Source organism: Arvicanthis niloticus, chromosome 6 (assembly GCF_011762505.2).
Source record: "Arvicanthis niloticus isolate mArvNil1 chromosome 6, mArvNil1.pat.X, whole genome shotgun sequence".
NCBI classification, from domain to species: domain Eukaryota; kingdom Metazoa; phylum Chordata; class Mammalia; order Rodentia; family Muridae; genus Arvicanthis; species Arvicanthis niloticus.
Window position 1 is genome coordinate 89046967 of NC_047663.1, and position 234854 is coordinate 89281820.

Consider the following 234854-nt stretch of genomic DNA (forward strand, 5'->3'; position numbering starts at 1 on the left):
TGTGGGAGCACAGGATGTCTGCGCCATCTTGGAATGGCGGATGTATCACCGCTAACCGTGGCTTCCTACATCCAGTGAGATAGATGCTTCACTGGCTCAGGGGACCCTGTTCACTCGCTCGCTTGCCATTTCATATGCTCACACAGGACGGCCCTTTGTCTTGCTTTACTCTGCTCACCTCACCGTAGGCTGCATTTGCCATTCACCTCTTACCTGCTTACATCGGAGGTGCTGAGGGGCGGCTCAGCTCTATGAGCACCGTGTAGGTGCTGCACCACTGAGCCACACCTGCTGTATATTTGCCTCTAGTAATGAGACCAGGATTCACCGGCAGGGGAATGAATGTGCCCGCCTTTTTGTCTTTTCCACCAAGCAGCATGCCCGTGTAGTTGGCTCCTCCTCCATCTTGAAGTAACTCCACCTCCACGTGGGCAATGGCAGTGTAGACATGGCTTTTCCACCACAGGAAGTGATTATGAGAACAACTATTTTTGTGTAGTAATTTCTTCTCAGTGTTGCTTAGGTCCTTGTGGTGGTGAATGTCTTTAATCCCAGATGGGTCCCTTGAGTCTGAGGCCAGCCCTGGCCACACAGTGCTCTTGCTGGTGGTGTGATCCACGTGTGATCCCATTGCTCTGGAGGCTGTGACACACGTACTGCCATGAGTTTGAGGCCAGCTTGTGCCTCATGGCAAGACCCAGTCTCAAGAAGACCCTTCCTCCAAATACAAAGAGCACACTGTTGTAGATGCCCAGGTTGTAACTGTAGCTGTTGGGAGGTGGAGGCAGGAGGATCAGGAGTTCAGGGTCACGCTTAGCTGTGAGCATGAGACTGAGATTCATGAGACCTTTCCTAAAAGGCATCAGAAATCCCCAAAGCATTATCAGTGACTGTAGGTTTAGATCTAAGTTAACACTGATAGCTTCAAAGTAGCTAGTTTGTTTGTTTGGTTTTGGGGGGGTTTTTTTGTTTGTTTTTGTTTTTTTCTGAGACAGAGTTTCTCTGTGTAGCCCTGGCTGTTGTGGAACTCACTCTGTAGACCAGGCTGGCCTCGAACTCAGAAATTCGCCTGCCTCTGCCTCCCAAGTGCTGGGATTAAAGGCGTGTGCCACCACAGCCTGGCCAAAGTAGCTAGGATTAAAGTCGTGTGCCACCACTGCCCGGCCAAAGTAGCTACTTTTAAAGTTATTATTGTTCCTTATCCATGAGTTGAACAAAGGAATCTTTGTATTCTTTTTAGTATATAATGGACAGATAAGGGCTATCTTATCTGTAAAGAACACTGGTTACTCTTGTAAGAGGACCAGGGTTCAGCTCCCCAGAGGGCTTCAGGTGATGCCCGGGTTTCTTTGCTCCTCCAGTGCTGTTCACCTGTGCCTTTCTCTCATAGGTGTCTCCGCAAACAGATTTACGGGTGGTGCCATGCAGCTGACCTTCCGCAAGATGGCGTTTGACTATTACCCCTTCCACTGGGCAGGTTAGAGAAACTTAACCTGTTCGGCATGGCCCCAGATGTGAGGACAGATTCTGGGTTCAGAACTGACCAGCCAGCAAAAGGATGCTGGATGTTGCTGCTTGTGCCTAGGGGGTGCTTGAAATCTTTCTAAGATGACATCTGCAAACCTTGTCTCGTTCCCCTTATTGAGAGAGATGTGCATGTGGGGCTGGAAGAGCATGGTGTTCTCAACACAGCTTCTTCTCATCTCAGGAAACTCTGAGTTGTGCTTGGATGTAATTCTGAATTTTGACTCTCCTAACAGGAAAAAATCACTGGGGCACTGGACTGTGGTCTTGGGCTGAAGTCGTGTTGTTCTTCCTACAGGTGACAGCTGCAAACACTGGGTGCGGCACTGTGAGACCATGATTCTGAGATGATTGAACTCCACTTCAAAGTTCTTGTGGGCCTCATTTCTGCTTGAGGCTTCCCTCATGCCTAACGTATCTGATTATCTACTGCTCTTGGAACAGAAAGTGAGAGTCATGAGGATAAGGGATTGTACATGGTGCTGTCAGCCTGAGTGTAGGGCCCAGTCTTCACCTCATTCAACAACATGGGCAGATGAACAGTTATAGCAGGATACTTTAGTGTTCCTATCCAAATAGGATCCCTCAGATGACTTGCTGAAATGTAGTCTGGGCTTGATTCTTAGATCTTGAGACTCTGTTTCTGACAACTTAGTTACTAACATCTAGAGAGGCTGAGTAGTATTTATTTATTTATTTATTTATTATTTATTTATAGTAATAAAATGAAAAAGTGAAGCCTCAGGGTCCCAGAAGTTTTCTGATTTCTATAATCCATCAGCAGAGCATTAAGAAACAACAAAGCATGCCTCAGAATGAAAAGTATTTTGAATCCTGGCTTCATAGTCCCGTACAGACTTTTGCATTCGCTGAAATTCTTGGTGCAGGTGTGTGCTTTGTCCTTCGACATTTTGAAAACTATTTGCACAATAAGATCTTAGAGCATCAGCAAGGGTTGCAACTCAGTCATTTCAGTGGCTGAAAGTTTTTTTAAAAACCTTGTTTTCCCCCAAAAATTAGATAAAATATTTGAACAACCGTAATAAAAAAAAAAAAAAAAAAAAAAAAAGCTGTGCCGTTCTCCATCTGAGTCACCAACCAGTATCACCTCTTCACCTGTTCGAAGTCCCTGGGAGCATTTCAGAATTAGTCTTCCAGCCTTCACTAGCACTTTAGAGCATCCTCCCCATGGCATCTGTGTTCTCCTCCTGTGCCTCCTTGGGAACTGCTGGTCTTCACTCTCAGTATCTTACTTAAGCACTGCCACTTTATTTCTAAATTTAAATGTGTCTGTGGCTTTACCAGCCTGTTAACCTACGAGTCCAGATGTTGAGGATAAGATTGCTGTCCTTCTATACACCGTACACCATTCTTTAAGGCTTATGTTTACCTCAGGAAACTTACTCCAGTATCTTCTCACTGATTGAAATCTCAAGTGATAAATACTTCTTCATAACTAATTCTGCCTTAGTTCATTGAGCCATAGGTCAGGCAGCTAGATGGTCAGTGAGCCATAGGTCAGGCAGCTAGATGGTCAGTGAGCCATAGGTCAGACAGCTAGATGGTCAATGAGCCATAGGTCAGGCAGCTAGATGGTTAGTGAGCCATAGGTCAGGCAGCTAGATGGTCAGTGAGCCGTAGGCCGGTAGCTAAATGGCTGAAAGCTCTTCAGAGTAGAACAAGGAGCTCTTGCCAGCACTGAGTCAGGGACACGTGGCAGGAGGACAGAGGGATTGCCATCTGAAGCTAGGAAGCAAGGAGCTGGCATGTTGCCTCTGGCGATGACAGTGCTCCCTTCCGGGTCAGCTCATAGGTTCTGGAAGGGTAAGTCTCTCGTGAAGCTGCCCATGGAACTAAGTCCCTAGCATTTTTGTAAAACTTTCAGAGATGAATTTAGTTGCAAAATTGAGCTAAGCAATTTCCACTGTGAGCTTTTCAAGCCAAGAGCTATTCATCCTTCTCATCCTGGGGCTGAGCACAATTTTAGACATGGTTACTGCCCCTTGAACAACAATTGCTCCATTAACTGTCCCTGGGGAGGATGAAGGGGTTTACTTGTGGTATGGCCAGGCAGTGGGTCTGAGTCTTAACACACAGTTCAGTGCTGGGCCCTTGGAGAAAGGACTGTCATTGAAGACTTAGACAATTTGGGTTAGCTCCCTGCACTGATCGCTTCCTGCACATTCTTTCCCTTGACTGTGAATGCTCTCACAAGGAGGTAACTTACATATTTGCTTTCTGTTGAAATAACTGAAAGTGTTAAATCTACCAGTTGTTTATGTCTTGTATACAGAGTGTCATATGTATTTAAGTTGTATATTTTTATAGAGTAAAGTCAAAGCAAACACTGGTCTGCTGGCTGCACTGATTTGTTGAGACCCTGATCTTTGGTGTAAAACTAGACTAAACAAGACTCCAGTTCCTAGTCAGCTGTGATCTTCATTCTGCAAGACATGTTCCTCACCATAATTCCAACACTTGGGAGGCTGAGGCAAGAAGATCATGAGTTTGAAGCCAATGTAGGTCACAAATGGAAACCCTGCCACAAAAAAACACTAGGTGTAGTATTGAATGCCTGTAGTCTACCCTTCCACTCAGAACAAGAGAATCAAGAGATTTCTGGTCTGCATAGCCAGCTACAGGCTAACCAAGCTATAGAGTGAGACCCTGCCTCAAAAAACAAAGCAAAGAGAAGCAAAGGAGGACCTCTTAGTTAAGACTCCAATGGGAAAAATGCAGAGAATTGCATCTGTTGGTCCCTTAGGCCAGTCTGACTTGATTAAATGTGGTTTTGTAGCTCACTGAACCCATTGTTAACTCATTCTGAAGTAGTGCAGAGCAGGCTAAAGTGTAGTTCAGTGGGAAAGTGTGTGTGCTTAGTGTAGCTGGTGCTCTGGGTTTGATGTTAACCAAACCCTTAAACTAAAGGATTGTGTCATCGAGGAGTTTGAGGACCTGTAGGACCAATGAGCAGGAAGCAGCCTGTCTCTGAAGGCTGCAAATCAGAATTTTGCTTTTCATTCTCATGTAGACCCTGGTACCCTGGTCTGCCTAGCACACCAAGAACCCAGAAAATGGCCTGCTTCACTCTGCTGTAACTGCACATTGCAGACGTGTTCCAAGTGTCTCAGTTCTCACAGGGCCCATCTGTCCTCCCTGGACACAGAGGTAAGTCCAGGGGACAGGAATGTAACCCTAACTCAGCTCATCAGCAGGCTATATTGCTACCCACAGTGTGTGTGTGTGTGTGTGTGTGTGTGTGTGTGTGTGTGTGTGCATACTTATGTGTGTGTATGCATGGCACACATGAGTATGAGCACATGTATGTTGAAGCTAGAGATCACTGCCAGGCATCCATCCCCCTGATGACTTTATTCTGTGAGGCCGGGTTTCTCACTGACCCTGGAGCTCACTGAGGAGGCTGCACTGGCTGGCCAGCAAGCTGTGGGGTTTTCGTGTGTCCCCAGCACTCGGACTACAGGCATATACTACCATTCCCGGCTTTATCTTTTGTTTTCATGTGGATTCTGGGGATTGAACTCAGCTTTTATGGCAAACACTTTACTAACTGAGCCGTGTCCTCAGCTCTGCTGCCTGCGTAGAACAGATGAGAGAAACTGACTCAGGTCGAGTTTCCCAAGGTTCTGCAGAAAGCCATTCAAGCCAAAGGCTGCTCAGTTTTAGAATTCACACTCTAGCCAGGCAGTGGTGGAGCATGCCTTTAATCCCAGCACCTCTGGAAGACAGAGGCCAGTAGGTCTCTGTGAGTTCAAGGTCAGCCTGATCTATAGAGTGATTTCTAGGACAGATGAGGCTACACAGAGAATCTCTGCCTTGAAAAACAAAAGCAACAAACAAAGAATTCAAACTTTAAGTCTACAGCTATAGACGCCTCAATTTACAAGGTTATATTCTGATCTTTGAGAATACCTTAATTTGGGGCTGGAGACATGGCTCAGTGGTTAAGAGCACTGACTGCTCTTCCAGAGGTCCTGAGTTCAATTCCCAGCAACCACATGGTGGCTCACAACTGTCTGTAGTGGGATCCAATGCCCTCTTCTGTTCTGTTTGAAGACAGTAACAGTGTGCTTATGTATATAGAATAAATTAAAAAGGAAAAAAATACCTTAAGTTGGCTGGGAACATGGCTTATGGGTAAAGTATTCAGTGTACAAGCATGAAGACCTGAGTTCAGACGCCAGAATCATTACTGCATTCAGTACATTTTCTTCTTCTGGGGCCTTTACAATTTTATAGCATCTTATTAGGTCCCAGGGTAGGATCTATGATTTGATCTTTGTCTCTCTGTCAGCTCCTGGCCAAGGGCCTTTCTTGATGAAATGCTTGAAAACATTAATTGAATGAGTGGCTATAAAGACAAACATTTATCAGACAAATTGATTTTTTTTTTCAGTAGCAGACTTGAGAGATGAGGGACCAAGGAGGCCATTGCTTTTGGAACAGCTGATGCCTTACATTTGTGTCATGAGTCTCAGAAAATGCATTAAGGGCTTGGGAGATGGGTTAGTAGGTGCAGTGTTTGGTTAGCTTGAGTGAAGCCCTGGGTTCCTTCCCCAGCGTGGCATAAACTAGACGTGATGGTGCATGCCTTGAATCCTAGCACTCAGGAGAGGAAGTCCTCTGGGGGGTCAGAAGTTCATGTCACCCTTGGTTATAGAGTCAGCCTGAGGCTAGTCTGGGTCACACAAAGCCCCAGAGAACATCACAAACCGTTTCTTTTATTTTGTTTCATTTTGAGGAAAACATTGGGACAAGAAGGATGTAAAGCAAAGCCTCAGTAGTGGCTGATGAGACTGGAAATGCTTTGTACATTGTAGTCCAGCACTGTGCTTACATTAACTCTTCACCTCCGCAGGATGGCTCTGCGAAGGTGACCTGCATGGCCTGGTCCCAGAACAATGCTAAATTTGCTGTCTGCACAGTGGATGGAGTGGTGCTACTGTATGATGAGCATGGGGAGCGGAGAGACAAGTTCTCCACCAAGCCAGCCGACATGAAGGTGGGAAAGACCCCCGGGTGCCCTGTGTCCTGTGTCCTGTGGCCCAACCTATTACCTGTGGGAAGTGGAGCACCCCTTTTCTCAGTATGAGTCTTCTGGGTCTGTCAGGACATACGTGTGTCTTCTTTTCTCTTTCATTCATACTCACTAAATTTGTTTTGATTTCTAGTACGGCAGGAAGAGCTACATGGTGAAGGGCATGGCGTTCTCTCCTGATTCCACAAAAATTGCCATAGGACAGACTGACAACGTCATATATGTCTACAAGATTGGAGAAGATTGGTGAGGACAGATATGGGCAGTGGGTGGCCTGCAAAGAAGAATTGGGCATGAGAAATGCCTCACTGGGGTAGCAATAGGTGGGGAAGCGGCGGTTAGTGCCAGGATCAGGTGTGGGAGACAGAGACTTTCTAGAGTCTCTGTGTCACCATACCTTTGCCTACCCCACAAGACTGTCAGTCCCATCCCTGGCAGAATGAGTGTAAGGCCAGTGACAGGTCCTGAAAGCCAGCGTGCCGCTGTCTTTGATGTAGCTCCAGGGCTTCTTGGGCACTCGCTCTCATCTCCGTCAGACCTTCTGCTGAAGGATAGGAAACACCAGTGGGCCAGAAAAGGTTTTCCGTCTTTCCCTCCTCCATCACCATCAATGTGGGGCAGTGATTTTAAGCATGCTTCCGTTCCTTTTGCTTGGCAGGGGTGACAAGAAGGTCATCTGCAACAAGTTTATCCAGACAGTAAAGCCCAGAGTCTGTCTGCTTGTGAGTGTGACCAGGCACTGCCTTTGCTAAAGCTGGTCTGACCTGCTAAAGGATGGCATTGCCTGGCTGCTCATTGTCACCTACTAAAGAGAGCCTAGTTGTATTCCCTCCTCCATAGAAGATGTTCTCTGTAGAAGACTAGGGTGCTGGTTGTGGTGGGTGTCAGCTGTCATAGAGCTGCCAATACACACAGGCGGGCTGTCCCTTTACCCTTGTGCATACAGAGTGCTGTCACTTGTCTGCAGTGGCCCGCGGAGTACATCATTGTCTTTGGACTGGCTGAAAGCAAGGTAAAGGAGGGGAGGAACACTGGGGTAGGCGTTAGGTGGGGATAATGGTCCTGGGTCAGGGTGGGGACAACGGGGCTCATCCTTTCCCTGGAGCCCAAGTGGGTGCTGCAGAAGAATGCACGAGGACCAGTTTTGTTCATTTGGGGGTTTTGGCTTTCATTCTCATGGCCTGGGACAGATTAAAGGTAGTCTAGCCAGACTTGTGTGTGTTTTTTGATTTTTTATTTTGAGGTTCACTTAGCAAACACTAAAACTAACAAGTCATCTACTATCTATGGGACAGATTCTTATGTAGTAGTGCTGACAACCAAGTGAGTTCCAAAAGTAACACTTGGAACTTTCAGGCACAAGTGCATTTGACAGAAAGCAGCTTTGTCAGCGAGGTGATGGTCTCTCCCTGTGTCTGCCTTTCTGCCTTTGCTCTTCAGCTGCTCTGGGAAAGGGATACTCTCGGGTCACGCAGGTGGCACCATCATCAGATATTTCTTCGATGATGAAGGCACTGGAGAGTCACAGGTATGCTTAAAGCATCTTGTGGGGCATGGTGGACTTTGCAGGAGCCCTGGGTGGGGGAGGGGGAGAAGCTGCATGCAAATGTGTGGAGTCTGAAGATTTAAAGGGCCCTTCTGAACCATGGTCCACCCATCCCACAAGTGGTCTTACAGATGCAAATGGAGTTCAGATCGCCCCTTTATTGATCTTAAATTACAGACCCATTCTCTTCCTCTTCCCTGGCAGCCAGCTCTTTCATTGCTGAGGCTGCAGACAGTGGCTGAGCAGGAATACACTTAATAGGGGCAGATCTCTCCTTATCCACTAACTTCACGCCTCCAAACTTGTCCAGCTTTTGGATTTTTTGGTGTGGTCCCTGAAAGACATGAACTTTTTAGCCAAGCTACCTCTGGATCTCTCCTTAGGGGAATGATGCTTGAGCCTCTCCTTGGGACTGTGATAGAGTCTGTCTTAGTGACAGTGCTGGTTCCTCTCAGAGGGACTTTGGAGCCCATCCTCTCAGAACCACTGTGTCTGCCCTCAGAGGGACTAAAGTGAGCTCTCTCAGAACGACTGTGGATGAGTGTGGAAGAATGCCTGTGTAGCCTGGGATTAGGGAAAGTGTATTGGCTTATTCCAGAACCATGTCTTTTCCAGCCAGAGAATGGAAAAGGATCTTTCAGATAAACTACTTTGAGGAGGAGTAAAGGAGAGGAAGAGGAGAAGGAAGAGGAGGAGCTAAGAGAGAGACAGAGAACGAGAGAGAGGAACCATGGAGGCAGATGCTCACGTGTCTCTTGCAGTCAAAGGTAGTTGGTATATCTAGGTTAGGTGTTGAGTTACCTCTGATTGTATGGGCATCTTGTTATTGATTCATTACCAAAATATAAAAAGCCTTTGGATAATCTAAGCATTAGAGTCTCATCTGTACTGAGCCCATGTGGTTGACGGGATGGTCCGGGCACTGCCTAGCCTTGCAGAGACAGTGTGAAAGATCAGCAGAGCCATCTCCCACGCTGACATCTCATGGGTGACAGGGCTGGTGTTTCTGGCTGATAGTTTCTAGCTGCAACGTGCACGTGGCCTCTGGCCACATGGTTGAGCTAGGCAGAGACTCTGCAGCCTAGATAGTGTTGGACTCTAAGAATCCAAACCCAAACCCACGGGAAGCGCTCTTTCAGAAATACTCACGGAAGGGAGTCGCTGCAATCGCATGAGATTTATTTGATGAATAGTTGGAATAACAGTAGCCGGTGCACCGGGGTCCCTCACCCTCAATCGAGAAAGAGGAACCCCGAGTGACCAAAAAGGATGGTATATATACAAAGTTCACAGAGACAGTAGATTGCTTCTTAGACAATAAAAGAGATTTCAAACATCCGTTCCCAAACCTGGTTTCTATCTAGCCCTCAATTTACAACCAGGCTATCCTTTTTTACATATGTATCTTGTTCCTGGGAGAATTCCTTTGAAGTGACTTCCGTTTACCCAGGGGTTTTATTGCCTCTATCTTGGGTCTTTTGTGCTTTTGAAATGTTTATTCAAGCCCTTGGAATGCACCCCAGGGGCAGCTAACACTTGAGTGTAAATTGAAACTCCAAACCTAAGAATCTTTCAGGCTGCTACCTAAAATTTATTCTCACAATAGTCTGCCTGACCAGAGGCCATTTTTTAAATAATTACTACAACACCCTTTCCTGCCCTTCCTCTGCACTTGTGTACAAAACTCTCGGCTCCCTTAAACTGCAGGTCCTTGACTTCCTTGTGCTATCTGTTATATCTCAAGTAATTCATCATTCAACAGTATCCATCCTTCAGAGTTTAATTTTGATCACTTAAGCATAAAATTGTCTTGGGCTTCTCTAAATCATTACTGCATTCAGTACATTTTCTTCTTCTGGGGCCTTTACAATTTTATAGCATCTTATTAGGTCCCAGGGTAGGATCTATGATTTGATCTTTGTCTCTCTGTCAGCTCCTGGCCAAGGGCCTTTCTTGATGAAATGCTTGAAAACATTAATTGAATGAGTATCTATAAAGATAAACATTTATCAGACAAATTGATTTTTTTTTCAGTAGCAGACTTGAGAGATGAGGGACCAAGGAGGCCATTGCTTTTGGAACAGCTGATGCCTTACATTTGTGTCATGAGTCTCAGAAAATGCATTAAGGGCTTGGGAGATGGGTTAGTAGGTGCAGTGTTTGGTTAGCTTGAGTGAAGCCCTGGGTTCCTTCCCCAGCGTGGCATAAACTAGACGTGATGGTGCATGCCTTGAATCCTAGCACTCAGGAGAGGAAGTCCTCTGGGGGGTCAGAAGTTCATGTCACCCTTGGTTATAGAGTCAGCCTGAGGCTAGTCTGGGTCACACAAAGCCCCAGAGAACATCACAAACCGTTTCTTTTATTTTGTTTCATTTTGAGGAAAACATTGGGACAAGAAGGATGTAAAGCAAAGCCTCAGTAGTGGCTGATGAGACTGGAAATGCTTTGTACATTGTAGTCCAGCACTGTGCTTACATTAACTCTTCACCTCCGCAGGATGGCTCTGCGAAGGTGACCTGCATGGCCTGGTCCCAGAACAATGCTAAATTTGCTGTCTGCACAGTGGATGGAGTGGTGCTGCTGTATGATGAACATGGGGAGCGGAGAGACAAGTTCTCCACCAAGCCAGCCGACATGAAGGTAGGAAGGACCCCCACGTGCCCTGTGTCCTGTGGCCCAACCTATTACCCATGGGAAGTGGAGCACCCCTTTTCTCATTATGAGAGGATAATCGCAGTCTCTTTAAGGGGAGAGGCCACAGTTCCTCAAGGAGGCACCCTCTAAGTTTCTCAAGGAGGAATCTTTGCAGTCCCTCAAGGGGAAGTCCTAGCAGTCCCTCAAAAAGAAGAACTCACAATTTCTCGAGGAGAAGTCCTCTCCGTGCCTCAGGGAGGGGTCCTCACAGGCACTCATGAAGAAGCACTTGCAGTGCCTCAGGAAGGAACCTTCGAGGTCTCTCAGGGAGGAGCCCTCACAGGCACTCAGGGAAAAGCCCTTGTAGACCTCTGGAGAGAAGAAGACACAGTCCTTCTGTGATGAAGAGTCTAAAACAGTTGTTCTGGGTGGAGCCAACTAAGTCCCTCTTCTCTGAGATGCCTCAGTCCCTCAAACAGGAGCCATCTCAGTCTCACGCGGAGGTCACTGGGCAGTCACTCAGAAAGGAGCCAATTATGTGAAAGATACATTTCCTTTCCCTCTGGCTGGAAAAGACATGGTTCTGGAATAAGCCAATACACTTTTCCTAATCCCAGGCTACACAGGCATTCTTCCAGCCTCATAGAGTCATTCTGAGAGAGTTCACTATACTCCCTCTGAAGGCAGACACAGTCTTTCTGAGAGGATGTGCCCCAAATCAGTCACTCTGAGAGGAACCAGCACTGTCACTGTGACAGACCCTATCACAGTTTCAGGGAGAGGCTCAAGCATCGTTCCCCTAAGGAAAGATCCAGAAGTAGCTTGGCTAAAGAGTTAAAGCTTTCAGGGACCACACCAAAAAGTCCAAAAGCTGGACTCACTGTTCTTGTGGCCTGAGGTTAAAATCCATAGTGGTTCCCAGGACTAACATATTGTTAAGTCAAATACCCCAGCAGTAACATATCAGAGAGATATATATTTCCTAGGTATTCGCTGCCTACAGACATGACTTTCCCAGCATTCTGTTGTATGCCCAGGAAAGAACAAAGAGAACTTCTTTGAGCCCCTAATCCTGCCTGAAACCCTTCTGCTAGTAATCTGAGTATGAAGAGGCAGGGTGCCAAGAGAAGCAAGGCTCCAATGGCTAGTATGGGGCCAAGGAAGGGGAGAATCCAAGCCATTAGGGGGTTTGAATACCAAGGGGTAGGGGTGTTGGGAGTATAGTGAGCCCGGAGGTTCCCCCGGAGCTCTTTGAGCATCTGTACATCTTGTTCTACTAGCCCAGATTCATTGACATAGAAGCAACATTCCTCCCCCAACAAAACACAAGTCCCCCCCCCTTTTCAGCAGTCAACAAGTCCAGGGCCCTCCGGTTCTGGAGAGCAACTCCTGCTAAAGAGGTTATCTGGCGTTGAAGAGATTCAAGGCTGTCTGTCGTAGAGGCCATTGCCTGGTCAAGCTTGTCCTGGAAGTCGCCAGCCAGATGCTGTGTTTGGACAAGAGCTGCTCCAGCAGTTCCAGTAGCTCCAAGTGAGACAGCAAGGCCTAGTCCAATGGGCAGAGGAATGAAGATCTCTCTCTTCTTTCAGTTTTCTCTCATCTGCAAGGCGAGCTCTTCAGGTTCATAGAAATAAACCTGAGGAACAACCATCACAGGAGCACAGGAGCCTTGAAAATGAGAGTTGATACAGGCACCTGTAGTGCCCTTGCACCAGAGCAGGGCAGGAGGGTTGACACATACTGATTTGGTAATGGTGATGTCATGAGCACATGTGAGATGGGGTTTCGAGGAGGGTCCTATAAGGCAAAGAGGCAGGGGTAGGTCAAAGAGAGGAATGTCCTGTGTTTTCCTCGTGGGCAGGGGTCCATGGAGGTCGTGAAGTGAAAAGTTAATGGGAACGGCTGTTAATAATGGTCAGGAGAGGGAGGCACAGAAAAAGCATTGGGATGAATTGGGATGGGTTGTCAGGGGAAGGAGGTCTGCTGCATATTGGATGTATTGTAGCCAGGAGAGGGTAGCTTGTAGTTCCTCCTGAGACTGGTTTTCCTGTGCTCCACGTTGGTTGTGCCAGCTGCGGGGAAGAAATCTCGGGAGCTGGGCCGGCAGAGTCTCAGGGCAGTCCGGCATTAGGGCTTCCCGCTCCGCCAGCAGAGGATCCCACATTCTGAGACATATGTCCTTCCAGCTCTCCTCTGACTAAAGGAGAGAGGTGGAGGGGAGCCCAAACGAAGGGTCCTAGTCTCTCATTTAAAACAGAAGTAGCTGGCACTACTTCAGATTTTGTAAGTTTTCTGTCATTTTGTGACTTTGTCTTGGGCTCACCTCTGAACACTCTAAGTCTTGGTGTGACTTTTTTTTTTTTTTTTTTTTTTTTGTGACTTTGTCTTGGGCTCACCTCTGAACACTCTAAGTCTTGGTGCCGTGGGGTGAACTCCAAAGGGTTCATGACCTGGTGAGGCAGTTTTGGAGTCAATGACACATACTCTGTGCCTTGACATGGTGTCATCCCAATGGAGTCTCTGACTTGAACCTTGGGCACAGAAGGCAACTCTAGAGATTCTTTGGTTTGAGCCACTGCCTGTGCAGTCAACCCAGGTAGTAGTGGTGTGATCACACCCATGGGTGACTCCTGTACCACTGAGTTTATCTTTAGAGCACTCATGGATTTCTTCAAATATTCTGGAATCACCCTTGATGAATCCAGGACTTTAGGTGGTGGCCATTGACGTTGAAGTGGCCTAGGAGTAAACCTGATCTGTTTTGTGGCTTGATTCTGTGACCCTGAGTCCATGACTTTATGCTGAGGCTGCGGAATCCTTTCCCTAGCTTTGGACACTGTATGATGTGGCTCTGAACTCATCTTTGCTGGTTCTACAGCTTCATCCTTATGCAATGTATCTACCCGCTCTGATTCTATGACTTGGTATTGTGGCTTTGGGGCTAGTCCTGCTGATTGTATGACACGTTCATTAATCAGCCCCCTAGAATCTATGTTGTGAAACAATGCTACAGGACTTACTTTTGAGTTACCTGGCATTGGATTTGGTCTTGAGTCCCTCATTTGATGCTCAGGACTTGCTGCTTTTAGTGATGCATTTACTGGATTTGATGATTTGGGAGGTATACTCACTGTTTCAGCTTGGTAGGGTGGCTCTGATAAGTTAGTCTTAGCTTTTATTTTCCATATAGAGTCTCCTACCTCTGACTGTGAATCTTGGATCATGCCCATTGCATCCATAACTTGATGCAATGCCATCGGAGTGACCTTTATGCTCTCTGTGGCTGAACATGGTACCTTAGGTGTCAGCTCCACATTAGTTCCTTGTGCCTTATGTGACTACATCCTTTCTTCTGGAAGACCTATGACCTTCTGTTCTATATTCAGCTCTAACATGGGCTTTGGATCTTTTTTCCTTAAAGTGGTTTCTTCCCGGATTGCATTGACTTCTACCTTTCTGGAAGGTGGAGTGTCCACTGATATAACTAAAGGATTGTATCTAATGATTTGTTTCAGATTCTAACTGCTTGTTGGAGGTAAGTGGCTGTGACATTCTTGCTTTTGTCCTGTTTACTTCAGAATTCACCCCAATGTTCACATGGAGATGAATTGGCTGTGACATTCCTGCTTCTGTCCTGTTTATTTCCGAATTCACCCCAATGTTCACATGGAGGTGAATCGATGGAACATCTGAAGATCTGTTGGTACTTGGCTCAGTGTTCTGAGGGATGGGTGTAGGTAAATGAGTCTTAGGGATCTCTTGTTCAGGAACTCCTTGTGCATCCATCAGATGATTTAGGATTTCCCATGATTTCTTCACAGGCAGAGGTACCACTTGTTTCTGCAGAGTGGAGACCTTCTGAGACATATGTCCTTCCAGCTCTCCTCTGACTAAAGGAGAGAGGTGGAGGGGAGTCCAAACGAAGGGTCCTAGTCTCTCATTTAAAACAGAAGTAGCTGGCACTACTTCAGGTTTTGTAAGTTTTCTGTCATTTTGTGACTTTGTCTTGGGCTCACCTCTGAACACTCTAAGTCTTGGTGTGACTTTTTTTTTTTTTTTTTTTTGTGACTTTGTCTTGGGCTCACCTCTGAACACTCTAAGTCTTGGTGCCGTGGGGTGAACTCCAAAGGGTTCATGACCTGGTGAGGCAGTTTTGGAGTCAATGACACATACTCTGTGCCTTGACATGGTGTCATCCCAATGGAGTCTCTGACTTGAACCTTGGGCACAGAAGGCAACTCTAGAGATTCTTTGGTTTGAGCCACTGCCTGTGCAGTCAACCCAGGTAGTAGTGGTGTGATCACACCCATGGGTGACTCCTGTACCACTGAGTTTATCTTTAGAGCACTCATGGATTTCTTCAAATATTCTGGAATCACCCTTGATGAATCCAGGACTTTAGGTGGTGGCCATTGACGTTGAAGTGGCCTAGGAGTAAACCTGATCTGTTTTGTGGCTTGATTCTGTGACCCTGAGTCCATGACTTTATGCTGAGGCTGCGGAATCCTTTCCCTAGCTTTGGACACTGTATGATGTGGCTCTGAACTCATCTTTGCTGGTTCTACAGCTTCATCCTTATGCAATGTATCTACCCGCTCTGATTCTATGACTTGGTATTGTGGCTTTGGGGCTAGTCCTGCTGATTGTATGACACGTTCATTAATCAGCCCCCTAGAATCTATGTTGTGAAACAATGCTACAGGACTTACTTTTGAGTTACCTGGCATTGGATTTGGTCTTGAGTCCCTCATTTGATGCTCAGGACTTGCTGCTTTTAGTGATGCATTTACTGGATTTGATGATTTGGGAGGTATACTCACTGTTTCAGCTTGGTAGGGTGGCTCTGATAAGTTAGTCTTAGCTTTTATTTTCCATATAGAGTCTCCTACCTCTGACTGTGAATCTTGGATCATGCCCATTGCATCCATAACTTGATGCAATGCCATCGGAGTGACCTTTATGCTCTCTGTGGCTGAACATGGTACCTTAGGTGTCAGCTCCACATTAGTTCCTTGTGCCTTATGTGACTGCATCCTTTCTTCTGGAAGACCTATGACCTTCTGTTCTATATTCAGCTCTAACATGGGCTTTGGATCTTTTTTCCTTAAAGTGGTTTCTTCCCGGATTGCATTGACTTCTACCTTTCTGGAAGGTGGAGTGTCCACTGATATAACTAAAGGATTGTATCTAATGATTTGTTTCAGATTCTAACTGCTTGTTGGAGGTAAGTGGCTGTGACATTCTTGCTTTTGTCCTGTTTACTTCAGAATTCACCCCAATGTTCACATGGAGATGAATTGGCTGTGACATTCCTGCTTCTGTCCTGTTTATTTCCGAATTCACCCCAATGTTCACATGGAGGTGAATCGATGGAACATCTGAAGATCTGTTGGTACTTGGCTCAGTGTTCTGAGGGATGGGTGTAGGTAAATGAGTCTTAGGGATCTCTTGTTCAGGAACTCCTTGTGCATCCATCAGATGATTTAGGATTTCCCATGATTTCTTCACAGGCAGAGGTACCACTTGTTTCTGCAGAGTGGAGACCTTCTGAGACATATGTCCTTCCAGCTCTCCTCTGACTAAAGGAGAGAGGTGGAGGGGAGTCCAAACGAAGGGTCCTAGTCTCTCATTTAAAACAGAAGTAGCTGGCACTACTTCAGATTTTGTAAGTTTTCTGTCATTTTGTGACTTTGTCTTGGGCTCACCTCTGAACACTCTAAGTCTTGGTGTGACTTTTTTTTTTTTTTTTTTTTTTGTGACTTTGTCTTGGGCTCACCTCTGAACACTCTAAGTCTTGGTGCCGTGGGGTGAACTCCAAAGGGTTCATGACCTGGTGAGGCAGTTTTGGAGTCAATGACACATACTCTGTGCCTTGACATGGTGTCATCCCAATGGAGTCTCTGACTTGAACCTTGGGCACAGAAGGCAACTCTAGAGATTCTTTGGTTTGAGCCACTGCCTGTGCAGTCAACCCAGGTAGTAGTGGTGTGATCACACCCATGGGTGACTCCTGTACCACTGAGTTTATCTTTAGAGCACTCATGGATTTCTTCGAATATTCTGGAATCTGTAACTTGAACCTTGGGCACAGAAGGCAACTAGAGATTCTTTGGTTTGAGCCACAGACTGTGCAGTCAAACCAGCTAGTAGTGGTGTGATCACTCCCATGGCTGACTCCTGTACCACTGAGTTTATCTTTAGAGCACTCATCGATTTCTTCTAATATTCTGGAATCCAGGATTTTAGGTGGTGGCTATTGACCTTGAAGTGGCCTAGGAATAAACCTGACCTGTTTTGTGGCTTGATTCTGTGACCCTAAATCCTTGTTTAATGTTTCCACGACTTTATGCTGAGGCCTTGGAATACTTTCCCTAGGTTTGAAGACTGTATGATGTGGCTCTGGACTCGTCTTTGCTGGTTCTACAGCTTGATCCTTATGCTATGTATCTACACCCTCTGATTCTATGACTTGGTATTGTAGCCTTGGGGCTAGTCCTGCTTATTCTATGACATGTTCATTTATCATAAATCCATGATGTGACACAATGCTACAGGACTTACTTTTGAGATATTTGTGTTTTGACTTAGTCCTAATTTGATGCTCAGGACTTGCTTCTTTTAGTGATGCAATTACTGGATTTGATGACTTGGGAGGTATACTCACAGTTTCAGCTTGGTAGGGTGGCTGTGATAAGTTAGTCTTAGTTTTTATTTTCCATACAGAGTCTGTTACCTCTGAATGTGAAACTGAGATCATTCCCATTGCATCCATCCCTTGACACAATGCCGTCGAAGTGACCTTTATCCTGTCTGTGGCTGAACATGGTACCTTGGGTGTCAGCTCAGAAAAGATTGAAGGATAAGACAGGATTGAGCTGTTGTTTGAGGGTTCAGAGGATATACTGTAGCCAGTAGAAGGTTTCCCATTTTCACAGTAACAGTGAGGTGATTGTGTCCCAGGGGTCAATTCTGGGGAGCTCCTGTCTTCCATATGGAACCTGGGTTAGAATGTCATTGGTTCTATATTACTGATCTTAAGGTTGGGTCACATGTTTTCATACTTCTAAACGGCAGCTCAGATTTATAGTCAATAGTTTTGACTTTTGAATAGTTTGACACAGTCCCAAGGAGAGGCTCAAGCATCCTTCCCCTAAGGAGAGATCCAGAGGTAGCTTGGCTAAAAAGTTAAAGCTTTCAGGGACCACACCAAAAAGTCCAAAAGCTGGACACACTGTTCTTGTGGCCTGAGGTTAAAATCCCCAGATTTTTTCCCTTGAAATTTTGGCCCTTGAGTCATTTCCGATGGCTTACCACCTCCCAATTTTATGGAGGCTTCTGGTATGTCCATTTGACACCTTGAGATGGTGACCCACTATTGGATCCAAAAACTCTACAGGTCACACCATAGAATGCCTGTCAAGGTATCTATCCATTGAAGAGATCTCACACTTTCAGCCTGTGGCTCTTTGTTTAGCTCCTTGGTTGTGATGCCTTGAGGCTGTGGCTCTCTGAAGTTAAAAAGTTTTTTGGCTCCTGCAATTGCAAGGGTCTGGGTAGGAAAGGGCTCGCTTGTTTGGGCTGTTGAGCTTGTCTACAGTGCTCACTTGCTCCCTGCAACTTGTCCTTTTGCTTAGGGGTTGAGAATGTCGACCTGTGCCCGACAACAGGTGCTCCGGCTCCTTTGCTATCTCCCATTATTGAATCCTTTGCTCTTGTTTGGTGTGCAAGTTTTTGCTTAACCACAAATTGACTCGCCTCCTGTTATGAAAAAGTATCTCGTTGCCAGGCCTGTGTGTGAAAGTCACCATTCTGTGTGTTCCTTGAACTACCTGCCTTAAGCCATGAAAATGCATTGGATGAATTTGGGCTAGGAGGATTTCTTAGGTTGTCTCTTGGAAGGAACAGTGCTTGCTTGGGTGGTTTGATTTCTGCTACTTGGCAGACCCCTCAGTGTTCTAGGACGACTTGTACCGAGTTTGTAAATCCTTGTGCTTTCTGTTGTAGGTCCATTGGTGATTGTTTTAACTGGATATGTTGACACAGGTTTTCTGGCACATGATGCGGCACTCTTCCATGGATCTGCTCTGTTTTGTGCAGGATAGTTTGAGACTTGAGGTCTTTTCCCATTTTTTAATTGAGATCTAAAGACGCAACAGTGTCTCACCATGGCTTTCAAGGGTGCTGTGTCTTCTCCAAGGACTGTGATGTCTCCTCTCAGAGAGATTTCTAAGGGTCCTCTCAGAGGAACTGCTATGCCTTCTCCAAGGACTGTGATGTCTCCTCTCAGAGACATTTCTAAGGGTCCTCTCAGAGGAACTGCTATGCCTTCTCCAAGTTCTATGATGTCTACTCTCAGAGAGACTTCGATAACTTCTCTCAGGAAGCCTGCGATGGGTCCTTTCAAATGGCTTATTACATAGGGTTCTCTCCCTGAAGAAGCCCTGTTTTTCCTTCGGTATGTGTTTGTTTCAAAAGTGACCTGGTAGGATTCCTTTCAAGAGTGGATTAGATACAATCCTCTCTTGGGCCTGAAATCTGGCTCCTACTTTAGAAGAGTTTTTCGATTGAATATTTCACCACTACAGCCTTTCTTTACTCTACTGTAGACATTTTGAACTCTGTTCAAAGGTTCTGTGACTGATTTAGCTTGGTTAAAGACATCTCTTCCACAAACTAGGATCTTCTGCAATTACAAGGGTCTGGGTAGGAAAGGGCTCCCTTGTTTGGGCTGTTGAGCTCATCTACAGTGCTCACTTGCTCCCTGCAACTTGTCCTTTTGCTTAGGGGTTGAGAATGTCGACCTGTGCCCGACAACAGGTGCTCCGGCTACTTTGCTATCTCCGATTATTGAATCCTTGGCTCTTTGTTGGGGTGCAAGTTTTTGCTTGACCACAAATCATGTTGTAAGAAACTTTCATGTTGTTTGGTAAAAGTAACCATTCTATGTGTTGCTTGAAATGGAATTTCAATGCCTTAGGACATGAAAAAGCAGTCAGATGAATTTGGGCTGGATTTCTTAGGTTGTCTCTTAGAAGGAACAGTGCTTACTTGGGTGGTTTGAATTCTGCTTCTTGGCAGACCCCTCAGTGTTCTAGGATGACTTGTACTGAGTTTGTAGAGCCTTGTGCTTTCTGTTTTAGGTCCCTTGGCGATTTTCTTCACTTGATATGTTAAGACATAGGTTTTCTGGCAGATGATACGGCACTCTTCCATGGATCTACTCTGTTTTGTGCAGGATAGTTTGAGACTTGAGGGCTTTTCCCAGTTTTTAATTGAGATCTAAAGATGCAACAGTGTCTCACCATGGCCTTCAGGGGTGCTTAAAAGGTGGAGCTGTGGGTAGATGAGAAGGTATGACCCAAAAGCAGACTGTGACTTATGACAGCAATTGAATCCTGAACATCGGCCACATTGTAAGCAGAAGGGATACTTTAGAACAAGACCTGACTCTAGAGGTGGAGGGACATTGTGGGGTATTTGGCTTATGAGTCTTCCTGCCAGTTTTAGCTCTAGTTCTCTTAGCAGTTGCTGTTTTGAGATATCGGTCTTGGACTGGGAGAGAGAACTTGTCTTGAGGGAAGGCTGAGACTCAAAAGTCCTAGTTGGTGAGCTACATGGTGAGATTTTACTCTGCTCCCTGGAAACAGAATCTTCCCTAGTGTAAAGTATCTCAAGAGTAGAGTCTAATTTCTTCATCAAGGCAGGAATCCGGGCCCCGGTACATGACACAGACACATGCTCAGTGACTTCCTGGAATATATCGCTGAGCTTTGAGCTTGTTTTCTTCACTCCTAATCTAGTACCAGAGTATTGCTGTATTATGGAAGATGTGGAGGCACGTGTCCACATCTTTAAAGGCATTTTTTTCTCCTTACTGTGACATAAAATATGTCTCTGAATATAGTTTTTAACCACTGAAGTCTGAGAAATGGTGCTTGGAACCCTCTCTAGCAGGCTTTGAGAAAATTCCATCAGTTCAGCTGGAACCACAAACAAATTATGAATAGATTGACAGATGTCCATAGTGGATTCTTCTGTTAAAAATGATTGAGAACAAGGCTTCCTTTCCATAGTGGCTCCCAGGACGTTCCCCAGCAGTAACATATTGGAGAGGTATTTCCTAGGCAGTCGCTGCCTACAGACGTGACTTTCCCAGGCATTCTGTTGTCTGCCCAGGAAAGAACGGATAGAGCTTCTTCGAGCCCCTAATCCTGCCTGAAACTCTTCTGCTAGTAATCTGAGTATGAAGAGCAATGTGCGCCTTGCAAGAGTGGATACCACGTGCGCCTGGATAGCTGCTTTCTAGCCACTTTCTGTTAAAAGCCGGCTCCCAACAGAAGATGTCAAATCTTGAGGCTGTTGTATTCCTGGCGATGACTTTAATGGTTTCCCTTCCCAGGGGTCAATTCTAGAGAGCTCCTGTCTTCCATATGGAACCTGGGTTAGAATGTCATTGGTTCTATATTACTGATCTTAAGGTTGGGTCACATGTTTTCATACTTCTAAACGGCAGCTCAGATTTATAGTCAATAGTTTTGACTTTTGAATAGTTTGACACAGTCCCAAGGAGAGGCTCAAGCATCCTTCCCCTAAGGAGAGATCCAGAGGTAGCTTGGCTAAAAAGTTAAAGCTTTCAGGGACCACACCAAAAAGTCCAAAAGCTGGACTCACTGTTCTTGTGGCCTGAGGTTAAAATCCATAGTGGTTCCCAGGGCTAACATATTGTTAAGTCAAATACCCCAGCAGTAACATATCAGAGAGATATACATTTCCTAGGTATTCGCTGCCTACAGACATGACTTTCCCAGCATTCTGTTGTATGCCCAGGAAAGAACAAATAGAACTTCTTCGAGCCCCTAATCCTGCCTGAAACTCTTCTGCTAGTAATCTGAGTATGAAGAGCACCGTGCGTCTTGCAAGCGTGGATACCACGTGCGCCTTTCAGGCATGGATAGCTGCTTTCTAGCCACTTTCTGTTAAAAGCCGGCTCCCAACAGAAGATGTCAAATCTTGAGGCTGTTGTATTCCTGACAATGACTTTAACGGTTTCCCTTCTTGTGATTGTGTCCCAGGGGTCAATTCTAGAGAGCTCCTGTCTTCCATATGGAACCTGGGTTAGAATGTCATTGGTTCTATATTACTGATCTTAAGGTTAAATCACATGTTTTCATACTTCTAAATGGCAGCACCTCAGATTTATAGTCAATAGTTTTGACTTTTGAATAGTTTGACACAGTCCCAAGGAGAGGCTCAAGCATCCTTCTCCTAAGGAGAGATCCAGAGGTAGCTTGGCTAAAAAGTTAAAGCTTTCAGGGACCACACCAAAAAGTCCAAAAGCTGGACACACTGTTCTTGTGGCCTGAGGTTAAAATCCCCAGATTTTTTCCCTTGAAATTTTGGCCCTTGAGTCATTTCCGATGGCTTACCACCTCCCAATTTTATGGAGGCTTCTGGTATGTCCATTTGACACCTTGAGATGGTGACCCACTATTGGATCCAAAAACTTTACAGGTCACACCATAGAATGCCTGTCAAGGTATCTATCCATTGAAGAGATCTCACACTTTCAGCTTGTGGCTCTTTGTTTAGCTCCTTGGTTGTAATGCCTTGAGGCTGTGGCTCTCTGAAGTTAAAAAGTTTTTTGGCTCCTGCAATTGCAAGGGTCTGGGTAGGAAAGGGCTCGCTTGTTTGGGCTGTTGAGCTTGTCTACAGTGCTCACTTGCTCCCTGCAACTTGTCCTTTTGCTTAGGGGTTGAGAATGTCGACCTGTGCCCGACAACAGGTGCTCCGGCTCCTTTGCTATCTCCCATTATTGAATCCTTTGCTCTTGTTTGGTGTGCAAGTTTTTGCTTGACCACGAATTGTATAATTTTTATATTATAAAAATATATAATTTGTTTTTAATTATATTGTTATAAGAAAGTTTCTCTTTGGTAAAATTCACCATTCTATATGTTCCTAAAAGTACATGGTGCCCAGTGTCAGAGAAGCAGAGACAAGCACATCCTTGGGGCTCACTGGCCCAGCAAGGCTAATGCGAGTCTGAGTGTTGTTTGAGGATTCAGAGGATATACTGTAGTCAGTAGAAGGTTTCCCATTTTCACAGTAACAGAGAGGTGGGACAATCTCCTCAGCCACAGTGTCAGAGATGGAGGAAGAAGACATATCATGGGATTCTGATAAATTCAATTCCATAAGATTGAGCTGAAAAACAAAGAGAATGTTTTTGTTTGTTTGTTTGTTTTCTTTGGAATCAGTAGTGGGAAAATTAGGACAGAAAAAAAAGAAGTGGTCATTTCAAGTCCAAAATATTTTTGGTCTGAGGGAGGTGAGGGTAGAAAAGGGGTTGCGTTCACAAGCATCAGTTATTTCTGTAAAGATCCCCTCTACCAGAAGTGAGGGAGATGAATCAGTGAAGTGCATACCATACAAATAAAGAAGCTGCAACCTATCCCCAGAGCACACACGATAATAAAAGTACATGGTGCCCAGTGTCGGAGAAGCAGAGACAAGCACATCCTTGGGGTTCACTGTCCAATCAAGGCTAATGCGAGTCTGAGTGTTGTTTGAGGATTCAAAGGATATACTGTAGTACTGCATAAAGGTTGTGGTCAGCTCACCAACTTTCATACTTTCCACCAGGGTCTCAGGAATTATACTTTTACAGTCTACCAATTGAATCTCCATATCTTCAAGCAGTGGTGGTACATGGGCTATCTTATCAGAGCTGGTGTTTCGGGAGCATGGTTTTGGAGCTGATTTTATATCTTTAAGTGGTAGTCTTGGGGTCGATGCCACCATTTTTATATCTTCTTGTACCTCCTGTAGTAGCTCCAAATGAACACCTTCCATACCTTGAGACTGTGAACCAGGAATCACATTTACTGATTCACTTTGCACCTGTGGATTTGGGGCCAACCCAGCAGATTGTATGTTTTGGAGTTGTGGTTCAACTGTCAGTTGGCCAGACTTCACATCTTGAAGCTGAGACTCTGGGGCTGATGGGACAGGTTTCTGAGTTTGTAATTGTGGTGTGGTGGTTAATTCCTCAGACTGCATGCTTTGCTGATGTTGTTCTGGGGTCAAATCTGTAGATAGCACCGTTGGGGTCAGCGGTCCATCTTTTTTTATTTCTATAAGTTGATGTTGTTGGCTCATCCCTATAGGTACTGTCCCTGGATCTAGTGCCCCTGGGGCTGTTGTCATAGATTCTTTTATTTGATGATGTGATGGTGTCATCTCTGTAGGATTCTTCTTTTGTGGCCAGGAATCAGAGATCAACCCCATAGGTTCTGTCATTTTGTGACTTTGTCTTGGGCTCACCTCTGAACAGTCTAAGTCCTGGTGACGTGGGGTGAACTCCGAAGGGTCCATGACCTGATGAGGCAGTTTTGGAGTCAATGACACATACTCTGTGCCTTGATGTGGTGTCATCCCGATGGAGTCTCTGACTTGAACCTTGGGCACAGAAGGCAACTCTAGAGATTCTTTGGTTTGAGCCACTGACTGTGCAGTCAAACCAGCTAGTAGTGGTGTGATCACTCCCATTGGTGACTCCTGTACCAATCAAGGTGGTACAAGAGTTTATCTTTAGATAAACAAGGTGGTAAAGAGTTTATCTTTAGAGCACTCATGGATTTCTTAGAATATTCTGGAATCATCCTAGGTGGTGGCCATAGACGTTGAAGTGGCCTAGGAGTAAACCTGACCTGTTTTGTAGCTTGATTCTGTGACCCCGAGTCCATGTTTAATGTTTCCATGACTTTATGCTGAGGCTTTGGAATCCTTTCCCTAACTTTGAAGACTGTATAATATGGCCTTTTGATAATTCATTAATATTTAAATCTCTGGAGGTGGAGACTTGTTAGTCACACCATCTACCTGTCCTACGTGACTGAAGGTAACAGGTTAAATGGAGTTACCTCGTCCAAGGCCCAACAATGGCTCTGGACTCATCTTTGCTGGTTCTACAGCTTGATCCTCATGCAATGTATCTACCCCCTCTGATTCCATGACTGGGTCTTGTGGCCTTGGGGCTAGTCCTGCTGATTCTATGACACGTTCATTAATCAGCCCCCTAGAATCCATGTTGTGAGACAATGCTACAGGACTTACTTTTGAGGTATCTGTGATTTGATTTAGTCTTGAGTCCATACTCTTTGATTCCCTCATTTGATGTTCAGGACTTGCTGCTTTTAGTGATGCAATTACTGCATTTCCAACTCTCCTCTGACTAAAGGAGAGAGCTGGAGGGGAGTCTGAGTGTTGTTTGAGGATTCAGAGGATATACTGTAGTCAGTAGAAGGTTTCCCATTTTCACAGTAAATGGGACAATCTCCTGAGCCACAGTGTCAGAGATGGAGGAAGAAGACATATCATGGGATTCTGATAAATTCAATTCCATAAGTGTTGGGCTGCAAAACAAAGAGAATGTTTTTTGTTTCTTTGTCTTCTTTGGAATCATTAGTGGGAAAATTAGGACAGAAAAAAAAGAAGTGGTCATTTCAAGTCCAAAATATTTTTGGTCTAAGGGAGGTGAGGGTAGAAAAGGGGTTGCGTTCACAAGCATCAGTTATTTCTGTAAAGAACCCCTCTACCAGAAGTGAGGGAGATGAATCAGTGAAGTGCATGCCATACAAATAAAGAAGCTGCAACCTATCCCCAGAGCACACACGATAATAAAAGTACATGGTGCCCAGTGTCGGAGAAGCAGAGACAAGCACATCCTTGGGGCTCACTGGCCAAGCAAGGCTAATGCGAGTCTGAGTGTTGTTTGAGGATTCAGAGGATATACTGTAGTACTGCATAAAGGTGTGTGGGCAACTCACCAACTTTCATACTTTCCACCAGGGTCTCAGGAATTAAACTCCTACAGTCTACCAATGGAATATATGTATCTCCAAGCAGTGGTGGCACATGGGCTATCTTATCAGAGCTGGTTTTGGAGCCAAGTTTGCTGATTTTATATCTTTAAGTGGTTGTCTTGGGGTCAATGCCACCATTTTTATATCTTCTTGAAGCTAATTAATGGCATGGCACAGCTATCAACGTTTTAAAAGTCCATAAGCTCTGCTGTCTTCATCATGGACCAGAAGTGCCCCCATTAGAAGCATGGGGATAGGAATGTAGCAGTGGGAGACACAGAGATCTGATACATCTTTTTTTTAAAGATGTCTACCCTGAATCCATAGTAGAAGAATAAAGGTAACAGACCTCTCTTGTCAAACTCCTGGTAGTTATTTTTTTTGTCCATTCTCCTGACCCACCGAGTTTCTTTCCCATACTTTGGGCTTTCCATGAAAACATACAGGACACAGAAGCATGGGGAAAGGGACCATGGAGGAGTTATGGGGCTGTTTGCATGACTTTGGAAGTGAAGATGTTAGAAAGATGGCTCTACTCTAGTCACACCCTCTTTTTCAACTTTCTTCCACACACTGTGTCTTAAAGCAGAAACACAGCTGATCTGACATCAGTCTTGAGCTAACAATAAGGGATAGTCATTCTGACCTGTGAGTTTCTTGATCTGTTGACGAATATGTTGCGATGAAGCCTAGAGAAACACACACAAAAAAAGAAACAAGAAAATTAGATTTATGTTGTAGATTGGAGATTTTACTGAAAATACATCTCATCTTACCCATGGGATATTGATATGTTTTATATCAGGTATTAACTCAGCTGTCTTCTACAATCATATCATTAGTTACTAATTTATTTGGGAATGATTTATTAAATATAATAAGGAAGCAGTGAGATGTAGGCAAAGTTGCTTGACACCAAGCCTGAGGACCTGGGTTCTATCTCTGGAGCTCACCTAGTAAAAAGAGTGAAGCAGTTCCCACAAGTTCTCCCATTTACCTCCACATGCACACTATGGCATTTGTGCATGCATGCACACACTCATACATGTTATTAAAGTGTTTTTTAAATCTAAGTTCTAGATTATTATCTGGCATACTGAGACTAAAGATAAATATGAACCCTGTACTCTAGAGACATGCATTAGTAAGGACACCAGCCACCTAAACAGCTAAGATACCATGTGGGAAGCAGCAAAACTGCTCAGTGGGTAAAGGTGACAGTTACCAAGCCTTGGCAACCTACATTCAACTCCAATTACCTTCAAGGGTAAGTGGAAAGAACTGACTCTTGCAGGTTGTTTTCTACTTCTCTATGTCCCATGACATGTGCACACCTGTGTACGTACACACACACACACACACACACACACACACACACACACACACAATTTTTTTAAATGTGGTAGATGTAATAGAAATGCATCAGAGAACGCAGAAGACCTTGATTGATTTCCTTAAACAGAATGGAAGAATTACTCCATAAATTTTCATTTGTGCTAGAGCTCAGACAATCAGCTGATTTCTGGGAAAAAATTATAAGCAAGACATCACTGAAAATGGCATATTGTAATTTTTGTGGTGGGGCATTCACCATAGAAGACTGGATAGACATGGCTTTAAGCCAACAGAAGTCTTTATTAGCCACTTGGCAACTACAATGAATGTTCAGGATCCCAGTGTAGCCCCAAGCCTTCTTCAGGGTGACCTTTTAGGCACAAAACCCATGTTCTGAGTTGACATATTTCAGTTAGCAGGAACAATTAGCCAGAAACAGAAGCCAAAAAAGTGAGGATAGTGCGTTTTGAGACTCCAAGAACTATGGACTTTGATGGCTTAGGCCTTTGTTTTAGTTTTGGCAGGTGGTACTGTCTAGGTGCTGAGTTTTACAACCTGAATGGCATTTGCATCATGGAGTGAGTTGTGCTAAGGTCTGGATCCCTGCTACAATTTTCAGGTGCACTTTTGCTGAGCTGTGGGAGATGGGGCTGAGAAGGTGAGAACAGGGGATGCTTGGTGTTAGGAGCTCAATTCTATCCTGTAAGGTCTTCCCAGAAAGTCATAAACTCCTAGGACTTTGCAGCAATGCCCTCAGTCAGTTTAAGGGTATTATTAATGACATTTGTCACCATTAAAATAAAACAAATAGGTACTCCTTCCTTTTGCTTCAGGGCATCAATGTCTAAAGAGCCTGGATGACAATTCTGGAGCATTTGGTGAATAAGCCCATGGTTCAGTGACCCAGTTTACCACAGAGTTATAAATACATCTAGCCGTAGTCTTGATAGTTTTTAACTTATGTTATGCTTGCTTAATCATGCATTATTCAATAATATATGTTCATGACAGAACCATTAAGATACAAAGCAAAAGAAAACTGGTGTTAAAATCTCAGTTAATATGTATAACAATGATCCTTCTGCATATGTATCTCCACACGATCTACAAATATCACGGACATAAGTAATCTGGAAACACCTGCAAGGTGAAATACCTACAGATACTGGATAGAATGCAGCATGTTTTTAAAATGTAGAGTTTATCCTCTGTGAAAAGTAAGGTTACAATAAAAGCTAAGTTGAACACTTTTCAAAATGGAGCCCCAGAAGCTCTCCCAATGAAAAGCTGATGGAGCCTCTTCTCTTCCAATGTTGCTGCTTAGGGAGCTTGGTCACCTCCACCCTGTACTGTGGATGTGTGAGACAAACACATCGACAGGCCAGACGACTGGAGACTTGGGACACATATTCATAAGTATTCGGCTCTTGGCTTTTTTTTAAGATTTATTAATTTATGTATATGAGAAAACTGTAGCTATTGTGGGATGTGGAACAGTTGGAGGACAAACAGGAGGGGTATAAATTCTGGATTGTAAAAAAAGATTAAACGATGAATTAAAAAACAAAACAAAATTATTTTAAAAGGAGAGAAAAACAGAAAGATTTATCTATTTATTTTATGTATATGAGTACACTGTAGCTGTCTTCAGACACACCAGAAAATGGCATCAGATCTCATTATAGATGGTTGTGAGCCACCATGTGGTTGCTGGGAATTAAACTCAGGACCTCTGGAAGAACAGTCAGTGTTCTTAACCTCTGAGCCATCTCTCCAGCCCCTCAGCTCCTGTTTTATGGACATTTTATTAGATATGTAGATTCTTTTCTTTTGTCTTCTGTTGGTCACATGGATCCTGTTCCCCAGCACTGCACAGCCAGAACTATTTGCCCATACAAATCCCCACTTTCCCCTGCTTTCTTTAGAACATGGATTCAAAGGCTCCTGAACCTGTTTCTTGAGTTGTTAAGTATAGGATCTCAAAGAAGTTCTTTTAATTTTACGTTTTCTGGTTAAACTAATTAGAGAGAGAGAGAGAGAGAGAGAGAGAGAGAGAAAGAGAGACTCCCTACAAGAAAAACACTGAAAAGAAAGCAACAGTGAAAACTCAGAGGCTACTTTGAAACTCACTTCACTGTCAGACTGTTAAAAATAAAATGGGTTGGTAACAATGTTGGCACAAAGAAATGTCCATAAAAAGACCTCATTAAAAAAAATCAAGATTCTTAAGAGTGCTACATGCTCAGAGGACACATTGATGCTGTGAGGAGATGCAGATACAGAGATAAAATTGGTCTTTTTACACTCAACATCAGAGACAAGGAGAGCAGTCACTCCTGATGCTGGAGATAAATACAGTTCCAAAGATCACATGTGCCACAAGAGAGTCCTTCTACATCAGTGGTTCTGAACCTGTGGGTCATGACTCTTTTGGGAGTTGAAGGACCATTTTACAGGGGTCACCGAAGACCATCAGAAAACAGTTTATTTACATTCTGATTCATAACAGTAGCAAAATTACAGTTATTAAGTAGCAATGAAAATAATTTTATGGTTGGGGATCACCACAGTGTGTAAGAAACTATATTAAAGGGTCACAGCACTAGGAAGGTTGAGAACTACTGTTCTTCATGAATTGAATGTGTGTTGTATGCCTCAGTATGTACACAGATTCTACAGGTTTATCTTTAATGTCTCTAAAACTGCGACCTTATAGTCAAGATTGTCCCAACAGAATATCTGCCTAGTGACAGCCCTTCGACCAATATACTGATGCAAACTCATGCTTCAGATTTATTCAAATAGCCCACGTAAATTTCTCATTCTTCTTTTAAATATATACTCTTTTTAACTTTTCATTTTATTTTTATTTTATATGCATGGGTGTTTTGCTTGCATGTATGCCTGTGTGAAGGAGTTGAATTTCTTGGAACTGGAGTTACAGACAGTTGTGAGCTGTCGTGTTGGTGCTGGGAATTGAACTCAGATCCTTTAAAAGAACAGCCAGTACTCTTAACCTCTGAGCCATCTCTCCAGTGCCAATTTCTCATTCTTTACCTTTAAGAGCTCTCTTCTGTCTTGGCTTCTTTGAATCCAGCCATAATATACCATATTATACATATTTCCCTACAGTGCTCTGCTTCTCCCAAATAGACATTATTCTTTTAGGTCTCTCTCTCTCTCTCTGTCTCTGTCTCTCTCTCTGTCTCTCTCTGTGTCTCTCTCTGTCTGTCTCTCTGTCTCTCTGTCTCTCTGTCTCTCTCTCTCTCTCTGTCTCTGTCTCTCTCTCTGTCTCTCTCTGTGTCTCTCTCTGTCTGTCTCTCTGTCTCTCTCTCTCTCTCTCTGTCTCTCTGTCTCTCTCTGTCTGTCTCTCTGTCTCTCTGTCTCTCTCTCTCTCTCTCTCTCTCTCTCTCTCTCTCTCTCTCTCTCTCTCCGTTATCTGATGGTTATTTAGGCCAATAGTGGCCAGAAAATGCCTGCTTTCCAGGTGAGGAAGAATGAGCTCAGAGCATGTTTCCACTGAAGTGTCCCTTACGTGCTGAAAGCTGCCTGCTCCTCAATGCAACATAAGTGACCAGAATTTACAAAGACAGACCTTACGTGATTAAACCAATAACTATGAAGGTGATAGTAATAGACATTCCCAACAAATCTAATATATACACACATACATATTGTTTGTTTTGTGTTTTTGAGACAAGGACTCATGTAGCCCAGGTTGGCCTTGAGTTTACTAAGCAGCTGAAGATGACCCTAAATTCCTGATCCTCTTGCCTCTGCCTTTCAGCACAAGCTACTGGCATGGGCCACTCTGCCCAGCCTTTGTTGTTATATTAAAAGAAGGATTCCTATAGCTTGTACTGCTTTGATCTTCGTATTTAGCTGAACATGACCTTGAACTCCTGATCTTCCAGCCTCTGCCTCCCAAATGCTGAGATTCCAGGCAAACCAAGCTATATACAGTGCATATAGTATACTTCACCAAATTTATGAATCTAAAACAACTTATAAATATGAATAGCTGCTGAATCTAGTGGTACATGCTTGTAATACCAACACTTGGGCTAAGGAGGAGGATTGCCATTTGTCTGTGATGATCACCAGCCTAGCCGGGGCCATAAAGCAGGATCCTATCTCAAAAAACTAAAACAACACACACACATACATACAAACACAGAGCTGTTGCGGTAAATCTCCGACCCATTGAAGTCCAATCAAAGAAAACACAATTCAATATTTATGATTATAACCTGCAAGCCTAGATTGGGCAGATTTACTATTGAACTACTCTATTCGCCAGCTATGAGATCTCTTACAACTTGCAGTTTTCTAGGTCATGGTCTTCTTCAGCTTCTGTCCTTCCCCCAACTGCCAACTGCCCCCCAACTGCTCTTCTGACTCTTCTCACACCTCTGGCTCCTCCCACTCCTCTTCTACTTCCCAATTACTGGCTCTAGCCTTTATTTAACAATTTCAATTGGACAGAAGGTTCACAAGATTCACTCCTCCTCCGTAGCCCCTCCCAGGAGTGGAATTACCATGACAACAAGAGGCTGGGGCTATCCACAACAGCAGCCATTTTACTTCAGGTAAAAACTCTATAGCTTTTAAAGTAATAAAATATATTCTTTATATTAATAAAAATTATAAAATATCACAGTATTGAATTAATAAATAGTACAGAAGGCCTTCATATATAAAACCATAAACATTTAATACAGGAGATACATGATGATCTGCATACTTGGACAGATATTTCAGGCTTTTGGCTGGGATGATTTTAATATCAAAAATGTCATTTGTCTCCAAGTTAAATTCTACTTTGAGGCCTTCTTAATGGAGACTAAGAAGAGAGGGAGAGATTTGCAGGACTAAAAACTAAAACAGCTACAAAACCATAGTTAATAACTGGAACAGGCCGGTGGGATTAACGTTTTTTAAAAGGCTCAGAAATATCAGGAGGTAGAGGATTTCTGTGCATCGAAGGCCAGCCTGGTCTAAACAATGAGTTCCAGGACACCCAGGGCTACAGAGAGAGAGTCTTTCTCGAAATAAAACAAATCACCCAGCTCTGAAGCAAGTTCACTTACATATGTCAGTGTGACAGCTTAATTGAAGAGAGCTCCACATAGCAACAAGAAAACAATCCCATCGCTGTGATGACAAATGTCAACTTGACAAAATCTCGAATCATCTAGAGATGCGCCTCTAAGCGTGCCTATAGGGAACTGTCTGGCAACCGTCCCGGGGTGCCTCTGTGTGGCACCATTCTATGACTGGGATCCCAGACAGTGTCCAGGGGGAAAGAACATAGGTGTGGACTCTCTGCTCTCTGCTTCTTTACTATGGGTGCAATGGATGCAGGGTGAATCGCTACCCTAAGCTCCTATGGCTGTGGCTTCTTCCCCTGCCACAGTGGATTGAAGGACCATAACTTTGAATGACTGTGAGCTGAAATGAACCCTTGCCCAACAAAGTCACTTTTGTGAGGGTGTTCTGTCACAGCAACAGAAAAGAAACTAAGATGACAGCAAATAATAACAAGAAAAGATGAGTCCTTTCTCAATATGGGATTCAGAGACAGACTTTCAGTGAATTAAGAATTTCAAGTGTGAGGGGGCTGGAGAGATGATTCAACATCCCCCATATCCTAGTAACTTTTCTCTTTCACTACCTCTGGTGTGTGGTCTGCAAGAGGAGAGGTTGAACATTTATTAAAATAGGCTGCAAAAGTGGTTAAGAGCACTGACTGCTCTTCGAGAAGTCCTGAGTTCAAATCCCAGCAACCACATGGTAGTTCACGACCATCTGTAATGAGATATGAAGCCCTCTTATGGGGTGTCTACAGTGTACTTACATATAATAGGAAATAAATAAATAAATAAATAAATAAATAAATAAATAAATAAACCTACCTTTGGGCCAGAGCAAGAGGGAGAAGGGAAGGGAAAAAATAGGCTGCAAGAAATTTATACCTATAATGGTGAGGTATAAAAAGCAAGCAGGCAAGAAGAGCTCACACAGATAAAGCTGGAAAAACTAAGCCAGTAAATGAAGGATACCATTGAGCCATAACACAAAGTACAAAGAAGTATACATGCATCCACACCAATAAATATAAATAAACAAATAGGAAGTGGTGACAGGGGCGGCAAATCTTTCTTACTCAAGTAGTATGTGTTATATGGCTTCTCCAGGAGACGGGGCTTAATCATGCTAGGCCCACACCTCCAATAGGAGTTAGATTTATAGGATACTTGTGGAAGCAAAGTATGAACACAGGAAAATAGTAACGTCAGATAGAGAGATGCAGCATGCACGCTCTACAAAGGGCTTGACACTAGTGTCACAAATTGATAGCATGTCCCTCTTGATGTTCTGGAATAAGATGAGTGGGCCACTGCTGTGTCTTCTCCATTCCTACCCCGCCCCAAACATAGAACCTCAGTCTAAACATAAAGAGAACATCACAGAGGCTCAAATGTAGGGATTTCCTTTCTGTTTTGGTGTACTGATAGAACACGTGCTTATGACTCAGAGGACTCTGGGTTGTGCTCTACATTGGATCCTGAACACTGGTGGGAAAATATGAGATGCTAGTGAAGGCTGGAGTGAAGAGTAAATGTACTAATGTTTTCATTTTATTGAGAGAGGGTTTACACAGCTGTTCAAACTGGCTTTGAAATTGCAATGTAGCCAAGGATACCCTTCGATTCTGGATCCTCCACCTCCCATTTTAATCTCATGGTCTTGACAAGTATACTGGAGTTATTTATATACAATGTGAAGAGTGGGGCTGGGGAGATGGCTCACTGGTTAGAGCACTGGCTGCTCTTGCAGAGGACTTGAGCTGAGTGCACAATGACTGGCCTTACATTGAAGTACTGATTGTGATGCCATATGGAGATACATATTCTGAAGACAGAGACTCTTCAGTTGAGAGGCTTGAATAATGGAGCCAATGTGGGAGCTGGCTATCCCACTGCTGGACCATCCCACGATTATTGTACTTAAGGTTTTTTTGTTTGTTTGTGGCATCTGGGTGTTGTTTTCTAGGTATTGGAGCAGCACACAGGTGGCAGCCAAGACAGAGGTATGTGATAGCCACTCTCTCTCAACACCCACTTCTCTCTGTGCTGAACCTCTATAGGTTTGTATAAATCCTTAGCCTCTGGGCCATCTGAGGGAACAAGCAGAGGATAGATGGAGTTGAGACAATACCCATAAATGTTTTTCTCTTAATTAACGTCAAGAAGTTTTAGGCTGGGAATAGTGGTTCACACCTTTGATGTCAGCACTTGGGAGGCAAAGGCAGGAGGATCTCTCTGAGTTCAAAGTAATCCTGGTCTACATAGTGAGTTCCAGATAGCAAGGATTGCTGTCTCAAAAAGCCAAGAAGAGAACAGGAAGATAAAGTAGAAAAAAGAACAGGAAAGGGAGAAGGAGGAAAAGGAGAAAGAGGGGAGGGCAGGAGGAGGTTGTGGTGGTGCTAGTAGTAGCTTTAGGATCCTGTTATCAAGACACTGAGGAAGAATGTTTGAGATATTGAAGAAGTGCTTCCAGGAGCTGGAGCTGAAGTGAGACATTCAGACTGACACGCATAGAACCTTTGTGGAAAGAATGTGATATGAGTTAGGAGAGGCATGGATCTTGTTGATCACATGGGAGGCAAAAGACTAAGTGAGTTCATTTTGTAAAGGAAGATTTATACTCATATGACAAGAAAAAAAGGTCTTGGGACATTAATTGCAAGTGACAACTTTGTGGGTGGAAATTTTTACTTCCAACAAAGAGGAATCATTTGCAGACATGGTGCACATAGTTAATGTTAGTAGGTCATGCCTCTTTTCTGAGTTTCCTCTCCTGTGAGTAGACCATGAGTGTCTGCCTTCCCCCAAGTCCCGACATCTTACCCAGACTTGACACGCCCACCTGTTGTATTTTAGTCGTTCCAGTGAGTGTATGTTATCCTGTCGTGGTTCATGTGCATTCCCCCATGACTAGAAACGCTGAACAACTTCTCACATTTACTATCCACTTGGAAATTCTCGTGTAAACTGCCTATTCTAGTCATCTGTGCACTTTTGTGTGTGTGCATGTGTGTGCATGTGTATGTGTATGCGTATGTGAATGTGTGGATGCATTTGGCATCGTTCACATGTAGAGGTCAGGGGACGATTTTTGGAGGTGCTTCTCTTCTCTTATCTCTATGTGGGTTCTGAACTCATGTCAGCAGGCTTGCCCAGCCAGTGTCTTTACCTGCTGAGTTACATCACTTGATCCTCTTAGTATATTCTTAACGGTTGGATGGTTACTACTTTATGTTATATTTGAAAGACATCATTGAATATTACAAGCAGGAGTTCTCTGTTAGGTTTAGATATTACATAGCATGTAGAAATCCCTTTATTTATTTATTTATTTATTTATTTATTTATTTATTTGTTTGTTTTGTTTTTGGAGGCAGGGTTTCTCTGTGTAGTCCTGGCTGTCCTGGAACTCACTCTGTAGACCAGGCTGGCCTCAAACTCAGAAATCCACCTGTCTCTGCCTCCCAAGTGCTGGGATTAAAGGCATGCGCCACCACTGCCCCGCAATCCTTTTCTTTCATATTTACATCTAAGATTCATATCAAATTACTTTCTGTGGATGATGTGAGGTAGGAATTGAAGTCTTCCCCAAATTCTAGATAACTATTTAGTCTCTCTAGTAGAGTGGAAGGGTAAGATGAGTGAGCTGCTTAGACACAAATACAAACCTGACACACACCACACATAGACACACACAGACACTCACACACAAATAAATAAAATTAATATATCCTGAGGAAAATCAAAATAATTAAAACAAAGATATCCATGAATTGAAGACTCATTTCTTGGCATATCAATTATCTTTCATCTGAAATGCCATGTACACGTATACACCCTCACACCCTCAGAATCCAGAAGAGGTTGTCAAACCCTTAGAACTGAAGTCACAAGTGATTGGTGATTGGGAGATGCCTGACATGGGTGCTGGGGACTGAACTCAAGACTTCTGTAAAAGCAAAATGTGCTCATAACCACAGAGCCATCTCTCTAGCTCTATTTGCATTTTCTTAATTTCACTCAGTAACATTTGGCTTTCAATATGCAGAGTTTGTAATACATTTTATTTGTGTATGACTATGAGAGAAAGAAGCATAGAAGGCAGTAGAAGGCAGGGAAAGAGTGTGGGAGGGAGGGATAGAGGGAGAGAGGAGGGGAGTAAAGGAAGAGAGAGAGAGAGAGAAAGGGACGGAGGGATGGAGGTAGAGAGAATTGCAGTGTGTTTGTAGTGGGTAAGTGTGGAGCCCAGGGATAGCACTCAGGTGGTGAGGCTTAACATCAATGTCCATTGAACCATCTAGCTGGCCCCAATATGTAGTTTTAAATACAGAAAGTTTTAAAGCTATTGGTGTGTGTGTGTGTGTGTGTGTGTGTGTGTGTGTGTGTGTGTGTGTTAGTGGGAGATCAAATTCAGGCCATTGCTCACGATAGACAAAGCACTCTACCACTGAGCTCTGGTCCATTTTCCTTGATTTTTATTAAAGATAATTTCAGGCAAATCAAAGGTACACAGAATTGGTAATGCACCTAGCATGTGCAAAGCATCTGTAGTTCAATCCTGAAGAAACTGCTAAGGGTTGGAGAGTGACTTAGTGCCTCAGTGGTTAAGGGCACTAACTGCTCTTCCAGAGTTCCTGAGTTTAATTCCTAGCAGCCACATGGTGTCTCACAACCATCTGTAATGAGGTCTGATGCCCTCTTCTGGCATGTAGGCATACATGCAGGCAGAATACTGTGTACATAATAAGATTTAATAAGTAAATAAATCTAGAAGGAGAAGAAGGAGGAGGAGGAGGAGGAGGAGGAGGAGGAGGAGGAGGAGGAGGAGGAGGAGGAGGAGGAGGAGGAAGAGGAGAAAGAAAAAGAGAAAGAAGAAGAGAAAGAAGAAAAGAGAGAGAGAAACTGCAAGGCTGGCCAACTGGCCCAAAGCAGGTCTGCAGAAGCAGTAAGAAGCCACAGGAACTTCTGGTGAGTTTCTCTCAGTGGTGGCATCACCACAAGCTGAGCTCAACAATGCTATGTATGAAAAATCAATATACGCCTGTCCTCAGGGAAGAATAGCGAGGTGGAGCAATCAAAACAACGCTCAGTGCTCCTCGGAATGTCAGTATGGTCACATTTATACTCCTTCATCATGGGTCCTTTCATGTGTCTGCTTCAGGAAAACATTCTTTCACCTGTCTACTTTAGCAAGACATCCTTTCACCCGTGTGCCCCAAGAGAACATCATTTGACATAACTGACTTTCCAAAGAAACCAGAATTTTCCACTTCACATCACTGTGGAGTCTGGCCACCCTATAAACAGAGCTCGTCTTCTATGTCTCTCATTCTGTAGCCTTCAGAATTCTGTAGCTGAACAGAGACCCAATTCTTTGTCCCACGAGGGGAGTGTTTTATAATAGATGCCATATGCAAAGTTCCTGAAACACTAAGATTTAATCCACGTGTACAAACCGTGCCTTGAGTTTAGATGGAACACTGGGCATTTTGCTGTCTGTGTTTGTTGAGTCCATGTATGAAGCCAGGTTGGTACTTTCTTCGTCTACCTGGTTTAAACTGCCTTCTTTGGCCTTACAGACTCTTTAACATATATATTCAAGACCCATGCTAGCTGACCTAAGCTGTTAAAAAGAGCCGCTGGCTGACCTGACAACATGGTCATGACTTGGAATGTGCTCATGTCCAACTGACTCCTACCCTAAGTCCTCTCAGTTTTGATCCTGCAATTGGGTATCCCAGAGATCATTTTCTTCTACGTTCTTTGGTCATAGAGTCTCTGGGCCAGCCGGACCCTACCACACCACCCACACCACCACCACCACCACCACCCCCGTTTCAGCAAAACCACGGCCTATTCTCCAGTAGTTTTTGTCCCCTCAGATGTTTGCTTTCTCCAAATAGTGCTGGCTATTCAGAGGCAAGCTGTAGCCCATTTGTCTCTGAATAGTTCTTTGAGAGGGAGAGCAATCTTGCTATGTAGCCTCCGATACACATCCTGCCCCACAGCGTGCCTGCTGTGCCCTCCCACGTGAAGGGAGTGCAGACTTGAAATTCTAACGCATTTCTGAACTTTCATAGCTCTTTCTAGAGCCCAGAGTCCCAGGACTAAACCCTAAGTCTCAGGTACTCACTCTGCATAACTGTTGTAAGCCTGAAGACATTCTCGGATTTTATCTGACATACTTTAACCTCCTTTGTTCCACAACTCTCCTTGATTCTTGACCTCCCCGTCCGTATCTCAAAATAACTCTAGCCACTAAAAGCTTCCATAACTCTCTGCATGGGGGAGTTTCTGGAGGCATCTATTAATTGGCTATTCTCTGCCACAAGGGGGAGCCAGATCTCAACAGTGAGAGCCTTGGCTGCAGGCACCTGAAGACTGGACCTGGGATGAATCCAGGTCCCTTTGATTTATCAAAACAGCTTCAGTCTAAAGCAGTGCCGACAACTTTCTAGTGTTTGTTGGGTTCTACCACCAAAGGGTGCCCGGCACCCCCAGAGTAGGATTCCTTATATTCTTTCTTGTAAACACAGGGAGAGGATGTAGCCAACGTCCCTGCTCACTGGTCTCTGAGTGGATGTGGCACTCATCCTAGTCCCCAAGGACCTTGTCTAATTGGCATTGTCTTTCTCTCTCAAATGACATCTGGAACACAACTTCTCTCTAGCCAAGAATACCTGAAGCCCCTGCTTCCCTTGTTTGTGTGTAGTGAGTCTGATTCCTGATTTTTTTTTTTTTTTTTTTTTTTTTTTTTTTTTGGCAAGGTCAGATTCCACAACAAGACAGTTTTATTTCTGAGATCAGAAGACGCCAGTAAAAATGGAAATGATCCGGCTGAAAACAGGATTCTTTCCCAATTCTGGGTTGTTAGTGAGTGCAGCACTCACCCAAAACTGAGATTGTCCCCACAACATGTATTGCTGGCACAAGTCCCTTGGGAACTGGAGGGGGACTCTGCCCCTCCATGGTCTCAGAAACATCAATTTAGGGCACCACAGGCAGTAGGGTCTCCAAGGGTTTGTGTGCTGCGCTTCTGACCAAGCCCAGAGAGGACGCTTCTAACAATCTCACAGACTGAAGGAGCTGCAGCCAGATGTGCCTCAGCCTCAGTGATGGAGCACCGGAGTAGGAGGCTCAGCAAGGCTGTGGGGATCACCTGAGGGAAAGAGCAGGGATAAATTAAGAAAAGGTATGGCCATTATAGTTCTTTCTGTTTCTACTTGGTTGATTTCAGCTCTGAGTTTGATTATTTCCTGCCGACTACTCTTCTTGGGTATATTTGCTTCTTTTTGTTCTAACGCTTTCAGGTGTGCTGTCAAGTTGCTAGTGTATGCTCTCTCCAGTTTCTTTTAGTAAACACTTAGAGCTATGAGTTTTCCTCTTAGTACTGCTTTCATCGAGTCCCACAAGTTTTGGTATGATGTGTCCCCAATTCATTAGATGCTAAAATGTCTTTAATTTCTTTATTTCTTCCTTGACCAAGTCATCATTGAGTAGAGCATTATTCAGTTTCCACGTGTATGTGGGCTTTCCATTGTTTTTGTCATTATTAAAGACCAGCCTTAGTCCATGGTGGTCTGATAGGGTACAAAGAATTATTTCAATCTTTTTGTATCTGTTGAGGCCTGTTTTGTGACCAATTATATGGTCTATTTTGGAGAAGGTACCATGAGGTGCTGAGAAAAAGGTATATTCCTTTTTTTAGGATAAAATGTTCTATAGATATCAGTTAAGTCCAATTGGTTCATAACTTCTGTTAGTTTCATTGTGTCTCTGTTTAGTTTCTGTTTCCATGATCTGTCCATAGCTGAGAGTGGAGTGTTGAAATCTCCCACTATTATTGTGTGAGGTGCAATGTATGCTTCAGGCTTTAGTAAAGTTTCTTTTATGTATGTGGATGCTCTTGCATTTGAGACATAGATGTTCAGAATTGCGAGTTCTTCTTGATACATTTTTCCTTTGATGAGTATGTAGTGGCCTTCCTTATCTTTTTTTTTTATTACTTTTGGTTGAAAATCAATTTTATTTGATATTAGAATCACTACTCCAGCTTGTTTCTTGGGACCATTTGCTTGTAAGATTGTTTTCCATACTTTTACTCTGAAGTAGTGTTTGTCTTTTTCACAGAGGTGCGTTTCCTGTATGCAGCAAAATGCTGGGTCCTCTTTATGTATCCAGTCAGATAGTCTATGTCTTTTTATTGGAGAATTGGTCTATTGGTGTTAAGGATATTAAGGAAAAATGATTGTTGCTTCCTGTTATTTTTGTTATTAGAGGTGGAATTATGTTTGTGTAACTATCTTCTTTTGGGGTTGTTGGAAGACTACTTTCTTGCTTTTTCTAGGTTGTAGTTTCCCTCCTTGTGTTGGAGTTTTCCATCCATTATCCTTTGAAGTGCTGGATTTGTGGGAAGGTATTGTGTAAATTTGGTTTTGTCATGGAATATCTTGGTTTCTCCATCAATAGTGATTGAGAGTTTTGCTGGGTATAGTAGTCTGGGCTGGCATTTGTGCTCTCTTAGGGTCTGTATAATACCAGTCCAGGATCTTCTGGCTTTTATAGTCTCTGGTGAGAAGTCTGGTATAATTCTTATAGGTCTGCCTTTATATGTTACTTTGCCTTTTTCTCTTACTGCTTTTAGTATCTTTTCTTTGTTTTGTATATTTGATGTTTTGATTATTATGTGACAGGAGGTATTTCTTTTTTTGGTCTTGTCTATTTGGGGTTCTGTAGGCTTCTTGTATATTTAAGGACATCTCTTTCTTTATGTTAGGAAAGTTTTCCTCTATAATTTTGTTGAAGATATTTACTGGCCCTTTAAGTTGGGAGTCTTCACCCTCATCTATACCTATTATCCTTAGGTTTGGTCTTTTCATTGTGTCCTGGATTTCCTGGATGTTTTGTGTTAGGAGCTTTTGGCATTTCACATTTTCTTTGACCATTGTGTCAATGTTTTCCATGGTATCTTCTGCGCATGAGATTCTCTCTTCTATCTCTTGTATTCTGTTGGTGATGCTTGCGTCTGTGACTCCTGATCTTTTTCCTAGGTTTTCTATCTCCAGGGTAGTCTCCCTTTGAGATCTCTTTATTGTTTCTACTTCCATTTTTAGATCCTGGATGGTTTTGTGTAATTCCTTTACCTGTTTGGCTGTGTTTTCTTGCAATTCTTTAAGGGCTTCTACCTGTTTACCTGTGTTCTCTTCAAATTCTTTGAGAGTGTTGTTTATGTCCTTTTTAAAGTCTTCTATCATCATCATGAGAAGTGATTTTAATTCTGAATCCTGCTTTTCTGGTGTGATGTGGTGTTCAGGACTTGCTATGGTGGGGGAACTGGGTTCTGGTGATGCCAAGTAACTTTGGTTTCTTTTGTTTATGTTCCTGCGCTTGCCTTTCACCATTTGGTTAGCTCTAGTGCTACCTGCACTCACTGGTTCTGACTGGAGCCTGACCTTCCAGTTATCTTGGTTGTGTCAGAACTCCTCAGGGTCTCTGTGGTCCTGAGCTCCAGCTATTCTGAGTACAGTGGCTCCTCTAGGATGTCTCAGGATATGGTGTCTCCACGGTAGTAGACCAGCTAGGTGTTTGCTGTTCTGAGTGTAATCGCTCCTCTAGGGTGTCTCAGGATATGGTGTTTGCTGCTCTGAGTTCAGTAGCTTTTTTAGAATGCCTCAGGATATGGTGTCCCCTGCTCTGAGGTCAATGGCCTCTCTAGAATGTCTCCTGATGCGGTTTCCACACAGGAGCAGAACAGCTGGGTGTCTGCTCCAGCCACAGGGATCTGGGCGAGGGGCAGAAGAGCCCAACAATGACTCCTAAGTGTCCCTGTATCCAATGATGCCTGCCATTTGGGAGAAGTGCTTGGCTGGTGAGAAATAGAGACTGCCTGTATTTAGGGCAGTTTCTTCAGTCCTCCTTGTTCTTACAGTATTTCTATTTCTGTGAAATTTCCTCTGTGATATCCAGTTCAGTGTTTGCACACCTGGGGCCCAGAAGCTTCTGTTGCTTTTCTTTCTGAAAGGAACAGATAAAATGGTCTAGTGGGACAGGGAAGGACTGCATACTAACATGTGATCAAGCCATGACCTGAGTCCTCTGACTTCTACTGACCCTGATCTCTGGCCTTTGGAGGCATTTGGGCCACAGAGCTCTTTTACTTGGGGATTCTTTCCGACCTGGGTGCTCTGCACATCCAGACACCCAGCCTTCCCAAGGGCACTGTGCCTGAAAGGCAAAAGCAAAAAACTTCTGGTCCTCTTCTCCAAGGGAAAAGCAGAGGCTGGCAAGCCAGAGTGTGTGCAAAGAGGACCCTCAGGAGCCCCCTGAGGGCTGGAAGCTAGTGACAGGAAAGGGTGTTGAAGACAGGGGGTAGGGGGTGGTGCTCTGAGAGGCAGGGTTCTTAGGTTAATCATCTCCATGGCTCAGATAAGACCCTGCCAACTGGAAGCAAAGTTGTTGGGAACAGAAGGGTTTGTGTGACTGCAGAGGCAGGCAGGTTGGAGAGTCCACAGTGTGGGAGCATGCCAGGCACCAAACACTGGTGGTTCAGATCCAGGGGGCATCTAAGGTCAGCCCACCAGCGATGTTTGGGCAGGGCAGCAATAAGTTTTGTGATTTACCCTGGGCCAGGAGCGAGAGTGAGAGCTCTCGACAGCAGAAAGAGCCTGATTGGCAGCTAGGCTTCAGTCTGAGAAGCTGGGAGAGTTGGGGTGGGGAGAGAAGGAGGTGCAGGATGAAGGGGCAACTCTTCTTCCTACCTTGGATCTTTGGCCTCTTATTGTTTAAAGAGAAGCAGGTGTAGAGACATGGGCCTGAAATCTCAGCAACAGGGAGACTGGCAGGAGGACCAGTCATTCAAATATAGTAAATGCTGGGCATGGTGGCACACACCTTTAATCCTAGCACTCAGGAGGAAGAAGCAGGTGGATCTCTGTGAATTCCAGGCCAGCCTGGTCTAAAAAGGAAGTTCCAGGGTAGTCAGGGCTACACAGAGAAACAGTCATGAAAAAAAAAGGATATTATATATAATACATATAAAAATTTAAAAATATACTTGAATATTTTAATTAAATGTAATTAAATTAATAAAATCTAATTTTAATTAAAAGTTAAATATAAAAATTTTAAATACATATTTAGAATATATGTGGGAGGACATATGTCCCATCCTCTTAGCAACAATAGATAAATATATAAAAAATGTAGGGTGCGCTCAGCCGGTGCTTGACTGTATGAAGGCAGGAAGTTTGAGGTGGTCAGCGGCAGGTGTCTGAACCTGCTGTGGTTTTGGTCAGTGTGCCGGGTTAGTATTGCTGAAGCTGAGACGATCTGCAGCACAGGTACAGGGAAATCCCTTTTAAAAAACAAGATTCATACCTCCAGGAAGAAGGAATACACGTGTGAGTATGGAGATTACAAAGATGAGTCCAGATACAAAACTGTTGCAAGATGCTGAGCAGTCACAAAATGATCCGGATGCAGGCAGTTCAAATCCTTGCCCAGCTGAGGGAAGCCCTAGGGAAATGGGTGACGGGACTAGAGTAGATCCACTTCCTCCAGTTCATTCAGCCTCTAAAGAAATCATAGAGTCCAAGGCACACAAAAAGAAAGCTAGCAGCTTGCATAAATATTTCAGTGTTGTTTGGTGTAAAGCTTCCAAGAAAAACAAAAAAAGGGAAGGCGATGCTATTCTTATTGTCAGAGGAAGGTCCTTCACATTGAAAGATTTGGAAGGAGAATATATTGGAAGGGGCATTGGATATAAATTCGAAGAGCTTGAACATGTAGAAGGCCAAACACTGATGACTGATGGGAAAGAGATAGAAATCCTGGGCACAGTCTCTTCTGAGCACTTCAACAGTGGCAAGTGTTTTCAGTATGGAAGTAGAAAGTCCTGCTGTCCCCAGTGCTCAGGCTGCCGGGAAGTGCTTTTCTAACCCTTTCAAAAGTGTGTGTCCATCAAGCCAAGCAAAGGGAAATAGATGGAACGACTGGCAAAACTGCAAACCACGCCATGACCCGAACACACCAAATGCCCTGGGTATGCCGAGACCAGACAAGAGTCACCAGTGGGTGTTTAATAGGAACTGCTCTCCTATTGTGGATGTGGTGATAGGCCCTCCCCTAGTCCATCACCTCCGACCACATCAGAAAGACAGAGTCATCTTCCTCTAGAGTGTGTGATGAGAATGAGAGCAATTGGCCAATGCGGTGCTCTTCTTGCTGATAAAATGGGTTTAGGAAAACTGTTGCAGTGTATTTTGCTCATCTGGACCCTACAGTGTCAGGAACCCTATGGTGGCAAACCAGTAATAAAGAAGACATTTATTGTTACCCTGGAAGCTTGGTGAATAATTGGAGAAAATAATTTCAAAAATGACTGGGAAGTTAAAGGATCAAGATATTCACTTTTGATCAGGGCCATAAAGTTGAGGGGTTTATCAGTTCTACATTTCATTCTGTCCTTATCATCAGCTATGAAATGTTACTTTGTTCCCTAGATCAAATTAAGACCATAACATTTGGCCTTCTGATCTGTGATGAGGGGCACCGTTTGAAGAACAGTAGTATCAAGACAACGGCAGCCCTTTCTAGCCTCTCTTGTGAGAAGGGAGTAATTCTCACTGATACCCCAGTTCAGAATGATTTGCAAAAATTTTTTGCATTAGTTGATTTTATTAATCCAGGAATATTAGGGTCTCTGTCCTCTTATAGAAAAATACATGAAGAACCCATCATTATGTCAAGAGAGCCTCCTTCTTCTGCGGAAGAAAGTTAGGGGAGAGAAGAGCAACTGAGCTCATGTGCTTCAGTGGACGTTTTATCCTTAGAAGAACTCAGGAAGTCATCAATAAATATCTCCCCCCTAAGATAGAGAACGTAGTCTTTTGCCAACCAGGGACACTGCAGATTGAACTTTACCAAAAGCTCCTGAGTTCTCGGTCTGTCAGGTTCTGTCTGAAAGGACTACTGGAAAATAGCGCTCACCTCGTCTGCAGAGGAGCCCTAAAGAGCAATGCAGTCACCCTTGCCTCTTGTTCAGCTCTGTGAAGGGGAAAGAGCTTAGCTCAAGTTGTGATGAAAATGAAGAAGGGAATCTGTGTCAAGGCTTGCTGACTGTTCCCTGCTGGCTACAAACCTCTGCAGTTCTCTGAGAACAAGTCAGGAAAACTACAGGCGTTAGGAAGGCTCCTGCCAGTGCTCCCTGAACTTCGTCCCACTGAAAAGTGATGTTGGTATCCAGCTACAGACAAACCTTGAATATTTTAGAAGTTTGCAAGCGTCATGGATATGCTTGTGTGAGACTTGATGGCCAAACACCAGTCTCTCAAAGGAAGCAAATTGTTGATAGTTTCAATAGTAAATACTGTACTGATTTTGTTTTTCTATTAAGTTCAAAAGCTGGTGGTGTGGGACTTAATCTTATTGGAGGATCTCACTTAGTTCTCTATGATATGGGTTGGAACCCAGCTACTGACATCCAGGCTGTGTCTAGAGTATGGAAAGATGGTCAGAAACATCCTGTACATATTTACAGACTCCTGACTACAGGGACAATAGAGGAAAAGATGTATCAAAGGCAGGTCAGTAAGCAAGGCCTTTCTGGGGCCGTTGTAGACCTAACCAGATCTTCTGAGCATATCCAGTTTTCAGTGGAAGAGCTTGAAAACTTGTTCACATTACATGAAAATTCACAGTGTGTTACCCATGACCTGCCTGACTGTGAGTGCACAGGGGGAGAAGATCACACTGAAGATGTGTCGGAAGGCCCCCGTCGCCTCTAGACAGTGTCAGTTCGGCTCTCAGAAGTCTAACTCCTTGAGACCTCTGTCCATGTCACAGCTGAAGCAGTGGAAACATTTTTCTGGAGACCATTTAAATCCTCCAGACCCATTTCTTGAAAGAATAAGGGAAAATGTGTCGTTCTTTTTCCAGAATATAACCAACCGAGCTCCTGCAATCTAATGAAGGACTACTTCCTAACATTCCTTTGTTCCCCTTAAAAATTAATATAGGAATTAAATGTAATTTTGAAAATGAACAAAATTATTTAAATTATGATAGTGAACTTTGCCTTTTTAAATACAATAAAAGCTGAGTTGTTTGCAAAAATGTCTATATATCATATTCTAAGATAAGTACTGTTCTATTGAACTACTTCCTCAGCCCAAGAATACAACCATACACACACACACACACACACACACACACACACACACACACAGTACAATAAACTCGATACTACAGCCCAGATTGGCTATGCAGTTGAGGAAAACCTTGAATTTCTTACCCTCCTGTTCTTTCCTTTTGAATGCTTAGATTACAGATGTGCATTCTATACCTAGCCTCATGTGGTGATGAAGATCAAACTCGGGGCTTTGGGCACCTTAGACAAAGAGTTCTACCAACTGAGCCAAATCCCCAGCCCCTAGAACAATATTCTTGTATCAGACTGGCTCGGCAAACTCATTTACAAACCCTTTAGTTGTCTAAGCACAGCACTTTGTACAAAGCAACTCCAGGTTCACACAGACACTCTAGGATGTGTTTTGGGGGCTGGCAGCTGAGGAAGGGAGGAGCCTAGCAGGCTTTGGGCCATGGTCCCTCAGCACTCATCGTCCTTGGACTCCTTGTTCACTCGCTTTCGGACCTTTCCTGGTCCAGGGGCCATCAGCTGTCCAGGGGAGGCTGGAGCCAGGTTCACCCAGCCTGGCCCCTGGGGCAGCAGGTGGCTCTCATTGAGTCTGATGACCCAGTAGTTCTCGTAGTGTACATTGTGGGTGATGTCCTTCAGGTCTTGGAGATGGGAGCTGAATGAGGGGAGGCAAGTCAGTCTGGGCCACAGTGGTCCCAGGACCCCTTTGCAGCCACCCGATCACAGGGGGCCCCACACCTCACCGGATGAGCAGATCTCTCAGAAGAAACTCACAGTGCGCCATGTTTTCCACTGCAAGACATGGACCTAGCACAGCTCTGTACTCTCAGAGTACACAGCTGCTGCCTGCTATGGTACCTTCTGGGACCCACTATTGCCATGAGTTTCCTGTCTTCCCCCACTTCCTCTTTCTTGGTTCATTCAGTCACTCATTAATTCATTCATTGACATACTCATTCATTCATTATTGTATCCTTGGGGCTTGGTTCCTACAACTAGTTGCTAAACTAGTGAATCTATCCTTCGTTACAGATAACACTAGGACCGTTACACCAGAGACAAAATTCATGACTCTTTTTCTTTTTTTTTTTTTTTTTTGAGCCCAGGTCTCATGAAGCTGAGGTTGGCCTCAAACTTGATCGGTAGCTGAGGATGACCTTGGACTTCTGATTCTCCTGCCTCCACCTCTCCTATGCTAGGAGTATGGATGTGCTACCATGCTTGGCTCCATATGTTTTTAATAATGGTAGTAATACGGTAATAATAAATCAGGGAGCTGGCTGAGGTGGTCCAGGTCTGTAAACTCGGCACTTGAGAGGCTGAGGCAGAAGGAAATCTTATTTTCAGGCACTTCGTGGGGCTATGTTAAGTTTTGGCAAGTCATGGTTGCCTTCCAGGTTTGGGCAGATGCCAGAGGAGGCATGCGAAGGATGCCATGGATGTAGGGTATGCCCTGATTTCCAACCTCCTACTCATTGCATGCCTGCTATCTTCCCAAACTTACCTTTGATGATGCCCCATTTGGTCTTCCTGCCCAGGACACATCTCCCATTCACTATGTGTTCTTGGTCAGCCCCAACCACAGCAAAAGGGATCTGTTCCTAATGTCTTCTTACTCATACATACTCTTGAGTCCCACCAGCACCACAAAGTGGACCTGCCCAGCCTTCCATCAAAGTATGACAGTGTAGACAAAGTATTACTGGTTATTTGGGAAAATTCTTTTACAAAAATCTTGATTTTTTTCTATTATAAAGACCCACAAATAGTGATAAACACATTTTTGTATTTCAATTTCAACTTGGGTTTATTTTTATGTGCATGTGTGTGTGCTAGCATGACTTTATGTGCACCACATACATGCAGGAGCCCTCAAAGGCCAGAAGAGGGTGCAAGATCTCCCAGAACTGGAGTTACACATGGTGTTAAGTCAAAGTCACCACATGGATGCTGGGAACCCAACCCAGGTCCACTAGAAGAACCATTGCTCTCAATTGTTGAGCCATTTCTCCAGTCTCCCTTATATTTCATTTTAATGCTATGTTTATCCAGTGTTTAATATGTTTAAAATATTGAAGGCTGTTTAAACATGAATATCATAATGACATCCAAATCTTGTAAAATTATGTGAAAATTATCAGTTGTAGTCATGGCTCAGGGGTAAGGTATTTACCCAGTATGTGTGAGGGTTACTTTTTTGTGGGGGAAGTGTGTCACAAAGTGGGTGGGCTTTGAAATTTCAAAATCTCAAGCTAGGCCCAGTGTCTCTCTTTTCCTGCTGTCTGCAGATCAGGATGTAGGTGTCAGCTCTTCCTCCAGCACTATGTCGGTCTGCATGCCAACATGCTCCCCGTCAGTGGACTAGGCCCCTGAAACTGTAAGCCAGCCCCAGTGAGATGTTTTCCTTTATAAGAGTTGCCGTGGTCATTGATGTTTCTTCACTGCAATGGAACAGTGGCTAAGACACTGTATAATTGCTGGGTGTAGTAGCATTGAATCTAAGTTACTCCTACAGTGAGGTGGGAGGTGGAGACAAGAGAATCCCCAGAAGTTTGTGGGTCAGCCTGAGAGCCACAGACAGACCCTGTCTCAGGGCTGTAGGTGAGGGCTGTCAAATGAGGTTGTCCTCTGACCTACCCATGTGCATCATGGGTATGCACATGCCCATGTTCACACAAACATGTGTCCCCACACAAAATATCCTAAAGCGAATACACCTGACTCGTGGACCACAGCCCACTATCAGGATTGGTCTTCTTGCGATCACAGGTTGCCTGTGGGTTATACTCCCAGCTGCCTCCTGGCCTCATGAGAGGATTGGGTGGCAGGGCTGCAGCCTAGAACAAGTTCAAAGTCTAATATTTGATGAAGTGAGATTTTTTTTTTGTACCATCAGGGTTGGGGTGGAGAATCACAACAAACCCCTTTAAGCTGAGGACTGTATGTATTCTGAATTTACTGTCAAAATCTCAAGCTAGGCCCAGTGTCTCTCTTTTCCTGTATTATTTTCCTGAAAGAGCCTGTATTAAAAAGCAAAACCAAAAACATCCCCTCCTCCCCCCAAAAGACAGCACTAAACCAGCAGCTTCTGGTTTTGTTTTTCAGTAATGGCCACAATTCAGATTCTTTACAGATGCAGAGCAATGACATAAACTGGCTAAAATGATAAAGCATTTGGCTTCCACATCATGTGCCGATCACTCACTGAAACCAATTGTGTGAGAATAGCCTTCACTCACAAGCCTCCAGGCTTGTGGCGACAGGAGAGCTGGTCTCACCCACGCCATCCCCAGTGCAGTGTTTAGGAGTGGTTATAGACTGAGGAGTGGGGGAAGATGATTGGATTAAATCCTGTTACTATGGTGACCCTCAGGCTGAAGGGGTTACCTGTAGTTAAGAGTAGGTGGCATGGGCTAAGCCTGGTGAAGCAGGTGACAGAGCAGAGGAAGTCTTGGGAGGTTAGTTAGGCACCAGAATGAAGCAGAGCCATCGTAAACTTTTCTGCTCAGTTCAAAACCGTGTGTGGTGCACCCAAGCCAAGAGGGAGTCCATGCCATGGCCTCAGTGACTGTGTTAAAATACAGACCACAAAACGTTTCTTGTGTTTGTAAATGAAGTTTTGGACAAGCTCGCCAGGCTTCTGATGCTTCCCAGATGCCTAGAGCATTACATTGTATAGGTTCTGTCCAAGCCAACAACTGAGACACGAGTCCTCTTAAGAACTAAGGGTGACAGAGAAAATGGCCTGAAAGACTTTGCTTCTGGGTGACTTTCATGTCCCCAGTGTATTCTTTTGTCACATTTAAAACCTAGGAAGTCATAAAAGGGTAGTTTCCCTTCCCACCTCTACCCTCAAACCAGCCTGGTGCTGTGTGTTAGAAACACTAGCACTTCATAAGGAAAGCGAATGGTCCCTAACCTGAACCTTCAGGAGCATGATTTAGGGGTATGTGGGGTTTGTCTTTGCTCTCTGTCTGTCTGTCAGTCTGTCTGTCTATTCTGTTTTAGTTTTCCCCCTGAATGTGGGTTCCTTAATCCTCTAAAAAGCCACTAGAAACCAAAAACTAAACAGAACACCAGCTTTGGTTTTTGTTGTTGTTTTGGTTTTTGTTTTTAAAGGTTATCTGTAGGACCTGTGCCATGCAGTGGCTCCAGACTGTAATTAAATCTTACATCTTGAGAAGACTTCAGACTGAGAGGAAGAAGTTACATGGTTTTTGTTGTTGTTTTTGTTTTTCTTGTTTCTTTCTCTCTTTCCTTTTTTTTTTTTTCTTTCTTTCTTTTTTTTGAAAAGCTAACATTGATCAGTGCTCTGTGGCTGGAATTTCAAATCCACTTAATGCAATTAGAAACCACAAACTCTCAGGTAACACAGAGGCAGGGAGAATGGAGCAGGGGGGGTTGGCTGTGTCTTTTCTCCTGCTAATTAAAAGTGGTCTTGGGCAGGCTGAAGGGAATTCCCTCCTTTATTGACAAGCTATCCAGTTCAATAACACTAGAAGTTTATAATGCTGGGTCTGGTGCTCCAGGCTGATAATTGCCGTACTCCAGAGGTTACATCAGAGAATCTCAAGCTCAAGGTCTTGCTTGGACATTGAGACCCTGTCTTAAAAAAAATAAAAATAAAAATAAAAAAAACTTCTGTGGCACAAGCCTTTAATCTCAGCACTCAGGAGGCAGAAGTAGATGGATCTCTGTAAGTTCAAGGCCAGCCTGCTCTACAGAGTGAGTTTCAGTGCAGCCAGAACCAAGTAGAGTAAGATACTGTCTCCAAAACCTTTAAAAAATAGAAAAGAAAATAATGATTTTAATAAACTAGTGAACTAGACTTCTCTGGCATTGTTGATCCCCTGCCTTGTCTTCATTAAATAAAAACCCCAAACTCCTTACATGTAGCCATGACGATATCTGGCCTCACAGAGGCACATGATGAGTGGGCACTGAACCTCCCAATAGCTGGTACAGCAGACTGTGATGTCAGGACAGGGTTTCTGTAAATCCAGGGTTGACTTGATTCCTGTGATCGTGTTTTCCCCCCAGGACTGCAAAGTGAAAATCTGCTAGCTTCAACTGGTCCCTCTGCCTTTGACAGTGATGAATGGAAGATTAAGATGCTGTCAGGACAAGATACCCCTGCTATCTTCTGCTATCCACCCTTACCTAGGCATGCAGGAGTTGGGATTAGTACTGACCTCCTGACCTGGAGAAGCATCCTTGGTCCCTGCCCTAGACCCTTCATAGCTCTCCCGCTATCTGTGAGGTCCATGCCCACCAGCCCCTTCTCAGTTGTTGCTACTTTGACATCAGATCAGATCAAGTTCACGCCGACCATTCTCTAGAATGACACCTCTCATGGTTTCTTAAGCCTGCATGTCATCTGCCAGGCCCTAGGAGTCACTATGTAGTGTCAATCCTGACAGAGTGGGAGGTCAGCATGTGAGACAGGGTCTCACACTGAACCTGGAGCCCACTGTTTTGGATGGCTGGTCAGCAAACCCCAGGGTTCCTCCTTGTCTCCATCTTCTCAGCATTGGGATTACAGGTGTACTTCATCCCACCGGCTTTTCCATGGGTGCTGTGGACCTCAAGATCACACAGTCTCTTTGGGTTCTTCACCCTTGTTCTTCCAGGGGATCAGTGGCTCACAGTCTCTTGTCCCCAGAGCACTGCATGGGGCCTGGCCTGGTTCACTCTTGCTGTACAAGGGGTACATTTGGGGAGCGGCTTCATTTTATCCTTCCATAAGCGCCTCCTTTTTGAAGCCTCTGTTCATCATATGGTGGAATCCAAGTTCTGTGAAGTTGAAGCCCTAGTGTTCCTGGAGCGCCTACCACACAGCGGGAGCTTTCTAAGCAATGAAACAGCTTTGATCAGACTAGAGATATGGCTCAGGCAGAGCACTTGCCGGTGACAGGGACAGGACACATAGTATTAATCCTAGCATGTGGCCAAGACAGAAAGAAGGGGAGAAAGAAGAAGGGTGGGAGAGAAGACAGACAGGCAGTTTGATCCTTTTCTGGTGCTGTGGTAGTAGAATACGTTCGAGTGAGTTCATTTCTGCCTCCCTTCCAGAGAGAGGCAATCCATGCTGATGGGGAGGGCATGGCAGAAGCCCGAGGCTGGCAGGTCACATTTCATTAGCACACAGGGAAGATGGAGAGATAACAGCAAGTGTGGCCAGGCTCTAAAAGCTTAGAGCTGGCCCCCAGTAATGGATTTCCTCACTGGGGAAAGTCACCACCTCCCTACAGAATCCATAATCTTCCCAAACGGCACCACCAACTGGAGGCCAAGTGTTCAAATACAGCACCCTTGGTGTGTGTGTGTGTGTGTGTGTGTGTGTGTGTGTGTGTGTGTGTGGCCAGGGTGGAGAAGTGGGAAGTGGATGGGCTCCTGGAGGATGGTCTGGAGCCCTGGGTGTAGGGGAGAGAGATTTCTCATTTATGCCACAGCAGACAGGCTGCCTGGCTGACTGCATATTTTATTTGTATCTCACTGAGCCCTTAGGATAGTTTGTCTTTATCTATGGACGTCTTATTCTTAGATAAGAAGAGGGGTCTGGCCTCCTTAGGTAAAGGTCCCAGCTACTATAGTTATCACATGATGGTCCTGCATACATATGATCAAGTGACCTCAGAGTGTGATCTCATCTGGGTTAAGGTCTACAGCAGACAAAGTTAGTTATACCAGAGGTTCTCAACCTGTGGGACGCAACCCCTGGAGCGAGTGCTGAATGACCCTTTCACAGGGATCGAACACAGGATAGCCTGCACATCAGATGTTTACATTATGATTTATAACAGTAGCAAAATTGCAGTTTTGAAGTAGCAACAGAAATAATTCTATGGTTGGGGTCACCACACTGTATTAAAGGGTCACAGCATCAGGAAGGTTGAGAACCACTGCGTATACAAATGTCATTAAGGTAGGGGATCTTTTGTTTGTTTGGTTGGTTGGTTGGTTGGTTTTTTCTTTTTTGTTTTTGTTTGGTTTGGTTTGGTTTGGTTTGGTTTGGTTTGGTTTGGTTTGGTTTGGTTTGGGTTTTGGTTTTCGAGACAGGGTTTCTCTGTGTAGCCCTGGCTGTCCTGGAACTCACTCTGTAGACCAGGCTGGCTTTGAACTCAGAAATCCACCTGCCTCTGCCTCCCAAATGCTGGGATTAAAGGTGTGTGCCACCACTGCCCGGCTAAGGTAGGGTATTTTGACATGAGATCATCCTGGAGGCAGGATGAGAAACCTTTAGAAAAAGAAAAGGGGCCAGGTAAGAGTCTCTCAGAAGGAAGAAGGCTAGGTAAAGTCAGCAGCAGGGCTTGAAGCGTTCTGTGCTCTGAACCCGTTTGTTTGAGCATCAGTAATGATGCTCTAAAGGGCTCTGGTTTTACAGCATTGCAACCTGGCGCTTTGTCCGTTATGTCCAGTGTGTGACCTACCATGGCCATTCAGTAAACAAGCACAGCCCTGGAGCTTTTAGAAGGATGGGGACTGGCCGAAGCCTGCAACTGGCATCCAGGGCCTGGGTGCCACCACAGCACCTTGCTGTCAGGGCTCGAAGGAGCCCTGCATTCTCTGGCCTTGATCTTCGCATTTTCATCTTCTCTATATTCTGAACACAGTGAGCTTAGAATCCCTTGCCCATGCTTGTTCATGACCTTGATCCTCCATCCAACATAGCCACCTCCCTCTCTCCTCTCACTTGGCAAGCTAGTGGATTCTTTTTTTTTCCCTTTTCTTTCTTTTGAGACAGGATTTCTCTGTAGCCCAGGCTGTTTTAGAACTTGCTTTATAGACCAGGCTGGCCTTGAACTCAGAGTGCTGGGACTAAAGGCATGAACCACCACTGCCTGACAATTTAGTGGATTTATTTTAATACCAAGCTTGACGACTAGTCCCCAGGAAACTTCTTAGACTTAGCTTAGCTGCCTGGGCACCTGCAGGAGACTTGCTGCTCAGCAGAGCCAGGGCTTCCGTGGTCCAGGAACTTCTTGGCAGAATATCATCTCATGTTTCTCTTTGCGACTGAAATGCATGATGAAGGCACGGTGGGCACTTGGTGACTCAACAATGCTGCTGCCGAGCTGTGAGATGCACTGTGTGTCCCTCAACAGTGTAGTTCCCAGGCCGAGATAGAGAAATTACAGAACACAGCTGCCTCTGAAAGGGAGCCCGAGAGAGATGAAGTAAACGTGTGATGCCCTTAGCGCTCAGATACCCTGCTCATTAGCTGGTCAGACCGTATTAGCGTGTTCTCAGTGAAGTTGCCTGAGTGTCTGCTGGGTTTATAAAGTCTCCTAAGGGAGTCGGCTTCATCCTGGAGACTTGTCCAACCTGTGAGGAGTGCCAGAGCCACACTGTTATCAACAGCTTGTTCAGGAGCCCTTCCTCCAGATTCCTTGCTACACACATGGCTCTACTGCACAGCCCAGAAGCTGAGCATAATCGGTGGAAGCCATCCACACTGGTACCAGTTCTGTTGTCAGGGGAACTTCTGTTGTTGGAAGTGGGCATCTGGCCTTACCCCTGCAGAAAAAGTATGAATGGATTCTCTGGGCAGCTCCCAGGAAAGAACGCTATTCCTGAAAAGAAGGCACAGGAAGAAATTATTTCTCCTCTTCTGCCAAATAATGTCCTACCCTTGTCCAGTGCTCATGTTTCGGCAGCCAGCTTGCAGCCACGAGGAGCATAAGCACAAGTTGCTAAAGCCAGCTATCTGAAGGTGGCAGGCAGGGAAATGCAACGTGCTTGAATGCAAAGCACTGGGATTGTATTTTTTAAGTTATATTGTTTTGTCTGCACATGTGATGTGTATGTGCAGGTGTGTGTATGCAGGTGTGTGTATGCAGGTGTGGTTGTGTGTGTGTGTGTGCATGCAGGTGTGATGTGTGTGTGTGTGTGTGTGTGTGTGTGTGTGTGTGTGCAGGTGTGCATACAGAGATCAGAAGATCAGAGGGCAATTTTCAGGAATCAGTTCTCCTCCTCCACTGTGGGGTCAGGTTTTTATGACAAGTGCCCTTACCTGCTGAGCCATCTTGGGAGCCTGCACATGAATTTTAAAGATGTTTTACAGGGGCTGTGGTGTGGCTCAGTAGTGGAGCACATGCAAGGAATATATATATATATATATATATATATATATATATATATATATACACACATATACGTATATATATGTGTGTGTATGTATATATACAATAATATATACACTATATATACTATATCTATATCTATATGCATATCTATATACCTATATATAGAGATATGTAGGTATATAGATATATATATAGATATATAGGTATACATATCTATATACCTATATATATCTATAGATATAGATATATATAGTCTGCAGAAATAGCTAGCCTCAGCCTCCCCCAGCTTGTTTTATAGGTTACGTTTTCTTCTCTACTGTATAACTCGCTAGCACTTCAGAGTTAACCATGCACCTAACACCATGCACCTAGCGACTTCCCAAAACCTTCTCCCGATCTGTTCACCTGTGCAAAGGGTAAAGAGGGGACACAGACCTGAGCCTCAGCAGGGATGTAATAGGGTGGCCCACTCATCTTCTGAAGATTGGAGCCAATGGTTTCTGCTGGAAACACAAGGAAAACAAAAAGCAGGCAGAGTATGCCTAGCCAGTGGGAAGACCGACTGAACCCACAGCTGCTAAAATTAACCGAGGTTCCCTCTGCAAACGGATCGAACACTGGTGGGTTGTGTGGGGGCTGTGAATGAATGGAAGCTCCACGTGGATCCGGGAGCCCTGCGCTGGGTGCTGGATCCCCGGCCCGACTGTGAGTCAGAGCATCCCACACCCCATGTCAGGAGCTGGCGGCCTGCAGAGCTCACAGCACCAGAGGGGAGCTGGTGAGAGAAGAGATTCCTGCAGTCTACTCTAGGGAAAAAGAATACACTTTAAAATAAAACTCTCTGTGTCTATGTCTATCTGTGTCTCTCTGTCTCTGTGTGTGTGTCTCTGTGTCTGTGTGTCTGTCTGTCTGTCTGTCTGGTATGGTCTGGCTGGGCATCCCTGCACAACACAGTGGGATGGAGAGAGATGGCAGAAGAGGATGCAGCATGTTCCTCTTCCCCTCTGCCCCTTGCAGCACGCTGTCTTTTTCTTTGTCAAAGCGAGTCACTTCACAATTACAGAAGTTACTCTCTGCAAAAGCATAGATATGCTCAACAAAACCCCAACGTGTCCCACATGTGTGTAAGCCTGCCCACTGCCTGCTGGGCAAAGGCTGAGAACTCTGAGGAAGGACTCCAGGGGCACATCAGCCACTTCTGGACTCCTGTCTTCTGCTGGATGTTACCTTGCTTCCTCTCCAGAGTTTCTTCCACGGCCAAACCATCTTGTATCCCTAGTGAATCCTCCAACAGGATGTAGTTAGCAGGACAGGCCATTTGCTCAAAAGAATCTTTGATGCTCCTGTAAATACATGAGACATTGGAGCTCAGTGTTCAAGACCACCTATGGTGTGGCTCTTTGTCACCATTCTCCTGTGTCAGAGTATGTGTGCAGGTCCACGTGTGTGTTCAAGTGTGCACACACGTATGTGCCATGTGGATGCTGGAGGACAGCCTTGGATGTTACTCCTCAGGTACCATCTTCACCCCCCTTGTTTTGAGATAAGGACTCTCACTGGCTGGGAACTCACCAAGAATAGGCTGGGTGGCCGGGAGCCCAGGTATCTGCCTGTCTCTGCCTGCTCTGTACAAACTTCCATGACCACTTTTTTCCTCCTACCATTCTAGACTCCTAGGCAGGCTCTGCCCTTCCAGACAGGTATCTGCTCACCCCACATGCTGGTGTCTGAGTATAGAACTGAAGTCCAGAGAGAATGTTAGTTATCAAAGCCTATGCAAATTTGGGCACCTGTTGGGGGCTGCCGAGCCACACCTAAAGATGGCGCTGAGCTCCTAAATGCTTTGAGAAAAACAACTCCTTATTTGGCATTGAGGCGCGCTTGTGCATGGGATGATCTTGCATGTGCAGTGCTGGGCCTATGGCTGGGTGAAGCGTGGCAGTCTCCTGTTGGCTCCCAGTAGTGGATATAAGCCTCGGACCTGGGTGTCTCGGGGGCTTCCACCATTTTTCTCCATGTGCTATTAAGAATTCCTGAGTAAACCGTTGTTAGAAGAAACCGGTCGTGCTGTCGTTATTCTCCTGCTGATCAGGGTCTTAGCGCAGCACAGGCCCCAGCTGCCAATTCCATTTCAATCTATGTAGAGTGGTTATGCCCACCTCCTGGTTCCTGGACACACTCCTGAATGGTTCAGAGATACCAATAGAAACTGAATTGTGACCAGATCTCAGCAGTAATATACAGTCACACATACAACCACACCACTGGGTCAAAAGTGTGTAAATCAGCCTGCTTCGAGCCCCTCAAGGCAGGCTTCAGAGTTTTTCTGCTGTGGCTCAACTATCTAGGTCTCTGCCTTCTGACTGGGCCACTTTCCCCAGTCCCATGGTTGGAAGGATGCATGGATTTATGCTTACAGGGTAGCTAAGGTGAAGGTCCCACCACCTGCCACTCCTGCCAAGTCCTCTGCTTGGCTTTCCCCATGACCCACAGGTTCAGAGCCATCTTGCTTCCTGTCTAAGCAGATTAGACAGCATGAGTCCCTCATCCTCCAGCAATGGCCAATGATGCTGTGCAGGTCATGAGCCTGAGTACCAGACTCTAGAATAGATACATAGATAGAATGTGGGTGCGTTACCCTCTACTGGCTGCAAGACTTTGGGTGAGTGCAGAATCTAGCCTCAGTTTTTTCATCCAGAAAGTGGGTATGGTCATTGCACTTTCCACCTAGAATTGCTGTGAAGATTATGTGAGGTGAGAAGCCTGAGACCTCACCAAGGAACTGCATAGACACTGGAGCCTTTACAGTGTAATCTGTGGTCAGGATGAAAACCGCAAACATTTTGGAGGAAAGGATACAGTCTGAACTGTTTCAGGGAAATGGTTCGTAGCATCTAATAGGAACTTTAGAATGGATGGCATGTCTATGTGTACATAAATGTATACATATATATTATAAGAAGATTTATTAGATCTGGATCACATGATTCAACCTCAGCCGTCAACAATGGCTGTCTTGTAGTGGAGGGGCTGAGAACATGGCAGCTGCTCAGTCCATGTGGCCTGATGTCTTCGCAGTCCCAATTTGGCTTTGAAGACCTAGAGAATTCCTGGAGAGCCGCTAGTCTCCGGTCGACATTAGAAGCCTGGAGAGGCTGGGTTCTGATACCACAAAGGAATGCAATAGCAACAGAATAGATGAAGCTGCCAACCAGAGTGCAGGCAAAGGAGCTGGCGGGACCACTGCAGAGGACTGGGTTCTGCTCTCTGGTACCTATGTGGTGATAGCAGCCATTCTCAACTTCAGTTCCAGGGCACCCAGCACCTCTCCTGACCTCCCTGGCCACCAGGCATGTACACCTGTTGTGCACATACATACATGCAGGCAAAACAATATAAAATAAATAAATCTTGTTTTTTAAAAAAAGTTAAGGCAAGCAGGCACAAAGCAAAGCTTCCTTCCATTTCTATTTATCTGAGCTGCCACCAGAAGGTGCCCCTCATTAAGGTGATTCTTCCCACTTTATGTTATTTGGTGGAGAATCCCTCCCAGGAGCACCCTGCAGCCTTTTAGTTGCTTCCAGCTCCAGTCAAGTTGACAACCAAGGTGTGTGGTCACAGAGGAGGCTTATAGTCTCAGGTGTCCACTCAGCTACTCTGTGACCTCTCGCTTCTAACCAACGTTCGTAGACTGAAGAATGTGTCATCTGGATACAGAGTAAGGGTACCTGGAAGGGGACATAAGGGAGAGCTATCAGGTGTGTTCTGTCTACAATTTTCTCCTGTCCTGACCCTATTATAGGGTCTTCCCTCTCATAAGATGCCTCAGGCTTAACATGCTAGCACCCATGTCTTACAGCATAGAATTGAGACATTTTGGGAAGATTTAAAATATGTTATTGTGTGTATGTGCTTGGTGTGTGTGGGCATATGTGTCGTGACATGGATGTGGAAGTTGGAGGACAACTTTGTGGAGTCTTTTCTCTCCTTCACCTTTATGTGAGTTCTGGGAATCAAATCTAGGTCACCAGATTTGTGTGGCAAGGTCCTTTACCCAGTGAGTCTTCTCCCTAGCCCTGGGGAAGATTATAATGGGAAGAATTAAGATGAGTGTTAGCTCTAATACGTACCTACCGGATGTCATATTAGAAGCCAACTGTACTAGGCAGAATAGTTTCCCACTGCAATGTGATTACCCTGCTCTCCAGGAACTGTGACGTTGTCTTATATGGCAAAGGGGGGGGGGCATCTGTGAATGGGATTAGGTTAAGGAACCTTAGTACCTTGGAAAATGTCAGGGTCCAATGTAATTACCTGGAACCTTTGATCTGCCTGTTTGTGTTCTTTGAGGCAAGGTCTTATGCAGTTTAGGCTGACCTTAGTCTAGATATATAGTCAAGCTTAGCCTTGAACTCCCCCTATTCCTCTGCCTCTACTTCCAACCCTGAAAATGCTGAGGTACAGGCATGTGATAACAAGCTCAGGTCTCCCTGGAACTGAGGAGACCTTCTCCTGCTGTGTCTGCAGAGACCAGACTACTGAAGGTATGTGAGGACTCCAGGAGCCAGGGAAGACAAGGGAGTCCCTGAGCCTCCAGAAAGGGAGGCAGCCCCAATACACCTTAAAACTGGCTAGGAGGGCCTGTCTGGGCTCTGACCTCAATGGTCAGAAAAGAGTCCCAGCTCAGATGCCAAGCTGGTGGTGTGTGGGGCAGCCATGGAAAATGAATACACCTCCCGGTGCTGATGAGGCTAAGCACTGGGGACTCACGCAGTGAGGGAGACAGACAAGAGCAGTGGGGTTCCTAAGGGGCCACATTGGCTGGGGAATTATCTCTGCCTGGGGATCAGAGAGACACAGAGCTGGTGAGCTAGGGTATGACTTTGGGATAGGTAGTAGGTTTTTTTTTTTTTTTTAGTAGTTTTTGTTTTTGTTTATTTGTTTTAGTGGAAAGGGGGGAAGGGAGATCTACACTGAGGGGACAGTATGCGCAAAGACACAACTGGCAGGAGGAGGATGTATTTCCACCTGCAAAGACAAGTGGCAGTGCCAGGGACTGAGGAGAAGCTGTGTGTGTGTGTGTGTGTGTGTGTGTGTGTGTGTGTGTGTGTGTATCCATCCTCCAATGCCCTCAGGGAGAGAAGGAGGTGGGCATCTCTGGGCTTTCTGCAGAGAGGAGGACCTTCCTGGAGGTGTGAGTTCTGGTCACCAGGAACTTCCACCTGGCTCTCTTCTTGGAATCATGTTTTGTGCCTTAGAAATGGACATGAAGGGACTGGGCAGTTGATTCAGACAGTAAAGTACCAGTCACAGGAACTAGGACCTGGATTCAGATCCCCAGAACCCATTTAGAAAGCCAGGCATGGCAGTACACCCCTGCAGCTCCTATGTTCTCTGAGTGCCTGTGTGTGTATGCCTAGCCACGAGGATGTGCATCTGGTTCAGTGGGAGATCCTGCCTCAGAAAATAAAGATGGAAAGGGATGGGGGACACCTGATGTTGACCTCTGTCCTCCGTGCATACGCATACACCGTGTTAGGGTTATGTTGCTATGATGAAACACCATGAACCAAGGCTTATAGAAGAAAGTGTTTGTTGAGGGCTTCCTTACAGCTTAAGGGTTAGTCTATGATCATCATGGTGGGAAGCATGGTGGCAGGCAGGCAAGCATGGTGCTGGAGCAGTAGCTGAGAGCTTATATTGTGATCAGCAGCCAGAGAGAGAAAGCAAGACTGGTAATGAGCTTATGAAGCCTCAAAGCCAACCCCCTCTGACACACCTCCTCCAACACGGCCACACCTCCTCCAAGGCCACACCTCCTCCAACAAGGCCACACCTCCTCCAACAAGGCCACACCTCCTCCAACAAGGCCACACCTCCTAGTCATTCCTAAACAGACTACCAACTGGGAACCAAATATTTAAATGTATGAATCTATAGGGGCCATTCTTATTAAACCACTAACACACACACACAGACCCCATACACAAATATGCACATATACAGAATTTTTAAAAAGTGGATATACCTTTAATCCTTTAATTCCTACAATTAATTCCTGATGGTTTTAGAATAAAAATAGTGATTTGAGGCTGGAGAGATGGCTCAGTCATAAGAGCACTTGCTGCTCTCACAGAGGACCCAGGTTTGGTTCCCAGCAGCCACAAGGCAGCTCGTAACTATCTGTAACTGTTCCAGAGGATCTGATGCCACCCTCTGGTTCCTCTGGTGCCAGGCAAGCACATGATGCACAAACATACAGATAAAAACTCAGACACACAAAATAAAAGGAATATATCTCTTTTAAAAAGCCATTCAATTGCTTAGCAGTTAAATGACACAGTTTCCCTCCAAGATAAAAAAAACAAAAAACAAAAAAACAAATAAACACTATTTCCATTATAAACATTATCACATACAAACTTTGTGGCGTTTGCTTTCTTCTGGAGTGCCCTAGTATACCCTAGGGGTATTTATGTTGGAATTGAAGAAGGGACTGACATAGTTTAACTTTTCTCCTGTCTCTGTGTGTGTCCATGTGTGAATGTGCACATGGAGGTCAGAGGTCGATATCCAGTGCCCTCCTTTGTTGCTCTCCGTTTTCTCTTTTGGGACAGGGTCTCTCATTGAACATGGAGCTCCTTGATTGGCTAGACTGGCCAACAAGCTCCAGGATCCACTTGTCTTCTCTCCCTTCAGTGATAGAGTCTTGGGCACATGCTGCCATGACTGGTGTTTACATGGTGGCTAGAGATCCAAGCCAGGTCCTCATCCTTACACACTCAGCTCTCATGGGAGTGAGAGTGTGTGTATGGTGTGGGTGTGGGTGTGGTGTGTACTATGTGTGTGGGTGTGTGGGTATGGTGGGGTGTGTGTGGTGTATGTGTGGTGTGTGGTGTGTGTATGTGTTTGTGGTGTATGTGGTATATATGTGTGTGGTATGTGTGTGGTGGGGTATGTGTGGTGTATGTGTAGTGCATGAGGTGTGTGTGTGTGATGTGTGTGTGTGGTGTGTGTGTGTTTGTGGTGTATGTGGTATATATGTGTGTGGTGTGTGTATGGTGTGTGTGTGTTGTGTGTGTGTTTGTGGTGTATGTTAGTATATATGTGTGTGGTGTGTGTATGGTGTGTGTGTGTGGTGTGGTGTGTGTGTGACAACTTGGATATTAGGTTTGTTTTTTTTAATATTATGTGTTAATATTTTATGTCCCCACAAAGTTTGTATGTGTATTTTGCCTGCATGTATGTCTCTGCTCCACTGGTGTGCCTGCTGCCCATAATGGCCAGAAGAGGTCATAGAATCCCCTGGAACTGGAGTTACAGATGGTTATGGGTAGCCATGTTGGTGCTGGGAATCAAACCTGGGTCCTCTGAAAGAGAAGCCTGTTTTTTGTTTTGTTTTGAACCTCTGAGCAATCTCTCCTGTCTGGACATTTAGATTCTTGTCACCCTCAGAAGGTGCTTGGGACAGCTCTTCTTTAGAGTCCCTGTCTGACCTGCCTCAGCTCTTAAGCTTGGCTTTGGGAGAGGTGACTTTCTGCCCACAGAGGACTTTTAGGGTGACCCTTCATCTGCTCTCAGCCAGGCCGTTTCCAGCCCCCTTTGCTGTCCTAGGCTCCTCCTCTGCTCTCCCTTTCTCCCAGGAGGCTTGCAGAGGCTTGTTAGTATGCATGTCTATGGAGGCTCTTCCCATGGGCCCTGGCTGGAGCACTTTGGAAATGGTGACATTCCCTCAGAGGCCTCAGGATGACTCAGCATTCACAGTGGTTCGAGCTCCTGGGCCTGTCTGTCTTGTCCTGGGCCTGTCTGTCTTCCTCTCTGAGTCTCACCTTCCTGGTCTCCATTTGGGCTGCAGAATGGTGTTTGGTTCCCACATCAGGAAGTCTCCAGCCTTCCCGGCTGTCAGTGAGAAGACTGGTCTTAGACCTCAGATACACAGGAGCAAGTGAACCTACCCCCAGGGAAGCTTTGTACATCTCTGAGTGGGGTTTCCTTATCTGTAAAACAGGGGTCTTAGCAGTACCACCCCCTGTGAGAGGGGAGAACACATGCTTTCATACATGCTCTCTCACATCTAACTCACCCTCAGTGACTTACATGCTCGCCTCCGGACACACACTGTCCCGTGTTCACACACGGTCTCTCCCCTCACACATGCTTTCTCAGTCATGTTCACATATACCCTCATACACACTTGCATGCTCTCTAACACACGTCAGACATACACCTGTTCACACACACTAACTCATGCACATGCTCACACGTACTCATCTGCGTACGCACACACTTGCTCACTGACACTCCTCTATTCACACAGGAGAAAGCACATGCTCGCTTCTCTCGCATTCTTCCACATGCATGTGCCCACGTGTGTCCATAGTAGCCCAAGAATCAACACAAAATCCAAAGTAACAAGACACAGAGGGAGACAGAGTGACAAGTGAGAACACAGACCACAGTCTGGTGCCGCCAGGGAGAATCTGCAGCTGAGTCAAGAGCTGTAACAAAATGGAGGCAGGGAGAGGACACAGGCTGATGGTGGCCTAGTCCAGCCTTGCACAGGCCCTGGGGGTGGGAGTGGCCAGAGCATCTCACCATCTGGCTGTGAGGTGGATGGGCTCCCACTGACATGCTCTGTGTAGGTTTGCCAGCCATTTTGTACTCCTTCCCCTCAGTACCCTGTCATGGTCTTGCTATGTTGCCCAGGCTGGCCTGAATCTGCCTTGGCCTCCATAAGAGAGGCCATGAGCTACCAAGCATGGCTTGGCAGCAAACTTGTTTCACGTTTTCCTGTCTGCAGTGATCTCGTCTGGGGATTAGTCTGGCCGTGTTGGCTGCTTTTATGTCAACTTGATACAAACTAGAGTCATTTTGGAAGAGAGGACCCCAATGGAGAAAGTACCCCCCTCCCCATTAACCTGCAACTCATTTTTGTGATTGATTACTGTTATGGGTGGGCCCAGCTCATTGTGGGTGGCTCTAACTCAGGACAAGTGGTTGTAGGTAGTATAAGAACAAAGGCTGCAGTAATCTATGCCAGTCCTGAACCAGGCAAAGAAAATTCAGCAAAGACTACTGTTGCTGACCGCACTGTCCCAGGCTTGGGGGCCATTGTGGGTCCATGAGTCAGAGTCTAGCAAGAGAGAGAGAGTGGGTATGGATGGGAAAGAGACATGAAGAATGAAGACAAGACAGAGGGTCTAATCAAGTCTTGTTTATTGAAAGGAAATCCTGGGTATTTATACGCTTTGCCACTTGCCTTGCAGGCATGGATACCACATGCACCTTGCAGGCATGGATACCACGTACCTAGCGGCTTGGGGCACTAAACAGCAAAACAAGATATGTGGGGTAAACAAGATATTTATCAGAGTGTGTTCAGCTGTTGTAGGCTGTTGAAAAACAAGTCTCTTGTCAGGGTATATGGCCTGAGATGGCTGCAAAGATGATAGCCGCTTTCTGCTAGGAGTCGGCTCCCAACAGACTACCCCATAGAACTGAGGCTGGGATTGTGTGGGGGTTGGAACTCCCTCTTGGCTTCATCTCACATCCACAGTTCTGGTTTTCCTGTGGATATGTGTGAGGAAAATGTCACCCTGGCATTTAAAAGTCAGACTTGCTGGGCCGTGGTGGCACACGCCTTTAATCCCAGCACTTGGGAGGCAGAGGCAGGCGGATTTCTGAGTTCAAGGCCAGCCTGGTCTACAGAGTGAGTTCCAGGACAGCCAGGACTACACAGAGAAACCCTGTCTCAAAAATAAATAAATAAATAAATAAACAAATAAATAAATAAAATAAAAGTCAGACTTACAGCCTTCAATGATGGAATTGAAGCCTGTTGGCCAGGTCCTGGCCAGAACACAATGGACTGCTGAAAAATGCCACCCCACAAGCCCACCCTGGTCACTCGGCCTGGTGGGAGTGGGAATAGAACCCAGGGCCTCACATGCCACACGTTAGACAAGTGCTCTGCCCACTCCCTCCTCGAGGACAGTTACTATTTTACTGAGATAACACCTCATGTTGTCCATGCTGGACTCTAACTTGATTTGTAGCTGAGGACAACTTTGGGCTTCTGATTCTCTGCCTCTGGATTGCTGAGATTATAAGTGTGTGCCTACCATACCTGGTTTATACCATGCTGGGAACTGAACCTGGAGCCTCATGCATGCCAAACAAGTACTCTACCCACTGAACTACATCTGCAGACCCAAGAATGATTAGTCTTAAATGTCTTTGACCTGAATGCTTTGTAGTACCAGAGAAGAAAGCCAGGTTGACTGCCTTGGGGGCAGCCAGTGCTTTTACACACAGTGCCATCTCTTTCAGGGACTCAGCCATTCACTCTGCTAGAGCGTCTATTATGCTAGTGGAGGGACCCTGGGAGGCATTGTGGCTCACACAGGTGAGTTCTTGATCTCCTTCATGGGTGGGCTGTGGCAGTGAGCAGCTCCTCTGAGTGGCACTACCCACCCCATGCCTTTAACTAGGGAGGCCTCAGCTTTCCCGTTGTTGGGCATTGGCCACATGGCTCTAGGTACCTATGATGTGTGCCTTTCAGGCCCAATCAGATCCCCCCTTCCCAACCTAACAGGCCCTTGTCCTTGTAAAGTCACTGCAACTGTGAATGGTGTATACCTGAGGGTCTGTGTTTTGGTAGATGTGGTGCCTGGTAGAGTTGGCAGTAGCCCGAGGATGAGGCCAGCTCTTATGATTTCCCTAATGTCCACCTGGCTTTAGAACATGTCAGGTAAATCGGTTCCCATAGCAATTGGTAAGGTGCACTGGAGGATTCTGGAAGGACAGTGAGTGGACAGCAAGGAAGAGATGAGGAATGTCTCTGCATGGAGCCCTCTCCCTTCACAAAACTGGGTGAAGGGGCTGGAGGGATAGCTCAGTGGTTAAGAGCACTGGCTGCTCTTGCAGAGGACCCAAGTTTAGTTTCCAGCACCAATGTGGTGGCTTGCATCTGTCCCTAATTCCTGTTCCCAGGGATCCAATGCCTCCCTTTGGTTTCTTTGAGCACTGGGCATGCACACAGTGAATGTACATACACAAGGGCAGAAGACTCATACACAGAAAATATAAATAAATCTTTAAACCAAACAGGGTGGAGGGTCAGAGCTGGGACATAGGCCGTATTGAAAGGCCTCCAGAGGATCCAGGTATGTGGCATGGCCTTGCCACATGAGGGATTGGTGAGGACCCCAAGGGCTGGGGAGACTCAGAGATGTAATATGAGTGTCTTTGTGTCAAAATAAATCCCATGAGGTGTGGTGGTATATACCTTTAATCCAGAATTTAGGAAGCAGAGGCAGGCAGATCTCTAAGTTTGAGGCCAGCCTGGTCTATGAAACAAGTTCCAGGACAGCCAGGGCTACACGGAAAAATCATCTCAAAAGACTAAACTAAGTAAGTCAATAAATAAACCCTAACATGGTATTTATAAGCCTTTAAAATGTTTTCTTTTAAAAATTGTATGGTTTTTTTTGTTTGTTTGTTTGTTTGTTTTGCTTGCCTGTATATATGTGCAGTGTGTGTGTATGTGTGTGTACACGCTCTGGAGTGTCTGGTGCTCTTGGAGATCAGGAAGGCCAGGAGAGGGCGCCAGATCCCTTAGAACTAAAGTTACAAATTGTGAACCACTCAATGTGGGTGCTGGAAACCGAACCTGGATCCTCTGTAAGAACAGCAAGTGCTCTTAACCACTGTAGGCACTGGGGACTAAGCCTAGACCTGGTACAAGGAACGTCTTCTGTCACCAAGCTGCGTCCCCAGCAGTTCAGGCATACTCTAATGGTTTGGTTTTGTTTTGTTTTATGAGACAAGGTCTCACACAGCCCAGGCTACAGACTTGATGTGCTGCTATGGGTGACCTTGAAATGCAGCTACAGTGACCTTGAACTTTTGATTGTGCTGGGATCGCAGTCATTTAATGCCTCTGGTCTGTAATGTTGGGATTCAATCCTGTGGACTGAATCCCAGGCCTCGTGGATGTTGGTCAGAAACTCTATTGGGTTCATAGCCTAGCATCTGTTTTCTTTTCTTTTTTTTTTTTCTCTCTTTCTCTTCTTCTTTTAATCATTGCATTCCTTTGTTAAAAGTAAAAAAAAAAAATGTCCTTTACTATCATGTAACAAGTTAAAATAAATGTCTGGACCCCAAACAACTTAAAACGATGGGGTGGTGCTTTATTCAGAGCACCCTCCATCTATATTTGAAGTTATTCTGTTCTGCCTTTCTAATCAGAGCCCTGGGGAGTGTGGGCTGAAGCATGTGGGAGGAGTGTGGGAAGGGTACAAGGTGTAGGGAGGTGATGATCTTGTCAGACAATAGGAGGAACACCCACACACAGCAACGGCAGACCAATTCTCTGATGGACTATTCCCTGTATGTTGTGACTGTATGCCTGAAGTTCTAAACAGACACCTATCCATACATGATAGGGCATCCCTGGCCATCCCCCATCCCCCACGGCTACTTTTCCTTCTCTTATTTCAGCTGCCCCTAAAACTGATCCCTTAATGCTGAGGGCTGTCCTCAGTCCCCTGAGCACATTTTCTTCCAAAATTGCGACTTTCACTCCTAACAAAGTGTTCTGTCAAATTCAAGGAAAATAATTGATGCTACAGCTTAGGAGACAGAGACTCAAAGGGAGCTTTTGCGTCTTTAAGGAAGATCCCAAACACATCTCACTCAGTTGGTAGTGAAGAATGAAAGATTATAAAAATCATTTTATAAAGGATAGATATAGATAGATAGATAGATAGATAGATAGATAGATAGATAGATAGATTCTTTTTAAGTTCTTTTAGGGACATGGAAAACTTTCTCTGAAACAAACCAGGCCAGTTTCAGGAATTGGTTGTAAAGAATGAAATCATTCAGGTGGTAAAACACAATGACCGGGCTGTGGCTCTGTGACTAGAGCAAGTGAGAAATAGTTAATAAATAGTTGGTAAATGACAGGGTAGGGCACAGTGACATGGTAAAAACTGCATTCTTGAGAAGAATGAGTGTGCAGAGTGATTTTCACATGACTCTAAATCATTTAGGGTGGGTGCCTCTAAAATGTTCCACTATTTTTATGTTATGTATCCTTGATAACCCTTCAACCCCTTCCCACTCCCCTGGTTTATGGTTTCCCCCTTTTTAAAAACCCTCCTCAGAGCCAGGCAGTGGTGGCGCATGCCTTTGATCCCAGCACTTGGGAGGCAGAAACAGGCAGATTTCTGAGTTCGAGGCCAGCCTGGTCTACAGAGTGAGTTCCAGGACAGCCAGGGCTACACAGAGAAACCCTGTCTCAAAAAAACAAAAAACAAAACAAAAACCAAAAAAAAAAAAACCCAACAACCAAACAAAAAAAAACCTCCGCAGAGGGGTTTACTCCTCTGAGTAAACTTTACTCCTGCGTGGGTATGCAGTTTGACCGCTGGCCCCTAATAAAGCCTCTCTCTGCTGATTGCATCCAGGTATGGAGTCTTGAGAGATTTTGTGGGTAGTCGTGACTTCCCGAGACTTGAGAGAGGGTCTCCCTATTTTGGGGGTCTTCAGTAGGATGTACACTGAAGATCTTCGTGAAGCAAGGCCTCTTTCAGGTCCACGTGTCAGGTACCAACCAAGCTACTCCAGTCCTCTTTTGTCGCCAGGTTCGGCTCCATATTCCCTCGAGGAGAGATCAAGCCCTACGTTGGACGTCTGGGCTACCAGGGTCGGCGGAGACACTAAAACGGTACGTGCCCACTCAGGGAGCGGTCCCCAAACCTCAACCAGGGTCTCTCCTGTCCCCGGAAGGAAGCCAGGCTAGAAGAAGGGCGGCCGGGGTGCCCCAGTACGCCTCACCTGCTGGACTTTGATTCTCCCATAACACGGCCTGTCCGGGGAAAGGCGAATCCACGCTTTCGGTCTGCCACCTACTCGGCGTTTCCACGCAGCGGTCGTCGGGCGCTGGCAAGTGGTGGGGGAACACCAGGGACAGCAAAGGGGCCTCTCGCCCAGGAGGCGGCGACAAGGCGGGGAGGGGCCGCCCGCCTCCTGGGGCCTGCGGCGCTTGTGAACCGGTGTGCAGAGGGCAGCGCCCTGCGTGCGGGGAGAGGATGCTGGCAGGCTGCTCTGGCCTGGGCCCGCCATCCGCAGCGTGCGCCGCCGCCGTCCTCTGCGCCCACGGATGCTGAGCAGCAGCCCAGCACGTCTCCCGGACGGACCCGGGGCCTGACCGCGAGGGGACCCGCGCAAAGGCTCCAGGCGGACAAGCTGGGGCGGCGGCACTGCCGGAAGCAGCCTGCGGCTCGCTGAAGCCCGCTTGGCCCGGCTCCGCAGCCCGGTTCCGGAGCGCGCCGCTCCCGAGTTCCCGCACAGGTCAGCGCCAAGCCAGGATCCAGGGCGGGGCTTCCACTAGGCTGCAGAGCCCAAGGTTGGGAAGGGGCTGGATTCTCCCTGGGGTGGGTAGGGGAAAAGAAAGTAAACAGAAGGGAGATGAGGGAATCCCCAGGACCGCCCCGGCTCCTTCCAGTCACGTTGTATTTTCAGCTTGGAGGCAGTGGGCCTGGAAGGAATTTAGATGAGGAAGTCAGGAATAGAGCCGGGCATGTGAGGGATGGCGAGATAGATGGCTAGGCCCCTCCAGAAACCCGACGCAGGAAACCGGGTGTCTGGTGTGGATCGGACTGAGTGTGTGGGCGTGCTTGGGAGGCTATGGTGTTGGAGGTTTGTGTAGCATGGATCTGTATGGGGCTAGGGTGGGTGGCAAGGAAAGAGGCACTTCTACTAACCATGCCCTTTTAAGTTGCAGATGATCAGCGCCACCTGTGTCCTGCGAACCCACTAAGCATCCCAGCTCCAGTTGGACTCCAGGAAGAGCCTCCCCGCCTTTCCCAGGTCTTAAGAAGCCCTGGTGAAGTGGCTTGACCTGGATTTCTCCCTCCCTCATTAGAAGCAGCCACCCGCCAACATGCCAAGGAACCAGGGCTTATCGGATCCCGAGTACTCGGTCAGCCTGCCCTCTGACCCCGACCGCGGGGTCGGCCGGACCCATGAAATTTCTGTGCAGAACTCGGGGTCCTGCCTGTGCCTGCCTCGCTTTATGCGGCTGACCTTCGTGCCTGAGTCCTTGAAGAACCTCTACCAGACCTACTTCAAAAGGCAGCGCCATGAGACACTGCTGGTGCTGGTGGTCTTTGCGGCCCTCTTTGACTGCTACGTGGTAGTGATGTGCGCGGTGGTCTTCTCCAGCGACAAGCTGGCCCTCCTCGTGGTGACAGGCATCGGTCTGGTCTTGGACATCATCCTTTTCGTGCTCTGCAAAAAGGGGCTGCTCCCGGACTGAGTGAGCCACAAAGTGGTACCCTACCTGCTCTGGCTGCTCATCACACCACAGATTTTCTCCTACCTGGGCCTGAACTTTTCACGTGCCCACGCAGCCAGTGACACTGTGGGTTGGCAGGCCTTCTTTGTCTTCCCCTTCTTTATAACGCTGCCCCTCAGCCTCCGCCCCTTCGTCATCATCTCTGTGGTCTCATGTGTTGTGCACACGCTTGTCTTGGGGGTCACTGTGGCCCAACAGCAGCAGGATGAGCTGGAAGGGATGCAGCTGCCGAGGGAGGTGAGTCCCACACTCCTCCCTATCTATGGCGTGCCTTCTCTTCCAGCCTGGTCTCACCCAGGTGGCATTGCTTCTAATGCCCTGAGTCAAACATGTCCTGAGCGGCCTTGGGGTCCCAGTTGCCAGTCCAGAAGGACCACCTCTTAGCCCCCGGAGTGTACACCCCAATGTCATATGGTATATGACCATCCTAGAGAAAGAAAACAAAGCATTGGGGTTCGGGGTCACTCAGTCACCTGTGCCTAGTTGGAGTAGGTGACAACACCTTGAAATTTTGGTGTGGAGGAAGTCTTGTCCAGCCATTCCCTCAGTGACCCAGGTCAAGAGACTGCTTGTGTCAAATTCTGATCACTAGCTGTCTTTGCTTAACTCCAGATGGTATTTGACTTGTGGGAGCTCAGTGCTCTCAGTCAAATGGGGATCCCGTCTGCCCTGAATGTAGGAATGGCTGTTATCAAGATCTGAAGGAACAGGGGTGAAAGCCTGTTAGGTAAGGTGAAGAGCTGCAAGGAGGGAAGACGTGGTTATCAGATACCCTGCTTCTTCCTTAGAGCTCAGAGTATCAGATAGGTGGTGTAAGGGTGTGGGGGTTGTCTCCCATAGAAGGCAGGAAGTGGGGACACAGCTGGGACAGTTGTCTTAGCCACTGAGGTGTGGAGCGTGGTGCCGTGTCCTAGTGCACCACTTCTACTGAGCGGATGGAAAACTCAGATTCAGCTTTGCTAATGTGTGTCCCCACCAAGTGCTATGAAAGACAGCCAGAAGATGGGCTGCGATTCTGGCCTGGGTTTATCTGGTCATCCCGGGAAGGGCTGCCCAGAGATGCACATCAGTGTATTCTGTAGTTTGCTTCATGCTTTCCAGTTTTCCATATATGACTCGAGAGCTGGGATGTAGCCAGTGACAGCCATCAGGCTTCTTCCGGCTCCCCCACATCTCACTGTGGCTTTTGTTTTACCAAAGCCTTTGTCATTGTCTGCTTGGAACCCCAGTGGTACCTCTGATGAGAGAACTTTGAGGAGCTATTCCATTGCCTCCCAACTGTTTAGAGGAGACCATGGCCTCTGCTGGGTTTTTACCTTTTTTTTCTTGGTCTTGGTACAACATTCTTTCTATTTTCCCATTCTGGGTCTAGTAGGAACCTATTTCACAGATTTTTTTTTTAAATGATTTCTTATTTTGAGGCAGGGTTTCATGTAGCCCAAAATGGTCTCTCTGTAGCTGAGGGTAACTTTGAACACCTGATCCTTCTTACTTCTACCTGCCATGTGTTAGGATTACAGGTGTGGGCTACCATACTCAGTTAAATTTCACAGCTTTCTGCATGGCTCAGCACCAGGCTAGAACCTGTGGGGTTATAGGCATATCACCATGGTTTTGTTTTTGTTTTTGTTTTGTTGTTGTTGTTGTTGTTGTTGTTGTTTTTGCTGTTTTGTTTTTTCAAGACAGTATTTCTATGTAGCCCTGGCTGTCCTTGAACTCACGTAGATCCAACTGCCTCTGCCTCCTGAGTGCTAGGATCAGTGTGCTCCACCACCACTCAGCTTTTGTTTTTTTGTTTTCCTGGGTGCCGGGGATTCTCCTGTGAACACCTGTTACTGCTGTCCTGGCTTCCTTGGTTGGTGGCTTCAGCTTGTGTCTCTGCTTGTGGACAGTTTTTTGGGAGGAGGATGTCCATAGCCATTGCTATTGGAGATTGGTTAGGACAGGTAGGTCTCGCAGAATTTGGGGCTTGAGGACATATCCTGAACTATTACCTACCTTCCAATAAACAAGTACTTCTTCCTTTTTTTTTTTTTCTTGCCAGGATCCCTGGCCTTGAGTGCATCTCGCCAGTGTGGTGTTCATTGAGGAGCAAATCAGAAACAAATCAAAGAACAGAGCACAGAAACCCTCCCCACTTCTGACCACACCTGGATGGACCTATTTGTTAAGAGACTTTGGGGTACAAAAAGCATCTTCTAATGAAACTGAGCAGTCCTTCCCTAAGTCTGGGCCTGACCAGAGTGCTGAGATGGGGGAGAGTGGGGCCTTGTCATGGTAGAGACTCTAGGTTTAGTTGGGAGCAGACTTGAGTGACTGTAGATAGTGTGTCCCCAGAGGGTCAGCAAACCAGTGACCAGATTACAGGGGGAGCTGTCTCCTGGTTGTGGTCCAGGAAGGTTTGCCTGCAGGTTATTTGGTTGATGGAGGGACCTGATTCTTGCTTCAGCTCCATGTGGTGGAAGCTAAGGCTGGTGTGGTATCAGCCTAAAGAGGTGACCGGCTAGGGGCCAGGATAACAAGGAATACCTGAAGTTCACTCAGACAGAAGCCACGGCTAGCCTGTGGAAACTGGCCAGCACTGAGCCGTGTCTGGTGTATTCTACTCTTTTGCCAGATTCTCTACTTATGCCTTCTCTGCAAGGGCCTGGGAGAGCATCTGTCTAACTTAGAGCCCCCAGGTCATAGGGAAGGAATTACAGATAAGCAGCTGCTGATCACTGGCAGCAAAAGTGAGGCCAGGTGTGCTGACTCACTGACCAGGGCCCCCACATGGCGGTGGGAATCTGTCTCCTTAGCCTGAGAGCAGGATCCTGGCTTCCCTTTCTTGTCTACTGGGGGAAAGTGCTCTGACTGTGGTCATCACTCACATCTCAGCAGAAGGCACAGCTTGTAGAGTCTCTGGGTTTCTATTCATCAGTAGAGGAAAACACTATCATCTCATTTGAGGCCCCTGGCTCTGAGGTTTGTGTTGATATTTCAGGCACATGGCACTCTGGGCCTCCTTTTCTCCACTCAGCAAGAAACTTAACTTGGAAGCTGCCCTAGGAAAAGGATCCAGATAAGATATAGTCCCTACAGATCAGTTTTGAACTCAAGATTACTGGTCTTTAAAAAGACCAGGACTATAAAGATATAAGATTCCTAATTGGAAATAGGAAAAAAGGTAAAAGTAGTAACTCAAGAATAAAAATATTTCAGTGGTAGAGTGCTGGCCTAGCATGCGCTGGCCTCTCTTGAATTGAATCCCCAGCCCTGTAATGAAAATAATATATACATACATGTTTATAAAATAAAAATGTGTAATAAGAGTTTGGCATCCCAGGGGAACATGATCTTGATATGAAATCATGCCTAGAACTTGGCTTTGGGGATAGAAGGGAATAGGGGGCCCTCCCAAGGTTAAATCAGGAGCCTGAGATAGGAAGCTGGAGGCCAAGCTTTTACAGTACAAGTTCCAGAACTTTCTGAGTCACTTGTTTGGGACCAAAGTGACTTTTCTTTCTTTTTTTATTTTTAGTGATTTGTTTATTTTTATTTTATGTGCATTGGTATTTTGCCTGAAAATGTGTCTGTGTGAGAATGCCAGATCTCCTGGAACTAGAATTTCAAACAGTTGTGAGCTGACATGTAGGTGCTGGGAATTGAACCCAGGGCCTCTGGAAGAGCTTAACCTCCCGATTGTGACCTTTTCAAAGGTGCCCAGTTTCCCAGGTCCACTCAGTGAAGTCTTCCTTCACTTACAGCTTTAGTACATTTCGTCTCTGAGTACTGTGGAAACCAAGGTTCATGCAGCGTTGCTATGGGGACAGACACCAAGGACCCATCTCCCTTGGGTGTGAGGAAAAGTGTCATTCTCTCACCCTGGTGCTTGCTTCTTCAGCCTGTGGGATGGGAACTCCCTCGAGAATGAGAGGGTCAGGGGAATGGGGGGGCCAGGTGTCCAGGTCCTCCATCAGGTAAACTCCCAGGAATTTCCTCAGACCCCACCTGGGCCCAACTTTCTTCTTCAATTCCTGCCCATGTGTTCCTTTCCTTGCTTTTTGGCTCTGGACATGTCTCTCTCCTGGGTCTTGGAGGTAGGCTCAGTTTCATAGTGGACACCTGTAGTTCTGGGTGAGTGAGTCTCCTGGTTTTGGTTACCTCTGTGAGTAGCATCAAGGAAGCATTTCCAGTGCCAGAGTCTCCTGCAGGCCTCACACACCCATGTCCATACTTGGCTCTGTGGGGGAAGGACCAAAGGTAGCCCTGGGGTTTGTGGAAACCTGATATCTTGTCCTTGGCTCTTCTCAAGGTGCTAGCAAATGGGGTTCCAGTGAGGAGACCAGGTGGTGTTGGGGCTTTGTAGATCAGTAATGAGAGAATATTACAGAGTCAAAAGTAGAGCCTCACAGCCTTTGGGGTCTGGAACAGAGAGGGTCAGCCATGGGATTCTCAGGCTGTGGTCAGGGGAGCCTAGGCCTAGGGCTGCCTGGGGAGGAGGGATGAGTCAGGAGGAGCTGCAAGCTCCCTCATCCGGTTTCTGACATCTATACCTCTTATAGCACAGCCTGCCCTCCAGTGTCTTAACTAGCATTGGGATGAGGTGAGGGAGCCAAGCAGGCAGGATCCAGAGCAGTAGCTGGTGGTTGGGATGAAGGGAGCAAGGCAGGGTGGAGGGTGGAAGACAGCCAATATGGCGGCGAGTACTCCTCTGACCCAGAACTGCTTCAGAGACCTTTTTACATACTCACAGGCTTCTGCTGTGTGTCATTAAGAAGTGAGTCTGTGGTGAATGAGGGCCTAGGAATACCTGACAAATAGTTTGTAGATTGACTTCACAGAGGGAAGGCTGTTTGGGAATGAGTAGCCTGCTGAGGCCTTTATTTGCAAGGGGAGCCATGGATTTGATCCTTCCATGCTTACAAAGGAGCCAGCAAGTCACTCCCTGAGGGGGGTTGGCTCTGGGGGTCCTGGAGAGTTTGAGCAAAAAGGATGTGAGAGAGGAAAAGGCCTCCAAAGACTGTCCTTTCCACAGCTGGAGTCAGATGTGTGTCACACACTCTGTCCCCTTGTGTTCTGGAGGTGACAAGCTCCATCAGGATGAGGGCACGGAGGCTTAAACGGTCAGAGGATGCTTGGCGGGGAGGGCTGGATTGCTGGGGAGTAGCCTGTAAGTGGAATGGAAGGGATTGGGAACCAGGCATGTGGCTGCATCAGGTGAGTGTCCTATGCTGGTCTCAGTGCAAAGCTATCAGGATGCCAACATCCTTCAGCCCTTGGCCACTGATGTCGGTAAGTGACCCTGCTCAGACTACCTCATTCCTTCACTGTGATATGAAGACAGTGGAAGCATTTGAGTCTTCAGAAATAAACATGTTTGGATAAATAGTTCACTTTAGGCTTTCTAAGAACTTCACTAATGCGGATGGCCCACTTCTACACAGCCTGCCTGAAGATAGGGTCACTTATTGTGGTCCAGCCTCCAAAAGCTTTGGGGCTTCAGTGAATAAGAGTTTGCTGTTTCTTGCCATCCTCTGTGTTGGCTCTGTTCTCATGACATCTTTTCTGATTTATCTGGCTCTGTCACTTTCTCTGGCTGCTGGGCCTGTTTCATTCAGTAATCTGTTTGGCTGATGGCTCTTCTGGCAGGTTCTCAGAATGCTTTGCTCTGTGTCTGGAATCTTGCTATCTTTGTAGTGGCTCCATGCAGCTCCTGGGGCTCCCAGGATCACAGCACGTGATCTCCGGGAGAAAGTGGATGCTTCCAGGTTTTAATGACTATAGTCTCAGTAATATTGGTCAAAGCAATATAAGATTGACTCAGGTATAAGAGGAAATTGATTTTACTCCTTGATTTGAGCGTGACATAGTACAAGGCAAGATTGTAGTCAGAGTAGCCGTCATCTGAGGCTGTCCCGAGCTAGGAGGCACTTGGAATCCACTAGGGAGAAGGGACTCCATTTTATTTTATATTTAATTTTTACTTTGTTAATTATTATCATTGTGCATATGCATGTGCGTGATGCGTTTGCATGTGTGAGTGTGGGCACACGTGTACAAACGTGTGAAAGTCAACCCTCGGAAGTTCTCTCTGCTGTATATTTTGGGGATTGAACTCAGATATCTGGCTTCAGGAGCAAATACTTTTGCTTGCTGAGCCATCTTCCTGGCCTAAGACTCAGTTTTGAAGCTGTGAGTCGGTGTGGATACAGGATGTTGGGTGGCCATGGGGTGTTTGAGAAATTAGACTCTGGTCCAGAACAGGGCCCTGCTCTTCATTAAGCTCTCGAGTCTCAGCTGGGAGTGATGGACATAACTGTGATCCTTGGAGACTGAGCTGGAGGTTTCAACTTTGAGGTCAGCGTGAACTTCGCAGTAAGACTGTCTCAACACCTCCCCACTAAGATTCCCTGTGAGATCCTCTGTGTAGTTCTCAGTTTTTTGAAAAGTTTAAGAAACTGCTTTAAGGCCAGGCAGTGGTGGTGCACACCTTTCATCCCAGCACTCAGAAGGCAGAGGCAGGGGGATCTCTGTGAATTCAAGGCCAGAAGGTGGGCTCGCATGCTCTTTTGCTTGGGCCTTGCCTTGCCTCCGATGCATCAGAAGAATTTTTTTTTTTCTGACTCTAAGAGGATTGTTTTTTGAGACACAGCCCATGTTTCCTAGCCTGGCTTTCAAAAAGGCTGGGGTTGGTCTTGAATGTCTCATTCTCCAGACCCCACCTCCTGACACTGGGGTTATAGGCAGGTGCTGCCATGCCCAGATTTCTTGCCTTTTCAAACACAAGCTAGATCTTATGTCCAGGACACTGTGCCAGGCCACAGGAAGCCATCCATATCTCAAGACATGCTGTCTCGCTATACCAGTGTTGGCCTTGCTCTGCACACAGCAGCTGCCGGGCAGCCTGGCACGGATATTCCTGTTCTTCTCCAGGAGGCAGGCTTTGCTTATGTGCATCTTTCAGAAACAAACACTATAGCTTTCTCCGTGGGCTGCCACATGCTTCAGGGAAGAGAAGGACCTGTCCTATGTTGCAGCCCATGCCGATCTGCCCCACGCTTGGGGACCAAAATGTCCCAGCCCAAGCTGCCACTCCGGTCTTCGTGTCAGGGTCTAGCAAGAGAGTGGGGATAAAGGGGAAGAGACTCGAAGAATAGAGACAAGACAGACGTTCTGATCAAGTCTCAAGTCTCATTTATTGTCTCTCTCTCTTATTGAAGGGAAGTCTGGGGTATTTATACGCTTTGCCACGTGCCTTGCACGTGAGGATATGACGTAAGCCTTACAGGCATGGATAGCGTGGATAGCATGTGGATAGCATGTGCACCAAATGCCTTGCAGGCGTGGATACCACATGCACCTTGCAGCTGTGAGCACTAAACAGCAAAACAAGATATGTGGGATAAACAAGATGTTTATCAGAGTGTGCTTCAGCTGTTGTAGGCTGTTGAAAACCAAGTCTCTTGTCAGGGTATATGGCTCAAGATGGCTGCAAGGATGATAGCCGCTTTCTGCTACAAGTCAGCTCCCAACAGTCCTGGAGTCCTTGGATATGATGAGGAATCCATGTAGCTTATAAAGATTCTCAGGGTCAGGGTCTAATCACTCCAGCAAGAAACAGGAGTGCAGCATTGAGGCTGAACAGCTAACCCAATTTCTCTGTAAATCAAATGCTGTTAAGGAGGAAGGAAAAGGAGGGGAGGAGGAAGAAGGGAGAAAGTAGAAGAAGATGTGGAGGATGAGGAGAAGAAGAGGGGAGGAGGAGGGAGAAGGAGGGAAGAAGGAGACGTCCTCTAAGGCTGGAGCTGCCATTCTCTGGTAGATGTTTTTCTAGCACAAGCAAAGCCCTGAGTTCATCCCCAGCACAGGGGTAGGGGACTTATAATTTTTTGGTGCTAGGGATATAACCCAAGGTCTTGCTAATGCCAGCTATGAATTCTTTCTTGGGTAGCGGGATTCCCTATAGTCATGCCAGTACAGACTTTTCATACCACAAAATGTAAAGCCGATCCTTTATTACGGGCTGGTTGAGTCCTGGGGAGCCAAGGAGAGAGCTATCAACTGGGCCCCCACCTACAGATGCCTCTAGGAGATTTCTGGTATAGTGTCCTGGGGTCGGTGGACCTGGGCTCTGCAAGATAGAAGAGTGAGCAAACACACCTTTAATCCCAGCACTCAGTAGACAGAGGCAGGCGGTCTCTGAGTTCAAGGCCAGCCTGGTCTACAGAGCAAGTTCCAGAACAACCCAGACTACACAGAGAAACCCTGTTTTGAAAAACCCAAACAAGGGGCTGGAGAGATGGCTCAGCGGTTAAGAGCACTGACTGCTCTTCCAGAGGTCCTGCGTTCAATTCCCAGCAACCACATGGTGGCTCTGTAGTGGAATCAGATGCCCTCTTCTAGTGTGTCTGAAGACAGCCACAGTGTACTCATAAATAAAATAAATCTTTAAGAAAAGAAAGAAAAACCCAAAACAAAACAAAAAAAAATCAAAGAAAGAGGAGGGAGAGGAAGGGCCAAGCATGCTCACTTGCCGCCATGCTGATTCCAAACAGGATTCTCTAAGCTAGTGTCACCCAAGGAGATTTAGTTGTATCCAACCCCTCTGTCCTCAATCGAGAGGATTGTGGAGGTAGGCTGGGGCAATGGCTCAGTGGTTAAGCTCTTACCTCTCTTCCAGAGGACCCAGGCTCAGTTTCCTGTACCCACCTCAGTTGGCTCACAACTTTAGCTCCAGGAAAACTGACACTGTCTTCCGGCCTCCTTAGGTACCTGCATGCATGTGTTATAGCATATAACTTTATCCAGGCACACACACATAGATTTAAAATATAAACAAGCACACAAACAAAAATAAAACCTGGGGGCTTGTGAGGGGGGCACAAGCTTGTTGCCAGGCATGCAGGAAAGATCTCTGGCTATACAGTCAGGACTGCAATTCTCAGTTGTGCCTATAGGTGCCTGTCTGTCCCAGAGACCTTTCAGGAAGACCTTCCAGAGAGCCACAAAGAATGGGTAGTCTGTCCCTGAGGGTGTTAATGGAATGTTCCAGAAGCTTCATGACTAGAGAGGAAACGCAAAGAGAAAAAGTTCTATACAAACCAAGTGCGGCCCGTTTCCCTGAGAAGCTTTTAAGTAAACATTGCTGGTTTTTGTTAGAATGTTATGCTCCTGTCCAAGTTGCTATTTTCAAGAGAGTAGACATTTAAAAACATTCCTTTCCATTTCTAATAGACTGAATACTCATCAGAATTACCCACATGTCAAGCATTCACAAATTTTAAGATTGTGAAGGAGTCCTGAGACCAGACTTTAAGAGTGAGGCCTGGGCCCACACTATAGGACTTCCAGAGCCTTCTAAACTGGGAGCATTAATCCAATGGGTCGGAGGCGCCATCTAGTGGTCAAGCATAACCGAGTACAGCGCCTGGGCCATCAAAGAGATTCCATCACCAGCTCCTTGGTCAGAGACCACACCAGCCGCACAGTAAGGTGTCCACTGGGCACTGCCAGCATCTAGAGCTGGTCTTCCACTGTGGTTTCCCCTTCTATGCCATGGGGTGCTGAGCAGCCTCCTTGTCTCCACCAGAGATGCCTACAGCAGTCCTGTGATGCAGGATCTTCAGGCTGAACCCAGCTCCTCGGGAACAGAACCACCCATGTAAGAGCCACTGTCGATCCCGGTGGTAGAATTGTGGGTGTCTCCATTCTGTGTGCTTACGTCTTTGCTCTTTCTGGCCGGTGTGCCTCTCAGAGACTTGTTCTTCATCTTTGACAGGTCTGGGGCTGGGAGAAGAGGGGCTGACCTGTTTGGTCTCTACAGTTTTTCCCAGCTTATCCTTATATCTCTTTACATCATGTATTAGCTCCTTGTGCTTCTTCTCCCCTCCCCCAGCCTCGCACCTACACCAACTCTGGGCATCTTGCCCACGTGGAACATCTCTTCCTCATGGTCCACCCTTCTCGTCCCCACCCACCCTGTGGTCGGCTTTACTTATCTCTTATTCTCAAAGTCTTATTCCATGATGACGTGGAAATCAAAGATGGCCTCTCCTTGCGGGTCAGCACCTGCTCCTGTTTCTTAGATGCTCTTGTCTCCCTGAGACTTTAAAACATGACGTTTCAAGGTCGGCTTCGCCTTTCTCATGGCTGGAAATTACCCATGTGCTGGTGTTGTGAGGACTGTCCTCAAGTATGGCTGCCTCCAATGTCAGGGTACCTCTGATTCTTATTTTCTGTACCTGTTCTGGGCTAAGTGGTGCCGGATCTCAGGTAGAGATGGTTGAAGATGATCTTAGGTCAACCTCAAGGTGTTGACAGATCTGCTAGAGAAGACCTGAGATTTTTATACTGCACTGGTCCAGTTTGAAGATGCAGCACACCTCCCCCCAATCCAAAGGCTCAGCTTCTGAAAATATAGTGCAATGTCCAGAGGTAGAGTTTTTGAGGGAGCAACTCATGGCAGCTCTGATCCTTAATGTTTTCAAGGACTCGTATTTTGATGGCATTCTCAAAATGGGCCTCAGTACAGGAAGTGGATCACTAAATGTGTGACTTTAAAGAGTATATCTGATTCCACAGCATGTATTCTTCCTCTCTGCTTCCTGGACATCATGAGGTGAGCAGCTCACTCCACCATGTGCTCCCCACCGCGGTCCTCTGCCTCAACACAAGCCCACAGCAATGATGCAAACAACTAGACAAAGCTTCTGGAATCACGAACCCGAAGAAATATGTTCTCCTTTTAAATCTGTGTTTTGTCAGTGACAACACACCCACAGAGGCTCCAGTCTGGAGGCATGGAGGCTGGTGACAGAGACGGGTAGCTTCTCTTAGTCAGGGTTCCAACTGCTGTGACTGAACATTATAACCAAAAGCAGCTTGGGGAGGAAAGAATTTCTTTCTCTTACAGTTCCATATCGTGGTTCACCTTGGAAGGAAGTCAGGGCAGGAACTTGGAGGCAGAAGCTGCTGCAGAGGCCATGGAGGTTGCTGGTTACTGGATTGCTTTTCATGGCTTGCTCAGCCTGCTTTTTTATACATCCCAGGACCATCAGCCCAGGGGGTAGCACCACCACAATGGGCTAGGCATTAATCACAAATTAAGAAAACACCCCACAGTCTTGCCTACAGCCCAGTCTTATGGAGGCATTTTCTCATTTGGGGTTCTCTCCTCTCCAATGACTCTAACTTGTGTCAAGTTGACATAGAGCCAGCTCACAGGTATATTACAAGTACCTGAACACACAACATCACCCCGCTGCCTCACTTCATGTCTTATGGACCCATTCCCTTGAGCACAGTTACAATAACCACCTAAGGATGGACCCAGCATGCAGCACTTGCCAACATCTTCAGAAACAGGTTGTTTGGACTGGAGAGATGGGTCAGTGGTTAGAGCACTGACTGCTCTTCCAGAGGTCCTGAGTTCAATTCCCAGCAACCACATGGTGGCGCATGACCATCTATAATGAGATCTGGCGCCCTCTTCTGGCTTGTAGGCACATATGCAGGCAGATACTATTTACAAAATAAATAAATCTGAAAGGAAGGAAGGAAAGAAGGAAGGGAGGGAGGGAGGGAGAGAGGGAGGGGGCCTTTTTTTGCGAGCCTCAGATGTACAAACTCTGAGCTCCACGGTGGGAACCTTATAATAAGGGCTTCAGTTTGATTTTCTTGCAACTTGAACTCTGTGGCTGCTGGAAAGAAAATTCTCTTCCAGGGCAACTTAGAAAGCTTCGGGTGCTTCTGTGTATCTGGAGCTGGTCCATTTTTCACTGAGTTCATTGTTACCCCTTGCTGTATTCTGAGATGCTAGAAGTTGGTTAACTTTATCATGCAGCTTGCTCTTTCCCTTTGCCAATTTATCCAGAGATGCTAGGAGCAGCCAAAAAGCACCATCATTGTCCTTATTTTTCCACAAACTGTCAAAAGTTCGAGATACAGAATCACGAAATCCATTGCCTCTAACCCTTGATGAATTAGGATAATCAAATGCATTAGTCTCTTTAAATCTCTCAAATAGTTGACACCATGGGTTTTCAGTAGTCCCTAGGCTTCTAAAAGAGGTCTCAGTAACTGGAGAAGGCTTCAGTTACTGCAGGTGTTAGCAAATTGGAAAGCCTACCCCAGAGTCTTAAAATGTTCATCCTTATACTTCTGTTGATCTAGAACCACTTCTGGCACCAAAGTCTGCTTGGTTCTCTAGAACGAAAGTCAGGGTTCTCTAGAGAAACAGAATGAATCTATAGATGGATGGATTGATAGATAGATAGATAGATGATAGATAGATAGATAGATAGATAGATAGATAAAGATGGTTTATTAGAATAATTCACTTGCTGTGTTCCAGCTAGTACAACAATGGCTATCTATCATTGGAAAGTTTAAGAATCCAGTAGTTGGTCTGGAGAGATGGCTCAGTGGTTAAGAGCATTGACTGCTCTTCCAGAGGTCCTGAGTTCAATTCCCAGCAACCACATGGTAGCTCATAATTATCTGTAATGTGATCCCATACCCTGTTCAGAAGACAGCTACAGTGTACTCACATACATAAAATAAATAAATCTTTTTAAAAAAGTATCCAGTAGTTGTTCATCTATGAAGCTGGATGTCTCAGCTAGTCTTCAATATATGCCACCATGTCAAAGAAGTAGGCTCTATCCAATGATGGAAGGACTTGCCAGCAAGAGCAACAGGCAAAAAGAGCAAGCTTCTTTCTTCCACACCCTTTATCTAGGCTGCCAGCAGGAGCCAAATTAAAGGCGAATCTTGCCACTGCAAAAGGTCTGGATTAAAAGTAGATACAGTGATTTGAATAAGATTGGTCCCCAAGGCTCATATGTTTGAATGCTTAGTCATCAGGGAGTGGCAGTATTTGAGAAGGATTAGAACAATCAGGAGGTATGGCCTTGTTGGAGGAAGTGTGTCACTGGAGGTGGGTGGGCTTTCAGGGTTCGAAGGCCCATGCCAGGCCCAGTCTCTGTCTTTGCCTATGGATCAGGATATAACACTGAGCTGCTGCTGCAGCACCCGCCTGCACACCACCATGCTCTCCCCCATGCTGCTAACAGACTAAACTGTAAGCAAGTCTCCGATTAAATGATTTCTGTCCTAAGAGTTGCTGTGGTCATAGCGTCTCTCCACAGCAGAACAGTGACTAACACGCTGGGTCTTCCCACTTCAGATGGTTTCATTAAGAAAGAAAAATCCCTCACACGTGTACTCAAGTGCTTGGGGTTTAATTCATTCCATTTGCAGATGAACTGACAACCAAGAATACCCAACACAACCAGTGGCTGGGGATCAAGCTCAGATTCTCATGCTTGTGCAGAAAGCAGTTCACCAATGGAGCCATTTCCCCAACCCCTATTAACACTCTCACATTAGTGATGCCTACCTTTCAGGGACCATGAAAACGCTTCAGTGTCTCAGTTTCACCTCTGCACATCCTATGTCCCGTTCTTGGATGAGCAGATAGAAGCCCAGAAAGCGGAGCAGCTCATCCAGCTGGGACCCCACAGCTGCGGTCGCATGAATGTTTATCACTACATGGGCATCAGGGACTCAAAAAACAAAACCATCGCACAGTTAGTTCAAAGATCTTACTTTGCTTTTAAGTGTCAATTCAGGTAACTCCTAATTCTATAAAATAGAGTTTCAGTGAGCTGGAAAGAAGAGGCAGATTTTTTTTTTTTCAGATTATGGCTGAGGAAAGCTGGAACGAACAGCCACTTTCGGGCTGGTCACTTCAAAGTCTCTTTGCATTAAACAAGAGTTACTGAGACCACTGTTTGGATGAAGGTCCAGCAGAGCTGAAATCTCACGATCAAGTTCCTTGATACTTATCTTTAAGGAAATCAGGAGGGAAAAGAAATTGGCCAAATGCAATCCTGGCTTCAGCCTCTCCCCTGCCTCAAGCTCCAGGCCACCAAAGACAGGGAGGAAACCAGTGTTCTGCACCTACAGGGATGGATAGATCGTGGGCCACATAAAGGCCCTGGGCACTGCTCCCAGCTCTCCACATCCACAAACCTGCCATGTGTTGTGTTTTCCAAGTGTTTGAAAGTCTGGAGCCTACACACATCTTAGAGTAGTGCAAATGACTCAGACATAGCACAATGTCCTAAAATCCAGTCAGGTTTGCTAACCAGCTTTAGATGCCTCCCATATCCAACTCCAACATGGCTGTGGAGAGCACCCCATTGTTGGGTTTCAAGATAGAGGGCCTTAGCAAGATATGCCCCTTCCGGTTTCTAGGTGCACACTAATTCCCAAGGAGGAAGTAAATGATGATCTCTCTGGAGGCTGTTTGTCTTCTAATTTGTAGGACATGGTTGGTCAGCTCTGGCTCTGTGGTCCCATAATGCTTTCCTCACTGGCCTCCTTATGGCCTTTCAGAGAGCAGGGACTGGGGAGCCAACCTATGTTGCTGCACGAGGCCCAGAGGCACATCCTATGAGTGGTAGTTGGAGACGTCCCCACCCCAGGTCCAGTTGGTGGGCATGTCACCAGCCTCCTCCAGGGAGTCTAAGTTGGTCCCACGGGGCATCACAAACCCTGCACACTGCCTATGTTCTGTTTGCTGCTCTTCTCTGTAGCTCACACTCTTAAGAATCTTCTGGTTTTGCAGGCACATAAGTAAGGCCATGTCAGTCCTAGGGCTCAGCATAGAACGAATACCAGGAGCAAAATGGGGCACAGGCCACAGCAGCTGGAAAGACTCCTCTGACATGGGCCTGGCCCCATGTCCCCTGACAAGGGGAGCCCGCCTAGATAGACTGTCCCCACACAGGCAGGACAATACGTGAGACAGCTCTGGACTGCTCAGATATTGGTTGTGGTGTGGGTGGCTGGACCTTTGGGTGTCTGAGTAGAGCAACTTTTTCTAGACTTTATACTTGCCTTAAGAAGGACGATGGTAACTTAGTTCACTATTCATCTGATGACCTGAGCCTTTGGTTAGAACCACACCATTTACAATCCCGTTGCTCTTGCACAGAGAGAACCCATGCACAGGAATGCATACAGGAAAAGACATCTTTTGCAAGTTCTTATGAAGATGGCCTCCCAGCTTCCGAAGTCGACTTTGCTGTGGTGAATCTTCATTTGGGGCTGCCCTGAGACCAATGGCTGAGCCACAGAGAGGCCCTCCCTAGCAACTTGTAAAAAGCCCCCAGTCCTCTCTACCGACGTTCGTGAGTTCTTTCAGGCATTGCCTTCACTCCACCTGCCTTGTTCCCATTTTGGAAATGGCCACTTGTTAAGGGTAATATTTATAATGGTGGCACCCAATCTGGCTTGTTCTTAATCAGCCGCCATCTTCCTGACTAGACAAAGCCTGTGGCCACAAGCAGGTGGTGTATTCTCGCCACTGCTCAGCTCAGGCTGCCAGCTCAGGCGGGCCAGAAGCACCAGCCCTGTCACCCATAAGATGCCTGCGTGGGAGATGGCTCCGTCAATCTTCCACACTGTCTCCACAAGGTTGGGCTGAGCTCAGACCATCCCATCATCCATGCGGTACCCGGTAGAAATGAGACTCTAATGTTTAAAGATTATCCAATAGCTTTTTATATTTTGTAATGCTCAAATAACAAGATGCCCACACAATTAGAAGTGTTAACCAATTAACTAACCTAGGTATATGTTGGTACCCAGGACTGCTCTTGATACATATGTGGTCTTCCATGGCTCCTACATCTCTCTCTAGCTCCTCCTCTTCCTTTTCCTCTCCCTCTCCTCACTCCTCCCACACCAGCTCCTCCTAAAATACCGAGTTTAATGCAGCAGGAAATATACGCTACAGCCAATCAAACCCCTGTCAGTTGTTGAAATGAGGCGTTGGCCCTCACGTCATAGCAAGGAGGCCTAGGGATCCTTGAGTGGGGCCTGCTCCACCACACAGGAGGTACCAAGACACCAGATCCTGGACATAAGGAAGCCTACTTGCCCCAGGGTCAGCAGGTCTGGGGCTTTTTCAAGTCTGGGCCCCCTGTCGGTATGTGTTGAGTTCAAGGCTGACTGACTGGCCAGGGCACATTTATCACCAATGCACAAGATGTAAACCAGTCCTCAAAACCTTATTGTGTCCATCCACCTTTTGGCCTGATGCTATCCTGATCAACCACAGACTGCTGACCAGTTTTAGGAGCCCATAACCAGTTGCCTGACAGGGTGGAAAACTGATACTCCTCTGGTGACTTAAGTTGTCAGGGTTATAGCTGACAGAGCAGAAAACACAGACCAGGAAAGGGCAGATTCCCAGCAGGGCAATGCTTTAGGGCCTTCCATCTGTACTGAAGTCTGTCAGCCTCTTACACCTTTGGTCTTATGTTACATGTCTGTCTCCATGAAGTCCCAATACTTCACTAGGGTCTGTATCAAATTCATCCTCTGCAGAAGGGCCAAAGGCACACAGAGGGCCACCTGAGCAGACAGACCCCAAAGGTTCAGCAAATAAGATGCCTGAATCCACTCAGTCTAAGGACACTTATATGACAGGATATGGGCACACATATCCTTGGCCCACGGGGAGTGGCTCTATTAGGAGGTGTGGCCTTGTTGGAGTAGGTGTGGTCTTGTTGGAGGAAGTGTGTCACTGTAGGGGAGGCTTTGAGGTCTCTAGTGCTCAAGCTCCGCCCAGTGTGGAATGAGAGCCTCCTCCCGGCTGCCTTTGGATCGAGATGTAGAACTCTTGGCGCTCCCAGCACCATGTCTGCCCGGCTATTGCCATACTTCCCGCCATGATGACAATGAACTGAACCTCTGAAACTGTAAGCCAGCCCCAATTAAACGTTTTGGGTATAATAGTTGCCTTGGTCATGGTGTCTCTTCAGAGCAATGAAACCGTAACTAAGGCAGGAAGAGTCACTTGTCACTTGTATGCACACATGATGCCCTGGGTTCTCTCTCCTAGTTTTACTACCCACATGTCAGCTCTGAGTAGTTTTGGAAGTGACTGGCATGAGCCAACAGGTGGTACAGCAGATCAGGCAGTCTGCAGACATAGCAGTGCATTGGTGGCATGGAGAAGACCCTAAAACCAACATAGATAAGAGATCCTACCATGGCGCTATGTATGCCACAGGTGCACCAGACACAGAATGTACTTGCTCCCCCACACATAAGACTTCTCTGTTGATAGTTGCTGTGAGCCACCAACCTTTGATTTGCAAAATAAGGAATGATTACCCCTGGACTCAGTCCTGGCCACATGGCATGGTCAATCAGCTCCCCTCCCCCAAGGTTGTGTGTACTCCTGAGGTAGGGAAGGAAGACGAGTTCTCATGATACCTACATCACCAAACATCTATAAGAGGGGGAGGCCTGAGGAGAGGCCATGGACAGGAGAAGGTTCCAGGGCTAGCATTTGGCCATGTCTGAGAAGTCATTGTCTAGATATGGCTCCAGATACAAGACAGGGTCCCTGTGTAGAAGCATCAGAAAGCTCAAGGCTAAAAAAGTCAACAAGCCAGGCGACAAGCACAGAAGCTCCTGAAGACATTCTAGCCGCCCAGGGATCTGGAGCCTGGCCCTTCCTCACATGCTAACCAGTACTGAACATGTGAGGCGTTTCTTGGTCCTCTTTCCCGGCTCAGGCACAGACCCAGGACTAGAGGGACACATGCAGTATGACTGTCTGTAGAGACCCCTCCCACCGGAATAGAATGGGCTCCCAGAAATCATGGAAGATGATGTGCAGAGACTTTGTCCTGAGAACACTGGTGACAAAGGAAGTGGACCTTAACATTACAACACGAGAGAGACCCTGGACTTTCAAAGCCAGGCCCCAGTTCTTGGTTAGGGTGTGGCCACACATCACTTCTCTTGCGACAGCAGCAGGTGAGACCCATGGCTTCCACTAAGAGCACTTGTGCTGGCAAATGCACAGATGCCGCTGTAAACAGCTCAGGTGAGAGGAAGGATGCTCTGGACAGAGCACGCAGCGGCCTCATCTATCCACCCTCAACACAGGATGCCATTCCCACAGGGGGACCATTTCCACTCATGAGGCTCCACACATGACCTCACCTTCTGTATACCCTGTGCTACCCAGACCACATGACAGCTGCCAGACACTCTCCTTATCTTTAGGGAGAGACCATGCCCATGGACTTCACCCTGTCAGGGAAGATGCAAAACAAGAAACATCCTCCCTGAAACTTCTGGAACTGTACTGCCCTCAGCTGAGCAACATGGCCTGTTTTGGAAATGTATCTGAGTTGATGTTCTTGTCTGCCTTTCCCCTTGGTGCTAAGGTTCAGGAATCAGTGCCCTGACATAACCTGCTGCTATCCACAAAGAGCAAGCACATGGAGTGGTGGTGGCTGTTCTTCCAGGGATAGTGACCCCAGACCTTGGGCAGGAACTACTGTCAGATAGATCCATACAGTGCCACCACTAGGTATGGGGTTTGCCCTTGCATCCTCCCAATACCTACACCTGCCCCATATTAGGTAAAATCAGTGCCCCCCCCCCACCCCGGTCTCACAGTGTAGCTTATGCTAGCCTTGAACTTCAGGCAATCCTGTCTCAGCCTCCCCAGTCCCAGACTGCACGCAAGCATTGCCATGTCCAACTTGCAGAGTTATTGGTAAAGAGAGGCCCATGTCTTCAGAAGGCCTTTCTCTGAAGCAAGATAGTCAGTTTACCATGACTACCTGGTACCCAGGACTTCAGTCAACCCAGTTAAGAGGCATGCTTCCTAAAACAGAGGCATGGAGTCTGTGTCCCTACCCTATGGTCACCTGTCTCCAGAGATGGAATTGGACAAGAACTGCCTAGATGTGTCTTCTTTGGCACAACACCATCCTCACTTTCCTCTTGTGTGTCTGTACCTGTGGTGTGTATTCACATGTGTATGTGTTTGGAGAAGGTGTGTGTATATATCCATCCATGTGTGTGGATATTTGTGTGCAGACCTGAGGGTGACATTGGGAGTCTTCTTCGATTGCTCTTCAATAGAGGCAGGGTCTCTCAATTGAACCCGGTGTTCACCAGTACAATTAGTCTGGCTAGCCAGCTTGCTCCAGAGATCCTCTGTGTCTCAGTCACTGTTCTCTTGCTGTAAAGAGACACCTGGACCAAGACAATTCTTATAAAAGAAATTTGCTTACAGTTTCAGAGGGGTTTTCCATGGTCATCATGGCAAGAAGCAGACAGGCACGAGACTGGAGCAATAGCTGTCCACAGACAGCAGGCAGAGAGAGGAGGGAGGGCTTATTGAAGGTGTGTGAGCTTTGAAGTTTCAAACCCACTCCACTTCAAAGCTCACACACCTCCTTCAATAAGGCCACACCCACTTTGACAAAGCCACACCCACTTCGACAAAGCCACACCCACTTTGACAAGGACACACCTCCTAATCCTTTCCAAACAGTTCATCAGCTGCAGACTAAGTGTACAAATATATGAGACTGTGAGGGTCATTCTTATTCAAACCACAGTTTCTCTCTACCTTAAAAGTACTGGAATTACTGAGCAGCTACTATACCCCCCAGCATTTCTGTGGGCACTGGGGATCCACACTCACGTCCTTACACTTACAAAGTAAGAGTTTTAATTACTGAGCCATCTCCCCAACATGGCATTGCTTCTTGTAGTTGTCTGAATTATTTTTGAAAACCACTTCCAGGCTTTCTAAGGTACTATTTTTTAAATGTCTGTTGACAGCTGTTTAAGAGAAACAGCATTTTCCCAATCCCAATTGGCTTCTGTGGCCTGCAGGGATAAGAATAAAGTTAACAAGTTGTTGCCAACCTGTCCAACAGCCCCTCCCCCAAGGCTGAAAGGCCCAGCCTTGGCCCAGCTTCTGTCCCCGAGAAAAAGGGTTCCACAGGTTCTGACAGCCTTCAGGGTCACAGATCACATGCTCAGCCTTCTCAGGCTCAACTACCAAAAAATGACCAGCATGCGTTCTTTCTCCGTGGATTGGACACAGCCTTGACCTTTGTCCTTTTATTTGTGAGAGAATCAGCCGTCTGGGGTTAGGGGCTGTCCTCTGCATGGAGTTTCTGAAATGTTTCTGAAATGCTTGTCCAGTTCATCCACCACCCCTGTCACTACTCCTGAAGACTTAAGGATAAGGCAGTTGGCCCAGCCTGGGCTACCCCAGAGTCATCAGAGTGGGCTCTAGGTATGGCTGGGTTAGGACAAGGTCTCTTTCACCTGTTAGGAGCTCTCTAGTCAGAGGAGGCCATTTCTAGGCCAGGGGAAGGAACCCTGCGTGCGCTCACCCAACGGCCCAGTTAATGTCCTATTTTCATAAAGGAGCCCAAGAAATGAGAGCTCACACTTGTTGATCAGCAGGATACTGATTCTTTCCTGAAAGTCCTCCTTCCATCAAACTGGGGTGGGGGTTGTTTTTCCTTTGAGATAGAGAATCTCACTATAGAGCCCTGGATGGCCTGGAACTCGCTGTCTAGACCAGGATGCCCTCAAACTCAGAGAGATCCTCCTGTCTTCCAAGTACTAGGAGTAAAAGCATATGCTGCTACAGCCAGCATCTTACAAACCTTTGTGTCCTGTTACCACTGTGCTCTAACATCAAAACCCCTCCACACTGCTTCCTGCTTGAGAGGACTGGGATGGACATTTAGGAAGTTTCCGGTTGGGTAGGAGGGTGGGAACTAAGGAGTCATGGGTCCTTGTTTCAGCCCGGACTCACAGGTTCAGAACGGATGGTGTCTTTGGGTGGGTTTGTTTGTTTGTTTTTTAAATATTTTTGTTTATTTTATGTATATGAGTACACTATTGCTCTCTTCAGATACACCAGAAGAGGACATCAGACCCCATTACAGATGGTTGTGAGCCACCATGTGGTTGCTGGGAATTGAACTCAGGACCTCTGGAAGAACAGTCAGTGCTCTTAACCTCTGAGCCATCTCTCCAGCCCGGTTTGTTTGTTTTTATGATGGATTCTTGATGTTTCTGAGGCTTTAGCTGACCTGGAACTCACTATGTAAACCAGGCTGACCTAAAATTCACAGAGACCCCTGTCTCCCAAGTGCTTGGATTAAAGGACCTACCACACCTAGCTAACAAATGTGGGTCCCTATTGTGGGTCCTCCACAAATGGGAGCATCTGGGCTGGGGGCATGGCCCACCACTGGCCCTACCTGCACTGCTGCCACCATTGGAGCCCGGCCACAGGGCACTCTGAGACGCCCCCGACCTCCATTATGAAGGGTGGGGGACCCTCTCAATAGGGATCCAAGACCTGACTACCTCTAGGACCTGTTGTTGATCCAGGACTCATTCCCTTGTCTTGATCATCCCCTGACTTCTCTGAGTCTAATAAATTTCATAAAGCCTGAGTCTTGGGGCTGGGCTGGGAGACACTGAAGCAGGCTGGTCCCACTACCCACTGTCTCAGTAGTAGGAATTCCCTCAAGCCCTGGAACCCACCTGAGGGTTCAGATTGTCCCATTGGAGCCCAGTCAGAAACATTACCTCATCCCAGTGAATGTCGGCACCCGGGGGCCTTCTGGAGGTCACCTAGTCCTTCAGCCTCTAGAGTGGCTGGCCCCTTCCTCCCTATTGTCACTGTGGTTCGGTGGCTCTCCCAGCTTTTCTCCTGCCACAGAGACACCCATGGTAGCCTGTGTTAGAGTGTGTATCCAGTTCAGGGCACACAAAAGGCATGGGGAGGGAGGGCGAGCACAGGTCCCAGGAGATATCACAGCCCTCCACCCTACCAGGAAAAGTAACATCTGCCCGAGGCCTGGCACCATTAACCTTAAGCTCCCCCAGCCCCCAAATCCATGATAAGTAATCTCTCTGCTCCCTAGCGTGCCCCAGTTCCAGAGATGCCTCCTGATTGATCTAACCACATGTTGATGCACATCAGGGGCCAGGGAAGCAGGATGACCCCATTTCACTGATCAACACCAGGGAAGCCTGCTGTCTGACTAATGGTCCTGAGAGTCCAAGGGACAGGGACCTTGTCTGTCCTTTGATCAGACCTGCAGGGTTCCAGGCCATCTCCTGGGCAGGGTGGGCTCTGAACTGTTTCAGTTCCTGTAACCATGACCTATCCTGTTGTCTAGGTAAGGGCAGAATAGCCATTCAACACACCTCTCCAGCCCACAGAGGACCCAGAATATTTAGCAAGTCTGGCAGGACAGACGCCTTTATGGAGCTCCAACCTGGTCTGCCCCTTCCCCAGGGGCTGCGGTTGCTGCCTGAGGCCCCGGTCTGGCTTGCAGCCGGCAGCCTGCATCATATGAAGGTCCCCAGAGCACAGCTCCCCCAAGACTTTGTGAGTTGTACCTGTGACAGTGACACTGGGAAGCGAGCTAGAGGAGCTGCTCTGGGAAGTTGAAGGCAGGGCTTGTCTACTGCCCCATTACAGTCTCTGAGGAATAGAAAGGTGGCTGCGGGGCACAAGGGCCCCAAATCCTGTGGCTGAGGAAGTACTCTTCTCCCTACAGGGGTCCTAAAGGCCAACCAGCATCAGCTGAGAAACTGGCCTACTCACGCCCCAAACTATTACGTTTTACAGAACCCACAGCTGGACACGGCATGGGGGCCTCAGGTGTGGAGGGTCACTCATCTCCAGCTTTGGGCAGATTAAACATTAGTTCTTTTGAAGTCATTGCCTGGGATGGGGAAGGCACCAGAAAGTGGGAGTGCTTTGGAGGGAGGCCTGAACCCTTTCCAGGAGAGGCTCCTGTCTTGGAATTCTGTGGGATGTTTCCTAGCTTACCAGAAGTGGACAACACTGAAGACCACCTGCCCCCCGGTAAGCTGCAAAGACCACAGTGGGAAATGTCCTGTCCCCGCCCCCTCTTCCCAGCTGGCTGTTGGTAGCATAGGAGAGCCCTGACCAAAGAAGCTTCATTGAGTGGGGCATATTTTGCCCTTTACGGCATCGCAAGATTGTCGAACCTGGTTGCCAGCAGTTCTAGCTGACCCAGGAGAGACGGGACTAGCCCCCGTTGCTACGTGTCCCACCCCAGGAGAGACAAGGCTGTAAGAGCAGCCCAGGGAGCTCTTGGGGTCAGCCCAACCCTGTGAAGGCGGTACCAAGGCCCCAGGTGGCAAGAGTGGGCGGGGCGGCTGCCTGGGCTCCCCGGACTCGGACAGCCCAGCCTCACTCCACAGATTCTTCAGCCCTTGTCATCTCTGCTTTTGCTGTCTCCTTCAAAAGTAAGTCCAATGAACAGAACCCTCCCACTGAGGGGGAAACAGACTCCAGGGCTCTAGGGCTTGACCAGGTGGGGGACCCTAGGTTAATTCTAACTCCTGGGACCAGGACAACTGCCTCCGGGTCTCAGGGGCGGGGCGGCCGACAGATCCTGTCCAGGGGCACAGGAGCCATCGCTGCGCGACGGGGGCGCGTCTGTCCTGCGCCGTGCGCGCCGCCCGCAGTGCCCGTGTGCGCCGCCGTGCGCCTGGCCGGGGGCGTCTCGGGGTGCACCGGCGGCCGGGCTCCGGCGGCGGCAGCAGCGCAGGTAGGGCCAATGGTGGACCATGCCCCAGCCCAGGTGCCCCCATTTGTGGAGGACCCGCAGCTGATCCTCCGCCCACGTGCCTGTCGGCGCGTGGGACGCGGGAGAACCTGGCAGGGTGGGGCACTGTAACTTGGGGTCTCTGGGAAAGGCGCTCGGCAGGCGGCCACACACACCCAGGAATACTAGCCTACCCAACCCCTCACTGGTTCCTTGGGAGTCCTGCCAGGACCTCTTTAGGATGGGCCACTCTAAAGGCAGTACCATCGCTGGGTCCTAGACTCGCCCCAAGGCCGGCTCAGCTGCAGTATCCCAGGATAGAGGCTTTGCCCGGAAGTGTCCAGCAATCGGTGCCAGACCCCTCTCAAGGTCGTGGAAGCAACGATTGGAGGGAGAACCAGAGACTTGGTCTTTTTGGAGTGCACCTAGATAGGGAGGGGTAAAGGGAGGCGCGCTGTTGTGCCCCAACTGACAATCAGATCGGAGACTGGTGACTGGGTCTGAAAACACTGGCCTCAGGAGGCTACCCACCTCCAAGTCCTGGACTTGCTGAAAGGCCTGTGTCCCCAGACCTACACATACCCCACCCTACATGCAAATTACAGCCAAATCCTCCCAGCCCCATGATTAACTTGGCCTCTTTACCCATGCAAAACAGGCATCCAGGAGGGCCAGGCAGCACCCAGCATCTGGGGGGGGGAGGGGAGGAGGGCTCCTAATCCCACCCAGGGTCTGAGTTAGAAGTGGGTATGGAAGGAGGATGGGGGTTGCTCTGGATACTCAAGAGTCCATTTTTTAAGTCTCCCTAGGCAGAGATGAGTCTGTCCTCCAAATCCAGGGCTGGGCCTTCTCAGGCTTATTTGCCCAGCCAAGAACGGAAAGTTTGCTCTACAGCTAATCAGCCCCACTGGGTAGAGAAGGCCCAGGGGCCTCGTTAGTGGGTCCCTATGGCACTGTGCAGGCCCTTTGCCAACATCATCACTGCAGACCTCAGGAAGAGCCAATGAGTGGTATTGTCCAATGGGCAGCAGGTTCCAGGATCTCCCTGTCCTGGAGCTTAGGGTGGGGTGGGGTAAGGGGTGGAGGTGAGGGCTGCAGACCCAGCTCTTGCTTCTCCCACCCACCAGCCTCAGGCTGGCTACCTCTGATGCTCCCGACGCCATGGAGGAGTGGGATGTGCCCCAGATGAAGAAGGAGGTGGAGAGCCTCAAGTACCAACTGGCCTTCAAGAGGGAGATGTCATCCAAGACCATCCCCGAGTGAGTGCCCTGTGATGTGTGTCATTTATACCTCCCTCTTGTGTTAGCCAGGACTTCACACCCCAGTGGGCAGGTACCATGGGAATGACCGACATTCACCGAAACCCCCCACTCACAGGCTTCTCAAGTGGATCGAGGATGGGATCCCCAAGGACCCCTTCCTGAACCCGGACCTGATGAAGAACAACCCTTGGGTAGAGAAGGCCAAGTGTACCATCCTATGAGCCTGACCCACACTCTCTGTAAGGTGTGACTTTATAAATAGACTTCTCCAGGTGTCTCTGCTTTAGTACGTTCCCAGTGGGAGTCAGTGCGATCTGATGTCCTGGGGCAGTGGGGCTACAGCAGGTCCCTGATGTACAGGTTGCGCCGAACAGCATTTGAGACACCCTCGTTGAACCGGAACCACACCTCACTCCTGCCCACTGCCACACCCATGCGCCACTCGTCCGTGTCCTTCTGGGGGGCCTCAACCTCTGCAGGGACCAAAAGGATGCACCTCAGCAGACCCCAACCCATGTCTCCACCCCCTCCCTTTTGTGACCCATACACACCTCTGCTTGGGACTGCCACTTTCCTGATGACCACACGTCCAAAGAAGTCCCTCTCAGGCTAGCAGAAAAGAGAGCCATCAGATTGCCAGTGGGCAAGCAGGCACACCCAGGCCTTTCCCCTGTGAGAGACTCCAAGGCCTCTGAGCAAGGCCTGCAACTAGGAGTACCTCTCCTAACCACTGCCCATTTTCTGGGAGCAATAGGTGGCTCCTTGGGACTTGGGGCAAGCCCCGCACTCCATTCATCATTTTGCTCCAGCCCTACCCCCACACATACCTGCTCCTGCACGGCTGTTCTCTTCATGATGTGTTCTAGCCGCTGCTCATGGTTACGTGGGGCAGGCTGCCTTGCCCCCTTTCCCCCACTGTCCGTCAGACTTGCAGGCCCTGAGGGCCCCTGGTCCACCTGAATGGAAGTGTGATGACAGCCGGCTGGCTAAGGCCAAACCACTGATATTGTATGCTGTCTCAACACCAGGGCAAGCTTACCTGGGGGCCACCTCCAGTCCAGGCCAAAGCCTCTGCCCTGCGCATCTTCTCCATTTCAATCTCCCGGGCAATAAGCTGCTTAGCCTGGTAGGTGAGGGGCTTGCGGGCAGGTAGTTCAGGGAAGCGGCAGACCTCTTCCACATTCCTGCCCAGATGGGTAAGGCAAGGTACCAGGGTACCAGTCAACAGAGGCAAGGTCTACCTGTTGCACCAACCCCACATGCCAAGTTTAAGAGCTAGGGTATGGGGTCAGTAGGGCCAGGGTCTGCCTGTGGCACCAACCCATACACCAAGTTCAAGACCCTGGATGTAGGGCGAGGTCCTAACACTGCTACATCCTAACCCCATGGCAGCTGGGGATCTCCCGACTGTAAGTGAAGAAGACAAGGAACATGCACAGGGCTTCAGGGAGGGAGCAAGAACAGGCAGGGACACCGGGACCCTCACTAAACTGCAGGATACCAGGGTTGCTACTGCTGTGCCTCGAGCCCTCTAGAGCCCCAAAGAGCTGCAGACACACAGGCTATCCACCCTGGGATGGACAGAGGTTCTATTATCACTACACTGAAACTTGGAATCAAAACTGTCTGACCTGGGATGAGGCCCAGGGCCAGCCACATTTGTGCCAGACTCAAACTGCAACCCACAACCCCTTGGACCTCACCAAGACCACACTGGCTTTGGCACACACACTGCATGTTCCCAGGCACAGGGGCACTCACGGCTCCAGCCTGTAGAGGTACTGCCCATCAGGTGTGCGCTCCTGGTGGTAGGTGAGACTGTAGGCAAGCATGGTAGCCACAAGGCTGGACAACTGCTGCTTCTCACGAGCACTGTACAGCTGTGTGCTCACCTAGGATCAAGTGGACACAGGTGGGACAACTGAGCAATTCCTGGAGCCACCTGGGCCACAAACTCCACCCTTTCCTCCATATCTGACACTCACGGGGCGCAGCCTGGGTGCGAGGACATCCAGGAGCAGGCAGAGGGTATCTAGAACAAGGGCCTGTGGTGTGGCCCGGCTGCGGGTGGCTGGTGCCATACCTGACACCAGTGTCTGTATGTGGTTCCTTGTCTGGCTCATCCGGGTCTGGGCCTAGGACAGAAAGTGAGCCAGGGCCAGGTGAGCAGAAACCCCTGGGGCCAGCCAGACCCCGAGCACAAACACAGCAAATGTCACACCTCCTGCTGGCTGCTGGGGAAAGTGATCCGTGGCACGTGGCTGGAGGCAAAGAGCACGTGGAAGGCTGCAGGCAGGAAGGGCAAGTAGCGCAGTAACTGGAAGCTCTGGCCATGGTAGGCAGCCTGCTCCAGCAGGTCATCAAAGGCCAGCCAGTCAAGGGCACAGCACACAGTGCCTAGGCTGGAGTCCCGGAGCCGAAGGCGTAGAAAGTTGTCAAACAGGCCCTAAGAGTAGTGAGCAGGCCATGAATCCCTGCAGGAGTAGGTAGGCCCAGACCCTCTGACCCCTTCATCTCCCCATAGCGTGAGCATCAGCCTCAGGACCCTTTCACTAGCTGCTGCTCTATGGAGTCCAAGGGGGAAGGATCCGCTGCCAATACCAGGGACGGACCTACCAGTCTAATGAGGGCCCTGAGACAAGTAGGTTGGCACATGGTCCAGTCCCCCACCCTTCCAGAAGTGGCAGGAAGTTATATCCTCAAAATTCAGGGCACAGCTGCCCTAGCTCGCCTGTGCGAGTCCAGTTCCCACTGGCCATACTGCACAGCCCTCTAAAGTGCACACTTCCAGATCGTCCGTGGATTTCCAAATACTAATCCAAAGCCGCTTAGAGCTGGAAGCAGCTTAAGCCAGGCCTCTGGGAGCAGGGGAGGCGATGTCGCTTGCTCACGTGCATACCTCCCACCTGCTCTCCACACCTCTCCATGAGCACCCTCCAGCGAGTATCTAGTTCCTGTAAGCCCAGGCCCCAGTATGTCCCTCACAGAGGTCTCCAGATGGTTCCCAGCCCAAAACTCATCTAGATGTCTAAGCTCCCTGCCTTCTGCCACCTCCATTTTTCCTTTAGTTCCCTTTCTGGGCCTGAGGGTCCTTCCTCGTGGCTGGTCCTTAATCCTACCATCCCCTCAGATGCCTGACACCTGTCCACCCACACCCTTTACTGTGGAACCCACCCAGGACATCTTCCGTTCAGTATCTACTCATTTAGTACTGATGTCACGAGAGCTGAGGTGGGCACAGGTACCTGGACAACCTTCTCATGCTCGCCCGCAGAGGTGGTCACACGCAGGATGTGGTAGAAGCGCTGGGAAGCCAGGGTCAGGGAGCCCTTGTCGCCATCACTGAGCAGGAGAGCGTGGGCTGGTAGCATCAGGTCCTGGCCCACAAGTCGCCTGCAAGTAGAGAGGGTGCTGAGGCTGGGGCCACGCCAGTGAAAGCAAAGGTGCCGGCAACCACCCTAGCCACATTCCGTACGCTCTGAGGGAAGCCCTGGCCAGCCTGTTTTATACCACTCTGAAGGTACAAGAATCTCTGAACAGAGCAATCTAGGAGCAGAAGACTCTCTCTGAACTGACTAAGGTAAGGTCAGGGAGGGTCACCCTCTAGGCCACAGATTTAGGAGGCTCTAGCCAGTTCCTTTTGGGGCAGTAACTGGACCCCCCCAACCCAAGTCAGCACCCTACCCAGAGAACACAGTGAGACCAAACAGCTGTCCCGGAGCCCTGGCGGCATCTGGTGGTGTCTAAGGGCTGTAGGCAACAGAGGCATCCAGACCAAGGCTGGTCCACTCATACCACCTGGAGTGCCTACCTTTGAGCCCTGGGCAACTGGAAGACCTCTTGCCACACAGAGAATAGCCCCTTGCGCTGGTCCTTCAGGCCGACATGGGTGGTCTGCACATCCTTCACACTCAGCTCCCGCCGGCCCCTCCCATACAGAAACTGGAAAAGGGCAGAATAAGCAGCGGCCATGCTCACCCCACCCTGCCTCACCCAAGCCATGTGCCCACCTGTAGGGTGTTGATGCAGGCACGGATGTCATTGTCGGTCTTCTCACAGAGGGCACCCAGTGCACCCGGGTCAGACCGCATGCCATGTTGCAGGGAGATCTAGAAGCAGGATAAGCACTAGAGTGTCTGCCCCTGCCGAGAGGACCCAGGCCTAGTCTAGCACAGCCTCAGAGCCAACCCCAGGTCCCCAGATGAGGGTAAACAGCCATGTGCTGGGGGCAGCCAGAAAGTGCAGTGCAGGTCCCGTGAGAGTACAACCTGACAGCTCAATACAAGATGGAGCCAGGGTGCTCAGTGGGGAAGAACATGGGAAGGGAGGTCGGGACAGAGGCTGCATATCCCACTGGAAGCTGGGAACCTGCCCTGCTGACCTCCTGGAGCCGCTGCACCAGCCTGGAGGGCAGAGTTGGTGGGACGTGGAGCAGAAGAGCCTGCTGCTTCAGCTGCCTTAGGGAAGGTGTGAACCTGCAGGACAGGACCACAGTGGCCACACAAGGGACAGGCCAGCGCGAGGCCAGCAGACCCTTCTGCTTAGGAAGGCCCCGTCCCACAGGACCCGCAGTGGCCACAGGAGGGACAGGCCAGCGCGAGGCCAGCAGACCCTTCTGCTTAGGAAGGCCCCGTCCCATAGGACCCACAGTGGCCACACGAGGGTCCCACCACCGCACTCACTGATCATTGCAGATACAGATGATAGGCCTCATTAGGAGGCCCCCCTCAGCCCTGCGTCGCCGCCCCCCTGTGGCCACAGCTGTGCCTCCTTGCTCAGCCTCCTGCGGACCCCTGCGATTCAGGATACTCAAGAGAACGTTGATAGCCGCCTTCAGGGAGGCACAGAAGAGGTCAGTGAGCCAAAGCCCCAGTGCACCCAGCCTGCCCACCCACCCACCTAGGCTGCAGAGGCCCACCGTGGAGGCTCCATCGATCTCATCAATAACCAGGCAGTTGGGCCTCCCGCCCGCACCCAGCACCGACTCCATTTGTGTAGCTGCTTCAATGCGTGTACGGAAGGCCTCGGGGCTACGGTCATCACTGGAAGAGCAAGGACAAGAATTACTAGGGAGCGGCCAGCATCCCAGCAGGATGCTATGAGGCACCCACTGGATGTAGCTACCACCAACTTCAGTAAGCCATGAAAGACATATCCCAACCCAGCCTACACATCCGGGACTCTAGCCCCACCCACCAGCCAGGGTTTGAGACCTGACAGGCTCAACCTTACAGACGCCCCAGACGAGGGTGCCCTCCACTCACCTTGCATTCATCTCTACCACGCAATACCCTGCATGCCTTGCGACCACATGTGCCAGCGTGGTCTTGCCTAGTCCTGGAGGGCCACACAGCAGTGCCACCTACAGTCAAAGCGGAGGACAGACTGCCGATCCCTTAGCCTCCAGCGAGCTCCTGGCCAGTAGCCAGGGACTAGAAACAAGGTTGATCACCGTTCCCCATACTATAGCCATCAAATGAGAACACCCAGAATACTCAGAGTAAGAGAAAACCCTTCCCAGGAAGCAAGTTATGTGGGGACATGACGGGAACACAAGCCCCTCCCACACTGCCTAGCTTCCTGTCCTGGCTTTCTCTAAACCCTTGGGAGAATGGATTTAACTTTGAATTTGGGACACCAGCACTTCCTACCAACCGTGATGTCATTGAACCCACAGACTCTAGAAGAGTTACAGATGTCACAGACCCCACCCCCACGACTACTGCAATAGCACTGGGTACCCTGAGGGCAAAGCCATAAGCTCAGATATGTTCATACAGGCCTGCAAGGGGTTTACCTTCTGCCGAGGCCTCCGGCTCGGGTCCAGCTCAGCTTCTAGCATCTCCTCCAGTACCTGCTCATGGCTTTTCCACTTGCCAGGGGCTGTGGCCTCCTTCCCAACCCGGGTGGGCTCTACACCGGGTCTGGGCTTCCGGGCAGGCCTCTCATGGCCAAACACCACCAGGTCCCATAGCTTCAGCCACTTGAGGAGGCAGCGGTTGGTAAACTGTAAGAGCAAAGCCTAAGGGAAGGGCCCTGCCACGCCCATATTTTCAAGACAGACAGGGACACTGAGGCTCAGAAGGCCCAGACCCTGGTGATCAACAATTTCACTGAGAACTCCAGCCTCTGAGACCCTATGGTCACCCCAGGACAACCCGGCACCAATTGCTGAGGGTGAGAAAAAGGACAGGTTAGGACAGTGTTTCTTAACCTGTGGGTCACAAACCCCCTTGGAAGTCAATGACCCTTTCACAGGGGTCACCTAAGACCATTGGGAAACACAGACACTGATGATTCACAACAGCAGCAAAACTGCAGGATTGAACTAGTAATGAAAATGACTTTATGGCTGGGGTCACACAGCGTGAGGATCTGTATCAGGGTCACAGCATTAGGGAGGCTGAGAACCACTGGGCTAGGATATCCAGGCCTCTATCAAAGCCCACAGCAGGTCACAGTTAACTAGCAATAAACCAGTTTTGTGCTGACTTGGTTTCCCCATTTAGCACTCAGAGTCCCAACATCATCCTTAGCACCCAGTGGCCCACCAACACAAAGACCCTGGCCCTTTCCTCTTGCTGCTAAGGCAAGCCAGTCACACTTGAGTGACATCAGGAGCTCACATCATCACTGAGCAGTTCCGTGTAGTGCTGGGGTGCAAACTCATCCACCCAGAGGCAGTGCTGAGTAGTGTCCTGGCCAGGGGCTGCCTCCTCTGCAGGGGTCCCCTCAAGCACAGCCTCCTCCCCTTCAGACCTGAGGCTGAAGAAAGAGAAGCAAGTCCTGATTCACTACAGAGGGATCACAGTGACTATGCCCACCATGCACGCCCAAAGCAACAGGGGTTCCTGAGGTGGTAAGTGTGTGTCACCTATGTAGAGTGTCTGAAAGCTGTTGGGCCTCCTCCAGAAGTTGTTGCCGTCTCTATACAAACACAATAGGCTGGGGTCAGGACAAGTCCAGCCAGCACCAGACTCAACACACACACCTACCCACTCCACTAAACCTACCTTGCTGTCAACTTGCTCCTTCAGGGAGGAGAAGGGGACACCCAACAGGTCCAGCTGGCCACAGCCTCGCCATTTGACATCCAGAAGAGGGTTCTGGGCAGGACAGATTTGTCATCTCTGTAACCCTCCCAAGTCATGGGGGCACCCACAGTGCCCCTCGGCCAAAAAAAAAGGCTGACAGAGGGAGAGATGACACCTTGCCTAATCAGAGAGGAGACAGATGCTGCCCTCAGATGGGCCAGGTCCAAGGGAGGTCAGCCTCAGGGTGGGGGAAGGGGAAAAAAGAAACAGAAAGCTAATATATGGGGTACAAGGTGGCACTCTACGGCCATATAACCCAAAAGTAGCATTGCTGTTTCCAACACTGGACTACCTGGGCATGCCTGTTTCTAGCAATTCAGACAGGTGAAACTGGCCTGAGAACCTGCTGAGAGCCCATAAAAGCAACATACAAGAACCAATACTACGACAAACCCCCATGCTGTGTCACACACCTGCACCCCAGTGCCTGTGAGGTCAGCCCGAAGCACCAAAAAGGCCCGCTCTCCACATGTGGATGTCACATTGATGTAATCCTCTAAGACAGGGGGCCGTCTCAGAACAGGATTGCGGAGACTTGGCAATGCCTGCATGAGGTCTTTGTCAGCACTAGCATCTGTGGGCCTAGGAGGGACAAACATCTCCAGTCACTCTCAGTGGGGTGCCTGGACCCACACTCACTCCTCTTGCCTTCCCACAGACACCCACTTCCAGAGCCTCATCCAGTGACAGGCAGCTTTCCAGGGAGAATTACATGCCCTTAAACAACACACCCGGCATCCAACATCTCAGGGAAGACCTCTGGACTTGGTGGAGGGGTGATGTCCCCAGGAGGGGAATCAGGGTACAAGAGCTCCTCCATATCTGACTCGAAGTTCAGCCTCTTCACCACGTCCAACCTGGGCCGTTTGACCATGGGGCCTGCAGAGACAGAGGCAGGAAGAGGAGAATAGAAAACTGATCCTCAGAATTCCCGAACTTAAGTGCCCAGTCCCCAATCGGACATACTGGAGGGCACAGGCTCGTCTCTACGAGCATTCTTTCTGGCATTGTGGCTGTCATTTCTTGGCGACCCTGCGGGACAGGGACGCGGAACAGTGTCCCCACCAACGATGGCCTCTTCGAAAGTCAGGGGGAGGCGGCTCGCCGGAGTCTGGAGGGTTCCAGAAGGCGCCAGGTCCCGTGTTCCTGCTGAGACAGAGGTTGACAGCAACCACACACATCAAGAAGCGAACTCCCAGCCGCTGCCTGTCCCATCCACACAGCTCTCCATGCTGCAGCAGGATGCAGCCACGACCTGTTTGTGACTCAGGACCCGCGCCCACCTTCCAGCTCAGCCAGCACTTCGAGCTCGGCCGCGAACTGGTTTTGGAAGTCATCCTCCACACCATAAAGATCTTCCTCGTAGTCTTCCATGGAGCCGGACCACAGCTCTCACAACTAAGTGGCCCTCAGAACTTCCCGCGCCGCGGACACCGCGCGCCACCCCTCCCCGCGAGCCTCCGATACCGCCAATCAACAGCCGGCGTTCCCAGAGGCGCCCACCATTGGCCAGAGGGAAAGGGCGGGTCTTCACACGCAGAGGGCGGGAGGAGAGGAATGGTTCGATGGTTGAAGTGGCAGACCAAGAATGCTTTCTATTGGACTGTACAGTAATCCGTCCGTGCGGGAGGCGGGGAAATAGGTGGTACTAAGAAGGTGCGTGCGCAGACCATTCGGGAAGGGCCTTACCTTTCTTCAGTGGGCGGAGCTCCAGGCCCGGAATGCCATTGGCCAATAGGACCATCCATAAGCAAGGTGGAATGGGCAGGGTGAAAAGGCGGAGCTGCGCACCAGCCAGGCCAAGACCTGGTTCTGAATATTGGGAAGCAAGGTTGGATGCAGGACTGAGAAGTGACATCCTGGTCCCTTAGCCTGTTGCGGGTAAGTCCTAAAGGATCTGCCTGTGGTCACAGGCTGGTGGGAGGCAAGTTAGGGAGCGCCTGCAGTCCTGGGTGGTCCGAGAGAGCTCCCTCACCCTGAGTCCATGGCAAGTCAGAATCTCCTGGCCTTGGCCAGACTCCCGTTCCGGAGCTGACACCGCTGGCCTGGCCCCTTGTGGAAGGCATCAAGGGTTCCAGCAGGTGCTGGCCCCAGTAAATGTGCACAGTACTTGAGGTCCAGGTCAGGCACCCTCCTACCCCAGGCTCACTCCCACCTGCGTGCAGCCCCACCATGGAGCCTAGCAGCATGGAAAATCTGTCCATCGTGTACCAGAGCAGCGACTTCCTGGTGGTGAACAAGCATTGGGACCTGCGCATTGATAGCAAGACCTGGCGGGAGACCCTGACCCTACAGAAGCAGCTCCGACACCACTTCCCAGAGCTGGCTGACCCTGACACCTGCTATGGGTTCAGGTACACAGCCAACACAGAGAGCCCCACTGCAGCATCCTTCCAAAGGATGCTGGAACACTTGACTCTGCCACAAAGGTGCTAACCAGAACACCACAAGGTCCAGCCACTGTTCTGCCCCTTCCCAGGTTCTGCCACCAGTTGGACTTCTCCACCAGCGGGGCACTGTGTGTGGCCCTGAATAAAGCAGCTGCAGGCAGCGCTTATAAGTGCTTCAAGGAACGGCGAGTCACCAAAGCCTACCTGGCACTGGTAAGTCCTGATCCAAGGCTCACAGCCTACTGCAGCAGGCCTCTCTAACCCAAGCTCCATGCTAGGCCTATGTGCCTACCTAGAACTTAGGCACATCCTTCTCAGAGGTGGCAGTGTGGCCCAGTGAGCTATATGTGATGTCCTTGCTCAACAGGTCCGAGGCCATGTCCAGGAAAGCCAAGTGACAATCAACTATGCCATTGGCAGGAACAGCACAGAGGGGCGGACCCACACCATGTGCATTGAGGGCACTCATGGTAATCGTGGTTTGTAGTGGGGGCCATGGGCAAGTCTCCAAACCCTGCATGAATTGGAGCAGCCAGACAGGTGTAGACTGGAGTTGGCTCAAGCTCTAGGGCTGGCCCAGTTGACTCTTACAGTTGCCTTTCCATCTAGGCTGTGAGAACCCTAAGCCAAGTCTCACAGAGCTGCTGGTCCTGGAACATGGGCTGTACGCTGGTGACCCTGTATCCAAAGTGCTGCTGAAGCCACTTACAGGTGTGTCCAGGGCAGGGGTTCGTCATATAAGAAAGGACCTTGAGTGTCGGCATTGTGGCGTGCCTGGGTCTATACCAGGTGTGCAGGCACAGCCAAAAGCAAGATCTTTGCTGGTGCTTGCATGTACCCTGATGGTCAAACTGATCTGTCTAGCTAGATCAAGTGTCCCCTGGCTGTGCCCCCACAGCCCACCCCAGACCAGTCTCTTGTCCTGAGTCCCAATATCTGATTTTGTAGCAAGGGATATATATAATGAATCCCGTACCAAGGGCCTGCCCTACCCTGCCCTGCCCTTCCTAGTGGCACAGATCTGCAAAGCAGCTACTCAGGAGAGATTCTTTCTTTTCTTTTTTTCTTTTTTTCTTTTCTTTTTTTTTTTTTTTTGTGGTTTTTCAAAACTGGGTTTCTCTGTGAAGCCATGGCTGCCTTGGAACTTACTCTGTAGACCAGGCTGGCCTCGAACTCCGAGAACTCCGCCTGCCTCTGCCTCCCCAGAGGGATTAAAGGCCTGTGCCATGACTGCCTAGAAAGGGATTCTTTCTTTAAAAGAGAAGACTGGGTAAACAGGTATCGTAGCATAGCCACACATTTCTAGCACTCTAGAGGTAGAGGCAGGAAGATCAGAAGTTCATGCCCATCTTCAGCTACACAAGACTCTGTCTCCAGGAAGAAAGGGAAAGGGGCCAGTGAGGCAGCTCAACAGTAAGGTGCCTTCCGCCAAGGCTGACAACCTGAGTTGGAGTCCCAGACCAACATGGTGGAAGGAGAGAAGAGACTCTTAGAAGGTGTCTTCTGGGTGGTGAGATGGTGGCACTTGCCTTTAAACTCAGCACTTTGGAGGCAGAGGCAGGCAGATCTCTGTGAGTTTGAGGTCAGCCTGGTCTACAGAGTGAGTTCCAGGATAGCCAGGACTACACAGAGAAACCCTGTCTCCAAAAAAAAAGTTGTCTTCTGACTTACTTAGACAGTGTGGCATCAAGCAAGCACATACAGGAACACAGTGATACACAATTAAAATGTACTTTAAAATGTTTTAAAGGGAGAAAGAAGAGAGTTGGGGATACAGTTGCATGTAAAATGCTTGCTCGCGTGCACAGTGGGCTCATTCTCAGTACTGCAGCACATAACTGAAAGCCAGGGGCCTGCTGGGAGACTCTGAAGCCAACCCAGAGAACTTTCTGGATACTGTAAGAGCAAGGGATGTGACAAAGAATGGCTCCTCCCAGCCTGACCTCCCATTCCTGACTCCACAGGCCGGACACACCAGCTTCGTGTGCACTGCAGCGCCCTTGGCCACCCTATCGTGGGTGACCTGACTTACGGACAGGCTGAGGACCAGGAGGACCAACCTTTCCGCATGATGCTGCACGCCTTCTACCTGCGCATCCCCACACAGGCTGAGTGCGTGGAGGCCTGCACACCTGACCCCTTCCTGCCTGCCCTTGATGCCTGCTGGAGTCCCACTACCTGTGTTCAGCCCCTTGGACAGCTCCTCCAGGCCCTACAGACTGACCCTGACCCTACGGGTGGAGGGCCAAGGCCCTGCAGCCTCTCCACCCCACAGCCCAGGGAAGGTTGGCCCCCTCCTGAGACTGAGGCACAGAGAGCATCGTGCCTGCAATGGCTATCAGAGTGGACACTAGAGCCGGACGACTAAGAGCCTCTGGGCTTGGGGGTTGAGAGCTGCTAGATGTAGCAGCTAGGAAGCCATGATTGCTAGAGGACAGGGTACTCGGGCTGTAGGAGAGATGTCCAGTAGGTAAGTCTTCTCTCAGCATTCCCCCAGAGCAAGCTAAGACTTTTCCTTCTGGAACAGCTTTCTGCCTCTTTAGCTTCATCCCAGGCTTGCCCACACCCCTAGCCAGGAAGGGCAAAGCCAGGAGCAGGAATCCTCCAGTGCCTAGGAAGGGCCATCCTGGCATTAGCCTACCTGGACTTGGGTCACCTGCAGCCCCCAACCTGTCTCCTGCTGCCCACCACTGTCATGTGCCTTTGCCTTTCCTGAACTCTGCCAGGGCCTCACCTCCTCTGCCTGCATCTAGCACTTGGCCCCAATGAATGGGAGTGTGTTGGGGCATCTGCAGAAGTGTCCTTCATGCATGCCCAGCCCTCTAAACCTGCCATGGATGCTGCTTCTGCTCATGGGCTCGTAGCTGGAGCGTTGACCATGTCACCACCTGCCTGGCTTCTACATAGCCATAGAGAATCAGCGTCAGCCTTTGGGTCCTCTCCTGGGAGCCTTCTGGGCCTCACCTGACCACCACAACACAGCCACAGCACCCTGGCTGCAGCTAGGGTCTAGGATTAAGAATAAATGTTCAGTGATCAATCCTGAGAGTGACCATGAGCCTATCTGATGTGGGGTACCCTCGACCCTTCCTTGCTGAATATGGCAGACCTCTAGCCCATGACTACTTAGCAGGACCCACTCTAGACCTTAAGGTCCTGGCTGCTGCCCTTCCTCGCCCCACAGGCAATGAGAAACTTGCATTGGGCTTGGGGGTTCTTAGGAGGGACCAGAAGATGGGTCACATGCCCAGTCCCCAGAAGACCCCTCCCAGTTAGGAGCATATTACAGCAGCTTTCAACCAGAGTCTCTAGGAGAACCACTGTTCATGTTGGCCTATAGCCTAGGTGCCCAGAGTCCCAGTGCTCAGGGGAGGGACATCACAAAGCCAACATTCCCTCTGAGGTCACATGACTACTGCTCAGTCCCTCCCCGTTGCAATATGTTTCCTCAACTGCCCCCACACTTGGGTTTGGACTACAACTTCCATGATGGATCAGACCAGAAGCCACTGCCCACTAGAACTTGGTAGAGATTTTACGGAAATCAAGGTCATGAGGCCCTGCTTCTGCTTCCTGTGCCTCAGTTTCCCAATCTGCAAAAGGGGAGCTTGGAGTATGTTAGGGACCGCTCTGGAGCCTCACTTTGGGTGGCCAAAAATGTTGCGGCCTGTACTGCCCGGCTTTGTGGGCCAAAATGTTGCAGCCTGCTCCGCTCCACGCTTGGTGGCCACTGTTTCCCTGCCCAAGCTGCCTCTCCGGTCTGCGGGTCAAGGTCTAGCGAGAGAGAGTGGGGCTGCAGGGGTAGGAGACACGAGGAATGGAGACAAGACAGGGTGTGTGGTCAAGTCTCGAGTCTCGTTTATTGTCTCTCTTCTCTCTTATTCTCTCTCATTGTCTCCCTTATTATGTCTCTCATTGAAGGGAAGTCCTGAGTATTTATAGGCTTTTGCCACGTGCCTTGCAGGCGTGGATATGACATCAGCCTTACAGGCGTGGATAGCACGTGCGTGCACCTCATGCCTTGCAGGCGTGGATACCACGTGCGCCTTGCAGCTGGGGTCACTAAACAGCAAAACAAGCTATGTGGGATAAACAAGATGTTTGTCACAGTGTGCTCAGCTGTTGTAGGCTGTTGAAAACCAAGTCTCTTTTCAGGGAATATGGTTCTAGATGGCTGCAAAGATGATCTGGCCGCTTTCTGCTAAAAGTCGGCTCCCACAGGAGTAGTTTGGGCGGCCATGCTAGCTTCCCCAACCCCCATCACTCTCATGCTTTTTTTTTTGTTTTTGTTTTTTGTTTGTTTTTGCCTTTCCATGGGGCGATACAGGTCTTTTCCTGTTTGCTCTGCCTCAGGATGTCCCTCACTTAGGCCTAGCCTTAGTGGTGATCTGGAAAGATGTCTTTGCAAACCCAGGCACTTGGCACTCCCCTGGTAGCCAACTCCAAAGCTCCCAGCTGCCTTCACCAGCTGTCTTACCTGTTACCACCACACAGGGGCACTGCTGGGTCCTGTTACCAGCATGTCTGCCACTGGACCCTAAGGCATGTGCTCCACAGCCTGTGACCTGTAGGGAGTAGGGCTGGGCCAACCTCACAACTTTGTGGTTCTCAGGGGTCGGTCCCTGCCAGACATCTATCAAGACTTCCCAAAAGACTTCTCTCAGGAAGTTCAGCACCAACAGGCACATGCCAGATTACCGGGGCAGTACCTACATAAGGAGGTTGTTTTCACACAGGAAAGAGCCATTGCCTCTGAGAAGCCTAGCCAGCACAGATGTCATATTATCCCATTTTGAAGAGGAAACGAGGCTGGGGATTTAGCTCAGCTTAGCCTTCATGAAACCCTGGGTTCCAACCTCAGCAGTACATTTAAGCAAGCAAACCAACAATCCTTTATGTAGTGGTGCACACCTGGAATCCCAGCACTCAAGGGTGGGAAGCAAGAAGATCCCAAGTTCAAAGCCATCCTCAGCTACGTAACAAGTTGGAAGCCAGCCTACTGGAAGAGATCCTGTTTTAAAAAGCAGTTTTTGGAGGGGCTGGAAAGATGATTCAGAGGGTAACATACTTGCTGTGTAAGTGTGAAGACCTGAGTTTTGATCCCCAGAACCCACATAAAGCCAGACATGCTAGCTCACAATCCAAGTTTCTACCATGACCTGGAAGGTAGAGACAGGTGACTCCTCAGAAGCTATGGGCCAGCTAGCCTGGTGCACACAGCTCTGAACTATCCGACTATCTCAAGCAAGATGGAAGACAAGGCAAGAACTAACACTTGACAGGGCTGTCTTCTGGTCTACACACATGCATGCAATCACATACATAAACACACATATACGTGCACTCATATACACACATGCATAAACATGTACTCATATGCACACACACTGTATTGGCTAGTTGTGTGTGTCAACTTGACACAAGCTGGAGTTATCACAGAGAAAGAAGTCTCCCTTGAGGAAATGCCTCCATGAGATCCAGATGTAAGGCATTTTCTCAAGTAGTGATCAAGGGGGAAGGGACCATTTGGGTGGTGTCATCCCTGGGCTGGTAGTCCTGGGTTCTGTAAGAAAGCAAGCTGAGCGAGCCAGGGGAAGCAAGCCAGTAAGTAACATCCCTCCATGGCCTCTGCATCACCTCCTGCTTCCTGACCTGCTTGAGTCCCGGTCCTGACTATCTTTGGTGATGAACAGCAATGTGGAAGTGTAAGCAGGATAAACCTTTTCCTCCCCAACTTGCTTCTTGGTCATGATGTTTGTGCAGGAATAGAAACCCTGACTAAGACACACACACACAAACACACATGCGCACTCACATATATACACATAAACACACGTGTGTACTCACACACATAAACATGTACTCATGTGCACACACACATGCACTCACATGCATAAACATGCACACGCACTCATACACACATATAAACACGTACTCACATACACATATAAACACACACACACACAAATATTATTACAAAGAGAAAGAAGCAAATCCCCCATGGTAGGCGTGGCCCTGCTAGAACAGGAAACAAAGTAGTGACTGGCTTCGTAGCCAGTACCCTCCAGGGCACAGGAGCCTCAAGTGGGCCCCCGGACAGGGGCAATGCTCCTCTGAACTTCCATGACCCATCCTACCTCCCAAAGGGCAGGCCAGCTGTGGGACCAAAAGAATGCAGCCTCATGTCATGGGCTCTGCCAGACTTAAGCTGTGCCAAGTGCCAAGTGCCCTACAGAGCACCAGTATACCAGCCGTAGCCTGCCATCGGGGGAGAACCCCAGCGGGCAGTGTGAGGGGTGGGAGAGGTCTTTGAACTATCCCAATGGCCAGATACAGAGTGGAAAGTTGAGGCCATGGAGCAAGGAGTAAGATAGATGGGAGACAGACAGACAGACAGACAGGCTCAGTTAAAGGGAAGGTGGAGCAGAAGGCCTGGGCAAGGCCCTGCTCCAGAAAACACTCCAAAACTATGTCTGCCTAGAAAATCTCAACCAATCCTCATGGTCTCCCAGGCCCTGTACTGCTCCCATGGCAGGTGAGATGTCACCAGCTACGGCTCCAGAGTCCCAGTGGGTTCCACCTTTGCACACTCACCCTTATCCCATGGCAAGGCTGGAAGAATATAGAGCAATTAATTATACAAGGCTCCCTGGAGGAGGGACCACCTAAGACAAGGCCACCCTGACCAGCATCCAGGCAGGAACATGCTAAGTGTGAGCACTGAGCTGAAGGCTTTGTCCAGGGCTCTCTGGCAATGGCACTTACTGTGTGCCCTAGAGCCACTCACTCAGCCTCTCTGGGTCCCCATATTCTCATCTGCAAAGTCAGGATTTGAACTAGCCCAAGGCTGTAGGAGGGTTCAGTTAGCCACAACTGAACAAGAGAGGGATGGGATGTGGCCCTATCTTTTTTTTTTTTTTTTAAGATATTTATTTATTTATTTATTTATTTTGTGTATATGAGTGCTTTATCTGCATGTACACCATATACACCTGCATGTCTGAAGAGGTCATCAGATGGTCATGAGCCACCAAGTGGAATTGAACTCAGGACCTCTGGAAGAACAGCTAGTGCTCTTAACCACTGAGCCATCTCTCCAGCCCAGGCCCTGTCAGCTATGACTCTATTGCTATGGTCATTTGTTGATCCTGACTCTAGGCTTCCCTAGAGGTCAAGCCCACAACAAGCAGCCCATTATCTGACCTCTGCCCAAGCCAGAATGCGAAAATTCTCCTCCAGCCTACCTGGGCCCTGGAGGTTGGTGGCAACCCCACCACCACATGACCTCTCCTCCCAGCAGGCATCTCCATGTCCAGAGCAGCCTTTTAAGCCAAAGCGGGGATTGGGAGGGGGGGTGTAATTTAGTGGTAGAGTACTTGACTAGCATGCTCAAGGTCCTAGATTCGATACCAGGACCACAAATAAATACAAACACAAAAACAATTCCTTAGCCAAAACCTGTCCCCAGGTGAGTCAGGTTCCATTGGCAGTCTGCCCTTGACCCCAGGTTAATAACGGGGCTCAGGGTCAACCTGGCCTCTGTACATGGGACCCTTTCTTAAGTGTCCCCAGGACCTTGTCCCTCCAAAATGGGGGCCCCTACACCCCCACTCTTAGTGGGTGCCCTCACTATTGCCAAATACAGCTGCTGGGAACTCTGTCAGTTACATATGTCCAGATGGAAGCCCAGGAGCCCTGTGAGATCCATCCTGAGTAAGGCGGAACCAACCAAGCTGTCTGAACTCAAACCTAATGGGGCACCCACCAGGCAGGACTCTGGAACCCCTGGGGGGCTATGATCTGCTGTTACTACAGCTGCCAGCCTCACACGGGGCTACAAAGCAGGCTTGATGGTTACCTGTGGGTGCAGATGGTGATTATGTGGCTTCAGACCCACACTTCAAGGGTTCTAGGCCATGGAGCCTTCCTTCTTTCCACGCCCCCTTCCAAAGTCAGAGCTGGAAGTAGGCAGCGGTCAGTAATACGAGCCAGGAACCAGCCCTGGACACTCAGGACCCAGAGGCTGCCTCTCCGGACACAGTCTAACAGGTAGGCTAGAAGTCCCCTTGCATACCTTCCTCTTACCTCACCCTCTCAGAGGCTTTCCTGGTGGAGCCATCATCTTGGCCCTGGTGCTGATGATTGTGCCCTGAGGTTTTGGCAGCAGCATCCAGGCCCTGAGTAGAGCCGTCGGCTGGAGTGAATGTCTAATGTATGCCTCTCTGCATGCTCACTCTTCTTCACAGCCCACATGTCTGCATGACACTGTGTTTTAGCACCCATGGGGTGGCTATGCCCAGCCACCATACTTGTCTGTGTGTGCCTAATGTCCAGCGTGTGAACAGCTTGCATGTGTAAGCTCTGGGGATGCACAGTCTGTACAGATACACCTATGTGCACAGAGATGAGATGTACGTGAATTCAGGCTGCCCCTCGTCACACCCTGAATGAAGCTGGGGCCTCCGGGGAGGGTGTGTGCTGGGTGCCTGCCAACCCTGAGCTCAGCCCAAGCTCAGCCTGAGTTTCTCCTGGGGCTGAAGAGCAGGTGCGTGCAATGCCTGGGCCCGAGGGGTTGATACAAGCATCACCTGGCACAGTCTAGTCTCCTTCCCACAGGCCTGCCTGGCAGGTGTCACGGCCACAGTGGTTTGATTAGGTAGAGCAGTCCTGGGCTGCTTACTGGGCCAGGTTTGTACTTAAGCTTGAACTGTGCCAGCTTTATTCACACCAACTCTGCATCCTGGGACTCAGCTGCAAGGATTGACAGAATCTGAGCTGGATCACTGGCATCTGGAACATCTGATCTACAATATCATGGGGCCAGCTGGTCAGAAGTAGCCTCTTTCCTGCTCTGACAGGACCTTCACTACCAGACTCTGTATTCCTGCTCAGGTAAGACCTGACACCAACCAGACCACAGTGTTGCAGACTTCTAAGCGTCTGAGTCTGTTTTGCTCCCTACAGAGGGCAGTGTACCCTCTTGTACCCTTCCTTGTACCTCTTCCTGTGTACCCCTTGGGCCTTGTAAAATCAGGAGGTCATAGGGACCCAAAACTCACCAGACTGTACACCCTGTGGTAGGTGCAATCAGTGGCACAAGGCAGTCCAACAGCTCTAGCTAAGCCTTGTCTTGTCTTCTAGAACCAGGGTCTTAGAGACAGCTGATGTCTGAGGTTTCGGCCACAAGGTGTGGGGGCACCTCTCCTCCAGTGCTTGGTAGATTCACTGTTTGTGAGATTTGCTAATTGGATACAAGGCACTCATGGGTCCCTGGGGCTGACCTGTGATAAGAAAGGCCAGGTTCACTAGCTCTCCTCCCCTGCCACTCCCTGCCATTTGTTTGTGGGACTGTTTTCCTCCCTGGGCAAGGTCAGGTACCCTTCGAGATGTTAATACTGACTCTCTATTTCTCTCTCTCTTTCCATCTCCGGTGAAAATAACCTGAGCTGCTCCCTGCCTTGTATCCAGCTAGGCCTGGACCTACAACCCCCAGCATTCGGGCTTCCTTGCCCTGAGACGCTTCAGCCAGGATGATCAGAACTGTCCGACCGTCAGCTATGGGCTCCAGAGTGGGTGAGAAAACACTTCTACACAGAAGGGAATGCGTGGGGCCCTTGAGTGGCTGTGGGTCATATTGCTGCAGAGGTGGGTATTGATGCTCTGGCCATCCCATCCACATGAACCCAAATCTGGGGACCTGCTGCAAGGGAAAAAAGGGAGGAAACTGAGCTCCCTGGGACACAGGCCAGCTAGTGTGGTACGGAAGAGCATCGATCCACAGCCCCACCAACACAGTCCTAGAGGTCCTAGTGTGGACAAGATGGGGCTGTGGCAGGAGCCACCACCAGTCTAGGCTGCAAGACATAGACCAAGCCCTCTTTGGTAGTCCCAGCATAAACCAGGCCAGGCCCCAAGGAGGCAGGGGCGAGAATGGTCCACAAAGGACATCAGAGCATGGCTGTCTTCCATAGGCCCTGTCGCTGCTGCTTAAGAGATTTTGCTAAGAGTCTGCTCTGTGTCGCTGGAAACAAACCCCTTCCTCCTGGGCTGGGAGACCCTTTCATGTCCAACTACAGAAACTTGGAAGAATATGGAGCCAACCCTCTGTTTCTGAGTTTTAGGGTCTCAGGGTTCACATTATAAGCACACAGAGCAACAATCAAGGAGGCACTTACACACATGTACGTGTGTACAGAAAACATATGCATACTTGCAGACACCGTGGGTACCAGCAGACATACCACATGCAGACCCAGGCTATGTACACAGAAACTGAGATGGCTCTGCCAGCCCCCTCCAGGTCCTCCATTCTAGGAGGGCTGTGGCTGAGGTGGTCACAGGGAACTCCTTCACATGCCCTCACCACCGCTCTGTTGCAGGTGCCCTGGCGAGTCCTGGTCTCGCCCTCCTCCTGTCTCTCACTGCCCACTGCTCGGGTCCTCAGACTAAGAGCTTGCCCAAGGGAGGACTAAACGCTAGTGAAGCCAATGTATGGGTCAGGTGAGCAAAACCCAAACTGGGCAAATGGTTTTCTGAGACTTGGCATGGAGAGAAGGAGTGGTCCTGAGTCCTCTGTTGGTGGTCCCAGGGGAGGGACTATGTCCAGGGTCCACACATAAGGCTCAGACAGGACCACTGCCATCACTGACCTAGAGGGCCTAGTCTGACTTCAGTGCTGCACACCGGCCTGCTTCCAGGGTCCAGTGTCAATTGTATGGCAGCAAGTCCCTGGCCATGTCAATAGTATGGGCATGATCACAAGAAGCTCAGCCATCAGGGACTTACGACCTCAGCTGGTATCCCCCAGGTTTCATCCTTGGAGCTCTTGGCCATCACTCCTCACTGCTTGTACCAGGACCAGAGCCTTCAATGCCATCCCTATTCCCTAAATCATTTTCTTCTGTCCAGGGTTCTCCGGCCTGAGCTTGACTTACCCCCATTTCTTGGGAATCATGTTCGTCCATGGGCCAGTTGGCAAATGCGGTGATTGGTCAGGCAGCACCAGGGTCCCAAGTGGGTCTAGCCAAGTCTGGGTTGGTATCAGAGACATTCCCCAACAAGTAGGTGGATGCTATATAACACCCCGAGAAAAGTCCAGAAGATGACCTCACCTATGGTCACTCAGCATGTGACCCTATACCCTTCAGCAGCCATCAGGACTGGTCTAAGCCTGAGTCAAAGTCAGCTGAGCCTGAGTCCCAGAGTGATGGCAGGACCCATGTTAAAGCCCCATCCAGCTGAGAACCTGGCCCTAACAAAGGCCTCTATGATGGATGGTGGAAGGAGGGAAGGAAGGAAAGGAGAAAGGGAGGACAGAGAGAGTGAGGGAGGAAGGAGGGGAAAAAAGGAAAGGAAATTTTATCTGTTAACAGGTACTCTCTGCCTCTTACTCCCCAGTGGTAAAGACAGTTGAGTAATCTTAGTCCCCCTTGCAGTAGCCAAAGCCTCCTTTGTCTTTCTTCATGGGTCTTTCCCTTTGGACCCACATGGTCTCCTCCTTCTGCACAGGGACAACACCTCCCTCCTGCAAAACTTCTGGTGCTTGCCAGCCAGCCAGCTGCCCCGGGAACAGCTCTCCAGTTTAATCAGAACCTTGGCTTCACAGAGGGTCACACTCAAAGCCTGGCAGGTAAGTGTGTCAAGGGCCAAAAAGAGCACAGGTGGTGTAGGCTAACAACCAGGATACGGAGACACATAGGTGGAGGGCCAGCTTTGTAAGGGTTTGGGGATTGGCACACAGCTTCCCTGAAGCAGAGGGTTATCTCCAGATCATCCTGCCAACCTCAAAACTACCTAGCATGTGACTCTTTGGTGGCCCCACTGTCACAAGTAGTCTGTCACTTCTGAGGGGACTCTTCTTCTAAGAGATGATCGATGTGAGGAGCACCCACATTGGGTGGTTCCAACATATTCCAGCAAGTCTGTCTACAGGGTGCTTCAGCCTCAACTTGAAATGATCCAGGTTTTGTCTGCTGCCTCAGGCCCCGCCCTGGGATCACCTAGGATGTGATCCCTCCTTGGGGTTGTTCAACCCCAGGACTCATGAGGGAGGGTCTTTCAGCCCATTGGCCTCTCTCCCACCTGGGACTGCAGGATCCTGGACCAAGGCAGGCTGAGCTCACTTGGCCCTCCATCATCTTGGACCAACCATCATCTGCCGAACGTAACAGAAGGAAAAAGCTGGACCGTGTGGCCTGAACCTTTAACCTCAGTCATTAGGGACTGAGCAGGGGACTGTCTCAACTATGAAGAAAGATCTTTAAAAAAAAAATAACAGCCTTGAACAAGTGTACACCTAACCTCAAATCGACCAGATACACATTGTGCAAACAGATAGACTGGAAGGAGAAACGGGTAAATCTATTGTAATAGCCAGCCCTGTCCACTGCCTGGCAGGACAGATCAGGTATCAGAGGAATCAAGAATACAGAGGAGCTCGTTCAGAAGTTTAATTGCCAGAGCTGGTATGTGCGGACAACTTTACCACACAACAAAAAGAACACATGCTTCTTATCAAGACAAACACATCACTGGCTCTCAGATCCACCTTCCCAATCCTTACAAAGAGCACATCCAGTCTCTGCTCAAGTACAATGAACTTGAACAAGAAATCAGTTGCAGAAAGAAGATGGAGAACTCTCAGATACTTGGAAATTGAACAACATGCTCTTTTGGGTTTTTTTTTTTTTTTTTTTTTTTTTTTTTTTTTTTTTTTTTTTTTTTTTTTTTTGAGACAGGGTTTCTCTATGTATCCCTGGCTGTCCTGGCACTTACTCTGTAAACAGGCTGGCCTTGAACTCACAGAGATTTACCTGTTTCTGCCCCCCAAGTACTGGAATTAAAGGTATGCACCACCACCACCTGACTGAACAATGAACTCTTTAAAATAGATTTATTTTATGTATATGGATGTTTGCTGTCACGTGTGTACATCACATGCATGCCCAGTACCTTCAGAGATCAGAAGAGGGTGTAAGATACCCCAGAACTGAAGTTATGGATGGTTGTGAGCCACCATGTGGTTGCTGGAAATTGAACCCAGGTCCTATAGAAGTGCAGCCAGTACTAGTAACTGCTGAACCATCTCTCCAGCCCATGAACAAAACTCTCAGGATTTTATTTCTGTGGGTGAGGTCTCACATATCCCAGTATGGTCTTGAATCACTGTATAGCCAAGGATGGCCTTAACTCTTTTTATTTTTTTAAGTAATGTGTGTGAGTGTTTTTCCGCATATATATCTGTGTGCCATGTATGTATGCAGCACTGGAGAGGGCCAGAAGAGGCTGTTGGGTCCCCTGGAATTGGAGTTACAGACAGTTGTCAGCCCTCATATGAGGGCCATGAACCAAACTCAGGTTTCTGCAGGAGTGGTTAAAGAATACCTTAACCAATTACCCATCTCTCCAGCCCTTGGCCCTGAACTTAAACTCGTGAAGTAAAAAACCTTCCAAGTGCTGGGATTCCAGGTGTGCCCTACCACATCTGGCATCAGGACAGTTGTAAAAAGGATTTGAACTAAATGAAAATAAAAATACAGCCTGCCATGCTGGTCTATGCTGGAATCCCCACAGTCTAGAAGCTGACACAAGAGGACTGTGAGTTTCAACCTGAGCTACAGAGTGACCCTTATCTAGAAGAAAGAAAAGTTATCAATGGGGTTCAGCAGGAGTGATGGCGGACTACAGCTTCTAATGCGTGTGTTGGAAAAGAGAAGGAAGCAGGTCCAGGAAGATGGCTCGGCTGGTAAAGTGTTCTGCCACTAGCTTGACGAGCTGATTTTGATCTCAGAACCCAGATGATGAAAAGAGAATCATCTACCACAAATTGTCCTCTGGTCTCCACATGCATGCCACAGCGTGAATGCAACACTGCCACCACCACCACCACCCACCACCACCAGGGGAAAAATTGTTAAAAGAAAAATATCTGGACAGTGTAGTTTTCTGTTAGGAAACCAGGGGGAAATGAGAAAGAGAAACCTAAAAGAAGAAATTGGAGGCAAAAATGAATGAAGCTGGAAGGAAATCAACACCAGAAGCTGCTCCCGTGGAACAGTGAAGCGCTACTGGCGAGGGCAAAGACACAAATTACTGAGAATGGGAACAAGCAAGCCTCTGCTGCTCACCCCTTGACAAAGGGATGGTAAAGAAATGTCTATCCATGCGCAGGTGTGACAGCTTAGAGGGAATGAACCCGTCCCCTGAAAGGCAGAATCTGCCATTACCCACTCAGGGAACGAGGCAACAGGTCACCACAATAGGCATGATGCATTCCTGTCTTCTCAGGACTCAGGAGAACCTTGAGTTCAAGGTCAGACAGGCTACATAGTGAAACCCCTATAGAGGGGAAAAAAAGAGCAAAGGGAGGGAGGGAGGAAGGGTGGGAGGGAGGGAAGGAGGGAGGGAGGGAGGGACAGGCAGATGGGAGATGAGCACTTTCTAGGTAAAGCTAACCCACTTTAACCATCTGTGAAGCCGCTCACCTCAGGTGAATGTTAGAACATATACACAGTTGAACAAGTGCAGCTCCAATTTGAACATCTCTGGAAATTTTTTTGAGACAGGGTCTCTACATAATCCTGGTTACCTTTAACTCACTCTGTAGACCAGGCTGACTTCCAACTCACAGAGATCCCCCTGCCTCTGCATCTAGAGTGCTGGGATTAAAGGCGTGCGCCCGCACACCCGGTTCTTCTCTGGCTCTTTACTGATTTGCTTCTCTCAGGACTCTGTCTCCGGCCTCGTTTATCCACCTGCCTCCTCAACTCTGTGTTACTACAAGTTTTCTCTCACACACATCTCCAGTTCCTTCCTAACCCCTTTCTTCCGAGGGGCTGAGCAGTGTCCCTTCAGGGCCGGTCCACACCGGACAGACAGTAACCTGCTGCCTGACCTCTACCCCTGCTCAGCTCAGCTGTTTGGCCAACCTCGCTGCACGGCTGGGTCTCCAGGATGACTTCGAGTTCCACCCACCCAACCTTCTCCTTTTCTACAAGTGAGTGTCCCTGCCGGGAGGTTTGAACACAGAACTATAATGACCATCTCCTCATCATGTGCCTGCCAGTTGTGGTTGGCGACCACCTCTGGTCTTGGGCCACCCTGGAGACACTGGGAAGGCTAGTGGGAGACCCAGTCCTACCTCCCTGACATCCCTCCACTTGTCCTCAGCCTGAGCCAGGTGGGGGACACTAACTGCCGGGCCTTCATTCACCATGCTGCCCAAGGAGACACAGAACTGCTGGCCAACTTGCCCAACCAGAGAGTTGCCCTGCAGCGCACAGCCTTGGCCTGTCTGGTAGGTATCTGAGGTGGGGACAAGATTGAGCAGTGAGGCCCAGTTACCTGTTCAGAGCTGACCTACTGTCTTTGCAGGGGGGACCCCACCTACAGCTCAGTGCATCAGATCTGTGGCTTCTCGGGGTCCTGGTGTGTGACATGGAGGCACCACAAATCATGACTGCAGACCCCAGTGTGCTGAAGAACCTGCTTCGCTGCCCAAGGCTTACTGTCTTGCAGATTGCTGCCCTCAACACCCTGTTGGCCAGTGGGAAGACGCAAATTGGGTGGGTGGGGGTTCCAGGGATCAGGCTTGGGGGAATCCGGGGAGTCTAGAGGACTTCCTTCCTTCAGATAAGATGGGAGGGGCTTGAGGTTTGAACCCAGGGCAGCAGTGCTGCCTCCCTGAAGTCTTACTGTTCTTTGAACTCTAACCCCAGCCTCAACCCCACCGACATGCAGGTTGAGGCAGTGAGGTACAGGGCTAAGGGTCCTTCCCACCACCTAGGATTCATAGCCAGACAAACCCCCAAAACTGTGTGAGCACTGGCCGGGAATTAGGAGCCTATGAATATATTCTTCCAGCCTGCTTAGGAGATGGGATAGCGTATTAGACTCCATCACAGTACCCTTTCCCATGCACCAGGCCTCCTGGCTCCTGGAACCTGGAGAAGCTACAGGCCCTGGGAACTCTGGCCACTTATATCAGCCCCCACCTGTGGGAGAAGGTGCAGGAGGTAGGAAAGTACCTGGAATGGGACTGGATGTGGGTACCACCAATCCATCCAGGACCATGAGTGCCACATAGCTATTGTGAGCCTTGAGTGGTGACCCTGGGTTCTCCTATCACACCACACATAGGGCCTATGGGGCAGAGGTAGGGGCTTGGTTGACCCTTCCTATGGCTGGGAATGGACACACTTGCCTCTGCCAGGCCGTGGGTTTGGACTTCTTCCGCAGTGTGGTGGCTGCTTGCCGGGCAGGGCAGCTGAGCAGGCACGATGCCAGGCGCTTCGTCGTCAACTTCCTGGAGTCCAAGGCCACTTCAGTGTCCTCAAGGCCCAAGCGGCGCACAGGTCAGTGTGCCCACTGTATACCAGGGACTCTATGCCTCCCCCAGTCTGGATTCCTAGTCATGACCCAGTCTGTGCCAAGGTCTTGGCTAGAGACCAAAAATGAGCAGCAAGTCAAGGTCTGATTATGATCAGAAGTAGAAGAAGCTGGGCATGGTGGTATTTAAGGGGCTGAGACAGGAGGATCTTAAGTTTGAGGCCAGCTTGGAATACATAGCAAGATTCAGCCCCACCAAAGCGAAGAAGATCAGAGTGGGGATCAGGGTTAAAGATGAGTCCCAAAGGGGCAAGCTGTCATCCCAGGCCTTTGCCTGCCAGACTGCTCATTGGCACACCTTGCAGGGAGATCCTGTGTCCGTGGTAACATCACAGCAGCCACCCTTCATGATGACCTCTTCCTAGTGCACTATGACTGCACCCAGCTGGAATCCTGCCTAGGCACACGTGTGCTCAGGGCCAACCTGGACCCCTTGCTCCAACACCCGCTGCCTGCAGAGTGTCAGCGTGTTGTCAAAACCAAGCTAGCTCAGGTGTGTGGATGGTCTGTGTGGGTGGAGGCTGGAGGGCTCAGCTACAGCTTAAACTATCCACCTGCCTCAGATCTACCCACATGGCATCCCTGAGGACCAGCTGCACCTCATCACCTCGCTGGTCTACCTCTACTCCCTTGCTGAAATAGGCCAGTGGAACATCACATCCGGAGACACAGTGATGGTCCTGCTGGCCTCAGATGCAGCTCTGGACAACCAGACAGAGGTGAGGGTGATTGGACTGCCGATGGGGCGGGAGCTGGCTGGTCTGGTTTGCCCAGCCCCACCGAGCCTGGCCCTGCCTCCAGGCAGTTCTACAGAGGTTCTTGGACCATAACGGCAAAGTCACCGGAGCTCTCCTGGTAGCCATCGGGGGCTCCCGTCTCTGCTGGATGAGCGTCAAGCAGATCCAGATCATCCAGCCCTCAGAGTTCCGGTGAGCCTCCTAGTCAACCATCTTCCCAACATGAGGCATGGGAAAAGCTGAGGTTGAGGAGATGGGTTGGAATGGTCCGAGCCACCCTCAGAGGTTTATTGGACCACCATAAGAATATGTCACAAACGGCGAGGGAGACAGCTCAGCCTATAAAGTGTTTGCAGCACATGCACAGGGACCTGAATTCAGATCTCCAACATCCAACAAAAGCTGGAAATAATCACCACACCTGCAATGTCAGCACTAGGGGAAAGGGGGCAGGAGGATCCCCAGGGCTTGCTGGCCAGCCAGTCTAGCTGAAACGATGAACAGCAGGCCAGCGTCCCAACTTATAATTGCTACCGAGGAAGACACCTGAAGTAAATTCTGGGCTGCACACACATATGCATGCACACGCACGTGCATGCGTGTACACACACACACACACACACACACACACATACAGCACAGCACAAAGGTGCTTGCCACCAAGTCTCATAGCCTGAGTTCGATCCCTGGGTCCCACACTGTGAAGGCAAGGACTGACCTCACACATGTATTATGGTACACACAAACACAAATCATAGTTTTAAAAATTTAAAAAGCGGAAAATAAAGAAGGGAAACATCACAAACTGTTTGAGTGACTTACAATGGGAAATATATTCTCTAGGACTTCTAGGAGCCAGAAATGCAAAGGCAGAATGTCCGCAGGGCCAGGCCTCTCTGAAACTCACAGGAAGTCTGCCTTGCTCTTTCCTGTGTGTCTGTGTCTAAACCCCCACCTGTCATATGGACACCAGGAAGTGGATTTAGGGCTAACCTAGGAACTACATCTTCTACTCTGATTTCATCTGTGAAGAAATTTATTATTTTCAAATAAAGCCACTTTCTGAGGTACCAGGTGGATTTAAATTTGGGGGGTTATACAGAGGGCAAGAAGAAGTCAGCGCTTAAAAGGATGGAGGATACACTCAGTGGTCCCATTAAGAACTTTCAAGCCTACTCATCTGCCTCATCCCACTCCCAGGCTGGCCGGAGCTCCAGACATCTCTCCCTGCCCTCAGAGTCGGAAGGATGTGCTCTTCGCCAAGGCTCATGAGGTCTTTAGGAACACCAGTAATGTGGGAGAATATTACTACTTAATACGCCCCTACCTTGGTGAGCCCTGCACTGTGCCTCCTCTCCCCCTCTGCCTCTCCTTAATATACCCCTCCCTACCTTTGTCCTGTGTGTCCCCAAACAAGTCCTCTGCCTCCTTGGCTTTCACCACTGCTCCCTCTAGGTGGTGCCCCCTTGGAGGAACTTCAGTACCTGGCTGGGGCCAACATTTCCATGGACATTGATACATTCACCAACCTCAACCCGCTGACACTGAAGGTAGGCCCAAGGGCTACCTCTGTTTCGTTTTGTTTTGTTTTGTTTTGTTTTGTTTTGTTTTGTTTTGTTTTGTAGAGATGTGGTCTTACTTTGTAACCCAGGCTGCTCTGGACCTCACAATCCTCCTGTCTCTTTGTCTTGAGTGCATTGTGGTGTATATCAGTAATCCAGCACTCAAGACAAAGAGGCAGGGGGCCTGTGAGGTCAGCATCAGAGTGGGGTTGGCCAAGCTGGGAACCCCAGGACTTAGATGCATATGTTCCAAAGCCAGAGGAGTGGCATTTGACCTCTGCCCCACAGTGCCCATCCTGATCGTTCCTGGGAGCAGCACTGACTGTGCCAGGTCCTTTACAAGGGAAGGTAGCCCCACGGATCCTTGCAACTCCTCCCCAAACCTCTGGCTTCATTTGCAGAGCATGGGTGTGGACAGTGTGAGAAATCTGCTGGGCCAGAACCTGGGAGATCTGCAGAAGGCCCGCAACCACCCAAACGTCATCCTATGGATGCACAGCCACAATATGTCAGACCTGTCTGAGCTGGGCCTGGACAGCAGCCCCACACTGGCCTATGTGACCAACAGGCCCCCTAACACTGCCTACCCGCCATCCAATTTGATCCACTCCCTGGATCTGCCAGGGAATGATGATGTCTCCCACAGCTCAGGTATGGTCCACATTCCTTGTTCCCATCCTTTGCACACCCCTGGCTGTCCCTACCTTTCATTTGCCAATGATCCATCTACACACAATTGCCTCATCCAAAACCTATCGAACCAAGACCAAGTCTGGTGGCCTAAAGTTATAATCCCAGCTATTCGGGAGGATGAGGCAGGAGGACTGTAAGTAGTTCAAGACCTGCCTGAGCAGCAGAGCAAGTTTAAGGCTAACCTGGGAAACTTGGAGATAGCCTGCCTCAAAATTTTGTGTATAGGAGCTGGAGAGATGGCTCAAGTGGTTAAGAGCACTGACTGTTCTTCCAGAGGTCGTGAGTTTAATTCCCAGCACCCACATGGTGACTCACAACCATCTGTAATGGGTCTGATGCTCTCTTCTGGTATGCAGGCATACAGGCAAATAGAGCATTCATATACATAAACAGGCAAAAGTTTTAAAAAATTACATACATATATATGTATAAATATATATGTGTATTATATGTGTGTATATATACACATATATGTATAAATATATGTATTATATATGTGTGTATACATACACACATATACAAACCACACACACACACACATCAGTGAATGTAGCTCAGTGGAAAGAAGTTCCCTAATGAAGTGCAAGGGCCCAGGTTCAATCTTCAGACTGAACAAAAACAAAACAAATGCCCCCCCCCCAACCCAAACCCAAAAAGAGAACAGGCTGAGACCAGAAGATCAGTCATAGATGGGCCCCTTCACTGACCCTCCTAGCTGTCACCACCACAAAGGGGAGGATGCACAGAAGGGACTTGAGGGCATCTTCCAATTGGAACTGATGGGTCCCTTTCTTCTTCCACCTGCAGGAAGTCCTCCAGTTCATCTGGGGTACTTGTCACTTGCTGTGGTTCTGCCTTCCAGCCTTCTGTGGCTACTACTGTGTCAGCTACCTTTGGGACAAATGGACACTACTCACAGGACACTAGGACCCTGGCCATTGCCAATGGCACTGACCCGGGGCAGTCAGACCCCTAAGTATCTGACTAGTTAGAACAGGACACCTGCCTAGGCTGAAATACATGTCCCTAGCCCCAAGGGACCTGCTGCTATGTCCTCCATCCTAGCAGGCTGGCTCTGGTACATACCTCAGCTCCCAGGATCTGAGCCCATAAAGCAATAAGACCTACCCAACCTAAAGGACAAGTTGGTAGGAGGAGACAGAGTCCAGATCTTCTGGCCTATTCCAAGACAAGTGGGACTCGGTGTTACTTGAATGTCACTTCCCCTTGCTGGTGGATCTAAATAAAAGCACACGGCTATTGTGCAGTGTGTCTCTGCTAGAGCCTTGTTGGGAACAGAATCCTCTTGGCAGGGCCTAGACTGTGGTGGCCTCTCACACCCCTCAGCTGAAATCGCAGGATTTCCACTACTCTTGGAGATATCAGCTACCACACCAGGAAGTTCTCCAATAGCTACCGCCTGCCTGGGGGGCCATATTTCATTCCTCTTTAGAGGGAGGGATGAACAGGAGGAGCTAGCTGTATTTGTGTGATCACAAGAAACTCCAAAGTCATTCTCTTGACTTGTCTTAGGAACACTACAGGACATCTCAAGGGGGCACATGCCACTGTTTATTGAATTCAAGAGTCCTCAAACTTTGGCAGTGACCCCTGGTACTCCTTCCTGGTCAAGATGGCCCCTGTAGAGCTGGGGCCAGGAGCTTTAGGGGTGGTGGTCTCAGCTCAGTCTTAAAGCTGGGAACAGAACTGGAATCCATGCAAAAACAAATCCTGGCCCAAGGAGTGGGGCTCCACTGGAGAAGGCCTCTACAAAGAGAGGGGGCAACTCAGTCTCCAACTCCAGCCCCCAGCTCTGCCCATGGGCAGCCCAGCTTACCTCGGACATTGACGTCGAGGACCAGGTAGCCATTGGGGATGCCACCCTGAAGTCCCAAACCCAGCCTGTCCAGGTCTTTCTGCTGCTGCCGGAAAAGCCAGTCCCGGATGGGGCTTTTACCCTCCTCCGTCTTCAGGTCCACAATGTGTGGCCCCAGAAGTTTCTGTACCTCAGCCACACTCAGCCCCTGCCAGAGCACAGGGTAGTCATCAGGGTCTCTAGGCCCTCAGAACATTGAAGGAGTAAACTACAGCCCTCAATACCTCGACCCCTATGTAGAAGGGGCCCTTCAGGAGGCCATACGTCTTCCAGCAGAGCCTGTCCAAATGCCTCCTCACAAGGTCCAACCTCTCCTCCTGAAGTCCTGTCTTTTGTCCCTCCTGTACCTCTGCTTCACACAAGGCCCTCATGAGGCTCTACCTGACAAAAGGCCTTGTCCCAAGTAAGGACCTCCACCAACTCCCAAGCCCTTCTCCTCAGGAAGCCTGGCAACTCTGTAGTGCCTGTCTTGAGCTCCATCCCCCTGCCCCGCAATTAGTTCCCACCTCCACTTACCACCAGGGCATCCACCTGCAGCTTCTTGAAAGTGCCTATGTCCATGCTCACATTGTGCTGGCCGAGGGCCCGCAGGTCCGCCATGGAGGCCCCGCCTGCAGGTGTTGAGGCCTCCATTGGAAAACTCACAGCACAACACAGACCCACTCTTGACTAACACACTGTTTCTCAGAGATTATCTTCTTCCTGGGCAATGCCCAAGCCCTTCTATGCTCAGCAACCCGCTGGACCACTGAGGTCAGAAGGGGTTGGAGAGCCAGAGTCATCAGTGTCGGATCCCACATATCCCCAGGGGTGGGGCAAGGAGAGGGTAGGACGTGGCATAGGACTGTGGGGTCTGCAGGCCTCCTATGGTGGCCACCCCTCGTGTGTGCCTTGACTCACCCAGGAATGTCCTGATTTTCTCAAAGTATTCCGGCCCGCTCACGTTCTGGAAGGCTGAGCAGGCCTTCTGATAGAGGACACCCAGATGCCTCTGGCTGCACTTGTCCAGGTCTTGGGACCCTACCAGCCTGGGGGACATTGTAGGACATGGTGGGGATTAGGAACCTCTGAATATCCACTCAGCCCTGAAGACACCAGAGCTCACCACATAACACTGGAGGGTACAGAGTGCAGATCCTGGGGGCTGAAGTCACACAGGTAGCTTAACGGGATGTTGTCCAGAGCTTTTACTATGTCCTCATCCAGCCGGCCTCCTCCCCGAAGATAGCAGGCAACCAAGGCAATCACCTGTGGGAAGAAGCCACTGAAGCCCCTTGAGGCAGGGTAAGAGGCATCCCCCATCAGGCCGCATGCCCCGTGGGGCAGATGTTACCTGAGCATCCATCTTTTGTCCTTTGCTGACTTTGAGCAGAGTTTTCACTGTGTCTGGTGAGGTCACATTCCACTGGTGGATGTCCTCAGGGCTAACGTATCTGAAGAAGTGACCCAGCTGCTGGATCAGAGACTCAGGATAGCCTTGTGGGTAGGTCTATGGAAGAAGGGGCCATGAGGGCCAGAGTAACTCCTGGAGCTGTAGTCCTGGGTACAGCAGGCACATGGGAGCCCATTAAGACTCACCTTGTCCAGTTTGTGCTTGAAGATGCTGAGTTGCTCGTAGGTGAAGGGAATCTCATTCACAAGGTCCATCTGGCTGGCCAGCATGATACCATTTACACAAGCCTCCAACTCCCAATTCTGGTAGAAGATGAGGCTTTCATCCACCACATTGGGCTCCTTCCCTGGAGGGCAGGCTTTCTCTGCAAGGGGTAAGCAAGAGTCAGGGGCTCCTCTCAACTCTCTCTCCTCCCACACCTGCCATGACACAATGGCCTCCGTTTACCCACTGACAAAATGGGGCAATCCTATTTACGCTGTGGAGTTATGACTGACCAAGCTGAGGAGCCAGGAAGGGCCACTGGTAGGAGCAAATGAAAATCTACAGAGCTAGATCCCTTATCCCTACTGTCCTATCTCAGTCTGCTACCCAGTAGACATGGCTCTGGGCTCACGTTCTGTGTCCCGCCGGAACCTTGGGTGTATGACCGTCAGCTTAGACCCCATCCAGGAGGGTTCTCTGGAGATGCGTTGCAGCCATTCAGCTATGACATCCTGAGGATGGAGCATGGTAGGTTGAGTCTCAAGGCCCAGCAGCCTCAAAGCCAGGCTGGGTAGCAGGACCTTACCTTGGGGATGCTGTGGATGAGGGACTCATCCAACACTGCCAGCAAGCCCTGCAGAGCATCCAGGGTGGAGACTGACCACCTCGCTGGGGGGCTGTCCAGAAACAAGGACACAGTCAGAGACCAAGAATGTGGCCCTAGATAGACATCAAGAGACAGGAACTTGGACAGACAATGCCTCTGCTTGGAGGTCAGAAGTGCAAAACCTCCCAGGGAACAATACCTGACAGAATACAGCAGGGGACACCTGGCCCTAGGAAACCCAGTCTGGCTATGGTAGCCTCACATGTAGCTGCCTATAGGCTAAGCCATTCCTACTCACCCATATGGGGCTCTTCCACTTCTCAGAACCTCCCTGACTGCCTTTTCCTGGCCCTGGTCCAGGGGTCCTCGGCATCTTGCCAGCCAGGGGAGGAGGACTTCTGAAGATTTGGTCACAAATTTCCCAGGCAGGTCACAGGCCAGTCCTCCAAGAGCCCGCACATCTGCATCATTAACTTGAAATCCATACACTCCCTGCACACACAGCCAGCTTCAGCACCTCAGGGGAACAACCAATCCCCCTTTGTGCTTTGTCTCTAACTCTAGAAGATGGTACTATTCCAGACCTGGCATTTCAGAGCCTCCGTCAGCAGCCTCTCACGCTCCAGAGATCTCCGTGGGAGTACATCTACATTGACTTTAGAGATGAGGGAGAAGAAGTGGGCACAAGCCTGTTGCCCTGGAAACATGGCTGGGCTATGGAGAGGGGAGTATGCTGATTACTGTGTAAGTATACAGACACACAGACAGACACAGACACAAACACACACACAAACAAACACACAGACACATAGACACAGACACACAGACACCAACACACACACAGACACAAACATACTCAAAGACACAAACACACAGAGAGACATAGACAAACACACAGACATATAGACACAAACATACACAAAGACACACAGAGAGAGACATAGACAGACACACAGACAGACACAAACATGCAGAGACTCAAACACACACATACACACACACACACACACACACACACACACACACGACACTCCACTAAGTGCTTCCCTGACAAAGCCACCCAGTCACTACACATTGTAGTAAAGGACTAGATGAAGGGGGGATGAGACCAAGTCCCCAGCTTGAGGCCTACTTGAGGAAGAGCAGCAGGTCCAGTGGGAGAGCATCCAGTTCCTCGATGGTGAGGCGCTTAGGAAAGCGACGTGCCAGACAGCGCAGCTGCGGGGAGACCAGGACATGCAGCTCAGAATGTTCTGGGCCATCGCTCTGGAGGATGGCCTGGGGCACCCCAGTTCCATTCCACCCTTCATGCCACAGGCTGTACTCTGGCTCTGTTCACAGACTGTGGCATGAACATTCCGCTGCCTCAAGAGCCAGGGACAAGTTTGTCTTGATCTTGATTCTATATAGGCTAGTCACACTGGCCTCCCTCTCCCCCTCCTGAGTCATGCCAAAATTGACCATATTTTAAGGACAGAGCCTTGAAAGACAATGCAAGGTCTCCAGGAGAGGGACAGCAAGACCAGTTCAGACTTGAGGAGGGATAGCAGGCTCAGAGATCCCCAGAGAGCTGAGCCCCCAGTAGATACACACACCTAGTGGTCAGCTTAGGCAGCAAGAGGAGCTCTGAGGGGAGCCACCAGCCGGGACCAGACCCTGAGTTGTCATGAAGATGAGCAATGGTATTCTAGAAACTAGTCACCAACTTCCTGGTTACAGTGTATCTCCCTCATTCCATTCAAGGACCATGGTAGGGACTGACCTGATGTACCCGGAGCGTGATGTTTTTCTGTCTCACAGTCATAGCCAGCTCCTTGGCGTGTTCCATGCTCAAGCCAGATAGCTCATCACATGTGAGGCTGAGAAAGAGGCCTGTGGGGAGACTGGGGACAAGGCTGGGAGTCTGAACCCAACACTGTCCCTCTAGAAGTGCTTCCCTGCACAGAGCACCCTCCCTTCAGAACCCTGGAGTTCTCGTGGCCCTTTTGGGACATGTGACAGTCTGGAGGGCAAGGTACTTGTACCCTGGAACACAGTCCTTCCCCTAACTCTGAGACAGCTAGGTCGGGGAGGACTGAGTAGAGAGATCAGACACAGAGTGTTTGGGAACCGGGATGTCTGGCACCTGTTCACTCAGCCCACAAGGGCTCCTAAACACCCCAAAAGCTGCTGAACCCACCTGGCAAAGTCAGTGGCGCTGTTCACAGCATGGAGGAATGCCGCCTCCTAGGAGGATAAGGCCTGACTGACATTTCCCAAGCAGATGGGTGTTTCTTTACCTAAGAACTTGGTCTCAACTGCCTCAAGGTCCAGATACTGCCTAAGTCTGGCTACTTCTGGTGTCCGGGACTTAACACCCAAGGGCCCCACTGCCTCCCAACTCAGATCCTTTCAGGGCCCAGCTACAGCCAGGATTCTGCTACTCTCTGGGCTCAGCAACACTTCTGCTCCACAGCCCTCTTTGAGAACTGACACTAAGGAATGGTATGTATTCATGTGTAAAATGCAGAAAACATTGCCCACCCTGGCAGCCCCAAGACTAGAATAGAAAATCCTTCTGTTTACCCCAGAGGACCTCACCTGACTTGTCTTTGTAGTTTGGGTCTGCAGAGGTGGCATCCACCCTGTGAGGCAGAGGGTACAAAGCTAAAGAGAGGCCAGGACAAAACTGGGCTGCTCTCTGGCCCCAGCCCTCCACATAACCCACTGTGTGTAGAGAGAGCTAAGGCCCCTACACTCTGTTGTATCATATAGCCTACACTCTGTAGGCCTAGGGGTCGCCCCTACTAGGAGTGTCCTCACTTTCCAGTCCTTTCACTGTTCTCAGTCCCTAACCCTCCTGGAACTCAGGCCACCTAGTGATGGCCCAAGGAGAAAGCAAAGGGCAGGTAGTGTCTCATCCAAGGTCCCAACTTATAAAGGCCCTGGGTTCCCTTACCTCTCCCTGGAGATCAGCCCACTCCATACTCACCAAGACTAAGGAGAAGCAGTAGGAAGCTTCGGCTGCAGATGGGACTTCCATAGGACCCCAGCAGGGGCCAAGCTGTTGGCAAGGCCATGGTCTGTGGATACCAATGGCTCTGAGGTCCCCACCTGTCCCACCCCTCAACCCACACCACCCTTTGGAGACAATGAGGCCTTTGGGCCTGAAAAGACCTGTCCAACCTATGGGCACCTGTAGTCGTGTCTACCAGGCAGACTCTCCACATTGACTGCTTGCCAGGCCCGCCCCTAGGGGAACCAGCCCTCCTATAGGGAGGGGCACTGGGTCTGAGTCAGCGAGGTGCCTCTGCTATGAGGCCCACTGGACAGCTGAGCTCACCCTCCATCCCCACAGGGCAGGAAAAAAGAAGAATAGTACTAGGAGACAGGGCTAGCTCCTGTTCTGGTTCCCTGTTTGTACCAGGGGCACTGAGAGGTTCAGGCTGGGGCTTATGCTGGGCCACCCTTGTCCCCGAGGCATGTGACTTGCATAAACACAGGGCCTCATCAAGCTGACCCCGTTGTAGAGGGAGGTAATGTCTCTTCCATGTCAGTCCTTTTGGGTGACATGGTTTCTCTGAGAGCTTTTCTAGTTCTGACATGATCAGGATAGCAGGTAAATAAATGGGTACCAAACAATCCAGTGTCCCCTCTGGGGTGGGGTTCAGGGACTCTGTCAGGGTGGGTATGGAGCTGTTCCTTTGAGAATTGTCCTCCTGAATATGTGTGGGACTGTATTCTATCTGTCTTTGCCTTGAGCCTCTCTTTTCCCCACCCCCATTGCTCAGAATATGGGCTTCTCATGCCCCCATGTATGAGTTACCTGGACAGTCCAGCAGTAGGGATTGTCTGGTGAGCCCCAGACCTCACAGGCTAAGAGGCTCCCACACTAAGAAGCCCCAGAGCAGGTAGAGCAGGCTGTGAACCAGAAGATGATGTATAGGGTAGGTGAGCCCGGGCAAGAAACATGTCTCAATGTCTCCTCTCAACCCAGGAGACTATGCAGCCTGCAGCCAGCCTTATGTGAATCAAGACCTGTCTATCATCCCTAGTGGGAAGCTCCTTAAGAGCCCAGCCTCTACAGGCAGCTGCAGGCCCTGGAATCTGCATCTTTCACATCCTAGGAGACGCAGATGGGAGCCACTGTCCTACGGTTACGTAGAATTCAAGACTCTGGTACCCAATCATCTCAGACAAAAGACACATCACAGTGTGAAACAGAAAACCCCACAATGGTTCCATTGGCATTGTGGTGTGGGGTGCAGGGGCTGGAGGAGCATGGGGTTGGGGGGGTCATTCAGATGCACCTCCACCCCTTATTGTCTATAATCAGCATTTGCTGTTCACTCATCACCTGCACACCTGCTGAGCACCAACTGTATGCCAGGCCTCGCTGATCCTGTCTCGGACTCAAAGATGGGACCTAGCCATGGCCAGGTAACATTGTCCCTTATTCCCCAGGTGGCTCTGAGCAGACCACAAGCTCCTCAGCATGGATGTGAGGTGAAGTGATGTTCCCCCTCCAGCTCCCTCCAGCTTGGCAGGTGAGGGGTCACAGTTAAAAAAAACATCACAGCCTCTTTCGGCTTCTTCGCCTGGCACTGTCTCTACAGCCTCATGCACAGCCTCCCCCTCCCCCAGCCCCTACCACCGCCACCACCCAGTCTAGGGCTAGCCCTGAGTGATGGGAAATGAAGTCAGACCACATTCCTTGCAAAGGTCAGGCTTAGGTGGGTGAGGGTGGGTGGGATCAAAAACCAGGGATAGGTCGTCAACACAGGGGCCAACTGGCTCTGCCTTAAGCACAGAGATATCTTGAGACCAGCTACAGTTACACAGGAAATGAGGGGCAGAGGGGAGGTGACTTCTTGCCACTTCCCTTGGTGCAGGAGGGAGGAACACCCATGGTGGGCAGAGAGTGTCTGGCTCTTCTTCTGACAGTTCTGACAGCCCACAACCTGGGCTGTGCTTGTCCTGATCCTTGGCCATCTGGGCCAGAGGTGCCAAGAGGCACTGCTGGAGACAAAAATTAACTCTACCCACAATGCTCTTTGGATACGAGTAACTACTGACCTTTAAGTTAGCATAGGCTCTCCTGTCACTTTGACCCCCATAAGGCCATTGTGAGCCCCTTAACGATCTGGACACTGAGGGTAGCTCTAGGAAATGCAGTTTCCAGAAAAGTCCCTGACACCCTGTTATGAGAATCCCCAGCTGAACTGGAGTTTCCAATCGCAGGTAACCAGCACCAGGCTGTCCTAATGGGAAGAGGACCAGGAGTCGCTCACAGGAGACTTGTCCATACTGGCTGGCATCCCCATGATCCCCATGTGAACTATGTGCCACACAACCCTCACTCTGGAGCTCCTTGTGTGCCTCACCTCTGGCCCCAGGAAAAAACCTGGATGGGGACAACTTTGGCTGCTGCCACGAATGTACAGTCAATTCAGCACCATTGTAGGCTCAAGACTCACAGGTCCTGGAGGGAGGGAAGGCATGGAGACCAGCCCCTTGTTCACATCTCCAAGGGCTGTAGTGGAGCCAGGCAGAGCTTGGTGAGGTGAGCCAGGGCAAAAGGGTGTGGAGCAGTCTACATTCCTGGCAAATGCCGAAGGTATGTGTTCTGTGAGAGGGGAAAGTAGCTGAGCAGGTGGGAGATGGCTGAGTGTTATCTCTGCCTTTAGCTCACCAGTTTGTCTGAGTGTGGAGTCCTAGCATCCATCATAGCCCCCCCACCCACCCAGGGGCTGGCTCTGTCCATGGAAACACTAATAAGCTGGTCTCCTCTGACTCAGTCCTCATCTAGGAATTAGGTGTGGACAGATGGTTCAGCCTCTCTGGATGTCCCAAGAACAAATGAGTCCTGGCCCAGGCATCTGGGAGTGAAGCTTCTCATGCCCTGAGAATGTGTGGGTGGGGATCCTGTTCAGAGCTACAGACCGGCCTTAAGCTAGGCCTGAACCACATGGGGGAAGAAAACTGCTGTCAGCCTTCACCTTGGGGGAGAGGAGAGCGATCAGACTTAGGCTTCCTTCTTACTGTCTTATTTTCCAGGGGACAACACTGAGAAAGCATATGCCAGTGCTACAGGGCAAGACAGAGTATGGCCTCCCAACATCTCTAGGAGCAGGCTGCTGAACACAGCCAGGCCACAGCTCCTTTTAGATGCTTCCAGATTCAAGCCATGCTGTGGATACCACAGTGGGCAAGCAGTGGATAGGCTGAGAGGGCTTCAAAACGTAGACCCTAGGCTGGGTCAGAGCCACGGGATCACGATGCTGAGATGATTCAACCCACCTAACCCTGATGGGCATCTAGAGGCAAAGCCACCACAAATGCCACAGTGTCCTTCTCAGCCTTTAGTCCCTGCTTAGTGAAGTGACCTTAAAGCTAAAAGACCTCACTTACCCCACAACACTTCCAATAATTAGTAATTGCCGATTCCCAGCATAGAGTCTGTCCCTGCTTTTGGGATCTACACAAAGAACTAGAGGGTGGCCCAGTGGCACAGCATGCTCACAGGAGGCCCTGGGTTCCCCAGCACACACACACAAAACCCTACCTACAAAAACCTTGTTTGCAGAGCTGAGTTCACACAGCTCCCACCTCTTACCTTTTTCCCCAAGTGGTTTCTATTCTCCAGTTGGACCCAACCCTAATCTTCCCAGAGCTCTGCCAAGTAGAAGGGTCAGTTTACAAAATCAACAGAGATGTAACAACTAAAAAATGCCAGGTGGAACAAACATGTATAATAAGGTGGGAAATAATGCTCACACATTTTATTGATAAATTTCACAATATCATAATTATTATACAAGTTGTTTTGTTTCATTTTGATTTTCTAATCTGCAGCCACACTTAGGAGTCTCTCCTTAAACAATGTGGGGCCTGGGGGTCAAACCAGGTTGCCAGGCATCAAACCTTTCTTTAGCTGCTGAGCCACCTTACTCAAACAGTCAGACATAGCCCTGGTGGCCTGGAACTCACTCTGTAGACCATGCTAGTGAGATCTGCCTGCCTCTGCCTCCCGAGTGCAGGAAGTAAGGGTGGACTTAATCACACCTGGCTCCTTGTTTTTGTTTTTTGAGACAGGACCTCATGTGACCCATACTGGCCTCAAGTTTGATCGAGAGCCAGAAACGACCTTGAACTTCTGATTCTCCTGCCTCTATCTTGGATTACAAATGTCAAAATTTTTGTTGCCTAGGAAAAGAGAGGACTCTGTGGGTGAGGGCATCTGTCACCAAACCTGGCGATCAGAGTTCAATCCTCAGGATCACATGGTGGAGAAAAAGACCTAATTCCAGAAGGTTACACTGGCACATACATGCACAGTAAATAAATAAATGTAATAATAATAAAGAAGTTTTGCTTCTTGTCATTGAAATGTATTACACATGTCCTATTTGTTCTTGCTGATCTGTGATGGGGGTTACAGGCTTCACATTTGGGCATGTCTCTTCTAGGATCCTGTTGGTGAATGGGCTTTGAAATGTGAAAATACCCTTTTGCATTTGCTTTAAGGAACCAGTTTGAGCCTAAATGAAAGCCTGCCACAAGCGTGCATGGGGATTGGAGTCACCACTTGTAACCGTGACCACACAAGATGGACATAAAGCATGTTGTAATTCCAACAGTGTTAGTTGCTGAAATGACGGCATCCACAGTGTCTGCTTCCTAGGCACATGCTCCCGTAGTACAGACTTCCTCGGTACATGCTTTCATGATGTTGTAGAACACCTTTATAGAATAAAATCTCTGCCCTCTTCATCAGATTAGCTGTGCTTGCTTGCAAACAGCCATCAAAATCAGGCTTATGACATTACCTTATAGAAGGAGAGTGTAAGGCGTGTCACTGGACTCTCATCTGTGGATCCAGCTACTCCTCCACTTGGATGCAATTCTGCCCTAGCTGCATGGAGCCTGGGGTAATAGAGGCTGTGGAAGGTTAATGGGGGAGTGGTGGCAACATCTCTGCAGCCATGAAGGAGCTTTCAACCATGCTGGGTGTAGACCCTCCACTTTCTACCATGCTGGGTGTAGACCCTCCACTTTCTACCATGCTGGGTGTAGACCCTCCAAGTGCCGCTGCTCTAGGGCCACCCACACTCCTGCCCTAACCTACCATCTATATCCTTTAAGAAAGCTGAATAAAGCTGTCCCAGCACTCAGGAGGCAGAGGCAGGTAGATCTCCAAGTCTGAGATCAGCCTGGTCTACAGAGTGAATTACAGGACAGCCAGGGCTACACAGAGAAACCCTATCTGGGGGTGGGGGTGAAAGAGAGAGAGAGAGAGAGAAAGAGAGAGAGAGAGAGAGAGAGAGAGAGAGGAAATAGGAAGGAAGGAAGGAAAAAAGAGAAAGAAGGAGAGAGAGGGAAGAGAGCAAGCCTAATAAACTCACAGTTCTGGTTCCTGTAGTGTCAACTAGTATGGTGGCACTTTGTTTTGTGGTTGGGACCTTCTCAGGAAGCAATGAAGATTGTTCATCACCCAAGAGAAGGAATTCTCACAACACAGTATCTACTTCTCATGGAAGTACAGCTTTCCCTTGTACTTTTCCTTAAGGAACATTGTAAGCTGGGTGTGGTGGCTCACAGTTGTAATCCTAGCACCAGGAAGCAGGAGGCAGAAGAATGGCCATGAGCCATTTAGACTGAGACACCAGTCTAAAAGACAAAGTAAGTTAGGAAAGAAAAGAAACATTGTTGAAGTTGTTGATACCCAATGCCACTCAGTGTTGGATATCACAGCTCCTTCCTGTTTGGAGAGTTCTCTGCTCTCTGTGGCAGAAGCAAGGCCCACCTGGCATACCTGGCCCATTGTGAAACAGCAGACCTGCTCCCTGGGGGGCCAAGTCAGGCTATTGTTGAGTATCTGCTTCTCACAAAAGGTCTCAGAACTGGTGAAGGCACTGAAATGCACAGTTGACTTCAACAATTCAGAGGCACTGGAACCCCTCAGAGGAAACTTGTTGCAAAATACCACATGAAGAAACTAAAGGGCACCCAGCAAACACTTCCCAGTTCCCAGCTTGGTAGACTGGTCTCCCTTCATCTTTTCTCTCCCCACACATTTTTTTCCAACATCACGTGAAACACAGCATCCCAGACAGACCCCTCTTAGGTTCCACTGAGTCGGTTCTCACAACCCTGGGAATGCTCTTGCCTATAGTGTCACTCTTCAGACTCCAGGTCACTTCCCAACTCAGCAGATAGACACTGATGCCCTCGGCAAATGAGCTGCACAGTCTTGTGACATCTGTGAATTCCTATGAGCCAAGAAAAGTCGCTAGAAATCTCTTGCTTCAGTTTACTTTGTCTTTGCTTCTTTTTTTTTTTTTTTTTTTTTTTTTGTTTTGTTTTGTTTTGTTTTGTTTTGTTTCTGGAAACAGTGTCTGATTGTAGCCCAGACTAGCCTTGAACTTGTGACCCTCATCCTTCAGCCACCGGAGTTCTCTGTGTTTATATGTGTCGCTGTGTAGGTTGCAGAAGACAACCTAAGGTGCAGCACCTCAAGTGCCATCACCTTGATTTTTGTTTGTTTGTTTGTTTGGATGAGCGGGTGGGTGGTTTTGTTGGAGGCGTTTGTTTTGCTTTGTTGGCAGGGTTTCTCTGTGTAACCAACCCTAGCTATCCTGGAACTCACTTTGTAGAACAGGCTGGCCTTGAACTCACAGAGATCTACCTTCCTCTGCCTGAGATCAAAGACTTTCACTACCATGCCCATCTTTGGTTTTGGTTTTTATCTGCGTTGAGATGGGCTATCACTTAGAAGCTCTGGTTAGTCTGAAACTTGCTATGTAGACCAGGGTACCTGGCTAACTTTTTAAAAATTACTCTCTCTCCTCTCTCTGTCTCTGTCTCTCTGTCTCTGTCTCTGTCTCTGTCTCTCTCTCCTCTCTCCTGTCTCTGTCTCTCTGTCTCTGTCTCTGTCTCTCTGTCTCTCTCTCTCTCTCTCTCTCTCTCTCTCTCTCTCTCTCTCTCTCGTGTGTGTGTGTGTGTGTGTGTGTGTGTGTGTGGTGTGGTTTGTGCACATGCTGACAATACACATATAGGAGAGGACAACTTGCATGATCTCTTTCACCTTTGACTGTGAGAGTCCAGGGATTGAATTCAGGTCATCAGGATTGATGCCACACTCCACAGGACTGATGCCACACTCCTTCACTTGCCGGCCCCTCCCCCCATTTTGAGACAGGTTTTTTCACTGACCTGAATGAGCTCATTGGTTCAGTTGGCTGCCCAGTGCTGGGATTACATTGGGTTTTGGAGAGCAGACCCAGGTGCACATACTTTCAAGAACCTTCTTCCCCAAATCAGCTTCCCAGCTTCCTATAACTAACTATTGAAATCCGGTCCCAACATCATCCTCTCTCAAAACAGCTGTTCTTATATAAATATTCGTAAACAAAACTACTTCTCTGACTTTGCTTCCTCAGATGTTGCAATCTAACTTTTCTTACTTGATTTAGAAACGAATGTCATTGGGTTGTAGACTCATTTTCTCCTCTTTTTTTTCTTTTTTTTTTTTGTGAAGATATTCTGCTATGATAATATGTTCTATTTTTAAACGTTCTAAATTTTCTGACTAGCTTCCGACGGAGTGGGAACATTTCCTGTGATGACAGCAGCTGTCTTGGCATTACACCCTAAACGCAGTGCTTCACCATCTGATTTTTGTTTGTTTTGTGTCGCTGTGCATGGACCCTGGGGCCTACTGAATGCTGAAAAAGCATTCACTTCTGACCGACACCACCAGATCCAATCCACCAAAAGGCCAGCTTCCCCTTCACACATGAGGAGCCCCCGTAATAAGATGACATAGATGCCACAGTGGGAACCCATGACCTCAGCATGTTGCTGTTTCTGCAGCTGCTGTGCTCTGCAGCAGGCATCTGTAAGCAAGTCCCTTCAGCTCCATCCACGGTTGTAGGAGCAAAGACAGGGAACTTCAGTGACACAAATGTGTGCCAGTTAACAACACTCAGGGACAGTTTTCATACATCACCATAGGTATATCCTCTTTGGGTTTTTGTTGGTTTTGTTTGAGACAGGGTTTCTCTGTTTAAAGCCCTGGCTGTCCTTGACTTGCTTTGTAGACCAAGCTATCCTTAAATCCTCTTTGACTTTATAAAACCTTTTTAAAAATGTAGAAGCAGGGGACAGGGTAGGAGAACTGAAGACGTCCGAGTGGTGAGAAGCACTTGCTGTTCCTGCAGAAGAGCTGCATTCAGAGTTGAGCATCCACATGGCGTTCACAACTGTCCAGATCCCCAATTCTTGGGACTCAACCATCCTTTTCTGCACCCTGCTCACACCAGGCACACACAGTGTGCATCAAACACACCTACAGGCAAATGCTTGTGCACATTTGGAGCTGACGGTGCTGTTCAGTGGTAAAGGGTGTGTTTAGCATGCTCAAGCACATGGATTAAGTCCTCATCACCAAAAACTAAAAAACAGCCGGGCAGTGGTGGCGCCTTTAATCCCAGCACTTGGGAGGCAGAGGCAGGCAGATTTCTGAGTTCGAGGCCAGCCTGGTCTACAGAGTGAGTTCCAGGACAGCCAGGGCTATACAGAGAAACCTGTCTCAAAAAAACAAAACAACAACCAAAAAACTAAAAAACAAAGTCTACACACCAATCTAGAAACTGAAGAAGAAGCACCACAAGTTAGAAGCTAGCCTGGGTCACAAGACACTGTCTCAAAAAAAAAATACTCCAAAAAATTTTTTAACTCATATATTATCTGACAAGAATATCAGTGGTGAGGCTTAACTATGCAGTGTCTGTTTGGTTTGGACCCCGGGTCAAGGGATTGAGGTACATATTTAACATATCAAAGCAGAACTGGCTTCCAGGTTCTCCCAGCATCCCTCAGTCCTTATCTGGCCTTGCTCCCAACCCTGAACTTTCCCAGCCAGGGGACTGTATGCCTTTCTCCAGAGGCTCGTCCCTATATGGTCCAGATTTCTCTCTCTCTCTCTCTCTCTCTCTCTCTCTCTCTCTCTCTCTCTCTCTCTCTTTCTCTCTCTTTCTCTCTTTCTCTCTCCCTCTTTCCCTCCCCTCCCTCTCTCCTACCTACTCCCCTTCCCTGTTGTGACTCCCCTGGCTTCAATCATTGGGGCCAATGAACTCACCCACCCCAGAGTAGCTTCCCAATAAACCTGCCTTTATAGAACCTAATCTGGTTTGGATTGGCTCATTTCACTGATGGCAGAAAAATAATCTATCACTGTCAATAAGAAACCAAGTTTAAATATAAAGACAGGGCTTAAAGGTAAAAGACGGCAACATGCTGTAGTCCATCTCTGTAAAGTCTGGACTCAGGAAGCTGAGGCCGGAGGACTGGGAGTCTGAAGCCAGTCTGAGCTATACAAGGAGACCTTGCCTCTAAGACTTGGGTGACTTTTACCAGCAAGTACAGAAGGGCACAGCTGACTGAGGCAGAGTGAGTGTGTGCTTGGAGCGCACCCCACACACTTAGACTCACAGATGCTCTACATAAGTCTCCAATCTAAGGCTGGGTGGATGGTGGCACACGCCTTTAATCTCAGCACTAAGAGGGCAGAGGGAGGTGGATCGCTATGCTCCATGCCGGCCTGGTCTACAGAGAAAGTTCCAAGACAGCCAGGGCTACACAGAGAAACCTTGTCTCAAAAAATGAAAGATGGAGAATTCTAGAGCCTCAGAGTTTGGCTCTTAGCACCCGAATCAGAGGGCTCAGTAACCACCTGCAGCTCTAACTACAGAAGATCCAGTGTCTCCGGCCTCAGCAAGCACCTGCACTCATCTGTGTGCACATAACCCCATGCAGACACATAATTAAAAATAATAACCTAAAAAAATGTTAAGTTGTTAGATGTAAGTTGATGCCATGTCCTTACTCTGATGCCAGCTACTTGGGAGACCAAGACAGGAAGATTACTTAAGCCCTGGAGTTTAAGACCAACCTGGGTCCTAGGGGAGAGAAAGAGGAATGTGAAGAAGGGGATTAGATTTCATTTCAAGAAACACAAGTTGTTTTGCCCTGTGGAAAGCTGTTCTGTGGAAGAGTTTGGGGGAGAGAGAGGGAGGGGAGGGTTAGAGGGAGAAGATGGCTGAGGAATGACTTAGAAGGGTCCGTAAGACCCTAAGTCATTATGATTGACACCTGTTAACTACACATCTCAAAACAGCCAGACAAGGCTGAAACTGCTCTCACCACAAGGAATGAGCAGTGTCTGAGGGGACAGGCCAGACTCTGTGCTAGCCCGTATGTACTGTAGACTGGTATTGAGATGCTAGGCTGACCCCACAAATGCCTGCACTTGCTATGCATCCACCGCTTCACCTTCATCTTGTGTATGATGTTTTTTTCGAGACAGGGTTTCTCTGTGTATCTCTGACTGTCCTAGAACTCACTCTGTAGACCAGGCTGGCCTCGAACTCAGAAATCCACCTGCCTCTTCCTCCCAAATGCTGGGATTAAAGGCGTGCGCCATCACTGCCCAGCAGAGACCCTGTCTTAAAAAACAATAAATAAATAAATAAATAAATAACCCTCATGCTGTGTCCCTTAAACATATGCAATTATTTATTTTCCAATTACATTTATAAGGTTAGGAGAAATTGGGTTGTTTTGCTTTGTTTCAGTTGTTTTCCTGATAGGGTCATACTATGTAGTTCTGGCCTGACACTTGCTATGCAGACTAGGCTGGCCTTGAACTCGCAGAGATCTAGCTGCTTCTGCCTCCCGATTAAAGATGTGTGTCACTACACCTGGCTTAAAAAAAAAAATTTTTTTTAATAAAAAAATAAGAGCCATGGAGATAAATCAGTGGGTTAAGCCACTGACCACAAGGTCTGACAATCAGAGTTTAACCCGAGACTCTTTAAAGATGTCCTCTGACCTCTTCATATGCCCCACGTATGGCCTGATACACACACACACACACACACACTAAATAAGAGCCAATGAAATAGTCTGGCAGGTAAAGGCTTGCTGCCAAGCCTACCAGCCTGAGTTTAGTCTCCAGGACCCACGCTGTGAAAGGAGAAGACACACTCCCCTACCTAGTCCTCTGACCTCTCTGTACCCTGTGGCATGCAGGTGTTTACACACACACATACACACAATAAATAAATGAATATAAGTAATTTTTAAATTAAATAATATAAACTCTCAGAGACTGTGGCAGCATACACAGGTCTGCACCAGATGGCCCCCTAGAGCCAAACGAAGTGGACACACGTCCTCACCCCTGACCCAGACACCATGTCCTCACCCCTGACCCAGACACCATCCCCAATTGAGAGCTGCTTGAAGATAAAAAAATCAGTCCTCTCCAAGGAAGTCTCACTGGTCAAACCCCCTTAAGGGGAGGGTCCACACAGAAGTAGATTTCCCAAACAAAAACTCAACTGCATCCTTGGGGCTCTTTGCCTCATATTGTTAAGTCAGGGTATTTTTTCCTCACCTTACAGGTTCTTCACATACATACTATGGCCTCCGGTTTTGTGTTTTCATGAGATTTCTGTGTGTGCAAATGTGTGTGTCTATATGCATTTCTTGAGCTTTTTCTTTGGCCTCTTCTTCTGTGTTGTTTTGTGTATTCTGATGTGTTTTTATTGTACTATATCATAGCCTATTGTACCGTACTGTATTGTTATTCCTTAGGTGTTGCTTTCTAAGGAGTAACAGGAAGGGAGTGGATCCAGATAGAAGGGGAGGTGGAGAGGAGCTTGGAGGAGTAGGGGGAGGGGACACTATAATCAGAATATATTGTATGAAAAAATCTATAAAAATAGAATAAAAAATACTTGACAAACAAAGAAATAACTAATAGGAGCCAGGGAGATGGCTCAGTGTTAAAAGCACTCGAAGCCAAGTCTGATGACCTGGATTTGATCCTTGGAACTCACACAGCGGAGAGAGAACCAACTCCCACCAATCTTCTGACCTCCACGTCTTTGCTCATACACACACTCATACAAACAGGCCAGGCCGTGATGACACACCTTTAATCCCAGCACTCTGGAGGGAGAGGCAAGAAGGTCTCTGTGAGTTTGGTCTACAGCCTGGTCTACAGAGTGAGTTCCTGGACAGTCAGGGCTACAAGGAGAAACTCTGTCTTGAAAAACCAATAGATAGATAGATAGATAGATAGATAGATAGATAGATAGATAGATAGATGATAGATAGATATTTTAAAATAGGAATATATGTAAAAAATAACACAAAAAGACTTTGAGCATGAAGAATACACTGCCCCAGTCACCACTGTCCCTAAGTAGACACCTTAGCTGGCAGGAGACTTGAAGCCAGAGCACACAAATCATGGCACAGCCCAGCTCAAGTCCCATTCAGACCACTACTCAGCTTGAGAAGTCACTCAGGCCTCTCATTAGCTACTAATTGCAGCTTGTGCAGGCTCCCCTGGGGACGTTGCTGGGATCCCACCTGTTGACAAGATGTAGCGGCCCCAGAAGGACACAGCCATCTGTTGATTATGCCACTAATGATGTGCTCACTGCACAACAGTAGTTCCTTTCAACAAATAAAGCCCATCTGTCCAGCCTCCATCATCGAATCCTACTTGACACTGGGCTTTAATGGCGTAGGTAGGGTTTCAGCAAGATAACACCAAGCAATGGGGGTCCAGCTTAACATTACCAGCACCACTGCAAAGATCTTCCTACAAAGGCTACTTTATCTCTATATTGATATTGATGCCACCTGAGCCCACAATAAGACACATTTGTAATGGTGTGGCCCAGCCCTCGCAAGAAGCCCAGCACCTCAGTGGGGCTTTTTCCATGGGGAAGCACCTACACTTCAAGTCATAAGGAAAGGATGTAATGAAACACATTGGCCTTACATCCACCCAGAGAAGAGGGGTGACCCCATTACCATCAGGGACCTAGCCTGAATCACCCCTAACTTACTGAGTGGCAAAGAGGTCTCTGCTGACCACTGTTGCAATCAGCTTTGTCACTGTAACAAAATCCTCAAGTAATCACTAAGAAAAATGGGATTGAAGAGCTGGTTCAGTGGTTAGAGGAGCTTGCTGCTCTCTCAGAGGACCAGAGTTCAGTTCCCAGCACCCACAACAGGCTGTTCACAACTGCCTATACTCTAGTTCCAGCAGATCAGGATCTATCTTCTGTCCTCCAAGAATGTGCATGTGGGAGTGTGCGTGCACATGAGCATACACAGGCATACACACGCTCACACACACATGCACACACACACACACACGCACGCGCACACACACACACACAGGCACGTGCACACACACAGAGAAGAAGAAAGGGACTTGGAATGTGGCTCAGCTGTTAGATGCATGGATCTGTGTCCAATCTCTAGAACTGTGTATATAGGTGTGACGGTACGTGTCTGTACTCTCAGCATTCAGGAGGTAAAGGCAGGTAGTAGCACAAGTTCAAGGCTAGCCTCAGCTACAGTGAGTTTGAGGCTAGCCTGAGCTACAGAAACCTTGTCTCAAAGAGAGAGGAAGGCAGGCAGGCAGGCAGGCAGGCAGGCAGGCGTTGAGTCCTCAAGATTTAGTCTACTATGACTTGGCCCTGTCACCTTCATGCCTGCTGTGTATGTGGTCACATGGTGGCTGGGCACCTCATGGCACCTGGGAAGCAGAAAGAAGAAGGAGCCCGGATTGCGTTCCAGGGCATGCCTAGCAACCAACTCCTCACATACCCTACCCCTACCGACTGGACAGCAGCCCCTGGAAGTGCTCTGAAAGCTTCATGGAGCAAATCTGTAACATGTGGACTTTAAAGGAACATTCAAGACCCAAACCACGTCAGCCGCATGTACATACAAAAAAATCAAAACAGTGCCACCTCACAGAGAATGGAAGGGGATCAGGTGAGAGTACTTTCACCTTCTGGAGGGCACGAGTCTGACTCGGGCCACATCACCTGCCCTATACTTGGACTTGCCTGACCCAGGTGCAGGGCACCTCTAGTCCCACATTTGACATAGGTAGGATGGATGGTTGTCCTCAACTCCACCCACCAATTTGCCTGGCAGCTCTTGGGACCCAAACTCAATAGTGGGCGATGCTCCTAACAGGTGGGAGTGAGACTCTGGTCGAGGAGCCTCCTTGGACACAGGCTCCCTCCGCCTTTGTGAGTGGCCTCATGGTGGCAACAGGTAGCCATGGATCCTTTGGGTCCTGAAGACCACAGGCGAGGGCAGTCTGAAGGGGTGAACCCCACTTCTCCTTTCTGAATTTTGTAGAGTAGTATCTTCAAACATAGCATGGGAGGCAACTTTGGGGAGCAAAGTTTCCCTTTCCAGAAACACTCACCTCATAATCATAATAACCCTGTCTGTCTGTCTGTCTGTCTGTCTGTCGACCGATCTATCTATCTATCTATCTATCTACCTACCTATCTATCGGCAGGGTCTCATGTATTGTAGCCTAGTGTGGCCTCAATCCTGCTACACAGCTGAGCATGACCTTGAAATTCTGATCCTCCTGCCTCCACCTCCCAAGTGCTAGGATGACAGTACCAGTGTTCGAACCCAAGGTTTTGTACCTGGTAGGCAACCACTGTCAACTGAGCTAATATCTAACCAAAAAAAGTGGGGTGTTTTGGAGACCAAGTCTTAGAAAATAGCTCAAGCTGACCTCACATCTTCCTTCTCAGCTACCTGGGTGCTAAGATTACCTGTGGGTCTATTGCCCAGCCCTGCCCTCACTCCAGGGGCATTTTATACCCACATTAGGAGGCAATCACACTGGCTCTGGCCAGCTCTCAGCTCTAAAAGGCTTCCTCCTGCTTCCCATTGGCTCTCGGTTGCTTTTCTGTAGCTGTAATAAAACATCATGACCAGAAGCAAAGGGTTTATTGCATCTTACAGGTTGGAATCCATCACCTAGGGAGCCAGAACCAGAGCTTTAGAGGCAGAAGCTGAAGCAGGGGTCACAGAAGGCTCTCGTTTCAAGGTTGCTCAGCCCGCTTTCCTATACAACCCAGAAGTGGAACTGCTCACAACAGGCTTCACATCAATCATTAATAAAAAAAAAAAAAAAAATACCAGCAGGAAGTGGTAGTGCATGCCTTTAATCCCAGTAGAGACAGGCAGATCTCTGTGAGTTCAAGGCCAACCTGATCTTCAGAGCAAGTTCCAGGACAGCCAGGGCTCAGCTACACAGAGAAACCCTGTATTGAAAAAAAAAAATAAAAAAAATTAAACAAATAAATTAATAATTAAATAAATAACAAAATAAAGAAATACCACACATATATGCCTACAGGCCATTCTGATGGAGGCAATTCTTCAAATAAGAATTCCCCTTCCCAGGTGATTCGATTTGTGCCAAGTTGAAGAAAACTAATCAGCCCCAGCATCTGTTCCCACAAGGTATAATGACTTCAGAGGTCTCAAGGTGATCTCTGACTTAGTGACAGGAGTTTGGCAAGAGAGGTTCAGAGACACATAGAGGTAAGGTGGGTCATGTGAAAGACAGGCTGGAAATAGGTGTTCATAGGCCCAGACCACCTGAAGTGAGAAGAGGTGGGAAGCCTCTCCCCTGCAGCTGAGGAGGGTGTGAAGCACCACACTAACATGGATGTCAGGCTGTTCATCTCCAGAGCTGTGAAAATAAATTCCCATTGCTCTGAGCACCCACTTGTGGCCATCTGTCATGGCAGCCTCCGGGTCCTAGCACAAGGTATGTCCTTACAGAGGGTGAAAGTGGCATAGTCGAGGGAGGAGGTGGGCTATGGGCAAGCCTCAGTGAGCACTGCATGGGCAGTAGAGAGTGGCTGCTTCCCCCACCTGTGGGCAAACAAGGCCTATGAGTATGCAGGACAGACAGAGAAGCCCAGGGAAAGGAGTGGCACTGAGGCACAGAGTCACAGCAGCTGAGGCCCCACTGGTTTCTCCCAGTGTCCCTGGCTGGCCCCTGTGTCCTCCCTTCCCCTCCCTGACATCTGTAAACTCTACAGTTCCCAGAGTCTAGCTTAGGGCCATGCACAGGGGAAGCACACAGTAAATACCAGCTAATGATGATGATGAAACAATTGGCAAAATAGGAGCCTGGGGACCCAGAGGTGTGACATCTGCACGGAGCCAGAGCCCTCAGGGAAATGAGTTAATGAAAGATGTCTGAGGAGTGCCCAGCCACCTCTGTGTGTGTGTGTGAGAGAGAGGGGGGGGGAGAGAATGTGTGTGTGTGTGTGTGTGAGACAGAGAGAGAGAGGGAGAGGGAGAGGGAGAGGAGAGAGAGAGAATCAGAAACTGAAGTCCTATTTTATGAACCACCTTGGTGAGATCACTTTCCCAGGAATCACTTTCCCAGGATACAGGACTCTCATTGGTCTCTTTAGGTGACAGTCATGACTTGAGACTGGATGGCCTAGATCCAAGGCCATTCCAGAAGTTGGGATCATTAAGCCTTCAATCTCCACCCTTTTTGTTGATTGTTTAAGAATCTTTTTTTTTTTTTTTTGGTTTTTTGTGACAGGGTTTCTCTGTGTAGCCCTGGCTGTCCTGGAACTCACTCTGTAGACCAGGCTGGCCTCGAACTCAGAAATCCGCCTGCCTCTGCCTCCCAAGTGCTGGGATTAAAGGCATGCGCCACCACCGCCCGGCTGATTGTTTAAGAATCTTAAGGTGTAGTCCTAGCTAATCTGGGTTCACTACATAGCACAAGCTAGCCTCAGACTTGAAGCAACTGGCTGGGCCTGCAAAATGACTCAGCAGGTCACCACCTTGACAACCAGAATTCAATTCCTGGACTCTCCATAAAGCAGGAAGAAGAAAACCAACGCTCCAGAGCTGTTCTGTGACCTCTGTGTGCTTACACTCCTCACAGTGGTTCACGCCTGTCTGGACACACATACAGGTTTGCATGCACACAGTAACAATACATTTTCTAAGGTTCAATTATTTATATTTCATGTATAGGAGTATTATGCCTTCACATATATATGTGTACACGCACACCTAGTGCCCACAGAGGTCAGGAGAGGCCATTAGCTCCCCAAGAACTGGAGTTACAGACCGTTGTGAGCTGCCATATGGATGATGGGAACCCAACCCAGGTCCTCTGCAAAAGCAGCATTTACTTCTTAACAGCTAAGCTATCTTGCCTGTCTCATAAATCATTTTTTTTAAAGTTGAAGCAATCCTCCTGTCTCAGTCTCCTGTGGCAGGATTACAGGCATAAATCACTATACTTGGCTATAGCTCTACCTGTCTTTAAAAGCTTTCTCAAGATACAAACTCACACACCGTAGAATTGCCCCCATTTAAAGTGTTCAACCCACAAAGTGTGGTGGCATTCTCCTGTAACCCCAGTGTTCATGAACTAAGTAGGAGAATGAAGAATCTGAAGTCAAGGCTGGGTGGTAGTGGTGCAAGCCTTTAATCCCAGCACTTGGGAGGCAGAGGCCAGCCTGGTCTACAGAATGAGTTCCAAAATGCCAAGGCTACACACAAAGACAGGCTACAAAAAACATCTTAAAAAAACAAAAAACAAAACCAAACACAAAGGATTTGAAGCCAGGCTGGGCTATTCAGTAACAGTCTCTGTTTAGGAGAGGAAACAAAACCAAACAAAAAATATGTGTAGGATCTTAGTACATCAGGTTATTTCTCATGTAAACTTACATGCATTTGTGTGTACATATATGTGTGTGTGGGTGCATCTGTGCTATGTTTTATCTGTGGAGGCCAGAGAGTAATTGGCAAGAGTCAGTTTTCTATTTCCACTATACAGGGCCTGGGATTGAACTCAGGTTAGCAGTCTTGGAAACTCACAGCTGGCCATAGGCCCCAGGGCTCTCTCTGCCTCTACCTTCTCGGGATTGCGGACAGCACATACCTCTGTGTCCAGCTTTTACATTAGTGCTACAAATCAAACTCAATTCATTCCTCATATCTGCACAGCAAACACTAAATCAACTCTTATCTCAGCCTGATTGTAACCATTCCTAGTAGACATTTTGGTGACATTAATGGTGTTACAAAGCCAGGCATGGTGGCACACACCTTTAATCCCAGCACTCTGGAGGTAAAGGCAAGTGGATTTCTGTGAGTTAGGGGCCACCCTAGTCCACCATGTGAGTTTTAGAACAGTCAGGGCTACACAGGGAAACCCTATTCCATTTAAAAGAAAAATGTGCAATATCAATTTCTAAAGACCTTTTTAACCACCCTGGTCACAAACCTTCTTCTCCACACCTGAGGTCAGCTTTCTATCTGTAGGTTTGCCTGTTCTGGACATTTTGCCGAATGTGTCACACATGTGGTCTTTTGTGACTGGCTTCATGCCCATCCACTGATTGTAATGTCTTCCAGGATCACCTACATTAGAATGAATGCCAAGCCGTTCTGCTCTGTATCTCTTAGTGGGTCTTGGCTCCGCCTCACACCCTGCCAGCCCTCCACTGTGTTTGTTCTAATAGACTTGGATTTGGAGGTGGGGTGGGGGAGGTTGAATGTCCATGGATCTATGTATCACCCTCCTTCCAGCATTAGGATCCTCCCGGCAAACAGGAACTGTCCTTTGGTCCTGGCCCAGCCCATTCTTTAAATGTTCTCCCACGCTCCTGTCTTAACTTCTCAACAGCACTTCTCGATCTTATTTTTTTGTAAGCCCAGTCCAAGGCATTCCAGTGAATCAAAGTTAATTTTGTGTTCTGGTGTCCGTAATCAGCCGGATCTCCTGTTGCAGGCACTGTATCTGGGACCTTCCTTGGGTACTGCCAGGTCAAGGTGATGAGTGAAACTCGGATTCCCACTCGTACGTGAAGCGAAAGAGACTCTGACTCTCGAGTTTCATTCTTTGCGTTCTTTGTCCCTGGTACACCACAACCAAGGAACAAAGGGAAACTGAACGCTGTGGAACCTGCTCCTTTGAATCCGCTGGTCCGAGCTTTCAAGGCCGCCGCCAGTAGAGGGCGCGCACTCTTTTCAAAGTTTGTTCACGGAGACAAATGCGCATGCGCTGGAATTTGCATTTTCCGGCAGAGTGGCGGAACTGAGTGTCATTTTTAGTGTCATTTTACGACACCCCCGTGCGACGCTCTGCGGCAGTGAGGCTGTCATGGCGTCGCCCTTCAGTGGGGCACTACAGCTGACCGACCTGGATGACTTCATCGGGCCGTCTCAGGTGGGCTGGCCAAGGGCGAGTCACGCAGGAGGAGGGTCCGGGCCTGGCCGTGCGCCTCGGGAAACCTCTCTCACCTGCGTCTTTTCCTGAGCAAGAGACCCGACCCAGGGCCCAGGGCCTCAGTCAGTCTAGTTCCCTTCTTACTAACACAGACAGTGAGGGAAAGCCGGACAACCCGGTTACTGGGCCCGGAGCGATCTCTGGGACCATGGAGTGTTTAGTGGTGACAGGCAGGCTTAGTGTTGAAAAAAATGGAGACTGTTGTATGTGATCTTCAACTACTGTTCCTAGTAGTGTCACCCAGCTGGTGGTGCAGAGACATGGTTGGGGCTGGGCAGGGCAGCCGCCACACATCTGTGAGACATCCCTTCCCACCCCTCTCTCAGAGCCAGTTTGTTTATCTCTGTGGACAGGGACGATGTTGAAGGGACAGGCGAGATGTCCACTTGGGCCACAACCATAGCTAATGTTCTTGACCTTGCCTTGAGGCAGATAGGAGGGATGGCCACCCCCGAAAACAGGAGCGGTGCCCTTGTCTGGTTATTCCTTTGTCTCCAGAGCTAATGGTCCTGTAGCCAAGTCCCATGATGCATAAAAGAGGGGCTGAGCTGCCACACAGGCAGGATGAACTGGGGCATCTTCCATCTGGCCATCTGGAAAGCCAACCAAGGTTCTGGAAGCAAGAACAGGAGATGTCCAGGAGGAGGGGCGAGGCATGAAGTTTCATCTGTGGTAGTAGATTGGAGGTGACCTCTAGATGTTTCCAAGGAAAGTCTTCCTGTCTGGCCAGGCCTCTTGACACACTGACCTCTGGTGGTCTTTTGCTATCTGCACTTAGGAAGGGCAGGCTGGTCAGGGCTTCTGCATTAGGTTGCATATAGAGTTCATACCAATCTTCATGGTGATTTGGACCTGGACAGTGCATAGCCTTGACATTCTCCTCACCTGTACAGAGAAGGGTGGGCAACCAGAGCTCCGCATGCCTTCAGTGGCAGGAAGGTGGTAGAACCGGCCTCGGTGGAGAGCTTTGCTCTGTGGCCTGTAGCTAGCCATCCTTGAGGCCCACCATCCTCCATCCAAGTTGCTTTCTCCTAATAGAGCCTGGTTTGGGGTCTTTTCCTGCTGTAGAATTGCATCAAGCCTGTGAAGGTGGATAAGAAGTCTGGAAGTGGTATAGCCAAGATCCACATTGAAGATGACGGCAGTTACTTCCAAGTGAACCCAGTAAGGAACCGGAGGTTTCATCACATCCCTGCTGGGGGCTGGTGGTGGCTGGAGGAGGGATGCTGGGGTGTGGCTCTGAAACACAGGTCTTCTGCCTCTCCCAGTCACAGATGTGGCCACCCTGAAACTCCCTGTATCTCACCAGCTCTCTCACTGGTCACATTCACTGACCACGGGGAGCTGAGATGGTGAGCAGCCAGTCTGTCCTGTTCTGCACAGAGGCAGGGGGCAGGGGAGCTTTTGCGGAGATGGTGGATCCTCCCCTCCTCCCTTGCCCCCTACTTCTGGTAGCATAAGATGTTCTGGGTTTGGCTCATCAAGCCCCTCCATCCTCTAATCTGAAGAATGGATCCTGATGTCTGCTAAAATTAACCCTGATTGGCTGCCCTTTGTACTCTTAAAGAATCCCTTCAAAATCCCATGTGCCACTGCCCTGAGAAGTGATGCCCAGCCATGGGACTCTGAGTAGGGGAGGAACCGTGGATAGGTTCAGGGAATTGCTGTGCAGATCGCCACGAGCAGGATCGAGCTGCAACAGCGATGCCCAGCTGTTTGTCTACAACTGTCAGTGACCTCATGACACTCTGTGGCATCTGCTAGACCCCAGTGTACCAGGAGACCCTGGTTTTCAACAAGGGGTCCCATGGGTAGAGGAACAGAGGAAGTGCCCACCATCACTGGGCTGTGCTTTAAGGACAAGTGGTTCTGGTCCACATGGTTTTGGTGCAGCCTGGGCCTGTGGACCTTTGGTTTCTTGGTGTGGTTAACCTCAGGTTGGGGCACTGGTGCCAAGCACAGGCTCAGAGAATAGCTGAAGGGACTCCAAACCCTCTAGCCTTACTTCTCTGGTCAGTTTGGGTCCCAGCAGCTCACCTGCCCTGGCTCAGACCATGTCTACATCTGTAGCAGTGTTAATGGGCTTAGGCTGGTATCACATTTGCATGACAACTACCACTGGGGGTGCCCTGGAGGCCCCAATCTGAATGCTGGAGTCCTGGGTCTGTTCTACCAATTCTGATGGTTGTTACTGCCTGTACAGCCTTCTCTCCCATCCCCCACCCTCTCTTCCTTCATCCATTCTTGGTTGTCATTCTTTTATTCCCAGCCTATCCCCACAGACCAGAGAGCAGCAAGTCTATGGCTTCTGCACTGACTTAGAGAAAGTGAGTCTTGCTCATGGGTTCCTGGCACTCCAGTCAAGCCTGTGCCCAAAGCTAGAACTTGATGTTAGTGTGAACACCTAGGGTCTCTAAAGGATCTGTGTACTTGTGTGATACTCACTTAATTTTTAAAAACTGGGTGTCCCCAGGCAGTGGTGATGCACGCCTTTAGTCCCAGCACTTGGGAAGCAGAGGCAGGTGGATTTCTGAGTTCGAGGCCAGCCTGGTCTACAGAGTGAGTTCCAGGACAGCCAGGGCTACACAGAGAAACCCTGTCTCGAAAAACAAAACAAAAAACTGGAAATCAGGGCTGAAGAGAGCTTGGTGGTGGAGTGTTTGCTTGGTGTTTGCAGGGCCCTGAATTCCACCTGTTATCATGAAGAAAGAAGGGAAGGGAAGGGAAGGGAAGGGAAGGGAAGGGAAGGGAAGGGAAGGGAAGGAAAATGAAAATGAAAAGAGGGTATCATAAGACCCCAGTCTGCTCTCATGCTGGTTCTTGATGATGTGAGTGGAAGTCAAAAAGAATACCTGGAATGAATGCCCTGCACATCTCCCACAAGACTCTCTGCTCCAGATTTTGTTCACCTGCAGGATGGAAGAACCCAGAAGCTGGAGAAGGCCAAGGTCTCCCTGAATGACTGCCTGGCATGCAGCGGCTGTGTCACTTCAGCAGAGACGGTACTCATTACCCAGCAGAGCCACGAGGAACTGCGGAAGGTTCTAGATGCTAATAAGGTAAGCAGTGGGGATCAGACCCAGCTGCCTACATCATATTTCATCAGGGGAAGCTCAGCTGGTCCACCCGTCTGGCTTCCGGTGACTCTCGTGTTAGTGACACTGTTAGCCTGGAGCTCTGGGTTGGGTTCTAAATGTCACTGTGGCCGACTATGGTGGAGCTGATGGCCTCTGAATCTGTAGAAAGCCTTGCAGAGGCTTTTCTTTCTCCTGCTTTACAGGTGGCAGCACCCGGTCAGCACCGGCTGGTGGTCGTTTCCATCTCACCGCAGTCCAGAGCATCACTGGCTGCTAGGTTTCAGCTAGACTCCACAGACACTGCCAGGAAATTAACTTCATTCTTCAAAAAAATAGGTAGGCGCAGAACCTTGACTGAACAAGGGCAGCTGGTTCCGGGACTCCTCCTACCCCCAAAGCAAGTTACTCACCCTGGGCTGAACAGTAGGGGCACTCTCCCTAGTGTGACTTCCGATTGAAGTTTCATTGTGATGGTGAGGTCAGGACCTTAGGAGAGAAGCCAGCTGAGCTCTGACTTTGTACTGTAGTTAAAAGTCACCTGTCCCCTGGATTGTATTAGTGTTTAGGTCTAGATCGGATTGGTCTTGAACTGCCTTCACAGAGCAAGTGCTGGAATTGCATATAGACTCCACCTTTGGGGGTTTGTTTGTTTGTTTGTTTGAAATAGGGTCTCACTTTCTAACCCTGGCTTGTGTCGACTTCACTGTGTAGTCAGGGCTGGCCGCAAACACAATCCTCCTGCTTCAGCCTCCAGAGAATTTGGATGACAAACAATGTGCTACTGCACCCAGCTTAGGTTACAATTGGTTTTTTAAATTTTTTTTACATGTATTTATTCTTACATGTAATTAGTTTGAGTGTGTATGTGTGCACGTGCATGCGTGGGCCATGGGACCATTCTCAGGACTTAGCTCTCTCCTTCCACCATGTGGGTTTCAGGCATCAACTCAGGTTATCCGGCTTGACAGCAAGGACCTTTCCCTGATGAACCATCCCTGGCTACAGTGACTGTTTTTCAGGCATATTGTCACATTTGTTGGGTTCTTCTGGCTTGGGTAACCTTTGGCTGACCTCTGTGCCAGGAGTTGGGATGGAGGAAGACTCGGGTGTTTTGAAAGGGCCCTGCTAAACCAGAGTAACCAGCAGCCTCTCCTGCGGAAGTGGAGGGACTGGGCATTCATGGCGCCACCTCCACAGAATGCTCCTCCTGCCTGTTAGATGGCCTGGACCTTACTGTCTACCATGACAGTAGTGTCTTGCAGGGAATATGTGTTGATAGGCAGGCACCCCATGCTCCTGTGTGACCCTTGCCATGGTACTAGGAGTCATCAGTCCTCAGAGTCCTAAGGAAAACCAGCATGGGGTCGTGGTCCTGGTGAGCGCTCAGTTCAGGTCATCCCAGGACAGTTCCCAGCCCAGGAGAGAACCGAAGAGCCAGGAGCACAGTCTTCCACTGGGGTCCTGCAGGAGCTTCAGCCTATGGCCTACGCCAGGCTGCCATAAGTCTACAACATCTCACTGTGGTTGAAAAGCCCACTGAGTCATGTCTACACAGTCCATGCAGGGTTACAGCAGTGTGGCCATACAGGTGGCCCTAGCCCTTGGGGATGGCATCATCAGGAGGCAGAGGTCTCTGTATGCACCGCAGGTTGGTCTGGAGGAGACCAAACATCCAGGGCCAAGTCCTACTGGTACAACAGGCTTAAACACATCCAGAATGGTGCCAAGAAAAGGATGGTTTTAGGAATTCTCTCTGGGGGTGATGCTAGGGCCATGCGGCCGTTCTCAGGTCATCCACACAGCAGGTGCTGTACCTTGTAACACAGTGCTTCCTAAGACCCCATATGCTGTGGTGCCCCTGGGGCAGAGCCATGCGCTTGGCCCGTGGCACACAGTGCTGCCCAACTCTGGACAGAGTGTTCAGGTGCTAGTTTCTGCTACGGTTGGCACTAAGGCACCTGCTCACCTTCCATCACTTTCCAGGGGTGCACTTTGTCTTCGATACTGCCTTTGCGAGGAACTTCAGCCTTCTGGAGAGCCAGAAAGAGTTTGTGCAGCGATTTCGAGGACAAGCCAACTCCAAAGAGGCCTTGCCGGTGCTGGCTTCTGCCTGCCCAGGTGTGTTCATGGCTTCATGGTTAATTGAAGTTAGGGCGTCCCAATATACTGACAGCTTGACATGGAAAGTGAGAACAATGGGAGGGGAGGGGTTGTCTTCTGAGAAGGGTAGGAATGTCAGCACCTAGGAGGTACCCAAGGCCTGAGACATCACCTGAAATCGCTGGCTCCCGTTGGTATCATCTGGATACCAGCCTTCTCATGACATTGATGAGAGGATGGCTGTTTTAATGCCATAGTCATTTTTTTGTATGAATCGCTCCACCCCCAGAATGTCATGTCACTGCCAAGAGAACAGCTGTTGCGAACCACCCCCAGGCCTGCCCTATGCACATCCCAAGCCTGTTCTTTCCTTTTGGCTCAGGCTGGATCTGCTATGCTGAGAAGACACATGGCAACTTCATCCTCCCCTACATCAGTACGGCCCGGTCCCCACAGCAGGTTATGGGCTCCCTGGTCAAAGACTTCTTTGCACAGCAACAGGTAACAGGACTGGGCATCCCCAGCAACATATGAGTGGCCAGCTGTGTCACAAGAGAGAGATGGCCTGCTGGCTGGCTGCTGATCCCTTGCCTGTGACCATGGTACCTTCTAGGTGTGTCTGGGTGACTGAAACCCAATGGCAGCTGCCAGTGGAATAACATCGGCCTTAGTATCAGTCTTGGTCAGCTAGCCTGTTACTACCTGTGCTGTCTTTTGTCAAGCACTAGGGGTGGTCTTATAGAAAAGCACTTGTCACACCTAGAGGTGGCTTAGACTCCATGTTTAGGGAGCAAGGGCATGAAGCACACCCCACAGGCTGTTGGGTGAACAAACCAGACCTCACTTGAGGTATGTTTAGTGATCCACTAGTCCTAGTGTGAAGTCACCCCACTGACAGGATGAGGAAGGGCGCTGGCCTTCATAGCGCTGCAGCCGCAAGCACTGGCATCAGCCCTGTGCACTCCCTCTATATGTGCACAGACACATTTCCCTCAAGTCCGTGTTGTCTCCACTGTGACCTAACCTTCTCTCAAAGGCAGTAAGAGAGAACCTATCTCCTGTGCTGCAGCTGCCTGTTAGGGACAGAGGTGGCAGAGACAATATGTGGCCCTGGACATTTGATGGCCAGTGAGCATGAGTAACTGCTCAAGTCACCTCAAGTCACATTTCACACTCTGAGCTTGGCTTAGATGGGACTGAAGTTTTAATACTCTTTCTATCCATAGCTTCTGACTCCTGACAAAATCTACCATGTAACAGTGATGCCTTGTTATGACAAAAAGCTAGAAGCATCCAGACCTGACTTCTTCAACCAGGAATACCAGACTCGTGACGTGGACTGTGTTCTTACAACAGGTGCAGTTCCGTGCATAACTCTACCCTCTGTATCTACGGAGCTCCCTTGGAGCCAAGCACTGGTGCCAGGGAGACAGCAGGGGCTTCTGTGAGTGCCTTCCAGGGGGATCCTGTGGCCAGTGTAGACCCAGTATTGTGTCCTCGCTGGTTCAGAATGAGTCTTGAGGGCAGCCAAGATCCCCATCCCTGTGGACCCTATCTTCACCCTACTTCTACATGGTGTTGCCTGCCTCCCACTTAGGAGTCAGGAAAATAAACTGGGAGTCCAGCCTGCCCCGACTGTCAGAGTGGCCCTGACTCCTTTTACAGTGCTCCAGGCAGGAATGCCTTCCCATGGGTCTACAGGGGCTGGCTAGACTCACCATCCCACCATAAGCTGGAGTAAGTGTCCCTCTGGGGATGCAGACAACAGCCTTTTCAGCTCGATGAGAGTGTGTGTTGTGGTTCTTCTGCAGGAGAAGTCTTCAGGCTGATGGAGGAAGAAGGAGTCTTGCTCTCGGAGCTGGAGCCTGTGCCCCTGGATGGCTTGTGAGTTGGTGGTGGGCACTGAGAACCCTTTATTTGGGATTAGATGCTGCCTGTGGGGTGGGGCAGTGTCTTGTCCCCTCCTTTCTACCCAGGCTGCCTTCTGGCTGACTCCAGACCTCCCAGAGCCTGGCTGGGGCCCAAGTTTACAGTATCAAAGCAGAGCCTGCTCTAGAAGCCACCTGAGCTTCCCAGGGCCGCCATAAGAACAGTTCTTAATGTCTGACTACAAGAGACCTCAGCCTCCTGCACTGACCCGCCCCTCTCCCAGAACCAGTAGTGTGTCTGCTGAGGAGCCCACCAGCCATCGGGGTGGAGGCTCAGGAGGCTACCTGGAGCATGTGTTCCGGCACGCAGCCCAAGAGCTTTTTGGAATCCATGTGACTGAAGTCACTTACCAACCTTTGAGGTCAGCAGGGCAGGCACTGAAGTGGATCTGGGGGGAAGACTCCTGGCGCCCTTAGCATAAGTGTGTCTCCTCTTCTGACCATGAAGTATAAACAAACAGGCCAGACCCTGAGCCAGGGTGGTACATGCAGCGATTAGAGGGTGCCTGGCACAGGTACAGCACCTGGGCCTGGGGTTTCACATCATCTGGGCTTTGTGGTTGCCCTTTGGAAAAATAACCCTGTTAAGATCGAGGTAGAGATGAGTATCTGGTGGGGCCATGGATGTAAGCTATACCCCTTCTCCATCATCCCTCCCTTGGTGCAAGTGGGAAAAGACAGCCAGCTGGTGCTGCACTGAACCCCAGGCTTCTGCTCGTGGGTAGGGACAGGTTCTCATGGCTGTGTACGCTTTCACAAGCCCACTCGTGCACCTTCAGGAACAAGGACTTCCAGGAAGTGACACTGGAGAGGGAAGGCCAGGTGCTGCTGAGGTTTGCTGTGGCCTATGGCTTCCGAAACATCCAGAACCTTGTGCAGAAGTTGAAACGAGGCCGCTGTCCCTACCATTACGTGGAAGTAATGGCCTGCCCCTCAGGTAGTTCCTCCTAGCACAGTATAGCAGGCTCTGCTTGCTGGGATAGTCCACCAGTGAAAGGGGGAAGGGATTGGACAGGAGGGGGGCAAGTCCCCCTCTCCACACCCAGGGGTCAGAGGGTTAACCCTGACTTCCTGCCACCATGCTCCTGCCCCACCACAGGCTGCTTGAATGGAGGGGGTCAGCTCAAGGCTCTGGATACAGAAGGCAGGGAACTCCTCCAGCAAGTGGAAAGACTGTACAGCATGGTAAGGAATGAGGCACCTGAAGATGCACCCGGGGTCCAGGAGCTGTACCAGCATTGGCTGCAAGGCGAGGACTCAGAGCGGGCCAGCTGCCTGCTGCACACACAATACCATGCCGTAGAGAAGACCAACTCAGGCCTCAACATCAGGTGGTAGGAGACCTTCAGTCTATGAGAGCCCCAGGGGCCAGCACCAAGACTTCCAGGAAGACTGTGTGGTTATCCGCAACAAAGCCCACACAGGACACACCAGAGAGCCTCAATTCAAGGAGAGCTCCAAGGATGGGTTGGATTCTTTGCTACAATGGAGGCACTAGCTACACGTGGGTCCTTGGTGATACATGACCCATGTCTCCGGCTGGTAATGTTGCCTGCAGCCCGTATGCCCCCAGGGTCCACATTGAGATATGCAGGGTGAAGTGCAGGCAGGACCAGAAGTAGCCAAGTAGGTTCAGTGAGGTTCCAGACTCTTCCACTGGCCCAGGGCCATGGACATCTTCTCCGTCCTGACCGCCGGCTGTAGTTGTCTGAGTATAAAGGGTTTCATTTCTGTGGCTAACCCTGAAGCTGTAACCTATAGGGCAGGTATCGGGCCTGAACCTAATAGGGCACCCAATCTTCTAAAATCTGGCTGTTTGCAAGGGGCTTAGGCTCTGGGCAGTCTGTCAGCACCACGCCTATATGCCTGTGAAGACTCTATAGCTGGGACTCACCACTAATAAACAGGTCTGTGCCTCTGGAGGATCTGCTGTGTGTCTGTGATACCACACTGGGCCTTTCAAAGTTTTATTCACTCTCCTGTCCCCAGGATATGTCTGGACCCACAAGGGCTCCTACAGATCCCAGTTGTACAGCTCCATAAAGAGTAGAGGCAGTGGAGGCACCACTTGCTGGTTCTTCAAAGCAGGGTGGCAGGGGGTCAGCAGGTTCTGGAGGCCGAGGTTTCAGTCAGCCTGAGGTCCAGGGGAGTGTGGGGACAAGCAGGCTCCCCACACAGCTCACTTTTCCTGGCGTGTGCTCAGGAGCCCCCACTGTAAGGCCAGGAGTGCCCGAACCTGGGGCTGAGGTGGCTCCAAAGCACGCTGGAAGCGTGCTCGCTCCCTGCAGAGGACCTCCAGGACCTGGGCTGGGGCCACCTGGCCTGTAAACGCACGAACTGGATCCTCTCTGCAGGGAAGAATATGCTGGGGAACTGTGGGCCTGGCCAGCTGCCCATGGGGGTGGGGCCCAGCAGGGCAGTGGATGGAAGGAGGGCCCTTAACAAATGCCCTTCTCCGGTGCCAGGGACATTCAGCTCAATAAATAGTCCCCAGATACCCTCCTAACTACTCAAATGACTGCCAAAGAGGCCCTAAGGATGCCAGGCTAGTCCTGAGACTGCTCCATGGGGAGACTAACTGGCAGTGCACACAGCCTCTTGAGGTTGCCCTACCCACTGATATGGCTCAGCCCCCACCACAGGAAGGCAGAGGACACAGCCATACTTACGTCACCCTTAGGAAAGGGTTGTACATGAGCTCCTCGCCCAGTGTCGAAGGCACAGTAGGTACATCATCATCATCCCTCTTCTGCAAAGAACAGGTCCCCAATTATAACTGGGCCTCTTGACAGCCAACAGCCACAGGGAGATTAAGGTGCAAGGTGCAGCAGGGCAAAACCCCAGCCCTGGCAGCTGAAGCCAGCAGAAGCCTCATCCTGATTCCCTTTCTAACTCACCCCAAACTTCAGGAAGGCTACTACTGCCCCCACCCCCTCTATGGAGCTGGAAGTGGAGCACCTGGGCCCAGGACAGCTTCGCTTGCACGTGGTTGTTGCAGGGCTCCACTTTCTGTGCAAACTCAAGGTTGCTCAGCGTATGCTCATGACCACAGAACACCTTCTGCAAAAAGACGGAGCTCAGTGAACACACATTGTCCCAGGCCAAAGGGCCAAGCACTTCTATTCCCAGCCCATCCAGGTCCACACCACCTTTACCAAAGCAGGACAAGCACAAAAGCACAGGTTAAGTACCAGGAGGAAGTCCGGGGTCAGGCATGTGGACCCCCCCAGGAGGCCAAGGCTCACCGTCTGGGGTGGAAGGGTACCCAGAGTCTTGGCCAAGCTCTGGTACATCTGCTGGGCAGTGTCCTCCAGGTGCCAGCCACAGCCTGCCACTGACAGAGCATCCCCTAGGGAGCAAAAAGGGTCAGAAGCGGGTAGGGAGGGCACAGTGGAATTGAGTAGGTGGATTAGTCCAGGCTGCAAGGTACCAGAGAAGAGGGCTGGTGGGTCCGGGCATTCATCCTCCCACAGGAAGTAGCTCATGTGGCCAGAGGTGTGGCCCGGCGTCAAGAGGCATCGCACGTGGATGGCCCCAAACTGCGATGGTGAGGCATTGGACCTGTGAGGGCCGGTGGGCAGGCCCGGACCAGGACCCTCCCCTCCCCTCCTGGGTACATGCTCACCTGAAGCTCTTCTCCGTGTTCCAGCCTGCGTGTTAGTGCACAGATGCGCTCATCTGCTCCCATGATAGCCAATCCCGGCCGCAGGTGTGCCAGCTCTGCATTTCCACGTGTGTGGTCCCTGTGGAAGTGTGGGAGTCTGGTCAAGTCAGGGTGCTGGTGGAGGAGACTGCTTCAGGCCTCAACACACACCCTCTTTATTTACCAGTGATGATGGGTGGACAGCACTGTGGTCAGAGACACTCCCTCACGGCCTGCAATCTCCAGCAGCTGGAAAGAAAGAGGTCACAGTGCCGCAGCAGTCCAGGTGGGCCACCCATCCCATTCTGGCTCACTAGGTTCAGATGCTTAATTCCACAGGCAGGCCAGGACCCAGGGCAGCAAGGGTTAGGGGAGATATGGGACAATTACAATTACTGGGGAACTACAAACATCAAAGGTGGCCATACTTCAAGGGAGCCCAAAGATAATATATCAAATGACCTAAAACAATTAGGGGTCGGGTCTGCTCAGGGAATCCCCTTTGTCGGCTCTCACCCTCTTGGCCACAGCCACGTCTACAGCCACGGCCTCCCGTGTGTGTTCCTCAATGATCAGGTACATGTAGTTGTCTTCAAGTACCGGGATGACTTTGACCTTCATGGTCGCAGACCTCAGCCAGTCCACACTTCCTCAACCTAATGAATCCCTTCTCCAGAGGTGCACGAGGCGGGTCAGCCACACACCCACTGGGGGCAAAAAGGAAGAGTTGCTTCGCTACCCAAGAGTTTCCCAGAGGAACTGCTTCAGTTCCAAGCTCTTCAGGGGCTGCCTGCCTTGCTCACCTCAGACCCCGCCCACTGTCCCAGCTTCAACATCCCCCAAAAAGCTACACAGCATTGCGGCTTCTAGCTCATGGTGCCAGTAGGCCCCGCCTTCCGCAGCAGACCTCTCTCGACTGTACTAGGATCCCAGACCTGGACGACCTCGTTCCCTGCTGTTCCCCTCACTCGCACATCAGCCGCCGATCTAGTCCTGGAGAGCGTGTGGCCGCTGCCCACCGCGACATCACCACCCCTCGGTCGGGATCCTGAGTGCTGCGGAGACCTGAGGGACGATAGCTGGAACCGCGCATGAGCAGAAGGGACCACACGCACCGGTTGTGCACAATGGTGCAGTGCGCATGCTCCAATTCAGCCTCGGGCAAAGGGACCTCCTAAGGTTAGCCTTTCTTGTTCCCAGGCTGAACTTAGCTTCCAAAGTCCACTACTTCTGATTGTGCCCACTTCACTCAGACAGAGGGTGTGTCCAGCTCGTTCACCTGCTAGTGTGAGTTCGACTGACACAGGAAGTTATACTAGAGTCTAATACACTGGTTCTCAACCTGTGGGTCACGACACCTTTAAAAAAAATGGAGGGGGTCACCTAAGACCATTGGAAAACACAGATACTTACGATTCGTAACAATATCAAAATTACAATTTGAAATAGCAATGAAATAATCTTATGGTTGGGGGTCACCACACAAAGAACTGCATTAAAAGGTCTCAGCATTAGGAAGGTTGAGAACCACTGGAAATAGTTACAAATCCCTAAGGGACAATATGGCATCCAATATAAAGACAAATAGTGTCTGCAACTGCAGGTACAGGTTTGGCATGGTCATGCATTCCCTGATCCAGCTGGCCTGCAAGAAAGAGAGTGCTTGCTGGGCGGTGGTGGTGCACGCCTTTAATCCCAGCACTTGGGAGGCAGAGGCAGGCGGATTTCTGAGTTCGAGGCCAGCCTGGTCTACAGAGTGAGTTCCAGGACAGCCAAGGCTAACAGAGAAACCCTGTCTCGAAAAAACCAAAAAAAAAAAAAAAAAAGAAGAAGAAAGAAAAAAAAAGAAAAGAAAAAGAAAAAAGAAAAAGAAAGAGAGTGCTTGTCTGTTTTTGCCATGAGGGAATGAGGCCCAGGAAGGAAAGGATGCCATTTGTGGATACTACTCTTCCTAACCACTAAACTGCCCTGCCCTTCCTTGTAGGCAGGATAGGTAGTCTCTAAGATCAACAGAGGCCTTGGCAACACTGACAACACTCCCAGCAACCAGGAAGCAGGCCACCATCAGACGGATCAGGGGCCAGAACTTCTCTCCTCTATGGAATACGTGGAAGCCCCAGACCCCAGGCCAGGAGCCCCTCTTCGAGTTGCAGAGAACGTGAGTCCTTCCAAGACACTGATGTTTTATTGGAGTCCTTCCTTTTCTTAAATGACCAGAAGGGATGAAGTCCCTGGATCCTCTGTCTATTCCTGCCCAGGGAAGGGGTTGACCTGGTTCAGGAGGGCTGAAATGCCTTAATGAGAATGGGGTCCATGGCCCAGGCCCGAGACCCATGTAGGTGTGGGTTGGTGGTGCCTTCTAGGTTGTTCCAGGAGCTGAGGACTGGCTGCCGAGAGTCTCTGGGCACCCAGCCTGGGCACTGGAGACAGAGCGTCACACACATCTGGAGCTGAGTGAGGAACAGCGGTTGCAGGTGGATGTGGGGGGCTGTGGGGCTGTGGTAAGAGCAGAGAGCCTAAGAAGCCACTGGCAGCATCTCTCGCCCTGGTTACCCACAGATTTCTAAGGAGCTAGTTGATCTGCAGATTGCAACCCATCACTTGCGTGAACAGCATGAGGCTGAAGTCTTTGAGCTGAGGAGGGAAGTGAGTAGCCAAACGAGCGATGTGTGTCAGCCTGAGTTCATTCAGGAACAGAGAACACACCCAGGAAAAGCACCATTTAGGGGTTCAGGTGCCTGGGAGTGAACATTTACTTTTGTGTCTGTGGACCTCTACCTGGCTCCTGCCTATGTGCTCCTGCACGCACCTGGATGAATATCTACTTGCTCCAGGTGGTCAGCAGCTGGCGAGACCTCAGGTCACCCTCGATCTCTACAGGTTCTTCGACTGGAAAGTCGGGTGCTAGAGCTAGAATTGCATGGAAATGGTGCCTGCCAGGGACATAGAGTCCAGTCAGCGGCCAATCTGGGGCAATACCAGGTGCCACCACTAGAGGTCAGTGGAGAAACCAGGCCTGAATTTCCCCTACCAAAGATTCCAGGTTACCATGAGCACTGGGCTGAGCACCTGCCCAGGGGCAGTGAAACGGGTGTCTGCTACTCCCTCCCCTCCCCTCTCTTCTCTTCTGTCCACAAAGGTGCAGCCCACAAAAGTCAGGCTCTCTGAGCTTGAGCAGCATGAACAACGTGGGTGTACAGCCACCTAGCACAGGGATCTGCCCCACGTGCAGTAAGTTTGGTCTTTTTCACACTACAGCCCTCAGGAGGCCAGCAGAAGCTGCAGGAGGAACTGAAATGGGTTCAGGAGCATCACAGAGTCAGGCAACAGGCACTGGAGACACAAGTGTGAGTTTCACCTCACCTAGAACAAGCAGAGTCCAGTGGTCAGAAAGATGGGGGAGTACCTCATCCTGGCCTAGCTGAGCCTGTACTGTGTTCACAGGGAAACCCTAAGTCAGCAGTTGCAGGGAGCCCGAGAGGAAGCCATGTCAGCTGGTCAGCAACTGGCTGCCCAAGCCATGGTGAGGCTTTACCCAGCCAGTGAACCTCAAGACCTGGCAGGTGGGAATCCTACAGACAGAGCGATCGCCTCTCGGGTACTCCTAGGTACTGTCCTCCTGTCGGGATCAGCTCCGGCAGGCTGAAACTGAAAATGCCCAGCTGCAGCTCCAGTTAAAGAAGCTGAACGAGGAGTATGCTGTCCGGTTGCAGCGCTATGCCAAAGAGACAGTGGTGAGCACCTTAGTGATGTCCTGTAGTGGTCAGAAATAGACTCTTAGACCTGAGGACTGCGAGTCTGGCCTGGCTGTGCTGGGCAGACCATTACAAGGGCTCTGTGGTCCCGGGGCCCTGCACAGCCAGCTAGGATAGGAGGTAAAGTTAAGCCCAACCATGTGACCCAACTCAAGCCCAGCTCCTTCAGCTTGGCTGCCTAACCTGGTCCAAACCCAGCCCCAACCCTAGCTCTGTCCTACCCAACCCCCTCCAGGAGAATGCCAGTAGCACAAGTCAGGGAGCCCTTCAAGCTTTCCTGGAGGCTACTCTGCAGGACATTCGGGCCGCACACCGAAGCCGAGAGCAACAGCTGGCCCAAGCTGCCCGGGCCTACCGCAAGCGCCTGGCAGAGGTGAACCAGAGGCAGGAGTTGCTGCTAACCACTTGCAGGTGGGCTCCACCCTGACCCAGGCACCTGGGGTGGGATGGCAACATGCCACCTGTACTGTGGTTTAGTATGCTGCAGGAGCAGCTCCAGGCACAAACAGATCCCAGCAGGTCACATGGTTCTCCCAGGGCTACTTTTGCAACAGCCATCAACCTGGAGCCATTACCCATGCAGTGGGCCACTGAACTCAGCCACCCAAGGGAAAACAAGGTAATACTGGGGTCCAGGTGCCCCTTCCTTGCTGCCCAAAACTTCCTTGAAGCCAGAGCCTCAGGAAGGACTCACTTCTGCCCTCATCCCAAGCCTTTGAGCAGTAGGCCTTCTTCAGCCAACCAAGGGAGGCCACCATGTCCTTTTACAGTATGGTCGACATAGGACACGGCTACTGTACCCAGAGAAGGGATCTGGTGACGCTACCAACGACAAGCCACAGCCACTGTGAGTGCTTTCTGTTGGTACAGGGGAGGTCTATAAGTCAGGCAGAGAGAACCAGAAGCTGCACAGCCTTCATTCATTCTAGCAACCCTTGCTATCTGGTAGGGTTCTCTTATCCCTGCTCTGGGCTATCTCAGTTTGTATGGGGAACACTGGTAATCATCAAAAAATGGATGAATGCTTTGTTAAGTATCTGACAGGTGGAACAAGTTTGGTGGCAGCTGACAGCCTGGTGGCCTCTGTAGCTTTGAACCTCTAGACCTGCTTGCTGTACATCAGGCAGGCTCTTGAGGTAGTACCTCCCAGGGATTGGGGAAGAAAACACTGTATAGACCAGGGGTCACCGAGCTAGTCAGAATTATCCATGTACAGATGCTCCAGAGCTCCAGGCAGAGCTATGCTGTCCTAAAACCACATAGCAGGTATTACACCTGGCTTGGAGACTGCCCCTCCTTCCCTCCTCTCACAGGGCTCTAGACACTGCATCCTGGGCCCAAATCCAGCAGAAGCTGCAGGACTTCTCCCAGAACACTCAGGTAGTGGGGAAGGAGTGGTGGGGATGCCCACCCTACATCCTGCCATGGCTCCTGATTCATGCCTCCAACAGGCGGAGCTAGAACGGGAACGGGCACAGCTGTTGGTTCGGGCCACCATGGCCGAGCAGCAGCTTTCTGAGATGCAGGAGTATGTGGAGCAGCACTTGGGCAGGTAGGCTGGATTTGACCCCAGGGTCCTAATCTAGGTGGAAAAAGTGAATTCAGGGCCAGATAAGTGATTTGTCTGATCATCCCAATCAGGTACAAGCAGGAAATCCTGAAACTGAGGAAGTTGGTGAATACAGGAGATCTCCAAGGAGTAGAAACTGTGCCTTCCACTAGGCCTCAGCGCCCAAGGACTCACAGTCACTAGCTAGTTGCCCAGAAAACACTCAAATCAAATCTCTTCACAGCCAGCATGGAACCCTCTGGACACCCCTCTCCAGGAAGTGATTCCTGGAACAAACAAAAGTCAAAATTGAACCCACGGAGTCTTTATTTTATCCATTCAGCCAGCTTGTCAAACAGGGGCCCTAGAGACCAAGGTAGAACTGGACTCTGGGATGCCCTTGATGCATCCACAAGACACAGCTGGCCCAGTACCATGGACATCATAAGCCCAAACTCTGTCGGTGCCCTCGCCCACCACAGCTACAGGCTGCCAGGTGGGAAGGGGGAATCGCCCAGATACCACCCGGGCCCCTGCAGGAAGCTCCACTTGCAGCTTGTCCTCCAGCAGTGGGAGCTGTAGGAAAGAACAGGAGGGGGGAGGGCAGAGGAGCAGGTAAGAAAGAGTTGCCCCATCCAGCTGAGCCTGAAACATATTCTAGGCCTGAGAGTATCCAAGATCGGAGACTCTGGCCCTGATCTCCAAGCAGGACAGCAGACCCAATACCTACCACACTGGGAGCCAGGAACACAGACACGTTGTGACAGTCCCTGAGGCTCACCTGTAGGAAATAAGGATAAAGGCTGGAGGGCATGGGGTCACCAAGGTAGGGCCTCTAGCCCACCCAGATACCAGCATGATAGCCTCTCAGAGCATGAAACTTGGGAGATAAAGGTATCAGAAGCTGGAGGTGTGACTAAGTCGGCAGAGTGCTTGCCCAGCATACACAAATTCCTGGGTCTGATCCTTAGTTCAGTTCTGCATAAACTAGGTCTGATGGTGCATGTCTATAATCTAGGCTAGTTTGAGATAAGCCTGGACTAGAGACCACATCTCAAAGGAAAGAATGAAAGGAAGGGAGGGAGGGATAGAAAAGAAAATCAAGTTTGGAAAGAAAGAAAAAGAAAAGAGGGGCGTGTTTAAGTTTGGTAGCGTACCTTCCAGAGATCTTTTCGATGGTAGCAGACACTCCCGGAACAACCGGCCCTCCAGGCATGCAGCCGTGCAAGTCCCACAAGCCACGGGTTCAGCTCATACCCCACAGCTGGACGGAGACCACATTGGTGGGCCGCCAGCACCTATGAAAGCCAAGACTGTGGGACCTGGATGTAGGGAATGGGGCCACCACGGGAGGGACAACGAATATAAAGCCACAGGCCTTACGATCCTGCCATCACCAGAGCCTAGATCCACCATTTTTCCAGGGCGGCCTCGCAACAGTGACAGCACGTTCTCAACCTGCCGGGCACTCGCGCCAACGTAGGGCACCTGAATAAGGAATTTGGTGGACTGAGGCTAGATCGCACAAGCAGAAGCACCAGGTTGGGGGCCGATGCGTGCCTACTAGAGTTCCTTCCTTAAATTGATACCTGCCACATCGGGTGCAGCCCCGCCCACTCTCTAGTCATAGTCATGTACCCCTCAGTAATTCAATCCCAGCTTCATTCATTTAGCCTTGGTCAGGACGACAGGCCCAGGCTCTGCAACTTATTAGTCCCAACTCTCCGTACATCGGGTTCCCGGGTTAGGTCCCGCACCATAATTGATTCCGCCCATCTTTACGCTACCCACAGTAGCCTTGATCCCACCCATTGATCCTTGACTTGCACTAGTTTTTGGTCCCTCTCCTTCCAAGGGTCAATGCCGCACCTGCAGCCTCAGAGGCACCCGGCGGAAGCCGGGCTGCAGCAGAAGCGCCCACATAGCATAGACGGCCAACCCCGAGCCTGCCGCCGTTTGCAATAACTCCAGCAAGCCCAGCCGCTTCTCCCGCAGCTCAGTCAGCGCTTCGGCTGGGTCGTCGTGATCCATGATTGAGAGACACTCAGTTAAAGGTCGTAGTTCCCAAGGCTCTCAGCCAGTAGCTAGACGCGGTTGCCCTCCCCGCTGCCCCCAGCCTGAGCCGTACGCTGCTCGCTAGCAGCCTACACCAGCCGCAACTGCAGAAGTCTAGATTTCGGCTGCGATCAGACGCCGGAAGTGGAAGAAGCCTCCCGGGCCAGTCCGACACTCATTCTTCTCCGCCCAGCCATCCGGGGGGCCCTCCTTGGGTTCCGGGTGATGGTTTGGGGTCGTAATGACGCAGGCGATGAGCGAGAATGACAGTTTGCCTCGAGTGGGTCTACGGTCCGAGACATACTTCAGGGTCCACTCTACAGACAGCCATATGGAATCTCAGTTCTAGATCCCCCTGAGGCTGTACTGCGCCTGGCTCAGAGCCTCGGGTTATAGCCAGGGCCTATAACTGAAAGTCACTCTCATGCAAATTCTGTTGACCAAGACTTCCTTTCCTGAAAGCCTACCAAAAACTGAGAAGCAAACCAGAGGACGTCCTTCCAGCCCCCCACCCTACAGCAACAATAATTAGGTGGGAAACAGTATTCTGGGGTTGAAGGAGTGGGGCGGTCAGATAGCGACAGATGTTGGCTCTCTAGTGAGTATAGAGGGAGGGGGCCGGATGTGAGCGGCTGGGTGCTGGCAGCCGGCCCAGCCTAGGGTGGAAGACAGCCCAGGAGCCCGGAAGATCTCCTTCCTTCAAAAATAAAGGGTTGAGTGACTCCCAGTAAGGCCCTGCATGGAAACAGATAGTGCCTTGAGTCAAGCCGCTGGACCCCGACCACCCACATCAAGGCTAAATGTCTGGGAATGGCAGATCTTGTCTTTGCTCACTCATGGCCTAATCCTCCTTGGCTATCCCTAGCAGAGACAGTGATGACTTCCAAATTGAACATGCCCAGGACCACCACCCTATCCCCCAGGTGCAGAGTGTTATCCTCCAAAACCATCTGCTGGACAGGTGTCCCAAGGCAGCAGGTGTACGTGTATTCTGCAGAGAGAGGCTCTGCTCCATCAAGCTCAGAATCTGGCCACTGAGAGAATTATACCAGAGCTCTCTCAGACATTGAATTCTAGACAGGGTTGCTTGGACACAGCTATTCTTGTCTGCTGCTCCTGGCAGTATTCTCAGACCTAGAGCATCCAAAAAGCCCCAGCAACTTTACCTGACATTGGCACCCACACACTGCTCCTCAGCTGCTAGGGCTCTACTTGGAGGTGTCTCTGGTCCCTACAAGGCTTCCCAGGCTAGCTCCTGTGATTTGGGTCACACATACTATTCCCCTTGCTGTCTCTGCTTCTACTGTTTCGGGCCTTCACTATCTGCTTCCTAAAGCAGACTTGGGGCCGCTGGACCAGCCTTCCCTTATCAGATGGAAAGATGAGGGTCTAAACCCTTAGCACTCTATGAAACTTGGAGAGATGAGAGGAAGTAGTAAGGGGCCAGTTTAGAGGCAGATAGAGAGGGAGAAAATGCTGTTGCCTACCCTTCAGGAGTGACTTCTTACCCTCATCACCCCTCCCTCTCCATAAGCAAGCAGTCCATGTAAAAGGAGCATGCTCTGTGTCCACCCTCAGATTACACACAGGTTATCTGACTCTAAATATTCCAAAGTAGCCATTCCAGGGCCTATGTAGGGTGTGGTGCCACCAGGTGCCGTCATTGGCACAGTCTGGGGCAAGAAACCATACGTCTGGTCTCTGCACAGCCTTATCACTCTCCCAGTCTGAATGAATAGTCTGTTGGGACTGATGATAGGTGGAAGGCCTTAAAGGGAGGTCACGCATTTCTAGAACTCCACTCCCACTCTGCTCAGCGCTGGAGCTGAAGCAGTTTCCCAGGAGCCACGAGATAGAGGCAGCAGGAATCTGACTGATATCCGAAGAAGCCCAGTGCACACCTCACTCAAGGGCTTTCAAGCCACGGGCTTTGTCTGTCCAGGGTCTCACTAGCCTTTTGCGCAATAGGGAGGCCCAGGAGGAAAGCAGGGATGGCAACAATGGGGCCAGCGGCGGGAAACAGTCCTTAGAGACCCCATTGTCCATTTCTCCCGCCGGAAACGAACAAGCAGGATCCTGCAGGGGAGACCCCACACCCTGCAGGCGCTTTGCCATGTCTGGATGCTCAGCACGTCTCAGGGGCCTCTGGACAGAGGGGCCCATTCTTCCCCAAGGGCGGGACCGGGCCAAGGATGACTGTATGGCTCACAACGACCATGGAAGGGAATGGCACACTGCCAGGCTACAGCACCCCTCCCTAAAAGGCTTCGTTCAGAGCTGGAAGTGATGTCTGTCTGCTTAACCCCCAGGCCACCTAAAAAAAAAAACCCAATTAGCCCAAGTCTTCCAAACTACCGTACAGTTGCTCTGAACCCCAGCAGCACCCTGCAGTTGAAGGAGAACAGGAGCTCACTGGTCAGCAGGCTAAGAAGGGTTGGAAGTAGCTGAAGCAGGAGCAGAGCTGGGTGTGCCTGCCTGTCACAGAAGACCATGTCTACAGTGGCTGGTATGATCCAGGTTATTTAGTATTCTACCACCTCACGGTGGGTGCTAGGATGCCATCTGAGTCACACCCTTCCCACCCACCCTCCTATCACCCGTCCCCAACACCCCACCCCCCAGAGGAAGGTCCATCCAGGGCTTGCTCCCAGGTCTCTCAGTCCAGTGCCACCTCACATGGGTTGAGGTGGGCTGTGAGAGCGGCTGAATAGACACGGCTAAACTCTTGGAAGCGGGGAGCACAGCCCAGCCAAGCTTCACCAAATCGGCTCCAGCCCATGAAGAGGAAGGAGCCCGGGCCAGGACGCACACCACAGCGCAACAAGGTACGAATGGAAGCCTGGCCCTGGCCCTCCGAGCTCCCTTCCTGGAACAGTGGCAGCGTCTGGCGGATGACACGAGTGGCCGCCACAGTGATGACTGATTCTTGCAGCTCCGTGTCGTGGGCGACCCCACGGATGGTCCCATGGATCACTATGAAGAGACATGGTGGCCAGTGGTGGGCATGTGGGAATGTGGGGCAGACCCTAAGCTCTTCCGCAACACACTCACCAAAGTCACTGGTGCACGCAGCCAGGAGGAGCTCAGCATCACTGCAGGGCCTGCAGGCACCTAGCATGCAAGGCAAGCCATCAGCCAGGCCTGGGATCTCTCAGCACATGTGAGCTCACACTGTGAGCCCACAGCTCCTCCCAGGAGGAAAAGGTACAGGAGCTAGCGACTAAACCTTTCTTCCAGCATCATACAGCCTGAAGACACCCTGCAGGTCCATGCCTACTGATGGACAACTTAGTGGCTGATACACATTTCTGCACACCCATCTCATAGGCTCAGATCAACACTGGGAAACTCTTTGTGACCTCCCAGAGCTGCCTCCCGGACCCAGCTAGGATGACAGGATATTCTAGTGGACTCTGGTTCTGGGGTCTCTAGCTAGAGCAGAACAGTCAGAGAGCCATTCCCTGCAGGGTCAGGCTACAAGTTCCAGAGGAGTAAAGCACTGGGCCTGGTGCCCTGCAGGGAGGCAGGGCAGGCAGTATCCATGGCGACGAGGAGGCACACTGGACTTTTGTTGGCTGGGCTGGGGGGAGGGGAAGGAGGTCACCACCAGGCCAGGGAGCCCTGGACAGTCTTGGCCATAGGCTTTGATTCTGTCCCAGCCCAACCCTTCCCCCAACCCTTCAGAAACCAGAGACCCAAGGCTGGCCTCTCAGGCGTTTGCCCCCTCCTGTTCTTTTCCTAAAAGGAACCTTAAAGAGGAAAAGGAGAGAAAGGAGGGAGCACTCCCAGTTCACCTCCTTATGACCTGGAAGCCACCATGCTCTCCACCAGAGTGGCCTCTGTCAAGCTACAGAAGGACTCCCCGTGCAGTGGAGTGGCAAGGTCCATTCCCATCAGGCCAGTGTAGAGGGCCAATTTCTGACACCCAGCTCCTCTCCAGCCAATCTAGTCACTCACCATCCATACCAAGACCTTGGGCTTGGGGAGACATTTCTGCACGCTGGTCCTCGTGCAGTTCAAAACGGAAGGCAGCAACTCTGCGGCTTATGTCGCGGTGTGGTGTGGCCTGCAGGAAAAGGGCTCGGCGCTCCCGGGGACCCCAGCGCATGCAGCGGCCCCCAGCCAGGTCCGGGCCCTCGGCCAATAGTAACTCTAGGTTGCCGGCCATCCGTTCGGCGAAGACCTGGGCACCAGCGAAAGGGCGCACTGGGCGCAGACAGACGATGCTGGGCCGCGTGCCCGGATCGGGGCCGCCCAGGGTCAGGCGCAGCGCCCCGGCTGGATACAGCCACTCGATAGAGCCCTCAGTACAATCCAGGGTCAGCTGCCCCACGCTGCCAGGCTCCTGGGTCAAACCGCTGGGGACGAGGGCGATGGTTCTCAGGTGGGTGGCCCTTGTTTCCCTAGCCCGCTCATCCCCTTTCCCGCGGCCACCAACATCTGCGTCCACTCGGTGGAACTGGACATTGAGGTCCGCGCTTCCTAAGTTCCAAGTGGGAAGGAGCCCTCCAACCCAAGATTTAAATTAAAAAAAAAAAAAAAAAAAAAAGCCCTCCCCGCAGTCCCTCCTGGTACCTGCCCCTCCAGCTGCAGCGGTCCTCGGAGTAGCCAGCGCGAGCAGACGCGGCCAGGAGGCCGCAGCACAGCGCGCCGAGAAGAGCGGCTACCAGCATGGTTCGGGGACGCGCCGGGGCCTCGGGCTGCTGCCCCGGGAGGGTCGGGGCGGCAGCGCGAGCAGCCCCCGGCGCGGCTGCCGGGCCCGGCGCGTCCCCACAACCAGCGACCCCTGGGCGCAGCCCCCTCTGAGCTCCCGGGCTAGAGGGCGGGGCTTGTGCTCTCAGGCCAATCGCCACAAGCCGCAGAACTTTCCTCCAATTACAGCACCCTCATGGGGGTGGGGCGGGCTCAAGGCGGGAGCTCGGTCCCAGGCCGGGTTAGATAGAGGAGAAAGCCCTCCTGTTTCCCCAACTGGAGATCCCCAGTACCCTGGAACGTCTTTGGATTGGTGGGGTTCTCTGTCGACTGGAATCTGGAGGGCTGTGCACCTCTCTTGACCTTTGATGGACCTCAGTGGGACTGTCTCTTTCTGAGAGAGGGAGTGGAGTTTGCAGCCAACATCTGAACACTGGTACCCTAGGGAAGAGAGATGAAAACCCCTGTGTTCTTGCATCTCATAAGGGAGGGTACAGAGGGCCTGGGGCATGGAACTAAGCCAAACTTGAGTTTGGGAAAAAGAAAGAACACTGGCTAGCTCTGGGAAGACCAGCATGGGAAGTGTGGGCCTCCTTCTGCCACCATACTTTCTCAGACCTACATGCACACTCCTTCAATGTTAAATGAATACTATGGAAAAAAAATGAGGCATTCTGGGGGACCTGCCTGAAGACTGGAAACAAAGCCTGGAAGTCTTTGCCAGTGCCATAGTCCAGGCAGGCCGTCCTGCCCTACAGAGTCAAGATGAATTGAAAGGGGAGATCCGAAAAATATCCCAGGGGGCCTGAAGATGTGACTAGGTTATAGGGCACCTACTACACAGGCATACACTTCTGGCTTTGATCTTCAAAATACTGTTAAATTGAGAGTGTAGTGGGTCTTGCCTGTAATTCCAGCAGGCAGGAAGTAAAGCCCAGATGTTCAAAGTCATCCTTTGCTCTGAAGTAACACACTGGAGCCACGATGAAACCCTCCAAAGGGAAGAGCTTCTTTGGAGCAGCTTGTCCTTTGAATCTGACCGAAGGGAGGATTGAGGAGACTGAAGATAGAAGAAGAGCCTTGGAAAGTTTCTGAGGATCTCTCTTCCAGCCCCAGGGCTCTATCTCTGGATCCTCCAGGTTCTGTTTGAAACCCGCCCAGTTGGCCAGGACCTGGACTCACGGACAGATGAGACCCAGTGGTCTCAGTGGGAGGGAGCAGTTGGTCCTGCTGTCAGCCTAAGGACATCAGCTGAAGTGGTGCAGTGCTTGAGAGGCAGAGGCTGGTGGATTTCTGTGAGTCTAAGTCAGATTGGTGTCTTTGCAGAGAGTTCCAGACCTTCTAGTTACATGGTGAAACCTTGTATCACAGTAAGTAGTATATTTTGGGCATAATAGCACATGTCTTTAATTGCAGCACCTGGAGGCAAAGAGAAGCAGATCTCTGTGAGTTCAAAGCCAGCTTGGACTACATAGTGAGTTCCAGAACAGCCAGGTCTATTCAGAGACCCTGTCTCAAACAAACAAAATAAGCAATAAACTGTGCTGCATACCTTTAATTCCAGCAGTCAGGAGTCAGAAATAGGAGGATCTCTGAGTTGGAGCCAGCCTGGTCTACTTAGAGAAGTCCAAGACAGCAGGGACTACATAGAGACCTTGTCTAAACTACAAAACCAAACAAAACCAAAAGTAAATAAATAATAAAATAAAATGGGCTGGAGAGATGGCGTGGCAGTTACTGCATTTACAGAGGACCTAACCTGTGCTCCCAGGTCCACATCAAGAGGATCACAACAGCACAAAACTCCATTTTCAGGGAATTCGATGCCTCTTGTCTCCACAAGCAAATCCATTCGCATGCATGCATGCATGCATGGGCACATACACATATCACACACACTTAAAGGTAAAAAATGTAAAAAAAAAAATCATAAATATTTTCAGGGCTGGAGAGATGGCTCAGTGGTTAAGAGCACTGACTGCTCTTCCATAGGTCTTGAGTTCAATTCTCAGCAACTACAAGGTGGCTCACAACCATCTGTAATGGGATCTGATGCCCTCTTCTGGTGGCCACAGTGTACTCATATACATAAAGTAAATAAATAAATCTTTTAAAAAATAAATAAATAAAATATTTTCAGCCAAACCGTGGTGACACATGCCTTTAATCCTAGCACTCAGGAGTCAGAAGCAAGGAAATCTCGATCTACAGAGTTCCAGGACAGCCAGGGATACACAGAAAAATTTCATCTCGAAAGACCAAAAAAAATTTTTTTCAATGAAAAAGCATGACAAAAATAAAAATGGTAAACTCAAGGACTTCCCCACCCCCTTTAAATAAGTGTTATTAGTGTGGGGGTGGGGGGATGGGGAACGGGATTGCTGTGGTTGTAATTTTAAAACTTTAAAATAAAACTGGAGGCAGAAGCAGGTGGATTTCTGAGTTCGAGACCAGCCTAGTCTACAGAGTGAGTTCCAGGACAGCCAGGGCTACACAGGAAAACCCTGTCTCAAAAAACAAACAACAACAACAAAAATAATAATAATAAAATAAAAATTTAAAAATAAAACTGGAAATGAAAAAAAAAAAGAAGAGAAGGCATGACATTGCTGATGAAAGCATAGCAGATGCCATGGCCTGTACCGAGGACATAGGACACCTGGGGTGACCACAAGCACAACTGTCCAGGCCTGAGAGGTTGCAATGCACTTTGGTAATTCTTTGGCAGGCGCCCCATCGCAGGCAGAAAGTAGTGTCTAGGCGCCCTCTAATGGTAATATGTGGCATGAGCTGGCCAGTCTCGGAGCTGATGGGCCACCCTAACCTCCAAGGACAACAGTCCTATCAGGAAGAGGTAACTGCTAGGGGTCAACAAGAGGTTACTAAGGCGTTACTAAGGGGTAACATGGTCTGAAAGAAGCACTCATCTGATCTGAGTCTCTCTATTAGACTTGCCCTTCCCATTTTCTAGAAACATGACGATTCTGTCACCATGGGACAAGATCCAGACAGATGCCACTTCTCACAATGGTCAGGGAAAGGGACCCTTGACCATCATTAGCTACGAGAAGTCTGATGCCTGTGGGTATAGATCCCAGAAAGCCATGACTAGCCTCAGGGTCCAACTGAGCTGGTATCGGTGCTTACAGATACCCAGAGGGGAAATGAGCAAATGGATGAGTAAGAGCGTCCTGAATCTCAGAGAGCCTCAGCTGTTTATACTCAACTTTGGGGCTTCCTTGAGTGTCTCAAGGTTTCGTGCCTTGAGCTTAAGGAATGGATCACAACCGGGTGGTGATGGCACACGCCTTTAGTCCCAGCACTCAGGAAGCAGAGGCAGGTGGATCTCTGCAAGTTCAACGCCAGCCTGGTGTATAGAACTGAGTTCCAGGATGATCAGGACTATACAGTGAAAGACTGTATCTAAAAACAAGAAAAAAACAAACAACAAGAAAGAAAGAAAAAAGAAAGAAAGAAGAAAAGAAAAGGGGAAGGAAGAAAATGTTTCTTTTTCTTTTATTATTATGATTGACTGATAGATGATTGGATGGATGGATGGATGATAGATAAATAGATAGACAGACAGACAGACAGACAGATGTGCTCAGAGTCAGGGAAATGCCTCAAAGACACGTTCACAGGCCAATCTGATGGAGGGAATTCCTGACTTGAATTCTCTTTTCCCACGTGTATTACATTGACAACCAAGACTATCCATGCCAGGGGTTGTTCAGGCTGGACATCACGCTGAGACCTGTTTCCTGTACTGTCTTCCCCAGGGCCTTGTACTGTATGTACCTCATGGGATGCAGGGAGGACAGCGGAGGCCTCTGTTGTTATGAGTGTCACCACTCAGGCTCCCCATCTATGTTATCCCCTGTAACACAGGCCTTTGCAGGTTGAGGACATCGGTGACGTATTTGTAGTGTGCTGGGCCCTGAGCAGAGTGGAGGATAAGCAGCCCAAACATTCAGCAGAAGAGCTGATGGGAGATGTGCGCTGGCTCCCGATGAGCAGGCCATCCAATGGAGCGATTTGGGGAAGGCTACAAGTGAGGAGAGTCGACAGGCATTAGAAAGCCAAAGGCTCCGGGACCATGGAGATGTGAGCAGACACAACCACAGATGTAACTGGGAAGGATGGCAGGGTCAGCTCCTTACTGACCTCCTGGCAGAGGGTGTGTCTGAGTTACTCCTTGATCTTGTGAGAAAGTTGGGGGGACAAGTTTCCCACTTGCCCAAGACTCCCTCCTTCACAGACCTCAAATTCCATTTGAAGCCAGGTGGGGGCTAGATATAGGTGTCCCGAGTGCCTTCTTGTGTCCCTTAGTGAGCCTGTGGCACCAGGCCCCTTACAGCCAGGACTGAGTATGTACCCTGCTGAATGGAGCTGCAAGGTGGGAATAGGGGAGACAACTCCTATAACGATGGGCAGGGGACACCAGGGGACCAGCAAAGTGCATCGGTGGCCACACCGTGACCATTGCTTTCCGCTGCTCTACCAAGCTGGACCTGGGTAGTTTCAGGGTGATTCAACCATCAGCCCCTTGAACACAGAGACTTCATCCAGGATATAATCATAGCCGCCAGCTCCCAAGAAGTGTCAGGTTTCCACCCATTCCTGTGGGATCTGGATGCATCATCCCCCATCAGCCTGGCACTTCAAGGGGTCAGGCACTGAGGTTCCTATCTCTGTGTTTTTTTCATTTTCCAAGAAGCACCCCCTCCCAACACCTTGCATCTCTTGAGGAGCCTAAAATGCAGCTGCTGATTGATTTGAAGCTGAGCTATAAATAGCCACTGGCTCCAGCCAGGGCCAGGGGAAAATATCCCATTGCTAGGAGACGACCGTTGCTGGGAGACCGCCATCACTAGGCGACTCGTGCTGCTGGGCCCTGAGTCATCCCCAGTCTTGACAGGGGGCGGGGCCAGGCCAGAGCAGAGGCCCCCAGAGAACCTCAATGCTCACCCTGTCATCAGGGGAGGCAGTCGACAGATATCCCACCTGCTTCTCTCCGGTGCTCTTCAGCCTCTGACTCTCAGCAGGGACTGGGTGGAGGAAAAGGAAAGATGCGGACAGGAAGAGAAATGGAAAAGGGCACAGGCTAAGTAAGGAGGGAGAGATAAGAAAAGAGGGTAGAGAGGATCGGGGCACAAAGTACTTATCTGACCTCAGGACGACTCACTTGAAGGGGTCACTCCTCACCAATATTGTGCTAAAACACTCAAGGTATTCCTCCTTACAGCCCAGCCACATTTCCCAGAAGAGGTTCAGTGAGGGGAACGACCTGGGAAAGATTTAACCCAGCCACATGTCTCCCCAGCACCCTTTCCACACTAGAGCCTCACAAGGACAAGCCTGGGGACCTCCCATGATGAGACTTAGCATATAGAGCTATCACTCTAGGCTTAGGGGTGACCCCATGATGCTCCTACCGCCTTGTCTCTCTGAGCCAAATGTGTCAGCAGCCCTAGTCTTCATCTTCCCCATGCTGTAGAGTTGGAGCTTAGAAGCCTGGATAGGAGACGGTCTTCTCTGCTCTGACATCAAGGTAAGGGTGAGGGGGGGGGTAAGAATAGGCTTAGATGAGGGGTGTCTCAAGAGAGGGGTGCTCAAAGTGATAACTATTCCAGGTAAAGGTGTTCCAGGTAATGAGCACTCCCATTGAGGGTGCTCCAGGTGAAGATGCTTCACTTGAGGGTGTTCCAGATGTGGACGCCCCAAGGGAGGGTTGATCCAGTTCATTATGTTTCTGTTCAAAGGTGGTCCAAGTGAGGTTGTTTCAAGTGAGGGGTCTTCCAAATGAGGGTGCTCCAAGTGAGAGTGCTTCTCTTGAGGGGTGCTCCACTGAGAGACACTCCACGTGCCCTTCGGAACCAAATTCATAGATGCTCCACTATCAATCCCTGAAGACTAACCCAGGAAGAGAGCATCCTGGTTGAACTGGTCCTACATGCTACCTCATATTCTGTGGAGGAGACGAAAGTCCCCTGTGTATCCAGTTGGACATTGACTGACACGGTTCTCTCGGGATGTAAGATGTTCTAAAAGTGTCATCTGGGGAGCAGGAATCCTCCATGGAAGGTGCTCCAAAAGCCAGCTTCCCTATCCCCATGACCACTGGTGTGTGTGAACCTCCCCTGTGCTCCCCTGGGTGCCTAGGAAACCTCACCCTAGCTCTCTAAGTATGTGCCAGCCAACAGCTCATTCTAACCATCAGAGAGCTAGTGGGCCCAGGCTGAGAAGAGGGGCTTGGTGTTTGGGAAAGACATGAAATGAAAGCTTCTAAGGAGGATATGTGCCAAGTCTGAGAGTCAAATAGATTCATTCAGGGGCAGGTGACTCTTGTCACCATTTCAGATGAAGTGCCAGCTGAGAGAGGTGCTGCACAGGGGTGTGGTACCCTCCTAGTTGGCATAGAGCCCAAGGAACAAGGGTCTTACAGACCACAGCTGAGGAGATAGCTGCCTGAAAGAGACAGACCGTTAATGCATGCCAACTGACTCCTGGGATCCCTGGGGAGAAGATACATCGAGGGTAGGAGAGACCAGTAAGTAGGAAGCTTCTGATGACATGGAAAGAAACAGGTGCCTGATCTGAGGAGGACGGCAGAGGTAGAGGGAAGCAGGTAGGTCCTCTGATGAGACATGAAAGGCCCCCAGATTAGTGCTCAATAACCTCCTAAGAGCCCTTAGTGCTATGTTCTCAAAAACCAGGGCCACTGCGTGCCTAGGCCTTCCTCACGCCCACCTTTATACTTGAGTGTGCTCATCCTATATACCCCAGCCAAGGAATGCATCCCAGTGAAATGATTCCCCTGTAGGATTTACAGCAGGCAGAACGAAACCAATCAGCATGAATAAGAACGAAACTCAGCTCAGACCGAATTGACTGTAACCGGCGCTGGACCAAAGCTTCTAGAGTCTGGCCCACATCATTTTACTTTAGCCACATTTAAGCACAGCACAATTTTGAGGGAAAAATATTCAGATAAAAGATTCAATTAACTCAGTCCCGAGTGCATAGCGATTTAAGACATGCTTGCATTGAGATTCTTTACAATGTACATCTGGCTTCTTTCACTAGAATGGGTACTGCTGAGGCTGGAGAGATGGCTCAGTGGTTAAGAGCACTGACTGCTCTTCCAGAGGTCCTAGATTCAATTCCCAGCAACCACATGGTGGCTCACAACCATCTGTAATGGGATCTAATGCCCTCTTCTGGTGTGTCTGAAGACAGCTACGGTGCACTCACATACAATAAATAAATAAATAAATAAATAAATAAATAAAAAGACTGAGATAAACGTAATGCCAGTGGGTGTCAGAATTGACCTGCCCCTAAAATAATACAGAAGTCATCTAGGCTGTTGTCAAACACAAGTGACATCGCTCATAATAATGTGTTTTATGGCCTAAAAGTAATGGATTTAAGGGGAAAGGTTCTGAGATAAGTCAATTCTGAGAGACAGGAACAGAGCCTGTCCATCAGACAGTGAAGGATCACCAGCCTATAAACTGGCTAGGAAGAACAGCTGTGTACCTCGTTCCACCAAGAGGTAAGCTGTGTGTTCCACTTTCCTGGATTCTCCAGTGGTTATTTATGTGTGCAGAGCCTTTCTGTCCTCCACAATTGCCACACATCACCCTCTGTCCAAGAACTCATGCCACCACCTGTGGGCCACCTGACCAAGGACAGTAACTAGAGAAGTGGGAAGAACATAGTCTGGTTGCTTACGTCTGCCCTAGTCTCTGTCGAATGCAGATCTATCATCTCTGATCCATACCCAGGCAATATGGTGACACTCCAGTTCAAGCCACACACATGCCTGCCCCAATCCTGGCTGTGGAAAGCTGGACTCAAGGCCCTCCTGTAAGAACAATGATCCACCCTGTTAGAGACTGTCAGAGCCTTGGAGAGAGATCAGTCAGCAAAGTGTTTGCTTGCAAGCACAGGGTCCTGAGTTCTATCTCCCCCCCCCCCAAATTTAAAAATTAAAAAAAAAATTAAAGCTGAACTCTGGGGCATGTGACAGTAACCTCAGTACTAGGAAGGTCAACACAGATATATCCTCGGGACTCAGTGACCAGCATAGCCTTCTTGGTCAGGTCCCAAACAATGAGACACCAATGCACACAAAGAAAAAAGAGAAAAAGAAAATGGGGGTGCGGTGGGGGAAATGGGTGATAGGCCAGGGGTAGTTCTGTGGGTAAAGTGCCCACCTGAGCACTGAGGGGCAGGTGATTAGGGTCCTGGAGACCTGTAGGTCAGGCAGTCTAATATAAATGTTTCAAAAAAGAAAAAGAAAAGAAAAAACAGGGTGAAGAAGGGTAGAAGAGGGCCTGGAGAGATGGCTGAGAGGATAAGAGCCCTGATTGCTCTTCCAGAGGTCCTGAGTGCAATTCAGAGTAACCACATGGTGTCTCACAACCATCTGTGATGGGATCTGATGCCCTCTTCTGGTGTATCTGAAGACAGCGACAGTGTACTCACATAAAATATATAATTTTTAAAAAGTGGTAGAGCCGGGCAGTAGTAGCGAACGCCCACGCCTTTAATCCCAGCACTTGGGAGGCAGAGGCAGGTGGATTTCTGAGTTCGAGGCCAGCCTGGTCTACAGAGTGAGTTCCAGGACAGCCAAGGCTACACAGAAAGAAACCCTGTCTTGAAAACCAAAAACAAACAAAACAAAAAGTGGTAGAAGATTCTAATATCAGCCTGTCTCTCTGTCTGTGTCTGTGTCTGTCTCTGTCTCTCTCTCTCTCACACACACACACACACACACGCACGCACACGCACACGCGCACACACACCAGCTAGGGTCCAGTTTACTGCCCTTTCTTATTGCCCTTAGGCCTCACATCATCATTCCCAGGATTCTCCTTAATGCCAGTTGCTCTCATCTGAGGACACCCCACCCTGAAGCTCCTCCCTTCCAAGACACTGCTCTGCTGTCACAACATCTGTTGTTTCTTCTGCTAAGAGAGACCCCAGACTGGGGTTTCATTAACCTGCTGGCAGGCCTGGCTCTCCAACAGCTCTTAATAGGTCCTTTTACGCAAACCACCCGCCCTGGGCCATACAGGCTGCCACCACCTGACCTCTGCTTCATCCCAGAGGGAACCTGTGGAACTCCTTAAGGCCATTGGATCTTTGCGTGTCCCTTCTTGAACCATTCCTACCCAGTGCGAGGGGGCGTCTCGGATCGTTTGTGACATTGTCAGAAGTAACCCCTCCCCACTATCACTCCACTGTCTTGTGTTTTCACTGACGCTGGCTTAGTCACTTGCTTTCAAGTGTGTGACTATGTCGCCCCGAACAGAGATTCTTCAGTCTGACTCGCAACAGGAACGGAAGGGCTATGAGATCCTAGAGGTTTCTCCTGCGCCATGCGGAGGAGATGTGTGTGGAGGTGCAGTGATGTCGATGTTCCCACTGGTTCTCCCTTTCCTCGCCCTCACAGGTGGCAATCCAAGCAAAGGCACATAGGGCCAGCTGCATCAGCGCAAAATCCGGAACCCCACTGCCAACCGCTCGCGCCAAGGACCCCAATTCTCCTCAGCTGGCAGGATTCTGGGTCGCCACCACTTCGTGCAGATGGGCCACTCGAAGCTGCTCTTCGGCTGCACGCCCTGTCCTCCCGGACGCGCGGCCTACCGGGTTTGTTATTGTGCGAACACCGGCCGCTGAGCGGGTGCTGGCGCCTGGCGCGTGCCCGTCAGTACCGCACCGGGAGCGCGCAGAGCGGAGCGGGGCGGGGCTGGGGATTCTCGACACCTCAGCCTGGCTCTAGAACCGGGATTGGTCCGGACGCCGGGAGCGCGCGAGGGCGCGGCTCTTAGGGCCGGGCGGGGGGCACGCGCGGCGCCGGCGGCGGCCGCGGAGGAGCGCGGGGAGGAGCGCGGAGGAGGAGCGCAGGGAGGAGGGGAAGGGGAGGGAGGAGGCGCCCGCCGGGTTCCCTGCAAAGCGGCCTTATTTATCTGGGCACAGCCTCAGCCTCCCCGGTGGGAGGCTCAGGGCGGGCGATCCTCTCCCACCGGGGAGCTCCGCTCCGGACTCTGCCGAGAGGCCCCTGGCGCGGGGCGCCGGGCGCGGGGCGCAGTCGGGCCCTGCTAGCCAGTCCAGCACCTCGGCCGCCTCCGCGCTCGGCGGCTCGGGTGCTGGGCTCCCCATGACGCGAGGTCGCCCGGCAGACAGCGTGGCATGAGCCAGAAGCCCTGGCCGAGGTAAGGTGTGTGTGCGCGCGCGGCAGGCTGCGGGGAGGGGAGGGTCCAGGTCGAGCCACTGCCTCCGCGAAGGCTACAATGAGGAGGGGGCGGGGTGGGGACTTGGGACTGCGCCGCGGCCGCCGCCGCTGCCTGAGCAGGGCTTACGTAATCGCAGCCCCTTCCCCACCTCACCCTCCGGCCGCTGGGCCAGCGGTTCCGCAGCCCCTAACCCCAGCGGCCGGCCTGATTGCGCCCCGCTCGCTACCGGCAGCTTGGCCACGATATCACGGAATTGGTGAGAGGAAGCACGGTGGCTGCGAGGACGAGGACGCGGAATTGCAGGCCGTCAGTCCCCACTCCTCCTGGCTTGGCTCTGGGCTCTCCCCACTCCAGCCCTATGAGCCTCCGGCGGACTGGAGGACGTGACAGGTGTTGATACAATTAAAAGGGAGGAGCTATGTGGATATGTGGCCTAGGGGTCCTGGACACCTTCTGGACATGACTGGTATAGAGCTGCCGCCCACAGCTCTATACCAGGGAGTGGGCTGGCATGTCTTTGGTTCTAGAAAAAGAAAATGGGCCTTGGCCAAGATTGAAAGGCTTCAAAATGAGGAATGGGCATGCTAAGATTGCCGAGCAGGGCTTCCATGTTCTTCTGGGATGTTAGGTCAGTGGGGGGATCCTCCCCACCGTTCATCTCAGGAGAGAAGGCTGCACTGTGGAGGCCTGGATCTGGCCTAGCAACCCTTCTTGCTAGCCCCTCCCAGCCTGAGGCGGCAGCTGACCTCCCAGGAGCAGATGGCAGATGCCACTTCACCTGCTCCCTCCTGGAGGCCCGACTTCCACTGCCATCTTGTCCCATGGCCCACTGACCAGGTTCTTCTCAGGCCTCCCTGCTGCCCCTTTGGACGCAGGACCCTCTATGCCAGTCCAACACTTTGATGAAGTGCTGGACAGCAGCCTCAGAGCAGCAGGGGGGAGGGTTGGGGGGGGGCGTTGTTGGGACAGGAGCCTAGATGATTAGGGGCTGCCTAGAGCAGGTCAGAGGCATGGCGGAGCCTCAGTGTCCTGCCTAGACATGGCCTGAGGGCCGGGCTGGGAGCCACTGGGAGGAGAGAGGGAAAGACAAGGTTGAAAACATGTGTGGTGCTGAGATACCCCAAGATTCAGCTTCCTCATTTCCTGCCACCCTAACTATTTGCCTCCTCAGTCACCTTTACTGTAAGCCCGGAATATGTATGCACTCACCTGTTCTCCCAAATACATCTGAATGGGGCCTGTCTCCCAGTGCTGAAGTTAAAACAAGTCCTTCTAGGTAGAAGGGATCTAGACCCAGGAAGCCCTGTGAGACTGAGGGAGGTGTATCCCCCAGACAGAAGGGGCTTCTGGTGGGCAGCACTCAACTTTCCTGACCATAACTCTTCACATCTGGAAGCCACTGATGTACCTTCCAGGACTGGCTTGGGGAAGGTTGGGGGAGGCAGCAAAGCAAGGTCTGGAAGGCCAGTGAGCAGCCCTGAACTGTCCCCATTAGTGGTCAGGTGGCCAAACAGGCTGCAGAGAGTGCAGGTGGGCCTCATTTTGGCAGATATTTAGCCTGGGGCCTAGGTCTTGAAGGTCTCAAATTCCTTAGAACATGGCCGAGGGGTGGGGGGACGTGATAAGCTGAAGCCTAGCATCTATCCCCAGTGCCTTGTGGCCACTGACCTTAGCTTGGTCACAGACCCTGAATCTCTTGGAGCAATGACTTGGGTTCAATCTGGGCCTACCTACTTCCTGGGCCAAAGGTCTCTCTATCCCCAAATTCCTGGTACACCCCCAGAGGCAGCTCCAGCAGGGGGTGGAAGAAAAGTGCTGTGGTTGACACGTGCAAAGTGGCAGGGATGTGAACGTGCCTGAGTCACAGCGTCGTCACAGAACATGTTGCCTGTACTGTGCCCCAAATCTCAGATACCCTGGTTGTCACCGCAGTCTGTGGGGCTGCTACTACAGACTGAACTTGATATGGGTATTTTGGTTATCTTTTTCAATCATGAGGAGCTGATCAGGGCAGGTTCTATGCAGGCCAGAAACCAGCCTCCAAGGTGGCCTTCATCCTGACCTGTGCTCCCAGAGAGGTCAGAGACAGGGGAAGAGCCCCTGGACTGAGGGTGTTGAGGGTTGAGACATTGGTGGGTGTGTAGTTGGCCGTCTTTAAGACTTCAGGGTAATGGCAGGGACCCTGCTGGATGAGAGCTGTGTGTGGAGGCCCCTAGTCAGATCATAGGAAAACACAGCACCCAGTGAGGCAGAAGACAGGAGAAACAACAGATGTAGTCCTGTTCTGAGTGTTTGGGGTCTTGAGACAAGTGGCAGTTTTATGCAGCAGCATCAGGAAGATTCTTCTGAGCCTTGTTTTGACCACTGGTGCTCTAGGAAGTAAAGAGGCAGCTAGAGGAAGACGGGGGCTGCCTCTTCCCATCTCCTCGGTGATTCCTGTTCCTTTCTTCTAGGATCAGGCCAGATTTTAGGGGTCAGCCAATCAGATTCCTTAGCCATGAAACTCCAGAAGAGGGACTTAGCCAAAAGATCTCCTCTCCCCCAGTATCTGCACCTCAAGATCACAGGGTCTGGAGAGCCAGGTGCTGACACCAATCTAGTTTCTTCTGTATAAATACTGACCCCAAGTATACCTGGAGTTAAGTTCTTGTCCTCCTGTCCCACTGACCAGTCAAAGCTCTCAGCCTCGGGCAGCTGCACCCCTGAGTGTTTGGGTGACCATTTCTTGTTCATTCCTTCACAGTACCCAGAAGCCAAACAGTCATGGTGCTGTTTGTCTTCAAGGAGTTACCAGGCCAGGGGAGAGACAGACAGTGATGACATCTCCAGGTAACACCTGGAGGTCCTTTTTCAGAGGACTAGGGGATCCTATCATTGGAGGCAGGCAGCAATCATCTGCTCTGAGAAAGCCTATGGGACAAGCAGGGGATCGACATTTGCCCAGGTGAGGGAGAGGAGGCATGAAGTACAGGCCTGGCTGGGGAATGGGTCACGGCTGGAGATGGGGCCAGGAGACTATTTCGATGACTGGATACCCAGAAGAGGCAAGTCCTCATGGCTTAGTATCAGACTCTGTGTAATGTCAATCTGGAAACCACCAAGTACTGGAACTTTCCCAGGAGACCTATTGTACCATCCATGTTCCTTATGTCCACAATGAGTCCTCTAGAGAGGGCAAAGACTACAGTCAGCTCTTCCAGGGAGCACCTAGTCAGCTCTGCTCAGGAGCACCTTGATGAGGCTTGGGCTGAGGAAGTTGCCATCATCCCCTCCTAGCCCAGGATGGACACAGGGATCTCAAGCTCCTCTGTAGTCTAGGGATGACCCAGAATTCCACTCCAAACCAAGCACAGGACACACTAGGCCTGGGACTTATTGCTGTGCTTGTTCATCCATCATTCCAGAAGGCCTCTCCTCCAGTATTAGCTCCTGAAGTGCTTGTCCGTGAAGGGAGAGGCAGCCTGGGTCACCTTACCACAGCTCCATCCCCCTTTCTAAGAAGCAGGCTGCAGGAGCCACCCTGGATAGAGAGAGGAGTTGCAGAATCGTGAAGGAGCTCCAGCTGGACATGGCAGTGCGTATCTGTAATCCCAGAGAGGTAGTAGCAGAATGGTTGTAAATACAAGGCCAGCCTCAGCTACATAATGATACCTGGGAGTAGACCCTAGGTCATCTGGCGAGATAGCGGGGCCATAGTGGAGTTATCCTCCCTGGAACCCCTCAATAACCTTTTGCTCACCTGGCAGGAAGGGTCCATTCTCCCAGTGTTTGCTCATCTTTCTCTGAAAGCCTCAGCCCTTGAGCTCAGGTGTAACTGTTTCCATTTTTGGACTACAGTATAGGGGGTTCTCAGGCTTGGTTAATGCCACTAGAGAGAGACAGTAAGTGAGAACCTCTCTAAGCACAAAGCAAGGTTGCCTCTGTGGAGATGCAGCTTCCACGAAAGGCAGGGGCCTGGATGGGGGAATTAGACACTGAATCTGGCCTGGTTTCACCTACATGACCTAAGTCTGAAAGGTGGGAAGGAGATCTTGTGCTTCTGAAAACGTGAATTTCCATAGCTGCAGTGAGGGGCAGAAAGGAGCCCCGCAGATGCCCGGGGCATCCACGTGCATCTCCCCCCAGCCCCCAGCAACTCAGGCGCTCCACGTGCACACCCGCGGCTGGGAGCATTTTCAGCCTAAATCGGCACAGCTCTTGGATTATTTCTCCCCTGGCACCGCCTCCGCAGCCTCCTCCAGATCCTAGCCAAGCGGGCGGCTTCTCCCCCTGCCTCTTCCTGTGGAGCTGAGTTTGCCGGAGCCACCGATCATTCCTCCTCCGCTCCAGTGTCTCTGGTGCAGAAAGCCCGGCTGACCCCAATGAGCGCCGGAGCTGTCCGTGGTGCTGCTCGCGGGGTTCTGAGAGCGCTGAGTCTGCGCCTAGTGGCTGAGGCTCGATGGGCAGTCTTGACATAGACTGCGACTTATGGCGGGTATTCTGGCTGGGGCTGTCTCTCTATCCTCAGCACAGTTCCCAGGAATGTGGGTGGTGCTGGATAAGAATCGGAGCACATAAGGAAGAATCTCATCCTTTCCCATCATGGATGCTGCTGTCCTGCAACAGGCCGGCTTCCCTATATTGCTCCCAGGGAACTGGGGTAACCACACTTTAGGCTTGCTTTACTGTAGCATGCAAACTATAACTCTTCAGAGCCTAGGTTCCTTGTATAAAGAGCAGAATAACAATAGTGGCTACCCCTACACAGGGATAGCTACTGTGAAGCTGAAATATGTGTCTGTCCCAGTATGCATTTGGCAAGTGTTAGCATTGCTACTTGCTTGTACTGGCTATTTCGTAGCCGCTATTGCCTGTACTTGAGCACAAAAGAGCAACTAAGGTCTAGAAACCTTTAGGGAAAAACTGGCCTACTATCCAGGTCTTACGAGTCATATTAAGAAGGGGAATAATAGAGAGATAGCACTGAGGGCCTAGGGTGGCCTGCCAATGGCCATCCTTAGACACAGAGCTGGGTTGTTGGCTGTGAGGACCATGTTCTTGGGAGAGCCTAACTCAGGGTTCTTCCCTCCCCAGAGGTGGGAAACTGGCACAGGTTGCCTGTGCAGTATAGGGAACCATCAAGACGGAATTGCAAATACAGGTAGACGGTAGTTCCACATCTTTTGTGTTCATCCAGAGTATAAGAAAGAATGGCCAATGTCCTTGGCCTGTAGCTCCAGAAAGGGGTCTCAGCCTAAAGGGTAACATGAGTCTTTCTTGTCTGAGGGTTTGTGTACTTCAGTGCCCACCCCTTAGGAAGATTGGTATTGTGCCAGGCTCCCTGGTGAGGCTATGAGCCACCAAAGCCAGAGGGCCTAGGAGAAGCTTTTGCTGACTCCTCAAAGATTGTAGGACAGGAAGCTGACAGCTTACATGTACACCCAATTCATCCTGGGATCACCTATACACACAGGAAGGGAGACCCTGCCTTGCCCTTGGGTTAGCTCTGGGACTCAGGACTCCACCATAGACTGTAAATCCCTCCCACAGGAAGCAGTCTGTGGTGTCACCAAGAGCACTCATCCATAGAAGGGGCCATCTGGAGTCCAGAGTGTTGCATTTGAGTATTTCATCTGCAGGTGAAACCCATGGAAAAACCACCTCCTTCTGGATGTTGGGTGGTGGTAGATGTGATATCTGGAATGCAGAGCAGACAATCGTGGCATTATGATAGTCTCACTGCTTTTTCCCTCCATGCTGTCCATTCACAATGTTCTCTGCAACCCAGTCGCAGGCCTGAGAGTCTGAAGGAATGGAGAGAGGAGTGATCCAGACCTGTTCTATGGGCAGGTCACCCTGGCCTTCCACATGACCTTCCTCCTCCAGCTCTGGTCCACACTTTAGCTCTACCCCTTAAGTATCGGCCATGAACAGACAGTTCACTTGGCCTTGGCCTCTATTCTACTTCCTTGGCTGTACAGAAAAACCACAGCACTGTCCTCACTGATCTGCATTGCTCAGAGGTGCAGGCTGGGCCAGTGAATAGGACAGAGGATGTGGACGCTTGCGCTAGCTGTAAATATGGCCAGCCTGCCTCTTGTGCAGTCAGAGAAAGGCATGGGCTAGGATCTGTTCTGTTAAGTGGTCCTGAAAATGCCTGGGTGAGGGACCTCAAGGATGTGAAAAGGGTTAGCTCTCCAGCTCCTCTAGAGACTGGCAGACTTATTTGTTCCTCCTGTCTTATCCACAGAACGTGCAAGAAAAATGTCGAGCCCCGGTATCGATGGTGACCCCAAGCCTCCATGCTTGCCTCGCAACGGTCTGGTGAAGCTGCCTGGCCAGCCCAACGGCCTAGGCGCAGCCAGCATCACCAAAGGCACACCTGCTGCCAAGAACCGTCCTTGCCAGCCACCACCCCCACCCACCCTTCCACCTCCAATCCTGGCTACACCACTGTCGCGGGTTGCTCTGGCCGGGGGGCCATGCCCCCCAGCCAGTGGACCAGCCTCAGGCTCAGTGCCTGGACCCCCAGTGGAGCGGCCACCCCTGGCCACAGATGAGAAGATCCTTAATGGGCTCTTCTGGTATTTCTCAGCATGTGAGAAGTGCATACTAGCCCAGGTGTGCAAGGCTTGGCGGCGTGTGCTCTACCAGCCCAAGTTCTGGGCAGGCCTCACGCCTGTGCTGCATGCAAAGGAGCTGTACAACGTGCTGCCTGGAGGAGAGAAGGAGTTTGTGAACCTGCAGGGCTTTGCTGCTAGAGGCTTCGAGGGCTTCTGCCTAGTTGGTGTCTCTGACTTAGACATCTGTGAGTTCATCGACAACTATGCGCTCTCTAAGAAGGGAGTCAAGGCCATGAGTCTCAAGCGCTCCACCATTACTGACGCTGGTCTAGAGGTGTGTCCTAAAATTGGCTAGGAACAGATGGGGCTGGGGGGTGGGGGGCAGGGACATGTAACAGCAACCCTATGGACATTTGAGGTTGAGGGGCCCAGAGGATAACTCAGGGACAAAAAGCAGCAAGGATGGCATTTCAGGGCCTAATGCAAAATGAAAATGTGGGCTTGTTGTTAAAAACTGATTAAAATGTCAGGATTGGTGCAGGAGAGTGGTCAGTTACATGTGGGTCCCTGCTAGCTTGTGAACCTGCCTTGGTGAATAGGATGCCGGTGGTGTTGGGGGATAGCTGAGAGTCTCCTAGAAGCAAGGGTTGAAGGAGCATCTGGGCACCCTGCCCTGCCTCCCCCCACCCGTGGACCTGGATTGTAAATTTAATGTCCAAATCATCTGTTCTAAACCCCTGCACGGGCCACACCCTGGCGTATAGGCCCCACCTTGGAATATTGGGAAAGTATAAGAAGCAGTTTAAGTATACTCCTTGGAATTCAACCTGATGCATGCTTGCACAAGTCCACACCTGAGAGACCACTGCTTCCAGATTCCCAGAAGCTTCTTCTACTCTGCACAGGCAACTCCCATTACCCTCGCAGGAGGGGCACTCAGGCGAGAGTCCGAGAGCTGACTTAGTCTGGTCTGATTTGTACCTGCCTGTAGGTGATGCTGGAGCAGATGCAGGGAGTGGTGCGCCTGGAGCTGTCGGGCTGTAACGATTTCACTGAGGCTGGCCTGTGGTCCAGCCTCAGTGCCCGTATCACCTCACTGAGCGTCAGTGACTGCATCAATGTGGCGGACGATGCCATCGCTGCCATCTCACAACTTCTACCCAACCTGGCAGAGCTAAGCCTTCAGGCCTACCACGTGACTGACACGGCACTGGCCTACTTCACAGCACGCCAGGGCCACAGCACCCACACGCTGCGGCTGCTTTCCTGCTGGGAGATAACCAACCATGGGGTGGTTAACGTGGTGCACAGTCTGCCCAACCTCACCTCACTCAGCCTCTCCGGCTGCTCTAAGGTCACTGATGATGGAGTGGAGCTTGTAGCTGAGAACCTGCGTAAATTGCGCAGCCTTGACCTTTCCTGGTGCCCTCGGATCACCGATATGGCACTGGAGTATGTGGCCTGCGACTTGCACCGCCTGGAGGAGCTCGTGCTGGACAGGTGCACACATCCCTACACTCCAGGCTGGTACTGGCGGGATCTCCAGGAACTGGAAACCTAAAGTGGGCGGTGCCAGTCCAGGGGCTTCTGGGATGGGGAACGCCAAAGAATAGGGTGCCCAAAGTTGGAGTAACTCCAGCATAACCTGGAGAAAAAGCCATATTCCAAACGGGGGGGAGGGGGTCACAGAGTGGGACCAGGGGGAGGATAGGGCATTGGTGTGGGGGGCAGAGACTTGCTCTATGGACACCTCTAAAAAGGAGGGAGGGGCCTAGGTGGAGATGGGATAAAGTAATTTAAAGGTGGGCAGTCCCCCTTCTGATGCAACCACAGGTGTGTACGCATCACGGATACTGGTCTCAGCTATTTGTCCACCATGTCGTCCCTCCGCAGCCTCTACCTGCGATGGTGCTGCCAGGTACCTCCATGCCCCCAGGGATCTGGAAATTAGAGCTCGGTGGGTGGCGGGATGGGAATGGGTGGAGGACCAGTACAGATTATCCTTGAACTGCATTGGGCCTCATTCAGATCCCTTTAGAGCCAACAGCCAAACTAAGCGCAATCACTGGGTTCCGGATTCCCCAAGGCCCTCATGGGTGCTTCCAGTCTATGAGGGGAGGGGGGAATTGAGAAATCTCCTTTTTGAACCCCTACCTCCTGCCCCTCTAGCGGCTCCAGGTCCCAAGCAAGTGGAAATAGTTAACACGACCTCCTCTCACTCCCGCCCAGGTGCAGGACTTCGGGTTGAAGCACCTCTTAGCCATGAGAAGTTTGCGACTCTTGTCTCTAGCAGGTGAGACCCCGCCCCCTCCATGCAGTGCCCACTCACTGTGACCCCTGCCCCCATCGGGTCCCTTTTGCAGATAAATTCATTTCAGGTTTTGGCAAATCGCATCCCAGGTAACGGGTTAGAGGGTGAATTCAGGCCCGCCCTGATGGTGACGCCCTGCTCAGATTCACCCTCCATCTGGCCAAGCCTAAACATATTCCTCCCTGGTGATTCCCACCCTCTCCACGCTCAGTATGGGTCCCGCCTCATTCAACAAGCCCAGTAGAACCCACCCCCAGCAGGTCATTGTCCTCTTCAGCCTTTCCCTCCTGCCAAGCCCAGTCCAGCCCTCCCGCCGGGCGGAGCTGAACTGCTTAGCGGCTGCCCTGATGCCTCGTGCTTGCAGGCTGCCCGCTCCTAACCACCACGGGGCTATCCGGCCTTGTGCAACTGCAAGAGCTGGAGGAGCTGGAGCTGACCAACTGCCCTGGAGCCACACCCGAGCTCTTCAAGTACTTCTCGCAGCACCTGCCGCGCTGCCTTGTCATCGAATAGCGCAGGCTTCCCCACCCGGCCGCGGGAACCGGCCACGCCCTGGGCAATAGCCCCTCTTCCATCCCTGCCGGAGCATCACTTCTCCGCCCTGCGCTGGAGGCGGGGCAAGCTGAGGGAAACCCCGCCCCGTGCCTCCCTTGCTCCTCTGCTCCACTGCTCCATCCCCGTCTGGGGTAAGAGGCAGAGGGGCCAGCCCCACGCACGCACGCACACTCGGGGACTTTGTGCATGCCCCTCGTGCCCGCACTGCACGCCCGCCCTCCACCATGCCACAGCCGCCGCCATCACTCTCCCGCCTTCTGGGGGTCTAGGTCCTTTCGGGGATGCTTTGAGTGCATATGCCCTCACTGGCTTCCCCACTTCATTCTGCTCACTGCCTCCCCTCGTTGTCCCCCCATCCCGGGCAGGGCCCAAGGGGATGGAGGGATTGGTCCCCCAGGACTTAGGGGCCTGGAAGAGCCCCAAGGGCCTCCCACATCTTCCACTGCACCACGCCTGGAGCCCTCCAAGGGGTATGAGGCGCCACAGGCCACTGCCAAAGCCATGGCCCCCTGAGGAGCCCAACTCCCCCATGCCCACCTGACCTAGTGGCTTCCCTTCTTCCTTGTTGCCATATAGGTCAGTTCTTGTCCTTTGTGTCCCACTCCTCCACCCCCATATCTCCTTCTTTCCCCCTGGCCTACAGATCCTTGGGCCTTGGCCAGGCTGGGACAGCTTTAGGAGGATGCAGACCTTGGAACAATCAACATTAGCCTAACCGGTGCCCATCCGCACAAGTGCAAGGGTGGAATAGGCACCTGGCAGACCCCAATCTGGAGCCACCCACAGGGCTATCAGGCCTTGGGATCAGCCCACCCATTTCAGCCCCTACCCCCGCTGAGTTCAGGCCTCTCAGCACTGTGCTTCTCCCTGGATAGGTTTCCTCAGGTGGAATCTGCAGAGGGCCTGGCCATGGGTCAGGGTCAGCACTGACCAGCGATTCTGATCTTCCAGTGGCCAGCACACCCTTCACACCCCAAGGAAGGAGGGCTCCTTTGTAGTCCTCCTTTACCTCTCCCAGCTTCCAAAATGTTTGCCTGTCCAAAGGGGATGTAACCATGTCCTGTCAGATCTCAGGACATCTGGAAGTCCTAGGGGATCCTGGCATATACGTGACAGTACCAAGGAAGGGGACTGGGAACCCTTCCCTCCCAACCTTGAACCCCAGGAGACACAGCACCCACAATTAATCTTGGGACACCCCTATCTGGTTGGAAGAGAGTAAACTAATTCCCAGAGAGCCAGAGGGAGAGAGAGGAGAGAGAGAGAGAGAGAGAGAGAGAGAGAGAGAGAGAGAGAGAGAGAGAGAGAGATGCTGTTGACAAAAAAGTAAGAGTTCAACAGCCCAAAGAGTTTCCTGCCCCTGAAGCACTGGCCAGGGAGGCTCCAGGCTGAAGTGGTCAGGAGCCAGATCTGTCAGCCCCTCTTCCCACAGTCCCCCAACAGGGAGGGGGAAGCTGTCCATTTGCCCAAAGTATTAATGCAACTGAAGCTGTGATATTTCCAATGACTGTAGGAGGAAAGTTTAAGGGGAGAGAGGAACACAAAACAAAACCAACCAACCCCTAAAATCATTTTCTTATTGTACATAACGACCTCATTCTCCTGTATATGCGGAAGATATAACCTTATATTTGGTAAGTGTTTCTTGTGCTATTTTATCACGTGACCTGTTTATAAAAATATATATTAAAAAAGTTGTAAAAACACGTTTTTGTTTTTTTTTTTTGTTTGTTTTTTTTTTGTCACTTGACCAAGTTGTAAGGGTTAAATCTGCCCTGGATAGCTCAGGTCTCTGGGTTCTCCTGCCTCCCAACTCATCAAAGTTACTTCATAAACAGGAGAGGCTGGAGGCCCAAGGCTGGACTGGAACCTTAGCAACTGACCAACAGAAGGTTTCTAATGTCCTGAATGCACAAAAGGGAGCAATGTGTTTGATGTCAAAATGTAGGTCTTCAAACGGATCCAGGCTCTTGGGATCCAAGCGCAGAAATGAGCCTTATCCTCGGCACAGAGCCACTAAGGGAGGGGTTGTGATGTTCTAAAATAAAACGGTGATGCCAGATAGAAGGTTCAGTAGTTCAGAGCACCTACTGCTCTTGCAGAAGACCTAGGTTCAATTCCCAGCACCTGCCTCGGGTGGCTTTAAGCTGCCCAATGCTCCAGCCTCAGTGATCTGATGCTCTCTGGCTGCCTAGGGAACCTGAACACATAAAAACTCACACAGGCACATGCTTGCACTCACATGTGCACACACACACACGCAAATAAAGATTAAATAAATAAATAATCATAGTACGCTTGAAGATCAAGACTACTGTGCCCACTTCAAGAGAAAGGACAGCTGTGAAAGGGACTGGAGCCAACTTGAAAAAAAGGCTCCAGCCAGTTTTTTCCTTCTCCACAATTCCCTCTGTCTTGCTAAAAACCTGTTAGATTATATTCCTAAAGCCAGCCACCAAGGTATATTCCCTTATTTGGCCACTTCCTCCTCCTGAGACTGACAACCAAGGTCCAGCTATCAAAGTATTGAAATGCAACAATCAGGGGTTGGGGATTGAGTTCGGTGTTAGCCCTGGGTTCGGTCCTCGACTCCGGGGGCAGAGGGAATAAACAAAATAAAACCCCCAAAACAATAATAAATCATTTCTAAGAAGGCATTTTTAAAAAAGAAAAAAAGAAATGCAACAATCAAAACCCCCTTTGGTTCACCTAATTAACCAATCCAATCAAAATTAAATACCTCATCCTAACACTGTTTCCTCCTCTTGCATTTATAAAGCCATAAAGTGTCATTTGTCTATGGGCCATGTCTATCTCCTTTCTATCCAGAGGCAGTTCTTTGTCCCCTCTGGGACAAATATTCCATCCCCCTCCCCCTTGTTCCCTTCCCCTTTCCCCTGGTCTTCTATCTCCTGTCTGTCCCTTATTGCCTGGCCTTTGTCCCTTTGGGGCAAATAATCCTCCTTTATGCTGAGAACTTGGTCTTGAGGCTCCTGAGCCAACACCGATCTCTTACAACTGAGACTAAAACTAGCCACTGACAGACTAGTTGTCAGGCTCTGAAAGTACCAAAACAGGTGTGACCATACAAAATAAACATGCAATCCACAATAGACAAAGGAGACATTAGACTGGGGTGGCAGGGATGGTCTAAGACGGTAGGCATTTGAGCTAAGTGCTGAAGGAGTAGAAGCCATAGGTAGAAGCCATGATTTTATAACACAGTCTATGAAACTGTGAGAGGAAGGAAAGTGCTCAGGGGGAAGGAGGGTGGGATAGAAGCTGAGAAAGGAGGAGCCAATAAAGGTATGGCTGCAGATGAGCCAGGAAGGTCAGGAGGTGTCTGAGACCTGTTCACAGTGAAATAATGACCTAGAGTAGAAAAGGTACCAGGCTGCTTGTGCGGGGGTTCAGAACAGGGCATGATGGACCCAGGACCAGTCATGAAATGGCATCTGAGTTCTTCAGGGGAAGTGATGGGTAGTGTTTAGCACTGTGACCTTGGTGGAACTCAGGGTCTGCTTAGAAAAATTACCCCTTCAAGACTGGAGGAGAGGTTTAAGTACTGGTATTAAGATATTGAGATTAAAATAAACTGGGGTTGGTAACATAGTTGGTAGAGAACTTGTCTCTCGGGCTCGATTTCCAGAATCATTTAAAAACAAAAACAAAAACGAATCGGTCAGTGGTGGCGCACGCCTTTAATCCCAGCACTTAGGAGGCAGAGGCAGGCGGATTTCTGAGTTCGAGGACAGCCTGGTCTACAGAGTGAGTTCCAAGACAGCCAGGACTACACAGAGAAACCCTGTCTCGAAAAAACAAACAAACAAACAAACAAACAAACAAACAAAGCAAACCAAAAAACCCTCTCTAGCCGGGCGGTGGTGGCGCACGCCTTTAATCCCAGCACTTGGGAGGCAGAGGCAGGTGGATTTCTGAGTTCGAGGCCAGCCTGGTCTACAGAGTGAGTTCCAGGACAGCCAGGGCTACACAGAGAAACCCTGTCTCGAAAAACCAAAACCAAACCAAACCAAACCAAAAAAAAAACCCTCTATAACCAAACAATCAAAAGCGGACATATATAACCAAGTTAAAACCAGGGAGCCTGCTGAGCACAACTCTGGTCCGTTCGCTCTGCCGAAGCGCCGCGCACAGATACGGAACCTTATGGTGTGGGAGACAAATTGTCATCCACTTCCGGCGAAGTGAAGCTAAGAAAGGACTACTTCCGGTAATGGGCTGGCACTAGGTGAGTCTCTTCCGGTACTGTTGTTGAAGAACACCCTGCGCTTTCGGTAAATGACTGGCGTGCAAACGGGGCAGAGGCTTTTTTTCTAGCACCTGGTTCTGGTCCCTCAGTTTCCGCTGCACTGTGTAACGAGATACCTACACTTGTTTCTGTAGCCTCTCTTCTGTCTCCCAAGGTCTTTGAACTCAGTCCAGACCCATCCAGCTTCTCTACCCTTTCCTCTCGGTTACTCGTTCCTCTTGGAAGCCTCGGAAGCCTCGTAATCCTCAGAAGCACAGGGCTGTGAAGTCAGGAGCCACTCCCCGCCCATCCTGCCCTCGCTCCCTCCCCGGGAATCGACCTACCGAGGGCCTAGTAGCCCCCAGGATCTCACTGAGAAGGATTAACCACATAGAATCTGGAGAAGTCAGATATGGTGCTGACGAACCTCAGGTTAGCTATGGAGCCTATGAATTTGAACCCTCCAGAGATAATGATTGGCTGATGGACCATCTCAAGCCAGAGGTTCGAGAGGACTGAACTTGAATTGTTAGGACACCATGGCTAACCAGGCCAACACACTTCACTGATCTCCTGCCCCTGATACCTGTGCAGCCATGGAAAAGATGTCCCGGGTTACCACAGCCCTGAGTGGCAGTGCACTGACAGGCCGGACCATGCACTGCCACCTGGATGCACCAGCTAACGCCATCAGTGTGTGCCGCGATGCAGCCCAGGTTGTTGTGGCAGGCCGAAGCATCTTCAAGATTTATGCCATTGAGGAGGAGCAGTTCGTAGAAAAGCTGAATTTACGTGTGGGCCGGAAGCCCTCGCTCAACCTGAGCTGTGCTGATGTGGTCTGGCATCAGATGGATGAGAACCTGCTGGCTACAGCAGCCACCAACGGTGTGGTGGTTACGTGGAATCTAGGTCGGCCGTCTCGCAACAAGCAGGATCAGCTGTTCACAGAACACAAGCGCACAGTGAACAAAGTCTGTTTCCATCCCACTGAGGCCCATGTGCTCCTCAGTGGCTCTCAAGATGGCTTCATGAAGTGTTTTGACCTCCGAAGGAAGGATTCTGTCAGCACCTTCTCTGGTGAGGCCTACAGAAGCAGTTGGGATACATGTCGATCTTTGTAGGTGTTAGACCTTACAGGCAGGCTGAAATGTGCATCCATCAGAGGTCCTCAGATGGACCGTCAGAGGCGAAACAGCCCTGAAAGAGTGGTGGAGATGGGAAAGCTTGGCCCCCTGAGAAGGATGAGCCCAAGCACTGCTGGTGGGGGCAAGGCAGGAGGTCAGACTAGTGGGAATTGAGACTGGTGTTGGGGGTTGCTGACAGGAAAGGTAGAGCCTTCAGACAACACTGTAGCAAGTGACGGAGCCTCAGTTTCCCTCATCTTGCTTCAGCTAGCTTCGCTGCAGTGAATCTCCTAGACTCTTCAGGACTCTCAGACCAGGATTCAGAGTGAGGTGGGAAGTACACAGGACCCCTTTCATGGCAGGCCAGGCTGTCTGTGTTCAACCTTGAGCCACCTTTTTGTGATCTTAATTAATGAGACCAAATGAAGCACAGGCAGAGCGTTGGGGTCCTTGGAGAATTTGGGGGTTATGACAGATCTTGAGCTGTCTTGTAGCAGGGAAAAGCACTGGACAGTAGTGTAGGTGTAGTAGGCATAAACCTGCAGGCTCCTGGTTTGGTGATCTTAGAAGGTGGGTATGGTCTCTGAGCTCTTTGGTCCTTTGGGGCTAACTAGGCAGCTGGTAGAGTATTGAGCAGAGAATGAAGAACCTCCTCTTCCACTCACTGAGTCTTCCACAAGCCTTGGCCCCAGGGAGATATCGACAGCCAGCTAGGTTGAGCTTCTGTACCTCCAGTGCTCACATATGTCCTTCTGAGGCAGGTCTCCAGTTTTGCCTGTGCAGAATCCAGGGAACTGAGGCCTGGGAGTTTGCACCAAAACTACCTGGCATACTCTCTGGCCTAGGCAGATTTTTTTTTTTTTTTTTTTTGGTGTTTCGAGACAGGGTTTCTCTGTGTAGCCCTGGCTTTCCTGATCTAGGCAGATTTTGGTGGCGTTTCTTCAGTCCTGTGCTTCCTTGGCTACAGGCTGGTGAATGACACCATTGGAGCCACTCCAAGGGCTCCCCCACCCCCTGGGGGCCAGCCCCCTCACTTACATCTGTACTGATGCATGCCCACAGGCCAGTCTGAGAGTGTGCGGGATGTGCAGTTCAGTATCCGTGACTACTTTACCTTTGCTTCCACCTTTGAGAATGGCAATGTGCAGCTCTGGGACATCCGCCGACCTGACCGGTGTGAAAGGATGTTCACAGCCCACAATGGGCCTGTCTTCTGCTGTGACTGGCACCCAGAGGACAGGTGTGGTATGGGGATAAGGCGGGCATTAAGGCACATTTGGGTGTGGCAGGGTCTCCTTTCCCATGGGAGAGGTCACTGACGGCTTGAGTGGGACCTTCTCCACAGGGGCTGGCTGGCCACGGGAGGACGTGACAAGATGGTGAAGGTCTGGGACATGACCACACATCGTGCCAAGGAGATACACTGTGTGCAGACGATCGCTTCAGTGGCCCGAGTCAAATGGCGGCCTGAGTGCCGCCACCACCTGGCCACGTGCTCCATGATGGTGGACCACAACATCTATGTATGGGATGTACGCCGGCCCTTCGTGCCAGCTGCTATGTTTGAAGAGCATCGTGATGTCACAACAGGCATTGCCTGGCGCCATCCGCATGACCCCTCTTTCCTACTCTCTGGCTCCAAGGACAGTACGTTATGCCAACACCTGTTTCGTGATGCCAGTCAGCCTGTTGAGCGTGCCAACCCTGAGGGTCTCTGTTATGGCCTCTTTGGGGACCTGGCCTTTGCCGTTAAGGAAAGCCTGGTGGCTGCTGAATCTGGACGTAAACCCTATGCTGGTGACCGGCGCCACCCCATCTTCTTCAAGCGCAAGTTGGACCCTGCAGAACCTTTTTCTGGCCTCGCTTCCAGTGCCCTGAGTGTCTTCGAGACAGAGTCTGGTGGTGGCAGCATGAGCTGGTTCGTGGATACAGCTGAACGGTACGCTCTGGCTGGCCGGTCACTGGCTGAGCTCTGTGACCACAATGCCAAAGTGGCTCGGGAGCTTGGCCGCAACCAGGTATGTGAAGTGGGGGCCCAGGGATCAGGATTTGAGTCAGAGACTGTTGCTGTAGTGGGGGCACCATACCCACAACCCGAAGCTCAGTCTCAGTGTCAGCCTTTGCCACAGTATTTGACACTGTAAAGATCATGTGGCCCAGAATAGCCCAAATTATGGGGTCATTCTCAGGGTGGAGGCTGAGGGAGTCTAGTGCCTCCAGCCCCTTCCTCTGCCTCATTCTTGGTGTTGGGGCTGCCTTCTGCATGCTGTCTCTCTTCCCCATATCCATTCCCTTGCTAATCCTAGCACCAGGCACCTCACAGATGCACCACACTAAGGTGGACACTGCTCCTTCCATGAGCCAGTTTCCTGGGTGGTAGTGGAGCAGGCCATGGATTAGTATGTGATTCTGCTCAGGAGATGGAGGCCAGCCTGGGATGCTAGGTACCCAGGACCCATGAGTGGTTGGTGCCTCCTCCTAGGTGGCACAGACATGGACCATGTTACGGATTATCTACTGTAGCCCTGGCTTGGTGTCTTCTGCCAGTCTCAACCACAGCATCGGCAAAGGCAGCTCCTGTGGCCTACCGCTCATGAACAGGTAGATTCTTGGCTACTTCCTGCCCCCCCCTCCCCAGGGTGGACTGCTGGGGCCTGGCCACCCACAAGCCTTCCCTACCTGTAGCTTCAGTCTGAAGGATATGGGCCCAGGGCTGGGCAGTGAGACACGGCTGGATCGCAGCAAAGGGGACGCACGGAGTGACACGGCTCTGCTTGATTCTTCAGCCACACTCATCACCAATGAGGGTAGGCAGGGATGCTGATGGGAAGGGGGCTGGGGAGCCACTCCCCTGAATGACCTCCCTCCCCTGCTGGGCAGATAATGAGGAAACTGAGGGGAGTGACGTGCCTGCTGACTACCTGCTGGGTGACGTTGAAGGAGAGGAGGAGGAGCTGTATCCACTGGACACAGAACATGTGCACCGTGAGTGGGGGCTGAGTGAGCTATAGAGGGTCCCACCCAGAACATGGCTCTGGGAGCTGGAGCTGAGTGCAGTGGGAAGCCTAGACTCAGGTCCATCTTTCCTCACCTGCCTCCCAGCCGAGGAACCTGAATATGTGCTGCCACAGGAGGCCTTCCCACTGCGCCATGAGATTGTGGACACACCGTCCGGACCCGAACATCTTCAGGACAAGGCCGACTCTCCACACGTGAGCGGCAACGAGGCAGACACAGCTTCATTAGCCCCGGTGGACTCCTCCTCCTCCCTCCTCTCCGTCTCACATGCTCTGTACGACAGCCGCCTGCCGCCTGACTTCTTCAGTGCCTTGGTACGGGACATGTTGCGCTTCTACGCTGAGCAGGGCGATGTGCAGATGGCTGTGTCTGTTCTCATCGTGCTGGGAGAGAGAGTGCGAAAGGACATCGATGAGCAGACCCAGGTGTGTGATGGGCCAAGGAGGGTCTCACTGGACTGGCTGCTGCTTCCCTCAGCTGGGCCTGTTTCTTGTCCTCTGTAATCTCCACCCCAGTTTACCTGGACTCACTAACCTGAGCCTGCCCCTCCCCCCCAGGAGCACTGGTACGCATCCTACATCGATCTGCTGCAGCGCTTCTGTCTCTGGAATGTGTCCAATGAGGTGGTGAAACTTAGCACCAGCAGGGCAGTGAGCTGCCTCAACCAAGCCTCCACCACTCTGCATGTCAACTGTAGCCACTGCAAGCGGCCCATGAGCAGCCGAGGCTGGGTCTGCGACAGGTGCAATGGCAGGATTGGGGGGTTGGGAGGGAGGCAGCCTAGATTCCCCCCAGCTGAACAGCTCTCCCATTCCCAGGTGCCACCGCTGTGCCAGCATGTGTGCCGTCTGCCATCATGTGGTTAAAGGTCTGTTCGTGTGGTGTCAGGGTTGCAGTCATGGTGGCCATCTTCAGCACATCATGAAATGGCTGGAAGGCAGCTCCCACTGCCCTGCAGGCTGCGGCCATCTCTGTGAATACTCCTGACCTGGCCTTCCCTAAGGCTGATGCACTGTCCTCAGCTCAATCCCGATGTCCATCGGACTAGGCTCACAGCCTCTTACCCATCCCGTGTACCAGGATGGAAGGTGGCTGCAACTTGTTAGCCCAATAAAAATCAAGAGCTGCTGTTTGGTCATTTGTCAGTTTCATTGCGCCTTGGGTGGGAACTTCCTAGGTGGGAACTTCCTAGCAAGAGGGAACTTCCGGTAGGGGCACTGTAGCCATGGTAACCCGCAGTAGTCAATGGCTGCCCAGTACAGTTTTTACATGGAAAAGATTAAATAAGGATGTTGTGTAGATGTGTGTGTGTACCCGCGCGTGTATGAAGGAAGAGACTCCCAGAGCCGGCTGGCTACTGCTTGCAGGTAGCTACAGCAGTCCGGACAGTAAACCAATGGTTTGTGGTTACGCAAGTGTCGACGGAATTCCCAGAGTGCTGCGCGCCTGCACCCGTATGTTCATGGCGGCGGCAGGACGGCTCGGTCTGCTTTTGCTCTTTGTACTATGGATGATGGTGACTGTGGTTCTGCCTGGCTCTGGCGACGGGGGATGGTGAGCCACAGGAAATGGCAGCGGGAGGGAGCCTGAGCTCAAAGCTTTGGCTGGCCTGACCTGTTGTCCCTGCAGGAAGCAGAGTGGGCTGGGAACTGCAGCAGCAGTAACGGAGGAGGAGCGTTGCACAGTGGAGCGCCGAGCACACCTCACATACTCGGAATTCATGCAGCAGTATGTGTGCCTGCCCCAGTCTCAGCATGATTCTAGACATACTCCCAAGCATGGTCTTTAGCTGTGGAGACTATACCCTCACTGCCTGGTGTGCAGGAGAGGCTCCTGCAGGGTTCAACCTCCATGCAACATTCCCCCTTTCCCCCCTAGCTATGCCTTCCTCAAGCCTGTCATCTTGCAAGGACTCACGGACAACTCGGTGAGTATTCGTATGTACCTTTGTAGGCAACTGGTCCCGTTTGACCAGGTGCTCAGTTTCCTTATCCTCCATCCCCAGAGGTTTCAGGCCCTGTGTTCCCGGGAAAACCTGCTAGCCTCGTTCGGGGACAACATTGTTCGCTTGAGTACAGCCAACACCTACTCCTACCAGAAAGGTGAGCCACACACCCCTCAAGGTCTGCCTTCGCATCTCAAAGGCAGGACTGACCAGTCCCGACTGGCTCCCCCTTCTTGTAGTGGATCTGCCCTTCCAGGAATATGTGGAGCAGCTGCTGCAGCCCCAGGATCCTGCATCCCTAGGCAATGGTGAGCCAGACCCAGGCAGCAGCGGGGGTGGGACACTTAGGAGGCCGTTGCCAGGACTCCTGCCTGTCACCCTCTCTGCTGGCAGACACCCTGTACTTTTTTGGAGACAACAACTTCACGGAATGGGCACCACTCTTCAGACATTACTCCCCACCTCCATTTCGTCCCCTGGGAGCCACCCCTGCTTATAGCTTTGGAATTGCAGGTGAGTGCTCCTTCAAAACAAACTTGGGGGAGCCCATATAAATACTTTATCAGCTATTCACAACTGACCCCACAGGAGCTGGATCTGGGGTACCCTTCCACTGGCATGGGCCTGGTTTCTCAGAGGTTATCTTTGGTCGGAAGGTCAGTACAAGGGTTGGGATGAATTTGCTGTCTGTAGTTCACAGCACAAAGAGTGACCTTATACTCCTGCCTCCAGCGCTGGTTCCTCTACCCTCCTGAGAAGACACCAGAGTTCCACCCTAACAAGACTACATTGTCCTGGCTCCTGGAAATATACCCATCCCTAGCACCATCAGCTCGGCCTTTAGAATGTACCATCCAGGCTGGTGAAGTCAGTAGCTGGTAGGTGGGGGTTGGGCTAACCCAAAAAGCCCAGAATCAAACATTTTTTGTGTGCCCTCTTCTCCCAGGTGCTGTATTTTCCTGACCGGTGGTGGCATGCCACACTCAATCTGGACACCAGTGTTTTCATCTCTACCTTCCTTGGCTAGCCAAACAGGCAACTGGCAAGCCCACTGCACCAGCACATGGCAATGTAGTGCTCACAGACTTTATTACAGGACAGTGGCAGCAGCAGCAACCTCAGCCCGCCCTCACCAGCTCTCCAGCCCAGAAGGGGGACAAGGGAGGCTCATGGCCCAGCAAGGGGTATGCTGAGAAGGGGAGCAGTTCAGAACCCATCAGCAGGACCGATGGGGACAGGCCCAGGGACACAAACTATATACAGGGGCTGGAGCTTCCGTCTCCAGACTCTCCTGGGCCAGGGTGCCAGGCAGGACACTGGGCCTCAGTAGTCCTCTACCCAGCCGTTCTCAGAGATGAAAGCATCAATGACTTCCTTCATGGCCAAGTTGGGGATGAGCTGTTCCTGGGTCAGAGGGCTCCGGGTCACAGGGTCAAAGTGGCCCACACGCTGCAACAAGAGTTAAGAATGTTCAATGGCCTGGTATACCGTGATCCCAGTCCCAAGGCCCATGGGCTCTCCTTACCTGCAGGTGCTCCTCAATGTCCTTGCGGTCGTAGGTGATACCACTGGGTGTAATGCAGGGCTCCCGCATCAGCTCAAAGCTGATCTTGCCACACAAGTAGTCAGGGATATCTCGCTTCTACAGCACAAGGGGGGAAATGTCTGGAACTGGAAAGGTCACCACACCAGCACCTGCCCATGAGCTTCAAGGGATCCTCACCTTTCTTTTCTCGTCCACCTGAGAGAAGAGCTCATCCATGTCTGCCATGTATTTATCCTGCAGAGTTGAGTGCCATGTGTGGGCAACTCGTATCTCCTCCACACAGACACACACACTCTATGTCCACCAGGGCACTCATGTCATGCATGGGCCAACTGATCCACCATAGGCTGGGGCACTTTTCATGCCACACACAAAAACACACACACAATGACCCACATGTGGACTAGGGGCACCCTCACGTGCTTGGCCTCAATGCAGGCCTGCTGGGCCCGGATGTGGCCATCATCCTCATCACCCTCGTGGTTCCGCTGACACTCTTCCAGTTCCCTGAGGGTTAACCAAAAGCTAGTTGGTGATGGCCCCGACCGGGAAGTGACAGAGCCCTCCCCATCTCAGGCCTCTTTCCTCCTGGGCTTCCCATGTACTGGTTGCTGTCTTTCAATAAACTTGTGCTGGTGACTCAGTGTCAACCCGAGAAAGCCTGTTGGGGGAAGGACCCACCTCTCTCGCTCAGCAGCAATGAGCCTGGTGAGATATGAATGCAGCTCACTCTCCTGGTGGATGCGCCGTTCCTCAATACTGTTCCAGCGCTTCTTCTTAGCAATGCGAAGGGCACTAGGAATATCATCCCCAAAGTTGAGTCGCTGCTCCTTGGCCAAACTATAGGCTGGGGGAGTGGACACTTTTGGTTACACTTGTCAACAATCCTGGCCCCAAGGTGCCCACCACCTGGCATCTTGTCAGCCCACCTCGCTGCAGATTGGCAATGGCCTCATCATAACTCTCCATCTCCAGCTGGCACTGCCCCAGGAAGAAGTGCGCCTTCACAGACTGCCCGTCCAGCTCCAGGGCTCGCCGGCAGTCAGCGAGTGCCTGTTCAGGCTGCTGCATCTTCAGATAGCACAGGGCCCGGTTGGTGTAGTACACTGCCACAAGTGGGTTCCGGGTCTGGGGACCAAGACCAGGCGACAAAGAGTGTGGGCTCATCTGATCCCCTCTCTTCTATCAAGCTGAAAGCCAGTGATCGGGACAATGCTCCAGCTTTGGGGGCCCATGGCTGGAACAGAGACCTGGAGATTTCCGAGTTATCAGAGCTCTGGATTCTGGCTATGCTCTCTTGCCTCCAACTGCTTTTGAGAAAAATCCCAGAACCTCTCTACCAGCTTTGGGCTTGAGAACCTCAAGGGGCAAGGGTTTCTGGTGTCATCCTTAATTAAGCATCCCGCCCTCCAGTCCCCAGTCAATCAGCCCTGGACTCGGGAACAGCAATCCGGGCGCCAGGGGAACGAGCTAGCCATCAAGTCTTGGCTGCCAGAAATCGTCCGAGAACCACAGAACTGGGAGGCACATCGGGCCCCGCCCCCGCCCCCGCCCCCCGCACTCACGATGGCGCGGCCGTAGCAGGCCGCCGCCTCCGGGTATTTGCGGCCCACGAAGAGCCGGTTCCCCTGCTCCTTGAGCTCCTGCGCACTCGGGCTCTTATCAGGGCTGCCGCCGCCACCAGTGCCCAGCCGCGCGCCGCCCTCCTTTTCCTCCTTGCCCTTCATGGCGCCGCGCGGCACGGCTTGGGCTCCGCGCCCGGCCACCTAGATCTCGCAGCCCGCGCAGCGATCAGCTCCGCCCGGTCGGCGATCCGCCACCGGAACTTCCGGTGTGGGGCGGAGCTGACATGGGGACACGTGAGCAAAGGCGGAGCCTCGCGGATCGAGCCTGTTCTCTTAGCTCAGAGAAGCTACCACCGCGCTCTCTACCGGCCCCGCCCTGCAGTAACCAGGACATACCCTCACTATTCCTTCCAAGGCTCCGCCCATCGGCGTTCAAGCCCCGCCCTCCGGCCCACGCCACACGAACGTGGCAGCGGTCCTTGAGAAGTGGCGCCGGGATGGCTGGTCACTAGGCCCGGGTCCTAGCGCACTACGGGGGCGCACGCGGCTGCCTGGGAACGTCTGGACCGCTGGTAGGACGGCGGAATTGAGGGAAGGAGAGAGGCCCGCAGGTCAGACCGCCCTGGAGGGGCTAACTCGGGAGTCGGGAGGGGCTGCCTGCGGCCATTAATGGCTGAGAAACAAGCACGTGACACGTTGACACGAAAGGACCTGCTGCGGTTGCTATAGAGGTAGCTGCGGGTGCACGGCTGGTCTCTCCGCTTCTTGCGGTCATGGGGGAGGAGCTTCTTCAAGGGCGGAGCCGGCAGGTTTTCTTGGAGAGCGCCTGCATCAAGACTCTTTGACCCCGTGGTCTGTAGATGAGGCATTTCTAGCCGATGAGGCATTTGAGGCCGCTGCTGCATCAGCTGTTGGCCGCTAACAGCCCCCATCCCGGACTTGGAGAGGCAGAACTCGGCTTTCTGCCGATCTGCGCGCCGCAGTCAAACTTCGCTGCGTAGTTTCTGCCACTGCCTCGAGTGAGTAGGGAACATCTTTGTCCAGGTTGGGTGGGGGCTTTAGGAGTTGAAAAGACGCTATCCCCAGAACCTCCTTGTCACTCTTTGCAGTGGTCCTGGCGGCAGGGGTTTCTGGGGTTGCAGCTTTCATTTAAGAAGAGGCGGTGGCTACAGTCCCTAGCTTGCTAACCTGCAGTACACACACTCAAGCACTACTTGCTGGTTTTGGCCCAGGTGCAAGAAGAGTGCACTGCATTTCTGAGCGGGGCCTGAGAGGTCATCCAGGACCCCCATAATGGTTCCGGTGGTTAGTAACTCCACCCCATAACCCTTGTGGACCTCACTAGTGAGTGCCTTAGAGCTGTAGACTCTTCGTCTTGTGAAGACAGCCCTGCAGACTTGGGCTATGGACAGATGTATGCCCAGACGTGCTGCCTGAACTTCACCCCCAACTGGGCCTCCCACAAGGACTGTAGACCTGCCAAGAATTACAGGACCCAGGCCAAGTGGACCTGGCTCTGTCGTGGGCTTGCCTTTGGGAGGAAGGCTGAAAGAACTGGAGATTGGAAGCTCTTGGAGCACAATAAACGATTGCTGAACCTGGACTGACCTGGAAGTCCGCAGTCCCTTCCCAAGGCCCCAGTTCCTGTGGATTCCGGCCCTGGCCAGGAGTAAAGCCACTACCTGGTCAGGTGCTCAGACCATCCTGGAGGGAAGGTGTCTCACACAGCCTGGGGGAGGGGGCAGACAAGCCTGCAGAGCCCCAGGACAGCTACCTGGTGCTGTGTAAAATATTTATTCATTCTCCAAAAAGGCTCAGACTGCAAGTCCTGGGGGGGGTCAGTGGGGAGGGAAGGGATCTTCTCTAGGGCCACATTCAAGGTCCTCCACCCAACCCTGGCCTAGTAGCACCCCTCCCCCTGGAAAGGCATAGGAGGGGCAGCAAGGGCTGCAGTAAGACTTGGCTTCAGCTGGGGGGGGGGGAGGATCACAGGCCCCCCTGCCCCTGTGGGGAAAAGGAGCCAAGAGGTCCATTCATAGAGGGCAGACATGCAGGCCCACCTGGCGGCTGACCCACTGAAGGCCTGGCTCTAGCCATCTGGCCCTAGGGAGCAGGTCAAGGTGGAGGGGGGATATCGGCACCCAGCAGATCATAGGCAAAGACGTTCCAGAAGATGGCGAACAGCAGGAAGGTGCCATAGGCAAGCAGCACCACCCACCAGCCGCACTGGTCCCTCAGGCGCTCCTCATAGCTTCGAAGGATGGTAAGGCCCATGCTTACACCCACCACTGCACCAGCCAGGTGTGCCATGAAGCTGGGCTGTGGGCCTGAGGCAGGCAGTGGTGGGGAGAAGCGAAGCCACACAGCCCGGCCCACTTCGGAACTCACTGCAGAGGGAGCAACAGGTGGGAGGGGCCCTGTCTGCAGGTAGAGGGCCTCCCAGCGCCCCACCTGCCCCCGCTACTCACTGCACACCAGAGCCAGCACCATCCTCAGCAGCTTGTATGGACACCGCATGCCAGCCCAGTTCTGATGGGGGCAGGCAGACAGGCTGTGAAGCATGTCCAGTGGGCCCCTTCCCACCTCCCCAGAAAGGCAGTCCCATTACCATGACAACATTGGCCAGGTGTGCTGAGCACAGGGCATAGACCCCTCCAGAGCCCCCTACCACGGGGGCACGCATATCTGTGATAGAGACAGTCAGGGAGCCTGTGGGCAAAGGGAGAGGTGAGGGCCAGCTGTGCCCTCAATTCAACAGGTGGGGTAGGCAGGGGACCCACCCACCTGTGTGATAGTCTCACCTGCCAGCACACCTGCCAGGTAGAGCAGGCTGATGCGAAGCACACCATGGACCATCTCCAGGGGCACGCCGATCATCAGCTGCAAGAGGGCATTGAACCCTAGCTGCTCCAGCCTGGCCACAAAGGGGCATTGCAGAGGTGATCAGATGCGTAGCCTGCCTGTTCCCTGACCACCTCATGCAGTGTAACCCCTCTGGGAGTTAAGCCTTCAGAGTCAGTGGGCAGGTGCTGGGGATAGGAGCGGAGAAGGGACTCTGAAACCCAAGGCTCACTTACCCGACATGCATGAACATGTAGGTGAGGAAACGCCAGGCCCTGGCACGGTGTCCTGGGTGATACACCAGAGGGCTCTTCATATATTCAGGGTGGTAGGTCTGGAGCACCCACTTGTTGAGACGTGCCCCGTAGCACAGGAACACGATGATCTGGGGACACTAGTGTTAGGGCTGGTCAAGACTAGGGACTCAGGAGGCCCCGGGGCAGCGTGTAGGCAGGCCCACCTGGGCAAGGGTGACCGAGGCCATGAACACAGGGGGTGGGCAGGTGCGGTGCCTGTAGAAGTACCAGCGGCGGTCCACCTCACAGGGCAGGATCTCGTAGGCCACATAGCGCACAAACCTCTTGTAGACACCCAGGCCTGGCTCATCCAGCAGTCCTTCCCGGGGCAGCGCCCGTTGCCCGTTAGCAATGGCTCTCTTGAAGCTGCTGGAGCGTTTGCTGCTGATCTGAAGGGCAGGAGTCTTAGTGTGGGTGACAGTATTGTCCCTGTGGAACCCTACCCTGCTTGCTGTGTGGCTGCTAATGGTCTGAGGCTCTTCCACACTGCCCAGGTCTGTAAGCCCTACCCAGTAAAAACTGCCCACCCAGCTTTGGTCAGGTCGCTGCGCTTGACCAGGCCCTCCCCTGCTGCCCGCACACCATGGCACTGACCAGGTCCACCAGCTCCTGGTAGCAGACCTGGCCCCGCTCGTTGCTCTGAGCCAGAGCCACCAACATGTCCAACTTGGTGGGGTCCAGGGGCAGCTCATGGCTGTGTACCAGACCAGCGAAGGTGTCCGCACCGATGAAGCCTGTGTTCTCAGGATCCAGCTGCTGTGGTGGGGGAGTAGAGGGTGGGCCAACCCCCAGCCACAGGGCTGAGCTAGGCTGGCTAGGAAGGCTGGACCTTTGTGCCAGTCAGTGCTTGTTTGCTAGAACCAGCTTGTTCCCGGGCCCTGGTAGGGCAAGGTGCCTAGTTTGGCTGTTCTACCACCTCATATTCGCCCTATCAGTCCTAGAAAGGGGAAGGACCTAGGTCCAAGGACCACCACCCTCCAACCCCAGCTTTCCGTGGAAACCCCGATGAAGCCAGACCTTTCTTGGGGTCGAGAGTTTCAGAGACCAAGGTCGTGCAGGGAGGGGGGTTTGGGAGGCGGATGCCTGGGCCTTCTGCAAGCATGGTCCCTCCCCCGAGCCCCTCACCGGCTGGAAGGGAGCCAAGGCAGTGCCAGCTCCCACCCACCACGCACCTGCTCCTGAATGAGCTGCAGCAGCGAGCTCCTGTCCATAGAGCCGGGCCGAGGGCCGGGGTCGGCCGAGGCCGGGAGGGGCTGCTCTGCGGACCGCTCCGCTCCGCCCCGGCCGGCCCGCTCCGCCTGCTCTGCTCTCCCCGAGCTCAGACAGCGTCACCGAGTTGCCAGCCCAGCGCGCACACAGCCAGAGCACGCGCATACCCTGCACGCGCACGCGCGGCCCCAACTCGACGCACTGCCTGGGTAGAACCGTCCCCCACCGAACAGCTCGACCCAGAACCACCGCAAGCGTACAGCCCTTACACTACGTGCTGCAGAAGCTTCTCCCAGTAGGCCATAGCTGGGAACCCGAAGCACCCAGTATCTCTTTTAGGCAGACTTTCTGTTTTATTACGTTCTTTAGGAAGCTTTCTCTAACAAAAAATATGTCTGTGACCCATCCCAGAATGTCAAGGTCCATTTGCTCCCTACCACACCGACTTTCTCCTGAGCTGGAGCTGCTTTCAGTAGACACATTTGTCCTTATTTGCAAGGAAACCCTAGGTCCTACAAGGCAAGCCCATACTTAGGGCACTACCACTGCTCAGACCAAGACTAACACTTGTCCCTATATGTGGCCAAGGCTGGGAGCTCTAACCAAACAGCCCTGGATTGGATTTGAGACAGCAGGGCCTCTGGTGCAGAAACACCAGTCAAGGCACAGGAAGAGCCACAGACAGCCACCTGAAGGTAGGACTGACTGCAGCTTGGATAAGGGAGGGGATGTATTCCCGAGGGCAGTGAAGGTGACAGACCAATGGGATGTGTAACCGTGGCAACCCCTTCAAGTATCATTCAACAGAGAATCTGCTGCCGCCAAGCTGTGATGGCAGTTATTCCTGCCTGATGGGCCTCTGCGGGGGAATGCAGCTGCCTACAGTAAGCAGCCTGCCCAGATGCTTGGTGGGACGGCAGGCCAGTAGGTTGGGACTGTAGCAGGAGGCAAAGGCCTCACTTTTCATGGTTGGGGGACATTCTGGGGCAGAGGAGTACCCACCTGTCCCAACTCAAATGACTGGTGTGTGGATTCCTGTTAGGGTGTCTCTGGTGGTAGGAGGCCATGTTACAAGATCAACTCTGAGCCCAACAGTCCATCCCCTCAGCTTCCGGGCAGGCTGAGACCTACGGCTATTCCTTGCTTGTAACATCCAGGCTACACATAAAGCCTAGGTTCCCAGCGGAGCCAGGCAGGCTGACTGGGCTGTTTGGAGTGTGGGGCAGTAAGGAACCAATAGCAAAAGCTGCGTCCCTGGGGAAGAAACAGACATGTGCACTGGAGCCCTCTCTCACATGCCCCACCTGACACGGATGGATGCTGACATTACTGTATAACTCATCCCAACTGGACCTTCCTCAGCCATTAACCAGCATGACTACTGAGGCCTCAGAATAGGGACCCAGGAACGGGGGAGACAGAAGGGTCAGGTGACATTTCCAACCCACACAAAAACAGTAGTCACATTTAGAATCATTGAAGAAAAGCCATTTTTCTGGAATTAGAGAGAGGGCTTGGTGGTTAAGAGCACTTGCTGCTTCTGCAGAGGACCTGGATTTGTTCCCAACACCCACGTGGTGGCTCACAATCCTCAGTTACTTCCAGTTCCAGGGAAATCTGACACACTCAGTTGGCTTCCATTGGCACCAGGCACACACACATAGTGCACTTACATATATGCGGGCAAAACAATCAAATTCATAAAAATGAGCATATTACTAAAAGAAAGAAAGCAGAATTGAGAGATCAAAATCTAAGGAAAAGACAAATGAAGTTTAATCAAGAAACCCAGTTCCACTTGCTCTGCAGCTGGTACCACGTGGGTAAGGCTCCACACCTGATGGAAGGGTGGGAACTCTGTGGCTATCAGGTCCCTCCCTGATTTGACCACCACCTCTTACCCCCGGCATGTCCACTGGCCATACAGAACCAGGAAGAAGGGAGCACCCTGAGAACGTCAGGTCCTGGTCACCAACTTCCTTTACAGCCTAGCCCCTAACACACAATACTCCCTCCAAGGCTAAGGCCTCACACCTGGCACCAGGACTCTCAGGCGAAGCAGGACAGGCCTATAATAGGGCAACAGATTTTTGGAAGCCAAGATCTAGATATCAAGTCCCTGAGCAGGAACCCACATCAGCCCCAGGGACCCTGTAGCCAGCCACATAGACATTACACCACCAGGCCTTTAAAAGCCCATAATCCTGTCATGTGGGCCCACACAAGACACCACGCTGTGCTGTGCCTGGGGGCAGGAGAGGTTCATGGGTCCTTTGTCATCGGCTCTTCACTAGGACCCTGTATAGTGAGAAGCTAAGGACAGCAGCCACCGCAGTCCCCACAGCCACCAGCATTCCTCGGAGCCAGAAGGAGGTGGGGTGCAGCTCTGTGTGCACCATGTGTCTGTGGAAAGAAAAATACTCAAGGCATGTGCTAAAACCTCACTGTTGAAAACCTCTGTCCCAAGCAGCCAAAGAAGTATACCCAGCATAGCTCTCTGGCCCACAGGCCCCACCCTACAGCTCTGACACCTTTGTACCCAGATGATAGACTAAGCCCCACCCACACTGGGGCTGTGGTAGGCATACTCACGGGAAAGTGGCCATGGTAGCAAGTTGGGTAAAGACATCTGTACTGGGCTGGGCTGGTCCCAAGCAGGAGAACGAGGCTGGGGCAGGCAGCCGGTGCCTACGGCAGAACTCAGCTGGTGACAGGCCTGGGGGGCCAACACCTTCAGGGAGGTCAGCTTTGGAGGAGATAAACAGGCAGGGGGTCTGCCCATCCATGTAATAACGCTGCCAGGAAAGAAAAACAAATTGAGAGCTGAGCTTGCTGCCTTACCTAACTGTCTGGGACCCCACAGGACCCTAGCTCAGGACTTGCCTTATATATGGTAGCACAGTGCACAAAGGTCTTGGGATCACTGCTGTCAAACATTAAGCAAGCAACATCACAGGTAGTGTCTAAAGAGGTGTCCAGAAGGCTGTCAGCATTCACTTCACACAGCTGCGACAAACAGTAGCATTAGTGGCCTTCCCAAGGCTGGGTCCCTCAAGGGCCACCCTGAGATATCTCCATTAGGAGGAAGAATGGGCACATGGGTGTCACAGGTCTACCCTTCAGGCCCTCACTCACAATCAGGTACTTCTCCTGTCCGCTGACCCGCACTGTATTGATGGTATGCATGGGGGATTCCTCAGGGAAGTCCCTGGCTTCCTGTGTGGACAGTAGGGACAGTTCTCTGTAGTACCCTTCCTGCCCCCTTGAGTTCCCAGGTAGGGGCTGGGACCTCCATAATTCTCACCCCAAGGCTGTGGCCAAGGAAAGCTTGCAAGAAGGCTGACTTGCCCACTCCTCGGGCTCCCAACACCTTACACATGAGAACACTGCGCTGTGTCTGCCCTTTCTCCTGGTCTAGCCTCTTCTCACGGGTAACTGTAAAATGAGCTCACGTGAGGAGGCTGGCTATCAAGAAGAGCTGGGCTAGCCCCAGGGGCCAAAAAAGCATTCACCCACCTGTGATAGCCTGTGCCTGGGAGTCCTGCTCACAGAGGGTAGGGTAACCCAGGTAGCCAAGGTACGCAAGGCATTGCTGGACATCCAAGTAGGTCACCAGGCTGGGAGTAAAGGGAAGCACAGAGCTAAGCAGAGTAAGACGGGGTGGGGAGAGGAACAGACAGGCAGATACGGACTGTACTTACGTCCACTGGCAGAGATATCCACGCAAGGACAGACAGCCAGCCTGAGTGGGGACTGTGTATAAGAGTTCAGGGCCCCATGGAGCAACTGAGAACACACTGAAAAGACTCTGGAGTTCCGTGGGTGAGAGGACACCATCATGGTCCTATAGGCAAAGGAGCTATAGTGACATGTGCTTGGGGGAGGGGTGGTGGCAGGGGGCAAGTGGAGTAATGTGCTCACCTGGTCATGCTTCTCAAATACCCGCTGCACAAACTGGTAGCCACGATGATTGAGCTCTGTGCTGCAGCCAGGGGGTATATGGAGCCTGTGGAGATGCACTTTAACTGTCACAGTGCAGAGCCTGTCTGGGCAGTCAGGCACTCCCAACAGAACCTCTAGTTACATGGTTGGGGCAAAGCAAGGGGAGTAGCTAATGAGTGTGTGTTGAGAGGCCAAAGCTAGAGTCCCCAGGTCACAGGATCTACCCCAAGAGTATAAACACCACTCCTTGCCAGCCTACAACTCACGGTGGACAGAGGTAGTCAGGTGTCAGCTCCAGTGAGTCACTGTAACCGAAGCGCCGGAGGATGGTCCACGTGGTCTCGTGCCGGCCACGCTGGATGAAGAGTGTGTTCAGGAAGAGAAAGCCTGTGGGAAGGTGGAAGGTTAGTACTTGGCCCTGCCACTCCCCACACATCAGGGCATAAGGTGACGTCTGCCTCACCTTCTAGGGTCAGGTGGTCATCCTGCACTCCACCTGCCACATTCTTGCACACTACCCTCTTCACATCCTCCAGGGCCTGTGGGGCCAGCGGATGGCCAAAGCAGGACTTCTGCCTCCGGTAAGAGAGTGCTTCAGATCAGTCAGCTATCCTGATGACCCTCTTACAAGGGCAGCTAGGGTGTCGGGGCAGGGTCACACCTGGAAGGCATTGAGCTCCTCGTCGCTGAGCATGTGGTCTAGGTCCTGATCCGACAGCCTGAAGATGCGTGTGAGCGCTTGGGCGCATGCAGGTCTTAGCTGCAGGGACACAACAACAAGTGGCCCTTTTCCTGGCCACCCTGTTGGCACACCCATTCATGTGCTCTCCTTATCCAACACCCCATGTGGCCCTTGGGATGAGTCTTGGGGAAAAGAGGGTGTGGCCCTCGCCCACTCCTTACCTGTTTGGCCTCAGGGTCATAGAGCGGGGCGGTGGGATGCAGAACGGCCTTCTGAGCATAGTAGAACAGCTCTGAGATGTTCCTCAAGTGCTTGGCTGAACACTGGACAAGGGTGAAGACAGGCTCAGGAGGGGCCCTGCTTCAGGGCCTTACCACAGCCCTCCTCTTTAACCTCCCTGCTCACCTCCACGCAGGTCTCTATCTCAGGAAACTGGCTCATGATGGGCAGCACGGTCTCCATGGTACTCCCTGGCCGCAGGTCTGACTTATTGCCTACCAGGATGATGGGCAACCTGGGAGAGAGGCCATGATCACCAGGGATGGGGCGCAGGCGGGCTCTAGTCCCCCTAGTTGAGGCCCTGCTGGTCACCTGGGCCCTGTTGCCGTCCGGCCATTCACCAGGGGGATCCACTTGGTTCGGATCTGAAAGACAAAAAGTGTAAGTGTGAGGCAAGGACATGCGCATGCTCACCAGCCCATGCTCTTCCAAGCTCTCAGAGAGCAGGATAAAGCTGGTGGGAGACTGCAGATGCCAGACAGAGGCTTGTCTGACCCCAACAGCTGCAATCTCCCCAAGGAGGCTGGGGTATAAGGAGAATGCTCCCGAGCTAGAAAGTATGAGGTTTCCTGAAAGGCTCAACAGATAAGAGGCTGCCCAGGTCAACTGTCAATTAAGCCAAGCACTAGCAGCAGGGGTTAAAATGCACAAGGCCCTCCCTTCTTGCTTACCTTCTCAATGGTGGCCTCCTCAGACACATCGTACACCATACACACGACGTTTGCCTAAGGGAAAGCAAGGTACAGGGTGAGCTCAGTCTGCCTGCTCACTACGGACAGCATGGGCCAGATTCTTACAGCAGTATCGGCAGGGCTCTGAAGCCCAGAAAGCCCACCTTTGCCAAGCCGGCCTCTCCCTGCCAGCACTCTAAGAGACACCAGACCCTAGCACCATGGCTCTAGTCAGCACATCCTTGTCTTATGACAGACCCATCACACCCGAGCTGGGTCTCTCACTTTCTATATCAGTACAAGCAGCAAGGATGCTGCAGAGGAAAGCAAGGAGACACTGCACCCTGACCAAGTGACCTGCACCTGTAGGGCTCAGAGAAGGCTAAAGGACTGCATTCAGGAACACAGTAATTCTGGCAACAGGGAACGCCTAATTAAGATGGCACCCACTACAGCCTAAGGGAGGAAAGGTACTGGGGAAGGGATCAAGGAAAAGCAATAAAGCACGCATATCCCTGCTCCCCTCAGACGCTGGGAAGGATCACTAACGATAGCACTGGCCAGGTCCTAGTTCCCAGAAAACTGTGATCTGGAAAAGCCAACAGTACTCAACCTTGAAGGTCACAATTTAATTATCAGGGTCAAGCACAGTCAGTCACCTAATCCAGCCCACAGACAAGGAAGCCGATTAAGACTAGGTGGCAGCAAGCTGGGACCAAGGAATCGGGCTGTGTACCCACGGGTCTGCAAGATGCACCGCACCTTGTGGATCTCCTCCTGAAGTTCCTCCTCTGTCTGCTCCGCTTCTAGAAGGAGAAAGAATCCTATGTAGAACAGATGTTGCGCTCGATTCAGACCGGCTGCAGGCTCAATACACACCGGCTGGGAGATGACATTTGGAGATACCTGAGTAATCCACGATATGGGTGGGCACCTTCTCCGGGGTGACATCGGCGGGGATGGTTATCTCCTCCGCACGAGCAGGAACCTGCAACAGGTGGGTTAGTATTGAATGTAGAGCGCGGCTGCCCAGAGCCTGGCATCCTCCCCGAGTGTCCAGTCCGCCCCGCGCACCTCCTCGGGAAACTCCTCGCCGACCAGCGACAGGATAAGAGAAGTCTTTCCCACTTGGGCTGCGTGGGGAGAGGGAACAGTAGTTAGGAGCACGGCCGAGGTCACGGCGACCCCACCCGTCTTCCAGCGGCCCCAGCGCACTTACCCTCGCCCAGCAACAGGATGCGCACATCGCGCCGCATGGCTGCTGCCCGCAGCAGCACCCCGAACCCACCCCTCCTGGCCCGGAGCGGGCCAAGCTGACCCAATCCCAACCCCAACCCCAACCCTCTCCTTCAACCCGCGCAGGTCCCCGCACTTCCTGTCTTCAGTACCGCCCTCATCCAAACTTCCGGTCCCGCCCACGCAGCACCAGCAAGTGACTGGGCTAAGGAGTGGCGACTGCCAGTTGAGTGTTCCTGACACTGCAAGTGGTGCAAACAGTTCTCTTAGCCCCAACAAGCTTCTCAGGTGGACAGGACAGTGGAGAGCAAGTCTGGACAACGGGGTGGATTGTGGGTAGGGCAAAGGGTGAGCTCAGGCCAGAAGTGATGCAGAGATACAATTTATGGGACAATAAAACAATGTATCGATATAATAAATGCCAGTTTTTATTTACTTAATCTGTACAGTAAAAACAATAAAACAAACTTCATGTGAAAAACAACACAGTATGCCAAGTCTTCTGGGGGTCCGGGGAGTGGTTCTGAGGACCAAATCCATGCTTCACAGATTCTAAGCCATTGCCACACCTTCAGGCTCCTTAAATCTTTTCAGATTTCACCCAAATTCCAAACAATGCAGTTCTGAAGTCTGTCCCAGCCATCCTGACTCGGCATAGAGCAGTCTACAGTTTGGCTTTCTGCCTATGTTCCTAACTCAGGGGCTGGTGACTTCCCACACCAGGATCTCGTTGTGAGCAGCTGTGAAGAGCAGTTTGCCAGACGGAGTGAACCTACACAGGTGCACCGAGTCATCATGGCCTTCAAAGTCCTGGACAGTCCCTGATGCACAGTCTAGGAGCCTTAGCATGCATTCTGTGGGCAGATGACAGGGTGGGAGGACCAGGCAGCACCCAGAGGGATTCCCAATCCTGTGTCCCTGGCTAACTCAGTGCTCTGAGCACTGATACCAGGAAACCTTGCTGAGGGGAGGGAGTAGGACCATGATGTCTACACCCCCACACCTGCTATGGCTGAGGGCACCAAAGCTGCCCTCCCTCTGCCCCAGTGCAGATGCTGCAGCTGGTGACCTTAGGCCTCCCTTTGGGGCTGTGTCCGCTCTCCTTCAGCGATGAAGGAAGAGTGGGTGAGCCAGTTTGCCACTTCCCAGAATACTGTGTATACACCAGCACTCACCAGCAAAACCAACCACCATGAGCTGAGCCCCTGGGGACAGGCTCAAGGACATGGCAAAGAAGGGCAGAGGTGTCTTCTGTACCACCTGTAGGAAGACAGTGTGACACTGAGGTCTCCTGTTAGAGACACAGCCCAGGCTCCATGGCCTTATGACTCTGCGACACACAGCCCCCGATGCCCACCTACAGTGCAGGATCTATTGCGTACAGACCTGCTTTTGACGGAGGCTGTAGAAGACTACCTCTTCATGTGCACCAAGGCCCACACACACCAGTATTGCCCTATCCCAAGGGCAGAAGGCGGCAAGAGAGGGGGGCAGGAGGCCCGGAGCCTGTGGAAAGCAGTGTGTTGTGCTGAGCTGTGCAGGCTCCAACCCCCACCTGTATGCCCGCGAACTCTTACCTCTGAGACGGCAGGTGCAGGAAAGCTCAGCCATTCCAGCAGCTCACAGCGGTCCCGGGGCCAATCAGAGGCCCAGATGCTGACACGCTGGTCCCCACTTGCAGCCAGCCATAGTTCTACACCCTCTACCCCAAGGTCTCCATACTGGGAGAAATGAGGGATGTGAGAAGCCTGCCCATAGCACCCCAAACCCCTCCCCACCATCCCCTGAGGTTGCCTTACTTCTTTGCTCGTGCTCTGGATAGCAGAAATTGGAGCACCACGGTGGTCACTGAGCACACGGAAGGTCATTCCTGTGCAGGGGTGGCTTATAGCCACAAGTCCGTCCTTATCTCCAGATAGGATGGTCTGACCTGTGCCAGATGGAGACTATGATGCCATTCTGTGAGCCCAACCCCCGGCCTGGAAGTGTGGTGCAGGCTAGATGAGGTGGGCACATCCTCTGTGGCCGCATCTCCTCACCGTCAGTGGAGAAGGCAATGGCTGTCAGGGCGGCCCGGTGGGGGTGCATCTTGAGTTCCATCGCAGTACGAGAGATGCTGAAGACTCGAAGTGTGCCATCGCTGTAGCCGGCCACCACCTGCTGCTGCTCTGGGAGGCCACAGGACGGGGGCGTCCATGCAAGGCAGAGGCAACTCTAGTGTCACATGAAGAAGGGAAAACCAGCATTTCCCCAGGAAGGTGACAGAGGGAAGAGAGCACATGACCCACTTCCCAGATCTCTCTACCTACCTGGTTCAGCACCTGAAACTGGATCACCAGCTCCATGCTGGCCAAAGACCACACCCTCACGCTTCCATCCTCGCCACAGGTAGCACAGTGAGATTCACTGGGGCTGAAGACCACCTCGTTTACCTGTGGGACCCCCGGACAGTTGAGGGGATGCCCATCTGGGCCTTTCCTACTCAGATCTCCAGACCAGGCAGTCCACACAGGAACAACTGTCTTTTGCCCAAGCCCACTTGGCCCAACCACCTCCATGTGAAGTGCATGCTGCTCCCTACGCTTAAGGGGAACTTGGAAAACCTTGGGAAACACTGACAAAACCTAAAGTATATAATGTGACCACATGTCTCCGGCAGGCTATAGACTAGAAGAAAAAGCACGAGCCACTCGGCTGCCTCCAGCGCTCACAGCTTGAGTAGCTCTGTGGCGTTCTATTCAGGCTGTTGAATGTCTTGATGGAGAAAACATGTGTACCTCGTGGGCACCACTGAGAATCAGGATTTTTAGAGACAGGTGGCACAGATGCCATGAACCAGTGAAATTCAAAGTGTAAACTGAGTCATATCTCTTGGAGAAAATCTAAGCTTAGGGCTGCTCAGGGGCCCTAGGTCCCATTGCCAGCTCCTGGGCTCATGAGGGTTGTATCATAGCCTCTGGGCCTGGAACGCTTGTCTACGCTTAGTGCTAGAAAGCAGTCAGGACTGCCAGCACAGCTAAGGGTCAAACTTCTGTGGCGGGGAGAGCATACTGGCTGTTTGAACAATGGGAGACTGGCCATAGAAAAGACAGAAGAACTGAGACACAACCTGGATGAACCTGGAAATCTGATGGACTATGAAGGGAGCCCACACATGGCCACAAACACCATCTATCACAGGTCTGTCAGGCAAGAATAAATCCAGATAGTCCTAGCAAATGACAGGCCTGCCTAGACCCGACCACATCTGAAATCTCCAGACCAGTTGCAACTGCATATGAGCAGATCCAACTAGAACCTGGTGGGGCTGCCAGGACTCCACAGTAGGATCCTGATGATGTCAGCAGAACCAGCCCATGAGAAGTGCTAAGCAAGTGATGTGGGTTCTTTAACAAGAACAAAAAGAAAAGACTGCAGAGTCAGTCTATACTGACTCAGTATATACAATGCCTGGACCCAAGAGACCCCCACTTGAATCTCCCTAAAGTGTTACTCTTCAGACAGGGTGATTGTGGGGTGGGGGAGGGGCAGTAAATGGGCTTGGTGCCCTAGCCTACCCTGCCTGGGGGTGGAAATCCCGTCTTCCTTCGCAGCCCAGTGAGCTCACCTTGGTCCTGTGGCCACTGATAAGGCGGGTACTAGTGCCCTCTGTCCAGCTGATGTACCAGATCGTGCCAGCTGTGGTGCCCACTACACCCATGTCCATGCCACTGTCAAAGCTGGCACTCACAACAGCCCCATCCAGGGTCAGCTCACGCTCCATGAAAACAGAACTGGACCTAAGACAACAGGGAAAGGAGTCTTGAGGCTACAGACACGAGCCAGCTGAGTCTGCCAGGTAACAGGGAAAGCAGCAGCCATTAGTCTGGTACTCTGGTCTCACCAGTAAAGGAACCAATTCGACAGAGCCAGGGATTTTAAGCTTCTTTCCACTTGGTCTGCAGCCTGCGAGGCCCATGCTATGCCTGAGTGTATCCTCAAGGAGGGGCTCAACTAATGACAGATATGTAGGGCAGCCCTTGTCTGAGAGCTGTGCTACAGAAGTGCTGGCTTGCAGGATCCATCAAGAACTTGACACTTTGCAGCCAAAACCCAGGGGAATGATGCGGTACCGAGGCCCATGGCAGCTCACCTGGCACTTGAGCCTTTGTGCCTCAGCTCTGGCACAACCCCAACAGCCCAAAGGCGCAGCCTTCTTGTGTTGCTCCCACTGACCAGTCTAGAGCCTGAGCACAGCAGCACTCCTAGAAGACAGGGTGGGTATGAGATGCCATTTCCCACACTGTGACAGCCAGCACAGCTGGAGGGCCACTCACCAATCTCGCCATCATCAGCCTCCCAGGCCAGGAAGCAGTGGCCAGTGCCAGTATCCCAGACACAGACCTGGCCAGAGCTGGAGCCGCAGTAGAGCAGAGGGCTGGCCCCATAGCACAGTGAGGTCAACTCGGACGCCCCCAGTTCTTCAGGGACTGGTTCTTGGTGTACCTGACAGAGCACAAGTGTGGCTGTGGGTCAGAGAGGTCCTCAGGCAACCAGATTCCATCCTCTCAAGCTGCCAGTGGATGGAGAGATAGCTCAGTGGTTAACAGTACTGGCTGCTTTTCCAAAGGGCCCAGATTCAATTCCCAGTGTCCACATGGCAGCTCACAACTGTGAAACTCCACTTCAAGGGGATCCAGCACCCTCACACAGATGTACACACAGGTGAGACACAATGCACATAAAATAACATCTTAGCCAGCAGCTTGGTACCTGAAAGCTGGTGTTTGCCCCATGGTGCTGCAGGAGCCAGAAGGTAATGGCACTTGTGCCCACACAGACGAGCTCACTGGCATCCCACGGGTTAAAGGCCACGCCATGCACAGGCTCCAGGAGGCGAGTGGATGACAGGAGTTCATAGGTGGCCATGCTCCACAGGGCAAGGTTCCGGTCAGCATAGTCCCCTTGGGACATATACAGGGATGTCAGGCATAGTCCAGCCACCAGGGCTCCTAGAAGTCTGCCCTTTCTCTCTTCCTCAAGCCTACCTACCCAATGTTACAAGGAACTCATCATCTGGTGAGAAGGCCAGAGCCTGCACAGCTGTGTCATGGTGGGAAAGGACGTGCCGACAGAGGCCCTTGGCAACATACCAAATTCGGATCTGGCAGCGGGCAGCTGTGTTGCCACAGCAGGAGGCAGAGGCCAAGACCTGCAGGCCAGAAGGTGAGTGGTCAGTAGAGACAGCTACCATGCCTGCCCTTGCTGAGCTGGTAAGCTGGGATGTGTCCTGCGTGCTGAACTACAGCCACATTCTACTGTACACTGTGCCCCTGGACACGAACAAGGTATGCACCTGGCCATCCTGGTTGAGTGCCAGTGTAGAGATCTCCTGAGGATGGCCAAGCCAGTGCTGCTGGGTGCCAGAATGCAGGTCCTCCACTACCACCAGGCGACCACATGTGTAGGCAAAGAAGCCTATAGGTAAGGAAAACGCCAATATCTCATCACCATGGCAGTCAAACCTCATGGGGCTTTGGCATAACTAGAGCATGTGCCAGTGCCCTACACTCTAGAAGCTTCAACTGGCATCTAGTGTGTGTTTGCTGTGGAGGACCTCCCCTAGAGGATGAGACTGGACACTGCAGTCCTACCTGTGTCGGGCCTCCAGACCATGTTGGCCCGCCCATTCCCATTGTAGCCCACAACGGCCTTCAGTCGCAGCTGCTCTCTGCCAACGGGAGGGAAGGCGACACTCTGCAAGGAAGCAGACCCAGAAAGCTGGCAACCAGCATAGCTGGTCTCCAAACTACACAGGTAAGCTGCTAAGAGATACACAAAGAGCGGTCAGGTAAGGGACCTGGGGTATAAATAGAGAGGTGGGGAGGATCCATGAGAGAGGAACTAGGAACTTGATGCTCGGAATACTGAGGTGGCAGAGAGGGACAGCTGCACCACTGAGAGACAGAGGTAGGATCAGCAGAACCAGGAAGTTGAGTACATATGCTACAGGATAGAGGATGTGTGGGCAGGATGTAGTGGAAGCTACCCTGGGGAAGACAGAGAGAGCCCATGTTCAGGAGTCTATCTTTAGAAACCCCTAAGGTGGCGTGCTGCCAACCTTAACCCGTGTAGAGGCCTTATATCGAGCTGTGAAATGCTTGTAGGAGTCTGGGCGGGTTGGCAGCCCAGCCTTTCTGCTCCGAAGGTTCCATTCACCTGAAAGAGAAAGCACAGGACACTGAACTGCCTACTACCATCAGAGATCCCTCCCCAGACACAAAGCCACCCAACCCTGCTAGGCTGAGAGCTGTGTCCCAACCCACCACAGGTCTATCAGGATCCCCAGAGTCCTGGAGGTGACCTCAACTCATCTTTCAGGAAAGATTACTACAAGCCCCAGAAGTGGCCTGGCGGAGGTCTCCGTCCCTGCCTGCAGCCACTGGCTTACTCAGTTGGTTGTGGTGACTGGGAAGCTCGGCATGTGTCCAGGAGCTCTTTGCAGCCTCCTGGGGGGCATCCCCAGCTCCACTGGCCTCCTTCTCCACGAGCACAGGTGGGGTTGGGTCCTGGCCTTGGCGGAATGCCTCACAAACATGGTTCTCCTCACAGAGTCCTTCCTCATCAGAAGTGGAGAAAGTGCCTAGGGGTAGGACCAAAAAGAGAAAGAACAAAGCCAGAGTTGGTGGTGCATGCCTTTAATCCCAGCATTTGGGAGGTGGAGACAAGTAGATCTCTGTGAGTTTGAGGCCAGCCTGGTCTATATGGTGAGTTCCAAGATAGCTAGAGCTGTCTTGAAAGTGAGACAAATGTATATACATATACAGTATCTGCTCCAGAGCCTGCTCCTCCCTGGCTCTCAGTGAGGATACTCGTTTGCTGCTGGCAGCCACTGGCCGGACCATTACAATGTGGGATTATCTAACACAGGCGAACCCCAGCTGCCAGGTACGTGCTGTGGTCAGCAACGGGCTATGGCTCCCACATATGACATAGGAGGACATAGACACAGTGAGAGCCTGTCTTGAAAGAAAAAAGAAAGGAAAAGAAAAACAGCTACCTGACCTGACACCACTGAGAACCAGCACCCAGGCACACACTGTGACTATGCACACCCAGACCTGCCGAGGACCCCAACCCTTACCAACACTGCCTTCAAGAAGCCTGTCATGGGTACTCAGTGGGGGCGGTGTTGCCTGAGATGGTATGGGCACTTGCTGCCGAGGGAGTCCACTGGCCCCAGATGCCAGGTCCTCCAGCTGCCCTGCACTGGAGCCTAGAGATAGAAAGACTATGTCAGAGCTGGGCATGTCAGGTATGTCTCTGAGGGAGGAGGTCTCATCAGGTAGGCATAGGAGAGGAGATGATGCCACTTGCCCAACATGACCCCTAACCCAGTGTCAGCTCCAACTAACATGATCATGCCCTCTTTATCCCGCTAAGCTTGGATCACTCACCGGCCTCATGCACTGGGGATGCCTCAGGGTCATCTCTGAGAACAAGAGAAGGTGTCAGGGGCCAGCCAGCAAAAGGACCATGCAGACATGGTGAAGGGTAGACACTTGCCTCTCAGGGGTGGCCAGGATGTCCCAGAGGAAGATGGCATCCCCCACACTGATGACCTGTAGCTGATCAGGTGTGAAGGCTACAACGTGCACAGGCTCTGAGTGGCCAATGTATACCTAGGAGCAGTAAGCATCATATACAGGGACCCAGCGCATGCCCAGGATTCTGTGCTCCTGGTCTCTAGGTATCCCCGGGTAGCCTTTGGCCTCAGCAAGCAGAGGGTTCTACACATCACCTTCCATCCTTCCAGTCCCTGCCTTCCCTTACTTGCTCCACCAGGGTCTCTGCAGCCACCCATGGGGAGCCATAGCCCGTTGCTGACCACAGCACGTACCTGGCAGCTGGGGTTCGCCTGTGTTAGATAATCCCACACTGTAATGGTCCGGCCAGTGGCTGCCAGCAGCAAACGAGTATCCTCACTGAGAGCCAGGGAGGAGCAGGCTCTGGATCGGACACTAGATAACTAGAATAAAGCGTTCTCAAAGATATCCCTTTGTGATGGAGCAGCTGGCACTAGGGGCAGCCCACTACTGCCTGTAGTGCCCTGACTCACCTCCCGGATTGTGTATCCTGACACAGCATCCAGTACCACAACCTTGTTAGAGGATGTGGACACCAGCAGATGGCCTGAGTTCTCGGGGCTGAAGCAGACGGCCATAGCCCAGTCCAGGTGGTTGCTGGCCAGGTTGAGGGTGCTGACATCAACATGGAGTAGCTAGGGGGAAAGTGACCACTAGCTTCCAACCCAGGGCTAGGGAAGTGGCTTTAGAAGCCCCCACCTGGGTGCCCAGACATAAACCCCACATAAAAAGCTGAGCTTCTGGAGAGCATGGTGAAGCCAGGACCTGTAGCATCACGGCTAGGCCCTGGACTGCCCCGGAGCAACTGTAGCTTCTTACCTATTCCTGGACACTTTAAACCTAGATAGGCAGAGCCCCTGGCTTAGGAGTCCCCACACTCACCTCATCCAAGGATGCCGACTCCACAACTGTCACCATGCACTTGGAGGGGCCCACAAAGGCCAGCCGGCAGCTGTCTCCACTGACTGCCAGGATATTGGGGTTGGGGCGACCATCCTGACATACCATATTGGCTGTAGCAGCACAGGGCAGGGGGTCAGTGGGTTTGGTGGGATACATTTAATCCCATCTCCCCTGCAGCGAACACTGACCCTCTACAGCTTGCACAGAGCTTATACTTCAGGTCTCACAGGCTGTATCACACGGCCACTTGGCAGGCTAAGTCAAGGAGGAGCACCGGAGGTACAGATGCCCTTTGAATGGGTCTCTCCCAATTGCTTTCCTACTGCCCAGGCTGCCCTTACTGAGCCTTGCTTGTAAGGAGGGCTCAGAGACCCCCTCCTTGGTGGGAGGCACATGGCACAATACAGACCCTGAGTGTAGAGGGGATGGCTGTGTCCTGTCCTGATTTTTTTTTTTTTTTTTTTTTTTTTTAAACTTGACCAAGTCAGAGACATCTGGAAAGAAAATACCTCTATCAGATTGGCCTGTAAGCAAATCTGGGAGCATTTTCTTGATTAATGGATGACTGATGTAGGAGGGCCCTGCTCATTTGGCAGTGCCACTTCTGGGCAGGTGGTCCTGGGTTGTGTAAGCAAGGCAGGCTGAGCCAGCCATGGGGACCAAGTCAGTAAGCAGTACCCCTCCATGGCCTCTGCTTCAGTTCCTGCCTTCAAGTTCCTGCCCTGACTTCCCTGGATGGACTGGAAGCTGTAAGGTGAAATAAACTTTTTCTTCCCCAGCCTGCTTTCGGTCATAGTCTTTACCGTAGCATAGAAAGCTAACCAAGGAGCTCCCCAGTGCCTTGGAACAGCGTGAGTGGCTAGGAGGCTGACCTGCCACACGTAGGACGCAGCATCTGGAAACAGCACAGCTGTACTGGACTAGGGAGCCCTGAGAACAGGAGCTGAACAGGAATCTGCCGTCAGGGGTGATGACCAGGCTGGTGATGGCCCCTCGGTGACGCCTGCACCACACATGGGACACTCACTGACCTTCGCCCTGGGAGCCAAGATGTGCTTTATGGTGGCACTGGCTTTCCTGCAAAGGGTCCTCCCCACGTGGGATCCCACCGAGCTCCTCAGCTTCCATAGTCACTGATGGTGTCTGTTTAGCCCTCGTTCCCCGGAAACACTCACGTGTGTTCTACCAGGACTCCAGAGTTCTCCAAGCTGAAGGAACGCACAGTCCCGCTGCTGAAGCCACAGAAGAAGTTTGGCATTGTGGGGTGGAAAGCAACGGCACAAGGGGTGTCCTCAGAGGATGAGAAGTCAAAGAGCTGGAGGAAAGAGGCCACCATAAAGGGTGGATAGGGACCAAGAGAACGCAAGGGACAAATGTGCCCCATGTGTTCCAGAGACTGGGTTGGAAGGACCAAATTCCCTGTGGATCCCCTGCCCTCAACTTTTTGGCGTGACATCTGGACCTATCCCCTGCCTGCCTTTTGCCACTCCCCACCTGCTGTAGGGTAGCCAGATCCCAGATGCGGACAGTGTGGTCAAGGGACACAGTGGCCATTTGTCCCCGGTTCTGTTCTGTAGAAAGCGCCAGCACTGGGGCCATGTGGGAGCGTGCCAACACAGTATACTCCCGGGAAGGAACATCCAGGAAGCCCAGGTGGCCTGAAGTGGTGGTGGACAGCACACGCAGGCCATCGGGACTGAAGGAGATTGAACTGACAGGGCCATCGTGTTCTGTGGGAAAGATGGAGCAACAGCCGCTGGGGCCCAGCAAGCTTGAAAGATGACTCCAGGAAAGCTCATAGCACGCTACCACACACACTATGTGGGCACTGAGGTACCCAAGACACAGACCACTTGTTCCAAGGTCTCCAGGGTTCTGAGAGTATCATGCCCACTAGCCACTGCCCCCAAAGCCCCTGTGAAAGCAGACTGTGGAGAGTACTGGTGTTGCTAGGCAGGCAGGTTCAGGGCAGCTCCCTCACCCCAGAACTCACTGTCCAGCCCAGGAAGAGTACTACCAAAAAACCAAAGGATCCCAACCTTCCCTGTGCCAGGGCCAGCTCTTCCCAAACTAGAGTAGACAGACGTCTGCAATCTCACCGGCCTCTAGAAGCACTGAGGAGAAGTCCAGGGGCCAGAGTCGCAGGTAGCCATCCTCAGAGCCCACAGCACATGTGGCAGTAGAGACACTGAGGCTACTGATAGCAATGCCGGACCCTGAAAAGGGCAGCCATCAGCACCTCTACGTGATGTCACTTCCCCGAGGAATGGGTGCACACCTACCCATGCTGAAGTTCTGCTTCTCGGTGAGGGGAACACCAGGGGACTGTGCCGGCAGCAAGCGGCGGACATGCTGCACAGCCATGCGCTGGTGGTCAATCTCCAGGATGTGACCACTGTGGCTGCACACAAAGCTGCAAAGGGAGGGTGGAGTGAGGTAGGCACTCAGGGTAAGGGGTGGGCTGGGTAAGAACAAAGGCGGGGACTCACAGCATGCTGGCCGAGGGCACACAGTGGCCATCCAGCGCCTGTGCAAAGGCAAGGTCAGTGAGCTCCAGTGAACAGTACTCCCCCAGGTCCACAGCGCAGGATCGAAGTACACCACCCCGCAGCCGCCAGAGCCGCACACTGCCCCGACCACATGATGCCATCCTGTGTGTATGGAAGAGTAAGCAAGGTGGGGCAGAGAGGCTCAAGGCCCAGACCTTGTCCCAGTACCACAAAGCCTGGCCACATCACCTTGATTCATCAAAAAAGGCAATCCGGAAGGTCTGAACGTCAAAGTCAGCATGCACCTTTGCAAGAACCGTCACCTCACCGCCAAGGCCCACCTGGTCTGTGTTCCAGGCCACCACCACCTGCAACAAATGCAGAATGAACTCCAGGTGCAGACATCAAGCCCTGCAAGAGCTCTGCCTAGCCCTGCCCTGTAAGGACTAGCTGAGCTCCCAGCCCCTCAACAGGCAGGGGCTTGTATAGAGATCAGCCCCTGAACATCAAGTTCAGAGTCTCCAGAGTGCAGCAGTAGCTGCCTATAGAGATAAGCAAAACCTGACTGAGACTGGGGTATTTTTAAGTGGCAGAGCAATTGGCTAATATGTAAGGCCCTAGATTGGATTCCCAGCATTCTGAGAAAAAAAAAAGCCGAAGGTAGCCCACACGAAAACAATGGGTCAGTTTAGAGCAGCTAAATGCCTACAACTCTGCCAACACTGAATATGTATATACAGATTTAGTGTATGTAACCTTGGCTGGCCTGGAGCTTGCTATGTAGACCAGACTGGCCTAGAGAACGGCCGACCTGCCTCTGTTTCTCCAGGGCTAGGGCTAAAGAATGCACCACCGCCGGGCAGTGGTGGCACAGGCCTTTAAACCCTGCACTCCAGAGGCAGAAGCGAACAGATCCCTGTGAGTTCAAGACCAGCTAGGTCTACAGCATGAGTTCCAGGACAGCCAAGTTTACACAGTGAAATGCTGTCTCGGGGAGGAAAAAATAAAACCAAAGCAAAGCAAAACAAAATAAAGGAATGTGCCATCATGTTTAGCTCATCTTGATTCCTCTTTTTAAAAAGCCTCTATATTTATTAGCGATGGTCTAAATGTGCACCATGTATGTACAGTGCCAATAGAAGGCAGAAGTGGGCACTGGATCCCCGGAGACTGGAGGCACAGACAGCCTCCATGCTGATATTTGGAACTGAACTCCAGAGGCCTCTGGAAAGACAGCCAGTGCTCTTAATCACTGAGTCATCTCTCTGGCCCCCATCTTAAAGCAAGACATACATACTACTTTAATAAGCAGAAATAAACAAAGATAAGAGTTTTAGAAAGCAAAGGCTGAGCCAGGGAGTGGTGGCATATGCTTTTAGTCTCAGAACTCAGAAGGCAGAGACAGGCAGATCTCTCTGAGTTCGAGGCCAGCCTGGTCTACAGAGTGAGTTCCAGGACAGCCAAGGCTACATAGAGAACCCTGTCTCAAAAAACCAACAAAACCAAACGAATAATCAAACAGCAAACAAACAAACAAAAAAAGCAAGCAAGCAGAAAAGGCTGGCTGGAGCTCACCACCCAAGCAGCAGGCCCCGCCTCCTGTACCAAGCTTATTGACACATTACCGTCCTCCCATGTCTGTCCTTGCCCACACCGCAGAGGAGCGCCCCACTGCCAGAGAAGCTGTAGGTGTGGAAGATGAGGTTAGCAGTTTCTCAGCACTTCCCACTCCCGCTGCTGGCCCGCACCCAGGCTACTGCACCTGAGGGAGCAGATGGTGTGCAGTGGGCTTCTGAAGAGAGACAGGCATCCCCCAGTCTGGAAGTCCCAGAGACGCACCATGCTGGGAGGCTGCACCTGAGCTGAGGCTAGCACTGTATCACTGCCATTGAGCGCCAGGGCAGAGACCTGGAGATGAATAATAAGGAAAAAGGGAAAAATTGTACGGCCTGCAGGTTCGCCTCTCCCTGCCCAGGCCCAGCAGGCATGTACCTTGTCGGTGTGGCCAAGGAAAAATCTCTGCTGTCCAGTGTCAATCTGCAGGACGATTATGACTGCATGGCAGGGGTAAACAACGGCTACACCATCTTTGGTCCACAGGGCCTAACATATGAGGGCCAGGACCAAAATCACCCACAGAAACCCAGCCAGGTCCCTCCTGGGGAGTCTGAGGCACACATGTACACACACGTACACACACACACACACACAGGCATGTGGCCACCCAAAGAAACATCTGTTTCCCCATCACAGGCATTCATGGGAAGACAACTAAAGCCTCTTCACCATAAAAGACTGGTGATCTTGGTAGCAAAAGATCAAAGACCCAGAGACAATGCCCAGAAGAGCCTAGAGAATGCCCAGAAAGGAGGGAAACACCACTCCTTTCTAACAGGTCTTTCCTAGAGGCCCATGGCATATGTTGGAGCTGACTTCCCACATCACACCCAATTCCAACATATCCAGTCTGGATCAGAGAGCCACACTCACACAAGGTCTAGAGCTATAACCAGGGCTGAAGAGATGGCTCAGCAGTAAAGACAGCTTACTACTCTTGCAGAAAACTCACATTGTACCCCAAGGTCCCACATGGTGGCTCACAACTGTCTGTAACTGCTGTTCGGAGGGTCTGATTCCCTTTCTGATCTCTGTGGGCTTCTGCATACATGTGGGAAGCGTACACGTACACATAAAATAAACAACTCTTTATGGGACTAGAGAGATGGCTCAGCAGCACTTGGTTCCTTTTACGAAGGGGCCTGGTATGTAGCTTTGGCTGTCCTGGAACTCTGTAGACCAGGCTGGCCTCAAACTCACAGAGATCTGCCTGCCTTTGCCTCTGAGTGCTGAAATCAAAAGGCATGTGCCACCATCACCCGTCTACATAAAATAATCTTTTGGGTCTTGGGTCTTTGGGAGCCCTTTAATCCAGCCATTGCCTAGCAGGTCTTATCAAGTGAACAGGGGGCACCCATGACCTGAGAGCTCATATTAGTTCTTGGGAGTGAGCAGATGTGGGCAGGGCAGAGTTTCTTGAGGACCATAGGAAAGAAAGTGTCCAAGACGGGACTAGAAATCTTTCTAAAACTCACTCATACCACCCAATGGAAAGTGTTCTGGAAACTGCCTTGAAACCTCACCCATTGGGTGCTGTGACCCCCAAAGCCGATGACTCCCTTGAGCCTAAGGACTGGGTCTGGGAGGAAGACCTGAAATAGGAAAACACAAAGTGAGACTCGTGGAAGTCACTCTATCCCCACCTGTGCTGCCTCTGGAAAGAAAGAAAGAAAGAAAGAAAGAAAGAAAGAAAGAAAGAAAGAAAGAGAGAGGAAGGGAAGGAAGGAGGGAGGGAGGGAGGGAGGGAGGGAGGGACAGACAGACCATGGGATGGGGAGCTCTTGCTAGCAGCAGTCTTCTGGATGTCACAGTAAAGACTCCGGAAACCCCTGTCCTTTGACAGACTATCTGCAGTGACCCTCAGAGTTGGCAACAGGAACAAACCCATCTCTATTCATCAACAAGGTACACCCTTGCTCAATGTACGCAGGACTAGCCAGCCCTTCACCTCACTAATGCCCAAATGCCTTCAGGTGGGCACTCACCTTACAGGAGCCAATGTCCTCAAGGGCCATGGGCACTCCAGATGATTTGTCAGGAAGAACGTGTCTCCCACCGGCCACCATGTGTGCATCGGTAATCTCATCCCAGGCTGGAAGACGTTGGCCATGGATGCCGGAGGCACTTACACTGAAGACTTCTGGATATTTGGTCAGGCTGGCCTCTGGAAGGCGACTGGGTGCTGAAAGGACCTGGCATGGCTGTAATGGAACATGTGCCATCAGCACCCTAGGGCCACCGGTCCCCAGCCCTTTCCCAAGTGCACTCACCAATGTAGGGCTAGATGTCTGGGCCACAGGGGACCTACTGCTCAGCAAAGGTTTGCCAAAGACCACTGGATGAGGCAGGCGCTGTGACACATGCCCTAGGAAGACTTCAAGGGAGCAAAGAGCCAGAGTGGGGCGGCAAGAGGCCCATGAGAATGCCAGACAAGGTGCAGGGGGGCTCCCCTCACCCACTCTATAGATGCTACACCACAAATGCTACCATCATTCTACCCTAAACCCTGGCAGATCCTCTCCCAACAAGAAAGCATGGGGATCAGATGCTACATCACAGACCTTAAATATGACTCGAACCTCAGAGGACCACCAGCTAGACCCTTCTCTGTGCCCACCTCCAGGCTGCCCGAGGCACGTAACACCTGTACCCTCCATGCTACTGAACCCCACTCAGGGTGCCCCTATACTGTTGCCACCAAGTTCTATGCGCCCTGTAGAACCACAGCCCACCTGCCTCTGGAGGAGAGCAGTTCTTCTCAGCCTGCTCATCAGGTGCCTTTGAGCCGTCATTTGGAAACCTCATGGTGGCAAACACAGGTAGAAGCAAAGTCAGTATCTGGGGACTGAAGACCACCTGGCCCCTCACCACCTGAGGTCCAGAGCTGCTCACCGAATGTGGATGTAATGGTCATGCCAGCTCTCCCCTTTTGGCACTGGGAAGGCCATTTCTCGAGGCATAGGGTTGACTGACAACTTTGCACGCCGGGCCTCAGTGATGGTGACAGCTACAACAATCAGGGCTGTTGTAGATCGAGGGACATTTGTCCTATCCCTTCCCACCCCAAGCAAGATGCAATACCAAGTATCTGCCACTCCACCAGTGCTCTTCCTGGAAGTGGGAGCCCTGGTGCATGGCTCTCTGAAATTGTTGAGTGGTTCTCATCTGCCAGCTAGCGGGAGGGTTCTAGCTTTCAGACTGGGATGGGGCATGAAGTGTGGGCCTCACCAGGGTCAAAGCACAGATCACTGGTGTAGAGGTTTCTGACTAGCAGGCTGGCACACAGCCTGATGCTCTTAAGATGGCCATAATGCCGGCTCAGGTAGAACATCAGGATGTCACGCAGGTCCACCTGCAGGCAGGTCCAGCGGGCACGAGGAGGACGTACACCTGCCAGGTCTGCAGAACAGGTGCGAGGTCAGCACCTACCATCAACCTCTCAGTCCCATCCCCCAGCTGTCCTCAGAGCCACACAGAAGCACAAGGCCAGCTGGGCCTGTACTATCCTGTTCTAGGCCTTCATTCAAGCTGTCCCTCCCGGACCAAATGTCACCACCTCTCCTGGGTGTCTTAGTCTCGAAGGCAAAGGGGAACTGAAGCCATGTTGCGGAGGACTTGAACTCCTTAAAGAGGTTGGAGAAAGACACACGGATGACCTGGCAGTCCTATGAGGCAGAGCAAGGCCATCAGATGAAGATTATGGGGGCGGGGGGGGGGGGGAAGCAGCAACAAACACCCAGCCCTCCTTCCAAGCTGGGCACCTTGGTGGACAAGTCCAAGTGGATGACAAAGTGCTTGGTAGGCAGGGGCCGGAAAAGCACATACAGGTACCGCCCAGTCAGCCCTAGAGACTGGGTGCTAGTTCTGGGGAGCTGGATGTAGTTGCTGGCAGATACAGATCCACGGATGCGATACACGGCGCTCTTCAGGACCTTGTCCTAGAAAGAGAGAGGAGCTGCAAACGGCGCAAAGCTGGAGGACAGTCACAGTGCCCACTGGGAGATTTCTCAGGAGCAGGAAAGACCCCCGCGGTCAGTACCGTCACCACAGACACATCTCCCTCTTTGCTGGACCGTTTCCACTCATCCACCCTGAAGTGTCTGAATACATTGAGGAAAGGGTGCTGCCAAGCTGCAAGAGAAGGGACGCCGCCTGAGCACCGGTCTTGGGCAGCGCGCCGCGACCCTCCACCTCCGCCCTCGAGACGGGCTTCTGCACGAGGTCCAGTCAGTGACGCAGCGGGGACCTCGGACCCGGGACTCCCGGGACGCGAGACCCGACAAGAGCGCGCCTCGCGCGCGCCGCTGCCTCCGGCCATGGCGCTACAGCTCGCGCTTCCCGCCTCAGCTGACGCTGTCTTACGCAAAACACGCAGCACGGCTCCTAGCAACAGCCGCCTGGCAACGCGCGTCACTTCCGTCGCCGCTACGGCGACGCACAAAACTCCCGGAGCTGCTTAGCTCCGGGTTGACTAAAAGACCCTCACCCAGCCACCACAAGGTGGCCCACAACCATCTGTAGTGGGATCCGATGCCTTCTCCTGGTGTGTCCAAGGAGAATGACAGTGTACTCACATACATAAAATAAACAAATAATTAAAAAAAAAAAAGACCCCCCAAGTCTTGCTTGGGCTCGCCCTGGCCATTTCCTCCGCTGTTGCCTTCTGCTTGGGCCTCTGCGGCCACGCCCAACCGGGGCCTCA

At 50.4% G+C, this 234854-nt stretch overlaps 19 protein-coding genes, 1 long non-coding RNA gene and 2 pseudogenes across 53 annotated transcripts; 11 read left to right on the forward strand and 11 right to left on the reverse strand.

Annotated features, from left to right (window-relative positions):
* The first annotated feature begins 1443 nt into the window (after positions 1-1443).
* Positions 1444-7592, forward strand: LOC143442563 (intraflagellar transport protein 172 homolog). Its single transcript, XM_076935273.1, has 5 exons — positions 1444-1477; positions 4556-4692; positions 6401-6544; positions 6714-6826; positions 7527-7592. Coding segments are annotated over exons 1-5 (429 nt in total). The 3' UTR covers positions 7528-7592.
* Positions 7593-43164: 35572 nt separating this feature from the next.
* Positions 43165-46014, forward strand: LOC117710359 (DNA repair and recombination protein RAD54B pseudogene; annotated as a pseudogene).
* Positions 46015-68151: 22137 nt separating this feature from the next.
* LOC143442857 (uncharacterized) lies at positions 68152-69648 on the reverse strand. Its single transcript, XM_076937130.1, has 2 exons — positions 69133-69648; positions 68152-69014 (listed from the first exon to the last, which is right to left on the reverse strand). The coding sequence occupies exons 1-2, from the start codon at positions 69418-69420 to the stop codon at positions 68994-68996; spliced, it is 309 nt and encodes a 102-aa protein (XP_076793245.1). The 5' UTR covers positions 69421-69648; the 3' UTR covers positions 68152-68993.
* On the forward strand, positions 69507-73965 carry LOC117710986 (adenylate cyclase type 3 pseudogene; annotated as a pseudogene). Of its 4 annotated transcripts, XR_004607097.2 has the most exons (4): positions 69507-69648; positions 70082-70891; positions 72524-72600; positions 72699-73965. The product of XR_004607097.2 is annotated as an adenylate cyclase type 3 pseudogene, transcript variant X2 (transcript). The 4 variants fall into 4 exon arrangements; XR_013111409.1 differs by lacking the exon at positions 72524-72600 and having other exon boundaries at positions 69508-69648; positions 70076-70891; XR_013111410.1 differs by lacking the exon at positions 72524-72600 and having other exon boundaries at positions 69560-69703; positions 70076-70891.
* Positions 73966-93635: 19670 nt separating this feature from the next.
* LOC117710798 (guanine nucleotide-binding protein G(I)/G(S)/G(O) subunit gamma-13) lies at positions 93636-95634 on the forward strand. The gene is made up of 3 exons (XM_034506025.2): positions 93636-93784; positions 95214-95345; positions 95464-95634. Exons 2-3 carry the CDS (start codon positions 95248-95250, stop codon positions 95567-95569), a joined length of 204 nt encoding a protein of 67 aa, XP_034361916.1. The 5' UTR covers positions 93636-93784; positions 95214-95247; the 3' UTR covers positions 95570-95634.
* Positions 95583-114032, reverse strand: LOC117710795 (chromosome transmission fidelity protein 18 homolog). 11 transcript variants are annotated; one of them, XM_076937079.1, is made up of 23 exons: positions 113892-114030; positions 104132-104254; positions 103409-103588; positions 103174-103321; positions 102856-103024; positions 102362-102454; positions 102223-102275; positions 101975-102113; positions 101146-101355; positions 100613-100710; positions 100267-100390; positions 100031-100179; positions 99730-99823; positions 99359-99457; positions 99160-99290; positions 98594-98741; positions 97570-97794; positions 97334-97483; positions 97110-97240; positions 96388-96532; positions 96176-96304; positions 95900-95957; positions 95583-95821 (listed from the first exon to the last, which is right to left on the reverse strand). In XM_076937079.1, the coding sequence occupies exons 2-23, from the start codon at positions 104184-104186 to the stop codon at positions 95685-95687; spliced, it is 2865 nt and encodes a 954-aa protein (XP_076793194.1). In that variant the 5' UTR covers positions 104187-104254; positions 113892-114030; the 3' UTR covers positions 95583-95684. The 11 variants fall into 11 exon arrangements, with proteins under 11 accessions (XP_076793194.1, XP_076793192.1, XP_076793193.1 ...); XM_076937077.1 differs by having other exon boundaries at positions 103409-103591; XM_076937078.1 differs by lacking the exon at positions 113892-114030 and adding an exon at positions 112918-113265 and having other exon boundaries at positions 103409-103591.
* On the forward strand, positions 104615-107878 carry LOC117710797 (RNA pseudouridylate synthase domain-containing protein 1). 2 transcript variants are annotated; one of them, XM_034506020.2, is made up of 5 exons: positions 104615-104796; positions 104922-105045; positions 105200-105302; positions 105442-105543; positions 106797-107878. In XM_034506020.2, exons 1-5 carry the CDS (start codon positions 104615-104617, stop codon positions 107198-107200), a joined length of 915 nt encoding a protein of 304 aa, XP_034361911.1. In that variant the 3' UTR covers positions 107201-107878. The 2 variants fall into 2 exon arrangements, with proteins under 2 accessions (XP_034361911.1, XP_076793209.1); XM_076937094.1 differs by lacking the exon at positions 105442-105543.
* Positions 113413-125493, forward strand: LOC117710796 (mesothelin-like protein). 6 transcript variants are annotated; one of them, XM_076937084.1, is made up of 16 exons: positions 113413-113724; positions 114301-114405; positions 115212-115332; positions 116341-116461; positions 119742-119827; positions 120001-120127; positions 120205-120395; positions 120755-120845; positions 121043-121184; positions 121524-121711; positions 121782-121937; positions 122020-122147; positions 123156-123286; positions 123411-123505; positions 123919-124168; positions 125018-125493. In XM_076937084.1, exons 2-16 carry the CDS (start codon positions 114363-114365, stop codon positions 125200-125202), a joined length of 2055 nt encoding a protein of 684 aa, XP_076793199.1. In that variant the 5' UTR covers positions 113413-113724; positions 114301-114362; the 3' UTR covers positions 125203-125493. The 6 variants fall into 6 exon arrangements, with proteins under 6 accessions (XP_076793199.1, XP_034361910.1, XP_076793202.1 ...); XM_034506019.2 differs by having other exon boundaries at positions 114305-114405; XM_076937086.1 differs by lacking the exon at positions 113413-113724 and adding an exon at positions 114069-114201.
* Positions 125494-125760: 267 nt separating this feature from the next.
* LOC117711229 (mesothelin) lies at positions 125761-131515 on the reverse strand. 4 transcript variants are annotated; one of them, XM_076937090.1, is made up of 17 exons: positions 131456-131515; positions 131262-131352; positions 130871-130914; positions 130470-130516; positions 130053-130173; positions 129423-129508; positions 128875-129004; positions 128589-128782; positions 128270-128360; positions 128096-128195; positions 127665-127843; positions 127420-127575; positions 127192-127334; positions 126987-127114; positions 126603-126697; positions 126048-126234; positions 125761-125977 (listed from the first exon to the last, which is right to left on the reverse strand). In XM_076937090.1, the coding sequence occupies exons 2-17, from the start codon at positions 131347-131349 to the stop codon at positions 125889-125891; spliced, it is 1878 nt and encodes a 625-aa protein (XP_076793205.1). In that variant the 5' UTR covers positions 131350-131352; positions 131456-131515; the 3' UTR covers positions 125761-125888. The 4 variants fall into 4 exon arrangements, with proteins under 4 accessions (XP_076793205.1, XP_076793206.1, XP_076793208.1 ...); XM_076937091.1 differs by lacking the exon at positions 131456-131515 and having other exon boundaries at positions 130053-130149; positions 131262-131440; XM_076937093.1 differs by lacking the exons at positions 130470-130516; positions 131456-131515 and having other exon boundaries at positions 130053-130149; positions 131262-131440.
* A 14595-nt stretch (positions 131516-146110) lies between these two features.
* On the reverse strand, positions 146111-150183 carry LOC143442854 (uncharacterized). The gene is made up of 2 exons (XR_013111403.1): positions 149457-150183; positions 146111-146442 (listed from the first exon to the last, which is right to left on the reverse strand). It is a non-coding gene; the product is annotated as an uncharacterized LOC143442854 (long non-coding RNA).
* A 63-nt stretch (positions 150184-150246) lies between these two features.
* On the forward strand, positions 150247-159488 carry Ciao3 (cytosolic iron-sulfur assembly component 3). The gene is made up of 11 exons (XM_034504194.2): positions 150247-150401; positions 151530-151625; positions 153377-153520; positions 153742-153874; positions 155522-155656; positions 156021-156139; positions 156865-156994; positions 157450-157522; positions 157791-157928; positions 158346-158503; positions 158666-159488. The coding sequence occupies exons 1-11, from the start codon at positions 150336-150338 to the stop codon at positions 158902-158904; spliced, it is 1431 nt and encodes a 476-aa protein (XP_034360085.1). The 5' UTR covers positions 150247-150335; the 3' UTR covers positions 158905-159488.
* Positions 159489-159519: 31 nt separating this feature from the next.
* Positions 159520-162317, reverse strand: Haghl (hydroxyacylglutathione hydrolase like). Of its 5 annotated transcripts, XM_034504200.2 has the most exons (9): positions 162145-162313; positions 161726-161916; positions 161394-161458; positions 161192-161309; positions 160997-161105; positions 160812-160915; positions 160525-160626; positions 160236-160315; positions 159520-159914 (listed from the first exon to the last, which is right to left on the reverse strand). In XM_034504200.2, exons 2-9 carry the CDS (start codon positions 161828-161830, stop codon positions 159746-159748), a joined length of 852 nt encoding a protein of 283 aa, XP_034360091.1. In that variant the 5' UTR covers positions 161831-161916; positions 162145-162313; the 3' UTR covers positions 159520-159745. The 5 variants fall into 5 exon arrangements, with proteins under 5 accessions (XP_034360091.1, XP_034360087.1, XP_076793212.1 ...); XM_034504196.2 differs by having other exon boundaries at positions 160812-161105; positions 162145-162317; XM_076937097.1 differs by having other exon boundaries at positions 160812-161105; positions 162154-162314.
* Positions 162318-163106: 789 nt separating this feature from the next.
* Positions 163107-166827, forward strand: Ccdc78 (coiled-coil domain containing 78). 2 transcript variants are annotated; one of them, XM_034505076.2, is made up of 13 exons: positions 163115-163367; positions 163573-163683; positions 163769-163855; positions 164090-164206; positions 164468-164556; positions 164654-164732; positions 164818-164943; positions 165200-165375; positions 165502-165583; positions 165735-165811; positions 166278-166344; positions 166416-166516; positions 166606-166827. In XM_034505076.2, the coding sequence occupies exons 1-13, from the start codon at positions 163308-163310 to the stop codon at positions 166715-166717; spliced, it is 1284 nt and encodes a 427-aa protein (XP_034360967.2). In that variant the 5' UTR covers positions 163115-163307; the 3' UTR covers positions 166718-166827. The 2 variants fall into 2 exon arrangements, with proteins under 2 accessions (XP_076793210.1, XP_034360967.2); XM_076937095.1 differs by lacking the exons at positions 163573-163683; positions 163769-163855 and having other exon boundaries at positions 163107-163367.
* Antkmt (adenine nucleotide translocase lysine methyltransferase) lies at positions 166823-168718 on the reverse strand. The gene is made up of 5 exons (XM_034504202.2): positions 168383-168718; positions 167897-168001; positions 167671-167811; positions 167244-167294; positions 166823-167089 (listed from the first exon to the last, which is right to left on the reverse strand). The coding sequence occupies exons 1-5, from the start codon at positions 168542-168544 to the stop codon at positions 166865-166867; spliced, it is 684 nt and encodes a 227-aa protein (XP_034360093.1). The 5' UTR covers positions 168545-168718; the 3' UTR covers positions 166823-166864.
* A 2438-nt stretch (positions 168719-171156) lies between these two features.
* Positions 171157-173365, reverse strand: Metrn (meteorin, glial cell differentiation regulator). 2 transcript variants are annotated; one of them, XM_034504201.2, is made up of 4 exons: positions 173144-173360; positions 172526-172926; positions 171620-171679; positions 171157-171541 (listed from the first exon to the last, which is right to left on the reverse strand). In XM_034504201.2, the coding sequence occupies exons 1-4, from the start codon at positions 173239-173241 to the stop codon at positions 171225-171227; spliced, it is 876 nt and encodes a 291-aa protein (XP_034360092.1). In that variant the 5' UTR covers positions 173242-173360; the 3' UTR covers positions 171157-171224. The 2 variants fall into 2 exon arrangements, with proteins under 2 accessions (XP_034360092.1, XP_076793213.1); XM_076937098.1 differs by lacking the exon at positions 171620-171679 and having other exon boundaries at positions 173144-173365.
* Positions 173366-183154: 9789 nt separating this feature from the next.
* On the forward strand, positions 183155-194621 carry Fbxl16 (F-box and leucine rich repeat protein 16). Of its 2 annotated transcripts, none has more exons than XM_034506824.2 (6): positions 183155-183486; positions 189737-190383; positions 191041-191549; positions 191883-191967; positions 192279-192342; positions 192725-194621. In XM_034506824.2, the coding sequence occupies exons 2-6, from the start codon at positions 189751-189753 to the stop codon at positions 192871-192873; spliced, it is 1440 nt and encodes a 479-aa protein (XP_034362715.1). In that variant the 5' UTR covers positions 183155-183486; positions 189737-189750; the 3' UTR covers positions 192874-194621. The 2 variants fall into 2 exon arrangements, with proteins under 2 accessions (XP_034362715.1, XP_034362716.1); XM_034506825.2 differs by having other exon boundaries at positions 183164-183491.
* Positions 194622-197133: 2512 nt separating this feature from the next.
* Positions 197134-202434, forward strand: Wdr24 (WD repeat domain 24). The gene is made up of 9 exons (XM_034507914.2): positions 197134-198241; positions 199351-199528; positions 199634-200306; positions 200771-200889; positions 200974-201095; positions 201169-201273; positions 201391-201731; positions 201864-202048; positions 202125-202434. Exons 1-9 carry the CDS (start codon positions 197761-197763, stop codon positions 202291-202293), a joined length of 2373 nt encoding a protein of 790 aa, XP_034363805.1. The 5' UTR covers positions 197134-197760; the 3' UTR covers positions 202294-202434.
* A 79-nt stretch (positions 202435-202513) lies between these two features.
* Positions 202514-205436, forward strand: Jmjd8 (jumonji domain containing 8). Of its 2 annotated transcripts, none has more exons than XM_034507922.2 (9): positions 202514-202860; positions 202936-203034; positions 203185-203233; positions 203312-203408; positions 203491-203559; positions 203645-203764; positions 203840-203907; positions 203984-204118; positions 204198-205436. In XM_034507922.2, exons 1-9 carry the CDS (start codon positions 202607-202609, stop codon positions 204276-204278), a joined length of 972 nt encoding a protein of 323 aa, XP_034363813.1. In that variant the 5' UTR covers positions 202514-202606; the 3' UTR covers positions 204279-205436. The 2 variants fall into 2 exon arrangements, with proteins under 2 accessions (XP_034363813.1, XP_076793217.1); XM_076937102.1 differs by having other exon boundaries at positions 202521-202860; positions 203888-203907; positions 204198-204285.
* Stub1 (STIP1 homology and U-box containing protein 1) lies at positions 204324-206624 on the reverse strand. Its single transcript, XM_034507921.2, has 7 exons — positions 206363-206624; positions 205727-205925; positions 205479-205644; positions 205217-205304; positions 204975-205031; positions 204777-204893; positions 204324-204700 (listed from the first exon to the last, which is right to left on the reverse strand). The coding sequence occupies exons 1-7, from the start codon at positions 206522-206524 to the stop codon at positions 204575-204577; spliced, it is 915 nt and encodes a 304-aa protein (XP_034363812.1). The 5' UTR covers positions 206525-206624; the 3' UTR covers positions 204324-204574.
* Positions 206625-208140: 1516 nt separating this feature from the next.
* Positions 208141-210849, reverse strand: Rhbdl1 (rhomboid like 1). Of its 2 annotated transcripts, none has more exons than XM_034507918.1 (8): positions 210672-210849; positions 210094-210255; positions 209664-209888; positions 209440-209588; positions 209164-209276; positions 208971-209071; positions 208831-208891; positions 208141-208749 (listed from the first exon to the last, which is right to left on the reverse strand). In XM_034507918.1, exons 1-8 carry the CDS (start codon positions 210708-210710, stop codon positions 208478-208480), a joined length of 1122 nt encoding a protein of 373 aa, XP_034363809.1. In that variant the 5' UTR covers positions 210711-210849; the 3' UTR covers positions 208141-208477. The 2 variants fall into 2 exon arrangements, with proteins under 2 accessions (XP_034363809.1, XP_034363810.1); XM_034507919.2 differs by having other exon boundaries at positions 208324-208749; positions 208971-209047; positions 210672-210842.
* A 1613-nt stretch (positions 210850-212462) lies between these two features.
* Positions 212463-217660, reverse strand: Rhot2 (ras homolog family member T2). Its single transcript, XM_034507916.2, has 19 exons — positions 217502-217660; positions 217357-217415; positions 217189-217270; positions 217045-217088; positions 216283-216336; positions 215924-215976; positions 215738-215846; positions 215554-215655; positions 215312-215410; positions 215114-215222; positions 214917-215037; positions 214630-214714; positions 214410-214552; positions 214225-214325; positions 214013-214143; positions 213844-213924; positions 213592-213714; positions 213301-213503; positions 212463-213111 (listed from the first exon to the last, which is right to left on the reverse strand). Exons 1-19 carry the CDS (start codon positions 217536-217538, stop codon positions 212985-212987), a joined length of 1863 nt encoding a protein of 620 aa, XP_034363807.1. The 5' UTR covers positions 217539-217660; the 3' UTR covers positions 212463-212984.
* A 264-nt stretch (positions 217661-217924) lies between these two features.
* Positions 217925-234504, reverse strand: Wdr90 (WD repeat domain 90). Of its 2 annotated transcripts, none has more exons than XM_076937101.1 (41): positions 234192-234504; positions 233914-234090; positions 233709-233817; positions 233381-233551; positions 233045-233159; positions 232885-232952; positions 232423-232526; positions 232138-232353; positions 231676-231744; positions 230528-230638; positions 230298-230443; positions 230161-230218; positions 228785-228903; positions 228536-228697; positions 228329-228459; positions 228146-228262; positions 227541-227776; positions 227222-227361; positions 226919-227049; positions 226026-226156; positions 225617-225778; positions 225398-225526; positions 225064-225179; positions 224955-224989; positions 224642-224773; positions 223949-224140; positions 223619-223716; positions 223152-223254; positions 222854-222975; positions 222550-222709; positions 222271-222461; positions 221835-222003; positions 221651-221762; positions 221126-221297; positions 219828-219950; positions 219558-219732; positions 219318-219448; positions 219096-219239; positions 218905-219024; positions 218694-218778; positions 217925-218372 (listed from the first exon to the last, which is right to left on the reverse strand). In XM_076937101.1, the coding sequence occupies exons 1-41, from the start codon at positions 234468-234470 to the stop codon at positions 218215-218217; spliced, it is 5619 nt and encodes a 1872-aa protein (XP_076793216.1). In that variant the 5' UTR covers positions 234471-234504; the 3' UTR covers positions 217925-218214. The 2 variants fall into 2 exon arrangements, with proteins under 2 accessions (XP_076793216.1, XP_076793215.1); XM_076937100.1 differs by having other exon boundaries at positions 218066-218372; positions 233045-233174.
* Positions 234505-234854: the final 350 nt, after the last annotated feature.

Bases quoted from the DNA above. Each gene is read 5' to 3' on its own strand.
- LOC143442563 (XM_076935273.1), top strand. From the start codon at position 1,444: ATGGCGTTTGACTATTACCCCTTCCACTGGGCAG. The intron at 4,693-6,400 runs GTAAGTCCAGGG...TCACCTCCGCAG, and splicing joins TGTCCTCCCTGGACACAGAG to GATGGCTCTGCGAAGGTGAC. The intron at 6,545-6,713 runs GTGGGAAAGACC...TTTGATTTCTAG, and splicing joins CCAAGCCAGCCGACATGAAG to TACGGCAGGAAGAGCTACAT.
- LOC143442857 (XM_076937130.1), bottom strand. From the start codon at position 69,420: ATGGCGGGCCCAGGCCAGAGCAGCCTGCCAGCATCCTCTCCCCGCACG. The intron at 69,015-69,132 runs GTGAGGCGTACT...GTACCGTTTTAG, and splicing joins GGAGAATCAAAGTCCAGCAG to TGTCTCCGCCGACCCTGGTA.
- LOC117710798 (XM_034506025.2), top strand. From the start codon at position 95,248: ATGGAGGAGTGGGATGTGCCCCAGATGAAGAAGGAGGTGGAGAGCCTC. The intron at 95,346-95,463 runs GTGAGTGCCCTG...CCCCACTCACAG, and splicing joins TCATCCAAGACCATCCCCGA to GCTTCTCAAGTGGATCGAGG.
- LOC117710795 (XM_076937075.1), bottom strand. From the start codon at position 104,300: ATGTCACTTCTCAGTCCTGCATCCAACCTTGCTTCCCAATATTCAGAA. The intron at 100,711-101,145 runs GTAAACCCCTTG...CTTTGACTGTAG, and splicing joins GCCGGAGGCCTCGGCAGAAG to GTGGCACTGCTGTGTGGCCC. The intron at 99,824-100,030 runs GTGAGTGCGGTG...CCTGTCCTGCAG, and splicing joins ATCTGTATCTGCAATGATCA to GTTCACACCTTCCCTAAGGC.
- LOC117710797 (XM_034506020.2), top strand. From the start codon at position 104,615: ATGGAGCCTAGCAGCATGGAAAATCTGTCCATCGTGTACCAGAGCAGC. The intron at 104,797-104,921 runs GTACACAGCCAA...GCCCCTTCCCAG, and splicing joins GACACCTGCTATGGGTTCAG to GTTCTGCCACCAGTTGGACT. The intron at 105,046-105,199 runs GTAAGTCCTGAT...CTTGCTCAACAG, and splicing joins CCAAAGCCTACCTGGCACTG to GTCCGAGGCCATGTCCAGGA.
- LOC117710796 (XM_076937084.1), top strand. From the start codon at position 114,363: ATGATCAGAACTGTCCGACCGTCAGCTATGGGCTCCAGAGTGG. The intron at 116,462-119,741 runs GTAAGTGTGTCA...ACCCCTGCTCAG, and splicing joins TCACACTCAAAGCCTGGCAG to CTCAGCTGTTTGGCCAACCT. The intron at 120,396-120,754 runs GTGGGTGGGGGT...CCCATGCACCAG, and splicing joins AGTGGGAAGACGCAAATTGG to GCCTCCTGGCTCCTGGAACC.
- LOC117711229 (XM_076937090.1), bottom strand. From the start codon at position 131,349: ATGGCCTTGCCAACAGCTTGGCCCCTGCTGGGGTCCTATGGAAGTCCC. The intron at 127,576-127,664 runs GTGAGTCTTAAT...CTTCTTCCATAG, and splicing joins TCAAGCACAAACTGGACAAG to ACCTACCCACAAGGCTATCC. The intron at 127,335-127,419 runs GTAACATCTGCC...TTCTTCCCACAG, and splicing joins GACAAAAGATGGATGCTCAG to GTGATTGCCTTGGTTGCCTG.
- Ciao3 (XM_034504194.2), top strand. From the start codon at position 150,336: ATGGCGTCGCCCTTCAGTGGGGCACTACAGCTGACCGACCTGGATGAC. The intron at 151,626-153,376 runs GTAAGGAACCGG...GTTCACCTGCAG, and splicing joins GTTACTTCCAAGTGAACCCA to GATGGAAGAACCCAGAAGCT. The intron at 156,140-156,864 runs GTAACAGGACTG...TTCTATCCATAG, and splicing joins ACTTCTTTGCACAGCAACAG to CTTCTGACTCCTGACAAAAT.
- Haghl (XM_034504196.2), bottom strand. From the start codon at position 161,830: ATGAAGGTCAAAGTCATCCCGGTACTTGAAGACAACTACATGTACCTG. The intron at 160,627-160,811 runs GTGAGCCTTGGC...GTCTTTTTGCAG, and splicing joins GTACCCTTCCACCCCAGACG to AAGGTGTTCTGTGGTCATGA. The intron at 160,316-160,524 runs GTGCTCCACTTC...TGTTCTTTGCAG, and splicing joins CGAAGCTGTCCTGGGCCCAG to AAGAGGGATGATGATGATGT.
- Ccdc78 (XM_034505076.2), top strand. From the start codon at position 163,308: ATGGAATACGTGGAAGCCCCAGACCCCAGGCCAGGAGCCCCTCTTCGA. The intron at 163,368-163,572 runs GTGAGTCCTTCC...GGTGCCTTCTAG, and splicing joins CTCTTCGAGTTGCAGAGAAC to GTTGTTCCAGGAGCTGAGGA. The intron at 166,345-166,415 runs GTAGTGGGGAAG...TGCCTCCAACAG, and splicing joins ACTTCTCCCAGAACACTCAG to GCGGAGCTAGAACGGGAACG.
- Antkmt (XM_034504202.2), bottom strand. From the start codon at position 168,544: ATGGATCACGACGACCCAGCCGAAGCGCTGACTGAGCTGCGGGAGAAG. The intron at 167,812-167,896 runs GTAAGGCCTGTG...TGGCTTTCATAG, and splicing joins GCTCTGGTGATGGCAGGATC to GTGCTGGCGGCCCACCAATG. The intron at 167,090-167,243 runs GTAGGTATTGGG...TCTTTCCTACAG, and splicing joins TGTTCCTGGCTCCCAGTGTG to CTCCCACTGCTGGAGGACAA.
- Metrn (XM_034504201.2), bottom strand. From the start codon at position 173,241: ATGCTGGTAGCCGCTCTTCTCGGCGCGCTGTGCTGCGGCCTCCTGGCC. The intron at 172,927-173,143 runs GTACCAGGAGGG...CCTCGTCCCCAG, and splicing joins CGCTGCAGCTGGAGGGGCAG to CGGTTTGACCCAGGAGCCTG. The intron at 171,680-172,525 runs GTGAGTGACTAG...CTTGCATGCTAG, and splicing joins CCAAGGTCTTGGTATGGATG to GTGCCTGCAGGCCCTGCAGT.
- Fbxl16 (XM_034506824.2), top strand. From the start codon at position 189,751: ATGTCGAGCCCCGGTATCGATGGTGACCCCAAGCCTCCATGCTTGCCT. The intron at 191,968-192,278 runs GTACCTCCATGC...ACTCCCGCCCAG, and splicing joins ACCTGCGATGGTGCTGCCAG to GTGCAGGACTTCGGGTTGAA. The intron at 192,343-192,724 runs GTGAGACCCCGC...TCGTGCTTGCAG, and splicing joins GCGACTCTTGTCTCTAGCAG to GCTGCCCGCTCCTAACCACC.
- Wdr24 (XM_034507914.2), top strand. From the start codon at position 197,761: ATGGAAAAGATGTCCCGGGTTACCACAGCCCTGAGTGGCAGTGCACTG. The intron at 199,529-199,633 runs GTGTGGTATGGG...CCTTCTCCACAG, and splicing joins GACTGGCACCCAGAGGACAG to GGGCTGGCTGGCCACGGGAG. The intron at 202,049-202,124 runs GTGCAATGGCAG...TCCCATTCCCAG, and splicing joins CGAGGCTGGGTCTGCGACAG to GTGCCACCGCTGTGCCAGCA.
- Jmjd8 (XM_034507922.2), top strand. From the start codon at position 202,607: ATGTGTGTGTGTACCCGCGCGTGTATGAAGGAAGAGACTCCCAGAGCC. The intron at 203,035-203,184 runs GTATGTGTGCCT...TTTCCCCCCTAG, and splicing joins TACTCGGAATTCATGCAGCA to CTATGCCTTCCTCAAGCCTG. The intron at 203,908-203,983 runs GTCAGTACAAGG...TCCTGCCTCCAG, and splicing joins AGGTTATCTTTGGTCGGAAG to CGCTGGTTCCTCTACCCTCC.
- Stub1 (XM_034507921.2), bottom strand. From the start codon at position 206,524: ATGAAGGGCAAGGAGGAAAAGGAGGGCGGCGCGCGGCTGGGCACTGGT. The intron at 205,645-205,726 runs GTGGGCTGACAA...CCACTCCCCCAG, and splicing joins CATTGCCAATCTGCAGCGAG to CCTATAGTTTGGCCAAGGAG. The intron at 204,894-204,974 runs GTGAGGATCCCT...CTTGTGCTGTAG, and splicing joins AGGTGGACGAGAAAAGAAAG to AAGCGAGATATCCCTGACTA.
- Rhbdl1 (XM_034507918.1), bottom strand. From the start codon at position 210,710: ATGGACAGGAGCTCGCTGCTGCAGCTCATTCAGGAGCAG. The intron at 210,256-210,671 runs GTGCGTGGTGGG...CCCCCACCACAG, and splicing joins TGCAGCTCATTCAGGAGCAG to CAGCTGGATCCTGAGAACAC. The intron at 209,277-209,439 runs GTAAGTGAGCCT...CTTTGTGGCCAG, and splicing joins TACATGTTCATGCATGTCGG to GCTGGAGCAGCTAGGGTTCA.
- Rhot2 (XM_034507916.2), bottom strand. From the start codon at position 217,538: ATGCGGCGCGATGTGCGCATCCTGTTGCTGGGCGAGG. The intron at 215,656-215,737 runs GTGAGCAGGGAG...ACCCTTGTCCAG, and splicing joins AGATAGAGACCTGCGTGGAG to TGTTCAGCCAAGCACTTGAG. The intron at 214,326-214,409 runs GTAAGTACAGTC...CTTTACTCCCAG, and splicing joins GGATATCTCTGCCAGTGGAC to CCTGGTGACCTACTTGGATG.
- Wdr90 (XM_076937100.1), bottom strand. From the start codon at position 234,470: ATGGCCGGAGGCAGCGGCGCGCGCGAGGCGCGCTCTTGTCGGGTCTCG. The intron at 222,710-222,853 runs GTGCATACCTTG...TCTGGCCTGCAG, and splicing joins CACTCAACCAGGATGGCCAG to GTCTTGGCCTCTGCCTCCTG. The intron at 218,779-218,904 runs GTCTGTACGCAA...GTCTTCCTACAG, and splicing joins ACAGCCTCCGTCAAAAGCAG to GTGGTACAGAAGACACCTCT.